Below are 288358 nucleotides of genomic sequence, written 5' to 3'. Positions count from 1 at the left end.
GTGGGAAGTTAAGAGTTTATCCTGTAGACATTGAGGAACCAGCTTCTTCATTAAAATACTGAACCTGTAAGATTGCTTCCTCTCTTTTTGTATTCTCTACCTCTTTAATAGCCTACAATCAGTTTTAAAACATTTAGCAACTAATATAAGCATGCTACTGTGCCTATTCATGAAATAAAGTCAAAGATAGTATACACAAATCCTACTTCATATGAAAGAATTTGTATATGTAGTATAATTTTCCAAGCCCAGCTTTACATATTCAACACATGCTACTCATCAGGGTTCCTCTGTAAATTTAAGCCCTCTAAAAGATTGTGGTTTAGAAAAGAAAAAAAAAGAAAAAGAAAAACTTGCATGTACGGTTTTATTCTATTATGTATTAAATAGACCAATATATTTCCATAAATCAGTTTGTTCCCTGGCTCATGATGAAACCAATTTCTCAAAACTTTTAACCAAATTAATAATCATGAACAACGGTCATTTTATTTTTCCCTTAAAGCCTAATTTAACCTTTTAAGTTAAGAGTGTGTTGTGATTAGTGTTCAAGGCTAGTACTGTTTGAAACAGTAAATTTCTGTTTTTATATAACAGTAAATTATATTCTACTTTTTTCAAAGTTAGGTTTTTAAGTGGCAAATTTTCTCTAAGAGTGCTTCTGAAAATTAACTTCTATTGAATGGTAAATGCAAATGATAAAATCCTGGATTGCAAATATAATTACATTAAGTACACAGAAACACCAACTATGAATTTAAAAAAATTTTTTTGAGTTAAATTATTAAAAGTTTATTCTAGTCCTTGGTAAAGTAAGATTTAATTCATGTGTTATTTAAAAAAATCTAGATAATGGACTATGTTTAGTATTTTGGGGAGGTAATATAGAGTTGGTTGGGTTTCAGTACACTATTTACTGTATATATGATTTTACTCAACCCTCCATCAATTTCTTTATCCATAAAGTGATAAAAATAGAGCCCACCTCTCTGGTTGTTGTATGAAGTTAATTACTACATGAAAAGATCTTAGAATATTTCCATAAAATAAATGTCAGCTACTATTTTTAGTCACATCTAAAAATCAACTTATCATTTGAAAGGGTGCAGTACATTTGTTACAAGTATTCTAAAGATATTACATATATTTGCAGTTATGTTCATAATCATCTGCTAACAACTCTTAATCACTCATATCATTTTAGTTTATAACTAGCAACTTTACAGTGTAAAAGTATTATCTTCACAATTATCATTAATCCTTCTATATTATGAACCCTATAGTCTACTATGTCATCAAATAAAATGGAAGTTCTCTCTGTGATAACTGATGCCCCTTCCTGGAGAAATATGCACATATTTCATGTATGCTTTTTAAAAAATTTTCATTTTATATTGGACTATCGTTGATTTACAATGTTGTGTTAGTTTCAGTTGTACAGCAAAGTGATTCACTTATGCATGTATCTATTCTTTTTCAAATTCTTTTCCCATTTAGATTATTACAGAATATTAAGCAGAGTTCCTTGTGCTATACAGTAGGCCCTTGTTGGTTAACTATATTATATAGTAGTGTGTATATGTTAATTCCAAACTCCTAATTTATCCCTCCCCCCCACCTTTCCCCTTTGGTAACCATAGTTTGTTTTCTATGTCTGTGAGTCTGTTTTGTAAATAAGTTCATTTGTATCAATATGTTTTTAGATTCTGCATATGAGCAATATCATATGATATTTGTCTTTCTAATTCACTTCACTCGGAATTCAATTGTGTAATTAAATCTTACTTGGGACCACTAAACAGCCGTCTTATATCCGAAGAACCTACTGTCAAAAACACTTGAAGGTTTGCTGGTTTCCTAGCTTTGAGCACTTCAATGTAAAGAAAAATTCTAATAACTTTCTATTTCACAGACTATTTCTAGAGTAAACTGACACATTTAGGTTCTCTTCTCTCTGACCTCCTTTTTCTTCTTTTCTCTGTATTAGCAGTCAAAGTAATAATGATTAACATTTATTGAGGACTTACTGTATATTACCAACATTATCTCCTTTAATCCTCATAATAACTCGGTGAGTTCAATGCTATTATCATCACCCTTGTGTTATAGATGAGGAAATTCAGGTATATTTAATTTCCCTAAATAGAGGCACAGAGCTCATAAGTGGAAGAGCCAGGATTTAAACCCAAGCAGCCCAACTCCAGAGCCCATATGATAGCTCACTATCATATGATACCACAGCCATGAAAGACAATGACAGACAGAGAAACTTTATGGGAACATATGTATATGTATAACTGATTCACTTTGTTATAAAGCAGAAACTAACACACCATTGTAAAGCAATTATACCCCAATAAAGATGTTAAAAAAAAAAGACTCTAACAGCATTTCTCTTCATCTGCTTCTTTATTCCCTACATGAATATGCAAACATAGAATAACAACATGTGGATATCTTAGCCCTGTTCCTGGTAATAACTTAGCAACAGTTTAGCAAACAGAAAAATACATATCATCGTATTATTAGATTTTCATTTCCCTTATTTTCCCCTTCACTTTTCCGCAGTCCAATAAGATGAATTTTAGTGAAGGGGAAGGCTGAGATTTGCCTGTAGAGAAGAGCATAGAAGATGAGTGGGGAAGGAAGAGAAAGGTATTAGCCATTGTAGTCTGAGTTTCAGGGAAAGTTGGGGGTTTTTTTTGTTTGTTTGTTTAGGTAGAGAAGAGAGACAGAAGAGGATTTGTAAAATATTAAGATACAGAGGCAGAGATTTCTAGGATGTTTCGGTGTGTGATATAAAAGAAATCCTGCAGCATAACTCAACTTTCTATTTTGTTATATTTTGATAGACTTCATTAGACATGTAAATTGCCTTTCTTTCTTATTCCTCTTTCTTGCTCTCTCTCTCTAATTCTTTCTTTCTTCCTAACATTGGGCAAGTGCTGGTAATTCTTCTGAATGCCTCACCAAACAGAACGTGGGCATCTTTGTGCTACTCTTTCAAACGTCCTTAGTTAAGTATAGAGTTCTACAGCTATGTTCTGTGATAAAACCTATATCTCTCTCTTTTTAAAAAATATTTATTTATTTACTTATTTATATTCAGCTGCTCCAGGTCTTAGTTGTGGTATGCGGGATCTTTAGTTGCAGCATGCGGGATTCAGTTCGCTGACCAGGAAACAAACCCGGGCCCCCCTCACTGTGAGCACAGAGTCCCAACAACCGGACAACCAGGGAAGTCCCCCTATATCTCTCAAAGAAGAAAAAATTATAAGACTTTATTCAAGTGTTTCAGTGACACTTCTAACCTAATTTCCCAACAAACACCCTGACTTATATTTTTGCCTCTTCACTAACTCCCTATTATCTTTGGTAAGCCTCTTAACAGCACATACTACCTTGTCTCCATATTCGTGAAGTAATACTTTTTAAAAATTTTTTTAGTAGAACAGAAATTGAGAAGTAACTGATGAGAACACCCTAGAGCCACAGAGATTAAGATCGATGCTAGACAGTACTGTGGTCTTGGCCAAATCACATCTTAGTCCCAGTCTGTTCAATAATTTGCCTTTAGGGCTTCCCTGGTGGCGCAGTGGTTGAGAGGCCGCCTGCCAATGCAGGGGACACTGGTTCGTGCCCCAGTCCGGGAAGATCCCACATGGCGCGGAGCGGCTAGGCCCGTGAGCCATGGCTGCTGAGCCTGTGCGTCTAGAGCCTGTGCTCTGCAACGGGAGAGGCCACAACACTGAGAGGCCCACGTACTGCAAAAACAAACAAATAATTTCCCTTTAGTTCTAATCCCTGGCCACAACCTCCTGTTTTTTTAGGCTCTTCTCTTCTGTCCTTAACAATTTAGATTCCCATATTTTTTTATTTCCCTCTATTTTCTCTCTGCACTTAGGCCTCTCTACAGTCTCTGACTTCTTTACTCTCCAGCTCTATCTGATTACCTGAATGACTCTTAGATCACGCTCAATTTCCTTACATTCTTCTGCTGCTTTCTTCACTCAAAAAACCCAAACTTACATTAATGCTAAAATATGCCTTCTGTGCTCCTATCCCCTAGGCACTGAGAACCTGTGCAGAAAACTACCAAACCAAGCAGACTGTGATCATCTCTGGTACACAGTTTTAAATCTCAAACGGCTCCTCTGCATCAATAGTTAATGTGTTTATTGTCCTTGGTCAACTCCTCCTTCCATTTCTGTCAATGAGTCTTCCAGATTCCAATCTCTCTTCTTAAGTTCCTTGATCAACTCCCACCACCCTCTTTCTGGGCAGAAGACCTTATCTCCAATTGCACTGATACCATTGAAGCCTTCAGATACAATCTAGCTCTATGTCCAGGCTCCAAATCTACAAATCTGTCTATAGACAAACCTAAGCTCACTTTTTTTTTCCCTCTCATATCTAAGAATTCATTGACTTCTCACCTAACACCTATTGTCATCCAATAAGCCTGTGCCATCCTGATTCCTCTGGAGTCTTGCTCTGTTAGTTAAGGACCATCTTACCTCTTAACTCTGTATTTTTTAACTCTGTATTTTCAACCTCTCCCTCTCAAATGGCTCTTATCTCTGAGCATTTAAATATGCTCAGGTCTTCCCCATTATAAAGAAACAAACTTCCCTTTAATGGCAATATTTCCTTCTAAGAACGATCTAATCTTTCTCGGTACTTCCTCATCCGAACTTCTCCAAGATTGGTTTATATTTTTGTCACGCCTTTGTCATTCATGTGGTCATCCTTAATGCATGGTAATAAAGATTCTTTCCTATCACAGCCCTGGACAATCTCTCACTAAGATACTAATGACTTCCTCATCACAGTGTCTATAGGTAAATATTATTCCTTATTGTCCTGGACTTTCTGTAGCAGGCAAAATTGATAATTGTTCCATCCATCTTTCTAGAAACATATAGGAACACATAAAACTTTCTACCTACCAGACTTTGTTGGCACTTATCCTCTAGCTTGAATTTCCTAATACATTGTAGCCGATTCTATTGTCCCCTTATTGGACTTTTTCTTCTCTGACCACATAAAACTTTCTAAATACTATGTTGATCCACTAGTCTTATTCCAAATCTTTCACTAGGAGATCTCAGCCCACACTTACCATTTTAACTACCAGCTATATAAAAATGATGTCTGAATTGATATTCCCAGTTAAAAATATCTATTGAGTTTTGAACTTATACATTTCAATGTCTGCCAGATACTGCCATTTGAATGGCCAAAAGCCCTCTTTAAAATTAAAATATCATGAGCCCCTCCTCTTCCTCTCTAAACCTACTTTTCTAGGATCTTTTATACAAGTTAGGGGCGTCACTGTCTACCTAGTCACCCACACTGTAAATATGTATTCTTAATTATTTCTTCACCCTCCTTTTTTACCATTCAATAAATATCGTCTGATTTTACCCCCAAATATTTCTCAAATGTATCTATAGTACTCTTCTTTCCACTATTACTTTATTATCTTTAAAGTGGATTATTTTAGCAGCATCTCAGTTAGCTCCAGGCTAAGCATTTCAAATTCATTCTAAGCATTTCAAATTCATTCTCCTTATGTCTACACCTGCTTATAATCCTTCTGCATCTCTCCCTTGCTCATAAGAAAAAGGACCAAGATACCAAACATGACATAGAAGGTCCTCCACAATCTGTCTTCCATTCCTCCCTCTACCCATCCATTGCCATTTTTATCTTTCACTTTGTGCTTTAGCAACATTAGTGGAGTTCCCTAGAAAACCATCTGTTTTAAGCCTCTCTGCATTTGTTGTTGACTCTATTCCTGGTCTTACATGCCTACCCATTTTTATCCTACCAATTCCTCCTCATCAACTAAGAATCCCGCTCTAGGACGTTTCCCCTCCTCTATTCTCTATCATCCTGAATCCAGGTTAGAGTCTCCTCACAAGTATTCAATCACTGCATTTATTTTGCTGTGTTTACCTCCTCAGTGGATCATGCCCTCTTTAAGAGCAAGAGCCATAGCTTTCCATTACCTACCATGATGCATAATAAATCCTTAATAAATAATTTTTAAAATAAATGAATGAGTAAATATATTCTGCCAAGAATAATGTTGATGTATCAATCTAACCTAAAAACTCCTCTATATTCATACTCTAAACCCAGCTACCACTATGTTTTTTTTGAGAGCTATTATTATTTGACTTTTTCCTACCAGTAATCCTAAAGGTTAATTTTAATAAATTAATATTGAGCCTTTATGCTTTTCTTCCAAGAAAGCTCCTTGTCTTAATGTCTGGAAATATAAAATGATGCTATGAAATTGTAAAAAATTATAAAATTTTTATGATAATGAACAAAATTTTTATTGATAAAATTGTTTCAAATGAAAGAGTACATGAAAAAAATAGATAATCTAAAATTTTATTATTAACCTATTGTAGAGTCTGCACCTAGCTTCTTATCCAAGATAAAATTTCTAATTTTTATTTTTAATTTAACTTCCTTACATTTTCCTGCCTTAAAGGCTTGATGGCATATATAGGCATACCTCATGTTATTGCACTTTGATTTATTGTGCTTTGCAGATGATGTGTTTTTTACAAATTGAAGATTTGTGGCAACCCTGCATTGAGTAAGTCTATTGGCACTATTTTTCCAAGAGCATTTGCTCACTTCATCTCTCTGTGTCACATTTTGGTAATTCTCATAATATCTCAAACTTTTTCATCATTATATTTTGTATGGTGATTTGTGATCAGTGATCTTTGAAGTTACTATTGTAATTGTTTGGGGAGGCCACAAACTGTGCCCATATAAGGTGGGCGAATTTAATCGATAAATATTGTATGTGTTCTGACTACTCCAGTGACCAGCTGTTCCCCCATCTCTCACCTTCTCCTCAGTCTTCCTATTCCCTGAGACACAACACTGACATTAGGCCAATGAATAACCCTGCACTGGCTTCTAAGTGTTCAAGTGAAAGGAAGAGTTGCACATCTCTCACTTTCAATCAAAAGCTAGAAATGATAAGGTTAGTGAGGAAGGCATGTTTAAAGCTGAGATAGGCCCAAAGCTAGGCTCTTGCACCAAACAGTTAGCCAAGTTGTGAATGCACAAGAAAATTAAAGTGAAGGAAATTAAAAGTGTTATTCCAGTGAACACATGAATGATAAGAAAGTGAAACAGCCTTACTGCTGATACGGAGAAAGTTGTAGTGGTCTGGACAGATCAAACCAGCCATAACATTCCCTTAAGCCAAAGCCTGATCCCGAGCAAGGCCTCAGCTCTCTCCGATTCTAAAGGCTGAGAGAGGTGAGGAAGCTGCAGAAGAGAAGAATGAAGCCAACAGAAATTGGTTCATGTCGTTTAAGGAAAGAAGCCATCTCCATAACATCAAAGTGCAAGATGAAGCAGCAAGTGCTGATGTAGAAGCTGCAGCAAGTTATCAGAAGATTTAGCTAAGATAATTCATGAAGGTAGCTACACTAAACAGGCTTTCAATATTAGGTGAAACAGCCTTATTGGAAGAAGATGCCATCTAGGACTTTCATAGCTAGAGAGGAGAAGTCAAAGCCTGGCTTCAAAACTTCAAAGGACAGGCTGACTCTCCTGTTAGGGACTAGTGCAGCCAATGAATTTAAGTTGAAGCCAATGCTCATTTACCATTCTGAAAATCCTAGGGCCATTAAGAGGCAGAACACTCTGCCTGTGCTCTATAAATGGAACAACAAAGCCTGGATGACAGCACGTTTGTTTACAACATGGTTTACTGAATATTTTAAGCCCACTATTGCATCCTACTGATCAGAAAAAAAGATTTCTTTCAAAATATGCTCATTGACAACACATCTAGTCATGCAAGAGCTCTGATGGAGGTGTACAATGAGATTAATGTTGTTTTCATGCCTGCTAATACAACATCCATTCTGTACCCCCATAGATCAAGGAGTCATTTTGGCTTTAAAGTTTTATTATTTAAGACACTAATTTCATAGCGCTATAGCTGCCATACATAGTGATTCCTCTGATGGATCTGGGCAAAGTAAATTGAAAACCTTTTTGGAAGGATTCACCATTCTAAATGTCATTAAGAACTTTTGTGATTCATGGGAAGAGGTGAAAATACCAGTATTATCAGGAGTTTGAAAGAAGTTGATTCCAATCCTCATGAATGTTTTTGATGGGATTAAGACTTCAGTAGAAGTGGTGACTACAGATGTGGCAAAAATAGCAAAAGAACTAGAATTAGAAGCGGAGCCTGAAAATGTGACTGAATTGCTGAAATCTCTTGATAAAACTTGAATCGATAAGTTGCTTCTTCTGGATGAGCAAAGAAAATGGTTTCTTGAGATGGAATCTACTCTTGGTGAAGAAACTGTGAAGAGTGTTGAAATGACAACAAAGGACTTAGAATATTACATAAACTTAGTTGACAAAGCAGCTGCAGGGTTTGAGAGGATTGACTCCAATTCTGAAAGAAGATCTGCTGTGGGTAAGATGCTATGAAACAGCATTGCATGCTGTAGAGCAATCATCTGTGAAAGGAAGAGTCAATTGATGCAGCAGACTTCATTATCTTCTTTTAAGAAATGGCCACAGCCACCCTAAACTTCAGCAACCATCACCCTGATCAGTCGGCAGCCATCAACATCGAGGCAAGACCCTCCACCAGCAAAAGGCCTCAGATGATAATTAGCATTTTTTAGCAATAAAGTATTTTTTTAATTAAGATAGGTATGTTGTTTTTTTAAGCATAATTCTATTGCACACTTGACAGACTACAGAATAGTATAAATGTAACTTTTATATGCACTGGGAAAGCAAAAAATTTGTGACTCACTTTATTGTGATATTCGCTTTATTGCTGCAAACCCGCAACATCTTCGAGGTATGCCTGTAGACTGTTACAGAAAGAATAAGGAGCAGCACAGAATCAAAAACATTGAGAACAATTTATGAATATTTGCACCAAGATTATATATATACAATATATAGTAGATGTACAGTAAGGGAATATCCTGCTACTGACATAATATGGGTAAAAACTGGGCAGTTCATTTCAATGACAAGATATTGGGTATCTCTTATCCCATGGAACAAAGGCCTTATTAGCCAAGAAAGGACATTTATGAATCAAATAATGATTGGTAGGAGCAGGACCTGAATTTAAAGATGAATTATATATTTTGAGTGCTGTCAAGAGATGCCAGGGCTTCCCTGGTGGCGCACTGGTTGAGAGTCCGCCTGCAGATGTGGGGGACACGGGTTCGTGCCCCAGTCTACATGCCATGGAGCAGCTGGGCCCATGAGCCATGGCCGCTGGGCCTGCGCGTCCGGAGCCTGTGCTCCGCAACGGGAGAGGCCACAGCAGTGAGAGGCCAGCGTACCGCAAAAAAAAAAAAAAAAATGCCAAATCAACAAAATTCTACTACTTGAACTTAGCAGCTGAAATGAGGTCACCCAAACTTTCAGTTCCAGCTCCACACATCATAAGACTGTCTCTAGCAGCACCAGCAATATAACGCCATTCAATAACCACAGATTCATATTATTTTAAACTATTAAAATATTGTGTTATCTAAAGAAATAGAAATTACCTTTTGCATTAACATATCTCCAAAAAAGACCTCTGAGATTCCTTTTGAGTTTCTTGCTTTAAAGTGGAAAATCACTCATAACTTCATTAATATATGCCAAATATAATACAATAACAAAAAAAAGAAGGGTGAATTAAATTTTATCAAAGCTTCAGCCATTAAGCTTAACTGTCCTTATTTGTCAGAATGCAATCAGTTTCTATGCTGTTTTATAATAACATTTTCTGTAACTTGACAGAGTGTGAGAAGTAAGTTTAAGATCAAGAGCATTCTAAGACTGAAGGATTATTTTTGTCAGTCTAACCAGGTAACAGTTAAAACATCCTAGATCCTTATTTCAGGAGTGGAGATCTTTAAGAGATCAAGGCATTTGAGTACCTTGAACTTTCAGTGGCATTAGAATCTCTCTCAGAAGGAAGTGGTGTGGTGACTTTTTTTTTTTTTTTTTAGGACAGACAAGTTTATTGTTAGTTTCCTCGGGCTGCCATAACAAAGTACCACAAACTGGCATCACTTAAAACAACAGAAATGTATTGTCCCACAGTTCTGGAGGCTAGATATCCGAAAGGTGGAGACTTTTGTGTTTTAATGTTTCCAAAGACTTTCATGATGTCACAGGGTAAGAGCTCAACAAATCCTTCTAGTGACTGGCCTTCGGGCAGCTCGCCTCTGCTTTGTAGCATTTAAATACATGAGACTTTAGTTATTAAAGACCTCTCAATATTTATCCCACTAATTTGCTTTCTATATTTGTCTTTCCAAGTAAATTCCATGCCTTTGGGATGCATATTTTCCTTTTCTGCCCAAAGTGACTTTCTTCTGCTACCAAGAGTTATTAGTGAGGATTTGGCTTTTGTTATGAAAGAACTAGGCAGGCAGAGTTACTAGGAGGGATTCTAAAGGTACAATCAACTCATATTAATGGACAGGGTTTCCTGGTCTATTTCTTAAAGAATGTAAGCAAATAGTTTACCAATAAGATGAATTTGAAATTTTATTCTATAAGTTTACTCTCAGTATTGACTATGTCTTAAAATTTGGCAATTTTCTTCTCCATTTTTGCCAGTTAAGCTAAAAAACAACCATGCCTTTGATTAACTTTAATATATTTAGGATGAAACAATATAAAAAGGATTTAAAAGATGATTTTTAAAAAACACACACAAATATAAGAACCAATTCTCATGATAATTATTTTAAATTGGAGCAAATTACAATAAACTGATTTTAGTAAACACACACACACAAATAAAAAGCCATACTCTCATGATAATATTTTAAATTGAAGCAAATACAGTGAACTGATTTTAGTAGTTTTTAATGTGATAAATTTTAGATCCAAAGTCTCTTTACTAGAATTACTTTGTAGAATCGAAACCTCTCTGGAAAAAAAAAATTGTGATGCCTTTAAATTGAGAAGAGGAAAATAAATGTTTCTCAGCAAACACTCCTGACCTTATAAGGCTTTAGTAAGTGTGTGGAGGTAAGCTCTTTCCTGAAGTGTCATCGTCTCTGAGGATAGAAAAGGGATCCGGTTGCCAAGTGACGTTCTAATTCTCATGGTTGGGCCTGCTGTCTGGAAAAAAAAGTCATGCTCCATTTAGTAATTCCAATGTTTCTTCCTCTTCCTGTAAATGAAGGGTGCAGGAGTAGGGAACATATTCATTCACAAAAAAGGAATAGAAATATGTATCCCGGGGGAAGGAGCCATTTTTAGAACTGTCTAAGAATATGTATTTGGGCAGGTCAGATGGTATTTTGCAATGTTATTGTAGTGGCCACTAGGTTTGTATACTGGCTTTGGACATGTGTTCATTTCTGAAGCAGGAGTCATTTTGAAGAACTAAGAAAATGGCTTTGCCAAAGAGATAAATCATTATATGGCTAATTTCTTTGTATCTAGTTCAAACCAGCTCCCCTAAGCAGAACTTATAGATATCTATGAAATTAAAAAAGTAATAGTCTACATAGGATTCCTTACCAATGACGTTATTCTCATAATGTAGTCTTACAAGTTATTGTCTTTTTAATTTAGAACATAATTTATGACTTATTAAATAGGTCATAAAAACAACTGGGCAAGGGGAAATTGAGACATTGCAGGAGAAATCCAGGTCATAGAGCTCATCAGGTACAGTCAGCTAGAGAACTGATCGTTCTTGGACTCTGCTGATTTGAGGCATGGATTGGTTTTCATCACAGCTAATAGGGGCCATTTAGGAATAGGCACGGGGTTGTATATAAGGGACACAGATTATAGACAGAAGTCTTGATTTCTAGGCTACACCACATCCCTACTCCCCATCACACACTATGTGATCTTAGGACAAGATTTTAACATCTTTAAACCTTAGATTCAAAACCAGAAGTGAAGACTAAATAATTTCTAAAGCTTTTTCTGGCTCTAAGTTCTGTGATTCCATGTTGTATTAGATTTAGCTCTTTCTCGACTGTGTTTTCATGTTCATTCAAGTCAGTATTTCACCTGAAAATTAACCATAGTTTTGTTCTCTAAAATTCATCATTAGATTTTCTGACTTACATATCCTTTTATCCATGAGACAAACAGGATGCATCATGCCCTGTCCTTCAGAGAAAAGCTGCATCCTAGCTTAAGGATTACAATGGAAAGGAGTGAGGTCACACTCTTCCTGAGGTGATGGCCACTGTCTGCATGGAAGGTTGCTTTCTCTCAAGAGAGTAAAACAGGTTATCCTACCTCTTTACCACCTCATGCCTTTAGCCTCTCCAAGACCATCAAGCTATATATGTATCTGTATATGATTTTCTTTACTGAAGTGTTAATACAATTTAAGATGATAACCAAAAAAAGAGAAAAACTAAAGCTTTATGGTAAATAGTATATTTTCAGTTTCTAATGTAAAGATACAAGAGTTGAGTTCTTCACAAGGGAGTCCACTCATAGGAACCTCCCCATACATCCTAACTTACCTCCTACTAACCCCCATATTAAAATGAACAGCAATCTAAGTGCTTCCTTTTCCAAAACTTCTCTTGGCTAATTTTCACCCATTTTTTTTTTCAGAAAACTTTAGCAAAACCTATTCCTGGATATTTTCTTCCACAGTGTATTTTCCCATATTTATGCTATACAATTTGAATTCTTCAAGGGAAAGGATTTTTACCATAAAATAAAGAGACAGGGACCAACTAACTGCCCAAATCCTTCCTTAGGATGGAGGAGAAAAACAAATGACCCCATCTCTAAGTCCTTATCTTAGTCCTAAATCAGAAAAGTGAAAGAAAGACCATGTTCAGATAAAGAGATATTATCCTGCCTTTTTCCACTATCTTTGTCATTTGGAGGTGTCTGGCCTGCGTGAAGGAAGAAGATGCTACATGAGAGTAGATCAGAGCTTAGTAAAATCCAGCTTTAGCAGTAAAATGCAGGGGCCAAGTGAACCATCGTAAGAGCAAAGGCCAAGTCTTGATTGCAATGTGAACCACAGAGAGTAACTTTGCTGGAATGTCTAAGGGATTTCCAAGGGTCTGATGGTGAGGGAGAAGAGTTGAGCTCTAATTTCTGTTTTATGAATAGGTGTTTTGGGAATAGAATCTAATTATCCTGTTTTCATGGAATAACTCCCACCGTTTCATTAAAGTAACCCCTAGTTACACTCTGATTCCAATGCTGGTGGAACCACCAACATGGTAACTCTGACATCTGAAAAGCCAAAAGATTGCTTTACTGCATGTAGATATGTGCATTTATGAGGTCTAATAAGTGTTGTCTGGTTTTGAGAGTGCTATTCTCACCCCACACAGATAGATTCTATAGTAATTGAGAAATAGAAGGTTCAGATATAGATGAAAATATCTTCTGAATTATATCTGATAGAGGTAGACTAGAAAACCTCTCTTGCCTCTGAAACCAAAATGGGTGACTTCACATGTCTAGGCATTGGGACTTACATTTGGAGAGATCCAGGTCTGCAAAGCAGCACATGCTCTATTAGCTGCCTCACATTGAGCTGCACACAGAAAGCTCCAGAGGAAAGGTCACACATGCTTAGCAACCTTAAGCATATTGACATTGAACATTAGAAAAATCACTGTAAGTCAGACTCCCACCGTCATGCCCATCATGTAAATTACTCCTCCTTCCAAGGAAAGGAACAAGTGAGAGGTCAGAGAAAAGTAGATGGTCTCACTGTAATATTTTTGAGAGAGTGGAAGTTCCTTCTTTGTGAACAAAGTAGGACATGGGAAGAAGGACTGGATGATTTGCCTCATGATGGTAATAAGGCTGGTAACTTGTAGTGGATTAACCTGAACTTATACTGTGGACTGAATGTTAATTTTTTCAAGTTAATGATTATAAACCTGGACCCTATCTAATAATTTTAATGGTGCTGCTATTTGTTTCTTTCTTCAGAACTTGTAGTAGAGACCTTCCTTTATTTACTCAGCAAATGTAGAGTTCTTACTTCACAACAGATACTAGGAATACAGTAGTGCCCTTGAAGAAAGCATGAAATATTTGAGGAAATAACCAAGTGAGTAAACAGCTTCAATATACATTGGAGAGTGTTACAGCAGAGGAGAGTAATGGGGAAAGAGTCACAGAGGTGTTGACACTGAAATAGAAACTTGAAAGATGAATAAGAGTTAAACTGTCAGGCAGAGAGGGGAAGCTATTCTAGGCAGAAAGAGAGCAGCATGACTAAAGGTGTGGGAAAGCTGCACTACTTCAGGGATATCAGGTAATGAGTGCGGTTTGCCTGGAATTTCAGGGACACGGGAAAGGTGGATTTCTTCATCTGCGTGAATTACCATATTGCCACTTCCTTCCTAGGACATCATTTCATACTTTCATGTAAACGACTTATGATACCCTCTTATAGGTCAAGACAATAACAAAAATAAAGCAATATTATTCTTCAATGCCTTTTCCCACTTTCACGAAAAGAAAAGTACAATCTATCATGGTCATGCTTCATTTCTTGTCAGTCTTTTCCTTCATATCTGTCTTTGGGGAAAAAAAGTTTTCTTATATCTATACTTTGTTTTGTTTAGAGAGTAAGCCCAACTTTTCCCATATTTTTTTTTTTCAATTATTCACTGCTGAGTCTGTTCCTGGGGATATATGCAAAAGTTCTTTCTTAGGACTCTTCTTTGCCCAACTACACTTTAAACTCCACAAATTCATAAGAAAAATTGTCTTGTTGAGAAAAGCAGAGGTCATGAGTGTGTACTATGCCTGAGAATTCTGAATACATAGAGAAAACAGGACAAAATTTGATCATGGAAAATTAGACAAGTGTCAGCTGATTAAGAGCCTTGACCTTTTCATAAAGAAGTCATTTGAAGGAAGCAACATGATCGTATCTGTGTCTTCAAAAAAGTTTGTGGAGAATGGACTTTAAGTGGAAAGACTGAAGAGGTGAAGGGAGACTAATTATTAAACTGCTGCAAAATTCTTGGGACTCAGCTATTATTAAACTATAACTAGGATGAGGTTAATAGGAGAGAAGAAAGCAGTGGCTCTAAGAGATATTTAGGAGGTCAGTTTGACAGGATGCGGCGGAGGAGATGGAATAATTAAGGGTAGAGCCTTTTGCTTAGATTAGAAACACAACAGGAAAGGGAGCTGATGGGACAGTGAGTGGAGAAAAATACCGAATTTAATTCTGGACCTATTTAGCTTGAGGCCCCTATGAGACAATCAGATCACAATTCTTTTGGAATATTTCAGAGCTAGTTAAAAGGTGCTATAGGAGCGGATTGGATTTTTCAAAAACTGAAAAAGTAACTTTCGAAGTGGAAGTGTTATGTAAAGTATATTTGGTGTGAAATGCTCTTTTGCTTTTATTTTCAAGGAGTTTGATTATAAAAATCATAATTTATAGGTTCAATGTTAAATAATTATTTGGATATGATATAACAATCATAGGCTAAAGGAGTAAGTTTTAGATTAAAATCTATACCATTCGCTAAGGCATATGGAGTGATATGTTTATTTAACTAGTTTTTAATAAAAATAGCAATATATTTATATAGTAAAAATATCCAACAGAAGAAAGGCAGTGAAATAAGAATTAAATCTTCCTCCCTCCCCAGCCACCAGTACCCATGTTCTGCATCCTCTCCAGCCTTCCTCTCTCCCAACCCACCCTTGAGGAACTACTGTCATCAGCTATTAGTTCTTTTGTATATTCTACTGGAAAAAAGACCTACCTTTCTAACACAAATATAAACACATCGTAACCTATTATGAAGTTTAATTCTGTTTTTAATTAATACATCTTTAATATTGTTTCATATTTGTGAATAAAGAACTAATTTATTTTTATCATAATGCAAGCATGATGATCCGTTGTGTGAATGAGCCATAATATTAGAAATAGCCTTTTCCTAATCATTATATAGGTTTGGTGAGAAACTATACTGGCCCTTGAAAGCTCAAGAGTAGAAAATCCACTTGCTGTTCAGGTCAGTAGCAATTCTATTTCACTTCTCTGAATAATTTTATAGCTAAAAGAAGAGCTCCCGACCCCCACCCCTCCCCCCCCCCAAATATAGGAGTCTCAGATACTCTACTCTGCCTTGGGCAGTTTTAATCTTACAAATACTGACTCTCAAAAAACTTAGGTCCCTGACATGTTAAATTGAAAAAGTCAATGTAGTTACGGTTAGATATTTCCTCCCTCTTTGCATTTAATCTGAACCTTCAAAATGTTTTATATTGAACATATATTAATTGGACAACTCGTTTTTATAAACAATAATAAAATAAAGAACTTTAAGAGGATTGCAAGGTCAGGGGAAATTCTTGATCAGAGGAAGTTCGTGCATGTGACTGCTCACAAGAGTCGTAGATACCGTTCGTCAGCTTCTGCCTATTGCTTAATAGACTGGGATTCTTGAGTCAGGAAGTGAATTCCTGAGATAAATAATCTGTGGGAATTTCTCATGTCCTTCTCAGATTCTTTTTCGAAGACCATCAGCAAAAATGATTTACCATAATGGAACTTAGGGAGAGAATTGTTCTCAAAAGTTTACTCGGTTCCTAAGCTTGTATGTCATGAATCCACAAAATCAACACCTACTATCAGAGCTCACAGACCAGTGTAAATAGCAGTATAGAGACCTGCTCTTCCCCAGACACTTCTCAGAAGCCCCACAAGCTGCTTTCCAAAGATCCTGGCTCCTCTAATTTAATAAAACTGGGAATCTTGTGGGATAGTGTGCCTCTCTGACAATACTTTTTAACTTAAGTTTTCCTCTTTACTGTCAGAGAATTAATATTTAACAGCATTTTACTGAAAATAATATTGATACTAAAATTTGATAGTGTGGGGCTCTATTTTGAACGACTATAGATGGAGAAAAAGAACTTAGTGTATCTGCAACCATACTTTATTTGGGAAGGAAAGAATATTCCTAACCACATCACCAATTCAGTATAGCTCATGCTTGAAATGTGTTCCATTCTGGATAATATAGCATTCCATGTGCTTCAAGTTGAGCCAGGCTATTAGAATTCAGCCTGGGTTTCCTCCCCTAAGATTCAGTTATATATTAATTCCTCTAGACACCAATGTTTTTCTGGCAGTGAAGACTACTGAATTCAAAGCTGAGGGATATGGACCTTTCCCAGGTCTATGTCCCATCTCCATACTTCCTGTCTGCTGTTCTCCTATGTATAGAAACTTCTCCTAATGTCCAGCATTTATCCAGAATTCTGCTGCCTTACTGTAGCCACTACGCTAAACCACCTGATATCAATGAACACATATGTTCGTGGGAGCTTGCTATGTCCATCAGGCACTACGCATTGGGCAGCCTATGCCTGGGGCAGTTTTCTGAGGCAGTATCTGTGGCTAAATTAATTTGCCCAGCTCCTTTCCTGCCTTAATCTTTGACTGAATATTCATTAGACTTTTCTTAACACCATGCATTATCCCAGGTATAGAATGTAAATTCCTGAATTTAACTGACTTACCAAATTTATGCTTGAGGAAGTTCTTTTATTTATTTTATTTTATTTTATTTTTTATTTTTTACATCTTTATTGGAGTATAATTGCTTTACAATGGTGTGTTAGTGTCTGCTTTATAACAAAGTGAATCAGTTATACATATACATATGTTCCCATATCTCTTCCCTCTTGCGTCTCCCTCCCTCCCACCCTCCCTATCCCACCCCTCCAGGTGGACACAAAGCACCGAGCTGATCTCCCTGTGCTATGCGGCTGCTTCCCACTAGCTATCTACCTTACGTTTGGTAGTGTATATATGTCCATGCCTCTCTCTCGCTTTGTCAGAGCTTACCCTTCCCCCTCCTCATATCCTCAAGTCCATTCTCTAGTAGGTCTGTGTCTTTATTCCTGTATTACCTCTAGGTTCTTCATGACATTTTTTTTTCTTAAATTCCATATATATGTGTTAGCACACGGTATTTGTCTTTCTCTTTCTGACTTACTTCACTCTGTATGACAGACTCTAGGTCTATCCAGCTCATTACAAATAGCTCAATTTCGTTTCTTTTTATGGCTGAGTAATATTCCATTCTATATATGTGCTACATCTTCTATATCCATTCATCTATCGATGGACAGTTAGGTTGCTTCCATGTCCTGGCTATTGTAAATAGAGCTGCAATGAACATTTTGGTACATGACACTTTTTGAATTATGGTTTTCTCAGGGTATATGCCCAGTAGTGGGATTGCTGGGTCGTATGGTAGTTCTATCTGTAGTTTTTTAAGGAACCTCCATACTGTTCTCCATACATAGTGGCTGTATCAATTTACATTCCCACCAACAGTGCAAGAGCGTTCCCTTTTCTCCACACCCTCTCCAGCATTTATTGTTTCTACATTTTTTATGATGGCCATTCTGACTGGTGTGAGATGATATCTCATTGTAGTTTTGATTTGCATTTCTCTAATGATTAATGATGTTGAGCATTCTTTCATGTGTTTGCTGGCAGTCTGTATCTTCTTTGGAGAAATGTCTATTTAGGTCTTCTGCCCATTTTTGGATTGGGTTGTTTGTTTTTTGTAATTGAGCTGCATGAGCTGCTTATAAATTTTGGAGATTAATCCTTCATCAGTTGCTTCATTGGCAAATATTTTCTCCCATTCTGAGGGTTGTCTTTTGGTCTTGTTTATGGTTCCCTTTGCTGTGCAAAAGCTTTGAAGTTTCATTAGGTCCCATTTGTTTATTTTTGTTTTTATTTCCATTTGATAGGAGGTGGGTCAAAAAGGAACTTGCTGTGATTTATGTCATAGAGTGTTCTGCCTATGTTTTCCTCTAAGAGTTTGATAGTATCTGGCCTTACATTTAGGTCTTTAATCCATTTTGAGCTTATTTTTGTGTATGGTGTTAGGGAGTGATCTAATCTCATACTTTTACATGTAGCTGTCCAGTTTTCCCAGCACCACTTATTGAAGAGGCTGTCCTTTCTCCACTGTACATTCCTGCCACCTTTATCAAAGATAAGGTGATCATATGTGCATGGGTTTATCTCTGGGCTTTCTATCCTGTTCCATTGATCTATATTTCTGTTTTTGTGCCAGTACCATACTGCCTTGATCACTGTAGCTCTGTAGTATAGTCTGAACTCAGGGAGCCTGATTCCTATAGCTCCGTTTTTCATTCTCAAGACTGCTTTGGCTATTCGGGGTCTTTTGTGTTTCTCTACAAATTGTGAAATTTTTTGTTCTAGTTCTGTGAAAAATGCCAGTGGTAGTTTGATAGGGATTGCATTGAATCTGTGGATTGCTTTGGGTAGTAGAGTCATTTTCACAATGTTGATTCTTCCAATCCAAGAACATGGTATATCTCTCCATCTATTTGTATCATCTTTAATTTCTTTCATCAGTGTCTTATAATTTTCTGCATACAGGTCTTTCATCTCCTTAGATAGGTTTATTCCTAGATACTTTATTCTTTTTGGTGCAGTGGTGAATGGGAGTGTTTTCTTGATTTCACTTTCATGTTTTTCATCATTAGTGTATAAGAATGCCAGACATTTCTGTGCATTAATTTTGTATCCTGCAACTTTACCAAATTCATTGATTAGCTCTAGTAGTTTTCTGGTAGCATCTTTAGGATTCCCTATGTATAGTATCATATCATCTGCAAACAGTGAGAATTTTACTTCTTCTTTTCCAATTTGGATTCCTTTTATTTCCTTTTCTTCTCTGATTGCTGTGGCTAAAACTTCCAAAACTATGTTGAATAAGAGTGGTGAGAGTGGGCAACCTAGTCTTGTTCCTGATCTTAGTGGAAATGCTTTCACTTTTTCACCATTGAGGACGATGTTGGCTGTGGGTTTGTCATATATTGCCTTTATTATGTTGAGGAAATTTCCCTCTGTGCCTACTTTCTGCAGGGCTTTTATCATAAATGGGTGTTGAATTTTGTCAAAAGCTTTCTCTGCATCTATTGAGATGATCATATGGGTTTTCTCCTTCAATTTGTTAATATGGTTTATCACATCGATTGATTTGCATATATTGAAGAATCCTTGCATTCCTGGAATAAACCCCACTTGATCATGGTGTATGATCCTTTTAATGTGCTGTTGGATTCTGTTTGCTAGTATTTTGTTGAGGATTTTTGCATCTATGTTCATCAGTAATATTGGCCTGTAGTTTTCTTTCTTTGTGACATCCTTTTCTGGTTTTGGTATCAAGGTGATGGTGGCCTCGTAGAATGAGTTTGGGAGTGTTCCTCCCTCTGCTATATTTTGAAAGAGTTTGAGAAGGGTAGATATTAGCTCTTCTCTAAATGTTTGATAGAATTCGCCTGTGAAGCCATCTGGTCCTGGGCTTCTGTTTGTTGGAAGATTTTTAATCACAGTTTCAATTTCAGTGCTTGTGTTTGGTCTGTTCATATTTTCTATTTCTTCCTGATTCAGTCTTGGCACGTTGTGCATTTCTAAGAATTTGTCCATTTCTTCCAGGTTGTCCATTTTATTGGCATAGAGTTGCTTGTAGTAATCTTCATGATCTTTTTTATTTCTGCAGTGTCAGTTGTTACTTCTCCTTTTTCATTTCTAATTGTATTGATTTGAGTCTTCTCCCTTTTTTTCTTGATGACTCTGACTGATGGTTTATCAATTTTGTTTATCTTCTCAAAGAAGCACCTTTTAGTTTTATTGATCTTTGCTATCATTTCCTTCATTTCTTTTTCATTTATTTCTGATGTGATTTTTATGATTTCTTTCCTTCTGCTAAATTTGGGGTTTTTTTGTTCTTCTTTCTCTAATTGCTTTAGGTTCAAGGTTAGGTTGTTTATTCGAGATATTTCCTGTTTCTTAAGGTAGGATTTTATTGCTATAAACTTCCCTCTTAGAACTGCTTTTGCTGCATCCCATAGATTTTGGGTGGTCATGTCTCCATTGTCATTTGTTTCTAGGTATTTTTTTATTTACTCTTAGATTTCTTCAGTGATCACCTTGTTATTAAGTAGTGTATTGCTTAGCCTCCAGGTGTTTGTATTTTTTACAGATCTTTTCCTGTAATCGATATCTGGTCTCATAGCGTTGTGGTCGGAAAAGATACTTGATACAATTTCGATTTTCTTAAATTTACCAAGGCTTGATTTTTGACCCAAGATATGATCTATCCTGGAGAATGTTCCATGAGCACTTGAGAAAAATGTGTATTCTGTTGTTTTTGGATGGAATGTCCTATAAATATCAATTAAGTCCATCTTGTTGAATGTATCATTTAAAGCTTGTGTTTCCTTATTTATTTTCATTTTGGATTATCTGTCCATGGGTGAAAGTGGGGTGTTAAAGTCCCCTACTGTGAATGTGTTACTGTCGATTTCCCCTTTTATGGCTGTTAGTATTTGCCTTATGTATTGAGGTGCTCCTATTTTGGGTGCGTAAATATTTACAATTGTTATATCTTCTTCTTGGATCGATCCCTTGATCATTATGTAGTGTCCTTCTTTGTCTCTTCCTATAGTCTTTATTTTAAAGTCTATTTTGTTGGATATGAGAATTGCTACTCCAGCTTTCTTTTGGTTTCCATTTGCATGTAATATCCTTTTCCATCCCCTTACTTTCAGTCTGTATGTGTCTCTAGGTCTGAAGTGGGTTTCTTGTAGACAGCAAATATATGGGTCTTGTTTTTGTATCCATTCAGCCAATCTGTGTCTTTTGGTGGGAGCATTTAGTCCATTTACGTTTAAGGTAATTATCGATATGTATGTTCCTATTCCCATTTTCTTAATTGTTTTGTGTTTGTTATTGTAGGTCTTTTCCTTCTCTTGTGTTTCTTGCCTAGAGAAGTTCCTTTATTATTTGTTGTAAAGCTGGTTTGGTGGTGCTGAACTCTCTCAGCTTTTGCTTGTCTGTAAAGGTTTTAATTTCTCCATCAAATCTGAATGAGATCCTTGCTGGGTAGAGTAATCTTGGTTGCAGGTTTTTCTCCATCACTTTCAATATGTCCTGCCACTCCCTTCTGGCTTGCAGAGTTTCTGCTGAAAGATCAGCTGTTAACCTTATGGGGATTCCCTTGTGTGTTATTTGTTGTTTTTCTCTTGCTGCTTTTAATATGTTTTCTTTGTATTTAAGTTTTGACGGTTTGATTATTATGTGTCTTGGCGTTTCTCCTTGGATTTATCCTGTATGGGACTCTCTGTGCTTCCTGGACTTGATTGACTATTTCCTTTCCCACATTAGGGAAGTTTTCAACTATAATCTCTTCAAGTATTTTCTCAGTTCCTTTCTTTTTCTCTTCTTCTTCTGGAACCCCTATAATTCGAATGTTGGTGTGTTTAATTTTGTCCCAGAGGTCTCTGAGACTGTCCTCATTTCTTTTCATTGTTTTTTCTTTATTCTGCTCTGCAGTAGTTATTTCCACTATTTTATCTTCCAGGTCACTTATCCGTTCTTCTGCCTCAGTTATTCTGCTATTGATCCCATCTAGAGTGTTTTTCATTTCATTTATTGTGTTCTTCATCGTTGTTTGTTTCATCTTCAGTTCTTCTAGGTCCTTGTTAAATGTTTCTTGCATTTTGTCTATTCTCTTTCCAAGATTTTGGATCATCTTTACTGTCATTATTTTGAATTCTTTTTCAGGTAGACTGCCTATTTCCTCTTCATTTGTTAGGTCTGGTGGGTTTTTATCTTGTTCCTTCATCTGCTGTGTCTTTTTCTGTCTTCTCATTTTGCTTATTTTACTGTGTTTGGTGTCTTCTTTTTGCAGGCCCCAGGTTCGTAGTTCCCGTTGTTTTTGGTGTCTGTCCCCAGTGGCTAAGGTTGGTTCAGCGGGTTGTGTAGGCTTCCTGGTGGAGGGGACTAGTTCCTGTGTTCTGGTGGATGAGGCTGGATCTTGTCTCTCTGTTGGGCAGGTCCACGTCTGATGGTGTGTTTTGGGGTGTCTGTGGACTTATTATGATTTTAGGCAGCCTCTCTGCTAATGGGTGGGTTTGTGTTCCTGTCTTGCTAGTTGTTTGGCATAGGATGTCCAGCACTGTAGCTTGCTGGTTGTTGAGTGAAGCTGGGTGCTGGTGTTGAGATGGAGATCTCTGAGAGATTTTTGCCGGTTGATATTATGTGGAACTGGGAGGTCTCTTGTGGACCAGTGTCCTGAAGTTGGCTCTCCCACCTCAGAGGCACAGCACTGACTCCTGGCTGCAGCACCAAGAGCCTTTTATCCACACGGCTCAGAATAAAAGGGAGAAAAAGTAGAAAGAAAGAATTAGTAGAAGTAGAAAGAAAGAAAGAAAGAAAGAAAGAAAGAAAGAAAAGAGGGAGGAGGGAGGGAGGAAAGAGGGAAGGAAGGAAAAAAGAAAGAAAAAAGATAAAGTAAAATAGAATAAAGTAAGATAAAATATAATAAAGTTATTAAAATAAAAAATAATTATTAAGAAAAAATATTTTAAAAAACAAACAAACAAACAAAACGGACGGATAGAACCCTAGGACAAATGGTGGAAGCAAAGCTATACAGACAAAATCTCACACAGAAGCATACACATACACACTCACAAAAAGAGGAAAAGGGGAAAAAATCATAAATCTTGCTCTCAAAGTCCACCTCCTCAATTTGGAGTGATTTGTTGTCTATTCATGTATTCCACAGATGCAGGGTACATCAAGTTGATTGTGGAGCTTTAATCCGCTGCTTCTGAGGCTGCTGGGAGAGATTTCCCTTTCTCTTCTTTGTTCTCACAGCTCCCAGGGGCTCAGCTTTGGATTTGGCCCCGCCTCTTTGTGTAGGTCGCTGGAGGGCGTCTGTTCTTCGCTCAGACAGGACGGGGTTAAAGGAGCCGCTGATTCGGGGGCTCTGGCTCACTCAGGCCGGGGGGGAGGGAGGGGCACGGAGTGCGGGGCGAGCCTGCGGCAGCAGAGGCCAGCGTGACGTTGCACCAGCCTGAGGTGTGCCGTGCGTTCTCCCGGGGGAGCTGTCCCTGTATCCCGGGACCCTGGCAGTGGCGGGCTGCACAGTCTCCCCGGAAGGGGGGTGTGGATAGTGACCTGTGCTCGCACACAGACTAGAGCTCCTTTTTTTTTTTTGCAGTACACGGGCCTCTCACTGTTGTGGCCTCTCCCGTTGCAGAGCACAGGCTCCGGACGCGCAGGCTCAGCGGCCATGGCTCACAGGCCCAGCCGCTCCGCGGCATGTGGGATCTTCCCGGACCGGGGCACGAACCCGTGTCCCCCGCATCAGCAGGCGGACTCTCAACCACTGCGCCACCAGGGAAGCCCTCTAGAGCTCCTTTAAGCAGTGCTCTTAATCCCCTCTCCTCACGCACCAGGAAACAAAGAGGGAAGGAAAAGTCTCTTCCCTCTTCGGCAGGTCCAGACTTTTCCCCGGACTCCCTCCCAGCTAGACGTGGCGCACTAACACCCTGAAGGCTGTGTTCGAGGAAGTTCTTTATAATAGCTAGATCTTCCTTTTCTGGCCATCAGTCATACCCTAACCTGGCAGTATTCCTTTTGATAAAGCCATGTTCTCAAGAAAGCTATTCTTGATCCTCTAAGACAGGCCTTTAGTACTTCTGCCAAAATACCTTCTCCTTCTGCCAGTCAGCACTTATCACATTATATAGTAATTGATTGTCAAAACTGTGCCCTACTCACCATTATAGCCCAGTGTCTAGCACAACGCCTGGCTTGTTAAATGCTCCATAAATATTCACCAAATGAGTAAGTGAATGAAAGTTGGAGCCAAAGGAGAAAGAACACTCATAGAGAGGGATATATGAACAGAGAGGAATAGATATGTGGCATAATCACCACAGATAATTTCTCCAAAATTACGTTTGTGTTAGAAGTTAGTCTGACACATAACCATGAGTAAACCTTGTAAAAAGCCTGCCCATATACGGCAATATGTTAAGTGATGATGAAGTAAAATGGATTCTGAACTACAGAATGGGGTAATTTTTGAGAGCAAATGTGTTATAAAGAACAGTTGGAGAAGGAATATAAATGCACTTTATCACAGATTGTTTTAAAGGCATTAACATGCAAGACGGCAAAATGATATTTAAAGAACATATAATCTTATGTACTTTGTGTGTGTCTCTTTTTGAAATATAACTTTAGTGAAAAAAGTATGCTATAATGTTAACTGGAAAACAGTGATGCAAAAATGTACAAATGATTCAAATACCACTACCACCACAAAAAATGTGTGCAGTGAAATAAAAGGGAAGCATCTCAAAATATTAACAGGGTATGTTTGGTGAAATAATTATGGGTGGCATTTTAAAAATACTATTTAGTATTTTCCAAATTTTATTTAATAAGTATATATTGCCTTAACCATTTACGAAGTTTCTTTTCTTGCGTAGGTTAATTTAGTGAACAAAAGAATGCAGTTCCCATAGCAACTAGACAAGTTGCAAGTCTTTTTCCTTGAGTAAACATAATTTAACGATTGACTCTTTTCAACACAAAAAGCAGTAAAACTCTACATTAAAATAATTGTTAATGCTAAAAGCAAATATATCATTATATCCTTAAGATAAGCACTAATTATTATTACCAAAAAATGTTTGTTAGTGCTGTAAGATGCTTGCAGGCAGAGACCTGTAGTTTTTCACTTTTCTATAACAAGTGTCTCCAAGAAGGTGGGACACCCAAACATGTTGAGTAAGAGTTCTCATCTATCCTTTTCCATATATAAATGCACAATTTATACAGACATAAACACATAACACAGACATACTGCTAGTGTTATGTATGAATCTGGTGCTCATTTCAAGAAAAGAGACAGTGTATAAGTGGGGTTTTGTTGAGCAAACAGACTGTAGAAACTCCATACCCATACTCTGAGTAGGGGTCAGATGGAAGACCAAACATTGTATCTGTGGGCATATTTATATGTATACGTGAATAGATAGATAAAATAGACCCCTGCCTCCAAGGATCTAAATATATCATAAGATATATCAGAATAAATATTTCTCTACTTTTATCAAAAAGTAGTAAGGCCACTGAGATTTTTGGTACTAACACAACTTTTACATTGCACCCATTTTATTTTTAAGAATTGAGTTACAGAAGCTTTAAAATAAAATTCTAATTATTTATATAAAAGAGATAGCTATTGGTTCTGGTCATAATATCATAATTGTAATCACAGATAATATAATTTCAGGCAAATGTCAAATGAACTATGGTCTGACATATATTAACAGAATTTTGCTCACCAGCAAAATTACTAGAACATCGATTACTAGAACATACTTCCATTTAATTAGTTTTTAAATTGTAAATTTCCGTTATGACCATTCATTTGCAGAAAAAAATATTCTTGAATTATAATAGCTTCTGTAATGTATTCTCTGGCTTCAATAGTTAAATTTCAAACCGACAAAAATTAATTGGGTTTTATAAGGGAATATCATAGAAGTTAAAGTTTTTAAAATATATAGAAGAAATAATGTAATGATGTTAAACTTTATCTTTGAGATTTAATTAGAAAATGCATGAATATCAGAATATCATAACTAATCCACAGAAAAATCAGAATTTTACTTTAACTTATTTGCTAAATATGAATTTTATTAAATCACTTTTATGAAACATTTTGACAATTGACTAACAAATAACAAACTTCCAAATTTTAGTTTCTTAACATCATAGAAGTTTCTTATTCATGTAATATTCTGATTCTAATGTTTATCATTCCCACATCAGTGACTTTCCTCTATCTGGCGATTCAAGGACCTGCATTCTTCCACTTTATGTCTCTTCACCTCTAATATTTTTCACAGGAAATAGTAAATTTCATTTACTTACAGTATCAAAATGGGAATTGTATAAATATAAACCAAAGAATAAAGATTTTATTTAAAAAAATCAAAGTAATATTGATGTATCATGAAGCAACACCTCATGCTTCTTTTACAATCTCATTTTTGAAATTATCATACGTGAAATTATTTCTTCATTAGTGTTTGCAAATGCTTTTAATTTACAAATACTAGAAATTCGATTGCCATATCATATGTTTATCTATCATGTAAAGAGATAATTACCAGAGAATGAAAAGTCAATTTTGTCTATAGGCCAGTAGCTCCAATTTGATAATTTTAACCTAAGGACTTTTATAATTTCTGTCAATCTGCTTTGGATTTGAGGAAATTGGGAAAGGGTTTACTGCCTACTTGTAAATTGAGTAGCCTGCATTAGGCCATTAAAACACATTTTGGAATGACTGAAAATTTGCAAAAATGCTAAAGTTATATTTTATAACAGACTGGTTACAGAACACAACACACACAAATTAAAAATATGGAATCATTATTTCTCTTTTCCATTTTTCCACATTGTCATCTTTTATTCTGTAATTGATCTTGGCCAAATAATTAAATGTCACTGTTTATAATGTTTGTCATTTTCTACTGTTTGTAATCCATTGTTTGCATTTGTCTGCTTTCCACAGAGAGCACAACCTATAGGGGCTTAATTGGTTAGGATGTCCGTTTTTCTCTCATAACAAGTTGTCTGAGGGTAGCAGTCCAGACTGATGAGGTAGCTTCATGATGTCATCAACTCCTCAGGCTCCTTTTTCCTGTCTCCACCATGTGAAAGATATACGTTTCTATCCTCATGTTTGTAAGTTGTTCTTATACCTCTAGCCATCATGTTCCAGGCAGAAAGCAATGGAAAATGCATGTGGCAAAAGTGCTTTATCCTAGCAAGATTTGCCGTTTTATTTAGGAAGGAATCCTTCCCTTAGGGTCTTCTCCTACATCTAGTCTAGTACTGGGTTGCAAAGCCACTTCCAACTGCCAGGGAGTCTGTCTTTAGCTGGACACATTATTACCTTAAACAAAAATCAGAGTTCTCTGAAAGAGAAGGGTTCAAGTGGTGTATTGTGTTTCTTAAGAGCCATATTTAACATTTTGACAATTTCATATTAAATTTTGTATTTAAAGTTAAGACAAAAGCATGCAGTGAAGGGCTTCCCTGGTGGCGCAGTGGTTGAGAGTTAGCCTGCCGAGGCAGGGGACACGGGTTCGTGCCCCGGTTCGCGAAGATCCCACATGCCGCGGAGCGGCTGGGTCCGTGAGCCATGGCCGCTGAGCCTGCGCGTCCGGAGCCTGTGCTCTGCAACGGGAGAGGCCACAACAGTGAGAGGCCCGCATACCGCAAAAAAAAAAAAAAAAAGCATGCAGCGAAATCTTTCCAAATGAGAATAATTTACCTTGACTTCTCCTAGATATTTGCAAGTGTATTGCAAAGTTGTCTTTTAATATGTTATATGGTTTTCAGAAATAATTTATTGCCATTTTTTAAACTCTTCTGAAAAAGCTAATATAATGAAGATGGAACTTAGATTCTATGAAAACTTATTTTTGGTTTCCAGATAGGTTATTAAGTCAGTCCTGAAATGGATTTTATTGCTTTGAATAGTATTTTCAATTTTTATCAAAATCCTTTGTATTTATATATCTTAGGCTGTATATTTTGAAGAACCTGCCATATTCTGATTGCTTACAATTCAATATGTGCCGAAATGTTCACAGTGTAGTAAATTAGTATGTAAATAGAAAAGATAATAGCTGATTCACTTTGTTATAAAGCAGAAACTAACACACCATTGTAAAGCAATTATACTCCAATAGAGATGTTTAAAAAAAAAAGATACACATTATTATTTTATAATTCCATTTTCTTTGCCTTTTTTAACCTGCCTTTTTCCTGTTTTATTCTAGAAAATAAGAGTGAACAAGTTAGGTTTATATTTCATAGTATCATCATGACTGTATTTTCACAAAGATAAAAGTAAAGATTGTCCTGTGAAACTCTGGAAAACAGAATTGGATGAAGATGTTGCAGGACTGTATGCTGAAATTTATAAAGAAGATGCAGCTTTGAGATGAGCTCTGAGTTTAGGGTGTATGTCAAAATAGGCCTTATCATTATTGTTGATTGTGACCTAACTACACACACAAGTCCGGTCTAATTACCCCTTACATCTGGTCAAGAGGTTTGTGTTTCACCTCATCTTGACTCTGGAGTCTTGGTTTAGACTTTAAGAAGGCTTCTTTGAATACATATAAAAAATAAAACCAGAGAGGAGAATTTTCTGATCAATAAGAAGTAGTGCTTCATTTCTGCTTTATTCACTGAGGATTATTTCTTTCTTGAAAATATACAAATTGGCATTAACTAGCTCCAGGTAAAGGCTCAAAAAAATTGTAATTATTTTTGATTCATGTTTGATTATTCTTAAGTAGTAGGAAAAGTATATTTTCAGCGATTAGCTGCCTGTTTTTAGGTTCAGTTCTTTATAGATGCTCACAAAGATTTTTTTCTCATAACTAATACTTAAATATTCTTTGTTAGCTTGGGTAAGAACTTAATCTTAGAACTATGAGAAAGTAAAAGTAAAGTTAAAGTAACAAGTAAAATTTCAAACTTGGTCATTTTACTCAACTTAAATTCTCCCTTGTTTCCACTGAATATTATTACCGTGTATTGCTCTACATTTAAGTAGACTAAAATGTGTTCTTATTAGTGATCCTTAGTTTTCCTACATGTTTTTACATGTGTAACAGTAGAAAGATAATAATACCATTTATTAAGTATTTTCAGTATGTCAAGTCTTATATTAAGTACTTCACATAAACTATCTCATTTAATTCTCACAGCAGCTCCATGTAGTAAGTACCATTATTAAACCCATTTTCCAGAAAGAGAAAACCAAGGCTGAGAGGACTAAAACAACTTGACCAAGGCCACAGTTTACAAGAATTAGAGTCAGGATTTTAACACAAGTGAAAAACCTATAAAGTTTACCTCTAATAATCTAATAATAAAATCTACATGAGGTCAGGAGAGGTGAGTGATGAGAAATGTGGCTAATAATTTTGAAATTATCTCCATCTGTTGATATGTGAACTATATTATGAAAGTTTTGCTTAATCCTAATCTTAAAAAAAAAAAAAGAACCTAAAGGAAATGATTATGACAGAGAGAAGGGTGCTTGGTTTTTGAATCATGTAGATAGATAATGCTATCTCCAATGATATCAGATTTTAATCAAAGTTTCCACTAAGGTACTTGAATTCTAAGAAAAATCAGGGAAATATGCGTAATAGAAGCTCTTCATCAGGTATGAATGTGTATTCCTATAGACTAATACATTTTAATGATCAGGTGACTTTTGGAGTACTCTGAATTCTGGAAGCAGAGTAAGACAGAAGGAAAGGAAGTAGCATAGAGATGATCTGTAGGAACTCTACAGGCTTAAAGAAAAGTTGTTTTATTTGCTGATTCTCAGAAGTGCGGATATCGTCCCATCAGATTCTAAGACTAGTTCTAAGACATAACATCTTGGTGTAACCTTGTGTTCTGTGATGTTTGCAAGGGCAGCTGCTTCAGCATCCTTCATTTTAGGTAGGCAGCTTAAGCTGGTACTGAGGCAGCTCTAATACCAATAACCTTTTTGTTTGTTTGTTTGTTTGTTTTTGCGGTACGCGGGCCTCTCACCGTTGTGGCCTCTCCCGTTGCGGAGCACAGGCTCCGGACGCGCAGGCTCAGCGACCATGGCTCACGGGCCCAGCCACTCCACGGCATGTGGGATCTTCCCGGACCGGGGCACGAACCTGTGTCCCCTGCCTCGGCAGGCGGACTCTCAGCCACTGTGCCACCAGGGAAGCCCACCAATAACTTTTGTTGTAGACCTTACCCTGGGGAAACATTTAATTTTGTAGGTGTTTGGATTCTTTTCTCATGTTATTGAAAGAGTGGAAAACTGGAAACTTCATTCCTTGGGTTGTTTGCCCAGACTAGGAACCAGGACATTAAATTCAGTCCCCTTTTGACTGAAATGCCTTATCTCTGACTTCTGTTCTTCTAAATTGGGATTTGCTGATCTGTGAATGTCACAGCATGAAATATGAAACAGATTTACTGCAGAAAGATTGGAGACTGATTTCACATTTTCTAGGTGTTGAAAAATAAAGGGGGAGACTAGCAAGGATGCATGGTAAAAAAAAGTATTTTTCAACGTGATTTAAAGTTTGCATATATATAATTTTTTTACTTTTAAGTAATTTGAAAGGAAGTTAAAGTAAATAGAACTTGAAGTAAAGGAAGTTAAAGTAAAGTAACTAGGGGAAAAAAGGCACCTTAGAGCAAGAGCTGAGAAGAAAAAATTTTTGAGTTCTACATTGGATATGGCTGGGTTACTTTACTGGGAAATACCAGTTTATGTTGAGTTAAAGAATTAACTAGTGAGAAATAACTGAATTTATTTAAATTTGAGTTTATTTAAAAATTAAGTTCATTTAACTTTTTTCCATAAGTGTCTATATATTGCTTAGGAGGTCAGTATAATTGAGTGTAGTCATAATTGTGCTGTGCAATAAAGTAGCCATTAGCCACATAGGGCATTTGTTTGAATTTTAATGTATTTAATTTGAAAATGTAATGAAAATATGCTCAACATCATTAATCATCAGGGGAAATGCAAATCAATACCACAATGAGCTATCACCTCACACCTGTCAGAATAGATATCATTAAAAAGACAAGAAATAACAAGTGTTGGTAAGGATGTGGAGAAAATGGAACCCTCGTGCACTGTTGGTGGGAATGTAAATTGGTGCAGATAGAAATATCGTATGATCCAGCAATTCCATTTTTGAGTATTTATCCAAAATAAATAAAAACACTAACTTGAAAAGATATCTGCACTCCCATGTTCATTGCAGCATTGTTTACAGCAGCCAAGACATGGAAGCAATCTAAGTGTCCACTAATGGGTGAATGAATAAAAAAGATGTGATACATATATACAATGGACTATTATACAGCCTATAAAGAATGGCACCTTGCCATTTGCAACAACATGGATGGACCCTGGGAGCATTATGCTAAATGAAATAAGTCATGGGAGTTCCCTGGTGGCCTAGTAGCTAGGATTCTGGGCTTTCACTGCCGTGGCCCCAGGTTCAGTCCCTGGTCAGGGAACTGAGATCCTGCAAGCTGCTTGTTGTGGCCAAATAAATAAATAAATAAATCTTGACATGCCCAACTTTCAAAAAAAAGTAAGTTAGACAAAGACAGGCAAATACTGTATGATCCCTTTTTTTGTTGTTGTTGTTTTTTGATTGAGGTATAGTTGATTTACAATGTTGTGTTAGTTTTAGGTGTACAGGAAAGTGATTCAGTTTTATATTCTTTTTCAGCTTCTTTTCCATTATAGATTATTACAAGATACTGAATATAGTTCCCTGTTCTATATTATTATCCTTATTGTTATCTAGTTTATATATAAAGTGATCTCTTTTATATGTGGATTCTTAAAAAACGAAAACAAGCTCAAATCAAAGATACAGAACAGATTGTTGGTTGCCAGAGGCAAGGGGCTGGGGGGTGGGAGAAATGGGCGATGGCAGTCAAAAAAATAAATTAAATAAAGTAAAATTTAAAATGTAGTTTTTCACTAGCATTAGCCAACTTTTAAGTGTTCACCAGCCCAGCCACATGTGCTAGTGACTACTTTATTGGACAACCAAGGGAGACCATTTCCATGCTAGCTGAAAGTCCAGTTGGACTAGTATAGTGAAAACAGCATGGTTCTATATTTAGACAAAACTTGATTTGTATCTTCAACACTTAGTTGGAAGCTGATTTGTTTGAGGCACAATTTCAATTTTTAATATAGAAATAATATTTTCTGCTTCTTGTCATTGTTGTTAGGATTAAATGTTGTGTCTTAGGTCAGGAAAGCCTAGTTTAGGGAGGCAATATTGTAAGAGAGTTTGAAGCATGGGCTCTGGACTCCAAAGAGCCTGAGTTTGAATCCAAGTTTTGCTACTTTCTAGCTGTGTGATTTGGGCAAACTGCTTAATTTCTATACATCAGTTTCTTTAAAGCAGGTTCATAGCACCTACTTCACAGGGGTGTCGTAAGAATTAGGGGATTATCTGAGAAAATACAAGCACAATACTTTGCATAGTACATCGTAAATATTCAAGAATGCAAGCTAATAAGTGTCAAGATGTGAGTTACTTATACCCAAGGCAAATCTGTATGCTACAAAAAACTTCCATAAATTCCATAAACTAAAATATAAAAACTATAAAATGCTGCCAAGTGCATAAGTAATAATAATAGTTGTCACTGCTGTTATCGAGTGAGATATTCTATTAATTCAATTCAGCTGTTACAAAAATAAGGTCTTCTCCTCAACATTTTCCTAGTCATCAATGTTTTAAATAATGTTTTTTATTTCATAAATTACCTTTACCTAAGTGAGAAGAAATTAATAAATAACCATTAAATTGATGTTAAAATAAACTCAATAATGTAGGATTTCTTTGCTGTAGTTTCACTTTTAAGTAAATAAACTTTCCTCTTGCCATATACTAAGGCATCTTAACGGATAATGGGCAGTTTCCATACCACATCTCAATTTTGAAAGATGACTTGCACTGTAGGTTTCGTGACTACGAGAGTTAAATTTGAAATGGTGCAAAAATGGGATTATTTTATTTTTAGATACTTCCACACATGCACATTAAGTTTACTCCACAGAAAGGTCTTCAGTGGCTTTAAATTCTGTTTGGAAAAGGCTTGAAACTTAAAAAGAAAGATTTCCATGCATTGGTTAGTTTGTGGTTTTACCACCATGATATTTATATGTGATGGTGCTTTAAAAATGGTATTTAAACTTCATACTATGTACGTTTATATTCTTCTTTTAATCTATAAATCTTTTATACTATACATACTGTCTATGGCTTGGAGCAATAAACGATATAAGAAGTTTAAGATAAAGAAAGAAGTGAATATCTGCTTAGTAAAAATTGTAATATATACTTATATGGTTTATTTAGAAAGAATATTTAAATGGAAGACAAAATCTGCTTTAAAGTGTAAAACTAGAAAATATGGGCAAAACATTTGGTAGAGTATAATTACTAAAAACACTATTTTGAAAACTTCAGTTGTTTTTCAGAAAAGAAAAAAAAATCTATGGTGTTAGCAATTCAGAATCATAGTTTCTAGGCTGACTACCACAGAAATAAATACAGTCAATACTGTGGTAAACTGTCTTAGCTGAAAGTGTCTAGAACACTCGTGTTTAACGTCCTCAGAAACAGTTAAGGTATTTCCTGAAATGAAAGATTAATATTGCAGTAAAAGCCAATGTAAAGTTTTCTAGGGCTACTATTTTACTACTGACAGTATATATTGTTAAGTTAGATAAACTTCATCCCTATCCAGTCTTTGACCAGTTTATGAATTGCGTGTCATCTTTGAGTAGAGAAAAGCACAAATCGTTAACAAGTGTTTGTGCTCATTGTTCCTAGATCATAATTTTAAAATCCTGCTCTTATTACTTTCTCAGTTTTTTCTTAAATGAAGCATTCTTAAAAGGCAAGGGAGAAAGACTTCATAAAATCTTATTTTGGGGCTGCCTTTTCAAAAAAAAAAAAGGCATGGAAAATCTCTGAAAGAACAAAATAAAATACATAAGAAAATATTTCCCCTTTATAGACTAAAGCTGCATAGAAAAAAGAGAAAGGAATGAAATAATTCATTAAATATATCTGTTGAACATTATTTATGTCCAAAGCCCTGATGTTAATCACTGTAGTCTCTGCAATGATAAATAAGAAAGAGTCCCTGGATGTAAAAAGGTAGTCTAGAAAAGGAACGTAGAATTTGTACTTGAAGGACAAGAAGTAATAGGAAAGTATAAGAGATAAAGTCCTGGAAGTGGTAAACGTGAGGGATGTGCTGGGTACACAAAATATTTCAGTTTGATTGGAATATAGGATGTTAGAAAGAGAATGTTTCAAGTTAATGTTTCAATCATTGAGTCAAGTTCATAGAGAACCTGCATGCTGGTTGCTATATTGAACAGAAAGTTAAGAATCCTAAAGTCATTTTGATCACAGGAGCAACATGAACAGTGTTTTTGGAAGGCTGGAAGAAAAATTGAGGTAAGAAGAGATTAGATCTGAAACCCAATAGGGTGATTTTGCAATAGCCCAGAGATAGGATGGGGTGGACCTTCACCAGGAAGTAGTGGTAATGGCATTGAGAAGGTTTGTGGGAAATGTGCTCTGGAGGTAGAATCAATGATACCTGGCAAACAATTAGATGTGGGTAGCAAGAGAGAAAGACAGAAGCCAAAGAAGTCTGAAAATTTGGACCTCGGGTTTAGGAGATGATGGGAACACCAACAGAATGAGAGAATTTAGAAATGTAAGTGTTTTGGGGTGAGCTGATGTGTTGAAAAGATGAGCTTAATTTTTATTCATACTTTTAACAAATATTTGATATCCTGTTATGTGCCAGAAACCAAGCTAAGTGCTGGGGATAAAATACTGAACAGGAACAGATAGATTATACTCTATTGAGGAAGGCTGCTGGGCTATTTGATAATACAAACAAATATAAATTTAAAAGTGTAACAATGTGACAAGCACTGTGAAGGGGAGATACCTAGTTCCATTTGAGGCTACAGTAAAAGGAGTGATTTCAGTGTTTCTAGGGAAGTGCTTCTCCCACTAGAATGACTCTCAGTCTGAAATCTGTAGACTAGGTGATAGGAGCCAAATAGAAAAAGAGGGCAGCAAAGGGCCTTCTAAGACTTAGTGTGTGTGTGTGTGTGTGTGTGTGTGTGTGTGTGTGTGTAGTGGTGGGGAAAGGGTGGCTAGAAGACAAGCCAAGGCAATGTTTGTACATTTTGTACACACACACACACACACACACACACACACACACACACTCCCCGGATGATAGGTAACTGTGAGTCAATGGTTATGAAATAGGGTTATATTCCTCAATAATATGTCTGTATTCAGACCAACAGATTCTTACTATGTTCTGTTGAGATCTAAAAAAATTAGAAGATAGTTAAAAATTACCTCTAGCGTTAAGTATCAAGAGACTATAGCTATTGTTTGTCTGAGCTTAACTTGAGATATTGTGGCATAGGGCCAGCTTAACTCAACAATGGACGGTATCAGCGCATAACAACAAAGTCACTGGCTCACATGGAAACTATAAAAGGATACTTGCTGTATTGTTCGTGCCCTTGGAATGCTCCTTCCTTCCTTTCCTGTTTTGTTGCTGCCATAGGATGTCAACTCAAATTTACTGTCATTGTTGTCATTTAGTCAATGAATATCATTAAATGTAGTAGGCACTTAACTTTGTGTGAGTCCATGAGCAGGCAGTCTGAAATCTGAACCCTCTAAGGAGGTTATCAGGTTGGCTGAATGTTCTTGGAATACAAATGTGACAGTGAGGTTTGTCTTTTTTTTTTTCCCCAAGTGAAATGTACCCTTCAGAACTGCTTTCCATCTCATACAAAAGTTATGGCTTTAAAGAAATACCACCTGCCTTCTCACAAATTTTCAAAACTCATCTACAGATTTAGGTAGCATTCTTAAATTCCATAAAAATTTCCCTAAAAACAAAGACCTATTTCCATGGGAAATAAACCTAAGGCAGGGTTTCTTAATCTCAGCACTGTTGCAGTTTGGACCAGATCATTCTTTGCTGTGGGTGTTTGTCCTGTGCATTGTAGCATAATTAGCAACATCCCTGGTTACTGTCATCTAGATGTTAGTGGTACCCCCAAGTTGTGATAATCAAAAACATCTCCAGACATTGTCATAGGTCCCTGGAGTGGGGTGGGGGAGGTACAGAATCACCTTAGGTTGAGAACCATTGGCCTAAGAGAAGTGCCTTAATGTAAAGTAAAAAAAAAAAAAATAGAATCTGTAAGATACGTATTGTGGAAACAATTTAAACTTCCCTTTGTCTTTCTGTCATTACAAGGTATAATTGTACCTGAAGGATAAATACAAACTTTTAAATAGTAAAATCATCTATTGATAGTAATAATTTCCTAATCTTTCCTGCCCTAACGAACAATTAGGTAAACACTCTGAGGTGGTGTTTGGTTTTTCTGTAGTGTTTTAAATTTAACATACCAGTTTCATTCATTCATTCGATAAGTATTTTCTAGCTCCCTCTCTGCTCCAGTTGTTAGGTGTTAGTAAAGTAACAAGGAGTGAGATAAAAAAAAAAAAAAAAATGATGGTGCTGCTGTTCTCAGAGTTTAAATTTGAATGAGGGAAAACACAGTGCACAAAAAAAAGCAGAGAATCAAAACAGTTTGATGTAATTGAGCAGGCATTGGTAAACTATGTTGACCTCTTTTTGCAGATAAAGTTTTATGGGAACAGAGCCACACGCATTTATTTACATATTATCTATGGCTGCTTTCCTGCTACAACACCAGTCAATTAGTTGTAACTGAGAACATATGGCCAGCAAAGCCTAAAATATTTGCTACCTGGTCCTTTACAGAAAAAAAAATTGCAGACTCCTGTAGTAGTGTGAGATTGGGTGGCCATTTTTGATTAAATAATTGGAGAACAGCTGTGATATTGAGATTTATAATAAATACATATTTGGTCTTTGCCCTGTCTTGGCAACCAGCTCCCCAAAGTCTTGGAATTTCTTAAGTAATTAGAGCTGTAAAGGTGTCTTTTGTTATTCAGAACAAGCCCCTTTCAACCACACCATATTTATGCTAATGAGGAGAGTTTTGGAAAGTCCAGAAGGATGGGGGCTGATTGCCAGTGGAACAAGCCAAGTGATTGGAGGTGATTAGAAGTGATTAGATCAGCTTCACCCCACACCCCTTCTCACCTCCAAGATGGGGAGAGGGGATAGAGAGTAACTTAATCACCAGTGACCAGTGATTTAATCAACCATGACTGCTTAATGAAGCCTCCATTAAAAACACAAAAGGGATGAAGTTTCAAAGGGCTCTGGGTTGGTGGACAAGTTTGGTGCACCTAAAACTCCACAGGGACAGGAGCTCCTGTGCTCTGGACCCTTCTGGACCTCACCCTGTGTATTTCTTCATCTGAGTGTTCATTCCTATCCTTTAATATCCTTTGTAATCATAAATGGGAAATCTAATCAGTAAACAGTTTTCTTGAGTTTTGTGAGCTGCTCAAGCAAATTAATCAAACCTGAGGAGGGGAGGTCATGGGACCATCTGATACCTAGCCAGTCAGGAGTACAGGTATCAACCTAGATTTATGATCAGCGTCTGAGGTGGGGGAGAGGTGGGGCCGTCTAACAAGACTGAGCCTCTAACCTGTGGGATCTGATGCTATCTCCAGGTGTATGGTGTCAGAACTGAATTGTAGGACAGCCAACTGGTGTCCATCACAGTTGGAGAATTGCCTGTTGTGGAAAAACTCCCACACACTTAGAGTACAGAAGTATTGAGTGAATAGTAGAGAAATAACAGGTAAGTTTTTCCTAGACAGCAACATTTTGCACAGATGACATTTAAGCTGATAGCTGACTAGAAGGGATCAGTTCTGAGAAGATGAAGGGAAAGAAGAGGCAAAAGGAGAAACTGGAATGAAACCCCTAAGGCAAGAATGAGCTAGTGTGGGTGAGGGATAGGAATGGTCTAAGATGAAATCTGAAATAATGGGGGCCCAATTAAGTAGGCCTTGTAGGTAATACTAGAGGTGAGGGCTTTTACTCCAAGTGAGAAGGGAAGTTGAATGAGATATGAGAGTTTCGTGTGATGTAAACCAAGTTACATTTTTACAAGATACTCCGGCTGTTCTCCTGAGAACAAGATATAGGAAAGCAAAGAAGATCAATTAGGATGCTCATAGTGGAGCCAAAAGACAGTAGTTTCTTGGGCTGAGCTATTAATAGCAGAGATGGAGAGAGAGGATGAATTTGGAATAAGTTTTGAAAGTAGATTTTACATGACTTTCCAATAATGTGGATTTGAAGCATGAAGAAAGAAACAGTGTCAAGAATAATTTCTAGATTTTTGTCTTAAGTATTTGCATGAGTTGCAATGCTGTTGATTAATGGCGGGGGTGGGGGACTCAAGGGAGGAAATGTAACCAAGCAGGACCCTATGGGGCCTTCCGGGGACAGACCCCTCCCCCATATCCTCTGCTTTAGCTCCTCCCTGAAGTACCTAGATAATAGCATCTGACGCATATTTCCTGAGTTTTTCAGATGCTAAAGCCACCACCAAATGAAAGAAATTAACTACTTGATGGTCATGAGCACATAGCTCCCAGACCTTCTGGCACCTAAGGATTGATCACCACCAACCAATCAGAGAATTGTGCAGGAGCTGATCACACACTCTGGGACACCCCTCCCTCACCTTGCCTTTAAAAATGCTTTACTGAAACCCTTGGGGAGTTCGGGGTTTTTTGAGCACAAGCCACTGGTTCTCCTTGCTTGACCCTGCAATAAACCTTTCTCTGCTTCAAACTCCGACGTTTCAGTTTGTTTGGCCTCACTGTGTATGGGGCACACGAACTTGCGTTTGTTAACAGAAGTGGGTTTGAGAGTCAATGATTATCAAAAGTTCTGTTTTAGGTTTATTAAACATTCATGTGGAAATATTAAACATATTTGGATATATGAGTCTGATGCTGCAGGGAGAGGTCAGAGTTGGAGATAGGTATTTAGAAAGGATATATGGATGGTATGTAAGTCCGTGAGAACAGGTGAGGTCATTTAAAGAGATGTTGTGAGTGGGAAAGGGCAGGAGGTGAATAAAGGGTAGAACACTAGTTAGTTCCACATTAGAAATCACCTCAAGAGGAGGAGGCAGCAGAAGACAAGGAGTAACTGGGCAAGTAGAAGAAAGCAGTGGTCAGTAGAATGGGGGCTAAAATGAGATCTTATTCATCTTACGTATAGACTTCTTGTAACCACGAGATATCTGAGGGAACACTTAGTTTTGTCTAGTTAGCATCTAGACCTCCCCACTACATTCCCGCTCCATGCTGCTGGAGTGAGGCCCCCTATTTAGCCCTTCTACTTCCTGGTTGAGATGGATTACTGATAAAAGCCAACCTAATCAGAGCCTTCTCTGGGAGCTTCCTCAAACTAACTGGGCAAGGGAGACTCTTTTCACAGGGATAATCTGTGAGAATGAGGAAAGGTTAGAACTGCCAGTGGCTAACTTGCTACCACCTGGGGAGAGCTTGCTTACAAACAGGACCAACACAATGGATGTTTGAGCTCCTGGAAACCAGTTAGGCCCGAGTCAAAAGCACCATTCCCTGTACTCCCTTCCCTCCTAATTTTACTTAAACTGATTTGAGTTTGATTTTTTACTACTTGATAGCAAAAAATTTTGAATACAATACTTTTTCTTGTTTCCTTTGTATACCAGCATACCTCCATTTATACATAAAAGATGTTCAATAAATATTCATTAAATAAAATTGAAATGTCAATGTTTAATGATAACATTTTGATTTAAAATTAAGCAATCATTTGATAGTGGAACGGACTTGGAATCTTTGATCACATAAGACAGTTCCTTGAATTTTGTAGGTGTCTAAAATAATATTCAATAATTCTTTGCCAACTGTTGATCTTAATGAACTAAATAAGGCTTTTGTCTTAGCTTTCTTAATAATTTATAACACAGAGGAAAGTGCATAAGTCATTAAGTTTAATTATAAACTTAATGACTTATGTGAGTTATCTGAACTCCCACTAGTATAACCAGTACTCAGATCAAGAAACAGAACTTTCCCAGCACCTCGGAAGCCTTCCTTGTACCATTTCCTGGTCATGACCCCTGCTTTCTGCCCCCAAAGTAACCATTATCTTCACCATAAATTTTTTTTGCCCAGTTTTGAATTTTTTAAAAAGAAACCATACAATGTATATCATTTTATGTCTGCCATTTCTGTTGTTGCTTGTAGCAATGCTCACTTATTTTTATTGTCTTCTATATTTTATTATCTAAATGCAAAATATATTCTAATGTTAAAATAAATAAAATTAAGCAATCAATTCAGCTATTTAACATAGACAAATTAAAGAATTTAAAAGCTTTTTTTTCCCCCATTACTACTCAAAGACATTCTGTTATGGGAGAAAAATAGCTTCAGCCAAAATTGTTGGTCTATTAAAAATATCAAAAAATATATATATCAACACTTTGAGAAAGGAATACTTTAGTTTTTTTTTTTTTTTAACTTAAGACCACTCTCTTTTTTTCTCCTCCACTTTGATTTTATAGTTTGATGGACAGACAAATAAATATTTGGGGGCAACGTTCTCCCGATGGTTTCATTTGCCTTTCTATCTAGTCTTTAACAGTTTACTGTCAAATTAACCCTCTTTCTTACCCTTGCTGCCCCTTGAGGTCCAACTTGATAAATTGGTCCTCACCATAAGTGTTTGGTATAATGCTTTTTGTCTCCCTAATTTGCAAATAAACTTCAAAACTTATTAAAAAATAAGTTAATGTTATTATGATTATTGACATAGTCAGCACTTGCATTATTATTATACCCAGTTGTCACCTGAAAATTCTGCTTCTGTAAGCCTGTAACGATATATTTTGTGAGTGAAGATAATTAGAAGTACAGGTCCTCCACTGTTTGGGGAATGGAACAGGATTTTTAATTATTCATCATTTCATTGGGATCAGAAAGAAAAATCTGACTTCTATATCCTAGGGTAAATATGGTGGCCATTGTTTTGGTGCCATTTTTTTTCCCTTCTGAAATTATAGACACTGTTTCTTTTTTACTAACAGGGGGAAAGTAATCCACTATTTTCTGGGACTACTTTTAGGACAAAGGTAATGAAATTTTAGCACCCTATGGAATCTTTACTTGTAAGTGCCCATCTCCAGGGCCTGTTATCAATATTCTTATTCTGCCCACCACAGCATCTATACTTCTAATGTCTTTACATCAGAAACTATAAATGAATCTGGTTTCTGGCTATGAACAGGGTGGATTACACTGAAGTCCAAGAACCACCAACCTCTACAATTAACTTTATTTATTTTTATTTATTTATTTTTGGCTGCATTGGGTCTTCGTTGCTGCACACGGGCTTTCTCTAGTTGCAGCAAGTGGGGGCTACTCTTTGTTGCAGTGCACTGGCTTCTCATTGCGGTGGCTTCTTTTGTTTCAGAGCACGGGCTCTAGGTGTGTAAGCTTCAGTAGTTGTGGCACATGGGCTCAGTAGTTGTGGCTCACGGGCTCTAGAGTGCAGGTTCAGTAGTTGTGGCACACGGGCTTAGTTGGTATGTGGGATCTTCCCGTACCAGGGCTCGAACACATTGTCCCCTGCAGATTCTTAACCACTGTGCCACCAGGGAAATCCCTACAATTAACTTTAGTCACTACATAGCTCAATCCTCCACAGCTATGTCTTTTTTTTGTTCCATCAAAAGTGATTAATTCAAGCTCATTCACACTTTTTCTGGCCTAACCTGATTCAGTTTTGTCTTTTAACATGTTAGGTTATTAATTAAAATTACACTGATATAAAGAAGTTTCCTTCAATCTCAGCACCCCTCCCCAATTTTTTCACTAGTTGGAAACGCTAGCATGTATTAAATACTTATTTTCACACATTGTGCTTTAATGGCTGTGCTTAACTCCTTTTCTATTTTTAACATGGATTTTATGATACGAACATCATTAAGGCCTCTTTGGAATGAATCCATGCATTCCATTTCAGATTTCAAGTAAACGTTTTTGTTTCCACAGTGATAGCCTTCCCTAACTAGTTAAGTATTACATATTAGAAGCCGCTATGTATGAAAAAACAAAAACCTAATAAACACATACAGTATAAGAATATTCTTCTCAAATCCCGATTCAGCACACCTCTTTATGTGTTATATATGAAGTTATATATGACAGACCACAGTAATGGCATAGAGGCTACCTTAATAATCTCATAGTCTGTAAAATGGCTAAGTCCAACTATGCTCTGTAATGGGACCGTATTTGCAACAGTATTCATGTCTGAATATCATTTTTTCAGATTTTATTTTCGTAGAGCAGTTTTAAGTTCATAACAAGATTGAGAAGAAGGTACAGATATTTTCCATATGGCCACCTTGCCCCACACATGGATAGCTTCCCCCATTATCAACATGCCCTACCAGAGTGGTAAATTATTTGCAGTTGATGTACCCACATTGACACACCATAATCACCCAAAGTCCATAGTTTACCACGATATTTTACCAATTTACATATATTTATTATTTTAAGAGATAAAAAATAAAGTGGAGGATGGCCTGAGAAGAAACACCAAAAATTGAAAGGATAAAAATCAGATAACTTGAGGACCAGTTTAAGGTCATTTATCCTAAAGAATAGAAGGTTCAGGGGACTCTATGTTGTCAAATTAATATACTGTGATGAGCTTTCAACCAAAAGGAAACTTGCATTTTTCTCTACGGTCCCAAATTGCAGGACTGAGGTCACTGAGGTATCTCAGGGTACACAGATTTGGGCCCTGTGTAAGGAAAAGCTTTCTTCTTCACATTCCGAAGTGTCTGCATGGGAATGGAATTCTGCCTTAGTATGTTTAACTAAAGGCTATTTATTATATCACTAAGTGGGGTTGTGTATATGGAGGTGAAGCATTGTATCTTCTTAATCCAGAGATTTCTTCTGTCATAAGATGTTTCCCCATCTATCAAACTGGTGACTATTTAGGCAGATATTGGTAGATATTATGATTTATCAATAGAAGAAGACAGTGAACCTCTACGAAAAAGACCCTTTTTAAAATTTTTTAAATTTAAAAAAAATTTTTAAATTTTTAAATTGAAATATAGTTGATTTACAATGTGTCAATCTCTGTTGTACAGCAAAGTGACTCAGCTATACACATATAGACATTCTTTTTTTAATATTCTTATCCATTATGGTTTATCACAGGATATTGAATATAGTTTCCTGTGCTATAGAGTAGGACCTTATTGTTTATTCATCCTATATATAATAGTTTACATCTGCTAATTCCACATTCCCAGTCCTTCCCTCCCCCACCTCCCTCCCCCTTGGCAACCACAAGTCTGTTCTCTATGTCTGTGAGTCTGTTTATGTTTTGTGGATAGGTTCATTTGTGCCATATTTTAGATTCCACATATAAGTGATATCATATTGTATTTGTATTCCTCTTTCTGACTTATTTTACTTAGTATGATAATCTCTAGTTGCATTCATGTTGCTTCAAATGGCATTATTTCATTCTTTTTTATGGCTGAGTAGTATTCCATTGTATATATGTACCACATCTTCTTTATTCATTCATCTGTCGGTAGACATTTAGGTTGTTTCCGTGACTTGGCTATCGTGAATAGTGATGCTATGAACATAGGGGTGCATGTATGAAAAAGACCTCTTTTATCACCTACGATAGCCTCAAGCCTAGATGTATAAAAATGGACTCATTCTAATCCCAAGTCCATTCCCTTTCCTGACTTCTCTACTTTTATCAAATACATGTATGTGCAGATATGTTATTTTAACTTCCCTTTAAAATCATATTCAATTAGAGTCAAAGGTCATGATCCTTCTTCTTCTTTAAATTATGTCTAACCTTCTTCCTCCTAATTTCTTCCTTTTGCTAGAGCTACCACACCATACCAGATTCTAAACTGGACACATCCAAACCAGGTCAACAGCCTCCTAACAAGAACCTTGCTACTAGTCTCCTCATTTCACAATAATGTCAGATACTGATTTTGTTTTCTCTTTACCCTCTTCAGTAACCTTTCAAATTACCTTCGACTGCAGAATTAGTACAAACTCCCAATTATATCATTTAAAACTTCCATAATTTAGTTTTTGATATCTGTTGAATTTTGTCATTTTTGATGTGAACTTTCTGGCATAGGGGCTGATACTTTTCTTTCCCTTGGACACAGAAATCTGATTATTGCTATGCTTCCTGTGTATGCTCCATTTCCCACCCTATAATCTTTACCTCCCAACTTGTATGTTCTTCCTTCCATAACATGACCTTCAAAGGAAGATCTAGCTTACTTTCTCTGCAAGGCATTCCCTTCCCTTTCTTACCCAAGTTAAACACCCATTTTTTCTTACTATTGTAGTAGGCACTGTAGTCATATATTTATATAAAGTACTTGTTGATCAAACTAGTAGCAGCCAATTTATAGTGTGTATGAGGGAAACTCCAGATACATAATATAGTCCTGTTCATTTTCTACCAATAAAATGGCTTAATTGTGCATATTGTAATCTGAATTCCACAATAACATTGATTTCCTACATTAGACGAAAAATATATTTGATAATTCTCTGTTAATATCCATAGGTAGGAGAAAATGTTTCCATCAGGTGCATTATGGCTAAGAGGCACAGGATAAGCTATCTACATCAGAATTTAGATAAGAAGCTTGCTTGAAAGCCGAATGAGCCATCTCAAATTGTTATTTTTAAATCTGCCAAGGAATAGCTCATTTCATGCAAGAATAACCTTGCACCTGACCCAGAGCAAAGACTCTCTAGCTATTTTTTACATACACTGATGTAACAGTAGAATTGTTTAATGCTTTAAAAACCAAGTAAGGAAGAACATGAGAAAAAGAAAATAGACTTACAGCTTTGCTTTTCTTCATTCCTCTCTCTCTCTCTTTTTTTGTAACTGTAAAAAGGATGGTCAGTATTTAGCCATTGAGAAGAAATGAAGTGGTTATTTTCCCTAAGAATTTTTATAAACATTTTTTTCTAATGCTTCTTTAGGAAATACACTAATTTTGGCAGGTGGTAGTTACATCTTCTCTCTCTCTCTCTCTGCTGTTGACATTCAATTCAAACAATCCTATCATTTATCCTTTTTTGTACATTTAAAAAAATCAATGTTCACAATTTTGATTGCCTTCTTAGCAATCTTCTGGTGACCTGTGAGAGTAAGATGAAAAATTGGAAAGAGGTCGTTGGGAGAGCAGGCACAGGGGGAAGAAAAGTAGGAAATCAATTGTATTCATTGCCTTAGTCACTTCCCAGAGGATGCCTTCCAAAATTCTGCCTTTTATTTTTGAATTCATTTTTCCTCATTATTTAGATGCACCTGCAACTGGTAAGAGAGCTTTTGATCTATATTTCATAGGTAAGTATTATTCATGTGAATATTCCTTTTCATTAATATAGAAAATATAAGCTGCACATATCTCCTGGCTGAAGTCTCTGCCTCTCGTCCTTGCTTGCTGGTCACGAAGCCATATTTTAAAAATACGTCTGGTTTTTCATTAACAACAAAGATTAAATAGCAATGTGAAGCCTTCATGATCTTCCCTGTTAATATCAGAAATAGACGCTTTCTTCTAGTCACAAGCAAAACCAAAACAAGATGTGACAGGGAAAACAAAGTGTGTGTAAGTGGTCTAAGTGACTTCCTGCTAGGGAGGTGTCTGATGTGGTGGTGGTGAGGGGCATATAACCAAAATCATCAACCCTACCCAATCCTGACACTTAATAAAACACTACCCAATGAAGACATCCTATTTTCCTGAAATAAATGTAATTATTTGGAAAAAGATAACACATTGCGCTACTATGTGAGAAAATTTCTCATAGCTTTTCACCAGGCAATTAGGGCATAGAAGGGGGAAGAGAGAGAAGGAAAAAGAGAGAGAGAGAGAGAAATGGAGCTTTCCTGAAAAAAAAAACTGAACACAATCTGAATACAATGTGTACAATGGAGGTAAACTGACATTAAAGAGCACAGATAGCTGAGTCCTAGAAACTTGAGATTGGTTAAGTAAAGCAGGCTTGTTCAGCTGGGCCACACCTAAAGATGTGTGCGTGTGCATGCGTGTGTGTGTGTGTGTGTGTGTTTATGTGTGATGCAGGCAAATGTGAAGGGGGTAACACTATGAAGTTAGGATGAAGTGCTCAATGGGAAACCATTGAAAGTGATCAGATGATTTCCATCATACCGAGTTCCAGTTCTGATTGAAAACACTGGAAATCTAGTTCACAAGTGGTGTAGTCTGATATAGTCTGATAACATGCCTGTTGAGAAATGCAGACAGCTGATGGAAAGAAGAGTTTTGATGATGGACTTAATACTGTTGATGTTTTTAGATGATGGTTTGAGAAAGCTGGGGCTTGATTAGTACCCCTTTTGATTCTTCAACATGCAGCACTCAGTTAATGGAAATGAATCCTGCTAATGAATATACGCCCTTTACTCATTGGTCAAGGAATTAAAATGTCATGTAGTAGGGCATGCAGTAGTCGAGAAAGTTGTCCTTGGTGTGTCCTCTGTTTCTGTATATCATCTTCTGAAGCCACTTTCTTTTTTAGATGATTACTGTTTCACATAGCGTGAAGGGCACATACAAAGTTAGGTAGCAGTTAGAATGTACAAATGGATAAAAAGTGAATAACCCTCCTGGGTTTTTAAAATTTCTTTTGTAATCTGGGGCAACCCATACATTTACAAATAGTAAAGTGAATTTAATGGTTTTGTGTTTTAATGTTTCATTATTTTGTGAAAAATATATTACCTCAGACATTTAAAATCAATATTTTATTAATGTGAGAAAGTATCTTATTTCCTGTTTCACTTTGATTACTGGAAAATAAAATTTTCTATAAAAGAAATGTAGTATTAGATACATCTAACTATACATAAAAGTATATCAAATAATATAAAATGCCATACATAGCTATGTAAAAATTTTACACAAGCACATGAACACATGCATGACAAGTGGAATAATTTCTTTGGGATTGGATTATTATGACATGGCTTTCCTGGTAGGCTGAGGCACGTTAATGCACCATATTAAAAAGATAACTTTCTTTTCTTTTCTTTTCTATGTGCTGTTGCTTCCTTCCTGACCCATCTTGAGTCCCATAGTTGATCATCTGAACTATTCTTTCACCAAAAGCCTTGACTTCTTTCATTGTATTTCTGCAGCACCTGCTCAATCAAAACACAAACGTGTTTTGAAGCGGCAACCTTACTACCCCAGTGCCCTGCTAGAGAAACTTCCAGATCCTGCCAGGTTGGCACCACTACCCAATGCATCGTCTCCAACCTCCACTGTGTATTCAGAATAGATTCTCAGTCTTTCTTTTTCTTGTCCATTGCCTTTTCTTCAACTCAAAATCATCATTCTCCTCAAGTTCCCTTCCATTTGAGATGACAATTTTGTCTACTATTTCATCCAGAAGAGTTGGAAACCATGAAGCATGATCGACCTCAACCTCTAATCATCTCTAGAAATGTATTCATAATAAAACTATGTGTATATAGTTTTATAGATATTATTATTTATATATTTCCCTATCTCCACCTTTTTTGTTCTCAGAGGTCTTTTTTTTTGTTCATTCTCATAGGATAATGTGTCCTTTAATGTCTTTCTTTCTAATTTATCTCTCAGCCTATTCACTCATGCTGAAATTTCTGTCATTTCTCTTCTCCATCCTTATACAGATTTCTTAATAGACTAATCTCTACTTTTCAGTTCCTCATCTCCCATTCCTGTCAGTCCATTCTTTAATTGACGTCGTTCCCACCAAGGTCCCAAATGATCTCTCAACTGCTAACTCCAAAGGGTGTTTTGTAATCTTTTTTTTTTTTAATTGGACCTCTCTCCTGCATTGTTGTTTGCTCCAGGGAAATACTGTACTCCCCTGGTTTCCAGCATACCACACTCAACTAGTTTCCTTTGTGATCCTCTGTTTTTTTGTGATTTTTTTTCCTCTGCTTTTCTCTGAATGTTGATCCTCAGGGTTCAACTCTCAACTCTTCTTATTCCATATAATCTCTCTTTATGACTTTGTAACTCTCAGGTATTTCTCACTTGTCAGTGTTGCCAAACCTATGATCACATATGTCCCATTATCTAACTAAAATATCCTTCTGCTTACTCAGTGGATGCCTTACATTTTCGAATTTTAAAAAGCAAATTAAATCTTCCTTTTCCCTAAATAGACTGTCCCTTGATATTCTTTATGCTAGTTGTTGAGCCTTTTACCAAGTCATTAAAGCTAGAATTTTGACCATCATTCTTGACTCCTCCATTTTCTGCACTTTTCATATTTCTGTAATTATCAGTTACTACAAAGATAACTAATCTGGTTAATTAACTAATCTGCCTCAGTTGCTAATTAGGATCACCTGGGAAGTTTCAATGCTATACTAGCGCAATCAGAGCAGAATCTCTGATAGTGGGGCCGTGAAATTTGGGAAGATGGGAACTACTTTTCTCAATATTTCTCAAATATATCACTTGTTTTTTATCTCCAGTACCACTGCCTCATTTTAGGTCCTCATCATTACTTATTGCATACGTCCTAACTGGCCACCCTGCCTCAGTCTCATCCCTCTGCAATCTATTATCAATCTGACCATCAGGGTGATGATTCGGAAATATGTTACAATGTCATCTCCCTTACTTTTCTAATCCAGAAGACTCTCCCCTGGTTTCAAACACTTTAATGGCTTCCCATCAAAAAAAAAGGATCACATCCAAGTTCTTCATTTGGGCACCTGAGGCCTTATTTTAATTTACTTATCACTTGCCACTTTTTGCCTTTTATTTACCTTTCTCTTCTTCCCACAAAATGGACCCACTTATTCCCTGTACATACATATTTGTTTTCTTTCTTTTGTGCCCCTGCTCATGAGGTCACCTCTGACTAGAATGACCCTTTCGTGTTTAACTGTTAATCCTATTCATTTCATAAGTCTTGGCTTTGTAATCACTTTTTCCAAGCTGGGTTAAGTGCCTTTCCTCAGTTTCTCATAATGATTTCTGCCTAAAGAAATTACTGTTTTTACCACTTAAGTTTATAATGATCTTTTATATGCCTGCTCTCTTTTTGGAAACAATGACTGGTGCTTGGTCATCTTTGTACTCTCTGGTGTCTAGCATAATGCTTGGCATATATTAGATGCTCAGAAAAGGTTTGTTGAATAAATGAGTGAATGAGCAGTTAGACGTCATAGCTGGTAAAATAAAAATGGATACTAATAAATGTTGTGTCCTGAAACAATCAAGAGAAAAGGATAATTACTGTACCTTGAGAATGGGAAACTGTGAAACCAGTAGAGAAGACCTTCTGTAGGTCTAGAATATATTAGATCTTTATTGACATTATTAGACTTACTCCTGCAGGTAATTTGCTTCTGATTTATACATTCATTTTGGAACTTTCTGGTCTTAATTTGGCTTCTTGAGAAGAAAAATGAATATATAACTGGTCTATATTAATACTGGTCTGATTAGCAGTTATATTTCTCGTCTAATTACATGGTTTTTATACTACACATTAATCTCCTGTGAATTTGAGTTTATTGTCTATATGTTTTTAGGGTCCAATCACCTTGAATAAATTTTCAGTTTCCAGATCTCCCAAACTGAGTGATGTGATCAGTAATGAGATGCCCTTCAGCCTTGAAATTCTGAATTTACATTTTGCTTAACTGAAAAATAAAAATTTAATGTTGTATTAATGTGGCATAAATCAAAATATGTAGGGACTATAGATAAATTATTGTGACAGATTCTATCACATTTTACATTCTTCACACAAACTCTTGAGGGAAAAGAAAATTATCAATATATTTCTGAATCAAGGCATGTTAGGGAACATGCAAAATGTACTGTGAAATAAAAAGAATGCAACGGGGGTACAAAAGAATACAGAACTGAGACAAAGTAGTAGGTTTATGCCAAGTTTTAAAGTAGCTATATTTAACACTTTGGTATAAACCCATTTTATTACAAAGAATAACTGCCAAATAAATCACAGTCTGGAAAATAATTAATCTGAGAATCAATAGCCTGGGAAAGAAAATCACAAGGAAGTGATTTTGCAGATGTTATTTTTTCCAAATATGCAACTATTTAATCTGATATAAACTTTAGGATAGAAATGTATTAAGGAAGCTGCTTACTTAATTTTGCTCATTCTGCACTCTGTGATATTGAAATCGTTCAGGATTACTGGACTCACATGTTGTAATGAGAATTTACTATGTTTATTTACATATAATAAACTTTAATGATATTTGTGTCCAGTAATAGCAAATAGCAGATGCTGGTTTCTTCTAAGGAATATATATATATAGGGGTGTGTGTGTGTGTGTGTGTGTATATATATATATATATATATATATACACACACACATATATGTAACTCATATATATAAATATCTCATATATAAATAAATAAATTAAAACACATATATATTATCTGGTATCTGGTATTTCAAATTTTTGTTATCTCATACCACCTGCAATCTCTAGTTTTTGTTTCAAGGACTGATTTATTAATCATAAGTTTAATTCTTGAACAAGACCTTTGTGATAGTATTGGCTGGTTTCTTGCCAAAGATCTATTCACCTCTTTCTCTTTAGAAACAAAACTCAAATTTTTAGCTGGTTATATTGCTTCCTATAATAAAAAGCACATTGCTTTCCAGATATTTTAGCAGCTAAGTTTGACCATGAGACTGAGTCCTGGCCTTGAGCTATTAAGAGAAATATTTGTGGGAGTTCTTTGAAAATTACTTAAAGGAAATGGATTCAGGGAGAAGTTTGTAATACCTTTCTACCTTTCCTCTTAGCTTTTAACCTGAAAATAAGTGATGATAGCTGCAGCACCAATAGCTGTCTTGGAACATAAGGTGATCTGAGGGTGAGAAAAAAGGAGCCGGGATGATACAGAGGAAAGATAGGAACTCTTTGAAAAAAGTTTTTGAAAAAGGACTTAAAAAATTGTGGAGCCACCATTCTTACCTGTAATTTCTACTTTCAGACTTTTTCTACGTGTGAGAGAAATAAGATTCTATCTTGTTTAAGGCATTGTTATTTATTGTTGCTTTTGTTGTTAAGCAAGAATTCCAGTTGATCCCAAACTAGTACTTAGATTCTGGTTCTATCTGGTGAACCCATAGATCAGCATACCTCACTGCTAGCTATTGGTATGTGTTGTTAAGGAAAGATGGAAATCTATTACCCTTAATAAGGGATGACTTGTTATATCCCAATATGACTAGGTAATAATCCACTTATTTATCTCTAACCTGTGAATTTGTGTCCACAGTCTCCCTGGGAGATGAGTGTTTTGCGTTGTGTCATTCTGATTTTGAGTTAGAGGGGCATTGTAAATCTACCTGGTAGGAAAAGTAACATCTTGCTTGAAATTGTGAATAAAGTGGACACTCCATTGCACAGAAACAGGGACAACCTTATACTTCCTATACAATATCCTCAAACAGTCAATTCATTCATTCAACAAATATTTTTTGAGTGGCTATTTAAAGATCAAATAAGTTACAGGAAGGTTTTGTTATTTAGTCAACTAGTCTAATATCACATGGGTCACCTGTGAATTTGGAGAAAGTAGAAAAAAGAAAAGAAGAAAAATTGAACTGAATTAAAAAAGTATAAATATTTGCCCAAATAGGTGTCTTCTTTTCAAAAAAATTTTCCTGTGTTTAAAGACAGGACTCTAATCTGCATTTTCTCAAATGGCACCAGCCTGTGACTACATATATTAAGGTCTAATATTAATGCTCAGATGACAATCGTTCATATCTGCCATTACAAAATCTCTCAGTACCCCTGCCACAAAGTCTCCCAGTTTGTTCTGGGAGTCCTAAGGGAGGGGTCTTACATAAACTTATAATCAGTTTGTTTATATTATTCACTTACTGGCTGTTATGGTGGTTGGAAAGCTCTTTGTTAGGAATCTCACCATTCTCCCTCATGCCAGGATCTTCCAGGAGAACACTCCTCTCCTATAAAGGTGTCGTACCCAAGTTCCCTCTAGGTTACAAATTACCATGCTGCTGAAGGATACTGCATTCACCTTAAACTGCACCATGTTGGAGATTGACTTGTTCTATGCAGAAATGAGGAGAGTATTTCTCTAGCCAACTCTGTCACCTTGAAGTACTACTACTTATGCTCTGAGTATCACAAAGTCTCCTATGAAAACACTTCTTTGTGCTTTTATTTATAGCCCTCAGCATGCAGTCCTTTATTATGTTTTATATCTTGTGTCTTCATTGGAAGCATCTGGGATATGAAGGTTCATCTCAACAGGTATTTATTCTCCCACACACATCAACTCATGTTAATAGTTTGCAGGGAGGGCTACTACTCCCTCAGTTCATCAGACATAAGCAAATGCTGAATCCTAGTAGGGTTCAAATGGGAACTCTACTACACCAGAACTTGACTTGGATTCAAGATAGCTTTGATAAAATAGCTACTGGAGAATGAAGCTGTAAATTCTTGGTATTATATATATACGTATGTGTGTTGTGTGTGTATGTGTTTAATATATATATGTATATATATACACACACATATATATAAAACTATATCCCACAAAACTTGTAATTTGTTTCAATATGATATGCTTGATACCATAGGCAGTGCTATTTTTTCATTAAGTCATCTCTTTCAGTTACAAAACTAACATCAAAGGAATGCCACATGCTATAACATGTATTTTACTTATTCTGCATTTATCTAGATATGAATATGAGTAATGTACTTAGTTGTAATCTTTCCTTAAGCTACTCTTTTCCTACATGCTGAAAAACCTTCTATACATATATTCTTTTTGGATTTATTTAAAAGGTGAACCAATAAGTTTTTTCCTTTTGCAGTCTTCCTTTAGTAAATTTAGCTACTGTTACTATGAGTAAAAGAGATAGGCATGGGTGGGGGAGATATGGAGAGGCCAGTACTTATGTAGATAAATGCAATGTGAAAACAAGGACCTACTCTTTAATTATTGGCATAGAAAAAATGGCAAAGAAACAAAATTACTTCCTGAACCACATTTTATCACCTGACTAGTTGCAAAGAGCACGTTTTGCCTGTTTTAATCAAATGAAAATCTTAACCACCTGAATTTAGGGCTGTAAAGAATGTTTATAACAGCTCATGATCCTTGACAGTAATTACCACAGTACTAAAATGGTTATTTAGGTAGAAAGTGGTTAGAATCATTAAGAAACATTTTATCGGGTTAACTGATTAGAGAAAGAATTAAAAAAAATATTTTTTGAATACAAACTATTACAACACCTGAGAAGCCCAAGGTGTAAAGTGTATTCAACACTACCAACTGAGGTGGAAAGAAAATTCCAAAGAATGACAATCTAGAGCAATTGTTAGTAGCACCTGTGGTGGGGCTGAAGTTAAATAGAAAGAAATAGAAGGCATTTGTTTAATATATGATCTTGCTGAAAGGAGGATCCCAGCACAGCAGCTTTTTCCTTTTAAGATTAGCCAGATGTGGACGTTTCTAAAGACATAAGGATGGAGCCACAGAGAGATTACAAATGCTGGGAGAGAATGGCAGACACAAGAGTAAAGGTGACTGACAAAATACAAAAGCTGTTTCCTTTTCAGTCATTTATACACAACTTGCACTAAATAAAAAGGTACATTGTATACATTAGCAACCCACATAGTCTGGTTCTTTCACTGCCCTGGCACGATTAGCAGAGACAATTTGGCCAGCGGTGTCAACTATTTACTTTTTCATCAACCTGATGTTTGATCAGCAATTCTTTAAAACTAACAGTAAAAGGGAAACACACTCAGAAATTTAGGAAGTTTTGATTGGCAATCAGGTGTCAACCCTAGTCTAGTCTATTCTATGAAAGGCTTATACTTCATCTTAGAGGCTGAGTGTCTGCTCTGTTTTCGACAGTCAACAAGAAGCCATGCCTTAGACCTGTTTGGCTGCTGTCCTGGGTAGAAGAGTTTGGCAGCCCTAGGGAGATGAATTCTTCAGCCTCGGATCCGCCCAGAGTAAAGAAGCAACACCCTCTCAACCACTACTCTGTTGCTATGAAACAAAAGACTAGGAAAGTGAGCGAAGCAGGAAGTCCCGCCTTTTAGCCGGAGTCCGCTTTGGCTCCGGTTCCCAACGCTCACGCCCACCCGCCCACTCCTTATTGGTCAATTCCCTAGTGCCTTGCATCCTTTCTTTCATTTCCTTTCCCTTTTCCACTTTCGTTCTCGGGTGAGTCCAGTCCCGCCATTTCCCTCCGAATCCCTTTCCATTTGGGACGTGCGGCGAACCGGCCTTCCTCTGGGGCCATTGTGTACTGTGGGAGACGTGGACCGGGTGGTAGTGCGAGGAGGACGGGCGCCTCTCGCCCATTGGCACCGCCCGCTGTCGGGCAGGGCACGGGTGCTCGGGATTGGTCCCGTCGCGCGCGGCCCCGCCCCCGGCCCCGCCCCGCCCCTGGCTCTCTGTGTGTGTATCCTACAGGGGTGGGGTGGCCAGCGAGTGGTCTCTTCCCTCCGGCTAGTGCTGCTGCAGCGTCCCGCGGCCTCCCCGAGAGTCGGGCGGGAGGGGAAAGCGGGCGTGGACTGGTCTTGACGGTAATTGTTGCGTTTCCCTGTCTCGATGGCCGGTGCTCTGGGTCACTCCTTCCTCTGGAGCGGGGTTTTCACGGCAATTACACACTCCCTGCCCGGGCTGCCCACGCACCCTGGGCTCGTGCGCGTAGAGTCAGACCCGCGCACACGCGTGTCTCTGGGCCAGCTACTGCGCCGAGAGGCCTGGAGCGAAGGGGGCGCGGGGGAGGCTCGACGCTGCTTTCCGCCTTGGGGGCCCAGGGGCAGCCAGGCGCGGGCCACAGAGGAAGAGGGGACAGCCCCGGCTTCCAGCTGCTGTCGCCGCCGCCGTCACAGTTTGAAGAGGGGTATTTAAAGACCGGACCTGGGCAGGGCCAGGGAGGGAGGAAGAGGGAGTAAAGGGAGACGGGCGGCTGGGATTGCAGGCAACCCGGGGAGCCGAGCGCAGAGCGCCCGAGACGGACCGGGCTGTGGGCGCTGTAGGCACGAGGCGATACTTTGTCCTTTCTCTGTCCACCTTCCTCCCCCAGCTGTGATCCGAGAGTGGCAGGGGAGGGGCCTGAGCCGGGAGGAGGCACAGATGTCCCGAAACAAAGCTTTGGACCCCTTACCCCCACCCCACTTGGATGAGACCAGAGGCGAGGAGCGAAAGAAGTGAACTCTCTCCTCTTTTCTGTGCCCGCTCTTGTCAGTTTCTCACTCTCTTTTAAAATGGGTTATTTGTATGTTGGTTTATATGGCTCTTAACTTGGGCGCAACTCCTCAACCGCGTTGGCTGAAGAACTGTGTGTTCGTGTGTCCATGTTCATGAGTCCGTAGTTGGTGGTTTTAGCGGGTAAAATCCAAGTCCTAAGCCTTTGTTGACAGCAGACGTGCCCCTTAAGCTCCTGTAGAAGTATCTTTACGTTTATATAACTTGACGAATTCTAACAGAGTGAAAGTGCGGTTTTTGAGGGAGGCTCCCAAAATATTTTCTGGGGGCTTCAGTTCTAGTCTTTTGAATTGGGATTAAGGCAGGGAGGGGAAAAACAGAACAGTGTGTTCTTATCTAGTTGGAGGAAATCTATATAAGTTTTTATTGTTATGAGTTTGGTATTAATCAAGCCTTCATTACTTGCATCTTTAACTCTTAGTGTTCCAAAAACAAATCTAAGGTCATTGCTACTTAACCTGTTTGCTGTGTGTAAAGATTGAGAGTGTAAATTCACACGCTATTGAAAAGTTGAATCTGGGGCCCTGGATTTTGTTCTCACTGATGGAGGAGTATGTAGTGTGTACAAGTTAACCTGTTTTCTGTTGGGTAAATATTTTCATGACCAACTAACTTTTTTTTTTTTTTAAATTTCCCTTTCAGAGAACTAAGATTCCAGATGGCAAATTCTATGAATGGCAGAAACCCTGGTGGTCGAGGAGGAAACCCCCGAAAAGGACGAATTTTGGGTATTATTGATGCTATTCAAGATGCAGTTGGACCCCCTAAGCAAGCAGCAGCAGATCGCAGGACTGTGGAGAAAACTTGGAAACTCATGGACAAAGTGGTAAGTTTTGTGACCATGTCTGTACACAGCAGGGTTGACCCTGGATGTGGCTGGTTTCTCCAGTTTTATTTGTACTGTTACTTAATAATAATTATTGTTGTAGCAACAATCTTTTGCTTTGGATTGACCATCTTTCTTGTATCTGCTCTGGGTGTTTAGAAAAGTTGGGTTCAGAGCTAAGATTTGTTTTTTTACCTTTTGTCCTACTCTTCAAGGTTCAAAGTTCCTCTACATGACTCAGACATGCAAAGTTTTTACTGTTGGCTGCTCTTTGTTGGTGCATGGCATAGAATAGTTTGGATGTGTTTGTTACATTTTATGTAAGGTTGTCTTGCTGTTAGATAACAAAAGAGTGTATACACTCTGCTGAGAATGATAACTGGGGAAAGAACCAGATTAGTCCTTAAGTGAGGAAGCAGTGTTTGAGAGTTTCCATTTTCATCTTTGAGAATTCATCTTCATTGAGGAACTTTTTTGCTGTTGTTAATGAAAGAGTTACAGTTTCTTTCATCTATTCCATTTTGAAACAGGAAACCTTTTTGATTGCACATTGTTTATTATGAAAGGAAAATTTATGATGGAGGTGGTGGGACTGAGAGTATCAGAAACTTCTGTGGTTTCTGCATGTTGCTTTCAGATGAACTACAATGTTACAAGAAGAAATAATGCTGGCTGTCAGTGCCCAGAGAAGTCTAGGCAACCTGAATACTTCACAAGGGTCTATGGAGAAAACTGTAGCTGTGTCCTATTTTACCAAGTAGGATTATGAAATAAATGTAATTAAGTTGTAGCTTGCTGCTGTGCAAAATTAATAGTTTTGCTCTTGAAGCAGTAGTACTGTACCCTATATATTGGTAAATGTTTGTAGCACCTTATGGTTTTATTTCATACATATTTGGGACTAATTATAAAGTTAGTTGATGCAGGGCTCTTGATGTCTTTATAACTGCAGAAATGGAGGTTTAAAAAAAATATTTCTTTGTAGGTGTGTGCTAAAGCCTTCACAAAGTCATATGGTAGCAGTCAACTTGACTTTGGTTCGTAACAGTGTTCAAATATTTGCCGCAAAAAGCCACTGTCAGTGGTATTAACAATACAGGAAGGGGATAAGATTTACTTTATTTTCATTTCTCCTTATGAGAAGCACAGATGGGTAGATGAACAATAGACCTGGCATTATATGGCTGGTGATGCTAAAGGCAGAGCCAGAATATTTTTGTTAGATAAATATCCTTAGTTTTAGGATTCAGTGTGACCTATTTAAGCTTCTGCCAATTTATTCAAATTGTGATATTAAAGTGCTCCAGACAGAATGATGTCATAGTGTCAGAACATTGCAACTTGCTGCTTGAGGTCAGGTTTTGACTTTAACATTGGATACTTAAGAATGAGGGGCATGCAGTTGGAAAAATTGTATATATTTGACAGGCACAATACTAGCTGTCTTTGCTTTTCTAAGGAGTAAGCAATTTAAGGTCACTCTCATGCCTGAACCATTAGTTGGGCATAAGAGGAGATTCAAGGTTTTTCTTTAACTTATCTGTTATACGAGTGGGCAGAAATGGGTCAGATTCTACCAGGGAGCTGCTCCTCTCTCCCCACCCCTTTGAGTTGTCAGAATTTGTACAATTGTGAGTAAATGTTAGAACATCAAATGAAAAAGATTTATATAAGAAGTGGTAAACTGTAGGTAATATAGAGTCATTATTTTTGAAACATTAAAAAATGTGTGTGTAATTTTGGTCTGTAACCGATTGTTAACCTAAGTTTTCTCCTCTTTTAATTATTTCACCATGGGTTATGGTAAAATAGATGGTTGTTTGATAGTTAAGCTTCTGCCATTGTTTGTTTTGTTAACCCTTTTGTGGGTTTGTGTTTAGCCTCTCCAACTGAGAAACTTGACTCACGAGGAAATCTACTACCTAAAGTCTCTACTTAGTGGAATGCGGGTATCGGTGTTGGCCAGAGGTGCATTGTGTGGCTTTCCCTATTTGTCTTCATTATTTGTCAAGGCTGAAAATTGTTGTGTTCATTTATGAATGCATTCGTGGGCTTTGTGGAGGGAAACCATATAAATCATTTTAAAAGAGTTCAGTATGTTTATCGCTACTCTATCTCACAGTAATAAAAAAGCATTGATAATTACTATTTGGAAAGTCTATTTTATTTAATTGTGTAATGCAGAAGGATCACCCACATGTGTTTGTCTTTCCTTCCTTGTCAGTGTTGAAGGAAGTGGTTCATGATATCAACACTGTCCTGGTGATTACATCAGGAACTTTATTATTAGTCGAAAAGTGAATCCCTTGACACATTACCTGTTTTGTAAAATAACTGCAATAGTGGGAGTTTAGCTTCTGAATAACGGAAAATAGTAACTTTCAAATCTAACTGGTAGTTACGTAAAAGGCAAGGTTAAGCATTTGGCATTTTTTCTTTATGAAGCCTCTGCAACAAGGTCAAATCTTAGAAGTGTAAAATTGTAAACAAACAAACAAAAAAGTACAGTATGTTGTCTCAGCCACTTATAAAGCAAAATAACATCTCACAGGGCAGTGAAACAGTCTTAGACTGTAGGGGAAATGTGTAGTTACACCATTCCCTGGCCTCTAGAATTTAAAACAGTCAACTGAAATTCCAGTTCCAACTAATTGTTATGTTTTCAGAGGGCAGGCTTTCTATACAAGGTCACTGAGAGTGGGAGGGAGTAATTGCTCAGCTGTGTTCCTTGTAAGATGTAAAGTGTTTTGTAAGAAAACATCAGTGGCACAGACTTAGCAGAGTGCATTTATTGAGAAAAAGAATAGTAGCATATCCCAAAGCATCTCATTTAGACATATTTTCTGGTTTTAGTTCTACATGTCAGTGTAAGTCAATAGCTGACCCCAAACTCTTCAGGTCAGTAGATGCCTGTTTGATATAGTGACAGAACTGTTACTCATGAATACACAGCAAGGTTCAGATACACCTGAAATGTGGAGTCTGTTACAAAGCTCTTACAGAGATGGAGGTTCTTAAACACTTAAACATTTCTTGAGGACCTACTGTGTTTCTATGAAGTGCTTATTACCTGGGGATGCTATACAAGATATAACTATACAAGATATAACTCTGCCCTTGACCTGTCATGGAGCTCAGAGACCAGCATCAGAGCCAGGCATGTAAGTGGATAATTGCCATGTAGTATGGAAGGGGCTGTAATACAGACCTATACAAAGTACAGTGGGAGCAGTCGAGAACATCTGTCTTGTTTTTCTGGCCACTGCTCAGACCGTTGTCTGTCTGGATTCTGCTGGCCACTGCTTTCAGGAATAGCATTACTGTACTCTTGTTGGAAATGCTGTGGTGAGGGTAAGGAAATGATTGCTAATCAGTATGGTAGGAATGATGATTTATTAATGTGAGGTTCCTGCGCATGGTTTTCACAAGCATCTTAGCCAGGTGATGGAAAGTGGAAGAAACAGTTTTCCATCTAATAGATACTAAATGTACTGAGCGTACATAGATGTTCAGGAAACTAAAGAGTAATTAATTGATGCTAAAGAGCAAAGCAAGTTGAGTACCTGCCTACGTTTTTGTCTTGCTGTCCTTGTCATTCATTTGAAATTACATTACCGAAAGAGTTTTAAAAGCATTTAAAAAGTGATGATACCAAACAGCCTTTTCCTGCTTTTAACCCTCAGTACATTTAGTACACTTGCCAAGCTTGGAATATAATTTATTCTCTATCTTTATAATTTCGCTTCAACCATAATATATTTTAAAGTTTGTCAATCAAAAATGCTTAAATTATATGCAGCTATTAAAAAATAAGAGTAAGTATTCTCTTCTGAGTTGAATTACTCACACCTCTGAAAAATATTGCATGTGGAATAACATTTAGGTTTAGGATGCCTATTGTTTATGTTTGTTCGGTTTGAGAATATCACTGTCCTTGGGCCCTTGGAACAGGGAATATCATTTATTTGAATTATTCTTCACGTATTTCTTTTTCCTTAGTTAGGTTGTTCTATATTAGCAGAATCATGGGCCCTAGTAGACTTTGATATGGTAACACATTACGTGTCTGGCTTATTTTGTTTACTACTGAGTTAGATTCTGATTTGTGCTTAGATAAATGGAGTGATCCCAAAGTTTGCCTCTTGTCACTTCTAGGTAAAGCTTTTGGATAAAGTAAAAGAGTTAAAGGAATCCTCCTAAGAGTTCCCTGGCTTTTTATCTGTGTGATGTGGAGCACACATTTAGCAGAAGCCTTAATCAGTTATTATCTTTTAAATCCTATAGAATTTTAACCATTCAGATTTTGAATCAACTTCTTACTTTCTTTCAGAGTTGCTTTCTATGCTGTCTATTTACTTCATCATTCATTTATCATGTCCTAAGTATGGAAAGATAGAGAATCATAGATAACCATGTTATCCTGTAGGGTGTAGTTAAGTGCTGTAATACGGTGTAAATAAAGTGCTGTAACACAGCGTCTGGTAGATGTGAGTGTTGCTTGCTGGGGTGAAAAGTTGGTGTAGAATGCAGCATAGTGCAGGTATTATCCAGCTATTTTTTAGAGGATGCTTTGGATTCCAGTGAAGTGAGGACACATCAGACAGAAGGAATGATGAGTAAAGGGAGATTGCTGAGTGAAAGAAGGTTGGAGAAAGATGAAGAGGCTTTGACTGTTTTTTCAAGGAATTTGGACTTTATTTGGTAGGCCGAGAAACACTGAGATGTTTGAGCAGAGTGAGAGAAAGTCAAGGCTATGCTGTGATAAATTACTGTCTTGACTCTAGAAAGGATGAATTAAGAGACAAAAAGAAACCCTTAAAAGTAGGAATAATGATCAAGAGGAATTAAAACAGACTGGGCAAGAAATAATGAAGGGCTGAGCTAGAGAATTGACAGTAGATTAAGCAAGTGTTGGTTCAAACGTGGGAGGCATTTTGGAGTAAAATCTAAGGTCCTGGTGACCCTTCAGAGATGGAGGAGGAACAAGAAGTTGAAGTGAAAGTGATTCTTGAGGTTTTCAGCTTAGTTGACTATAAAGGCAGTGATGCCCTTAATGAGATAAGGTACATAGGAAGAAAAAGAGGAAGCTTGGGGGCTGGTGCATGAGAAGTTTGTGTTTTGGCCATGTCGAGTTTGACTTGCCAGAGTGAAATCCATTTTGAAGTCAGAAAATTGAATGTGCAGTTAAAGAGAGAAGTTGAAACTAGAGACATATGTTTGGTAGATATGCCCATAGAAGCAGCATTTCAAGCTATAGAACAACAAGAGAGTTGGAGGGCAGAATAGAAGGTGAGAGGTGGAGAAAAGGTTAGAGATTGGAATTCTCGGCTGTATCGGGTGTGTATCTATAATTAGATGGCAGTGAAGGAAAGGGAATCCTGCAAAGAACAGTGATGAGACAGATAGGAAAAGAATGAGAGCATACTGATTTCCTGAGTAGAGATAGCTTTAATGAGGATCTAGTTTCAAAGTCTGAGAAAACCAAGTTCAAATGGAGAAAACCAAGCCGAATGAAAGTTCAAGAAGTCATTGAATGTCTTGAGTCGAGTCCATTGTTGATCTTTCAGTGTAGTTTTGCTTATGTGACAGCTAGATGAAAACGAGTATGTGGATTATTTAAAAATTGTTCTAGAACTGGGACTACTAGTGTAAAGAAAGAAAGTTCTGATAGATAGCTTGAGGGTTTGAGCAGAGCATAACTTTGTGTGTAGGTGCTATTGGAGAAGTTCACGGATTTAGGGGAAGGAATGTAGGTAGGGAGTGATTTAAGATGTAAGGGAAGAAGAAATAATTGATGAAGTGGCATCCTGGATTACAATGTGAGAAGGAGAGGCTAAGAACAAGTAGAAGGGTAATCCTTGGTAGATAACTGAAACTTCCACTTAGATAAGAGGGAAGTAAGGAAATATACAGAGAAGTTTTGGGGAATTTTTAAATTTTATGTTGGGTTGTCAAGAAGTGATTTAACTTGTAACATTTGTAATGTCTAAATCATGTTTTAAGATTATATATTATAGAATAAACAATATATATTTAAACTAGTTTTATAGCAATGAAGTGCATAAATAAGTAAAAAATTGAAATGGAAATCAGTCCTGAGCCTTTATATTAAGATCACCTTAAAAACATGCTGTGACTTAGATGATGCCACGATGCTGTTTTTATCTACTCTGCTTGGGCATATATTTAAGATATTTTTAAATGTATTTGTAAGTGCTGATTTTCTCCTAGTAATTAAAGAAGCATTTTGAAAATATCCGACTAAATCTTTAGCTTTTTAACATATTAACATTTAAATAATTGTTAAGCTCACACTGTTTTCTAATAGGAATTACAAGAAATAGTTCTTAAGTATTCTACCTTTCAAATGATTCCAGATCAGTTGAGTACCTATGTACTGATTCCAAATCAGTAGAGACCTGGGCTTATTAGCCTTATCTGCTCCTATTCTGTACAAAACAGGAGACTTTTTAAGGATTTCAGGTAGTACAACAGACTTTAGGAACTAAATAAAAGAACTCTTAATGATCTCCAACAAGGCGGCCAGTGCCCGTGGTCTAATTCTCACATCTTTGCAAAACCTGCAGGGATTTTGCCGTGTTGTGGTATAATATGGAAGGCGAAGAAATCCTAAAAAGTTGCCAGTGCCCAGTATGTGTCAGGTATTGTGCAGAGCACTTTACATTTCCTCTTCTGAGAATTTGTAACATCTTTAGAAGTTTTCATGGTTTCCAGAAGAAGAAGCTGGCCCATGGTTGTAAAGCTAATAACTGGCAGGGCTAGATCCCAGGTTTGTTTGGTTCTGATGCCTATGTTTATAGTATGAAGATTCAAGCACGCTGCTTGAATCTTCCTCTTTCCAAGAGAAGTAAATCAAAAGGATCTTTACCCCCTATATTTGAAATGATCAAGTTCTTTCCCAAGCTTTGTATTCATATGTAGACAGGTTTATTCAATATAGGTATGGACATCCTGTTTGTAATATTACTTCTGAGAGGTTCCTCCTTAACTTGTTCCTTTCCTCCTTTCCTCCATCAAATATTTATTGCACATCTACTATATGCAAGATCCTACATTAGGTGATGGAGATAGACCAGTAAGATAGATATGTGAACAAATGAATACACAATTGACATCTTAATTACAACTAGTCAGTTATTTAATGGTGCTTCTTATAACAATAAAAAGGTTATAAAGAGGTTATAAAGGTTATAAAGTTTATAAAAGGTTATAAAGGTTAAAGGTGTCTTTCTAAAGAAACCTTCTTTGAAAACCATAAAAGAATTGGTAGTTTCCCCCAAATCCTGCTATGATTAATTTCTAGACTCATAACCAGTTATATGCTAAGCTTCTTGTTTTGCCCGATTAATATTCTATGTAGAAAGAGTTCTGTTTTATTTTTTAAAATTTTATGCTCTATAAGTTTTTATGCTTTTATATACTTAGTGGTGTGATTTGCTGAACTAAACTGTAAAGAACCCAAAGAACTCACAGATCCTTTTTGTCATAATGACATATTTTTAAGTAACTGCAATAAGGAATCTCTTACAGCAGTTACCTGAGGAGCACAAACAAGGGATTCTTTCAGGCTTCCCATACTATCTTTAAAAAATGGGATATTTCATTTCGCAGGTACAATACATGATTTAATATAACTGAATGCTCCATGAGGTGAGGTGTGTTTTATAATGAAGGTCTTCTATGGTATGCGCACAATTCCTTACTGTTGAAGTTTCCATTTGCTTCAGTAGAATTTCTTTCATAGGTTTCAGGGCCTGGTTTGAACCTTGTTTGCAGAAAATATGTTAGCTGACCTAATACTTCTTTGTTACCTTTTGGCTGGAAATTTTAATTAAAGCACAGTCAGGAAACTGTTTAAATGCAAGAGTGTTCCAGAATAATTAATGGCTTTGAAGATTCTTGTAGCCCTAGTAAATCCTGTGTTTATATTTGTGCCTTTGCTTTGATATGGTTGAATATATATTTTATATATGTGAATACATATTCATGTATTTACTGAAATACACATGTAGTGCCATATTAAATATAAAATATATTTTTTTTATGTTATGTGAGACGATGCATATATAGACATATACAGAGAGGACTACTTAAAAATCTTTTTTTTTTTGCGGTACGCGGGCCTCCCACCGTTGTGGCCTCTCCCGTTGCGGAGCACAGGCTCCGGACTCGCAGGCTCAGCGGCCATGGCTCACGGGCCCAGCCGCTCCGCGGCATGTGGGATCCTCCCAGACCGGGGCACGAACCCGCGTCCCCTGCATTGGCAGGCAGACTCTCAACCACTGCGCCACCAGGGAAGCCCTAAAAATCTTTAAATACATTTTCAAGAAATACATCAGGCAGTTGTCTACTGTTATGGAGAGAGTGCCTGACTTGTAAGTCCAGACAGCAGGGTTCTGAGCAGTAAACTTAACTAGGTTCCATTTCTGTGTTTAAGTATTGTTATGTAACAAGTAAAGAGTTGGTCTTGGTGACCTCCAAGGTCCTCTTTAACTCTAAAATCCTTTGAGCCAATGACTATAATGGAATTTTTAGCCCAATTCCAATATTAAATGTTTTACCTTTTAGTTCAAAAGCAAAGAGTAATGAACCAATCCTTTAATGTACCAGTTGTGGCCTAAAAAGTCCATCAGTGTATAATGTGACTGTAGATGTGTTCTTTGTGAAAGCTCTCCTGTGTTGGGACCCGCTTTCATTCTAGGGAGTGACTTCGTTATTTCTAGAAGTCTGACTCATTCGAATCTGAACTTGAACCTTAAATGGTGAGCTTGATTTTTCTCCTTAAAATACTGGTTTTAGAAAAGCAATTTTTCTCACCCTGGCTTTCGCAGTTCCTTGCACATAGCAGGCACTCAATAAATATTTATTGAATTGAATTGAATTAGACCTGCTAGGAAGTCATAGTCCTGGCATAGGGTTATTCATTTTCGGCAATTTTCGGCAAGAGTTGACATAAATCACAGTTTAATACTAATCCAACTGATGAACTGCACAGTCAGCGGCATGCAGTAGTAGTTCAGCATTTTATGTTGCACTTGCCCAAGTGCAGATTTAGAAAACTGTGTGGCCTACAAAGGCCTTGATGAACTGACTCTAGCCTATTGAAGATCTCCTCATTCCACTCACCCAGGGGCTCCTATGCCCCCACCTTTTAGAATGACTGCACTGACTGCTCTTCACACACCCTACTCTCTGGGGCCTCTCAAGCCTCTGCACATCCCTTTGCCTGGAATATTCCTTTTGCAAATTTAGGTATGCCTTTCATGGCCCTGCCACGTAGATGTGTCTGCTTCATTCCTCCTCTAGCGCTTTGTAGTCTCCTCCATTATAGCACTCTGATTCTCCTGTCATTCTTTTCTGAGCCACCAGTCTTTTTCACTAGAACACTCCTTGAGGACAGGTGTGTGATTTATTCATTGCTGTACTCCATAGGGCCCGAAACAATGCCTGACATACAAACGTTTGTAGAATTAACAAATGGGTCCTCAAGTTCCTGTAAATTTGCAAATGGAGTAAAATAAAAATGTAAATGAGTTTAGCCAGGGATCATTAGTTATATGCCTAATTCTAATTAAATTGTGATATAGTTAGAAAGAAGATCAGGCTGAGATTCATAAGATGCAGACTCTTGTGTTGGATTAATGATTTTTCAATAGTCGCCTTAATCTTTGTAGTTCTTAGTTTCTTTATCTGAGAAATGAATGGATTGGACAGGATCTTCACTAAGATCCCTTAGAGCAAGAATTACATTGCTCCTAAGTTAATTATAGAGAACTAGGTCTCTTCTGCCAGAGTCCTTGAGGCATGAAGTATGCTCTAGTCATCTGTAATTTCCTGGCATTAAGCTCAGTACCTGGTATATAGTAGTTATTCAAACAATTTTACTGAATAAATCAATACTCAGATAGAATTATAATTTAAATAAAACAAATGAGAAAAAGGCCACATAGCAAATAGTAAATTAAAAATTTGTAATGTTTAAAAGAATCTATTAAGGAACAGTGATTTGGAATGTCTGAAATTTTTTTATTTATCAGTTAAAAAATTCACCAGTTGGAGGAAATGATTTTAAAGTTGCCTAGCCCCCCTAACTACAAGTTAATAATTTATCAGTCTGTGACATGTTGTACCAAGTTTTATGTTGCTGAAATTAAACTGCCTGCTGTAGGATGTTGGTGGTGATATTTTTGAAATTTGTGTGTACTCGTGATATTATCTTTTAGTTTTAAGAACTGAAAAACCATCTTGTTTCAAGCAAGATTTGTTAAATCATTGATATATTTGGGACTTCATCTGTCTTTAGGGGAGAAAATACTATTATATAGTTCAATCATGAAAATAAGGAAGTAATATAATAACATCTGTGTGTAAAAATACATATAAAGAATTTCAGAATCAATCAACCAATCATCTATACGTCCATTTATTAGTTCTGTACTGTATGCTAGACAGTTCTGCTTTAGGCACTGTGTACAAAGTGGAGGGAGATAGAACGCCCTTAGTTAATGTGAGAAATGGTTGTCTTAAATTAGGGGCTGATGCTTGATAGTTTGAGCCAGACTTTTTTCCCCCACAAAAGATATGGTCATTTCTCAAAGGAAGCAAGTGAGAAAGTAAGTTTAAGAGTACTTTTTCATTTGTCATTTCCTTGACTTATTGTGTTTGTGGTTCTTGAAATTATTAATGTCAACTCTTTTTCATTTGGCCGGGGCACTTTTTGAGTGCCCAAAAGTGTATCCATGTTTTTGTGGAACCTGAAATTTAGAGTGGTCCTTTTAAAGAAAAAAGTACAAATACAAAATTGGGTATGAAAAGAAACACCATTAAAAAAATGGTTAAGTCCACAAACATCAGAGAAATAATCTAGACTCTGTACACTTATTATTTTTTAAAATTTATTTTATTTATTTATTTATTTTTGGCTTCATTGGGTCTTCGTTGCTGCGCGTGGGCTTTCTCTAGTTGCCGTGAGCGGGGGCTACTCTTTGTTGCGGAGCACGGGCTCTAGGCGCGCGGGCTTCTGTAGTTGTGGTTCTCGGGCTCTAGAGCGCAGGCTCAGTAGTTGTGACGCACGGGCTTAGTTGCTCCGCGGCATGTGGGATCTTCCTGCACCAGGGCTCGAAACTGTGTCCCCTGCATTGGCAGGCAGATTCTTAACCACTGCGCCACCAGGGAAGCCCTCTGTACACTTTATGCTTTGATTCTCTTCCATTGCCCACGTATGCCTCCAATTCTGGGTACCATTGGACACATTCAAATTACGAAATTTAAACGTGACCTTCCTGCTCCTGTGCTGGGCTGGTCAGCACCATGAGCACTCGAAATATTCCCGAAGCCATTCTTGTATCACAATTGCTGACAGTGATTTAACTAGTTCCAGAAGTGACTGCGTTCCTTACATGTACCTTCCACTAAAGCCAAACTAAGTGTATTTCAACTCAAATTCCCATTAGCCAGACTCCAGAAACGCCCCCAGCTCCTTCAGTGCCACCCAGCAGAAGGTTAAGTTTGACAGAAGGGATGTTGCACTGGGAAAAATACAGAAATCTTAACTAATTGTGTGTAAAATATCTTGCTCTTGAAAACTTTACAAAAAAAATGTATGACGAGACCTTTAGAAGAGGGCCAAGTGTCTGAGGGACCCTCAAGCTTCTGCTTCATGAGCTTCTCAGTAACTCTGCTTTGATGTGTACATTTTGCCTTTTGTAAGAGTGTGTGCCTTTACACTATGTACACACTTGTGCAATTCCCAATGAGTTTATTTAAACAGTCGTTTAATTGGATGGTTCTTTATGCTGTGATTGGAGGGGTAAGAATGAGAGATGGGTAAAATTACTTATGACTAAATCACATGAACATGTAGAAAGAAGTGTATGTAGTAGTAGAATTACTAACTTTTCGTGCTAGCAGAAGGTATGGTTATGCAGGCAGCCCTAAACGCCCCAGTCGTTGGGTGGCACCTGATGGAATGACTGAACCGTTATGTAACATGTGTTTCTAGGCCTGGGATGTAATGTGAAGAGGTGGAAAAGACTTGTTCTGACCTGACACCCATTTACTACTTAATAATTCAGTTATTAAAAGAGCACCTGTTTTTAGTACTTCTCAGGGTTCGGGAACAATACACCAAAACGTAAATTAAAATCTATCAAAGAGCTTTAGCTGGGAAAATAATCTCTGAATGTGAGATGTTAAAATGGGCCAGCAGATGAGGCCCATTCCCTCATTTTTGTTTAAAAAAGATACTGTTAGTGATATATAATAATTAGCACATAGGTGTTCTGTTAAGCCGTGAACAATGGGATGTTGAAGAGAGAATGAAAACTTTCGGGGTTGAAAGTTAAGGTCTGACATAGAAAAACTGAATGAGAAGAGAAGCGAATAGTATTTAATTGTATGAAAACAGATGGGAATGTAGATTCTTTGTAGATTGCTGATGATAATTTTAAAATCAAAATGTATATTATGCAAGGCAAAGAAATAGTACATAGTTTGATAATTTTCTCAGCTCTTCTGTGAAAGAAAGTGTTGCAGTTCTTATGAAAGTGTTTTATTTCTGTCTTTGTTTCTTTTAGGTCAGACTGTGCCAAAATCCCAAACTTCAGTTGAAGAATAGCCCACCGTATATACTTGATATTTTACCTGACACATATCAGCATTTGAGACTTATATTGAGTAAATATGACGACAACCAGAAACTTGCCCAACTCAGTGAGAATGAGTATTTTAAAATCTACATTGATAGTCTAATGAAAAAGTCAAAAAGAGCAATAAGACTCTTTAAAGAAGGCAAGGAGAGGATGTACGAAGAGCAGTCGCAGGACAGGTAAGAATATTTCAGATTTTATTTTTCTCAGGGTTAAGGTCATTTATGTTGCTTTTTGTTTCACAGTTAGGATGAATGTTACCATGTGTTTGTTTTGGGGGAAATATCATTGCATTTGTGTATTCGCTTTTCATATTATTTAAACCTTGTAGTTTTACACAAGATTAACACAAATTTCTCTGTGTCAATAGCTAGTTCATGAGACAGTGTTCTTATTTTGTTTTAATAGCTTTATTTTTTAGAGCAGTTTTAGGGTTGCAGAAAAATGACTCAGAAAGTAGAGCTCCCGTATACTCCCTCCCGCCATTTGCCGTTTCGTCGATTATTAAAAGCTTGCAAAAGGTGGTACTTTTGTTACAGTGATGAACCAGTATTGATACAGTTTTATTAACTAAAGTTCATAGTCTGTATTAGGGTTCACTCTTTGTATTACACGGTTCTCAGAGTTTCCACAAATGTATAATAATGTCATATATCTACCATTATGGTATCATGTAGAATAGTTTCACTGCACTAAAAACGCCCTGTGTCCCACCTATTCATTGCTTCCCTCCCCCACTGCCTCCACCATACACCTCTTGAAGCCCTGGCAACCACTCATCTTTTTAAAGTCTCTATAGTTTTTGCTTTCTTCAGAATGTCATATAGTTGAAATCATATAATGTGTAACATTGTCAGACTGGCTTCTTTTACTTAACAGTATGCCTTTAAAGTTATCCCATGTCTTTTCATAGCTTGATAGTTGATTTTTTTTTTTTATTACCGAATGATCCTCCATGACATGGATGTAGCACCGTTAGTTTATCCACTCACCTATTGAAGGACATCTTGGTTGCTTCCAATTTTGGGCACTTATGTATAAAGCTGCTATAAATATTGGTGTGTAGGATTTTGTGTGGACATAAGATTTCAGCTCATTTGAGCAAATATTTAGGAGCATGATTTCTTGATATTATGATAAGCCTATGTTTGGTTTTGTAAGAAACTCCCAAACTGTTTTCCAAAGTGGCTGTACTGTTTGCATTCCCACCAGCAGTGAGAGTTCCTGTTGCTCCATTCCACCAGCATTTGGTGTTGGACAGTGTCTTCAGGACGTAGTCTTGATTGGAGGTGTAGGTGTGTAAGATGTGGGTGGAAGATGTAACTTCAGTTCCTATACTTTGACTATTAAGTGAGAAGCAGGGGCAGTGATGACTGAAGTGACATCAACTGAATCCTTATTTTATAGCCAGGATTTTTGACTTAGAGACTCTTCACTGAAGTTTGTTTTTTGGCTCTTTCAACGTTAAATTTCATGATCTATCTTAAACTAAATAGAGCAAATGATAGAGTTTTCCACTTCTGGGACATTTAAGTTCTATCTAGAATGTTCACCGATAGTGATAGTCTATTTAGATTTCCAGACTGGAAAATAAACATTAATTAAAATATATAATATCTTAACGTAGTTGAGGTGAATTTTAGTTTAAGACTCTTAACGTCTCTGGATTTTAGTTTTCTTAGATATAGGAAAGACCTCTAAGAAATCTCTAATGTTTCAGGTCTGAAACAGTAGTCTCATATAGTCTAATGAAACATAGGATTGTGTAACAGAAAGTTCAGTTATCTAGGTATATAGACTCTGAAGTTGTTTGTAAGTAGCAGCCGAAGAAATACCCAGAGTGAGTAAAACCGTCAAATTCAAGCATAGTAAAACCCTCTGCCAAAGGTAAAATGGCATAACTGTTTATCATTTGCTCTCTAAATTAGTGATGAATCCTAACATAATCATAGGAGTCTAACCAATTATGTAACTATGGGCTCATCACTTAATATTCTTGGACCACAGTTTATACATCTTGAGGGTGGTGACCCTTCTAGTTAGCTGCCTTTTAGCTTCAAGCTCTAAGACCCTCTCCAGGACTGTTAATGGGCATTTTGAATTGCCACAAGGTTCCAGAAGTAAGGAATAGAAATATCATAGTGATTGCTTCTTCTTATAGACTTCCCAAGAATGGCCAAGGTTATGGGAAGCCAGATGTTCATGTTTAAAACTGTATTTTCGCCTTGTAGTTTTAACATAGATCTAATAAAACTAACTTGTTTTAGAAACATCTTTACACTTCTTTCTCACATTTGGTAGCCCTGAGATTCTTCTTGATATAGCAATGTAATCCATGAAATTTTACTTTTTAGCTTATTAGATCAGTGAGAAGGTGTGTAACTTCTAGGACTAGGAATTTGAGTCGTGTGTTTCAATTGGATGTAGTAATATATGATGGGGTAAACTTGTATCTCACTTTTACATCTTTTTTAGACACTTGAAACATTTCTAACTCAGGAAATGTCTTATAACTACCATTTCATAAATAAATTCAGATTTTTTTTGCTTTTTGTGTGGGAGCATATCATGGTGGAATCTTTATAAATTTTGGTTGTGTGTAGATTTCCATAGATGATGACAGACTGCATAATGCTAACTGATCACAATGAGGCAACTCTGTTTTAAGTGTCCAAGTAAATTTTGTCACTGTCCTAAATTCAATTGTAAAATAAAGTTTATTAGCTTCTGTGATGGTATAGCATATTTCTAATTGGATTTTTCTTTCATCCATGTTCAATTTTCTGATAATGTTCAGTGGCCACTGTGTTTATGCAAAACTTACATTCGATAAATGATCATAATTCATAATAATGTACTATTCTTGGTACACTGTAACAAGACATAAATTTTTGATTTATGTTTCTGACTTATGTTTCTTTTAGTAGGAATATATATATATATATATATATATTTTTTTTTTTTTTTTGCGGTACGCGGGCCTCTCACTGTTGTGGCTTCTCCCGTTGCGGAGCACAAGCTCCGGACGCGCAGGCTCAGTGGCCATGGCTCACGGGCCTAGCCGCTCCGCGGTATGTGGGATCTTCCCGGACCGGGGCACGAACCCGTGTCCCCTGCATCAGCAGGCAGACTCTTAACCACTGCGCCACCAGGGAAGCCCTAGGAATATATTTTTAAACGTTCACTTCTGTGTTCCCTTAGATTTCCAAATGTAACTGAGGCTAAAACGTGTCACTGTACACGGAACTCTGGATGTTTTGCTGTATAGAATATAAAAGAAACTCCTTAGAATGTTCTCAGGGTTGGTAAGCAATTGAATATTCTTTTTAGTAGTATGACTCTTATCTAACATGTATTACACACTGATAATTGGGAATATTATAAATTCTCTGAACAATCTTTTTTTTTTTTATTCTGTAAATAATGTCACTAGGGACATTAGTATTTTTTGTTTGTTTGTTTTTTTGCGCGGTACGCGGGCCTCTCACTGCTGTGGCCTCTCCTGTTGCAGAGCACAGGCTCCGATGCGCAGGCTCAGCGGCCATGGCTCACGGGCCCAGCCGCTCCGCGGCATGTGGGATCCTCCCGGACCGGGACACGAAACCGTGTTCCCTGCATAGGCAGGCGGAGTCTCAACCACTGCGACACCAGGGAAGCCCGGGACATTAGTATTTTTAAGCTGAAAATGAAGGACAGTAATACTAGAAATAGTAATTTGGAGTTCATTGACTAAACCAGCATTTCCCTGATTCTGTACCTTATGAGTACATGAATCGAAATGTTTATTTTAATGTTCTTGTTGTATCAAAAATAAACTTCTTTGTTTTAAATGTAAGGGCAAGTGGGAAAAAAATCAGGCATCAGTTTTGAACTAGCTGTTCTTTGATTGATTGCTAAAATATGAGTAGCCCGAATTTTTAAGGCAATTTCACACAAATGTGATAAATATAATAAATAGAAAAATAAATAGATATAGCAAGTGGCATGCAGTGTATTCCCTGTGTAGCGGGTGAAAGGTAGAAATTATAGTTAGGTAAGTTTATTTGCTGTGGAAATAGATATTAAGAGTGCGTAATGCAAGCCTTTTGCTTTGAGAATGGGTGGAATAATGATTTCTGGTAGAGGCAGCCTGCATGCCTCGCTTGACGTTTATAGTAAACCTCTTCCTTCTCCAGTATCACTTTTTCCCCAGTTCCCCCTCCCCCGCAAACAGCTGAACCTCACACTGAGTTGGTGCTTCTCCAGCAGTGTCTAAACCATTCTGAGCTGGTATTTCTGGGAAGAGTAATTCAGTGATTTCTGGCACACATAACGTTTTCAAGTGAATGTGTGGAGTGGGCTTCAGGAATCATGTAGAGAAGGGACAATTTATAGTTTCATGCACAGAGAAGAGGAGAAACTTTATAACATATTGCTTAAATTTTTAGTGGCAAAAGTCAAAGTGGGTGTGAAGGTAGTTACAGGTGACAAATATGAAATTGACAGGAGATGCCTTTCCTCAGTGATGTGGCTGGCAGTTTCGTCAGTTGACCATTTTAATAGAACAATATTTACTCTTTTATATAAAAAGTTATGTATTAATCTCCTGTTCTTCAAGCCCTGGTGTTGGACACTGTTTTTTTAGAGCACCCAGAGGTGATGGCATAACGATAATCAGATTTTCCCTATTTTAGAACTGCTTCAGTGAACCAGAGTGCTACAACCCATTTTTCCCTCCCACACTCCGGTTTGCAATCACTGGAACAAAACCAGAAGTCAACTGAAGTGGAAAAATAGCTCTGAGTTTGATAACCTATCTGTGAAAAAAATAAAGGCTTTTAAAAAATTCATGACAAAGAGTAATACACAGATGTTGTCTTATTATTAATATCATTTGAAAGCCCCTGGACCATTCTTTATGCACATGTGTTGTAGAAAACAAATCATAGTGTACATAGCCTGTATAATAATACTCATTCTAAATGATATTATTTTAAAAAAAGTATTTTGACATTAAAAAATTAGTTCTAGAAGATGCTAGCCTTTATTTAAAATCCTTCAGGAGCATCAGGCAAAATCTTTTTCTTTATTGACTATTTTGGCTGAACAAAGATAAACGTATAGCCTGCTACATTAATGAAGTGCCTTTCCCTCTAAAGAGCTACAAATCACTCTACTTGCTGTTTATGCCTGTGTTGTCATTCATGAGATAGTGTACCAAGAACATTTTGAAACTGATATACTAAAGAGAAATGGTTAAGTTAAAAGTTGAAACAAAACAACATCAGCTACAACAATAATAACAGTAAGGGCAACAACAAAACACAAAGCTGCAAACCAACCTGCTTGCATTCCTCATACCACTGTATGACAACATTGCTTTGGCCAAAGAGTAATGCATTAATTGAAATGTTTAAATTGGTATAAACATGAGTACTTGTTGATTACATGGTCATGGAAGCAGTTTTGAAATTCCTTGTGGGTTTTCAGTTTAACCATAGGAAGAGATTGACCTGTGTACACAGTTTGGGTTCTGTGGAATAGTTTTAATTATTATGGGATCTCACAGGTTAATGGCCTTGTTTATAATCCCACATCAAGTTCCACATTTTCTCCTGGGCAGCCCTGTACATTGTGAGAAGGACATGAAGAAAGAGTGCAGGAATCTGGTGGTGTGATGCCATTTCTCCTCCAAGGTTTCTTTGTAACCTTGGTGGTTTCCTGACTCCAGTAGTGTTTTTTCAGTCTTTAACTTATTTTCTGGATATTCACAATATTTGTTGGCTAAGACATTTCAGCATCAACAAATGAAGATGTTGTTTGTTTCAGACTAAATGTTACTGTTGCTCCATCAGTCTGTTAAATAGTTTTGCAAATCTAATAGTAGTTTCTAGTAAAAATACTTTTTTTTTTTTAATTATTACAGTAACCATTTGCAGGAGAATTAATCTTAGGGAAGTTATGTTATCTATAAATAATTTGTACAGTATTGAATGCATTGCATTTATTCTATGAAGTATCTGTTGTTTAATGATGCAAGAGAAGGAATGGTTTATACTCCTTTAAAAAAACAATTTTATATTTTAAATATTAACCTAATCTTTCTATTTCTCTTTTTATTTACTAATGGTGAAAATTGCAGTTCTTTTGCATTTCATGAGGACAAGGGACAAGTTGCAAGTAGAAAAATATGATTTCTAAGTAAGTCAAAATAGGTTACTGATAGGTTTGAACACAACTATTTTAATATAAACATACTCAGTTGCTATTTAATTTTTTCTATATGTATCTGCATTCTAGGCATTTTTTTTTCTTTTCAGTGGAAGAACAGAGGAAGTGGAAGATTAATTTGTGACATTTTAAAATGATAATATATAATTTGGATTCAGAGGAAAATAGTAATCAATCCTTTTAAGTAGAAATATGTCTGCCAAGTAGGAAATGGAATTTTCTCTAGGAAAAGTGAATATCTTCCTGAGATTAATTTATCACGAATGAATAGAAAGTTTATTTAGTCTTGATAAGAATGCTTTCATTCATATTTAAAGCATCTGAGAGATGTGAATATACTTTTCTAAAGTTTGGAAATGAAGGGGCTTATTTCTTTAACACACTATGAGAGTAGAGGCCACAAGAAAGTTTTCTAGACAAATGTTTTCAAAGTTAAACAAAGGGAGTCTGTCAGAGTGGGCAGGTGAGAGCTTGCAGAATCTTTGACTCTTAAGGACTTTGGCCAACTACATCCATGCTGCTTTGCTAACTGGATACAAAGTAATTTATGTGTTGATTTTCATGTAAGTCAAAAGTGAAGGGTTTCTCTAGCAGTTTCCTCTTTGGGATATATTTTCAAAATATGAAAGAACACAAATTATTCTGCTATTCAGATATTCAAATTTAAGACTAAATCCACTGTCCCCTGTTTTTAAGTTTTAAATAAAGTGTTTACAGTTAATCCATTTATTTGCTGTTTATTTACTTTTTTTCCCCAACCCTGTGTTAATACCATTCAGTCTCTAACACCTGGTTTATTAAGTATTAAAACTTTTATTGCAATTCATTTAAATTCCTTCCAGGTCAAAATATATATTATATACATGTGATATTTTGATTTTAAAATTGGAGAATTTTTTTCCTTGCAGTTGAGAGTTGATTAAAGGTTCATAAATTGCTGAGTGGTAACCATTGTATCATAAGACAGTAAGCCAACTCACAAGACTCAGTGCACTTTATGGTTGAATACCTTTTATGTTTTTCAGTCTTAAGGCAGTTTATTAAAATTGATGTTTTCCTTTCAGTAAATATCTGGTGACATTCAAATTTGATAATTAAAATCCTGAAGCACTCAAGAAAGAATGCCTGTTTTCAGTTTCATAATAACAATACTCCCACAAAGAAGGTTGATGAATGATGTCTTTCAAGTGGCAGATTTGTTATTTAGTTAAAGAGAGCTCCTTTGGCAGATTTTTACGAATCTAAATTGAAGTTTGTTTATAAAACAGACAAGCTGCAGTGATAGTTCTATAGCCTGAGGAATGCTTGGAAATCTAGTCCAAGAAGCATCTTTTTTTCCTGGTGATTTAACATAGAAGTGGAGTTTCCTGGAATCCAAACAGATTAGCATCCAGCACTAATTGGGTAGGTCATAAAATAGTACTCATATCTCACAGTTTTGAAATAAAGTGCTTCAGGAATATTCAGTTTTCTAAACCCATTTTAATATTAATCTTTGTCTCTTTAAGCTCATTATTGTCAGAGCATGAGTTCTTATTCGAGTTTGCATTTATACATGAGTTGTTTATAGATGTGTTAATTATAGGAGGATACGCATAGGTCATTACAGAAAGTACCCATTTATAGATTTAAATCATAAAGAGAGATCGAGGCTGCCTGTCTTATTTGGTAGAATCACTGAGGAACAGATTAAACTGAGAGACAATTTAGATTTATTTTTGAAATGTGTTACTTTGAACATCTGATCATGTGATGTAATCACATGTAATCATAGATGTGTGACTATGAGTTTCCTAGGACTGCTGTAACAAATTACCACAAACCTGAAGTTTATGTTGTCTTAAGTTGATTCTCTCACACTTCTGGAGCCTAGAAGTCTGAAATAAGATGTCAGCAGGGCCATGCTGCCTCCAGCTCTCCAGGGCAGGATGCTTTCAGGACTCTTGTAGCTTCTGATAGATAGCTCCAGGCACTCCTTGGCTTGTGGCAGCATAACTTCAATCTCTGCCTCTGTCATCACCTGATGTTCTCCTCTGTGTGTGTGTCCAGATTTACCTCTTAGGAGAGCACCAGTCATAATGACTCAGGGCCTAACCTAATGACCCTATCTTACCTTTATGACATCTACAGAGACCCTATTTCTAAATAAGGTTACATTCCTAGGTAGGGTTAAGGTTAGGATTTCAACATATCTTTTTAGGGGGCACAGTTCACCCATAACAGTGACTGAATACAGCACAATTTATACTATGGAAGGGAAAGAAAATTGAAACTCAATAGAGTATATGTCATGAAAGTGTGAAAAACTTTGCTCAGTAGAAGATAATGCTAAACAAATTACCTAAAATTATTTTTTGAAGGGTCTGTAGCTCAAATAATTTTGTAGTTTTTTTTCTCAGGTTTATAATAAAAAGCTCGATGAATTAATTTATTGGTTAAATTTTACACATATATTGAAAAGCATGGTGAAATTGACTTTCATCAATAATAAAATTTTTATATAAATTGAAATAAATGAATTTATAAGTATCTTGTTATAACATTCTTACTGATTTCAATGTATAAAATTATAAAATGCCATCTCTTTAGAAATTATTAGTACTATGAATATGTATATTTAATTAATTTACAATATTACTAGTAGCCCTGATTACCCTTTGATTAAGAATCCCTGTTTTATTCTTTTATTTTTGTGATAAGCTCTGGATGATTAATTAAAATAGTTAATTACGACTTACATCATCATCATTAAATCTATGTTTACAAAGTTTTCTGTATTGCAAATTAAAAAAAAATGTGGGAGGTATTTTCCATGTTGGTGGCATAGAGGAGACTACACTTCACGTTCACTTTGTGTCTTTACTATTAAGATATAAAGTATTATAAGTATGATTTCAAATTAAGATTTTAGAGAATCAACCCAAGGGTTTTAGAAAACAAGAGTAAATTATTTCTGAACATGGCATGTTGAGTGGCTTAAACTAGGGGTCAGCAAACTGTACAGAGCTAGACAGTAAATATTTTAGACTTTGCCAGGTCCCTGGTAACTAGTCAGCTCTGCCTTTATAGTAGGAAAGCAGACATAGACAGTATGTAAATAAATTGGAATGGCTGTGTTCTAATAAAACTTTATTTAGAAAAACATTGTGGTAGACTAAATTTGGCCTGGGGGCTGTGGTTTGCCAACTGTTGCCTTAAAGTATTCATCTAAATTTTGGACAGTACAATTTTAAAAGTGTTTTATCAACATGGGCTGAGTATATAAATTGCATAAACTAGGAATGTGTCTGGATAAAAGTAATAATACCTGAGCAACTGTAGTTTACATATATAGGGATATATAATTCTCAGCAGTGCTGTCAGAGACTAAGCTCTTTCTGACTTTGTAATGTCCTTCCTTAGTGTGTTGGGTTTGTCCTCACTCTAGTCACCTAATGTCTGTAGAATTCCTGCTGCAGGTCCATATTTTTTTAAGGCTACAAGACTGAGGAGAGAAGGGCAACAGTTATGTATGCCTGTCCTCTTTATATTATTGATCAAAAAGCTGTCCAGGAACCTTTCTACCAACTTGTTCCCTCCAGCAGATTCTCTTAGGTCTTTTTAGGCGTGAAAAGTGTGATATCCAGAACAATAGTGAAAACATTTAGATATAAATTTTTTCTATTCTTGTTGGCTTTCTAGGGAAAAATATTTAAAATTAAAAGAAGGAACAAATTTACTGAGACAGTTTCATCTTGAACTCATTATCTTTTAAAAGAGAAAACAATTCTGTTTCCTTTTTTCATTGAATAATACCTCATTCTCTTAAACTTTGATGACTGGAAACTTATGTTCAGACCCAAGTAATTGAAAGCAAATAATTAGTTTCAATAGGTAAGGAAGATTGAAATTATGTTTTATAAGCCTTGTATTATTATCTTTGTTATCAAACATACCTCAGAAATGTGTGGTAGGTATTCCAGTTCCATTTTCTATCTGGAGAAGCTAAATTGGAGGTTACATGACTTGACAGGAATTTTATATATCACGTGTGATGTATTTCTAAATGATGTCTTCTTACCAGTCGGCATGTGTGAGCCTGCGGCTGTTGGCAGCTGAAGGCTATTGTCTCAGGAAGACTCATTCGAGCAATTAGCCTGTTTTATACTTGTGAAAATGAGGTGTTTTCTCATCTTCATTAAACCAGTATTGATATCGTATGTCAGATGGTCAGTAAAAGGAACTTTTGTTTTTTTTGCAAGACAGCTTATATTAGTTAAGTTCAGGACTGTTTATCTGAAACATGCTTTTTTGTTGTATTTACATGTGTGTTTGAGAGAGAGAGTTTTAAAACTTTTAATTTCTCCAGGTGAGCAAAGTCTTTTCCTTTGAGGAAATGGGAGAGGTTACCTAAGTATTTCCTTGCTGAGATATATTAACGAAAATAAAATTTAACTCATCTTGCAGATACTGCAAACATTTCAGTTTTTGTTCTAAAGGTTTTTTATGGGGTATATTGATTTTCTATGGTTGTAACAGCATGTGGAGCTGTCAAGTTTATTCTTTTCGAGAAAAATTTAATTTGACTAAAGATCTCTATTCTTGTCAGCCAGATCTCATTTATCCGATTAAAGTAGGTTTGCACGGATTCAAGTCCTAAGAAACAGAGAATTCTCCTTACCAATTTTTTTTCCCCTGTATAATTCTAATTTTAGTTTATTCTCCACAGAGTTGGATATGTAAAAATTTTGTTTTTATAAAGCAACTGAAGCCGTAAAGTTGGTAATTTATCACAATCTTTCACCCACTTTACCAGTATTTGGTAAACTACAGCCTGTAAGCCAGATCCAGCCTGTGCTTCTTTCTGTAAATAAAATTTCAGTGGTACTTGGACATGTCTTTCTGTGGCCACAGTGACAGACGTCAGTAGTCGCCACAGAGACTATATGGCCCACAAAGCTGGAAATATTTACTATGTGAGCCTTTATTGAAAAAGTTTACTGACCCCTGCATTATTGATATAATCTTCTATGGCAGTCTTAGAAACTTGGCATTTTTAACATAAACATTTTCTTCCTGTTGATTTTCTATTCTGTTCTGCTAGTGATGCTTTATGAGTTACTGATCATTGTGATCTTCTGAGGACAATAAAATGTTAATGGCACGGAGTCAATGATTGAGAGCTAAATCTTTATTAGACCCCTATTTTCTACCTTGTGTCAGTATGATGTATTTAATTTGTATATAATTTTAAAGTGTGATAAATTTAAACTTTTTTTGTAGGGTTTTTTTTTTAAACACAAGGTAAACAAAATATGTCATTAATGTCTTTGACAATCATCTAATCTAAGGGCTTCTGTACATAGCCCATGGACCAAATGATGCGTTCTAACCCTCTAGAATGGTTAAGTATAGGTCCCTGACTTCCTACAATACCTCTGCCTTTACCAGTTGGGATGTGAGTTTCCACGTTTTTAAAAGTACCCTAGCTGTTTCTGCTGTCCTGCCTGCTCTTAAAATCCGCAAGTCAAATCATCTCATTTTATGTATACAGTCACCTCGGATCATTGAAATGGCACAGGTGAGGCTAGAAAGCCCAGATCTGTTCAGAACTCTTTTCATTTTTCTAAGCTTCCTTTATCACCACTGTAGGTAGGTGACCACTCCCAGTTGTAAGTCATTTTAAAGGATCCCAAGACAGATAAGTTTCTGAAAGGCTTTTGGAAGAATTTTGTTGGAAAAGAAGGAATGAAATTCTTTTTTATATTCTTTTCAGATTGGCCTAATCACTATCCTTAGAATTTACCTTTGCATGCCAACCTTTCAGCCTGCCATTTCCCCTTCATCTTCCCATGTCCCCTCCTCCCCATTTAGCAGACCCTCTTTCCTATTATTGGTATAGCTGAAGCTCCCACTCTGCTCCATTCATATGTAATTTCAGCATTTTCTGATCACTCCAGCCAAAATATCTCTTTTCCCTCTGACATTTATCAAGACCTTTCTAGTGACCCTTAACCAACTGTATATTGTCAGATATTGCCATCTTCTTAAAATGGTGATAAGACAGGTCATTTTTAAATGTCTCATTGTACGTTGTTTAAAGGCAAAAATCACTTCTTTGTATCTCCCACAGTATCAAGAACAGTGCTTCAGAGGTGGCCAACACTCACGAGAATATAGGATTGTTCCTCTAGAATTACTGTAGGATTATTTGAAAATTCTGATTTATTCCTCGTTTAGGAGCTACTAAGGCCTAGAAACACGAGAAAATGAAAGCGTTACATGGGAAAGTGTCTGGTGAAGTGTCCAAAGGCTTATTAGCTTTTAGAATTTGTAGATAAACTCTGAATATCAACTTTTTCAGATTTGGGAATAAGTGCCATTGATTTTAGAAGGAAAAAAATGTCCATAAGCACAGTAATACCACTACGATTGATCATAGGATGGTTATATTTTACAGGAATTCTTAATTTTTTTTTTTTTTGGCTGGCCTGTGGGATCTTAGTTCCCTGACCAGGGATTGAATGCGTGCACCTTGCAGTGGAAGCGTGGAGTCCTAACCACTGGACCGCCAGGGAATTCCCAATTTTTAATTCTTTGTATATGCAGAATATCCTTAATGTAGTGACATTTCTGGATAAAGTTGGTGAAATTACTCCGATTTGGAATCACTTTAATGGAGTGTCCTTATGGCTATCCTTCGTACCTATGAAATAACCCCCTGAAAAACTCATAGTGCCACCATGCTGCCTGTTCCTACAAACCACACATGGCAGTGAACATATTTTGCAGCTTTCCTATTGACATACTAGCTTTCCATCTGAGCTCTTCTGAATGTTTTCACTTCCTCTTGTTTTAACATTTCTTCAAAGACTGCTTTTGTTTTTATGCTGTGTTGTATTTATGACCCTGAATGCACAGAACTTTTCAGCAACTGGGGAATCCTCCAAAACTCTATGCTTTCGACATGAATAGTCCAGTTTCGTTTGGTATATATTATTGACAGAAGTGCTTCGTCGTCTTCATTACTTTCTGTGCAGCAGATCGTCATTATATCGTTTCATGACTCTTCAGGGAGTGTATAGATACGTGTGCAAAATGAAAAAACGTCTCATTATGGTGATCACCTTGTGTTGTTACTGATGGAGTTCCCTGTTACAGATAAGGATTTTCAAACTTGAAAATTCGTTTTCAATTTTTAGCTAAGATTTTTTTTTTTTTTTTTTTGGTATTTGTGTATTTTCTTAACCGCCATCTTTTTTTCTTCCCTTTTAAAAGACAGGGTTGGACAGTTAGATCTGGTATTCTTGCTGTAAAGCTGAAAGCTTTTTTAACTTTTTTTTGGGGGGGGCGCGGGGCACGAGCATACCAGCTCTGAGGGACATCTGAGACATTTTGAATATGTAGACAGGGATTTTAAAGAAAGGAATTGCTGTTCTCTTACATCAACCATACAGACTTAGAAACAGACTTTAAAGGAAAACAGAGACATGTGTGTTCTCACTGTGTATCATTGTTACACCCCCTCACATAGCTGTGAGGATTTGTCAGCAGTTTGTTTTGACTCACTAAACCAAGGTGGGGGTGGTTTTGTGTGTTTTTGTAAGTTAACTAGTGTGGGATGTCAGTAATCTCAACTTTACCATTTTGATTGGCCATGATCCAGCCATTTCTCAGGCCATATTTTAATGCTGAAACCTGCCCGGAAATCTTTGCCAAATAATTTTCCTCTTCCTATAACTGTGGAGGTCAAAACCCGGTCCTTAAGATTATATCCTCTTTTTTGTTTCGTGTTGCCTCTGTGATGTCTTCATGATATCTCCCCAAACTAATTTGGGAACCTCCCTCCTTGAGTTGTTCTTTTCAATTTATCTTAATAGTTCTTCTTACATAATAAAATTTAATGTTATTTATTTTGGCAAGATTGGGGACACTCCCAAATCTACGTTTCATTTCCAGGGAGGTGGTTTTAGACACAGATAACCACAGTAGACCTTTTTGATTGGGGATGAGGAAGTCTTTGGTAGCATCTGAATGGGTCTTCTGACTTCAGAAACCATTGACAGAGGGAAGGTGGCCTAGGCAGATGTGTCTTGACCCTTTTACTGTCTCCTTAGAGAAATGGCACTCCAGGAAGTTGTGCAACATGGTGGTCCTAGTACATCTTTGGCAGGACTTTATGGTTGGAAGGAAAAGTTTTGTAGATGAGACACAAAAGGCAAACAATATTTTCCTCTAGTCACCCAAAGTACCCATTACATTTAAAGATCAGTGTGGATGTCTTTTGTCCCTGACAACTTTCCATTATGTAACTGCTCTTTATTTACTTCCTCTGCTATACGTGTGGCATCGTTCCCACAGCAAGTTAATGTCTTCTTAGTATGCATTTATTGTAAATTGTCATTTATGTGGGAGTAAAATAAGTAGAATTCTTTCGTATTTTCAGTACTTGACATTTAAGAAAGAGATGGCAAGTAAACAAGGTGAGAACGGGACTTTATTTGCTGTATTACAATCTCAGACTACTGTAAAGAATTTTAACTATATGTTATTTTAGGAAGTTTCCAATTCACTACAGGTCATAGAAGCTTTGACAGAAGCAGAATCTACTGCATGTAGTTGAGAGTTCATGGGGAATTAGTAGGTTATATTTTTAAGAGTGTGAAAAGTTTTCTGGGTCCCAGTGTGCCTTAGAATAAAACTATTTTTCTATGTAATTTTAAATAATATTATTTAAAATTCCTAGTTGGGGTTCAGAATTAAGTTGGTTTAAACATTTTAAAATTCCTACTGATATCTTATCTCTCCTTTTTTAGTAAGCTCATGTTCATTTTTCTTCATGGTGATTATCATTATTTTTTAAAACAGGTTGTTTTATTTATTTATTTATGTGGACCATTTTTAAAGTCTTTATTGAATTTGTTACAATATTGCTTCTGTTTTATGTTTTGGTGTTTTGGCCCTGAGGCATGTGGGATCTTAGCTCCCTGACCAGGGATCGAACCCACACCTTCTGCATTGGAAGGCGAAGTCTCAACCATTGGACCACCAGGGAGGTCCCCATGGTGATTATTTTTAATTTCCCATAGCTCTACTGGAGATTTTCTTCACTATGAGATAGTAGTTGTTACAGATAATTCAAAATTCAGTTCTTCAGTTTTCACAAAGAATTTCTGTGAAATGTGACTAAAGAGGTTTTTTTTTTAGATTGAAGCTAGTTTTTAGAGCTATTCATGGTATAGGAAAATAAATTCATATATGATGCCTTTTTAGGTTATTCTTTGTAGAATTACCTATTTCTTTTCATCTGTACAAATAATATGAAGATCTTGGATAAACATTTGCTTCTCACCATTAAAATAAAAATAAAGAGCTGGTGCTGATAGTTCAAAGAGGTTAACAAGTGATATGCAGAAGGCAGACTGTCCTTCAGTTGCAAAATGTTACAAAGTGTACAACTCACCAGCTCTGGGGAGAGCAAGTATTCAGTTTGGTGAGTAAGAAAAGCTTCCAATGAAAGGTCCAGTAGATGACTTCCCCTCAAGAGGACAGCATTTCTGAAGAATGTAGAGCCTCTCTTGATATGGTAGTAGTAAAGTTAAAACTGAAAAGTGACTTTCTTTAATTGGTATACACTTAGAGAAAACATAAGAATTTTGAAAAAGACTGCATACATTATATGTTTTGTTTTGTTTTTTAACATGATTGAGTCCTTTTTGTTTCCTTCTCATTTTGGGTTTGTAATTAATTTATATAGAGAATCTTGTGCTAAAGTTTGTTGTAAATACAGCATGATATCAATATTATGTAGCACCCCCCTCCCATTTAGTTATATTAACCTCCTGGTTTCTGTTCAATTGCTAGGAATATATTTATGCTTCCTTCAGCTCTTTTGTCGATTTAAGTAGCACTTAACATTGCTTATCTGAATAGTGTCACCTACTGTGTACGACTATGTAGGAAATAGTGGCTTGGATTCTGAGTGAAAGCCTTGGAAAATTACCATCAGAAGGTCCGCTGTACCATTGCATACTAAGGAGTTTTAAGAACTATTTCTCCAGATGAAGTCAATACAGTAAAAGAAGTGCGGAGTCCTGACATTCTAGGCTTGATGTTCCCTATGTAGTCTGTTCTTTTATCATTAGAGGTTAACCCAGTCCTTAACGTTTTGTTTTCAAATTTTTGAGCTCATTTTAATGTACAATGAGGGTGTTTTGGTTGATATAGTTTATGACGAAGTAGAGTTAAAGACCTCTTTTGTGATAAAAAAGAGAAAAAATCAGTAGTAAACCAGAAAGACTATTTTAATGGGTAATTTGAGGAAGCCAGTTTATTCTGGACCTGGTAATCTTAAGATCTAGAAAAATAGTAACTTTTCAGTTTTTTTTTTAATTAAAGGTTTCACTTAATTATCAAGTTGTAATTCTTTTGGGATACTGGTCTTTAGTGAGTGTTTAACTATTTCAGAGGAAACTTATATAAAGCGTAGAATTTTCATTTTAAAATTTATGCTGCTCCAAGATTTAAAAAGAAAACTTATCTCTGAGTTGTTCATTACTGATGTCAGTAGATTTAAAAGAGAAACATATCAGATTTTTGAAATTTTGATGAATAATAAACTTATTTGAATTGTAAGGAAAATGCTAAGAATGTGTCTTACTTTTTTTAAAAATCAGAATTAAACTCAAACATATATACTTACAATACCGAAAACAGATCTTAACAGCATTTCTTATTTAGGAAACGATATTGGTTATAAGCAGAAAGAAAATATCCTACTGAGTGTTTGAAAGCCAAATTAGTTGTAAAAGGAGTAAAAATCACTAATTTTTATCTTGCATTAAAGTTTCCAATTTTGTCTTTAGTTTTAACTGGTCATGGAAGTTAATAAGCCTATTTGTCCCAGAGAAAGGTGTTTGCTCTGCTTTCACTATTCTTCTTGAAGCAAGAGTCTGGAACGTTCTCCAGAACCATCATGCTGAATGAGTTGTCGTTTTTATTAGCTGGCCTCAAAATCTATTCTCATTATACAAGAGTGTCTGGTGGAAATGAATGGAAACTGATGGCTATAACCTTGAGTAATAACACTACGCAAAGCACTGTTTATTCATATGAGTGGTTTATCTTTTATATTTCTTCATCCTTTGCTTTTCTAGCCCCATCTCAAATCAGTCTCCCTCAGGTCTTTTTGCTCTGGCCACTTACCATTTTTCAGTGTTTCAGGCCTGTAGAGGCTCCACATCCACAGCTTCATCTGCCTGAAATGGTTTCCACTATCTGTCTAACTCTTGCTCATCCTTTAGATTGTAACTTAAATGTCATTTCCTCAGAGAGGCCTTCCTTGACTGATCACTCTAAATTATTCTGTACATTATTTTCTGTCATGGTTCTCTATTCTCTTCTTTCCAGATCCTATCATAAACTATGTATAAGGTTCTTTCTTTTCTTCACCACTCTCTCCCTGGTGCCTACTCCAGTTCCTACACATAGTAGGTACTCAATACCTGTGTATTAAAGGAATGAGGGGTGAATGTACACTAATCTCAACCTATATGCTATTTAAGCAGCATTATGAAACTTGCAGGCATCATTAAACCTATACTCAGACAGGAGCTGTCATTGGTTTTTTTTTTTTTTTTTTAAAATACATTTATTTATTTATTTATTTTTGGCTGTGTTGGGTCTTCGTTGCTGCGCGTGGGCTTTCTCTCGTTGCGGTGAGCATGGGCTACTCTTTGTTGCTGTGCGGGGGCTTCTCATTGTCATGGCTTCTCGTTGTAGAGCATGGGCTCTAGGTGCGCAGGCTTCAGTAGTTGTGGCACGTGGGCTCAGTAGTTGTGGCTTGCGGGCTCTAGAGCACAGTCTCAGTAGTTATGGCGCACGGGCTTAGTTGCTCCGTGGCATGTGACATCTTCCCAGGCCAGGGCTCGAACCCATGTCCCCTGCATTGGCAGGCAGATTCTTAGCCACTGCGCCACCAGGGAAGCCCTTGGCATTGGTTTTTATTGTTGTTATTCTATCTAGTTTTATTTTCTTTCTGGTAATGGAAGGAGAAATTTAATAGTTATTAAGCTGGAGAAATTGAATTAAATTGGGCTTGTTAATCTTGTATGGTCCAGAAATATTTCTTTTAATCAGTTGAGGATTATATTTTCATGTGACATTCTAGAAATGATGAAAAGGGCCTTGGAGCCACATGCATCACTCTTTTTGCCTGTTGATCCATAATTAGAACCAGGGTCCAGAATCTGTTTTAGCATAGATCCAAATAGCACAAAAACATCAGATTTACAAGTGAAACCACTTTCCACATATTTAATTATTTGTTGTACTTTACTGCTTAAAATTAGCATATTTAAAAGTTTTACTGAGAAGCATGAAACTGGAACCTGATGCATCCATGTTATGTTTCTTCTTAATGCAAATTAAATAAAATTTCAAAATCCCTGTGACAAAAGCACTATGGGGTAATTTCTTGGTTATAACTCTGAAGTTAATGAACATAATATTATGAATATATACAGGGGTCTTTGGCACACACCTCTCTTCATGAAACACGTGAATAGTATTCAAGTGTTACTTTATACCTTTTTGAAAGAATTGCCATCTTTTAAGAAAATAATTATATCATGCCAGATTATTTTTTTAATATTTCTTTTTTTTTTACTGGTTCCTTGTTTCCAGGTATATCAACCTGAAACACTTTGACTAGCTTTTTGGTTTCCTCCTAGTTTTCTGAACCATATTCTTGTACCTCCAACCATTACTCAGTATCTCATACAGTATTCCCTCTTTATAATTTTGTTTCTTTGGTTCTCTTAATTTGAAACAGTTTAAAAAGAAAATCATGTTACTCTCTTGCTTACTCTTGAATAACATTTAAACTTCAGGCTTACTGTCTGATTTCAATTCCTGGATTGTGCCAAGATCTTTCCTACTTTGTTGCCTCTTCAAGTTGCTTCCACTTCCTGAAGAGCTCTTCCTCTGAGTCTTCACATTTTTAGAGGAGGGGCAAAGATCCAAGTGTAAGTATCACCTCCTTAGATGGGTCTTATTTGCCTACCCAATCTAAAATAGGTTTTCTCACCCAATTAGTATTTTGAATGTTTGCTGATGGTTTCTTTCTTTTCCCAAGTGTGTTACCTATCTTTCAAGGTATAATTGAAGTTCTTAATCCTGAAGCATTTTCTGAATAATTGAGTGCTAGAATTTGAGTTTTTTGATGAAGCTTTTACTGTTTGTCAGAACATGGTAGTTGGTAATGGAGAAGCAGAGTTCTGTCTTGGCTCTTCAATGTACTGTATCTAGTTGAGGGACATTTAGGGTCCTCTGGACTCACAGGAGGGCACCTGAGCTGACTTGGGGGTCAGGGAAGACTAGGGTGGAGAGTTATGTAGGAGTAGCAGTTAGATACAGGCAGGGCGAGTGTGTCATGGAAGACATTTTAAAGGAGTGGGAGGTCACACCTAGCTGAGAGTGTGAGAAAGCATATTGTGTTGGGGTTCTGAGGTATTAGGTATCTCAGCAGGGTGGGAACCTGGTGATTTTGGTTAAGTTTTTATACTTTTCTTTTTCTCTTCTGATTTTTCAACCGTTATCACGGTTATGTTTCTGATGAGGGGGAGAGGGGAGAGTATACATCAATAAGAAAAGAAAGAATGGAAATTAGTAGTGTACCATACAATTTCATATTTAAATGACTACGTTTTGCATTTTGGATATTCACTGTTAGCTGTTCATTTTGAAGTTTGGTGCTACTGATTAGTACGTTTGGTGCTTCACTTGTTTTAGCTTTGTACTAGAGCACATGCCATATGCACACTGGGCACTCAATGAACACCTAAAAGAATCGACCCAGATTTTGAGAACAGAGTTTGACTTTTAAGTTTGGTGAGTTTTCTTCATTGTTCCCTAATTGAATGTCCAGTAGACGTTGCACTTCCCATTAGGCTGCTCCTGAGATAAGTGTTTGATTATATGCAGGTGTGTGTCTTACTTTGCTACCCTAACATGATTTTGTCTCTGAAATGATATAATCAGGTATTTTACTGTCTTATAACTTCAACTTTAAAATTTAATCTTAGACTGCAGGGTTGTTTTCTTGTTTGTTTTGAAACAAACTTTTAGAGACAGAGATCGTTCCTTAAAAGAAAAAAAATGTAGCTCTTATCTGTGTCCTCTCTCTCTCATCAAGATCTGATTGATCTTTCTTATTATTACGTGATGCTTCATATGATTGATGCTGTATCAAGGTTACCATCACATTCCCTCTCAGAAGAAAAACATCCAGATCCTTGTATTGCTGATTCAGAGGAGGTATTACATACAGAGGAAAAGCCTTTGATAGGAAATTTGCTTCCTCTAGGAAATGAAGTACAAGGATCTAAATGTCTGTCATATAGACAAGGGCCAACCTTATTAGGCAATTTTGGACACGTATTCAATGGCTTTATTTATTTATTTTTAATAAATTTATTTATTTATTTTTGGCTGTGCTGGGTGTTTTTGCTGCGTGTGGGCTTTCTCTAGTTGTGGCGGGCGGGGGCTACTCTTCGTTGCGCTGCACGGGCTTCTCACTGTGGTGGCTTCTCTTGTTGCGGAGCACGGGCTCTAGGTGCGTGGGCTCCAGTAGTTGTGGCACGCGGGCTCAGTAGTTGTGGCTCATGGGCTCTAGAGTGCAGGCTCAGTAGCTGTGGCGCACGGGCTTAGTTGCTCCGCAGCATGTGGGATCTTCCTGGACCAGGGCTCGAACCCATGTCCCCTGCATTGGCAGGCGGATTCTTAAGCACTGCACCACCAGGGAAGCCCTCAATGGCTTTATTAGAAGGCTTTCCCATCATGATTTTTGACGAATTATACAGTGATCATACCACAGACAGTCTTAAAAGTTGTTTTGATATTGACAACAATGCATTATGGCGGAGGCGTAGAAAGTACAGATTATAACTGTAAACTGTTGCTCTCTTATTTGTTTCTTAACATCTAAAGCAGTAGAATTCCTGAGTAAGTGTTCCAGTGAAAATGGAGGCAAGTCAACTACATTTGATTGTTAGGGTTCTTGGGTTTACAGGTGTGCTAACTACATAATTACATATGAAAGGAGATATCCCTTTAAGTCAAAACTGTCAGTATTTGAAGATAGCATTTCAAATACTGTTATTAGGGCTGCATTGATTTAAATTTTCAGCAGTAATAAATAATTTGCCCTTCTTGTAACGGCTTTCAATAGCAGGAATTTCTCCTACAGGGGGACGATCAATAAATGTGAAGAAATATTGCCAAAATCATAATAATGTATCTTAAAAATTTTTATGTACTATGCTAGACTAAGTGACAGGAAGTTTTAAACTAAAGTAAATGCTAACTAACTTTGAAAGGATTTTTCTTTTTAGAATTTAGTTTCACCCTAAAGATAGTTGGGAGAATTGTGAAGTGACACAGGGTTAGGAATTACTACTGATATTGGGTCTTATTCCCATAGAAATGGAGAAGAAAGAGATAAAGAATTTTGATTTTAGAAGGATATCTTCCATATCATGAAGACAGCTGCAGTTTTGTGTGTAGGAGTTGATCTTCTGCCTTCACTATGAGAAAACAACCGTGTAGACAAACAGTATTCATTATACCTATTTCACCTGAGTATTTGATGCTAAAGTTTGTCATAAGCTCCAGAACCAGATTGAAAAAGTTACCTCTGTTTCCTGAAGTAGGCATATTTCATGAGCTTTATAAAAATGATGTTTTAAAACATTATTTTATCATTACGTTAGAGGATATTACAGTGTCTCTTTAGCAGTTACTATATAGGGGGATAGGAGAAAAAAATTGTTACTTAAATTGTTCTTTGTTTGCAGGAAGACTATAACTTAAAAAGAATTGCAGCACGTTGTTCATGTTAAATTTTCTGGTCTAGAAATTTGGCATAGAAGTTCCCTAGAAGCTTCTGTTCCATTGTGGTTGAAATGTTTTCTCACCTTTTTGAACTACCTCATTACTGCTGATGTAGGTGAGATCTTGAAATGTGCCTGGAGAAAGTGGTGTAAAACTTCCTTTGACCTTTTCTGGACTCAGGGCTAAGATACCTTAGACCTGCTGCTTATTTTTAAAGATCCACGTAGGTTGTGTTCAGATGAGAAAGTTTATTTAAGAAACTTCAATTTATGTATTATGTATAATCATCTTTTGCTTCTAAATTTATCACGGAAAGAAAGGTAGAGGGTATTTCGCCCCCGGGGTCAAGAGTAATGTTATTTAAGCTTATTGATGCATATTTGTATATTTTCTATCCTATGCTAAAAAGAGCTTGAAAATAAAATGGGAAAATATCCATTTTGGTGGTTTTAAAAGATGTTTAGTGTTTCATACAATCCTACCTTTAATGTAGTTTGGCATCTCTGTTAATATTTTTTTTCCTTTAAGGAAAGATGTTCTAATTTGGCTTAATTCACTCAGTGAAACTTCAATTAATATCTAATGAAAATCATTTTGTAGTTTCCATTGTCATCTCTATTTAAGACTGTTAAGTGTTCCGAAAATTCATTTTGCTCCTTTCTCTCGTTGTATGTTCCCCCATTTTTATCCACCCATAGTAAAGAGTATTTCCTGGGCTCATGTGGACCTGATGCGGCCTTGTGAGTAAGTTCTGACTTATTGGATGTGAATAGAAGTGAGGCTTCTAGATCATGTCCTTAAAGGGAGGCCACATGCCCTCCTTTCCCCGCTTTTCCTGCTCCCTGCTGACTGCAGTGGTTATGAGTCATCTTGGGCCACGGGGAGGAGAGCTATGGCATAGGAATGGCCGAACTCCAAGAAAAAAGGAGCCTCAGTCATTCACCACCTCGTAGACTAGAGCTGCTATACTTTTAGGTGAGAGGGAGAGGAACATCAGTGGAAGCTGCTACTATTCTGTATCTCTGTCACACCCAGCCAAAACTGTATGCTAAGAGTCACCTCCGTGCTGAAAGTGTTCACTGTTTCTGCCGCATTACTTTGAGATTTAAGTTCCAAATTTGTTTAATAGTAATAAGTGAAGTCATGGCCATTTGAAATAAAGCTTTATTAACTGTGCTTTGCTTAGTTAAAAGCAAGCGCTGGATTCATGCTAATAAGACTCTTTAATGTTATATTGTTGTGATTTATATTATATATTTACTCTATTGTATGTTAAACGAATTTATGACCATCCTTGTGTTGGGTTTTATGACGCATTGAGGTTTAAACAGGATATTGTCTGTCGATGGTCCAGATTTCCTGTGTTTCTGTCTTTGCGTCTGCTTTACTATACCTTCCTTCCTTTATCTGTGTCCCCAAGTCTTTCTCTTCCCCTTCTCCATTTGGCTGGTGTCCGGGGAGGCTCTGGTGCAGCTCTGCCTGGCCAAGTTCACTAGAGCTGTAGGATCTTAATAGAGACCAGGTGCCTGGCCCTATTTCTGAACACACACACGTTGGTGAAATTCAGTTACTTGCTTGGGGGGTTTGCAGGCTTATACTGTAATGGATGGAAAAGTGCCCCGTGCTTTACAACCTTTTAGACTAAATAATACCACTTACAAGAAATTGTCAATGTTATAGGAACCACCTTCTGTGTGGGAGATGAGTACTAGGAAAAAAAGTTTCAAAATGATGAGTGAGAAATTTTCAGAAAGCATTGTTTGGTTTGTCATTTTCAGTCCAAAAGGCAACTTACATCCTCTTACTGGGGATGTGATATAGCTTCACTGAATGATCTGGTTCAGTCTCAAGCAATTTAGTTATGTTTCATTATGTTAAAATACTCTGTCCGTGCAGAATCATCATAAATTACGTGTGAAGTTCTAGGTGGGCAAAGCTGAAAGGAGGGCAGTGTTATATTATAAGAACGACCCAAGTCCTTCTGCCAATGTCCTTTCCAGTCTCTATATTTATGGCCGTGCCAGATTCCATCGCATTCTGTATGCGTATCTATAACTGCATGCAAATACCAGGCGTCTTGCATTTTAAAGAAAACCAGGGAATGGCCACATGTTATCTTACTTGCCTATGATTCATTCACATTTTGGAATTCATTTTATATGTGAATGGAAAAGAAGGAACATTTCCTTCCATATCAATCTATAAAAACCTTCACGCACTATAGTCTATATCCTGATCCTTGGAGCAATATTGAAAACCTCTTGTTTCTCTGGAGCCACTTACAGACCATTGCTCTTTTTACTTTCAAACAGGTTTCCTGTCAAGGCTTCCGCAGTCTTCCATTGAAGGCACAGCCTTGGAGATGTCAATATCCGTCTTCATAGCGTACTCCACACTGTTTAAAGGGAACTTTGCCCCATAATCTTGTTTGCACTTCAGATGTTACCTTCATTCTAGGCAGCTGTAATTCTCACCTGGTTGACTTCATTCTCAGGCGCTCTTATCATTAGTCCACTCAGCCATGTGTACCCCTGGCCAAGTCATGCTACCCTCAGGAATCCTTAATTCCAAAATCTCATTCTGCAAGCACACCCCCATGAAATCTGCTCTTAAATTTCACTCGTATTCTCCGTTACTCCTACTGCATTCTCTGGTCTCTTGATTGTCTTCAGGCTTCATTCATTTCCATACCCGTTTTGGATTCCACTAATCATTAGCCAGACAGATATGAGTTCAAACTCTAGCTCTCCAAGTTACTAATTGTGTAACTTACATAATTTACCTAACTTATCTGTCTCTCAATATTCTTACTTGTAAGAAGGATATTATAATATCCATCTTGTGGAGTGGTTGAAAGTATAGTGTATAGAAAAATGTTGGTTAGTTGCCTAATATAGTTCAAGGCCATCAGTTGTTTTTAATGTGGGCTGCTTTTATCTTTAATATTATTTGAGAGAATGATAAAAGCTGATGAAAAGCTGAATGAAGTTGGGGACAAAATAACGGAGAGTGAAGGAATATAGATTTGATTTTACAAACGCTGTGGAGAACTATTGTAGGTTCTTCAGCAGTGACGTGGCACCATTTAAAATTCATGTGAAAGGTCACTCCAGAACAGTCTGTGTGATTGTGATGAAGACTAGAGAACAGAGTAGGCAATTTGTTGGATTGTATACTGGAGCTGTGACGTTTCCAGGTTAGTGTATCTTGTTTCATACTTTATCTTTTTAAAATTTAGATCATGTTTTATACTGTATTGTTACCTTTTGTACCACGTGGCTTTATTACTTCTTTATGAATGACTTAGTAGAGACCATTTTACACGTGCAGTAAATGTGAGTCTATTTCTGTAGTCAAGGAGATAACGGATTTCTTTCGAAGTATCTACTCTCTTGTTGCCCTAATTGAGTTGTACGATGAACTTGAGTCTCCATAGATACAACTGGGGACAGGTCATGCTGGAGCCATTTAAAAGCCCAAAGTGCTTGGCTTTAAATTTCCAAAGCATTTGGATTTGTTGTTTAGGTGCTAAATCGAAGCAGTCTCCTCAGGAATTTCAGTCTTATTAAATTGATCTTGTCTAATTTCTATGAATTTATATGTTACCAAAATACTCTCAATGGTGCCATTCCGATTTGAAATGAAATATGAGTGGAAAGATGGGGGTTCCCTTGATGATGTGGTACATGGTTTATTATACTGGAGAGTGAATGCCTCGCATCAGCCTGGGATTAGTGACATACCTTCTTATACTGTTGTCTTCACACATTTTCATCAGGAACAGTCAGTGAGAAACAGAGAAGAATTTTAACTAATGGCAAGTACTTTGTACCTTTAAAACACTTTACTAAGGAGTTGTTTTTAATTTGAAAACTGAGTTGATACATGGCAGTAAAATCTGCTGTTGTTAATTTACCTTACTCTCAAACTTTTATGAATTCATTTATTTACTCATTGGTTCCTTCAATGCCATTTGTTGAGCGCCTTCTCTGTCCTGGCCCTGTTTTAGTTACACAGGATAATTATGAATTGTTGAGCCTGATTCCTCTTCCATATGGATTAGACAGTAGACAGAAAAATACCTAGAAAACTAAACAGTATCTGCATTTTGCTTTGAATGTTTTTTTCTTCTCCTCTTCCTTCTTCCCTTTGCCCTCTTCTTCTCTTTCTCCTTTCCATCTCAATTCCTCCCTTCTTCCCCATCTCAGGGTTCAAGGAGATGAGGAGATGGGAACTTGGAGTGGAAGATTGATTTAAGTAAACTATTTTCCCGCCATGAGTTTGAATCTCGGCATAGTGTCTGATAAGCCATTATCTGCAAAACTGAAATGAAGAGATGACCATGACTAGATTGGTCCCTTCATCCAGCTCTTGCCTGGTGAGGGCTCTCAGGGCACCCGTTATTCCAGGCACTAGGATTCACTGGTGAACAAACCGATTGTGGCTCCCATCCTCGTGGAGTAGACATTCTAGTGGGGGAGGCAGATCACGAAATCAACACACATAACATGCTAGAATCTCAGTTAGGGGTACGTTCTGTGAAGAAGAGTAATCTCTAGGATAAGGGGCTAGATGGTTATACTCTAGGATTGTGGCCGTGGCTCTGTCATTTCCTAACATTTTCCCCAGTGTAGGGATAGGTCCTCTTCTTGTGAGTCTGAGAGGGAGAAGGTAGAAGAGTGAAATCTCCCTCTCAGGGGTGGTGTGAAGTGCAAGGACATTGGAGGCTGCCCCTGCTCTCAGTGCCCTTGCTACCCCATCAGGGTTACTGTATCAGACTGAGCTGTCAGCTTCTCCATTTCCACCACCTGGACGTCCACAGTTTGTATAAAAATCCTCTTTTAAATTGTTATTACCTTAAGCCAGTTGTGAGTAAGAATGGGCTAGGTGATGGGCAGCAGGGAAGGGTACAAAGAAGAAAGGGGCCCAGAGAGTGGAGGGTGGAATTCACTAAAGACAGCCTGAGTCTACTTCACAGTTGCCCTGAGCCAAGGCTGTGTTTGTGCTATTAAACCCTCTTAAGGTGACAGAAATATGTGGCAGTTGGTTTATTTCTATTTATTTATTTATTGAAGAATAGTTGATTTACAATATTGTGCCAGTCCCTGCTGTACAGCATGGTTTAGGTTCTAGATACATGTTTGTTAACTACAGTAGCCTTGCTTGGATAGCAGAACACCAGCCTGTTGTCCATTGTACAGGCATAGGCAGGGAGGTGTTTGACATTTGAATTCAAGGCTGTGGTTACAGCCTCCACAAATTGTACCCTTTGCAAGGCCCCTTACACATAAACTTGCCTTTTAAAGAGAGAAGATCGGAGCTACTTCACATTCATCCCTGAAGAGTGAGCAGGACTGTAGAGGGAGTTCCAGTGGATTTGACAACCCGCAAATCTGGAGTTTGGGGAACACAGGAAGAAAACACCTGTAGGCTTAAGTTTTCAGATTCCCAATTAACTGCATACTCCTCTGAAGACTGATGATGGGGAGGAGAGTTATGAAAGAGGGGAAGTTTCAGGGAACCTCTGAGTTCAAAAGGTAAAGTAGGAACAGAGACCATACGGGGAGAAATGGGGAGAAAGAAGCTTACTTGTTTCTTTTTAAAGAAGAAAGTGAAGCCTGGTGGGGAGATGGAGAGCCAGCTATTTAGAATTAGTAGTAGGGCCAGATTTGGGGTGGGGGAGGCACTGAAGAAGGTGAATAATAGAGAAATGATGAGTGTGGAAGTTCAAGGGCACCCTGCAGGGTGCTTTTCACCCTGAGCTGGGGAGAATTTCTGGACTCAGAGTTTAGGAGACCTTGGCAAGTTATCGAGCTCAGCACAGGAGGAGATTAGTTGCAACTTGAAACAAAGAGGGTAATTGTGACCAAGACAGAAAAGCATCCTCCTTTCAAAGGTCAAGATCACTGAGGTTCATGGCTCACTCCATGTTGGGCAGTGAAAGAGTAACCCAGTAGGAAAGGCAGTAATAACCTGTTTATCAAAGTGTGCAGGCAGCTGAATGGGGGGATTTGGAACAGACTGACTGATTTGGAAGTAGGATACGAGCTAATCACGTAACATGAAACCTTCCATGTGTTTCTTAAACTGATTACTTTGAACTCAAGATTTTCTTGTAACGTAAAAGTAGTTTGTGGATCTGAAAATGTCTGTATTGAACTCCTGTGGCCTGGAAGGGGGCCTGGGGTAGCAAGAGAAATGCAAATCCTAGTGGTTCTGTCTGGAGGGGAAACCGTCCTTCTCGCCCTTTTCCCTTTGTGGTGTGAATGGAAGGTCTCCAAGAGAAGCAGAGATGAGATCAGGCCAGGGAGCCTTCTGTTCTGTGTGGCTTTATTTGTCAGTGACACTGATCATAGCCAGAAACAGCTGTTTCAGTGAAGTTCAAACTCGCCATCTATTTTTGGTAGAAGCAGGAAGAATGTCAGAGGCGATGTTTGAATTTTAGGGCATTTTATAAGGGCCTAAGATAAAGCTGTTTAGACCTTCTGTCCTCTATCATTTCACTTATCAAATTCAAGCACAGCCTTTTAATTTCAACACACTTAGCTTCTGGAGATGAATAGGGCATTGAACGGGTTCTATAAACAAGTACATTTCTGAGCCATAAACAGGAACACAAGCAGCACAAACAGAGCATGTCAGCAAGACAGGGGATGTGAGGAGAGCCACAAGGCAGGAGAGCTTTCCTTGCTCCAGTCTGGGGAAGCAGCTCTGTTGTCTTTGATTTAAGGAGCAGTGAAGTTATAAATCAGAAAATGCCGAGGTACCTAACCACCATTAGTCAGGTCTCCAGACAGTGCTTCGGGGTGATGATATATGAAAAATATTAGAGGTCGATTGAACACATGTTGCTTTTTAAAGAAACCACAAGATGGAGAGGCAAAACAAAATGGATAGAATTGTTTGGGTACTAAGAATAGCAGAGGAGACTCTGAAGAGAATTTTAAATCCTATCGCATGGGAGGTTTATTTTTCCATCCTCCTCTGAAAGCGTCCTACTCTTACCCTCTCCCTCTATTTTAGATTTAATTTGTTTGTTTACTTTGGCTCTGAGTGTGCCTTGAAGAGATACCACCCCCCCCAGCAAATGTAACTGAGTGAGAACATTATTTTAGTTCACTCTCAAGGGGAGGAGATATTCAGGGTACCCAAAATTGAGAGTCCCAGTTCATTCCAAAATTAACCATGGAAAGACTTAGCATCTTTGCCTGGTCACATGCTCATCCTGAGCGTAGGACCTGAGCTATTGGAGCTGTTAAAGAATTAGTAGGCCTGAGAACTCTTAAGGCATTTTATTTCTTTCGTATTTACCAGCTTTTCTTGAGCAGTTTTCCTGTGCCTCTTGCGTTTAGAAATATTTTACGTTATCCCATTCAAAAGTGTAATTTGTTGTTAAATAGGTCAAACACCTGTGACTACGTGCCTGCGCACACACTATTCATATGTAAATGCATGCAAATAAAAACAATTATAAATAAAAGTTGTAATTGTAATTTATAGTAGCACATGACAAAGAAGCAGTTAAAGAAATTATCCGTCAATACGATGGAAATTTATGTTTATAAAAAATAGAGTTGTATCTATATTTGCTGGTATAGAACAATTTTTAAAGGTTTTACCGAAATAAAAAGAAAATGAAACAAGATGCAGACAAATGTGTTTAGTATGGTGATGTGGTATGATCAGGAATATGTATACAGACAGACAGGTTCACATCTATGCTTCTTTATATTTGGCCCATGAAAAGAGGTGAGAAGGGATGGAGTCATGACCTTGGAAATGAGAAGCTGTTTCTTCCTCTGAGTTAGGAGGGAAGAAGAAGTCGAGTAAAGATAGAGAAATACTGAAATACTGAAAAATTAGTTGAGGAATAAAAGAAGGGAAGTTAGTACAAATCCTGTGTCTCTGTGTGTGTGTATATATATATATATATATTTTTTTTTTAATGCACATTTTAATTCCTGGGAATCTAGAGAAAGCAGTGTCATCGGTTAGATGATTGCAGCACCTTCTCATATGTTCACGGAGGAGAGTACAAACACATACTAGCATGCTGAAGTGCTACTGACCTTTGTAAATCAGTTTCTTTTTCTACCTGCCTTGCAGAAATTTTCTTTTCTTCCTTTGCAGTAACATTTATATGAATCTGTACTCTGTGAAATTTCAGCATCCTGTCTATAGATTGTTCTTTGGGATAGGATACTGCCTATTGGTAAAACTAGAAAGGGCTTATTGGCTAGTCATTTTCTCTGGCGTTTGGCTTTTAGGAAGGTGAATGTGTAAACCTTTGAACTGTTTGGCTCTGAAATATTGACGGATCTCTTAGGCAGATATCTAGTATTTGAATAGTAGGTTATGTGTCACTGATCTTTAAGGGACTAGGATTTTGAATAATGTTAACGAGGCACCTAAATTATTTTGTGTTTGTATGTAAGGGACAGAATGACTACCCAGATCAATTTTCTGAATCCCATAAAATTAAGAAAATAGAAACAATGGAATATTTAGTTTCTTATTTGGCATTTGTATAAAAATTTAAATGCTGGTGATCACTTCATGTCCTACCTTTAAGGAATAGGTAAACTTTAACCCGGATCTTGTGAACCTCTATTAAAATAGTTGGATTATTGGTTTTCTGAAGTTAAAATTTCTCTTCCCCTATTAAAGAACAAAATGGAATGGGGAGTAACAAAGATGGAAAACAAACCTTCTGGGACTTTTTAAGCCATATGAATATTCATCTTATCAGTTCTGTTGAGTTTCTTAGTGGGGCAAAGTCTGGTTTTTCTGTATGTATTTTCTTGATTTTTATGGTACAAAATTCTTTAAAATTATCCTAAAGAATTTCTTTCTGTACTTGTTGAGGTTTCACATTTTTAAATTTTATGTATGTGTGAGAGTCATATAGCTTAGTTATGATGACAGATTTAGAACAAATGCGTTGATGTTCTCTCTATAAGCTGGAGTAGGTTGTTTTCCTGCATTACTGCAAGACCAAAGAAGGGGGTGAGTCGGGGCATCGGGGAGAGAACTAACTGCTGATTGATGACGATGAACTTTGATATCTTAAGCATGCGTTTATATATGACAGTTTTTTTTCTTAGAGTCAAATTAAATGTCACTTTTCCCACCCCCCCTCACCAATCTTGCTTCTACTACTTTAAACTTTTTCTGCTGGCTGCTTCTTTCTGAACCCTAAGATAGTTAGCATCAGTGGATTTCATGTATAAAGATAACATTTTCATTTTAGGAATATTTTTTCTATGTAATAATAGGAAAATAGTGTATCAACAGAATTTTGGAATTGTTTGCTATTCTATAGGTAGGGTGAGTAAAACTGAAAGGTAACATGGTATCCATTTAAAGAATTTTGCAGTATAGCCGTTTAGTGAAAATGACCTTGTATTTCTAGAAATGAAAGTTGAAACTTTTCAGGAGCAAGGAAACAAAGACACAAGAAACACAACAACAAAAAACTATACTGTTGATTAGTTCTGAAGTTGAGTTGTAAAACCCCTCAGGAGTGTAGAAACCAAGTAGTATTACCTACTTTCACCCCGTTATGTATTTTTGAGTCTATTAATTTGACTTTCTGAGAAACTTCATGCCTCTACTTTAAATATTTAAATTTATACTTTTCAAGTGGTTTTCATAATGGCTGACTGTATTTAGCTGATATATGAGTCTAGACTTAGTCAAGTTATATCTAACATTTTGCCCAGTATGTTGAAAGCATAATGGAGTTACTGGTTACATGTAAGTGGAAGGATTCCTGTTTTGCAGATTGACAGGTGCAGTTATGAAGTTAAGTCAGAGCTAAGTTGAAACAAACTTTTTCATTTTCCTTTTGCTCACGAACATAACAGGTTTCTCTGAGAATTTTTTTTTACAAGTCAGTAGCACCGGGCTGATCCTCACTTTTCTAAATCTAAAGCTCTAGTCTTTAATTTTTCTATACCTTACCCTATACTTCATGAACTACTAAAGCTCTTAAAGGGATAGAGTAGCTTAAAATAGCTGTATACTTCATTGTTTATAATTGTTTAAATAAAACTAACCTTCACAATTATCCATTTTTCTAAACTTCTATAGGCTTTTCATATTTTAATTTATTAGTTAAAGAATTCTTAGTTTCTGTTGTGTTTAGAATTATTTAAACAGTATTTGCATTAAATTCAGTGGTAATGCACAGTTGAATTTATGGTATATTTATTATCAACAGTAATCAAAATCATACTTAATTTTTTTTGCTTTTAATTTAAATCTGACTTTTAATTTATTGCCTTAATTTCAAAAATGTCAGTGCTGTTTCTCAGCATTTTTATGATGTACAAAAACTGTGTAATCATTGTGCTTTATTTTTAAATTGCTTTCTTTCAATAAGGAATACTATTATCATGAATGCATTCCATTACCTTTTTAATGTCTTTCCAATTTCCCTAACTACATTGTAAATACCTGGAGATTTTATGTCTCAGCCATACTTTTGTCAGTATGGGAATATAATCTTAATAAATGATGATGATGGTGAACTGTTAAAATTAATGGCTTATTTTCTGTATTGAATTATTATGGAATTAAGTGTTTGTTTAAGTCTAGGGTCTGATTTTACAAGATTATACCTGTAAATACATTTTTATTATTACCAATTTATTAGTTGCCATTCTTTGGAATAATTATCGTCTGAAGTTTTTTCAGAACAAGTTTTCGCTAATTCTGACGAAGTTTGTGGTATTTTTTAAAAAGCCACTTTAGTAGTATTGTGACATATTTAAATGAAAGCCCATGGATTTCTGGAAACCAGAATATTTAAACAAGAGATAATTTAATTAAACCTTTTGAAATAATAATTGTTTATTTTCACAAGTGTATTTTTATTCCTGGAAACAAGTTTCAGCATAATAACTTAAAATGATAAACTGATAGACATAAAACTTTAATAAGGCAAATTAGATTTTTATTGGCTGTGACTGTGTTCCTTGCTTTATGTATATTTATGTAGTACCTCAGACATCCACAATGCTTATTAAATACCACTTTCTTTCTCACATCAACCTGAAAACTTGCATTAGTCACGTTTCTGCCTGCCTTTATTGCCAAACTAGTGGTGCACACAACTCTTTAATTTTTCGTAAACAATGTCTTCTGTTATTTCTTGGATTTGGGCTTCGGTATATTCCCATTTTCAGAACTTGTTCTAAGATTTCCTTTGACCTTATGGTTCAACTCAGTGGCTTGGCCTCTGCAGCACCTCCTACTGTTTTTTGAAATATTCACGTCTCTGGTTTTCAGTAATGTTTATCTGTCTCAATTCCTTTCTTAACTCTAAACTATTCCATCTGCAATTCCTTTTGTTGGGTTCCTAAATGCTGGTACTCCCCAAGGCTCAGTCTTTGACTCGAATCTACCCTTTTCTTGGTGATTTCATTTAACTCTCAACCACCTTTGTCATGCTTATGGGTCTTTTGTCTCTCACTCTTTCTGTTCAACTTAGCTCTAGTTCCATATTGCCTATGAACATGTATGCTTGGAAATCATAAGATTATCTCAAATGAATGGGCCTGAACTCCTCCTCTTACACCCTGACATCCTTGCTTCTGTTAGTGTTACCAAGCTTCACGTCATCTATGACTACTAATCCTTTTCATCTATTTCCCCTCTTCATGTAGTCCCGAGTTCTATTGAATCCTCTCTTTTAAAAATACTCTTTGCTGCTGCTTCTTGTTCCCTATTCTTGCAGCTATTTCAGCCTTCCTTCACTCATGGCTAGATCACTGTTGATGGCTGGCCTTCCAATATCTTGTTCCTCCATTGCGCTAAAGCTAAAGAAGTCTTTTTTAACACTTCATTCCCCATTGGAGTCATTTGCCTTTGTTGCAGAAGATTAAACATCTTCTTTGTAAGCTGGTTTACTTTACATATCCTATCTCATTTCTCACTACTTCAGACTTGTCTCCATCTCTTTTTTATTTGCTCATGATCCTAGAAACATGTCATGCTAATTTTTGTCTCCATCCCTTTGGTCATGATTTCCCTTCCCACCCATCTGGAATCTCTTCATCATACCCACCCCGTTCCTGTTCCAACTCTTCCTTGAGTCTTTAGACCCTTCTGATTTCTCCTTTTTCTGAAACAGTTTTAGCTCTTAAAAGCTGGATACTGATGTTTGCCAAAGTATACCTTGTTTTACATTGCTTGCAGTTGTGGTAGACTTGTCACTTCAACTGAAATTTGGATCCCTTTGGAGAACATCATTTATTTTTGGTATCCCCTTCAGTAGTACTGGGTCCATATTTTGGTACTCAGTAAACTTGATGGTTGATTGAATTGATTAAGGAGGTGATTATTCAACATTCAAATACAGACTTTGCTTCTTAAAAGCACTTAGCTTGACATTGGGTAACAGCCCATGTGCAAACACATACAAGTAGAATTCAATTTATGCACAATATACTTCTCTACTTCTAAAAGATACTTTCTTCTTCTTTTTTTTTTTTGAAGACCACTTTCTGGAGTGCCTTTATATTTTTTAAATGTGTTTTTTAGCATAGGGAATAATGAATAGTATTTGTAAGAGTTCCGTTAATGCACTTGGAACCTTAGGTGTACTAAGGAGCTTAACATAGCAAATTACATTTTGAAGGAAGAAAAGCTTAAGTGCTAAATATGAAGATCTGGCAAACCTACTTAGTAGTTGTCTCAACGGTTTAGATGAAATTAATTGACAGGTTTGCTTCAAGTAGCTTTGAGACAGTCAGCTTGCTCTTTTTAATTTTATAGTTTAGCAAAGTGGAAACCAAGACTAACTCAGATGACACCATGCAACCTTTTTATGTTTCAGTGGAACTGATAAAAGTTAGCATTGATATTCCATTTTAATATAAATCCATTAATAGCCTTTCTTCCTGTGGTATTTCTTGTCATCCTTTGAATGAGATGGATGCTTTTATTTATCTCTCTTTTCACTACTACACTCAAAGCGAAAAAGGATATTTTTCTCAATCATTCAATAAAGGCATAGGTGCCTCTGGGTGTGTGAGGCATTCTCCCTAAATTTAAAGCTCAGACTGCCCTGAAGGAGTTATCAAATCAGGGAAATAATGTAGGTATACAAGAGATATTATGATTTTGTGGAGAAGGGTGCTGGAGATGGATTTGAAAGAAATATAAATAAAGAACTCCTGAAGAAGGACAGATTTCTTGTGCTAGGCTGGCCTGATCATGGAGAGTTTTGTGGAGAGCATTTGATTTCATCTTCAGAAACAGATGGGATATTAGTGGGTAGAGAATGGGAGATGGAGGGACTGAACTGTGCAGGGCACAAGTGCAGCAGAAACAAGGTTTGTGGTGGTCCTGTGGGGAGGGGTAAGAAATTTGGCTCTGCAGGTGGCTGATACCAAATCTTGGAGGTCCCTGAATCTTAGACTAAGAAAGACGTCTCATATTCATTAGGACCTGAGGAATAATTGAAGAGCAGGGACATTACCAGAGGTGTGTTTATGAAGATTTGACACCATTGTGCAGAATACATTGAGTTGATGAAATTGGTAATCAGCACATTTATAGACAGTGTTGGTGGTAGTACAAATAAGACATAATTGAAGCCTAAATTTACAATAGTGGCAATGAGAATATTCGGTAAAGAAGGAATGGGCACAAGAGTGATTTCAGACAAATCAGCGAAATTTGCTGCCACATCCCTTTACGCTTCCATAAAAGTATTTAGGCTTTTCAGCACGTATTATACATTTATACTGTTCTCCTCAAATGTGGCCAGTGGTGGAAGATAATTCATTGATTAAAAGATTATACTAATAGCATCAAAGTCTGTTTAGTCTCATGATAAGTAACTTAGATCAGATTTGTTAAAAATTTTAAACCAAATTAAATATGCTACTTTGCATAAAACAAAACTAAATGAAACCAACAGTTTACTTAACCTCCATGATGCTTGTTAATTGATTTAGATATATTGACAAGTCCTCATATCTGTGTTCTATCTAATGTTTTGTTTTTTATCAAATTACATTTTTCTTATTATTTTTATGAACATATAAAGCACATAAAAGCTTTGGTTGAGAGAATTTAATCCTGTCCAAAACCCTATTCTGATTTTGAGTCTCACTCCTTTATTTTTCAAATTCTGGGGTATGACTGTTTGAGTTGAAATCCAGATGATCTTTCTTTTCATTTTCATTAGAGAGAATTAAAAAAAAAATAAAAAGTCCTTCTTTGAACTGCATTTTAAGCCAAACTGCATTTAAGTTTCAATATGCCATCAATCAGCTTTTTCTATTCTAGGATCTTTCTTCATGGGGGAGTCTAATAGGCTTTGCAGTCAGCATATAAGGCAGATTTTCTTTACTGAGATGCTGCCATTGATGAGAAGGAGGAAAAAAGCATATTTCCCAGGAGTGGGGAAGACAAGCAAACAGTTACAGTTTTCTAAAAGTAGTTGAGTAATACCCAACTTGGAGTTCTCGTTATTGAATTTTTTTGATATAGGCTTACCAATTATCCTCCAATAATTGGTTCTGTATGTATAGCAGCTTACTTGTGCCTCAGATGTGAGTCTTTCTTCACAAAATTATGTATTCTCTAATATTTCTATGATAAACTATAAATGCAATATTGCTTTTGGCCCTTGGGGACATAACCTTACAGACCTTGAAAGACAAGTTTGTAATTGTTATTTGGACTAATATTTTCATAGTCAAGATGCTAATGTTTGGGAGGAGGAGAAATGATGGCTTTTTATAATTTTACTCAGGAAATCTCTGCATAAAAATTATGTTGTAAATGTAATAAAGTGGTTAAGGAGAACTTGCCTTGTATTTAGTAAAAACTCAGAAAAATCAATAGGTATCGTCTGCAAGTTTTCCTTTGTTCCCATAACTGTCATTACCAATATTTTAAAGTATTTTCCCCCATGAAACAAGCCAACAGAGATAAGCCCCAAGATATCCATGTTGGGGATTTTGTTTGATCTAATTAATTTGACTTTTTCCTGTTTTATGTTTATATCTGTTACTCAGAAAGAATGTGTTATTATATAGTGAAATATTCTCTAGAGTTTTTTCTTAATCATTTTATCATCCTTCTTCCTTCCATAGAAAATGACCTACCATTGTTTCCTTCTTGAATTTGCTGAGTTAGCTGAGTTTTACCCATTTAAAAATATTGTTTTGGTAGGTTAGTTTTTTTTGTTTTTTGGGGTTTTTTTTGCGGTATGCGGGCCTCTCACTGTTGTGGCCTCTCCCGTTGCGGAGCACAGCCTCCGGACGCTCAGGCTTAGCGGCCATGGCTCATGGGCCCAGTCCCTCCACATGTGGGATCTTCCCGGACCGGGGCACGAACCCGTGTTCCCTGCATCGGCAGGCGGACTCTCAACCACTGTGCCACCAGGGAAGCCCGGTAGGTTAGTTTTAATAGTATTTGAAATATTTTTGAATTCGTACACTACTTTATTCTTTGCTTCATCCTTTAAAGTGCAATTTTCCATTTAATTCTCTCAGTATCTCTGAGACATAAATGGGCTTGGTGACTTTATTTACATTTTATAGATAGGAAAATTGATAGACTGTTTAAGTGACCTGCGTAAGATGACTAAGTTGAGATTAGGACTCTGAAATTAAGATATTGATTTTATTTAAACCAGTTGTCAAGGGGAAGCTTAGCAGTCTTCTACATAAAATTTTTATAGGAATAGGAAGAACAAAGAGGAAGAATCTCAAGGGCTTTGATAGGTCTCAAATCTTAAACATAACCTGTAAGGGCCTCCCAAGTCTGGCCCTTGTTACCCCTCTAGCTTCATCTCGCACCAGCTTTTCCCTTGTTTCTTTGCTGCATCCACACCGACCCTTTTGTCTAGTCCCTTGGAATTGCTCTGTTCCCTTTTACCACAGAGCTTTCATGTCTCCCTGGAGCAGTCATTTTTTCCTTTCAGTATCAGTAACTCCAATTTTTTCCTCAGATCTGATCTTTCTCAGGAGAGATGTTTCAGACTTCACTAGGTCGAATTCCTTTGAATAGTCCTTGGTATGGTTGCAGAGTTAGTTTCATTTGCCTGATGGTTTGACTCCTGCCTTTCTTATACTGATCTGTTAGTTCTTTGAAGACTGTGATATGTCTAGGTCTGTTCCTACACTGCATTGACTAGCACAGACATTGAGACATAAAGGGTGCTCAGTAAGTATTTGTTGGATGAGTGGATGGGTTTATGAAATTATTTCCACCACAGTCTTTTTTTTTTTTTTTTTTTGCGTTATATGGGCCTCTCACTGTCGTGGCCTCTCTCGTTGAGGAGCACAGGCTCCGGACGCGCAGGCTCTGCGGCCATGGCTCACGGGCCTAGCCGCTCCGCGGCATGTGGGATCTTCCCGGACCGGGGCACGAACCCGTGTCCCCTGCATCGGCAGGCGGACTCTCAACCACTGCGCCACCAGGGAAGTCCCACCACAGTCTTTTAACATTTATCATCAACGAGTCATCTTTGTCAGTTTCTGCTTTTACCTACTGTCCTATTTTACTCTGGGTGCCACTAGCAGCAAAGTAGTAGTATAGATATTACTGGTAGGCTTAAGTTAAAACAGCAAACAAACAAACAAACAAGTTTAAGAAAGGGGAATGGAAGAAAGGGAGGGAAACCAAGTAGAAAAAAAAGGAAGTGGTTTTTGCAAGGTTACAGAATTTCAGAGCTAAGTAGAATATTGGAATTTATCTAGGCAAATTTTTTTTTCCAAATTTTTATTTTGAAGCTTCATCCAGTCTTCCCCAATGTTAACATTTTGCATAACTGCAGCACAATATCAATAGCAGGAAATTGGCATCATCCATGGAGCTCATTCAAATTTCTTCACTTACGCACACACTCATTCGAGTGTGTGTGTGCGTGTCTGTGCATGCGTATGCATGCACATGCAGAGGCAAGTCATTTTTAACATGAGAAAATAGGAGTTTATAGACTTGTTTCAGTGACTTGCTCAAGGTCACCAAGCCAGGAGACAAAATAATTCTTAAACTCCATGTTGCTATCCATCCACCAGGTTATGAGTTCTGTCATAGAATTCTGCAAAGTATCAGGATTGTTCATTAGCATTAGTGCCAGAATTGGACTAATCTTCCTATATTGAAAGATATTAACTATGCCTCTTAGCCAACTATATTCACACAGACTCAAAACATTTAGTTTTATCAACTTGGGTCTATGTCAAAAATTGGAATTAAAGTCCTACTCTTATTTTTGCCCAGCAGGAGTCCTCTAATATTCAGGGAAAGGCCTAATGAAGGTTTCCTCAAACTACTTTTTAATCATTTGGATTAGAATAAAAAAATGTTTTTAATCACAGACATATCTGCTAAAGCTTTTCTTCTGGTAACTAATTGCTTTGATAATATAAAGTAGTAATCAAAGTGGAGGCTTAATGGATTTTAAACATGTGGTTTCTGAACTATATATTTTATAGAAAATACATATTTAATGCATTAAGCAGTGTTTTAAACTTATACCTGTGAAGTGCTTAATTTTTAAAATTGATCAGTGGGCAACCTCAGCATTTCCTGGAAGTAGCAGGTCTTTAATCCTAACAGGAAGTATAAAGAAATGAATATGAGTTTGATTTGGTGTTGGAATCTGATATAAAATCAAATTTCTTCCTGTGTTGCAAGCAATTCTATTTAATCCTTTCTACATTTTATGATTATAGAAAAAAAACAACGGCTTATAACTATGAATTATTTTGTCAAACTGGAATATCTTTGATTAGGGTAGTTAAGTTTTCAGCCATTTGGTATGATAGACACAATGTTTAAGCTTCCCCTGATTTTCAATTTTGAGGTTTAGAAATAAAGTTTTACCAGGTTTGGTTATTTCTCCCCTAAGTTCAAGTTACACCTGTACAATAGCTTCTGATTTGTTTTTGTAATTTCACTAGGATATTTCACTTCGTGGACTATAGAATACAGCTTGTCTTTTTAAATGTGTGATTCTTATGAATTTAAAATAAAAATATTAAACTGCTTTAAATTGATTCATAAAAAAATAATTCTGGGTGTTTTAACTGAATGTTTTACTTTTTTATAAGAAAAACATTTTAAAGATTTTGGGCTAAGAAACTTTTATTTTAGTAATAAAATAGAGAATGCTATAGTGAATATAATTAGAAATATATACTGTATCATTAATTTCATTGAATAAAAATGAGGGAAAAACATTTCCGAAAAGAAAATGTCTTTGGATTGACACTATTTCCAGGCAATCATTGATTTTAAATGGGCGTAAATCTATAGCAAAACCAGTGTTGCTTAATTTGTAGAGCTCCCAGCAAGACTTAAAGTATATTTCTGGGTGTATGCTTTCTGTACTTGGTGTAGCATTAGCACATATGTCTTCTTCTTGAAGCTAGTGCAAGTTTTAAAAGTTTCTTTTTTCTTCAAATATCTACAAACATGTTTCTTTAGGAATTTTAGACTTGCTATTTTTGATATGCTAGCTTATGCTTTGCTATTAGGGACAGTTGGTTCCGTCTCTAAATGTCCCGTCTTCATTTTTTTACTGAATCTCTTCATTTCAGGTGCATAACAATGAGGCATTAAAATCACATGTGTAGTTTACTATTGCTTTATTGTTTTGCTACAAACCATTAAACAGTGTATGTGGCCTTTGCCCCACCTGACCCCTCATCTGTTTGAGAAAGCAGTTAACCACCCAGGATTTGCAAAGAAAACAATAAGAACAGTGTTTGGCAGTTTGCTGGGTCTGCCTGGGATTTGTACACATTCCTATCTCCCAGTCCTTGATTTTATGACTCTAGTAACTGTAAACAACAGTGAGCATAAAACAGACCTTTTAATTAAATGTGTTGGAATTAAAAAATATACAAGACAGTGGTGAGGTTATTATTTTTTTGATTGACTGTACTTTTGTAGGTTCACAGCAGAAATGAGGGGAAGTTACAGAGATTTCCCCTGTATCCCCTGTCTATCAGATGCACAGCCTCCCCCATTATCAACATCTCCCACCAGAGTGGCACAATTTTTTAACTGATGAACCTACATTGACATGTCATAATCAGCCAAAGATCATAGTTTATATTCTATAGTTCACTCTTGGTGTGTACATTCTCTGGGTTTGGACAAATGTATAATGACATGTATCCATTATTATGATACCATACAGGGTATTTTCACTGCCCTAAAAACCTGTGCTCTGCCTACTCATCCCCTCTTCCACCGCCACTCCTGGGCCGCCAACCCCTAGATCCCTAGCAACCACTGATCTTTTTATTCTTTTTATTTATATATATATATATATATATTTTGCGGTACACGGGCCTCTCAATGTTGTGGCCTCTCCCGTTGCGGAGCACAGGCTCCGGACGCGCAGGCTCAGCAGCCATGGCTCACGGGCCCAGCCGCTCCGTGGCATGTGGGATCTTCCCGGACCAGGGCACGAACCCGCGTCCCCTGCATCGGCAGGCGGACTCTCAACCACTTGCGCCACCAGGGAAGCCCGCAACCACTGATCTTTTACTGTTTCCATAGTTTTGCCATAGGTGATTTTTTGGCTTGTTATTCTTGACAGACTACGTGTATGCTTAAAAATAAGAAAAAGTCAGAACGCACTGTACATAGGCTTACGAATGGCTATGCAACAGAAACATGGTACTGAGCTGGTTGTATGGTCTCCTGCTAACGCTGTCAGCCTTTATGCTTTCACAGAGAAGTCAAATGACTATTGACACAAGTAATAGTTTTCAAGTAACAGTACTCTGTTCATGTCATCCAGCTATATTAATAATCTCCTATAATTGAATTCATGTTTTGTATATATTTGTGTCCTGAGCTCTTTGTAGATGGATATGTGTTACTTATATATTTCTTTTTTTAACTACCTCTGATTTTGTTGTAGCAGTATAATAAAACCAAAGTTATGTTTTATTTGTCTGTTTTCATCTGACTCTCCATTCATTCATTTATCCAATTATCTTATGTACTTTCACTGCTATATCACTATTGCCCAGAAGTGTGCTTGGCAGATGGCCAAACTCAGTAAATATTTGATGAGTGAGTCAAAGAATCTACTTAAATGGTGGGTTATTTTGTGTTTTCATTTATCTGCTGGCAGATAGGATTGATTCTGATCTTATAATCTAAAAGCTACAGTTACATTAGCTAATACGTTACTTAGTTTTAGGAATTTTTCTTAGCCTATTTTCAGTGAGCCTAGTATTGGAGTATAGTTTAGTCTTGAATTTGTCCTAAAATGATTTTTTAAATTGTTACATAAAAGCATTTGCATCAATAGTTACTAACTTCTTTAAAGAAAATAAAACGAAATAAATAACCACAAATAATAATAATTTAATATTTGGAAATATTGGCAATGAATAATGTCTACTAATGCTGTTCTTACCTTTAAAGTACTTTAAACTAATGGGTTATTGTTGGTGGCCCAAAGAGTACAATCTAAGTCATAGACTGTTACTTTTCACTAAGAACAGCTAGTGCGCATTTACCCCGTACAAAGCATGTGGGGCAAAACAAAAGAAATGGAGATTATGACTCCTTCATGAAACTTCGGAGTATAGTCGGATAGGGTACACCGTGAAACTGATGCAAAGTTTATATTATGAAAACACAAAGTTTGCCCTAATGTGATCTCTGGTGAATGAATGATTACTTGAACAATTTACCACCAAAATAAACTGCAAGACAAATGCACATACTGATCCTCAGAGAAACAAGTGTTTCTAAAGCGTATGAGACAGGGATTGGGCAGGACATAAAGCTGAGGTGGGGAGAATAAAATTAGTAATTTAGCTTAGTCTTTTATAGTTTTCATGTTAAGGTAAGGTCGTTTAAATAAATTTTCTTTTTTAGGGTTCTTAAGAATTTAACAAAAACACCATTTTAGATGGAAATTTTAATAATTTTTGTAGAAGGGACGGAAAATTAAATTTTTTCTTTTTAAATTTTTATGAAAAATCCTTTTCCTATTGGTTTTAGAAGACTCAGTAGAAGAAAGATGTTAGTACAGAAACCTAAATAGCCAAACTGGTCAAACAGACCAAAGGATCAATAATCTCTTTTGGGAAAAGTTTTATAAACAGAGATTCCTTCCTGGGGACTTGTTTTCTGATTTTACTACATAAAGCAGTGGCATATTTATTATATCCACAGTGAAAGTATAATGAACAAGTACTGACTGAGATGTTTTGAGATTCGCATTCCAGTTCAAGTAGTTGTGTGATGTCAGGCAAGTGTCCTTGGCCCTTTTACTTATCTATAAATTCATGGAGTTGTACCACATGATCTCCAAAATCCTTTCCAGATCGATATTGATTTATTATAGTCTAAGTCAGAAGCAGTTATTCCGAATAATCTTTGAATTAACAGCATAATCCTGAGAAAAAAAATCCTGCGAATTTTTTTTAAACAAATACGACTTTTTGTCTTTGTTGTAAATTTTATTATGCTTTGTGCAATCTATTTATCTATCTATACTTTGTTTTCCCTTAATTTTATGTGTTTCTCTGAACACTGTTATTTCATAAATAAAACTATATATTGAACTATTAAAAATGCTTACTGAACATATGCCAGATCCTCAGGATTCTTTAGAAGATTATGTTGCAAGTTAGCACAATAATTGAATTACTGATAATGGAAAATATTTTACCCTTCATAATTTGTTAATGAAAAGTAGAATCTTTAGGACAAAAAGTGACTAATCTTTCTGTAAAATTTGATCTGGTGAAATTTATTTCAGTGAAATTTAGATGTATCAATAGAAATTTACTTAGAAAAGGTAAAGCTTCTCTTTGTATAATGGTATTCTATTAGATACATGTATGATGGACTGTTCTAAGTATTAATTAACTTAAATGTTTAGTTCGGTATTTGTTTTAACCAAAGTAATTCATCGTTGTAGTTAGTGAGTAAGCTTAAAAGAATCTAGATTTGTGTCTCTGAGTCGCTCAAAAAGTAGCTTAGTAATTCATATGGTTCCACTTGTAGGTTTGTAATGAACATGAGCTGCTTCAAAATAGGGTTTTAAAAAATTTTTTGGGAAGATGACTGTTTTACACAAAACCATATTTAGTTTCTTTACTTCTGGTAAATTAAGATGTAGTTTCTAAACAATTCTGTATTATTGATTTATATTTAAACAGTTTTGAGGTTTTTTTTTTTTCCTGCATCTCTTTTTTGGAAATTTCTACCCATTAATTTTTAACTTAAAAACACCCTGGTATAACATGTGCTATTTCCTGTGGCATATCTTTTTTTTTTGAGTTGCTTTTTAGCCAGCTATTTGGCAAAACTTAGTGAGGGGTTTAAGGCTTATCACATCTTTATGACCTTTAAAAAGAATATCCGCTTGCTGATAACAGATAGGGATCTCAGACTTTCTATCTCTGCCTTCTGTGAGATGTTTTAATGAGTCAGTTCATTAGACCATATGAATAAAGTATCAAGTTCTACTTTGAAGTGGAGTTGGTGGATATTTGAGAATATAGGTAGCTTCCCTTGGAGGACTGTGTTCATTGATCTAAAATTTCATTTGTGCAGTAAACATGGTTATGTTTGTTGAAACCTTTCTAGGTACAAGGTGTCTGTCTACCTGAGCGTATAGAGAAGCTAATTTATTTATTCATTGACTCAACACATGCTGTAGAGAATGCCACGTTAAAGTGAGAATTCAAAATCTCTTCGAATTTCTAAGTTTTTAAAATCAGAAATTTCATTCATATTGTTCTTCATTTAGCAAACATTTATCCTATTGTGTCCCTGCTATGTGCAGATCATAGGAATAGGTACTATAGGAACATAGTGGTTGACATGACCTGCTTCCTATCCTTCATAATCGTTTTTTTCTTTCTTTTTTCCCCTCTCTCTCCCTCCTTTCCTCCCTCTGTTTTATTCTTTTCTTCTTCTTTTTTTTTTTTTTAAAGACTCACAGCAGAGGAGACAGATACGTGAATATAATTCAAGGGAAGAAAAATTATAAATGCTGTACTGTTTATACTAGCAAAGGGGTATGGGGCTTTAGAGTGTAGAGTGATTAAGTACGGCTTTGGGCACTGGAGATAGCTTCACTAAGGGATGAGTGGGATTTTTCAGCACCCATGTGAGGGAAGGGTCTTGCAGACTGAAGTTTGTGTAAAGATAAGGGGTTTTGAATGTACCTGGTACTCCAGGGAATTCTAAGTAATAATATAAAAAATTCAGTCAAATGTTTTAAGAAGAGATGTAATGAAAAATGGGGCTAGGATTGTCCATTCAGGCTAGAGAGAATGAATGTCATGCTCAGAAATGTGGACTTTATAAAAATCATAAGGTTGGGGCTTCCCTGGTGGTGCAGTGGTTGAGAGTCCGCCTGCCGATGCAGGGGACGTGGGTTCGTGTCCCGGTCCGGGAAGATCCCACATGCCGCAGAGCGGCTGGGCCCGTGAGCCATGGCCACTGAGCCTGCGCGTCTGGAGCCTGTGCTCCTCAACGGGAGAGGCCACAACAGTGAGAGGCCCGCATACCGCAAAAAATAAATAAAAATCATAAGGTTGACATTTATTCCAGGAGGTGAATGAAGTGATCTGACCTGTGCTTTAGAAAGATAATCACGGGGAAAGTATGCAAATGTACCAGAGGGGGTAGATTGGAGGCAGGGGAACCAGTGGGTACATGACTGTCGTTTGGATGAGAGTTGAGATGTCTGACCTCTGAAGAACCATTGTGGTGGTGGATATGGAAGTTACGGTGTGGTGAGGACGCCCAGCTGACGAATATAGTGGTGGTGATTTTTTTAGGTATTGGAAGTGAAAGGGTATTAGAGATGAAATGCTCTCTCACTATGGGGTGAGGATAGAGGAACAGCTGTTCTATAGTAGAGGAATATCTAAGTGGATTCAAAGACTCTTAGATGAAAACTAAAGAAAAATGGAAACAAAGCAATAGATATAACAAAAGGTGGGAGCAGATGAGTTCAAAGGACGGCACTGTCCAATAGAAATATAATGCAAGGCATGTGTAATTTTAAGTTATCTAGTAGCTATATTTAAAAAAGTAAAAGGAAGATAAAGTTAATTTAAAAAATACAGTTGGCTTAACCTAAAATATTATCATTTCAACATGTAATCAATATAACAGATTCTTAATATTTTACATTCTTTTTTTCATACTAATTCTTGGAAATCCAGTGTGTACATATTTGCACTTACAGCAGATCCCAATTTAGACTAACCACACCTGAAGTGCTGAATAGCGTGTGTGCCTAGTTGACTGTCCCCATAGGATAGAGAAAGTTTAGGAAACCCTTTTTTTTTTTTTTTAAGTCATCTGCAATTTATACATATTAACAATATTGGAGGCAGGGACTTAAAGTGTGCGACCAGAGTGCTATGTCAGAACTGCTCGTTTCTAATTAATAATTAATATAATGGAGTAAAGTTTAACTTAAGAGAAAAAACAGTGGTTCTTGGATGAAGGGAAGAAACTTCCAGCATGAACCTAAAAAGTACTCCTGTAATTGAATATCTTGCTAGTTCCAGTAACTATTCCTGGGTTCAAATATTTTAAAGCCAGCAATGCTTTTTTCTTGTGGGGGAGGTTGTTTCCAGTTTTTGCTTTTTTTTTTTTCTAACATCTTTATTGGAGTATAATTGCTTTACAAGTGTGTGTTAGTTTCTGCTTTATAACAAAGTGAATCAGCTATACATATGTCCCCATATCTCCTCCCTCTTGGGTCTCCCTCCCACCCTCCCTATCCCACCCCTCTAGGTGGTCACAAAGCACCAGCTGATCTCCCTGTGCTATGTGGCTGCTTCCCACTAGCTAGCTATTTTACATGTGGTTGTGTATATATGTCCATGCCACTCTCTCACTTCATCCCAGCTTACCCTTCCCCCTCCCTGTGTCCTCAAGTCCATTCTCTACATCTGCATCTTTGTTCCTCTCCTGCCCCTAGGTTCTTCAGAACCTTTTTTTTTCTTTTTTTAGATTCCATATATATGTGTTAGCATACGGTATTTATTTTTCTCTTTCTGACTTACTTCACTCTGTATGACAGACTCTAGGTCCATCTACCTCATGACAAATAACTCAATTTCGTTTCTTTATATGGCTGAATAATATTCCACCGTATATATGTGCCACATCTTCTTTATCCATTCATCTTTTGATGGACACTTACGTTGCTTCCATGTTCTGGCTATCGTAAATAGTGCTGCAATGAACATTGGGGTGCATGACTTTTTGAATTATGGTTTCCTCAGGGTATATGCCCAGTAGTGGGATCAGCAATATGTTTTTCAGGGGAAAATGTAACTTTAATAAAAAGTATAATGAGAAAATAAGTGGCCACTTCGAGGGGTATAACATCATAAATTTAAGTTTATTCCATTATCTTTAAGAATATATACCCAACTTAATACTAACTTTGTCGTATAAATCAACTTCCGGATTATTTTAATTTTATTTTCCACCGAGAATCCACTGCTCCCCACCCCCAACCCACTGGAATAAGAGAACAAGTAATAAAAAGTAGCACTTGAAAGAATTCTAGGACTCAGCTGAGGAGGGCACAGCTGAGCCACAAGTCCACTGTGGGCCACTTGACCTTCCACTCCAGAAAGATAGAAGGTGTGAACAGAGTGCTTTGAGGTGGGCTCCTTTATTCCGAGCTTTGAGAAGCTTGAGGAGGTGGTTCACTGCATGAAAATAAACTCTGAATGTCTTTATGGTACCTTGGAACTTTGAAAGTAGCTGTATTTAACAACAAATAGCAGTTAGCGGGGAGAGTCAAGAGACATACATACTGACATACAGAGGTATCGCAGTGGGGGCTTGAAAAATAAATCTCAGGCCTCAAATTTTCTCTCCTCAAATGCTGAGCCTAAAGGAATAAATAGAGGTTCCATAATTATTCTACAAATTGTGTATTCTAAATCTCTTGGGTAATTATCACAACTAAAACTTACACATTGCAATAATCACAACTAGCAAATTACCTGGAATTGCTTGCTCAGTGAGTATCTTCAGTAACCGAAATTTGTACATCAAATGACTATGCGTGAGTGCTACTTATAATGGAGGGCTTGCTAGCATTGGCTGATGTGAAGACTTTGCTGATTTCTCTAATTTAATTTTCATCAGCACTACAGGTTTAAATGTAACCTGCCTGAGTATCTAAGCCAATGAATTGTCTTGTTTTTAGAATAAAGCAGTTAAATTGGTGACATCAAATACTATATTAAAATATATGCATATACATTTATAAATTCCAAGAAAATATTAACTTCTTCATTCATCTGTTAATACTTGCTACCTTCATTAATTTTTTTCCATTATTAAACGCAAACTTTAGTGTCTTCTAAATGTTTTAGGAAGCAAGTGATTTAATAGTAAAATCCACTGATACTATAAAACGTCTGAGCTACTTCAGCTGGGCCAAATGCGTCCTGGAGTGTGATTGAAGGTATGTCTACATGGAGACAGCTAACCATCTCCCTCTTGCCTCTCTCTGACCTTCCCTCCCAAAACAGAAGGACAGGGGAATGATTTTTATTGGTAGACTGTTGGGATTTGAACATTTTTTTCATCTTTTAGTCCTGGCTGTGAGCCTCTTGGAAATTCTGTGGGACCTACACTGGTGACAGACATTAACATTAAAATCTGGGACTTTAATTTGGTATTTTGGCACCTGAACATAATAAAACTTTTTAACTTTTTAGTTGACAGCTCTGAAGAGCACTGGTTCCTAACCTCTTTTGGCTCACAGACACCTTTAAAACTCTAGTAGAGACCTGTGGATTCTTTTTTTTTCCCCCCAAAGCTGGATATAAGCTCATGAACAATTTTGCATAAGGCCAAGGAGGAATTAGTGAGACTAAGAAGCAAACTGAGAACTGTTTCAGCTGGAGAGGACTGGATGTGAGAAGGAAACAGAACCATTTAGTTGACTGCAAATCGTGTGCGTGCGTGTGTGTGTGTGTGTCTGTGTGTGTGTGGGTTGTGGTGAAGAATGAGGCTAGAGTCAGGGGCCAAACAATGACAAGCAGGAATCTGACATCCAGTCTGATGTGGGCGTCTGTGGGTGTGGGAGTTTCTCCTTGAGGTGTTGTATCACATTAGTGGCTTGCTTACAGGATTATCTTGAAAATTCTTAATATGATTCAGCTAGTTATTTTTGGCAAATTGCTTTTTTTATCATCTCTGATTCAGATATGTATGTTTCCCTTTATATATTTGAAGAAAACTGTTTCTATTCCCTCTTACAACCCAGGCAACCTCCTCATCTTATTCCAGACATCCCTGGCATCTTTCAGGATTCTGTTCTCGGTTACAGCTTTAAGGTGTCTTGCTGACAGAGGTGGAGTCCTGAGCTTGTTGTCATTCTGAAACATGTTTTTGAGTAAATGCTATTTTTAATTCTTACCTTTAGGAGTTTTAACAAGTTGTTGTTGTCATTAGCACTAGGTTAACTTAGAGTTGTGTCTAGCTATTCCCGAACAACAACACACTGCAAAGGCACCTTCAAGACGAGCAGTGGGCCAGGCCCAGCCTGTCTTAGGAAGTCCCCTGGCTGTTCACCATACTACATGGGGTAGAGGAAGAAGACCATTTCATGTAAATGAACTAAGTGATGTGGTTAAGCACAACACAGTTCTTTATAAAATGAAAATTAGAATTGTTCAGACCTGTCTTAATGTTTAATAAGTACTTAAAAGGCTAACTGACTAATTTGACTAGCCATTTGTTAAAGGATTACTCATTTTTAACCTTTGAGTTCATTATCCTTTAAGTAGCTAAACATATTTTAAATGTCTGTAATACACTGAAGTATTAAAAATATGATATGCTTTCTCATTAAAAATAACTTTTTCCCCTTTTATAAATATGGTATTTAACACAGTGATTGAATATCATTTAGTCTCCTGTACCTGGGCTTTGCAAGCTATTAAAGTTACAGACTTTTTATGCGTTAATACTGGCTGCTGCTGCTTCTTATGTTATTTGCCTGGGTGTTTTAAAGATTACTTTTATTAATAACCCAATATTTCAGTGCCAAAGAGAGGGTAATCCTCTCTAAAATTTAGCTTTTAACCTGCTCAAGTCATGAGTGATTAAAACAATTTTTTTTTCATGAAAACTCATTAGTCACACATTCAGGAAGTCTAAATGTTTTAAATCTCTTCCCAGGATTTTTTTTAACATGTTGAGGTAGCATTCTCTCTCTCTCTCTCTCGTTGAATAAGCCAAATGGGTCAACATTATTTTCTCATAAAGTATGCATTTGACTGTCTTTCACAAGTTGTTTTTGTATATATTTACTAAATTTGATTTGTGCAGTAGTTTTCTAAAGCCCAAATTATTTCTAAAGCCAAATTACTTGCTCTTTTTGTTTCTAGGCCAATATGCTATAATTGTAATTTCCCAGTAAGTCAGATCGTATCAGGGATTTCTTTCAGAATGACCAGTAGATGTCCAAAGGATATTACTTGGCTCATAGTTTCAGATTGGGGTTAGTGGTTTTATGTATATTTTCTTTTCCTAGAAGTTTTACGTAATTCGAGGTTTTTATCCACACACCTGTTATCATCAGATGAGAGCTTGCCATTTAAAGAATTCTAGAGCTAATTTTTCTGTAAATTAAAAGTGTGAGTCTTGACAGTGAATCCCAACCGCTGTGATCCATCAGAATCATTTGCAGAGCTTTAAAAGCGGCACCAGTGCCTGATATTCTCTGAGGCTCTGATTGGCTTGGCCTGGAGTGGGCCCTGGCAGAGGCAGGCTTTACGAGCTTCTCAGGTGATTCTGATGTGCAGCTCACCTTGGGAACCACTGAGTGTTAGAAGGCACCTCGAGAGCCTCCTACTCAGTGGTTTTCAGCCTTGGCTGCACATCGATGTCACTTGGGGAGCCCTAAGCAACTCTGATATACGGGTCCCACCCCCAGAAGTTTTGATTTGTCCTAGGATATTGCCTGGGGCATGGGCTTTTATAAAACAGCCAGGTGATTGTAACACAAAGGCACAATGCAAACCGTTGATCACCAACTCCTTTTTTCGTTTTTTTCAGATGAGGAATCTGAGGCTCATACCAAAGTGATTAAGTAACTTGTCCAAGATCCACAGGACAGAACCAGAATTCTGATCTTTGGACTTGGAGTCAAATGTTTTTTCCAGGACATCCCATATTTTTATGGAAGTGTAGTTTTTGGTATGTCAGAAGTACCCACAAAATTATGTGCCTTGGCTAATTAGTCCAGAAAATGACAAATATTTTCTCTATTTTAACACTGGAAATGTGGAAGTTCATAGCCAAGCTTCAGTCATTACCTCAGTTATGCCATAAGAGAAATGAAGAGCTAAGAATTAGACACATTCATGTATCCTAGAACTTGTGCACATTATCTGGAAGGAAATTAGGCAAAGAGATAATCCAACAGAAAATGCTTTAGGCCAGGTTAACCCCATGTCATTATTGCTGTAGCAGGAGGTATAGATAATTGTGTTTATAACATGAGTCATTCTTTAAGAGAAGGTTGTGCAGGCCTGTATGGTTGGAGTTACAACTACAATATACATTACGAAGGGTACTTTGTTAGTAATGTTAATAGCAAAGGTAAAGATTAGAGCAGTGGTTTAGAAATATAATTTTCAGAACGTCACAGAAGGGAAAAAGAAATATTGGCAAAATATAGGCTAACTGTATAGTCTCATATATTTGAGAAACACATGTGTATTTGGTACTCTTAGGGCAGAGGGAGGGTGTTAAGGTGGCTGTTACTCTTTGGCCCACATCTAGTTACCTGCCAAACACACAAACAAGCCTTTCACTGGGTGCACCTGTAGCCCCCATGACACCTGTACCTTCCTTTACTTATTACACTTGTTGTCTTTCTGTAGTCTGTAGCCTAGCACCTCCATGATCATAGGGTGTGTTTAAGAAGTATTTGTTAAATGAATGTTGGAGACTGTAAATTCTTAGGGTGGTGTTTTGCAAAATGTGATCTGCAGACATGCAGAATTAGCATCAGTTCTTGGGAAGCCTGCTGGAAAGGCAGATTTTCAGTCTCTACCACAGAGTTACTGAATCAGAGACTCTGGAAGTGGAGTTCAGTCATCAGTGATTGAAGAAGCCTCCAGATTTTCTGAAGTTCCCCGTTATGTGGTGAGGATTACCAAACCTTTTTGTATTCTTGGAAGGACCTAGAATAAAGAATAAGATGGTAGCATTTGTAAAGCAATCATAGATGCCAGGTACTATGTTAGATGCTTTATAGATATTATTAGGGTGTTCAGTACTTAGTAGCTCTATCGGTTTGCTTTTTGCTGCGTAGAGAATCTAGTGGCTTAAGAGAATGATTATTATTTCTCATGACTCTTAGGCTTGGCTGGATGACTCCTGTGGTCTGGGCTACTTGGCTGAGGCTAGATGGCCTAGGATGGCCTCCCTTTGTGTGTCTGGGGCCTCAGCTGGATGGCTGGAGCTTCTTTTCATGTGTCTTTCATCCTCAAGGAGGATAGCCTGGGCATGATCACATGATTGCATAATGGTTCCCAGCATCAACAGAAGGGACCCACCAATTCACAGGAGCTTACAGACAGCCCTGTTGCATTTACTAATGGCTCATTGGCCTAAGCAAGTCACATGACCAAGCCTTGTTAAAGGGGTGGAGGAGGGCTTCCCTGGTGGTGCAGTGGTTGAGAGTCCGTCTGCCGATGCAGGGGACACGGGTTTCTGCCCCGGTCCGGGAAGATCCTACATGCCGCGGAGCGGCTGGGCCCGTGAACCATGGCCGCAGAGCCTGCGCGTCCGGAGCCTGTGCTCCGCAACGGGAGAGGCCACGGCAGTGAGAGGCCCGCGTACCGCAAAAAAAAACCCAAAACAACAACAACCAAAAAAGGGGGTGGAGGAAAAGATTTCCCCTCTTGTGGAAGGAGTGGTCGCATCACAAAGGTACATGCATATCGGAATGAGGAATTTGTAGCTGCTTTGTAATTCAGTAAATATTTAGTTAGTAATGTTATTACTAACATTCTTATTTATATTAATGGTCTTATTAATCTTAATGGATTATTAATGGTCTAAAGGTACAAGATAGATATACTTTGAAAGCAAAAAGGACATTTTAGAAGAATTTGTGATTATTTGTTAGCATCTTGCTCTTTTTATAATGGAGAACTGTTTTATTCCTGCCTTCTACAGAAATAAGGTCTCGTGGACATCATTTTAAAAACTTGTGGATCTGTAAGAACAATGGGTACAATAAATGTCAGGTTCATATTTTGAAATATTTCAATATAGCATACTTCTTTTCTTTTAAAAATATGATTATATGGATGTGCATTTTGGAGTCTTGGTGAGGATCTTCCTTGGAGTAGGTTTATCAGTCATAACAATAGCCTTAAGACTATATGCACCTGATTCCAAGTTGGTTGAGGGGAGGGGTGATTGGTGTAGACACCAATTCAAGGTATGTAGTAAAGTCTCAGTTGCTAAGAGAACGTTTTTTCATGTGGTGCCACCTCAGACGTCAGAACTGAACGTTTGAAAGTATATTTGATTCTTGTTTGGATTATAGGGTGAATACATACTCATTATAGAAAATTTGGTAATGTGAGTATAAACAAAACAAAATAAAATCACGTGTATGTAATCTTACGACCCAGAGATAACAGAACACAAATGTTATTTGTGATCAAACGCTGAAATGCCTTTTATTTTTTTGATTATTCACGTGTTTTAATTGTGGATGAGACTAGTCTGTATAAGATACTAAAGCTTCATGATGCAACTATTGCCTCATCTATTTAACAAATGGGTACCAATATGCCTATTTTACGTAGCTAATAAAAATGGAAAGACCGTCAAGAGTTAGCTTTTTCATGCTTAAATGTTCTCTTTGATAACTTCTACATTAAATCCTTGTTTGTTTTTCCCTACCCTTTATTGTGTTTATTTTGTCAATTCCTTTTTGGTGTTTTTCCTATTTTTTCAATGTCTCAGTTGCAGGGACTGTTTTCTTTCTTTGTTCTTGCTCATTGTCATGTGTTCTCTCTCCCACTGCTGTTCTTCTTTCCTACTTTTCCATCTTTATTACTCTGGTCATTTTTATACATTTCATTTTTCCATCTAGTCATGTTGTTTATTAGACCTTGACAGAGTAGCAACAAATAATCACCCTGGAGTTCTCATTTTATCTTTTACTATATATATATATATATATATATATATAAAATCTTACACACACACACATATATATATATATATATATATTTGTTTTTTAAAGGAAGTGGGTGCTTCCTTGCTGCTTAGCCCTACCACTATGTGGTACTCTTTTGAGGAGTCCAGCTTAATCAATTTTTGGCTTTCTTGTGATGCCCTACCATCCCCCAAACAAAACGAAATCAAACCATAAATGCCTCCTTAAATTCCTGACCTCCGTACATACACACATTCACTAACAGTTAGGAGGTTTTGACATCTAGGCTGCAACTTTTCATTTGAAACCTTGTATGTTTGCATAAGCTCATGTCACTCAAAATAAGCAGTACAGGGTGGGGGCGGGGATGGGAGGAAGGGTAGTTCTTGGGTTAAAAGGGGAAGTTTCCTTCCTTAGCCCTAATCTCAATCTCTAACATTTGGTTCTGACTACAGATGGGGGAAAAAAAAAAAGAGACTTAACTCCCCATTCAGCCTGCTCTTAACCCCCAAGCAGTTTGATTTGTGATAACATTTCTATTTTTATTGTGATCTGTAGGGTCAGATGTTTTGGTTAATGACTTGTTAACGGGAGATCTGAAGGTTTTGCCTAACACCTTATTTCTCTGAGTGTTTATAATGTAACATGCCAACATTTCAGATCTCTGGATAGGGTTAAATTTAATCATCCTTTAGTGAAACTTCGAAGGAAAGAAATTATTGTTGAACTCCATGTGCTTCTGTCTTGTTTTAGAGACAACAAAAACCAGACATGTTTAATTCATCTGAAGGCATTTTATTTTTATTTTTTAATGTATCGTAACTTTTGAATAGGTAACACATTCACATGAATAGATTTCAAACAGTGCTATGGAATATCTGTGTATTTTGAAAACTCCACTTTTTAAAAAATTTTAACTAGCACTTTACATCTCTTTGTTTGATATAACTAGTTTAAATTCGCATTTTTGAGAAGGAAATGTTTTATAATTTCCTGAGATTACTCTGGAGGTTAGCTTGTGTCTTACAAAAACTGAATGTGTGCCTGCTCCTGATAATGGTGTCACCTTAAAATTTGGAACGACCAAAATGAGGTGGTCTGGATCTGCTTTTGAGCGGGCACCTGAGCACAGCTCCACAATTAGCCCTTGCTGCACTTTTCCCATTGCAGTGGGTACAACCGGGGAACTGCCTTGCTCGAGCTTCAATAGCTTGATGAAAAGGAAAAGGCTTCCACTCTGCATTATTTTTTCGGCTTCAATGTACAGCGTTAGGGGATACCTGAGGAAGGATTCATACCAAGAAAATCCAGTTGTCCTGATATCTGAATTTATAAATTAGAAACTTAAATTAGGCCTAAGTTTACCTATAGTGTTTTGCCTATTTATATTAGAAATTCAAAAACATTTTATGGGAAAACTGAATTTTTATTGAAATCTTGAGTTTATTATGTGAAATTGGTGGTTGGGTTTTCCAATGGAAGGAAGATTTGTCATAAACAAATAGACAAAAGTATTATGATACCCCCAATAGCAGGTTGAAAAAATGGTGAGACAGCTTTCTTTCTGATATTAGCCTCAGTTTATGGACTCTGGCAGTTCCACATTTAGCTTGAGGGGTGTTGAAAGATAACCTGAGGCATACTAAAATTTATGAGAGTTGATTTGAGCAAAATCAGTCCGAATCTGGCAGCATCCAATCTAGCAGAAAGAAAGGAGCTCCAGGGAGCTGTTCAGAAGGAAGGACTTCTACAGGCAGATGGGAGCAGGAACAAGGAAGTTATACTAGGCAAAAAAAGTGGGTTGGTTATTGCAAGGTTACTTTCCTTTAAGGGATGGCAGGGGTCTACCAGGCAGAGGACCTAACTAATGCTGATCAGGTGATTCCTGATTGACTGGTTTAAGATTCCATTCCTGGGAGAGCCAAAAACTGTAATTGTCTCAGTTTGATGACCTGGAATTTAGCATAAGTGACTCCACTTTGGGCCTGTTGTCTTGTTTTTAACAGGGGGTAAGCTTGGACTGGAAAGTAGCCAGTGGGGAGGTTATAAACTTACATTTCAGGGAGTGAATGTAAAGAAAAGAGCAGAAGTCTCTTTCTCCTTTACCCAGAGAACGGAGGGGGGGGGATATATAGATATATATTTTTTACATACACAACACATATCTATTCACATATTTATGGATAGCTATATCCCTTAGTTGGTAATATATCCCTATATAATCTAAATAAGTAAATATTAAGAAGTGAAATCTTATGGTAGATACTTTCGGGTCTGGTTGCTTTGGCTCAACATTATGAGTGAGAGTCGTCCTTATTACTACATGTCGCTGCAGTTTGTTCATTTTCATTACTGCTTAGTGTTCCATTTTACGACTGTTTCACACTTTATCCATTCTGCTATTAATGGTCCTTTGAGTAGTTTTGGCTTTAGTGTAATGCTGTGAAGGTTCTAGAACATGTCTTTTGGTGTACCATATGCATGTATTTCTGATGGATACACATACCAAAGAGTGAAATTGCAGAGTCATAGGGTATGCATGAATTCTGTCTTAGTAGAATATATGTGTATTTTTTTTTTTTTTTTGCGGTACGTGGGCCTGTCACTGTTGTGGCCTCTCCCGTTGCGGAGCACAGGCTCCGGATGCGCAGGCTCAGCAGCCATGGCTCACGGGCCCAGCTGCTCCGCGGCACGTGGGATCTTCCCGGACCGGGGCACGAACCCGCGTCCCCTGCATTGGCAGGCGGACTCTCAACCACTGCGCCACCAGGGAAGCCCTATGTGTATATTTTTAACATATTTTAATATATTTATGTGGTATCTGTTATTAACTTTTTTGGTCATTTAAAAATGAGTTATGGCTGATTAATTGGTTAGTTCACAAGAAAGTATTGCCTATTTATATTGGGGGAAAATGTATGTGTGGTTTCATTTAGCTAGGAGTTTGAAGATTCGGTTCTAGCCCCTAATTGGTCTGTGACATTGGGCCTGTCACAGACTTTTCAAGTTGCAATTCCATTTCTATAAATGAGAAGGTAGAAATAATTATATGATTTCTAAGGTACCTTCATCTCTACATATCTGTGATTATTTTGAAATGTCCTAAAAGACTGTTATATAGGTATGCTTTTGTGATAGCTGCTAACTCAGGCAGAAAAAAACAAACTACCCAGTAAGGTTAATGTCTGATTATATCATTTTCACAACACTTAAGTAGTATTGGGATATGCAGAAATCTATTTGGGTTTTTTAGTAAGCAGGGATGACTTTTAGTAATAGTCTTAATTCAGCAGTCCCCAGCCTTTTTGTGGAAGACAGTTTTTCCATGGACCAGGGTGGGGGAGATGGCTTCGGGATGATTCAAGCGCATTACATTTATTGTGCACTTTATTTCTATTATCATTACATTGTAATATGTAATAAAATAATTATGCAACTCACCATAATGCTGACAGGAGGCAGAGCTCAGGTGGTAATGCGAACAATGGGGAGCGGCTGTAAATACAGATGAAGCTTTGCTCGCTTGCCCACCACTCACCACCTGCTGTGTGGCCTGGCTCCTAAGAGGCCACAGACTGGTACCAGTCCATGGCCTGGGGGTTGGGGACGCCTGTGTGATTCACATAAGACCCATGTGAAGGAAGAAAAATCATTAGTTTAACATGGTAACAGTTATCACAAAGCTTAACAGAATAATTGAAATTAACTTACAGCACTAAATTTTACTCCAAATAATTTGATAACCTGGAATTTCATGTCCATAGAATCTTTGTATTTTATGTTAAACTTTCATTCAAATCAAATGAATTAAATGGGAATGGTTGTCTTCAGTCTTACTTTTAAGGTTGGCTTTGTGTATTTTAATAGTCCATTCATTTTCCTCATGGCCTTTTCCCATGTGTAATCTGTATTTGCGAGTCATTTCCAGAGTTGGAAAAAAAATCAGCTAATATTTTATAGGTGAATAATAACTACTTATTAGCAGTCCATATTCATTTTTATGAGAAGCTTCTTTTTCACTTTTTGTTTCATTTTGTTTTCAAAGCTTGTAGTGTGTCCCCAGCTCAGTTCTTCAGCTGTGATTAGAGCCATGTGGAGGTACAATGGGGTGAAACCTTTACACTCTTCATGATTGGACTGCTCCTGACAGGGTTCCTCAGACTTACCTGTGGAACTGGAAGGTATAGCAGGCATTTCAGTGAGTCTTTCAGGAAGTTAAATTTATCCAGTTTAAAGGAATACTCTTTTTGTTCTGAAATTATGCCCCTCTCGTTCTTGTGGTGTGAAAATATTTTTTAATGTCAAAAGGATGATAGGTTTGGTGGTAATACCCTTTTGGTGAAATAAATAGGAATCCGAGGTTAGTTTCCCCTATTTTTGTTGTTGAGCGTTGTTAAACATTTCAGTTTAAACATTTCAAGAAAATTTATTCTTTTAAATAAAAGCATCTAGGAACCAGCCATTTATAGAACACCTTCCTCCATCAACCCTTTTATATTGAGAAGGCCAGCTTCTCTGTATCAGTTTTTCAGAGCCCCTTCGTTAACTTTATCCTTGATTTATTACTCCTCACTGGCCTCTCAAGGGTGCTGGGCACGCTAACGTGCTCTACTGAGAGTCTCTCTCTGCCTTTCACTTTCCTTTTCTCAGGTGCCAGAATGGAGCAGCATCACCCTTAGGCTTCCGCAGCTGCTCCTTTCAAATTCCGACACTCCTGGCCTTGTTCCAGCCTCTGGTGTTGCGTTCATCACTCCACCACAGGCTGTGCCAAGATATTTCTCTTCCTGATTAGAGGTTCTCATGATAACATTAGTTAGCCGGGCTTGATTGACGTTTTCCAGGGATATTTATGCTGGTGGGTAGGCAGGCAGGCCCTGATTGCTCTTTAATTATTAAGTTACAAGGAGATATATAGCAGTGGGAAAACTAAGTTCTAGGAGGAAATAGCACCTTAGTGGCATTTGGAGAAGATATTTGTTATTTCTCAGCTGGTGGGTCTTACTCCCCGCCCCCCCCCCCCTTGCTGTTCTTAAGGAGGTCGAACCAAACATAGCAGGTGAATTTCTTGCATTTAGGGATCTCAAAGTTTACTGGTGATAGAGGGAGATTATTGAAGGGAGAACTGCTCTTTCTCAGAGTAGGCATAGGTGAGCCACACTTAGGCTGAACCAGTGATGTGTGCGGTCGTCTTCTATTTCCTGTAGTAGGAGGAAGCAAGCCCACTCCCTGACCTCTGACAGTGTGTTAACCAATCAGAAGAATTTAGTTCTTCTCCCAGGGTAGAGATGAGGGGGGGTGAGCTGGGGTAGGGTGATGAGGTGATTATCAGTCTGATGTTGATATTTACAAATGTGAAAAGTACAGGCTGTCCCAGGTTGGGGCCGTCAAGGACTTAGGGGTGAGTTCTTTAGGGTTATTGAGCAAGAGGGATGAGAAATGAAAAGTCCCATCAGCAATTAACCTTGATGTCTGTCCTGGAAGAGAAGCTAAATCACTCTTAAACAATGATGTTCCAGCCCAGTAATGATGACTGTGACTCCCAGCGTGTTGGCAGCATCAGGGGAGGGACTGATGGATAGTATGTGGTGTGGGACAACAGAGTGGAATCTCTTTTGCAGATTCCACTTTAAAAACATATTTAGATCTTGAGGCTGCCTTAGATGCAGTTTTACCTAGAGGCAGAACAATGAAAAATAAAGTACCTCTTGAGTTTCCTGCTAATAACCCTGTGCTTTTCAGATATTAAACATGCACGTGAATCACCTGGGGAGCTTATCAAAGTGCAGATTCTGAGTCAGCAGTTCTGGGGTGGGGCCTGAGGGTTCGCATTTTTGACAAGCTGTGGGGTGACGTTTTTAAGCTGCTGGTCCGAGGACTGGGTTTTGAGTATAATTGTTAGATAGCAATATTTATTTTTGCTCTTGCCCTGGGTCTTGACTGCGGAACTGAAATCTAAGGCTCACTATTATCATTAATTCTTCTTCATGTTTAGTCTTCCTTTACAGTTGACTATGAAAATGCTATTCACAGTGAAGAAGATAATACTTTATTATTCCCGGTGGTATGTATAATATGTGTATTACGGGAAGAACAGTGATTAATAATAGATATTAATAGGATCCAAATTAAATCCACCAACCAACCTACTGGAAATTCTTTCTGATCAGAAACCAAATGCTAGGCTACGCATTGCTATTTGCAGACATCTCCATGCAGTACCATATTCACATGTGTGTTGTACCAAACAGATGCCTGAGAAACAGATTTTTGTGACAGATTTTGACACAGGAAACGCGTCAGGCTCCATAAAACTTAATGGAAAAATGTATTGCTTAACTACAGTCCTTTTTTATTTTTTTTTTACAGTCCATTTTTAAAGAACGGATTGCAGTGCTTTCAGTGGAATCAAATGGGTCTTATACTTGAGAGCCTTGGCAGTCTCCCTAGCCAGAGAATTCACTCTGAGAATGTCACCTGGTGATGGTCCTTGATGGGTTATTGATAATGTTGTGTTTGGGGTTGGAGTTGGTCAGCTCAGTTTTCTACTTTAGATCATGGAAAAAGGATATATTTCTTTACTACACTAAATATTTATCTGCTGAATCATTTCTGGAAGTGAGGGAATTACCGTGGTATTTTGAAATGGAAGCACATCTTTTCAGATGTACATTCGCAACGTGATCTCTGAGTGGGTTTCAAATGGTAATACACCAGGGGCAGAGAGCTTGCCAAAGGAGAACATCTGCTTCTAAGACATAGGCTTCTAGAGCATTCCTCTCTGAGAGCTTTTCTTTTGCTCGTTTTCTCAATTTGCTAAATCTAGATTATATTCTATTAAGGACACAGGGAAGAAACCCTCAAAATTCAATTACTATCTTACAACAGAGAAGTCTTCAATGAAAGCTTTTAAATTTGGATGAAGATCTAAGAACTCCTAGTTATTCAGCTATAGCTTGTGATGCATTTTACTGAAAGTGGTTTTCTTTTTCAAACTCCCCCTGGAAATCGTGCTCCCTTGTGGAGTCATGGTTGGGTATGTTAAGCTTCTGCATCCTTGAGCAGGCTGAGTAGGTGGTGGGACTGTGCTGGTATAATGGGCAGGCCTGCAGAGCGAGGCGATTTAGTGTCTGCAGTGTGGTCTTGCTGCCCTTGCGGTCTCTTCCGTGAATACAGATCACTTCTGACCCTGCAGTCTGTCATATGGCCAGGCTGATCTACACCCACATACTTGTGTCTACCAGCCTTGCTGCTTTTATCTGGCATGCTCTTTTCCCTTTACCCTGCTTGTCTGAACGCCTTTTAAGAGGCCCAGAGTTGAATACATTCTCCCCCTGGGCTCCTGTGTTGCTGAAGCACCTTGAATGTACTTCATTTGTACAGTTAACACTGCATTGTAGCTGTGTGTTTTTATATCTGATTACCCACTTAGATTATAAACGCCTGGAGGGCAGGGACGTAGCTGGTTTTCATCTCATTATCCCCATTGCCTAGTGTAGTGGCAGATCATAACAGAGCCTCAAGAAATATTTACTGAGTGAATAAACTTTATTTTAAAGTCACTGGAACTTCATATATGCAGATCACAATTTCTATGCATATGAAATTATTCCGAAAAACAGGGAGAACTGACTTTTGTGCAAGTAAGCTAGACTTTTAGAAAAGCCGCGAGCTCCATCATAAGTAAGATATGCCAGAAAGTGAAAAGATTAATTGGTGCTGCTCTTACAGTCTGATCTTTGTGGATTATTTGTAGCTTTTTTTTCTCTCTTAGTATTTGATTTCTTAAGAAATACTTCATTAAGCAGGAAATAAGCAGGAAATAAAATTTTCATAAGTTAATAATGATCCTTCGCTCATCATTCTAAAATTTAACTGAAATATTAAAAATGGTTTCTTTTTAAATATTTGGGTTTTCTTATTTCTATTAAGCTTTAAATGATAGGTATCACCAGGAGAGGAATAATGATTGATTCTCATGCTAAGTGTATAAATTGAATCTTACAAGTCTCGGGTATAGCAATATATCTGTTGAATAACCATTTCAGTAAATTTATTTACATGGATAGACAGGTACAATAATCAACAGTACCTTTAAATGTCTTCTCAAGATTATTATAGTGATGGTATAGGTACAGCTGGAAGCCAAAAGAATTATGCTTAAAAAAAAATCAGTGTGTACACTTCAGTGTTGATAAGTAAGGGATTATTAATAGTTCTTGACTTTTTTCTTTTAATAGATCTTTAATGGAGTAAATTGCTTCACAATATTGTGTTAGTTTCTGTTGTACACCAAAGTGAATCAGCCATATGTATACATATGTCCCCATATCCCCTCCGTCTTGAGCCTCCCTCCCATCCTCTCTATCCCACTCCTCTAGGTCATCGCAAAGCACCGAGCTGATCTCCCTGTGCTATACAGCTGCTTCCCACTGGCTATCTATTTTACATTCGGTAGTATATATATGTCAATGCTACTCTCACTTCTCCCCAGCTTCCCCCGCCCACCCCGTGTCCTCAAGTCTATTCTCTATGTCTACATCTTTATTCCTGCCCTGCAACTAGGTTCATCAGTACCATTTTTTTCTTTTAAGATTCCATATATATACATTATCATATGGTATTTGTTTTTCTCTTTCTGACTTAGTTCACTCTGTATGACAGGCTTTAGGTCCATCCGCCTCACTACAAATAACTCAATTTCATTTCTTTTTATGGCTGAGTAATATTACATTGTAATATGTGCCACATCTTCTTTATCCAGTCATCTGTTGATGAACACGGAGGTTGCTTTCCATGTCCTGGCTATTGTAAATAGTGCTGCAGTGAACATTGTGGTACATGTCTCTTTTTGAATTATGGTTTTCTCAGGGTCTATGCCCAGTAGTGGGATTGCTGGGTCATATGGTAGTTCTACTTTTAGTTTTTTAAGAAATCTTCATACTGTTTTCCATAGTTGCTGTATCAATTTACATTACCACCAACAGTGCAGGAGAGTTCCTTTTTCACCACACCCTTTCCAGCATTTATTGTTTCTAGATTTTTTGATAATGGCCATTCTGACCTGCATGAGGTGATACCTCATTGTAGTTTTGATTTGCATTTCTCTAATAATTAGTGATGTTGAGCATCTTTTCATGTGCCATCTTCTTGGTCATCTGTATGTCTTCCTTGGTGAAATGTCTATTTAGGTCTTCCGCCCATTTTTTAATTGGATTGTTTGGTTTTTTGATATTGAGCTCCATGAGCTATTTGTATATTTTGGCGATTAATCCTTTGTCTGTTGTTTCATTTGCAAATATTTTTCCCATTCTGAGGGTTGTCTTTTTGTCTTGTTTACGGTTTCCTTTGCTATGCAAGAGCTTTTAAGTTTAATTAAGTCCCATTTGTTTATTTTTATTTCTGTTACTCTAGGAGGTGGGTCACAAAAGATCTTGATGTGGTTTATGTCAAAGAGTGTTTTTCCTATGTTTTCCTCTAAGAGTTTGTTTTTTTTTTTTTTTTTTTTTTTGCGGTACGCGGGCCTCTCACCGCTGTGGCCTCTCCCACTGCGGAGCACAGGCTCCGGACGCGCAGGCCCAGCGGCCATGGCTCACGGGCCCAGCTGCTCCTCGGCATGTGGGATCCTCCCAGACCGGGGCACGAACCCGCGTCCCCTGCATTGGCAGGCGGACTCTCAACCACTGCGCCACCAGGGAAGCCCTCCTCTAAGAGTTTTATAGTGTCTGGTCTTACATTTAGTCTTTAATCCATTTGGAGTTTATATTTGTGTAAGGTGTTAGGTAGTGTCCTAATTTCATTCTTTTACATGTAGCTGTCCAGTTTTCCCAGCACCACTTACTGAAGAGGCTGTCTTTTCTCCATTGTGTGTTCTTGCCTCTTTTGTCATAAATTAGGTGACCATATGTGTGTGGGTTTATCTCTGGGCTTTCTATCCTGTACCATTGATCTATATATCTGTTTTTGTGCCAGTACCATACTGTCTTGATTACTGTAGCTTTGTGGCATAGTTTGAAGTTGGGGAGCCTGATTCCTCCAACTCTGTTTTTCTTTTTCAAGATTGCTTTGGCTATTAGGGGTCTTTTGTGTTTCCATACGAATTGTAGGGTTAGGTACAATTTTCCTAGACTGAACCAGGAAGAATTAAGAAATATAAACAGACCTATCACAAGTAATGAAATTGAAACCGTAATTAAAAATCTTCCAACAGACAAAAGTCCAGGGCCAGAAGCCTTCACAGGTGAATTCTATCAAACATTTAGAGAAGAGCTAACACCAATACTTCTCAAACTCTTCCAGAAAATTGCAGAGGGAGAAACACTCCCAAATTCATTCTACGAAGCCGCCGTCACCCTGGTACCAAAACCAGAAAAAGATATCACAAAAAAAGAAAATTGTAGACCAATATCACTGATGAACATAGATGCAAAAATCCTGAACAAAATACTAGCAAACAGAATCCAACAATACATTAAAAGGATCATACATCATGACCAAGTGGGATTTATCCCAGGGATGCAAGGATTCTTCAATATACGCAAATCAATCAATGTGATACACCACATTAACAAATTGAAGGAATAAAAACCATATGATCATCTCAATAGATGCAGAAAAAGCTTTTGACAAAATTCAACACCCATTTATGATAAAACCTCTCCAGAAAATGGGCATAGAGAGAACCTACCTCAACATAATAAAGGCCTTATATGACAAACCCACAGCAAGCATCATACTCAGTGGTGAAAAACTGAAAGCATTTCCACTAAGATCAGGAACAAGACAAGGATGTCCACTCTCGCCATTCTTATTCTGCATAGTTTTGGAAGTCTTAGCCACGGCAGTCAGAGAAAAAAAAGAAATAAGAGGAATACAAATAGGAAAAGAAGTAAAACTGTCACTGTTTGCAGATGACATGATACTATATATAGAAAATCCTAAAGATGCAACCAGAAAACTACGAGAACTAATCAGTGAATTTGGTAAGGTTGCAGGATACAGAATTAATGCATCTAAATCTGGCATTCCTAGACACCAACAATGAAAAATCAGAAAAAAAAATTAAGGAAACACTCCCATTTACCATTACAACAAAAAGAATAAAATGCCTAGGAATAAACCTGCCTAAGGAGGCAAAAGACTTGTACTCAGAAAACTATAAAACACTGATGAAAGAAATCAAAGATGACATAAACAGGTGGAGAAATATACCATGTTCTTAGATTGAAAGAGTTAATATTTTGAAAATGACTATACTACCCAAAGCAATTGACTTTTAAACAGAGTCCTCAGTGAATAGAAATAGACAAGCCAAAATCCAGGATGATTTCTTATCTAGACATATTTCAAATCTAGTTATGTTAAGTCGTATTTAGAAAATGTGATATAAATGGCAGCTCAATTAAAAGACTGCTATACAGTCTATAAACATTTCAGGTCTTTGCTTACATTTTATGTACATATAATATTAAGGGTATTCTCTACCTTTGAGCATTTAAGACTTGTAGAAATTAAGTCTGTTGTCGGTATAAATCAGTGGATTTTTTTAAATATCTTTTTTGAACATCTTTATTTGCTTTACGATTGTGTGTTAGTTTCTGCTGTATAACAAAGTGAATCAGCTGTATGTATATATATATCCCCATATCCCCTCCCTCTTGTGTGTCCCTCCCACCCTTCCTATCCCACCCCTCTAGGGGGACACAAAGCACCAAGCTGATCTCCCTGTGCTATGCAGCTGCTTCACACTAGCTGTTTTACATTTTATAGTGTATATATGTCAATGCTACTCTCTCACTTCGTCCCAGCTTACAATTCCCCGTCCCTGTGTCCTCAAGTCCATTCTCTATGTCTATGTCTTTATTCCTGTCCTGTTCCTAGGTTCTTCAGAACCTTTTTTTTTTTTTTTTTTTAGATTCCATATATATGTGTTAGCATACGGTATTTTTCTCTTTCTGACTTACTTCACTCTGTATGACAGTCTCTAGGTCCATCCACCTCACTGCAAATAATCAATTTCGTTTCTTTTTATGGCTGAGTAATATTCCATTGTAATATGTGCCACATCTTCTTTATCCAGTCATCTGTTGATGGACACTTAGATTGCTTCCATGTCTTGGTTATTGTAAATAGTGATGCGATGAACATTGTGGTATATGACTTTTTTGAATTATGGTTTTCTCAGGGTATATGCCCGGTATTGGGATTGCTGGGTCATATGGTAGTTCTATTTGTAGTTTTTTAAGGAACCTCCATACTATTCTACATAGTGGCTGTATCAGTTTACATTCCCATCAACAGTGCAAGAGGGTTCCCTTTTCTCCACACCCTCTCCAGCATTTATTGTTTGTAGATTTTTTGATGATGGCCATTCTGACTGGTATGCGGTGATATCTCATTGTAGTTTTGATTTGCATTTCTCAGTGGATTAACCTAATGGTATTTTCACAGTTCAGTTCATTGTATGCTTATCTAAATAAGTATGTTTTGGAAGTTAAATTCCTTCTGACGCAAATCTGAGTTAGACTACTTTCCAGCTAGTATAGTCCAGATTTCTCCTAAAAACCTCTTTTGGTTAGTTTGTTTTAGTATCAGAGAAAATACAGAAGATGTAAATTTTATAATTTCCAGTGTAAAAATGCTTTAAGTAGGAAGAGTAGTTTTAAATAGTGTTTGATCCTTTATCCATAAGTTATTTACTTATTCATATTGACAGAGAGAAGAGGGCCCTAGCCTTTCAGCTGCTACTGTTGATGACAATAATGATAATAATAGTAAGCTAGTAGCACTAATAATACTAGTAATAATGATACAAATTTATCAGATGCTTGCTGTGTGTCAATTTCCCAAGCCAATTATTTACTGCTGTGTATCAAACCACATAAAACTTAGAGGCTTAATTTACCAACAACTATTATTTGCTATGATTTTGTGGGTTGGCTTCTATTTTATGTTGTATTGGCTGGGGTGTTGGGCCTCCCTCGCATGCCTAGCGCTTGTTGCTCCCTTGCAGCTGGGGACCCACTAGGGCCTTTCTGCATGACTGCTTGGGCTTCCTCACAGCATGACCACTAAATTCCAAGATCATTTTCCAAGGTGCAAAGGCAGAGAGCACAGATCTCTTAGGGCCTAGCCTCAGAATTTACGCGGTATAATTTCTACCACTTTCTACTGGTCAAAGCAACGCACAGCCTAGCCCAGGTACAGGCGGAGGAGGAATAGACTCCACTGCATGATGGGAAGAGTGGCAAAGAATTTTTGGCCATCTCTAATCCTCCACGAATTCTTTAAGTACTGTTGTAATTCATGTTTTGGAGATGAGGGAACTATGGCTTAGAGGGTAATTTAGTACCTAAAGTCATTCAGTTACTAAGTGGTTTAAGCTCAAGTTTAGATTAATTTGACTCTAGAGCTGGAGTTTTAACTTGAAATATTTGGCCTTGAGTGTGTGGGCAGATTAGATATGTTTGTCTTTCTACTCCAAAGCCAGTGTCTAAGGGTGGTTTTATTGATGTGCAGCTTATATCATTTGCAATCAGACTAAAATAGTAAAGGGATTTGATTCATGTTATTGATCAGCCATCATGTGGTAAACATTACAGTCTCCCTAAATTAAGATATTTCTAAACTCTCAGTTGAGATGAAAGTTAACACTCTTCGATGTGATAATGTCCTATGCTTACTATTAGCACATTTCCTTACCAAGGACAAATAAATAAAATCAACTTTTTAAACCATAGATTTCCCACTGAGCATACTTTGCTTTAGTAGTCTACGTTTTTCATATGTTCTAGTGTTTACTTTTCATTAACAGGAAAAACAGAGTTTTTAAGTTGCCTTTTATTACTTTTTTGTTATTTCTGCTGCTTTGTGGTTTTGATTTGAAAGAGTGTTATTCAGGGATTTTCCTTTGTTGAAAAGGAAAGAAAAAGTCTGAGATGCCTTTATGGTAATAAACAAAATAAAAATTAAGGCTTCCAAATATACTAATGAATTTTTATACTTACTGTAATTTCAATTTTCAATGTTAGATTTTTCTATCCTGACTTAAGGATTTCTGCAGTCTCAGATTGAGGTATATTGAGGAAAGTCTGTACAGTGAAAATATTTTATAGCACCTTTTACTTCATATTGATTTTTAGGTTGTGAAATGGATTCATAATTTTTCCCTAAAGCATATGGGCTTTTTAGTGCCTGAGCTGTCTAGTCACCTCCTACCAGCCAGAAATAAAAGTGATGACAGCTTCATGGAATGTTATGGGACCTCAAATTATGTACCCACAGTCTCCTCATTTTATAGAGGACAAAACTTTGGATAAGAGAAGCTTTCGGCTCTTTTCTTATCATGGAGTAATAAGACAGGCAGAGCTGTGTCTAGACCCCTGTGTTCCCGGTGCCATGCTTATCCTCCACCATATCCCAGTACTTCCTTCATGAGGCTTGATATGGGAAATGGAGAAACCAATTGTCTACAAGGTCCTGCCGCCACCACTCGGCTACAGAATAAGCTACATCCAGTTTAACTTTAGCCAGTTTAAGCAAATCTTAGACCTTTTTTCAAATTTAAAAAATATACCTGTTGTTGCTACATTCAGAAAGTTTAAGAAGTTTCTAGTGGTCCAGGGAAATTGTACTGCTAACAACTATTACAGCCATGTTTTCTTATGATTATTTTACCTTTTTTTTTATTTTGAAAGAAAAATAAAATCCCAATTTTGAAAGAAAAGTAAGTCTTTACTGCTTAAAAAAACCTAGCATTTCTTTCTGAGGCTGCAGACATCTAAATTAGCCCACTTGTCTTGAACCCATTATCATATGTCATATCTGTATCTGGTATGCTGAAGGGAAAATGTGGGTTACTCTGGTCATGTGTCACTATACATTTCTTTTATGCTGTTGTATGACAAAGAATACATGTGATGTGCTAATTTATCTATAATAACTATCAGGGACTCTCTTGTTCCTAAAAATAATTCAATTTAATTGTGTTTTTTTTTTTAGGAGATTATTGTAACGGTAGGAGATAATGTCACCAACTAGCTTTAAGGATAATGAGGTGTAAGCAGAATGAGATGGTTCCTCATTCAGTTTATCAGTTACTGGACTCTTTGACCTTTGTATTCCCTGCTTTATATCCTAAAAAAGTGAAACTATACTCTGTGCCATCGGTGAATGTTCTATGGTGGAAGGGCTACTGCTTTGTAGAAAATTGGGACTCAGTGGTCAAGTAAAAGGTTTGGGGTGACTGCACCAGAAATGCCTTCTGGACTCGAAAGCCAAGCTTGGGAACCTGGGTGCCACTGGGGCCTGTCAGAGGATGGGCTGTTGCAGTGGGTGTGGAAATCTAGTCACTCTCTCTCCTTCAGGCACATTGCAGGTTTGCCTGAGAAGGTCAGTATGATGGCTTGTCAATACTATTTTTGAAAATAGGAATATTTAAAGAAAAAAATAGAAAAACCATTTATAAACTATCCAGAGATTACTACTGTTTATGTCTTTTTGTGTATATCCTGTATTTGGTTTCTATTTGTCTGTAGTGTGATATTTAGCTTTTTAATAGAACTAAGACAGTACTGGGCATACTATTTATTGTCTTGCCTTTTTCACTTCACACTTTTATTGAGCACGTTTGTGTGTGTGCATGCACACACACACACACACTCTATGTTATAATGTGGCATCCATGTCCATTATACCAAAAATAAATGAGAATTGCTTGGCCAAATTGTGTTTATTTTTATATTTGCCTCAACCGTTTGAATAAAGTAATCTTAACCCCAGGGAAGAGGTGGAATAAATGTCATGATTTTAGTTTTCTTGTCAGTAATGCAGAACATGAGCACCAGAGAGCTGAGCTATCTCTTTGCTCTGTGGTTCATTTGTTTTTCACTTGTTCCATTCCTGGGGAGCAGGGTTGAAGTGGGACAAAGGTATCAATGAGGAAAATTTCCAGAGTCAAAAGGAGGAAGTAACTGTCAGGGAACAGGTAATGTGATGGAAACTATGTTTATGCTTCCTCAGAAAGTATGACAAATGTGTTCAGTTTACTGAGATTCTGGAAACTTCACACGGGGCATACAGCATTAATTTCCTTTCATTGCTGTCGTTATATTTTGCAGTTAACAAAGAAAAAATAGATAGGGAGAGAAAAGATACTACAACTCACAGAGCAAAGATTTTTGCTTTTTCTTATTTAGAGTCAAACACTAGATTTTTACTTCTCTCTTAAAGCAGCTTTTGGTAAAATTCCTTTTCATCAAAGTTTGGAAAGTTGATGCCTCACTATGTAGTGTTTCTGTAAACTGGTTTTATGTACTGCTCCTATCGATCTGTTTATTAGCACTGTTCGGGTCAGGAAATTCTTATGTGTTTATTCTTTAAATATTTTCATGGTCATTGACATTAACATTTATTGGGTATCTATTATGTGTAAGAAGCTGTTACAGGTATAATAAGACTTTTTCTTCCCCAACAAAGACTTTTGCTCTGATTGAGGTGAAGTGCGATATGTTTATACAATAGCTGTGGTACTCTTCAGAAAAAACTTCCTGCCACTGCAGGTAATGTGAAGTGGTGGCATTTAATAGCCTGATAGATGACATCCAGGAAGGGGGATGGAAAAGATACCATGGCCGTGCTTTGACATAAAACTGGTGCAGGTGAAAGTTCAACAGGCTGAGACATTGGAACTTTGAATCAGTAAGGAGGGAGATGTGGCTTAACCTGAGGTTAAGAGCAGGAGAGGTCAGGAAGAGGCCATTCAAATGCTCGAGGAGAGAACAGAGAAGTGGTGTGAGAAATGGTGCAAGGTAGCTTGGTCCCATGGACAGGAGAAATCCTCGAAGAAAATACTGTAGGAAAAATTTGAACTATATTCTAATGAGTAGAAGTAAAAGCTATCTCTGAAGTGTAAATGTGACAAAAAATAAAAATAGTGGACTAGGGAATGTAGCAAGTAAAAATAATTAAGAATTTTCATTAGAAGCAATAAGTACTGACTTAATTGACATAATTCAGATTGCTACTTCACTGTAATTTTTCTTATGGCGATCTACTGGGAATTGCAAAGAACAAAAATGAATCTAGATTAAAAAAAATTGTTTCAGGGTCAAGTTTGTCTATTTGATGAAGAGACTCTTCTTTTATCAAAGTACCCCGGGTCATAAAAGTATAGTTTAAACTTCCAGTGTTTCTTTTTCTTTTGAAAAAGAACCTATCAAAGAAACTCAAAGAAAACCAAGTTCTACTATGATTACTTCTGGCTGCTTCTATTTGAATCATTGCAATGGCAACTTTCCACATGGTTCACAGAATTTTTATTGTATTGATATTTTATCTTAAACAGGAATGCAGGAATAGTTTTTTCTTTTCTCTCTCAAGTAATAGACTGGTCTACATTTTTAAGGTTTATTTTATAAGAGGATACTTGTTACAGATTAGGTTTAAAAATCAAAAGAAGTCCAACACTGAAGACAAAAGTGTTTTCTTTATTGAAGTAGATATTGTTAAACTTTTAAACCAGATGAAAGTACGAGTGATCATATCATACTGTCGTAGTTTCTCATAATAAATTTTCCATATAAAATTATTTGTTGTAGGGAGGGTGGGAGGGAGGGAAGACGCAAGAGGGAAGAGATATGGGAACATATGTATATGTATAACTGATTCACTTTGTTATAAAGCAGAAACTAACACACCATTGTAAAGCAATTATACTCCAATAAAGATGTAAAAAAAAATTGTTGAAATCATCAAAGGGATAATCCTACTCTGCATTGCTGCAAAGTTTAAATAGCTAACATTTAAAAAGATTATTTGGGAAGTTTTATTGAATGTACTGAGATGAGGCTTATTGTAGTCCTTTTTTTCATCCAAACTGCTGTCATAATCGTAGGAAATTTCAAAATCCACTTGAAGGACCCCATTCACCCTTGGAGTTTTTTAATTCCTCACCTAATTCATCTTCACTGTACTGTTCCTACCCGTTGCAGGGCCATATTCTGGTCAGAACTGCATCCATCACCCCCAAAATTGTAGACTCCTCTGTCTCTCTCACTGATTACCACCTTTGTTCTGCTTCTATCTCAGTTTTATTCCCACTATGTTGTTCTATACCTTTGGCAATCCCTAAGCCCCTTAAATTCATTAAGAGTAGGATTGTGTCATCTTCACCTTTGTATCATCAGTGCCTACCTAGACATAGTCTAGTAGACACTCAGTCAAGGTATGCAGAATAAATGAATGGATTAATCAAATATTCGCCCATTGTTTGCTGTGGAATTTTAAGAGGGCACCATGACAATTGATGATAATAAGGTGAGAATGATGGCCTTAAGATGGCCATCAGTTTAAGTAACAATAGTATTATATGGGGAAACGAAGAAAGACTACTAGGATATTTATACTTTTAAACAGAAGTGGCAGGTAGAGTTAATAATAGCTCTTATTTATTGAGAGTTTTAAAAATTAGTTGTGTTAGGCTCTTACCTTCATATCTTATTTACTCCTCACATCAACTTAGTGAGACAGGCATTTCTATTTAAAACTTTTAGAGATGAGGAAACTGATTCAGAGAGAGAGGTTTAGTAACTTGTTCAAGACTACCAGCAGAGTAAGGATATGAACCCAATATGTACTATCAAATGTCAGGGCCAATCTCTTTAATACACAACAGTTGAAGAATTAGGCAGAATATCTTTTGAATATCTTCTGGGAACTTGTCAAAGGATATTACATTTGAATGTGATAGGAATATTTCATGTTTTAGTTGTGTTTAGGTAAGTCATTTGTAAATTGTCCATTCAAAACTGTTTATTTTAGAAAGCAAATTTATTTACCCTGAGTGCATCGTTCTTATTTTGTAAGATGGCCTGCTGCTCTTAATAGACGGTTGTGGGCAACACGTTTGAGAGTATACTGCAGAGATCAAAGGATGCCCAGGGTTCATCTTTCCCAGACCCAATTTTGCACTTGGTCTCCCTAGCCTTGTTAGTGGTGGATGATTTGTCCTTTAAGAAAGGAAAAAGACCTTCCTTGGTTACCTATTTTAGTGCAGCTTTTGGACTGACATAGTTTCCTAAATTCTTTTAAAGTGAGCAGTTCAATGGAGTAACATGGAGCAGCTTAAAAAATTGTCCTGCTGCCTGTGTCTCAGGTTAGAATGTTTCTGTTCACACTTTACTTCTCTTATGACTTGGGGTAGACTCTGAGTCTTCATTGGGATTTGGACTTTTAAGATCTGCTTCTTATTCCTTGTAAATTGGTGCAGACACTATGGAAAATAGTTTGGAGGTTCCTTAAAAAACTAAAAATAGAGTTGCCATATGATCCAGCAATCCCACTCCTGGGCATATATCTGGAGAAAACCATAATTCGAAAAGATACATGTACCCCAGTGTTCATTGCAACACTGTTGACAATAGCCAAGACATGGAAGCAACCTAAATGTCCATCAACAGATGAAGGGATAAAGAAGATGTGGTACATATACACAATGGAATATTACTCAGCCATAGAAAAGAATGAAACAATGCTATTTGCTATTTGCAGTAGAAATTATCATACTAAGTGAAGTAAGTCAGAGAAAGACAAATACCATATGATATCACGTATATGTGGAATCTAAAATATGGCACAGGGCTTCCCTGGTGGCGCAGTTGTTGAGAGAGTCCGCCTGCCGATGCAGGGGACACGGGTTTGTGCCCCGGTCTGGGAGGATCCCACATGCCGCGGAGCGGCTGAGCCCGTGAGCCATGCCGCTGAGCCTGCGCATCCGGAGCCTGTGCTCCGCAACGGGAGAGGCCACAGCAGTGAGAGGCTCGCGTTCTGCCAAAAAAAAAAAAAAAAAAAAAAGTAGATATGGCACAAATGAACTTATTTACGAAACAGAAACAGACTGACAGACGTAGAAAACAAACTTACGGTTACCAAAGGGGAAAGGGGGTTGGGGAGGGATAAACTAGAGTTTGGGATTAGCATATACAAGCTACTATATATAAAATAGATGAACAACAAGGTCCTACTGTATATATAGCACAGGGAACTAGATTCAATATCCTGTCATAAACCATAATGGAAAAGAGTATGAAAAAGGATGTGTATATATATGTATAACTGAATCAGTTTGCTGTACACCAGAAACTAACACAATATTGTAAATCAGCTATACTTCAGTTGAAAAAAAAATCTGCCTCGTATTCCCCTTAGATGTATGGAAAACTTTAAAGCACTTAGACAAGAGAATGGAGAAGATCCAGTTTTATTTGAGACTCCCAGGAGTCATCTTAATAATAGTCTCTATTCCCAAGAGGGGGAAATGAAAGGCAAGGCTTGCATCAGCCTAGTATCCTCACTTTCTTAGGAATCAAAATGTTCCCAAGGTCAAAAACAGTGTGAAGTAACGCCCTAAACCCATCTTGGAAGGCACTACATCAGAAATAGAGTGAATGGTAATTGCTCTTTAACTGGACGTGAGTCTCATTTTCAGTGCCACTGTTTATATTCTTCGTGTCCTGCCTTTCTCTTTATGTTGAATTTGTTCCACCTTGTAAAGATTAAGAAGCACATGTTCTAGCTTTTAAATGTAAAAATTGAATTATTAATAGTTTTTGGATAAAAAATGGGCTCCCGTTGCTTCTACCAGAAGCAGTACATTCTCAGAAACTTTGGAACTTACTGATATGAAGTGTCATTTAAAGTTTTTCACTAATTCAGCACTTAAAGCTTTTTATTTCCTCCTTGATATATGACACAGCTGTTTCTTGAAGTGAGAAAAGTCGAGGACTCCATACGATCTAATTAGATTATTCTCTTTGTGTGTCTCCTACATTTAATGAAGGCTACTAATCAAGTCTTGATGTATTTTTTATTCATTTTTCAAATTCCTCATCTCAAGATGGCTATCGTTGGTGCATTGCCCCCACTATATTGTATGATAATAATGTAGTCATGTCTTTTTCTCCCCTACTATGTGATAAATTTATTAAGGGTAGGATTGTGTCATCCTACGTCAAATCTTGTGTACCTTCAGCCTCCTGATGATGCTGGCTATAGCCACTTAAGCTACTAAGACTTATTCGTAAAGAGTGATGCTCCATCATTCTGACCTCACATTCTGTGCAGTAATGTAACTTGAATTTTGGAGAAATTGATTCATACCGTTTTAAAGAAGGACAGTTTTAGGTGATCAAATTCAGGATAAAAGAGGCACCTTGCTTCTTAGGTGATATTCTTGACATTGCTGATGCATTCATTACACTTTTTTTTTTTTAAATGCAGATAGTTTTCCTTCTCATCTTCTCCCTCTCCTTTGTCTTTGCTCCTCTCTGCCTCCCCCTTCTCAAGGCTCCTCTATATATTAACATCTTTACTGGTTTACCCAGTATTGACATCTATAAGTTACTTTTTGCTTACCTGGTGTATCAGAATACTTTTACTCCAAAATTATTTCTTATAAACAAAATCTCACACAAAACAAATTTTTAAAATGGCTTAGCTTTTGATGGTTAATGGGAGATAATGTGATAGTAATTAGTCAAAATAAAGTATACCTTTATTGAAAGTATTGGAAAATTTCTTGTAAATTTAAGTTATGTTTAAGGTTATTGAGTCTTTGTAGATAAATTTTATTTCCTTAGTTCTGGGGTAGGGCATTTAGTAATAGATACATATCTTAATATAGGATGCTTCAAATCCTTTATTAAGCAGTCCAGTCATCATTTTTGGTCTTATGATGAGCGGCAATCAGGTGGGCTTAGGGAAAATTGGCAAAGTATGGAAAAATATCAAGATAGGAAAAAAAAATTCATCTACAAAGAAGATGTGGAGTTGTTGCCTTTCTTCCCTCTATGTCTAGATGATTAGAGATGACTGTATCCTTGGATTTTATTTTCAAAATTGGAGGTTATTTATTTTTAAAATGGGTATCTAAGAGTGCAGAGTGGGGTGGGGAACTAAAGCTTGATGTAAAGCAAAATATAGTAAACAAAAAACTCCCACACAGTCATATAAAAAACAAACCTATTTGCTATGACAGTAAATTTAAATGACATCAGAGAAATAGAATTAGCTATAAGTTCTTTTCATTTCTTGTTGTGGATTGCAACCTCTGTAAATCGATATTTCAGGTAAAGTGTTTCCAAAATAATCATTTACATATGTATGGTGTGTGTTTTTAAAAATTAGATATAAAATAAATATAAATATGCGTCTGGTATATGTGAAAAATAAAGTAACACAAAACTGTTGCATTCACATGTTTTTAACAACTTGAATTTGTGTTTCTTTAAAGACTAAAGGCAAAATAAATCTTTTCATTGCCTTAGTTTATGCAAAAAGTTGAATAAAAATATGGTGATCTGTTTGTAGGAACAAGAAAATTGGACTATACACACAGTTTATAATTTAACAGTGATTAGTTATATAGTGATTATTAGAGCTTCTAGACTGTAAATTATAAAGATAAAATGTTACTATTTCTGTTTTAAAGTTTAGTGCCTACATAGCCAATGGATCAAAAATCCAAGATGGGTAATCACTGGTATTGTGCTTCAGGCTTTAGATCTAACAAATAAAAATGAAAAACATTTGGATATGATTAAAGAACAGAGAAACAAGGGGATGGAGAGCAACCAATTCAGAAAATAAGGAACAGTTGGTTTTCCCTAATTACAGCCATCTTGTTTTCTTTTTTCTTCTGTATGTATCAATTGGAAGTTTGGTAGAAAATTAACTTGTTTGCCTAATTATAGAAATAAATTCGTTGCAGATTTTCAAAAGTGACTTTATGTTTTTCCTTAAACTCAGATTTCAAAAGTCAGTTGCAGTTTGTATTGGCTGCAATTCTTTCCTTGGATATAGTTCATCAGTTTACTTTTCATTTCCTAAGACTGGATTTCTTAAATCTACCATCACCTAAATGAGGATGTGTTGACATAAATGAGAAGATCAAAGATTCAGCTAATTAAAGAAGTTTTACCTTGGAATTACGCTGAGTTGTGCAGAAGTGTGGCTGAATCTAAGAAGATGATGAAACATTTTGCATAACCTAACCATAATGAGATTGTTTGTTGTTGCCAGTCAAGCACTAAAATAAGGCCTAAGTTCTGACCCTTCTTTCCCATAAATCTTCTCATGGATAATAAAGGTTATGGAAATTGGGACTTTTTGGTTTTCCAGTAGAGATGAATTTTTTGAGATGTCAGTTACTTTATACTTTATTGCTTTCTGTTCATTCCTGTTTTTCCCACTTTTTATCACAAGTACCTTATTTATTACGTATTCATATAATATAGGAAGTTACATGTTTCCTTTCAGTGACTTTACGGAGAGGTGCATGTTTTATGATCTTTTTGGTACCTAACATGTTTTTTTGCTTGTTATTTGAGAGTCATTAAACCCAGATACATGAGTAAAAAAAAAAAGGCAAATGAACACAACTTTCAGTGTCAAAGTCCTGCTGAAACATTGTATGGTGTTATATGCATTGCAGATTTGATGGCTTTCTTTAGTTTTCCTCTGTATTTACTTTGAGTGCTAATTCAAGTGCCTCCTCCCCAGCCCCAGCCCTGACCCCTCAACACACACACAAAGCAGTTAAGACTTCAAAATGGAACCATAGTAGGTATGTGCCTGCTGTGTTCTGGTGATTCTGAATAAGCAGGAATATAAAGAGACAAGGTCACCTCAAAACTGAAAAGTTCTGTAGTATTTTATCTTCCAGTTGCTTCCTTACTATCTAGCACTAAGAGTTTTGGGCTGATTAACATAATTAATGTTGTAAACTTATGAAAAGCTAAGAAGGAATGTAGATGATACTGTTAAAGTATTAGTCATGGTTTGAAGCCTGTTCTAAATCATGTCAGAATTCCCAGAACTTAACATGGAAATTAGAATAGAGACAACACCTACATTTCCTTCCCTTCCAAACCATTGTTTTCATACTGCCATAACTTTTTCTTTCTAAAACCGAGATTTGATCATTTCCTTAATCTTTTTAGTCCATTTTGGCTTCTCATTCCTTATTGCAGTGGCTTTTTATGTACTACATTAGAATTACCCAGGGAGCTTCTAGAATATGGACATATCTGAGACTTATCAGAAACTCTGATTTTTAGATAGAAGTGACAAGTGTATTTGACAAAAACTTTGTTCATTGGTTCAGATGCCTCTTTTTGTCATGTCCCAACCAAACTTTCTCATCTTGTCTCAAGCCGTTTCCTCCACTCTCTTTCTGCTCTTCTCTAGCCATGCTAAATCTAGATATTATCCAAATAGTTCTATTCCTAACCTCTCCTCCTTCCCCTCCTCTCCACTCTAAGTCTTTCATCTGTTGAACAACTGCTTATCTTGCTAGATTCGCCTTAAATGACACATCTTTCCTTATTCCCCGTGTAGAAATAAGCACTCTGTTTTTTTTGTTTAACATTTATATTTGATTATGAGTTTTTTAGGTGTCCGTCTCCCCCATTAAACCTCATGTAATTCATCTTGTTCACGTTTATATTAAATGAGTACATGGACGACTAATAGAATCCCTGTTAGGAATTTAAATGTACAGTTTTTATGAACATTGTTTTTAAGGGCTTTATTGAGTTGACCTAGGTTGATAATTTCATTTTTCATAGTATATTCCCATTAAATCTTACATGCCTTATATTTACTTTTTCCTTCATTTTTCCCTGTTTGTATCTACAGACGAAATCTTACAAAACTCTCCCTTATCTTCAGTCACATGTTGGCAGAAATCAAAGCTATCTTTCCCAATGGGCAATTCCAGGGAGATAACTTTCGTATCACGAAAGCAGATGCTGCTGAATTCTGGAGAAAGTTTTTTGGAGACAAGTAAGTACAAATTTGGATCCATGTTTGAAGAATGGCTTAGACCTGCCTCCAGTTCCATATGGTGTAGATTTTACCTGAGTATTTTGAGAATATACTGCAGTGTTTTTGATAAGTGTTTTGATTGCTATTTTTTCTATTTAGCCACCAGAAGTATATCTCAGTAACTGAATAATTTTGTTGTTACCAAGTAAATATTATATGACATTTATTTATTTGGTGAGCATTCATTGAGTTAAATAGTTAGCTCTAAGAAGCAGATGTATGTAAGAGTATACATGAGAAGCCCATAACTTTTTATAACTTAGTGTACACATAAAACACATATAGAAAATAAAAGGCAGAAAGGGAAAGACACTTTAAAAATTGGCCTAAATAAATTGTTCTGACAGTCCAGAGCGGGGACACTTACTTGAGGACTGCAGGCATCGGAGACTGCTTTCTATACTAGGAGGTAGAGTATAAGCTTGACGAAGATCTGAAATTGAAGTGGGAAAAAGCCTCAGTACTGGCATTCAGGTTTTCTCTGTGTCATTGCACAGAAAGTATGCACGTGTAAACAAGATACAGAAAGGAGGGTAATGTTATCACAGAGTTGCATTATCTCACAAAAATAGCTAAAGATGTTTTCCTTAGGTATTTCCTATCCAGACACAAACCCAGGTGAGCTTGGCAAATAATAGGAACTAAATATCTGAAGTCTGCATAACTTAAATAAAACGTGCAAAACTTTTATCAGGAATCTCTTAGTAAGATGCTTAAGAACTGAGCATCAGGCGGCAGATGGTTTCTTCAGTTCCTTTTAAGGGTCCCCTTTGATGAGAGAGCACCCTCAGAATGTCCTTGAATGTAGGCAGAACTGTAGCTAAGAATTAAGGAGGAGTGATTGCTTACACACAGATTATTGTTTTCATCCTGTAGTTAAATTCTATATTTATACATTAGCTGATGAAATACGATGTAAAATGTTGGCACACACTTTCAGTGATCTGGAGTCCTTTGACACTGGTGAATTAACTGTAATGTTGGGTTTCCCGTTTTTTTTTTTTTTTCTCTATGACGTGCTGTGTTTATCTATAGCTACCACATGACTAGGACATACACAGAGCAATGCACATTTGATTAGATGCATATATATATATATATATTTTGCGGTACGCGGCCTCTGACTGTTGTGGCCTCTCCCGTTGCGGAGCACAGACTCCGGACGCGCAGGCTCAGCAGCCATGGCTCACGGACCCAACCGCTACGTGGCATGTGGGATCTTCCTGGACTGGGGCACGAACCCATGTCCCCTGCATCGGCAGGTGGACTCTCAACCACTGCGCCACCAGGGAAGCCCAGATGCATAATTATTTTACTTCAAAAATGTTAAAGCCTTTTTCCCACTTCTTAAATAAAATGTATTCTTAATTATTTTTAGGCACTACAGGAGGAAATACTGTTATTGCTTTTAACACAAGACATTCTGTGTTCCAGAAATCTAGCTCTTTGTAATGCTCCTATATCTATTCACAAATGAGGACTTAAAAAAAGAAAAGGTTCATCCTCATCTGAATTAGACTAACAGCCAGGAGTGTACGGATTAAATATTTGTGAATAGTAGAAAGCAGAAAGGGACCGCAGAGTTCCGGGAGTAACAGCTGAGGATGTCTTGAAGCTACAGCTCATATATTAACACTCTGAGCCTAATGCAAAGAGTTGGTAACCTTCAAAATAAACTATCTTAAAAGTTTAAGAAAATCTATCAGAGAAGTTGCTTGCAGTATTTCTTTTTGAAAACTGAAAATTCTGGTGAGTTAAAAATTGCTTGCTTGTCAAAAGGTCAGTAAAAAATGGACCTTTTGACAAAAGATTGCTCACATGTTTTTCAAGAGAGGAGTTTGTTTTGCCGGCACCTCAAACCACAGAGAATTATGCATTTGAGACATCGTTACTTCCCTTTATTTATAACCATAGACATTAAGGGGCTGAAATTTCTGTCCAACTGCTACGTGAGTGAAACCACTACTAAATCAAATGGGGGATTCTTGAAATTCTGATTAAACGCTCTCCCTACCTCCTAAACCCTTGTACCCTTGTCTGCTGTCTTTGCTTACTTGAGAAGGCTTCTTAATTGGTCTTTCAGATTTTTATTTTGGGGATGAGAGCCAAAGGTAAAGCTCCCTCTGGAACTCAGACATATTTCTGTAGTCATCAAAAGTAATGCTTCTTTTATTAGATCACTGGAGAAACCATCTTTATATTCTCTGTGGGTTTTCACCTTATAGTTCCATAGTATTTTATTGAATGAATGGACGAATGATGTAGCCTTTTAAAAGGTTGAATTTTTTTCTCTTCCTTATACTCATACTAGTTTGCATTTTTGCATAACTGAGTTCTCATACAGAAGTATTCCTGTTATTTATCTACATATTGAGGGCATATGAGAATGCTTTCATGTGACCTAACCGGTGACTTTAAACTTGAATGCATTATTGTTTCCAAAAACAGAACCATTGAGCGGTTAGTTCTAAAAACAGCCAAACAGATTATGATTTTTATAAAGCAGGTTTTAACATAAGGAGTAGTATTGTGATATTTTTCCCAAAAAGAACTGTCAGTAAGAAAAAAATATTAGTATTGAGTTAAAATTGGGAAATAGTTATCGTTCAAAGGACTTTATAAAACTCCTAAAGGCAATCTTAGGATTCAGACCTAAAGAACAGGCAGCAGACAAAAATCTTTAGGTGTCATGTGACTAATGCTTCCTTTCTGTGCTTCTCAACCTTTTTGAAGTCATGGCAGGGCCAGCCTCTGCTCAAGGCCCAAGCCCAGTTGCGAAGGAGGTTCTGCCTGTCTGGAGCCTTAGGGGATCAATAACATATCATGTGCCAGGGTAAACTGGTTGGGAAGTTCTGTAGTTGTTAGATTTGGGGAAGTCCTGTAGTTGGTAGATTTTTATGAGACGTTATTGAATGTTTTAATAGTTGAGTTCTGCTTTTGCTTTCTTAGTCTGTTGACCAGGAGATGGTAGAAATATGTGGAAAAGAGGAGTGGCATTTTTGAGTGAATGTGTCTACGTAAATTCTGCCGAATGAGACCAATACCAAACTCTGGGTTAGAGGGTGAAGTTTATAATCCAGAAACTTCAAGCATGAGGCTCAAAGAATGTATTATTAACTGTTCAAAAAAGACCCATTCATGTGATTAGACTCGGTGACAGTCATTTTTCTAATCAGCAAGTCAGGTAGCAGTTTCTAGGCTCCTTGTACTAAGCATTTCTTGATGTTGAGGAGATTTAGACATGTGTTTCCAACCAAATTATAATTCAACAAGAACCATTCTAACTCCTGAATCTTTGTATGTCCCTTCTCCCCATCCTTACTTTACTTCCAGTTCTATTCATCAGTTCATGTTCGAGTTCAGATTCTTCCCTGGACTACTGCAACAGCTTTCTGTCTGGTCTCCCTACCTTCAATAACAGCCTATCCCATCGATTTTCTTGAGGAGGCCAGTGAGCTCCAAAAAGCAGAACTCTTTACTCTATTTATTTTTTCTGCCTGAGACGCTGTGCATTCTATGCATCATTACCGAATCTGGGTTAAAGTCTATAACCCCATTAATATGACAAGCTTCAGGAACTTTTTTTCTAGCTTCATCTCTCTATTCAACTCATCCTCAAAGAAACAACCTCCTCATAGTCTGTACTTCTTTCCTAGTATGCTTTTTATTTCCACACCTCATTGTCTTTGTTTCCCTAAACTGCACCCTCCTCTTGGGAAACCAGTTACCCACACCCTACCCAGTGTCACACCCTACCCAGTGTTGCCACTTTGGAGGCGTTCCTCAGTAACCCTAACCTAAGGTGGGCATGCCTGCTCTATTCTTCCAAGTACCTGAGCTCACATCTCGCACACTAGACTGCAGTGAACTGCTGACATGCTTGCATTTCCCAGTAGACTAGAAAGCTTCCTTGATTTTTATTTCTCAGAGCCTGGTGTGTTTCTTGGAATATGTGAGCTCTAACAAGTGTTAACAGACTGGATGAATAATTGGATGGATGGGTGAGTGGATGGATGATGTCTATTGTCTGCTCAAAATTTTCAATAACTTATTATCTACAAATTGATTTTTTTTTTGTCATCAGTTCCTACAGTTCTCCCTGGCATGCCCCTCTTCCCTCCTCTTTCTTTTCTACAGTCCCAGAATCTTGGCACCCTTCCTTTAAGTCTAGTTCAGAAGTCTTCTTTTCTGGGTTCTAATATATACCCTCCCACATGTTCAACTTTACCTCATGTTTTGTGTTTATGTTGTATTTTAAATATATTTATATTATCAAATGTATTTATTACGTGGGTCTTTCCTGCTCAAAAATAAAGCTCCTGTTGACTTTTTATCCAAAAATTAGTAAAAACAGGTACATTTATTAGAGTTATTATATGTCAAATGCTTTCACATAGATTAGCTCCATTTTCAGTACGAAGTTTGAACATTATTCTTTAAATGGCTATCAGATGAGTCCTTTGGGTACTGTATACATAACAGACACTCAGTAATTATTGGTTGAGTTCATGATGTATTTTTCTACCATTTTAGTCCTCTTTTCTTTCACTTATGTCCTGTTCTTCAGGCAAGTGGGATTATTTGGCTCTTTCCTGACACCTTAGCAGCTACAGGTTTCTATGTCTTTGCCCACATTGTTCCTTCCACTTGAAGATTTTTATCTCTGGTATAAAAGTTCTCACTAGGGCTTCCCTGGTGGCGCAGTGGTTGAGAGTCCGCCTGCCGATGCAGGGGACACGGGTTCGTGCCCTAGTCCGGGAAGATCCCACATGCCGCGGAGCGGCTGGGCCCGTGAGCCATGGCCGCTGAGCCTGTGCGTCCGGAGCCTGTGCTCCGCAACGGGAGAGGCCACAGCAGTGAGAGGCCTGCGTAGCGCAAAAAAAAAAAAAAAATTCTCACTAATCCCTCAAAGTTCATCTTGCTCTTGATTCTGGCCCTTATTATTATACTGAATCTTTTAGTTCTTAAACTCCCATAAGCTCTTGCTCATCCTCCATATTTATTAGTTTTCATTGATTTTTAAAGTTATTTGTCTAGCTATCTTTCCATTAGACTATAAGCCCCATGAAATCAGGCTTATTTAATCAATCTTTGTGTTTCCCAAGGTGGATCAGCACAGTGTCTCATTTGGAGACTTTCAGGAACTGTTGCTCATTTAATTCAAATGAGTTGAGCAGCAGAGGCATGTGTGTGAGTGTGCGCACGTGGGACGTGTACAGCGTTTGCTTGCTTGCTTGTTCTGGGGGCAGCATGCTTAGTGCAGTTTCGCAGGCGGGTCATCTGTGTTCAGGTTCTGACTGCAACATTTACTAGCTCTGTGACTTTGGGCAAGCTCCGTGCTTTCTTCATGCATCAGTTTCTTCATCTGTAAAATGTGGATGGTAATAACAAGAATACCTACTGTGTAGGGTTGTTGCAAAGGTTAAAAGAGCTAAAATCTACATTTCAGGCAGGTAAGACAGTGTCTGGCACTTTGTATGCACTCTGTGTTGTGGAATAATTAACCAGTTTAAACCTTTAATCTTGCTCAAAGCCCCATGAATATATTTATTATTAATTCTACAAATAATATCATTAATATTCAACTTTGCATGATAGAGGTTCCACGGTCCCTAGAAATCTAAAAGCAAAATCCAGAAAAAGTTAATAAAAGTTTTCTAAAATTGTGTATATCCCTATGTAAAAGTGAGGTGGAATATAAGAAACTGTCCTGCTGACCATGGGGGGAAAAAAATGATCTGTTTAAAATTCAGTTCATTACATCTACCTTTGATTTCCTGGGGAAGTGGTAGGGACCTTTTTAGGTTTCCTGTGTTTTCACTTTTAATAAGAAACAAAGGCCAATGGTTTCTTTACCTTTGCAGTGAGTAACATACATTTTTTTTTAGCATATTAGCTAGATCAGTTTTCCCTCTAATCAAAGAAAAGGCAACTTAGTCATATTTAATTAAAGGATGCACAATAGAAATGAAGAACATTTATAAGAAAAATGTGCAGCAGGAGATCTAGAGAGAAAGAAAAAAAAGAACTGAAATAGAACTAAAAAAATTACCATTTAATATTTCTGTTATTTAGTCAACTCTTATTACTGCCTGTTTCGAAAAAGCAAAGTATCTTTATTTCATAAGGAAAATAAAATGACAGGGCTATTTTGTTCAACTCACTGCAACAAGATCCAAGACAGAAAAAGCAAATAAGATGTGAAATTATAATTTTCTACCTCTAAGCAGTATGTATTCAATTTGGGGAGGGCAGTATATACAAAGATGATAAATATTTAAAATCAGTTCTGTCCCATTACAGAAGCGCTTAAGGAATGTCACAAATAGTAAGTGAATTATTTACTAGGGCCATCAGAGGAACACTCAGGCTGCATGGAGGAATTGGTATTTTGTATGGGTTGCACATGTGTTAATAAGGAGTACACAGGGGAGAATACTGTGAGAGGGATGGAATTCTCATGGCGTCTGCTGTCTTTCCAAAGAAAGATGCAGAGTAACTTCAAGGTTCCATAAATGGCATTTTTTTTTTTTGTTCTTGTTCTCTTTTTCCTTCTTTTCTTCACGTTGAACTCCTCAGTAAGTGACATTTACTTCAGTGAAATCACCGTGAATTAGGTCCTGGTTCTCAGCCTTGAAACCTGATTTCATTAGAGCCATATGTTTAGAGACTGAGCGTACTTTACTGAGCTCACAAACTGATCTATAATCCAGAATAGTGGTTTTATTAATTCACAATGATTAATGCTACTGTCAAGCAGATGGGAATGCTCTCGTCACTGTTAGGTAAATTATATGTGGAGCTATACCATATCCAGAACATTCCTTAGTGAACATGGAATCTAAATATGGGGTGGTGGTTTATGACCCACTATAGGAATTCCCCTGCCTCAAGGACCAAAGTACTTACAATTGTTATTCTCTCTCTTGGACTATGCTTTGAAAGCTCTGTCCATTTTTGGCCATTTGGACTTTCTTTTTCCATATGCAAAGTTGTACTTTTAAAACTCTGTTCTTTGGAGCCCTGAGAACAATGGGAGCCCATGATGGGTTTTAAGTAGGGAAGTGGTCACACTTGGATCATAGGTGGGCTACTCTTGCTGAAGTATGGATAATGAACTTGAGCAGTGGTTTCTAAACCCATTCAATCATATTCCTTATTACTACCTTATTACTAACTACTTTTTGAGCATACATCATCTATGTATATCATCTACATACTCATGTATAAAATACATATTACTATACAAATAATGTGTATTCTCATATATAATATAAAGGACACATTATAATACAAATTTTTAAAATTGAATTAAAAATGCAAGTAGAATTTCAGTGCTTTCTTCTCATCCTAAATAGGGTCATCTTGTATACCCCCGGGGTCTATGACTGCCCTGCCCCCCACCCCCCCCATTCCACTTCCCACTTTAGAAACTGATAAATTAGGAGAGAAATAGGAGAGAGATAGGAGGCTGTTATAGAAAACTAGGTGAAGATAATAATAAATTAAATAAATAAATAAATAGAAGTACGTGAATTTGAGAATTATATGAAGATAAAATTAACTGTACTTGATTATTAAGGTATATGAGGTACAAAAAGTGAGCCAAATGTGATGCCTCAATCTGGGATTTGAACAACTGGGTACCATTTACTGAGACAGGAAAAGTAGGAAGAAGAGATTTGGCAGTCAGATGAATTCAGTTTGGCATATGTTCAGTTTGGTGGGTCCAGACAAATCCATGTGGTGATATTTATTAGTAGATTAGATATACAACCTTGAGGAAAAGAATATAGAATTAAAGACAGAGATTGACAGTACATTTATGAGTTTGCAGATTGACAGCCTGTAGAATGTTTTCCTTGGCCTCAGACAGTATTTACGTTAAAAAATTAGTTGGTAACTTTTAAAATTATTGATTTTTACACAAAAATATTGTATTGAATTTCATTGAGAAATTGGAAGTGATGGCAACACTAGATATGAACTCTGACATGGCGACAGTTGGCTAGACCTGGGTGCCAGCTGCCCAGTTTAGATGTGTCCCCTCCAATTGATTGCAGTCCTTACCTGGACCTCTTTACTCATATACATTATCTGCCTGGTCTCCAGATATCTGAGTTTGTAATCTCTAAAAGCTGTGTGAAGCCATTGGACTGATTGATGTAGACCATGGAGAATGTGCAGGGAGAACAAAGGGGACAGATCCTTAAAGAATTCTGATGAATGATGTATGCACAGAGGAAATTTAAGGAATGGAGGCATCACCAGGGAAGTAGGCATAAAACCTGGCGAGTGTGGTATTATAGTTGCTAAAGGAAGATAGGATTTAAAGAAAGAGGGAGATGAATCAGAATATAGTATTGAAAGATCAATTAGATAAAGACTTAAAAGATTTCATCAGATGTGGTACAACAGGCTTTCATAACTTAGTTTATTTTCTCTTTAACATTCTGAAAGTCTCCTTTATAACCAGTCTTAATAGGCTCCACACGTTGCACTGAATAGATGTGTTGAGTTTTTGGTGTACCCTGCATAGGTGCGTTGGATTTTGCTGTACACTGAGTAGGTACATTAAGGTGTCTGGCCTTCCACCAAGACTTGTGGTGCATTATAACCAGCCATCTAGGTGGTAGTCTGAGAATATCTTTTCTTGTTTTGAAGTTTCTAAGCTCCCTAATGATAAGATAAAATTCTGACCTTGTCCTCTAAAGTTTAACCTGTTTGTATCCAGATTTTGGCTACTTATTTTACTTCCCCATCTTGAGAAGTAATTGGTTTTTGTTTTGTTTTATTTTAGCTGCTCTACCAAATGAGGAAAATACTTTCATGCTACTTCTTGAGACCATTAATGTTTTTTAAATAATTTGGAATGTTAAGCCAATCACTAAAACTTCCAGAAATTGTGTTTCTAAAATACCATTTAAAAAGTTCTCCTGTGCAGAGCCCTGTTTTTTTTAAAAAGCAGACTTCACATTTCTCCATCTCTTAGTTCTAGTCAGCTGATCAGTTTGATTTAATTAATTAAAACAGTTTTTAAGCCACTTATATTCCCATTCTCAGAAGTTCTTATATTGTATTCAGAGAAATAATTATTTTCTTATTAAGTATTTAATAATGTGCCCCTGGAATCAAAGCACGTTTGTTCCTTTCTCTGTGGGATGTTTCTACCTTGGTAGGTGAAGAGAGGCACTTCCTCCTTCTGAAGCAAAGACTATGCTTGTTTACAACCCTGTAATGTAAAGATAGTATTTCTCTGCATATCCAAGGACAAGCATACTTACTAACCATTATAAAATATTTGGGTTCCCTAAGCCCTACATTCCTCTCCAGTTACAAAAGTCACTGTGTGTGTAGGTGTCACCTGACTCTCTTTGCATCATCCTGTGGGAATTAGAGCTCAGGGAACAAGTTCCAAGAAAATGGTGATACTCTGACCACTGCTTCCTGTGAGTAACGAAGTCCTTTGGCTTTGATGCCCTGACCCACAAATACTCTATCTTCTGCCAGCATCCATGCAACTGTGATAGGCTAACTTGTTAGCTTGCAAAATAGGGTAGAATCTCAGATTTTCACAGTTCTTTAGAAACATGTTCTGCTGGTGGAGAAATTGTGACTTAAAAGCAAAGTAAATAAAGCTTCATAAAATTAATATTTAGGATTTATTTTTCATTAATAGACTGCTAATGCTTCATCTTCCTGTTTTCCTTATTCTGAATGTTGACTATCAGTAGGAAATGACAATAATTGTTTTTCTTTGTAGCTTTGTTTTTGCCTTGTTTATCTGCAGTCATCAGTAGTTTCTCTTAATAAAAAGGAATTTTGGGGGATCTACTTATGCAAAGTAGTATGTACGTAGTTTCTCCTGTGAGGCTTTAGTTATTGGAAATTGTATATTTTTTTGCCTTAATTTAACTTACATATCTAGCAGACTTCACCCATTGCTTGTTAATGTAATTGACCTATGTAGAGAGATTTCTGGGGAATTTTCTTTTATTACAGACATTTTAATTTGTAGGACAGGCTGGGCTCTTAATGCTAAAAGGAGGATGTGTGGCAGAACTTTCTAATTTTAGGGTGTATAACTTACTAATCTTGTTTAATCTGAGTATCCTAACTTCTAGTATCATGAAATCATACATAATTAAAATCATATAATTATACTCTGAAAAAAATCTGGCTTTTTTCACTATTATGTTTATGAAATTCATCCATGTTCTTGCATATAACAATAGTTTGTTCATTCTCCTTGCCCCATTGTATGGCTATACCACAATTTACATATTCATTCCATTGGTGATGGACATTGAATTCTTCCTCCTTTGGATTTTTATCAGTGGTGCTGCTATGAACACTTTTTGTACATTTAAAAAAAGACATATGTATACATTTCTGTTGTATGTATATCTAGGAGTGGTATTGCTGGCTCCTAGTTTATGCATAGTTTTAGCTTTAGTAGCTTTTAGTAAACCACCAAAGAGTTTTCCAAAGTGGTTTGCCAATTTAATCACCTATGAGGAGTGCCTGAAGGTTCCTGTTTTCCATATCCTTCCCAACATTTTATGTATCATTTGTCATTTTAAAACTTGTTAATAAGCCCCTCTGGTGGGGATGAGTGGAATCTCATTTTGTTCTTAAGTTACATTTCCATGATGACAAATGAAGTTGAGTGTATATTTGTGTGTTTATTGAATATTTTGATTTTTTGTGTGAGTGTGAAAATTATTTGCCCAATTTTTGAGTAGTAATTATTAATATTTGGAAGTTTTTATATATTATAGATGTGAATTTTTTGTTGATTATATTTATGTGAATGGTTTCTCCCAATATGTGGCTTTCTTTTTCACTTTGTTAATAACATTGTTTCATGAACACAGGTTTTTAATTTATTTTTTCCTTTATCCTTTGAACATTTGGGGTCCTGTTTTAATTATTTGCCTGTAATGCAGGTATTCTCTTCTGTTTCTTCCAAAAAACTTTATTGCTTTATCTTCCATATTTAGGTCATCTAAAAGGTTCATCTAAAATTGATTTTCATATGGTATTAGTTCAGGGTCAAGATTCATTTTCTTCCATATGTATATTCATTTGACCCAGCAGCATTTATTGAAAACATCATCCATTCCCTACTGCTGTTTATATATAGTTGTTACATAACCAGTGTCCAGATATGATTGCATTTGTTTCCAAAATTTGTTTTATTCTATTGTCTATTTGTCTCTCCTTGTGCCAATACCACACTGTCTTAACTGATGTGAAGAGTATAACTTTGTCAGTGTTTTTCTTATTGAAGTTCGGCTTGATTATTCTTGGTTCTTGGCATTTCCCTATGAAGTTCAGAATCAGCCTATCAGTTCCTACTATGAAAATGTCTGCTGGAATATTTGATTGGGGTTGTAATAAATCTAAGAATCAATTTGGAGAGAATTGACACCTTCACCATATTGAGTCTGCCAGTCCCTTAAAGCGTTATATCACTTTGTGTCTTCTACATCTCTGATCAAGTATGTCTGTGTGTTTATGTTGTGTTTTTGCTTGTGTTTTGTTAGCTTTATTCCCATTTATTTGATATTTTCAGATGCTATTGTAAATTTTTTAAGTTTTATTTTCTAATTATGTATTGCTTATATATAGAACTACAACTGATTTTTGCATATTTTGTCTTTAGCAGCCATGTTGAATTCTCTTTTCTTCTCATAGTTTAATCTGTAAATCTTTTTGTATTTCCTAGATAGAAAACCATTTCATACGCAAATACTATTCTAATTTTTGTTTTTAATTGGTTATTTCTGTGATTGCAAAATATACTTGAAACAGTTTTAGTATGTCTTTTACTCCTTTAAGCCACTAGAGCATATTAGAAATATTCTGAAAGCAATTGCTTGTAATCCTACCAAGATCTAGATGTCATCAATTAAAATTTGTGTTGATCTCTCCAGACATTCCAGATAGTTTTCAGCATTGGATCATAAAGGACATACAATTTTTCTTTTTTTTTTAGCCACGCTACGCAGCTTGTGAGATATAGTTCCCCAACCAGGGATTGAACCAGGGTCCCCGGGGCCCTTGGCAGTGAAGGCACGGAGTCCTAACCACTGGACAGCCAGGGAGTTCCCAAGGACATACAATTTTAAAAATGCCATTTAATGCCATGGACACTTTTCCATGACAAATATTTTTTCCGTATACAATTGTTAATTGCTGTAAAATATTCTAATCTATAGATATGTCATTATTACTATCAAACATATTTGTTTTAATTTTTTGCTTTTATGAACAACACTGTTGAAGAGACATAGATTAGTCTTTGCATTGCTGTGTTGTTTTTTTTTTTTTGACATAATTTCCTTGTTGAAATCCCTAGAAGTAAGCTCTTCTGGGTTAAAATGTATAGTTTTTGAAACTTGCTGCCAAATTGCCTTCTAGAAATGTGTAAATTTTCATTCACACCAGAAGTACACAAAAGTTCCTGTTTCCAAACATCCTAGCCTTTGTTGAGATTCACACCTTTATTATATGGATTCTTTTTGCATATGAGTTAAAAATAAAACCTATATAGCATTTCATGAGAACTTGTGGTTTCATGGAAATGTTTTGCCCTTTTTTTGAGTATCAATTGCCTTACATTTTTGTCTTCAATTCCTTATTCTTTTGTGTTAAAACTGCAGGGTTTTAAAAGTTAGCAAGTTGTTATCTCTCCTGACATTGTGTGAATACACTATCGCTTTTTTTTTAAGTCATCAAGCCATTTCTGTTTAGTAGGAGAGTGGTAATACACTCAAATTTCTAGGTTCCTCTATGAAACACTCCCTTGCCTTCCCTAGACAGAGTTTAATTACACAAATTTTAGTTGCAAAGATGAATAAGATAGTCCCTGTTTGCAAGGATCTCCATTCCCTTGGGTTCCCATAGCACATGAATCTTTTTCTGTGATAACCTGAACACATGACACAACATAAGTTATTTACAAATCTTTCCACTTATTAGACTGTGGCTGTATTTAGATTTTTGTTCTGAAACTAGTTCAATGCCTGGCACATATACGGCCTTTCTTGGGTGAATCACTTAACCTCGTTAAGCCTCAGTTTCCCCATCTCTATCTTGAGGATAAATATATTATCTGCCTCACACTGTTATTATGACAAACTCGGTACTTAATTTGGTGATTGGCAGATGTAAGTCATCAATAAATGGCAGCTCTCATTTTTTTTTCCTATTGGAAGTCTAAAGATCCTGAACTCACATTATTGTTATAGGTGCCAGGCTACCCATTGGTCTTTTATTCAGTTCTTTGTGGATTGATGGCTACTTGAGCTTTTCACTGGATTTTAAAGTTAATTCAACGTGTAATTAAAGTGATTTATAATTGTAAGTGGCAAAAGGACAAATTAAAATACTTGTGGATTGGTGGGAGCTTGAAGCTTAGTTGGACCTTTTATGTTCTATTCCTTTTCTTTCTCTGCCTCTTTCCTTTTCCTAGATCTCTGCCAGCACACTGAAGTTCCTACATATTTGTAAAACAATTTGCCATTAACGTTTTCTCTCACTAGGTTCATATCTAGGGGAAGAGCTTATAGAAACCACCACTCTGTGGTATTGCTACAGTTAGTTAAAGGTGTGAACAGTCATCCTCTGCCTTTCCTCCTCCACCCACAAACCTCAGGAAAGTATGTGGTAGCAACTTGAAATCCTCTTTAAAAAGTTAGATCCTTAGTGCAACAGTTGTAGAACTTTTTTTTTTTTCCAGAAATAATTGTACTCTATTTCTCTTCTTCACTCATGAACCTGCCTGCCCCACCGTTGCTCTCACCTTCTTCCCATGGTGGGTATTTGGCTCAGCTGATCAAGGGAAGGGTATCTCTTGTACAAAGTTTTATATATAGTAAGTTAACCAAATAATGCCCTTTCTTTTTAATCCCTGTTACTACCCTTAATTAAGGTTCTGTTTGGACGTTAGGTTTATCACAAGGGAACTGGGGGAAAGTCTCATTTGCACAAGGACTGTGCAAATGTAGCTTGCCCCTTTGTAAACTGTCGTTCCAAAGTGTTAAATTAGACTACAACTTTAGAAGTTTGTTCATTTTTTAATAATTTGCTCAGGGAAATCACTGGTTATTCAGAAGACTTATGATCTGCATGCACCTTAAATATTAGGATGAGGATAATTTTTATGGTAATGGATATCGAAAGGTGTCTCTTTAGCCAGTCTGTTTACTTTTTCTAATATATGCACAAGACAAAATTCTCTAAACATTTCTATACAAAAGAGAAAACACCCTTCTTAAATCAGTACTTCTTTGTTTACTGGGTTTTTTTTTTTACTTTGAGTTTTATGGTTCATGTCTCTTGTGTATTGAATATTTGAAATTTTAATTTGGAAAAGCAAACTGCTTCTTAGGCACTACTTCCAAGGTAACTATAATGAAGCTGGACATAATTGCATATCTACACTTTGCCATAAATCAATAGCCTTCTAATGTTATCAAAAGTTTTCATTGTTACTTTAAAACAGCAGCATCTTGTTAACCTTAATCAGAGCCTGATGTGTGTTTCTTCTAAATGGCTTCTGATGTGGTGTCTCTCTTCGGTTCTCTGTGGTTTCCTGTTTTTTTCATACATACAGAAAAGCCTTTTGATGTATTCAGCCTCATAATCTTTTTCTTTTAATAGCATATCAAACACAAACTTTCTTATATATACAGCACAGCATTGTAAGCCTGTTTCACCATTCATTTATTCATCTTGCCACAGATCACTCTTTCTCTGGAATTCCTCCAGCACTTCCTTAGATACCTTTCTGTATTCTTTAGCATCACAGTTCTCATTTCTGCCCTGAAAGAGTGTGTTCTTCAAGGGCAGAGATAGTATCTCGTATATCCATAATTGTATTTCTCCACAGTGTCCTGCCTTAGCAATGAATACATCACATAGACTGGTGACGCTCAGTGAGTTGCCCCCAGCCCAGCCACATCAGCATCACCTGGGAACTTGTTAGGACTGTAAGTTCCAAGGCCCCACCCCAGTCATGCTGAATCAGGCCATCTTGGGTTGAGGATCAGAAATTTCTGTGCTAACAAGCCCTTCAGTGATTCTGATGCATGCTCAAATTTGACAGCCACTGCAGCAGATAATTATTGAATGAATCTGAAAGTTTTACATTTATGGTGCTGCTTCACTGGGAGGATTAGTATCAGATGGGGCCAATTTTGTCCATTCAGCCCGAGTTTTATTTCTCAAGAGATACAAGTAAACAAAAACCTAAGATTTAAATATTTGCAACCTTAGAAGAGGGTGTATATAGCTTTTATGTTGTCCTACTATGAAAACTGCAGCTTAAAGTGTTTAAAATATGAAATGATTGCTTTCTTCCACCTGTTCAGGAATAGGCATTTAACATTCCAAAAGGAGGAAAAGTAAGGAACGAATAATGGATGTTACTCATTTTCATGGTGGGGAAGAGGTGGGTGAATGTTGGAAACTGGTCAGGTAGAGGATGGGTTGGAAGACTTTCCCCTGGGTACCATTCTATGCTCTTCTAAATTTTTGAACCCTGTAAGTGCATTATGTAGTAAAATGCTGATATGGGGTATTTAATAAGATTAAATTAATGAATAAGTTGAATAAAGAAGTTTCCATATGATAGCCAGTGGGGTTGGTTAAAAGTTATTAAAATTTCCCTTTGCATTAATATGAAAGGTTAGATAAAATGGCTTTCCATCTCTGTAGAACATTATTGGGGTGGTGGCAGAAATGTCTTAATGACTTTCCACCTGAACTTTCTTATGCAGTGAACAAAGAATTCTTACTGTTACATGAATCCATCATCTTGTTATTATTTTAAGAAAATAAATGGAGGGGAAGAATTTAACTTGATTCAAAGTTACATAACCTTGCATACACAAATGAAGAGGTCAGACCTACAGGACATTGATCTAATACCTTCTTCTGAAGTACTTTTAGAAGTATCTTGATAGGCAAGGAGAGAAAAATTGATTTACATTTTTGTCACATTCTTAGCAAATGGAAAATAATCTGGTTAGCAAAACCCATTACATATGTTCTGAATTATGAACAGTATTCTCAACTGTTTGTCTTTTAGTACAAATGCAATTATATTAATGGTATGATTGAATTGTGCTGTTTCAATGGAAGGTATGTCTTAAATGACAGTTGATTCAATTTTTTTTTTTCTTCTTCTCTTGCACAGAACTATTGTACCATGGAAAGTATTCAGACAGTGCCTTCACGAGGTCCATCAAATTAGCTCTGGTCTGGAAGCAATGGCTCTAAAATCAACAATTGATTTAACTTGTAATGATTACATTTCAGTTTTTGAATTTGATATTTTTACCAGGCTATTTCAGGTAAGCTTTGTATTTGCTTAATCCTGCCCTCTCTTCCACTTCCCTCCCTTCTGTGTGTGTGTATGTGTCTCTTTTTCACACACACATGCATACATACAAATATATGGGAAATGGTCTCATTTTTGGTAGTCTGCAATTTTAAAGCAAGTTTTTTTGGTCATTGCTGTAAGTTTAGAGTTAGAGTTTGGAGGATCTGGTGTTCCGAGCCTGGAGATTGCTTATTAGCTTTGAGAAGAATGATGTAAAGGAGCTTTAAAGTCCCTATTTGGTTTCTCACTTTACTTTGTTGTTCATTTTAGCCCAGTAACTGATAGAATGCAGGTTTTTTTTTTTTTTTTTTTTTTTGCGGTACGCGGGCCTCTCGCCGCTGTGGCCTCTCCCATTGGTGGAGCGCAGGCTCCGGACGCGCAGGCTCAACGGCCATGGCTCACGGGCCCAGCCGCTCCGCGGCATGTGGGATCTTCCAGGACCGGGGCGTGAACCCGTGTCCCCTGCATCGGCAGGCGGACTCTCAACCACTGTGCCACCAGGGAAGCCCAGAATGCAGGTTTTATAGGTGGGCATTTGCTGAGGTTGTATCCCAACTTCTTCTCCCCTTTGCCTCCCACATTCATTAGGTGAGAAGGGAAAATAGTGAACCTGGAAATAAATAGCAAACTCACCCTTTTCTGTATAGGAGATTACTGTGATGTGTACTGTTTTTACAGCTTGCTTTGCTCTTTGATCTGTATATCACAAACATTTTTCCGTGTCAGTAAGTATTTTCATCAATATAATTTTCAATTTTCAGTTGCTACAGAATATTCCATCAAAATAGTCTGTCATTAATTTAGCAAATCTCTCATTTGGGAAATTTAGATTTGTTTTCCTGGGTTTTTTTCCCCTAATATAAATGACTTTGAGATTAACCTTCTTGTCCTGTTTATTGTTTTTGGGTTTTAATCATTCTTTTATAATTGTCTTCACATAGCTATTCAGAAGCAGGTGTCACATAATAAAAGCTGGGTGCCATTATTTTGTATTTTTGTATGTGTTGATAGAATTACCCTAAACATGAAGACTTGAAATATGCTTTGAATTTGCCTCTGCCACTAAATTGCATATCATCTATGAGATTCATTTCAAGTAGTCACAAAGTGAGAACCCCACCTAAAATCTTTATGATTCTAATAATATCAATTATATAGCAAGTGATGTTAATTGATCAAAAACCAGGCTTGCTTATATTCTGACAATTTTTTTTATTATTTTAGTCTTCAGTAAAATTTATTCTGTTTGAAACAGGCTTTCAACAAATGTTAGAGTATAATATTGGTTTTCATGTTTCTCATGTTGTAAGAATTTTGCTTCTCTGATTTATGACCCTGCTTGGTACTCACCTGCAAAGATCGGGTAACTGAATTATGTAAGAAAACAAGATTGCATGGGATTAACTTTTAATTTATGAAAGAATCCATTAACAGAGGGCAAATTAACTCTGGCCAACAATACTTATAGAATACATTTTACTTTATTACAACTTTATAATCATAATTCTACCTAGACGTATAGAATAGGAAATGAGACAAATGACTGCAGGAAGTATGCTTTTGGATATTTTCAGTTTACAGTAGTTTCATTATTATTCCCTTGGTATATGTACGTTGTCAGTTAATGTTTTTCCAATGACGTTAGGATACATTTTAGGAAAAGGTTGTGTTATCTGATACTGATTATTTTATAATGGAACCTCTCCTTTCTTTAAAAGTTTCTGATAATTTTACAAATACTTAATTTATTTAACATGATACCAAGACATTCTAATAGTAGATGCTTTGCTTCTTCCCCTTGAGAAGGAAGAGAACAAAAGTTATTTTCATACATTAAGCCTAGCTGTTTATTCTAGGAAGAGTGTATTTTCTGTGGGGAGCCTAGATGACTTTTCAGTGAGGAGGTTAAATACTAGAACGCCTCAGAGTTATATATCAAAGGTATGAGGGCAGCTTAATGTTGGTTAAGCACTTACCCAAACAGCTGCTTAATATGTGTACATATTTTCTTATAAGCTGTTTCACTTTAAAACAGCCCAAGTAATCTCAGCACTCTAAGGCACATATATCTTCTTTATGCTCATGGGGATGGGAGAGGAAAAGAATCTTTTAAGTAGAGCTACTATGAAAAGTATTAGATAACAAAACCAAAACCTTACTAGCGGACCAAAGAATGCCTAGTGTCTTTTAAAACTCATAATTACAGCAGTAGCTAAAGAACTTTTGTTAGCCCCTGTGTGTTTCTCAGATTCTTCACCTCTCCTGATTTCATTATGCTTAGACTGTAATCATATATGTGCTTTAAAATACAATAAAATTGGTTGTGTGCACAGAAAGTACATGTATTAACTTTTACTGATCTTTTATTTTTACATAACTTTAACAATTGAATAATATTTTCTTGTTATAGTTGTGTATTCTATATGAAAGATGTAAGTTTTGTAGCTACTGTAACTGCATGAACATATATTCTGCTGCAGCTGTGATATTGGTGGTTAATTAGTAGTGACTCCTTCTAGCATGAAATCGTTGGGAATAGGGTATTTAACAGAGCGGCATCTGAAAGAGGGCAGGGTACACCATCAGGATTGAGGTTTGACATAGAAAACTAGCTTAAGGGTTTGCAGAAGGTGTCGGTGGAGGTGAGGAGATGAAGTTGAGACTTGCCTAGGAAATGAAATCAAGAAGCTGGTGGATTCTGGTTTCCCCTTTTTCCTGTCTTCCCTCATCCTCATGTTTTGCCAGAACTTGAACAAGTGCTGGGAGTCACTGGAAAGGTCTTGCATGGCCACCTTCCTCTGTCTACATTAAACCTTATCTCTCTCCCCTCCACGTAGTTCAGAGATGCTGGGATCGGCAAGTGCTCAAGTCCTGGAATGGAAAGACAGGGCTTTTGCTTTCCTCTTCCGTCTCCCTGGGGCTGCTGCTCCCTTCTCCTTCCATTTCCCCACTGTAAGAGAAGACTGGGTTGTTGAGAAATGGGGCAGTAAATGGGATGAGTAGGTGCAGGATAAGGAATGAGTGGTTTGGGGCAATGTACTATTGACTGTGGAATATATAGCATTGTGGAACAGGGAGAAAAAGAAGAATAAGAAACTCATCTATTGTAGTGAGGATTAAGAGAGTATCTGGGCAGACCAACTGAGGCCCTACTTCCAATGTAGGTTGTAAGTCGGTAAATGGTGAACACAGTGGCTTTTGGGAGAATGGAGGGACTGGTCTTCTTAATTCACTTTATTAATTTCTGTAGTCATTTAAGAATCTCCAAATAACTTGGTGTTGGTGTGTGAGAAAAGATTTCCTATAACCTAAAAACAAACTGTGAAAACAACCATTCTCCCATCACTTTGTTTTGCCTCCTTTAAGCCATTAGTTGGCAAAATACTTTAAACACAGGTGTTTCTGACTGTGGGTTGCATTCTTAAGAAAAATAGTACACAGACTCTTTCTATTACATAAATATTGTTGCAGTTAGAATCTGGCCCTCTGGATTATTACTAAGAAATGGTTGCTAAATACTGCAGCATTTGGCTCCAAACACCAGTTTCATTTTTTTTTTCGCTTGTATTTGATCTGTGCATTGGCTCTCTATAAAGTTCAGCGTTTTGTAAAACAACTCTTTCATTAATTTGTGTGGATTTTAATGGAAGTGACCCAAATATTTTGTATTTTTTTCATCCTTGTCCTTTGTAGATGAGGAAGTAGAACAGAACAAAACAAAACAAAACTCAGTGACTATAATAGTAATTTTTCGGTTTTTCTAAACGTATGCTAATACTCTTCCAAGTATTGTTTATGTAATTTTTAGTCATCCCTTAAGAAGAAAATTAAAAACATGTTTTTTGTTTTTGTTTTTTTCAAGTACATAGACAGAACCTCTCATAATAAGTGTCTCCAGAGCTCATTTTTCCCCAGTTAGGTATTTTAGTGTGGTGGGGAAATACCCTAAAGATTTTTCTTGTTATTTTGGAAAAGGTTAAACTCTTCATTACAAAATCATTCTTTCCTTTGTTATCCTCATCTCAAGGGATACAATCCTTAAAGAATTGCGCCTTGTAAATGTGAAACTTGCTTAACAATCACAAGGAACAAGTCTCAAAACAGACAAAAGCAGGAGCCCTCCACCAATAATCATGTCTAGGATGACTATTTCAACAACTATCACTTGGCAACACAAAATACCTTTTTTTTTTCCTTTATGTAGAAGATTTGAGTTAATAATCTGGCACATCAGATAGAGTATGCTGCCAATTCCTTTGGACAAATGTAGCTTCAGCCTTAAAGATATGGCAGAGATGATTCATTCACACCCTCAAGCAAAGTTGTCTATTACTGACTGCCTTTTTTCTCTTGCCATGGTAACTGGAGGGACAACTAATCCTATTAAAGAGACAACGATACAAACCCTTTATGTGTGCGTGCATGTGTGTTTGTGTTTATTTCTGCAAAAGATTTTTACAGAGCTCACCTCTAAACCATAAACTTTTCTGAGTTTGTGATTGTACACGGATAAACCAAATGTGAGTACAGTAGTCTGTTACCATGGGAGTCGAGGCCTCGCAGACAAGTCACTCAGTAGAGGACCTCTTCAGCTCTTCCCCCAGCCTGATCACTATGCTCTGACACTGTGCATTAGTGCCTGGTCTCCCTTTGGGAAGCAAGACAGGCGTGTTCCTTGTTCTCATGTAGCTTATGGCCAATGTGTAGACTTGGCCAAATCACTTACATTCCATGATGGAGTTTTTTGTTCTACAAAGTGAGATGTCTAAATGCAGAGTAGTGAACAAAACAGACACACAGGGAGATGAGGCATGAGATGAGAGTTAGTGGTTTTAAATAGGGTGGTCTGAGAAGGCCACATTGAGGAAATGACATTTGGAGAGGAAGCAGTCACATGGATATTTGGAGAAAGAATTCAGGTATAGGGATCAGCAAGTTCGAAGGCTCTGAGGTGAGAGAATATAATTACGTTCAGGCCAGCAGGCAACAAGGCCCGCGTGTCTAGAGGAAAGGCAGAAAGTGGGAGAGTCACAGCAGATGGGGACACAAAGGGAACTGGGGCTCAACCCTGCAAAGGTCTTTCTAGGCCATTTATAAGGACTTTGGCTTTTACTCAAAGTTAGAGAGTTTTGAACAGAAGAGTTGATGTGGTTTATGTTTCAAACTGATCACAACTGCTGTATTGGGAATTGAATTTGTAGAGAAGAGACTATGTGGTTTTCCTTTTTGCTTTCTGTATTTTATTCCTAAGAAATCTGTTTTCTGCATAATCATATTTCTCCAAAAAGAAAATATATAATTGCATGTTTGCTGTTAGGTACTAGAATTTGGCCTAAACCCCGTAAACTCATATTCACTTAAAAAATATCCAGGAGAATTTTAGTATGTGTATTAAATGATGGGTTGCTGTGTAATTGATAGTTGATATTCTCTAGGTAATCTTTTAATTTATTTATATTTTTAGCCTTGGGGCTCTATTTTACGGAATTGGAATTTCTTAGCTGTAACACATCCGGGTTACATGGCATTTCTCACGTACGATGAAGTAAAAGCACGGCTACAGAAGTACAGCACTAAACCCGGAAGGTAAGACTTTTTGGCAGTAATATTATGTGATATCTGTAAAGATGAAAAGTCCTCTGTGGTTCATTCCTAAGTAAATCAGTAACACCCATGGGGATGAGGGGAGGGAAATGCTAATAGACCAAAACAGTGCTTCTTAATTCAGTTCTTTAAGTTGGTACGTTATGCTTGTTCTGAAATTTAGTGTTCATAAAGTGAAAGAGGATATGGTAGTATGTAATTTGATGAATTTAGAGAGTAAGTCTCAGAGTTTCAAATTGGAGTAGGATATTAGCATATTAACTGTTTTCATGACACATGTTTATGTATAAAATTAGATGTGTATATTTAAATACTTGAATATTGTGCTAATGACAAAATAAATCAGTTTCATGTTCATTATTTTAAGGTATTTTTTCAAGACATTCAATTTGGTTCTATGATAATCACATAATTACATGTAAATACATATTAATGCATGCAAGTACATATAAGTGTACATATACATGCATGATAAACACATGTAAGTACATAGACATATAAGCCCATTGTTAACAATCCAAACCAGTTTCATGTCCTTGAGAACGTCTTCCATAAGACCTCATGCTTGATGTTGAAATTGAGTGAAACTCAGAGCTTGGCTGTGTGATCAGCCCCTCTGGCTTTGACCGAGAGAGCACACTTTATTAATGGTGAATCTGGGCGGGAGAAAGTCTGTCTCTCCCGTCGTGCAGGCATTTTCCCCACATGCGGTCTAGAAATGCACCAGGCACATAGTAGACATTCGTGCTGTGGCAAGCAGTGTGCTGGGTGCGACACTAATGACAGTGGAGATCTGCCCTCCTTCACTCTCATGTTTTAGTAGGAGACACCATCCCAGTGTTTGTGAGTGCACTGACTTTCACATAGGGGTCATTTCATTTTAGGAATGAATTCGGTGGTTTTTTAAATCTACCTTTTTCTTCTAATATCGTTTTATTTGATTTGTAGTGCAAATGTCATTTGTCCTTTAGCAAAGTCTTTTTGAGTACAGTCAGTTATTGATGATTCCTTTCTTCTCTGCCATAATGAAAAATTTCCACCTTTTTTATTTTTAAAAATTTATATGGTATATTAGAAGGAGGTAATGGGTACAGAAAACAGTGTGGCTCCTGTGGAGTCGTTGGTCTAGACTGAGAGCTGGTTCTCACTGTGACCACAAGAGCAGGCCAGATATTGTGCACATTGACAGTGGCTTAGGTGAGTCACTTTGTTTCATTCAGGGATCTCTCATAACCAGATTTTTCCATAACTTTTACACCCTTCACTGGCATCAAAGTATCTTCTTGCTTCTGGAGTATGATTTGAAAGATGTAATGTGGTTGGAATCACGGAATCATGCAAATTTAACACAGACGTCATTTGGGAAATTATCTTGTCCAATTCTAAATAAATAAAGTAACTGAATCCCTCTTGTGTTCTCTTGTTCAAGGTCATGGAGATAATTAATGGCAGTGTTGGAAGCAAAAGCCAGGTCTCATTGCTATTGGAATAGTTCTCTTAAGATAGTACCCTCTGAAAGGATGTTTTCCTTTCCTTCCCTTCTTGCCCTGTAACAATGATTTCTTCTAAGTTTTAGGTAAAGATGAAATGATTAGACTGTGGTAGACTGTTACAGGTAAGGTGTGATGGGGTGTCTAGGAATACTCAGTGAACAAATCAAATGATTTTGACAAGTATTTGCTGGATATGTGTTTAAGTGGTCCTTTCTCTTGGAAAGTGGTTCGTCTCTTTGGCTTCATGGTAAAGAAAGTAGTTGGGTCTATTACAAGGACATTTGAGTTCTTCAGGATGTACTTTATTTGGGATCCAACTGACAGTCATAATAAGTCTGTGTGGAATTTGTGTGATTACGATTAAGGATCCTAATGAGGGACAGGTTGATATTTATTTTCCGGCTTTCTAGGAGAATATGTTTTTAGAGTTTCTTGAAAAGTCCTTTCCAAAATTTCCAAAACCAATATGAAGTTCTTAATATTTAAAAATCATAACTTCTGGGACTTCCCTGGTGGCACAGTGGTTAAGAATCCGCCCACCAATGCGGGGGACACGGGTTCGATCCCTGGTGTGGGAAGATCCCACATGGCGCGGAGCAACTAAGCCCGTGCGCCACAACTACTGAGCCTGCGCTCTAGAGCCCATTAGCCACAACTACTGAGCCCACGTGCCACAACTACTGAAGCCCGTGCGCCTAGAGCCCGTGCTCTGCAACAAGAGAAGCCACCGCGATGAGAAGCCTGTGCACCACAACAAACAGTAACCCCCGCTCCTCGCCACTAGAGAAAGCCCGCATGCAGCAATGGAGACCCAAAGCAGCCAAAAATAAATAAAATAACTAAATTTATTTAAAAAAAAAATCACAACTTCTTCCTTTCTTTAAAAACCCAGTTTTCTTCAAAGATGAAACCACTTAAATGGAATTATTATCATTGCTTGTTTTACAGATGAAAAATGGAGAAGGAAAACGGTGTAAAAATAAGTTTGAAGATAGAAATTCTAAATGATTCTGTTTATTCTTTCACTTAAGAAAAATCTAACAGATTGTTTGGTAGTAGTTAGCTTACATTTTGAATGTGATTAAACGTAATTTTCTTATGTTTCACAGCTACATTTTCCGGTTAAGCTGCACTAGGTTGGGACAGTGGGCCATCGGCTATGTGACAGGGGATGGAAATATCTTACAGACCATACCGCACAACAAGCCCTTATTTCAAGCCCTGATCGACGGCAGCAGGGAAGGATTGTAAGTATGAGACATGGGAGTTGGGGGTGCTTATTATTCACAGACGTGGAAGATAGAGACCGCTCTGCGATGGAGGGAATGGGTAGTGAGGCTGATGTTCAGGCTGGTTTTTATTTCAAGACTAAGAAATGGATGTTCCTTAGTTTTTATTGTTCATCTCTTAAAATAGTCATTTTAAGGTAACCTAATTATTTGATATATTTTTTTCTAGCATGGTCTAAACAATCTTCGGGTCTCAATATTGTCTTACAAATATTAGAAGTATACAGTTGTATAGGTACAGTTGGAGAATGGACTCAGTGGAATGATTATTTGATTGTTCCCTACCTAGCTCTGCTCCTGTGCTCCCAAATTGCACTCCCAGTCAGTGTAGGGCCTCTGAATCCTGTTGGGATCATGAGCAGATTCTGACAGCCTCTGTTTTGGGGCCATTGGTGAAGTTGCAAAGGGTTCCCCTGTTTATGGGGTTGCTGCAGACAGCTCACAAAAGCAACCCCCCAAAGAGCCATCCATCAGCTCTTCTCTCTCAGAAAAATACAACTGGTTATTAAATGGGCCTGGGACTGCATTTCCACGGGGAGCACCGTGCTGGTGTGTCACTGAAACGTGTCTTCCTTCTCTCTGCCTTCCTCCCTCTGTTGCTCCCTCTCTTTCGTCCTTTCTGTTCTTTGTTTTTTTTGTGTTATTGTTGTTTTTTAAATTGAAGTCTAGTTGATGTACAATATTATATAAGTTACAGGTGTACAGTATAGTGATTCACAATTTTTTAAGGTTATACTCCATTTATAGTTACTATAAAATATTGGCTATATTACCTGTGCTGTACAATGTATCCTTGTAGCTTATTTTATACCTCTTACTCCCCTTCCCCTATATTGCACCTCCCCCCTTCCCTCTCCCCATTGGTAACCACTGGATTGTTCTCTGTATTGGGAGTCTGTTTCTTTTTTGTTATATTCACTAGTTTGTTGTATTTCTTAGATTCCACCTATAGTTGCTATCATTGAATTTAAGTGTATAACATAGCAAATAAATTCCAACATCAAATTACAATGAGTTTTTGTATCTTTCACAGGAAAAGAACTTATTAACTAAAGGTAGTTTAAAATTAGATGTAAAACGGTATATATTGGGATAATTCTTTAAAATAATTGACTCCTATTGCCTCATGTAACCCTTAAATTGCTAGTTCTACTTTTTATGTTCACTGGTAATACCACATTTTCTTTTTCTTCTTATCCTTTTCTCATCCCTTCCCTTCCCTTCTCTTCATGTCTCCCTTCTTTTACTCACATCAATAATAAATCCATATTCCAGAATTGTATGTTCATAGCTAAGTTCAGTTTATCTTAAGCTGTTTTTTTTTAAATTTAGAAATAGATAAATTCTCCTTTGTTTTTTAGGTTAAGATTGCCTTTCTTCTCCATACATAAAGTTTAGACAATCTGATGGGTCCCTTCATAGTAAATATGTCTTTCATTCATTTTAGTCATATGCCATTCCCTTCACCCTTTTGTGGTATTTTCAGTGTCATCTCCATCTCACTGACTTTTCTTGTCCTTTGCCTTGCTGAGTAACTTAGAGACATATGTGCTGCTCCTACTTGCTGCGGCATGGACTGTGATAGAAGCCTAGCAAGAGAAAGTCCACCAGAAAGAGCAAATAGTTTAAATTTTCCAATAGCAAAAAGTTTTACTTTTCCAAAGTAATTGCAAAAACAGAAAGAAGAAAACGTGATGAGATCTATGTGAAGAGATAAAAGTTGTGAATTTTCAAGAAATAGTTACATAAGAAGTGTATGGCAAACTGGTACCAAATGTCTATTTCTCTTTTTTTAAATGATCATAAATTTGCTATTCTGTCATTTATACCTTACCTCTGGTGCATCAAAGATTCATATGTGTAGCTTTCTATTCACTATGATAAGAGGACTTTTGTTTTGAAGAAAATGTGCTTCAGAGTTTTAATTTATAAAAAAGAGGTTATGAGTGAGTATATCTGTAAATGGAGTAATTTTGATATAGCTTTTTTTTTTAAACATCTTTATTGGAGTATAATTGCTTTACAATGTTGTGTTAGTTTCTTCTGTATAACAAAGTGAATCAGCTATATGTATACATGTATCCCCATATCTCCTCCCTCTTGTGTCTCCCTCCCACCCTCCCTATCCCACCCCTCTAGGTGGTCACAAAGCACCCACCGAGGTGATCTCTCTGTGCTATGTGGCTGCTTCCCACTAGCTAGCTATTTTACATTTGGTAGTGTGTATATGTCAGTGCCACTCTCTTATGTCATCCCAGCTTACCCTTCCCCCTCCACATGTCCTCAAGTCCATCTCTACGTCTGCGTCTTTATTCCTGTCCTGCCCCTAGGTTCTTTAGAACCATTTTTTTTCTTTAGATTCCATATATATATATGTTAGCATATGGTGTTTGTTTTTCTCTTTCTGACTTACTTCACTCTGTATGATAGACTCTAGGTCCATCCACCTCACTACAAATAACTGAATTTCATTTCTTTTTATGGCTGAGTAATAATATTCCATTGTATATATGTGTCACATCTTCTTTATCTGTTCATCTGTCGATGGACACCTAGGTTGCTTCCATGTCCTGGCTATTGTAAATAGTGCTGCAATGGACATTGTGGTACATGACTCTTTTTGAATTATGGTTTTCTCAGGGTATATGCCCAGTAGTGGGATTGCTGGGTCGTATGGTAGTTCTATTTTTAGTTTTTTAAGGAACCTCCATAGTGGCTGTATCAATTTACATTCCCACCAACAGTGCAAGAGGGTTCCCTTTTCTCCATGCCCTCTCCAGCATTTATTGTTTGTAGATTGTTTGATCATGGCCATTCTGACTGGTGTGAGGTGATACCTCATTGTAGTTTTGATTTGCATTTCTCTAACGATTAGTGATATAGCTTATTTATATTGTTATAATGCTTTACATCTATTTTTCAAAAGTCAATCAAAATTAACAGATTATAATATCATAATCAGTAGTCTAGCCTCCAAACTCCTGTGCAAATTACCTGTTAATATTTACACAAACACACACACATCTTCAGAGGGGTTTAGCTAGTTGAATTTGAAATTTAATGATAGATTACATTAAAATCTGATCAGATTAGGTTTTAGATTAGATTAAAATATTAGGATTTTAATTAGATAGGTTTTTTGTTTGTTAGCTTTTTTTCCTTAAGATCAGTAAAAACACAGGATATCATCTGGTCCAACTATCAGGGACAGCTCTCCTTTCCGTATAGTTAATCTGATATTGTAGGACATAGGTGATCAAGAAGTTTACTTTGATAACTAGCCAAGATTCCTTATTCCTTCACTGCCATTGGAAAGGGCTCAGCAGTAGCACCCCAGTGTACTGGGGACAGTAATCACTGAAATGCTCCTTATACATTAAATAGAACCATTTAACCTTTCCTCTAGTAACCTTATTGTCATTTTGTAATCTTTCATTTCTGAGTTCTTCCTAGAATTCTACGTTTTTGAAGTGTGATGAACAAAATACATAATAATATTTAAAACTGGCCATTTTAGGGTATAAAAAAAGAGTTACCAACTTTTGCTTATCACCCAATATTTGTAGAATTGTATCCCAACCCTATAATGACATTCTAAATTTGTATCATAGTCAGATGTAGTCAACTCCTTTTCCTAAATCTTAAAAAAAAAAAAAAAAAAAAAAAAAAGACAGTCACTGATATGCTCCTTACCATGTGAGAATTATCTATCCTCTAGGTTCATTTTTTCCTGGTTCACTTGTGTAATTTAAAATACTTACTAACATTCTTATAGACTCTTTATTTAAGGATAGATAGTTTTTGTTACTTCACAGAATAGTTTTAGTATAGTTTTGCCCTTTAAAATATTCACCACTGTAGTATTATGTTCTTAATTTTTCATTCAAAAATCTAGAACAGAAAGATAGTAAACAAAACCAACTGTAACTTAATAAATTGATGAAATCCAGCAGTAATATTACTGCTTTCTTAATCTAAAATATGTGTTTACCAACACAGTAAACTTCATTTTTTAATGAATTTCTGAATGAGTAAAAGCTGGTTTAGTACAGCAAGACAGCACTATAACTTTTAGTTCTTATTTTAATTCTCTCTAATAATGGAACCTTATGTTTATAAACCATTCTGTTTGTACCTTGATTTGAAGTAAGTGAAACATGGAATTGTAACATTTTTAAATTTCTGCAGTAAACGTGTATGTGTGTGTGCGCATGTGTATATGTGTCAGGATAAGTGGAAGGTGAAACAGAAAGAAAGAGGATGGGAAACTGGAGAAAGAAAACACCACGGAAGTGTTTGAATAACTTTTGTTGGAAAATTGTGGGCTTTAATTCTATTTTTCTTTCCTGGTGGTACTAAGCATTGTGTAAAATGATACAGTTAATGTTAACTGTGCTTCAGATGAAAGACGTAATAATTGCAAATAGGTGTATATTCAAAGTATTTTGGAATAGAATATGAGTAACCAGGAAAATAAATTTTTAACTTACCTATACATATAGTAAAGGTATTTAATTGAAAATGATTGCTTAATGGCTGAGTCCATATTCATTGTATATTTCCTTTATGAAAAAGATTCCTAGATTTTAACTGTCCTAAAAATAACTTGTAGTATTATGGAAACAGTGATAGAATAAGTTCTTGATGTAAGTTACATAAAAAGGAAACATCCAAATGTCTGTTTGAATATAGAAGAATCTGATTAAATAACTTTAAATGCAATTAAGACTTGTATATTTATGTTAATAAAATTTCTGTTTATAACCCAGCTATCTTTATCCTGATGGGAGGAGTTATAATCCTGATTTAACTGGATTATGTGAACCTACACCCCATGATCATATAAAAGTTACACAGGTAAGGACAATTTCTGGAGACATATTTATAATTAATAAGTATCTCCAAAAAAAAATAAGTATCTATGATGACTTTGAAATAAATAAGATTCTTATACTATAGGTAAAATCATGTGCAGGTATTTAATGCAAAAGATATTTAAGGAATTTTAAGAGTGTTTGAAAAGAAATTACATTACTTTCTGCATTTTTTTGATAAAAGGTTCTGCTTTTAATATTCTTGCTTCCAATATAATATTGGCATTTATGTGGGGAGATAGATAAATAAATCCATAGGTAGGTAGATGGATATGAGGGGAGAGCTATAGTTTTAGAAAACTCCAAAGAAGATTAGGTTAATTATATGCATTAGTTTTTAGAGTCAAATGAGTAATTGAAGCCTATTGTAGACAATAATTATATTCTTATAAATCCATTGTTGGCAGCCTCATAGGTTATGAGTGGGAGTATAACTTGGTGAAGCCTTTCTTGAGGGTGATATTCAATAATTATCAAAATCTAAAGATCTTTGACTCTAGATTCCATATGCATATCACTTGCATATACACAAGAAGATCTATACACCAGGATGTTTACTTTAGCATTTTTCATAAAAATGAAATATTACAATATACCAAAATATTCAGTCATAGGTTAAATACCATTGTATACTCATACTGCATATACCATAAAGTCTTTAACAGGAGGAAGGTAGCTCTACTTATTCACATGGGAACTTCTGCATCTTATGTGAAAAAGTTATGTAAAGCTTAATTATGTAACATTTTATTTTGTAAAATTATATTACTTAAGTTCAATTTTGTAAATAAATAAAAAATTACCATATATGAACATATGAATGTGCTTTTAAAGAATAAAAATAGAAAAACACCAATCTGGCAACAGTCTTTAACTGAGAGAGAACTTGAATATTTTAGTTTACATGTAGTTAAGTTTAAAAATTTTTATAATTTAGATATTTTGTGCTTTGTATAATAATAAGACTGTAATAAAAAGAAATTATACGTTTTGGGGAAGACAACAGATAATTTTTAATTTTATTTCTGGTTCTCCAGATTTCAGTCTCAGTGGTCTTGATATTATTAGGTGAAACACACTTCCTGACATGGGTACTGTGTGTGGGCAGTTTTTAAAATTTAATATATGAAAGCCATTTAAAAAAGTATTTAGTGATTCTCTATTTTCTAATATATGTAAAAAGACACGAGGTAATTCCTCATTATAAATCCATTGTTTTTTTTAAATTGTTTAAAAATTCATCTTCAGGAGTAGCATCATTCTCTTAAATTACTCATAAATATTTGATTAGCTTACATCTTAGGTTGTATTGAATTCTGCAGCTGTGATTTTAGCCTATTTTAATTTTTTTATAATTATAAATTGGCCCTTTGGATTTCATAACCAATATAGATACTTGTCTATTATTTTAGGGATTTCAGTGATATATAATTTATTTTGGATTACGTTAGACTTCTTTTCCATCTTGATCCATTTTCTTGTCTTTTTCCTTAATTTATTTTAAGATTATTTATATAGTCACACATACATATATCATGGTAGACACAATTTATATGTGAATGTGTGGGTATATGTGTGTATGTGTATCTGTGTATGTGTTTATATATATACTTTTTTCTCGAGATTGTAAGATCTTTCATTAGGTTAAGGATTAAATATTGTCATTTATTCATCCTATCCAGGGCCGTGCATGTAGTAGGTACTTACTAGACTAAAACATTGCCTTATTTAAACAAATTTTTATTTCTATATTTCCTTTTCTTTGTATCCCTATTAAATAACACTATTTTTTCATACTTTTTTAATTCTTACCAATATGTTTGTATCTTCTTTGTGACGTAGATCTTTTCATTATCTGACCACTGAAAGTTTTACTGTGCCAAAAGCTTCTAAACTAGCAAATCAAGAGAATGTTGAATAAAACAATTTTTGGTTGCCGAAATGATGAGATTTCTTGATGGTGTTAGACTGGGAAAAGAGTATGCGAATTAGAGATTTATTATAGAATTTGAAGGAAATAATTTAAACTTACCCTCATTTTTACTTGTTTTTTTTAAAATTCAGTGTATCTTATTATACTTTGGAGATTATAAGACATAATAAATGTGGACGACAGTACCTAGCATGCAGAAAGGCCTTGGCAAATGCTGCTTTACTTCCATTCTGGAATTTCTACAGATAGCTATCTAAGAAATAAAATTAATGATCAGCCATATTGCAATTTGACATTAAAATTAGATGAGTATGTGGCATTTACAAAGAAAATAAAGTTATTTATTATTGCCTTTTAAAACCATAAGTTGTGTCTCTTAAATCACTCTATTGATGCAGGTACCTTCCTAAAGGAACAGTACAAAATGTTAAATAATCCAAAGTATTCAAAAAGCTTATGCAATTGCTGATAAAATCTGTTTAATTTTGTAGACCAAATTGTGATGACCAATTTAAAACATGTCTTAAATGGCAACATGATCTGACAGGATCAAGTGTGAGGAATTTACTGTAAGTCATTGTATTTAAGAAAATTCAGTATTATCACTTCATACTAAAAATACATTAACATTGCCTTTTCTCTCCCCCAAATTCCAGGAACAATATGAATTATATTGTGAAATGGGTTCCACTTTTCAGCTCTGTAAAATTTGTGCTGAGAACGACAAAGATGTCAAGATTGAGCCTTGTGGGCATTTGATGTGTACCTCTTGCCTTACAGCCTGGCAGGTATAATCAAGATTTAATTAGCAACGTTGATGTCTTCCTTATATTCCCTGTGAATATTTCTCTTTTCAGTTTTCTTCATCTTAATGATTCAGGAAGTAATACTGATAAGTGCTTTGTTTGAATGGTTGTTAGAAAAAAATCTCATGTTTGAATCTTTCATTTATATGATTTGATTTCTTTTTGTTTTTATGTTTGCTTTGCATGTATAACTTAATTTTATGATATTAATCGTAAGTAGTTCTACTTCTGTAACACTGTTGATTTCAGAATGTAACTTATCAGTGTTACCAACTAACCATATTTATATTATTTATCATAGGTCAGATTCTATTTATAGTAGGTCAGATTTTCAAGCAATAAACCCTAGTAGATAAATCTTACGTTGATGTTTCAACACCTCTCTTCTCCTGAGAAGATGTGCCTTCTGTCTCACATATGGGGGTCTACAGTTGCTCTGTAAGGCTAAAATAGAATCAGACAGAAAAAGTTTCCCAAATACCTTTAGTTCCCACAGAAACAGGCACTAAATTTTCCAATTTACAGAAGCAGAATTTAAGGTGAGCTGCCTTCCACTCTGTAGGCATTCAATAAATATAAATTGATTTGAGGTTTTAAATTAACACCTAGGGAATAATTGGTTTCCCCAAGGGCTTATTTTTTTTTTAATATTTCTTTATCTGTAATAAAGTTTGGAGATTTAAAAATAGATCTTTGGACAGATTTCTAGTTTTGAATATTTAGAGGATTCACAGAATATTTTGCTCAAGTCATTTTTTTGTTGTTGTTGTTTTTTGTTTTTGCGGCACGCGGGCCTCTCACTGTTGTGGCCTCCTCTGTGTTGCGGAGCACAGGCTCCGGACACGCAGGCCCAGCGGCCATGGCTCACGGCCCCAGCCGCTCCGCGGCACGCGGGATCCTCCCGGACCGGGGCACGAACCCGCGTCCCCTGCATCGGCAGGCGCACTCTCAACCACTGCGCCACCAGGGAAGCCCTAAGTCATTTTTAAATTGCTCTGTTTAACACAGTCAGTATTGAAGTCAGTATTGCTGATTGGGTTTAGAAAACAAATAATCAAAATTTCAAGCCTTTTAAAAAATTTTCAGTTGAGCGTATCATCGGCATCCCTACCATATTCCTGAGCCTTCTCTCCAACCCAGAACCTGTGCATTGCCTGAGGAAGGATGGCTTCAGAGGATCACAAAGGGGCAATGCAGACTCATAGGAGCATTGATGTTTGTTGAGCTCATTACTTGGTAATAAAATGTTAATGATTTTCACATTTTCACAGTCTTATAAAGAGGGCCTCTTTTTTCCTTTGGGGACATTTTAAAAATGGATGAAAAAAAAGGGGAAGAACTAGGAAATGAATTACAATTGATTTACATTTTCAGAGTCATTTCTGTACTCCCAGACATCTCTGCTACCTCGCTAAAACTTGCTCAACATCCCTACACTTCTCTCTTTCAGTATGCATTTGGTTTATATTTTACCTGAGGTTTTCCTTGTTATCCTTGCCCTAATTTCCCTTTATCCCTTCATGATGCTTGTGAATTTTGTGTAGTACAGGGAGTTGTACTACACAAGTTGGAGGAAAAGGGATGCTAAGTATGGCATCAGCAAACTCTCAGCATAATCACGTGATTGCTATTTAAGTTACCTTAGCAATAATAGTACTGCATATGTAGCAGTGTCTTTTTATAAATGAGTTTCAATAAATTTAGTTACGCTGATAGAAGACAAAACTGTCGGTTTGCAAGTGGGTTTCAAATGTATCAGTAGAAAGTATTATAGAGATGTTATTGACTCAGTGCCTGGCTGACTGGGAGGGGACTACTTTAGGATGATTTGTTGTACCTGAAACCCATTAACTATTTCAGGGTAAGTATTAAACTGATAGGGGCCAAATGTGTATGTCACCCATTTAGATTGACTTATGTCCTCAGTGTGGTAGTATGGTTCTCACAGATATGAAGAAACTAAAAGTTTGCTTTTCTCCCTAAAGAAAACCAGAATTTTAGGCTGGTACAAACTTCCAGGACTCTACCTCCGTACATGGCCTGTGTATTTCAGCCCCTTCTCTGGGGACCTCCGGCTTGGAGCATACAAATACATACATATTTCAGGACTTAGCATCTTCAACTTGAAACTTACCTAGCATTTGGAAGTTAAGAGGGTTGAAAGTCGGAAGCTCCCATTTGGTTGGCAGAACCTTTGATTAGTAAAGATTATTGTTTATAGTGTCATACAAAGTAGTTGTTTACCTTGTGGCTCAGGGTGAGTAAAAGAGTAAGGCTGAACGTAAAGCAAGGAGGTTTCACTTATTTTACTTTCTGTATACTTCTTAAATGAAATTTATCTTTTAAAACTTTAGGGCCAGTGCTATATATTTAATTTAGTAATAAGTCTGTGAACTATTTGCAATAGGTATGGTATGTGCAAAACACACAGGAGTATTTCCCAGTTGTCATGGCTATGTTATTAACCCTTTGCCCTTTACATCACCACAGGTTTTCTATATATTACTCTGTAGTCTCCAGATGGTGCAGTTTCTCTTGCCTGTAGCTAAACAGTTCTTTGATTCTCTTCATGATTTTTCATGTTGATCTAATGGCCTTATATTAAGATAATGTCCAGTCATATTTGTAAATTAACATTTGCGATTTCTTTCTTTCTCTTTTTTAGTCTGAAGTACAGTACTTCTTAGTTTTACTTTTAGAGATTGAGGAAGTGCATAAATTGCCAAGTGCTAAGAACTGTCTGTGAGTAAAATTTTAGGAGAAGCTGTCTGAGAAAGTAGTACTAGAGTAATAGTTGACCAAGTTAAGTAGTAAAAAACTGACAAATTCAAAAGTGCTTAGAAGGTTGAAATAATCAAAATAAATCACACTCATGTCACTAGTGAATAATGTTATTATCCTAATGTAATCATAGAATTTGGCATATAAGTTAATGAAAAATATGCAAAGGCATTATTTCAGCCTCTTTAAAATTCTTCTCACACAAGACAGTTCATGATCAGTAAATATTTTTCTGATACATCTTGTGTATGTCCCTGTAAGCTCTTACCTCCTTGTATTTGTATTATAAGCATTTACAATACATATTTACCTCTTTTGCCTCTAGGATGTGGATTGCTTTACCTGTTTTAGAATTCCTCTCCCCTAGCATGCTACCTCCACGTTGGTAGTTATTCGGTAAATATCTATAGACCGTGTGCTAGATGATGTAAAGGAAAGAGAAGAATAGGGCTAAGAGTACGACAAATAAAAAGACACTGATATTATGGATCAATTGTGAAAAGCCCTTGTAATGTCTCAGTTCTGTCCATTTCTCCTCTGCAAAGTATCAGTGGACTTTTCAAAGACCTTTTATCATGTTTAAGATCCGAGAATGATTCCTAAGAATTTTAAACCTCAGATCCATTTGTTCCATTTAGTAGCTGCTGGGTGATTCCCTTCAACTTTTCACATTTTGGTTTTTTTGCACTTTTTTTTTTTTAATTCCTTGCAATATTACTGGCACTAACCTACAGGCAGGAAGACCAAGTTTCTATTTATTGCTTTTTTACACTGAGAAACATGCACAGTGATCCCTGATTCAAGTTTTCTCTACCCTGAAAAAAATTGTTAGGTCAGTGTTTGAGAATTTCTAAGTGATGTTCCATAGTCTCTACATCTCAATGGGATTTTAGTGGTTAGAGAAGCTTCAACTTTTGAACATTTCTGCTTTTGGATAAACTGAATATTTCTACATTTTCATATAGATTTCACACTGTGCTGCCTCCTGCCAACCAACAGATCTGTTTTGGCAGTTTTCATATTTTTGTATGAACAGCAGTATTTGACAGTCATTTAAATACGTTATTGCAAAATGCCCCTGTTATTGAATAAAAATAAGTCTTATGAAATTATTAATCCATTTAAAATACAGTTAACAAACATTAGCTATACTAAAAACCTCACATCGTAGCCCCAATGAGCTGCTCACTGGACTTAACCTAATTGTTGGTCAATATGAGGACAAAAAGAAACAAAATTATGGAACATTTCCATAGTTCTGCACTGTATTGTCAAACATTGTATCTAAGCTTGTAGATGTAATTGGAAATGTTATGTGAGTAGTAAGTCTCTGGATATGAGTACATGTAGTAATATGTGTCTTTTTTTTCCAACTTCTTCCTTATTCAAAATGGTAAAAGGCTAGAGTCTGTTTTCTAACTTTAAAGCCAGTGTTTTTGTTTTTATATGCTTGCTTGTTTTTTCTATCAGAGAAAAAATTGAGTTTTCAAACGTAATTGTGCACAAGGATAATTTGGTTTCCCTTAACTGGCTTGGTAGAAGCTGACATAGAATATTTCATCCGTCAGGCTCCAAGATCTCAAATCCATTCGTTTTCATTTATTTAGCAAACATTCTTTAAGCAGCTTCTGTTTCCCAGGTTCTGTACTAAAGACACAGTCCCTACCCTCAAGAAGTTAAAATTTTAACCCTCAAGAAGTTAAAATTAAATCGAGGGGCATGGTACTAATAATCATTTGAAATGAATATCCTGTTATCTTTCAAATTTAATTATGGATGTGAGACATTTTTGTTACTTTCGACTACTTTGGTTGGGCATGCTGATATGAAAAGGATTTTAAAGGCTGCATGTCTGCCAAGAAGCTCTGATAAATCAGGTCCAATAGGAAATATTAAACCCTGACCGTAACATATTATATGTTCAACCATTGTGCATTTTTAGCAAGTAGTTCTTCACCAACATTTCCTTCCATTTGATGCCCTACTTTGGTTTAATTGAAATTCATTGGAGACTTAAACTTTGTAATTAACGGAAACCCTAAGAAATGCACAGTAGAGGTGTCAGTTAGTTATTATGGGCTGCAAGTGGTTACTCTTTAATTGCTGTCATAATGGCCCATTTAGTCATGCCTCTGAAGAGGTGTCAGATACTTTTTTCTTCTTCTGAAACTGTTATTTAATAAATTGAACTGGCAAGTCTGAGTTTGCACAGAGTACTAAGTAAAATGAGTAATCACCTCTCTAGAGGCATTCTTTGAAGTAGTATCACCCTGGGTTCGGCATTTCTTTCTTTTTTTAAAAAAATAAATTTATTTTTGGCTGCATTGGGTCTTCGTTGCTGCGCGTGGGCTTTCTTTAGTTGCGTCAAGCGGGCGCTACTCTTTGTTGCGGTGCACGGGCTTCTCATTGTGGTAGCTTCTCTTGTTGTGGAGCACGGGCTCTAGGTGCACGGGCTTCAGTGGTTGTGGCACGCGGGCTCAGTAGTTGTGGCGCACGGGCTTAGTTCCTCCATGGCATGTGGGATCTTACCGGACCAGGGCTAGAACCCATGTCCCCTGCATTGGCAGGCGGATTCTTAACCAGTGCGCCACCAGGGAAGTCTGGGTTCGGCATTTCTGTTCCATCCTTGGCAATGCAATCCTTGGAGAGTTTTCTTTCACTTCCACACTATTCCATGAATATTAATAAAACATGTTCTTCTTTACTTCCTCCATGTCTCCTTTTCTGTAATAACATATTATGCATCAGTGATATTGCAGGGTGATCACATAAGGTGTAAAGTAAGGAACTGTTTTTGTTCTTTCTTTCCAGGAATCTAGAAAATATCTGCTGCATACAGACTCTAAACTGTGTTCTTCAAATCTTTCTTCCAAAATAAAAATGGATACACATATGCCAATTGGATATGCAGCCTTTGTTTGAATTATTGCCAAGGACTTTCAAATTCAATTAAAAGCAAAGCTAATTTTCCTCTGATTATTCCTCCTGCATATTTTTTCAAAATAACTTAAAGGAAAGATATTGGAGTATTCAAAATACTTAGCAAAAAGTCAGCAGATGAAAATTAATAAGCTCGGATTTTAATATGACATGTGATTAAAGAGATTTATAGGTGTACCATATTTAGAGAGCATGACTGGGGAAGAAATGTGTAACTGTCTAAGAGAGGTGAGAAGCCAGCTCAAAGAATCGCATTCAAGGCACTAAGAAGTAATCTTAATATATCTGTTTTCAAAAGCAACCAGCCTTTAAATTTCTAGCCTCAGTGAAGCTTCATAACCTTAGTACTACAAATAAAAAAATATTTGCCTTTAAGAATGTTATAAATTAGTATTTGTCCTTGATTATATGTTATGTCTTTTTGTATAAATGTGATAAAGTGTTGGAGCTCCTCTTTCACTTTGAGAGTCGTGTAAGGGCTATGGTATGTTTCCTCAGCTATCTTACTTCTTTTCTTTGTTCTTGAGACTATTTTTGTAGTAATTATACCAACTGGAATTTAAGTAGCACTTTGGAAGGCTTTGAATTAATTTATCTCACTTTATCTTTAAGATATCCCTTAAAATGTGCATTCTCTCATTATACCCTACAAAGAAGATGAAATGGCTTACCCAGTGTCACACAGCTGCAATTGGTGGGTATAGGATTCCAATCGAAGCTTCCAGATTCAGAATGTTTATGCTTCTTTCCTGATTCACTGTTTTCATGGTCCTTCCAAATTAAAACTAGAAGAGTCTAAATTTGTCAATGTCATCTTCCCTTGCCCACCATAAAAGAACATCAAAACCAAAGATCTCTCTCTCTGTTACTTATTCTAAGATCACTATTAACTATCATCATTCATTCTTTATAGTAAGAATTTACTAAGTTTTTGTGGGATATATTGTGCTCTGAAAATGCCTAGTATGGACCCAAGCTACTTTCAGTATATGTATGTGTATATGTATCTATCTAGTTATTTATCTATACTTGTTTCATGTTTAGAAAAAGAGATTTATGGTAACTTCAAATCTGTGTGAAGTATGGCAAGGTAATGTACATTAGAAGTTACTGAGATGGGAAACACACATATAGTAAAAATATACTCATGAAATGAGTATATGAGACTCATGAAGTCTTATGTATTCTCTAGGGCCCTCCATTTATATTGTATTTGTGGGAAGGCATGAAATGATTGAACTTAAAGTGTGCCTTCAAATAATTAATCATCTTGGGAGCAAAAGAAATTGTACTATATATGATGTTTATCTTTTAAAACATTAAAAGAAAGTATTTAAGAGATAATATTGATCTGGACAACATTTAAACAGAAATACTATGGAAGGTGACTGATACATGATGATGATGATGATGATGAGATGATAGTGACAATATTTATTTGGATTTTTACATAGGGTGTTATTGGGGAATAGGAATTTTGGGGGGAACTTAATTTTTTTTTTTCTATTTCTCTGTCAATGTTAATTTGTTCTCAGGTTACCTAAAGTTATATTTAATATCATTAACTTGCAGTATTTATGGTTGCCAAATGAGTCTGAGTAGTTTTATCATGAGCATATTACATAGTTAAGTTTCAGATGGTGTAGAACGCACTGATAACTTCTGTCTCATTTGGTTTGGGAGGATTTATTTGAGGAAGTGAAGTCTACTGAGTGAATTAGAACAGATGGAGTCCAAGTACTTCCTCTTAACTTTCTCAGAATGTGAATATGTTGGGGACTAGAGAAGGAATTATGTATTGGTCCTTCTTCTTCATTAACATATGTTCTGTGATCTTGCGTTAAGTGTATATTGACAGAAACATTATTTTAATTATTGAGGCACAATCCTGAAGAGTTAGGTATCTATCGAAGACATTCTTCATATGTGTTTAATCAACTATCTGACAGAAATGAGGTAGAGTACCAAAACAGCACCAAAATTTGAGATTATGAGTACCAAATTTGACAATATGGTCAAACTTAATTTGCATATGACAATAGTTTACAGAGAAAGTGGTGGGTGAAGTCATATTAGAGGAGGCATGTTGTGTGATCTATGTTTGCAAATCAGAATGGAAGTACATTGCAGCTGGATTTTGATCCTAGTAAGTAATGTAAACGCTCAACAAAGATAAAGCTTAACAGAAAATATATTTTGTGACATATACTCATAAAGCAGCTACTCTCACATCAGTAATTTGTATAGCATTAAACTTTAAGGTAGGAGAGATGGCGAAAAACCTAAATTCAGTTTTAGATGAACCGTTCCCAGTCTTTTTCTTGTACCATCAAGATGCTATTATTGCCTTTCACCTCCTTCCAAACACAATCTTTTCAGTTACCCCTTATCAGGAAATAGATCACATAAACCAGAAGTCATCCTTAACCAAACAACATGCAAACTGACCCTGGAGGTTCTAAGGAAGTCTTTGAAGGGGAATACAGTTGCTTATGCATTCTAGCCACTGTACTCAAAAATAATATGACTTTAATTATTTAGATTGAATAGATTAATTGTAGTTATGATAACTGTATTATACTTAGGTCTTAAAAGATTTTCTGGTTTTTAGGTACACATACTAAAATGTTTACAGATGAATTTATGCAATGTGTAGGATGTACTTCAAAATTATCCAGGGGCAGAGGGAACAAGTAAACATATAGCTGAAACAAGATTGGGTGTGAATTGGCGGGGGCAGTGTGATGAATTGGGAGATTGGGATTGACATATATACACTAATATGTATAAAATGGATAACTAATAACCTGCTGTATAAAAAAATAAATAAAATTCAAAAAATATTGGGTGTGAATTGATAATTGTTGAAGTTGGGAGACAGGTACATGCAGATTCATTACACTTTTTTCTCTGCTTTTGTTTATGTTTGAAAATTTATGTAATAATTTTAAAAAAATGTATAAATGCATGAAGTGTCTACTTAGGGCCCAGAGTACAGCTTTCCATCCTTCATGCATTAAAGACACAGGGAACATCAGCTCTTTTATATTTTAATTTTTTACTTAGTGGCATTCAACTTACTAAAACTAAAGAAAAAAACTGTACACCCATTTCTCCCACCACCCACTCCCCCACCTCTGGCAACCACCAATCTGTTCTCTGTATCTGAACTTATTTTTGTTTTGAGTTAATTAATTTTTAGATTGCACATGTAAGAGAGATCATATGGTATCTATCTGTCTTTCTCTGCCTTATTTCACTTACATAATGCCCTTGAGGTCCATCCATGTTGTGGCAAATGGCAAGATTTCATTCTTTTTTATGGCTGAATAATACTCCATTGTATATATGTACCACAATTTTTTATCCATTTATCCACTGATGGACACTTAGGTTGTTTCCATATCTTGGCTACTGGAAATAATGCTGCAGTGAACATGGAGTGTGCATATATCTTTTCTAATTAGTGTTTTCATTTTCTTCAGGTAAATATCCAGAAGTGGAATTGCTGGATTTTATGGTAGTTCTTTTTAATTTTTTGAGGAACCTCCATACTGTTTTCCATACTGCCTGCACCAATTTACATACCCACCAACAGTACACAAGGGTCTTCTTTGTCCACATCCTCACCAACACTTGTTATTTCTAGTCTTTTTGATAATAGGCATTCTAATAGGTATGAGGTGATAATTTCACTTTGGTTTTGATTTGCATTTCCCTGATAATTAGTGATGTTGAACATCTTTTTATGTAACTATTTGCCATATATGTATCTTTGGAAAAATGTCTATTCAGATCTGTCCATTTTTTAATCAGATTGTTATTTTGTTTTTGTTTTTGCTGTTGAGTTGTCTGAGTTCTTTATGTATTTTGGATATTGGCCTGTTATCAGGTCTGTGATTTAGAAGTATTTTCTCCCATTCAGCAGGTTGTCTTTTCATTTTGTTGATGGTTTCCTTTGCTATGCAGAAACTTTTTAGTTTGATATAATCCCACTTGTTTATTTTTGCTTTTGTTGCTTTTGATTTTGGTGTCAGGTTCAAAAAATCTTGCCAAGACCTATGTCAAGGAGCTTACCACCTATATTTTCTTCTAGAAGTTTTATGGTTTCAGTTCTTACTTTCAAGTCTTTAATCCATTTTAAGCTAATGTTTGTGTATGGTGTAAGATAATGGTCCAGTTTATTTATTTATTTATTTATTGCCATGTGGTTGTCTAATTTTCCCAACACCATTTATTGAAGAGACTGTCCTTTCCCCATTGTATATTCTTGGCTCCTTTGTTGTAAATTAATTGACCATATATCCTTGGGTTCATTTCTAGGCTCTCTATTCTGTTCCATTGATCTGTGTCTCTTTTTGTGCCAGTTCCATACTGTTTTAATTACTATAGCTTTGTTATTGCTCTGCTTAGGGCCACGAATACCACTTTCTATTCTTCATGCATTAAAGATGCAGGGTACATTGGTTCTTTCTCATCTTGCTCTTATATATTAAAACTATCTGTTTGAAATTATCTTATGTAGATCCGTAGGAAAATTCACTGCAGACACACAGTATGGGTCCATTTTGACTTTTATAATAAGGGGATTTTACGTGGATGACAACCTATATTGAAAATGTACTTACATTTAATGTTCTTGTTATCAAAGATAGGAGAAAGGTTTAACTTTCCTTAAATATTTGCTACTGTGTTAGAAAATATCAGTGTAAGATGGGAGAATTAAGTATCAGTTTTATCATCTGTAAAATGATGGAGCAAATACTTGAGTTGCCTTGAAGCTCACCAGACTTGAGCACACGTGGCAGTAAACATCAAAGGATTTTGTACTAGCCTGTCTGTATCTCTTCATACCACCTTAGTTCAACTATTTTACCATTCCAAGTTTCTTTCCCAAATTATGTAGCAGTCGATGAATAAGGAATTGTTGCAGTTTCTTTTCATTAACCAATCCAGAAAGCATTTGTTTTTCTTTTTTTGACAATTTGTTTGGCAAAGGAGATGTTCACTTTGTTAATCAGAGTGATGCTTGGGAAAGAATAAACTACGTACCACAGAATCTGCCACAGAGTGTATGCTAAGTAATTGTCCAGTGAAAGGAGAGTGTTACTCCACCACTGATCAGAGTGTCGCTGGAGGGCAGGTAGAACACCACGTTCCCGTCGTACCAAGTGCATGGGACAATCTTAAGTACTGAATGGTTTCTTTAAAGATGTTAGCTCTTTTCATTCATAGTCTCATCTCTAAAAATGATGCTCTCATGCGATTTCTGCCTTAAAATGATCTTATAAGTTTTATAATTTTTTAAAATAACATACTAGTAAAGTCAGGGTATAATGGAGAAACAAAAATATGGTGGTGAATGTCATATACCATCTATCTCTAAAAGTCAGCTTTATCTGCAGGGCAAGAAAACAGTCTTGTCCTATTTCCCTCCCAACTGTGAATTCTTAATGTAGTTAGTTTTTGAGAAATAGAATTGGGAGATTTTCAGAAAACTTCAGTAATTACCAGTAAATGAATTTCTGGCCCAAAAGTATTTGCACAAATCCCTTTGCAGTATCTAGTTTGAAAGCAAGATGAGGTGCAAAACTTGGTATCTCACATATTATTACATTCCATATGAGCTGTGTCAGGATGACAGGCTCTCAGGATAGATGATGATTTCTGAAAATAAACTTATTTTTTCCCACTGATTGCTTATAAACCAAGGCTTTAAAAGACCTAGGCAATTAAAATGGAAATATGTAGCCATAGTTACGTGCACAGGAACTTTTCCAGAATTGATTTGGAAATGGATTGTTCTAATTGATACTATTACTTTATTTATAATGAATTTTTATCAAAATGTCCTTTTTATAGAATGTTTAATTAGCACTGGTGCCTTTTGGTAAAGAGGGACATTTAATTTCCAGTTTTCTGCAGGACTCTAAAGTTTTGATACATTAAAATTGTAAATGAACATTCAGTAAAATAAAGTTAAGCTCCTAACTTTTTGATTTATCCTAAATCAAAGGTTTTTGTAAAGAAATTTTTCTTAAAAAATTTGAAATTTTAAATACTGAACATATATTTTGTTGGTTCTCCATTCTACTCTACCACCTTCAAGGCAGATCTTCCTCCACCCCTACTGCCTACCTGAAAACCTATTTTTTGCAACTTCTTTTTATAGTAGAACTTTGGCCCCTCTCAGTAGTGTTTTATTTGAACAAAGACCAATCAGCACAATTTTTGTGTTTGTTCAGGAGTCAGATGGCCAGGGCTGCCCCTTCTGTCGCTGCGAAATAAAAGGAACGGAGCCCATAATCGTGGACCCCTTTGATCCAAGAGATGAAGGTTCCAGGTGCTGTAGCATCATCGACCCCTTCGGAATGCCGATGCTGGACTTGGATGACGATGACGACCGAGAGGAGTCCTTGATGATGAATCGGTTGGCAAATGTTCGAAAGGTAAAACTAGAAAACATAGGATTTTTTCACTTGTTGTGTGGACATGAAAAAGAAATGATGCTGTCGCAAGTTGGGTTTGACGGCGTGTGGGTTTGGGAAAGAAAGATTCTGGAATCAAAAGAAAGGTGAAGATATAAGTAATGTTGAAAGGCTGATGGAATCATAGGCTGAGAAAGAACTAGACTAATCAGAGTGCTTTCGCTGGTTTTAAACTCCAAAATGAGAGATGGTGAGAGCTTTCGTATAGAGAAAAACATCATCTGAGACTAGCAATAGCACATCTGTAAAGAAAAATTTAAGAAAGAAAATTATTAAAATTAACAGTGATGAAACTGATGAAAAATAGTCTTTGTTGAAGTCTAAAAGAAGTGTCTGATAGTTCTTCTTCTTATCAGGAAAGCCAGCCTTCTGTTTGGCTATTAAGATGTCACATAAGATTTACCTTTATGAATTTACCATAGTCTGGGGTTTGCTTATCAATATTGCAGACTCAAAAAATTAACTTTGTCAGTTCACTGGGAATGGATGCCGCTGCCCAGTTGGAATTTATGCAACCAAGCCCACAAGAGACTAGTCAATGAACCAGAATGCCAATTGAGTAATTAACGAACCAGAAACATAATAATCAAGAGAGCTGGACTCTAAGCTGTCAGACTATTCTCTGTACAAAAAGATACATGAAATTCAGATTACACTCAGAAGTTTTTTGCTCCTAAAATCAGAGAAATGGCAGCGAGTGTTATGAAAGCATCTGCACACACAGTATGAAGGTGCCCCCCCCCCTCCTTCTGACGGCAGGCATGGCTAATCAATCATGGTTCTCATTCCTGCTGAGTTCAGACGTGGCCTGCACAGCCTTATAGAACCCCCACTGCAATTCATTAGGATTTGGCAGGTAACATGCAGCCTATTTGCCATCTAGGTGGAACGATGATAAAGTGTAATGGCAGAAGATTGTATTTGCCATATGCGTCCATCTCTGTGGTAGGGAAACACTTGGTGCAGGAAACAGATGAGGTGATTTGGGGGTTACCCATTCTCTACGGCTGTGTCAAAATGTACTTCTTGGCCTCCTGCATCTTCTGTGTTCCAGTGTTCCATGCTCACCAGGTACTTATCCTTAGGATTTTTAAATAACAAATTTCTACATATGGAGATATATTAATACCACCAACATGGCTACTCTCAAATTCTACTTTGGTCTGGGGTGATTTTTATTATTCACCTCATTGGTTTTTTTATAAATGTCATAATTTAACTCTCATAGTCATAGTTTCTCTCAAGAGAAACTACTCTTGATTCTAGCCTCTAATGCTGACAGCTACATTCAGTTTTTACTTTTGAAGTTTGTGATCCCTTTGGCCCAAGAGATGGAAGAAAGGAAGTAGTTATCCCTCAGTAACCCTAAAGGATGAACAAGAAAAAAAAATCTCAAATTGAAACAGCGAATTGAGACTTGATTTTAAGATGAACTCAATCAGTAACCAACATTAATATGTATATGAGCAAAACTCTTTCACATTTTATTCTCTCAACTTGAAGAGGTAAATATTCTTCTCATTTTCAGATAAGGAAATGAGGCTCAGACTAGTCATGTGACATGGCTACATTAGGAGGTTGTAAAGCCAGAATTCAAAGTTGTGTCTGCTGGATAAAAATAACAGTGATATATCCAACACTCCATATGTAGCTTCCTTACATGCTGAGTGATGAAATGGTTTCTACCAAGTCAGATTGTGGACTGTATCCCAAAATACTTGTCATATAACGTTATTTTAATAAAGTAGTAACATTTATGATTTCAGTGAGCTGGCAGTGTTCTGTGTTCTTAAGTCCTTGATCTCATTTAATCTTGCCACCAATCCAGTAGAGAAGCTCCTATTACTGTCCTGTTTTACAATGGAGGAAATTGAAGAAGAAAGGGGTAAAATAACTTGCCTAAGATCCCAGTACTACTCTGAAGCAGAACTGGTGCTTTTTTCCTAACTTCAAAACTGTAGTTATGAGCCGTCATGCAATACACCTCTTTTGCCCTCTTTGGAACATGCTGCACACATTGTACTTCATAGAGTACAAGTCTGTGTTCTCTGAAGGTCTTTTCAGTTCTATAATATAATGTACATCACGAATAGTTACCAACTCCCAATGAAATGTTAACCAGAAGTTAAGAACAATTTGAACTGTGATCTGTTGGTATTAACCTGTAAAGATATTTATGCCCTAATTGGTCACCAAAAACCCAAGCAAATTCGATTAGGCCCTGCTAATTGATATATAAAAAAACTATTACATCTGTTTTTCCATATACTAGCTGTATGTGGCTATTTAAATGTAAATTTTAAATAACTAAGATTTAATAAAATTTTAAAATTCTATTCTTTAGTCCATTCAACATATTTGAAATGCTCAACAGCCCCTTGTGTCTAGTGGCTACCCTGTTGAACTGTACAGATGTGGAACATTTTCTGTAGGTATTGAAATATCTAGTATAGATAGATATAATAGAAATAATTAATATCCAGTAGATAATTATATTGGACAGAGCGTTATTAGATCATTCCTGCAGGTTCTTACTAGAAGCAGCTAGGTTTTGTTGCAAAAAACCTTTTCTTTTAATGTAGTAACCTAATGGTCTTAGCTTGGTCTGAATATTTGACTGTGATCTAGCACTAAAATCAGCAATCTGTGCCCTGTTTTTGTTTTTCTGTGAGCTAATGATAATTTTACATTTTAAATGGTTATATATTTAACTGATTTTTTAAGTACCTACATAATTCCCTTGATTTTGCATCTTGGCTTGCAAAGCCTTAAATATTTACTATCTGGCCCTTGAAGAAAAACATTTCAGTCCTCAGGTCTAGGGCACCTTAAAGCATTTAAAGAATGCTTATTGAATGCATGGATAATAGGGAATGACAGAAAAGTCTCTGAGAAACATACAACAGCTCAGGTAGTTCCAGTGAATGAGGTGGTAATGTTTTATAGCTAGGAAAAAGGCATTTCAATTTCCTTTACTAAATGGGCTTTCTTCCTTCAGTGATTGCTGTCAGGGGACGGGGAGCCGGGCCTTAAGAGTAATTCTTTCAAGAACTTGGTACACCTTACTGCTTTGGGGAAAATGAGGTTTACTCTATATGAGTTTGGGAAAGGTTGCAGTTTCAGCCTGATTTCCACTGACTTAAGTTGAAGCTTGAGCTTTGCTTCATTAGTAGCGCTGACAATTGAAGGGAATCACTGGTAACATAAAATGAACACACAACATTCAAAGGTGACTGGTGGTTTTCCCTGATCTTTCACGCACTCTCAAACCATGCATGTTGTGTTCCCTCTGGCACACTGGTGAGCTTGTTTTTGAGGGAGCTGAGAGGTTTTGACAACGATCTTCTCTTTAGTTTACCCAAAAAGGAGAAGGCTGGTGCTGCTCTCAGACATTATTGTCCCAGCAGTCAGCAGTGTCATTTAACAGAGCTTTCACTCGAGTCAGTGTCATTTCCATACTTTCTTATGACAGTTAGAGATTGGAGAAATTTAAAGAACCTGTAATCATTTAAGTTGAGGGATCATATTTCAGTTAAATGTATTTATGTGCACCGATCTGCCTCTAGACAATTCTAAACAGATTGTGAATTTTATAATATTTTGTAAATCACTGCCACTTAACTTTCAATAAAACCTAAATTTTACTGTAGATACAAGCATCAATTCTTTCTGAATAATTGGGAAAAACATTGCTATGGTATTATGCTCCCATAATACTTTATAGGTACTTCTACTTCAGGAGTTACACTAAATTGTTACGTTTCATTTAGAGGACTGTCTTCTCCATTAGACTATTAATTCTTAAGGCCAGTGCCAATATCTTATTTATCTTTGTGTTTCTTGGTACCTAGCATTTATTAAGTGAAATAACAAATGCACATGCATGTTCACATGGTCTGTGAGGGCAGTGGCCTGATTTTGTGCATCTTTTTCACTCCAATCTGAAGACTGAGTATATCTGTTACAAAATACCAAATTATAGATTCTATTCAGTTCTGTCTTATAGATGAGGCTATGAACAAATATCACAGATCACTTTGACACAGTAACTCTTCTACCTGATTTTCTTCCATTCTGTTTTTTTCAGTGATTCTGTTGCCTCATTCATTCATTCATTTTAAAAACATTTCATTCTCTCAACTCCACGAGTGACTGTCAGTCATGGTCCAGCAAAAGGAATCAGCTTTCTTTTATCTGCCATGTCAAATACTCATCTCTATCTTTCTCCTCTTTTATGAGCAGGTTGATGACTATATTGTGAAATTGTTTCTGTCTGTCTTAAGCATATTGCATTCTTTAAATTAGTAATGCTTCCATCATAGCATAGAGAACTGAGCTGTTTGTATATTCCTGTTGCCATGGTGAGGTCCTGCAGCTGGAGTTTATAAATAGTAGCATACTGAACATATAGAATGTAGTTTTATTGTTTTATAAGTTTATTTAGTAATGCTAATCATACAGAAGCAAATAGAACCTATACATCCATAATACAGTGTATTGGTTGCCTTTCTAGATATAGGCTATTTTATGAGTTTCACTAGAAGGTGTTGCAGGTTTTGCTTGAAATTGTACCATTGCCTGAGTTCTCAAGCTGTCAGAATTGCTAGGATAATTGGATCTGAGTGAGCCCTTAGAGGAAGTCCAGGGTGTGATCAATAAGATCACATCCTTCTCTTTGACTTCAGTCAGATCAAAGGTAAGAAAACATGTCTATTGCTATTCAGAATTTTGTTTCATTTTGCCAAAGGTGTACAGAATCTCAGCAGTTCCTTAGCAATTACTTTGATAGAAAATGTTATTCATGAAACACATAAATTACAAACAAATGAAGATTTGATACAAGATGTGTTGACAGGCTGACCTAGTGTATGAACTGAGATTAATTCCTTTGCTCTTAAACAATAATTCCTTTGCTCTTAAAACAATATTTAAAATTTTAATGAATGACCATATAAGAGGAAAAACAGGTGTGACCAGAGGTCAAAGGAATTATTCTTCCTTTATCTTTTTTTTTTTTTCGGTACGCGGGCCTCTCACTGTTGTGGCCTCTCCCGTTGCGGAGCACAGGCTCCGGACACGCAGGCTCAGCGGCCATGGCTCACGGGCCCAGCCGCTCCGCGGCACGTGGGATCTTCCCGGACCGGGGCACGAACCCGCATCCCCTGCATCGGCAGGCGGACTCTCAACCACTGCACCACCAGGGAAGCCCCTTCCTTTATCTTTTTTTATACATTCTCCTAATGCTGCCATCACCAATTAAAATACATATTGCTGATTGAAAACAATATATCATCTAATTCTTGCTTTTCCTAATAATGTGTGAGGAAAGGATCCGTAGTACTCCTGATCCTGAGGAAGGAATTCATGTGTATAGATCACAGTGTTTTTGCAGTGTTCTTAGGCGACTGTTACCTTTTTAACGTGACTTAGATTCCAACCACAGGGCTCAAGTACATGCTGGAGCAGTAAGGACAAAATCTACAACAAAAGTGAAGTTCGAAAATAACAAGGCATTTGAAATGTAGAACATGGTTCTCAAGTATGGGCAGTTCTACCTCCTGAGGGTATTCAGAAATACGTGGGGACATATTTTGTTGGCACAGTGACTGAAGGGTCGAGGGAACCACTGATATTTAGTGGGGTCAGAGATGCAAAACATCCTGCAACCGTGGGACAGTCCCACCTAAGAAGAATTATTCGGACCACATGTCAACGGTCCTCACCTCTCCCGCTGTGCAACACGGGCAGAGTCGTGGATGACAGTGAGCAATCCAAAGTCACAGGTTCATTGTTTGCCATTTAATTGCATTTTGTTTACTGATTTTCTTAAAGTTCTCCATGCAGAATAGTAGCATTTTCTATATTAGTACGTGAATATCAAAAAAAAAAAAACAAACCACCTTGTCCAAGTGCAATGTGATGATATAGGGCAGCGGTCCCCAACCTTTTTGGCACCAGGGACCGGTTTCGTGGAAGACAATTTTTCCACGGACCGGGGCCAGGGGCGGTCATGGTTTCAGGTGGTACTGCGAGCGATGGGGAACGGCAGATGAAGCTTCACTCACTTGCCCACTGCTCACGTCCTGCTGTGGGGTCCAGTTCCTAACAGGCCATGGACTGGTACCGGTCCACGGCCCAGGGGTTGGGGACCCCTGATATAGGGGACCTTGAAGACACTGTCACATATTCCTCAAAAATAGTTTGAATATGTAGTAGTTTAGGAGAAGCTAGCACTTGAACTCTTGTGCTTAGTTTTGGGTTGGCCTGCTGTGGTGTAGACTGTGAGCTCATGGTGGGCCTTGCTCTTCCTCAGAGACTTGCATAGTGCCTGACCTATGTTATATGCCATTGAGAAAGTTTTGTTTTTCTTTTTTTTCATTGAATGATCAGTGGTGACACTGTTCTTAACTGTACTATTCTTCAGAGAGCTATGGTCCCCAGAGTCCAGCAACCTGAGTTCATGTTCTAGTTTTGCTACTTAGTATCTATGTGCCTGCATTGGTTATTTAACTCTCTGTGCCTCAGTGACCTTGTCTGTGAAACCCTGCCTCTGAGAGTTGAGGTTAAATGAGTTAATGAATGTAAAGCCATTGGAACAGTGCTGGTACATAGTAAATGTTAAGTATCAGTTGTTATTAGCATTATTTTTATATAGTGTTATTTAAGACTCCTACAATATTGCTCTGCTTCTGAGAATTAAATATCAGTATTTTTGAGATGTCTATGGAAGTATTTTTTTCTTTTAGGTACTATTACCTGTCATTGTTTAGGAAGAAATAGACACCACAACTGGATTGGTTTGGCAAGAATTGGTTGTATTTCTTTACTGTATTAATGTATACATAATTATGATTACATTACATGACCACATTAAATTTACTGTACAACTATCTTATAGATTTAAAACTCAGAGAAAATGCAACATTGCCAACATGTCTGCTGGCATATTATTTTAAGGACTATGTAATTTAGATAAGCTTACAATAGTCTTATTTTCTACATAAGTAAATTAAAATGATTAAGTACAGGGAACTCTAATCAATACTCTGTAAATGACCTATATGGGAGAAGAATCTAAAACAGAGTGGATATATGTATATCAACTATACTCCAATAAAAATTAATTTAAGAAATGATTAAGTATATATTCTCTAAGGTGAAGAACCTAAGTAACTAAATAGCAATTGCTTATTGTTCAAAGCTGCTGTAACTGGTATTTTGCCAGCAACAGGGCTTTCACATGAGGGCATTTTTCAGTGGCTAAAGATAATTCCCTTAATTCCCAGGATGTTCTTGTTTCTCAGCCATTTTTATGGAAATATTTCTAAATTATATGTCACTCTTCCCTGACTTCTCAAAATTGGTTATGCGGCTGAATGAACCAAAGGGCATAAGAAGCCACTGTAATCAATGTGACATACTTCTTCAGGTTTACGTTTTGCTACAAGATTTAAGGGCAGGGCTTCCCTGGTGGCTCAGCGGTTGAGAGTCCGCCTGCCGATGCAGGGGAGACGGGTTTGTGCCCCGGTCCATGAGGATCCCCCATGCCGCGGAGCGGCTGGGCCCATGAGCCATGGCCACTGAGCCTGCGTGTCCGGAGCCTGTGCTCCGCAACAGGAGAGACCACAACAGTGAGAGGCCCGCGTACCGCAAAAAAAAAAAAAAAATTTAAGGGGAACATAACTTTGAATTAAAATCACATATATATTTGGATTAGAATGCAAAACTCATATAAATGTTTAAAGTAAAATATGAAACTTCAAAAGAAATTTCAGGGTTTATAGAGGCTGGTCACAGGCTAGGAGATTATGTCCCTCTTATAAAAGGTACTTCAGGGAAAAGCAGTATAGCTCTATGTAGCTAATAATGTTTAACATTTTAATGGAGAGGGCCCTTGGGGTTATTCCACTTGCGAGGCTGTTTGCAGTTCTTTAAGGTAGACCCTATTGCAGTTTTATTGACCACCTCCCTGTCAAACCTCAAAGAGAGCTCTTACTCCAGTCAGCTCTTACTCCGTATGTAAGTTTCTAACCATTTTCCTTCTCTTCATTGCTTCGAATTTGTAGTATCTAAAAATTTTACCAAAGTTATTAGTGGAATGTCAACAATAATAATAATTTAAAATAATGAACCTCAGTTTACACACAAAGTTAATATCCATATTCTTAGTAAGCTAGCAAGGTGCTTATTCCTTGTTACTGTTCCTAGAGGGAGAAATACAGCAGAATTTTTCCATTGAGATGACTTTTCTTTTTTTATTTTTGGTTGGTTGGTTTTTTGGTTTTGTTTTCTAGGACTGTTAGAGCAGTTTTAGGTTCACAGAAAAAATTGAGGGGAATGTACAGAGATTTCTCATGCACCCCCTGCCTCCACACACGTGTAGCCTCCCCATCACCAACATTCCCCACCAGACTGATACATTTGTCGTAATTGATGAACCTACATTGACACATCATTATTGTCTAAAGTCCATAGTTTACGGTAGGGTTCACTTTTGGTGTGGTACATTCGTGGGTTTGCACAAGTGTATAGTGACATGTATAGTATCATGCAGAGTATTTTCACCGCCCTAAACATCCTCTGTGTTCTGCCTATTCATCTCCCCCACCAAAACCCCCAGCAGCCATTGATCTTTTTACTCTCTCCATAGTTTTGCCTTTTCCAGAATGTCCTATAGTTGGAATCATACAGTATGCAGCCTTCTAAGACTGGCTTCTTTCACTTTGGAATATGCATTCAGGTTCCTCCATGTCTTTTCTTGACTTGATAGCTCATTTCTTTTTAGCACTAATAATATTCCATTGTCTGGATGTGTCACAGTTTATTTATTATCCATTCACCTACTGAAGGACATCTTGGTTGCTTACGAGTTTTGGCAGTTGTGAATAAAACAGTTATAAACATCTGTATGCAGTTTTTTGTGTGAACATAAGTTTTCAGCTCTTTAGGTAAACACCAAAGAGCATGATTGCTGTATTGTATGTTAAGAGTATGTTTAGTTTTGTAAGAAACCACCAAACTCTTCCAGAGTGGCAGTAGCATTTTGCATTTCCACCAGCAATGAATAAGAGTTTCTGTTGTTCCACATCCTCATTAGCATTTGATGTTGTCAGTGATCTGGATTTTGGCCATTCAAAAAGGTGTATAATGGTATCTCGTTTTAATTTACATTTTCTTGATGACACATGATATGCAGCATCTTTTCATATATTGATTTTCCATCTGTATATCTTTAGTGAGGTATCTGATAAGGTCTTCGGCTCATTTTAAAATCTGATTGTTAGTTTTCTTATTGTTGAATTTTAAGAGTTCTTTTTATATTTTAGAGAACAATTCTTTCTCATATGTGTATTTTCCAAAGATTTTCTTCTAGTCTGTGGCTTGTATTTTTGTTATTCTCTTGATAGTTTCTTTCACGGAACAGAAATTTCTCATTTTAATGATGTCCAGCTTGCCCAGTATTTCTTTCATGGATGGCACCTTTGGTGTTGTATCTAGAAGACCTTGTGTTTGGTGGTCACTTTTTAGATTTCTCCTATATTATCTTCCAGGCGTTTTATAATTTTGCATTTTACATTTAGGTTTGTGGTCCATTTTGAGTTAATTTTGTGAAGGGTATAACGTCTGTGTCTGGATTTTTTTTTTTGGCATGTGGATGTCCAGTCCAGTTCTTCAGCACCATTTGTTGAGAAGACTGTCTTTACTACATTGTGTACCTTTGCTCCTTTGTCAAAAGATCAGTTGACTATATTTTGGGGGATCTGTTTCTGTTCCATTGATGTATTATATGTCTATTCTTCTGCCAAAACCACAGAATCTTGATTAGTGTAGCTTTATAGTAGGTCTTGAAGTCAAGTAGTGTCCGTCTTCCAACTTTGTTCTTCTCCTTAACTATCCTTTTGGCTATTCTGGGTCTTTTGTCTCCATCTAAACTTTAGAATCAGTTTGACCATATCTAAAAAATAACTTGCTGGAATTTTAATTAGGATTGCATTCAATCTGTAGATTAAGTTGGGAGAACTTTTCTTTTTCACTCCAAGCTTCTCCCTAAATTCCTACATATTGAGACTTCTTGAAGTGTGACTGTGGATAAGTATGAAATGATTGTACTACTCTTACACCATGTTCCTCATATAAGCATTTGTTATCTAAAAGGGAACAATGGTACAGTACTCCAAAATAGACAACATAAATCATTTATACTTATATTACAAATTACACATGAATATGTGTACATGTAAATGGCTCTGTAATGGATACCTTCTGAATAATATTCTGCATAGGATATTATTTTAAAGTCTTTTGATTTTGTTATGTTCACAAATGGATATGAGCAGAAGAAGAACCAAGAGGATAGTTAGTAGCAGCAAAATATTAGAATATTTTATTTTAATTCTATTTTATTAGAATGTTTTACTTAGAATATATTTTATGTGATAAAAGTTTTATCAGTGTCCTTCATTAATTTTCACGCATTTAGAGAAATGTCGTCCTTTTCATCATCCTTATAATACATGTATCTACCTTGTTCAGATATGAAAATTCATTAAGTAAAAATCTTCTTAGAAATATTATAAAATTGACTTTGATTATCTCTGGGATTGTCAGAACTCTCATCTTATTAGTAATGGGAGAGGTTTTCTCTTGTCCTGTTTTTAATAATAGCCTGGCAGGGTTTGAAGTTTCTTACCAAATGTTTTTCCATTTCCATAATAATGGATCCTATTAAGGCTGTTATAAAATCGCTCTTTAAAAGGTATGGATAAAATGAAGAGTGACTAAAATAGAATGAGTCCCTGATTATTATTGGTAATTGCGGAGCATGCTGAGATGAGCTTTTGACTACTTACTTCTTGGGCCTTTTCTCTCAGGATTTTCTGTTAAAATTGCAAATTCAGATTTCTCTATTCCTTATGGTAGTCATTCGCCTCCTATTCTAAGTGCTAAAGAATTCTGTAAATTTTGTCAGAAAAAATAAAGAATAGCATTTATTCATTTCATGAAGCAAAGGGTTTGGAAAAATTGGGGAATATGTAGACATAAAAGAATCAAATGTGGTCTTTAAATTTCTAGAGCACCAGGATTTCAGCCTGTTGAACTTACTTATCAACAACCAGCATTAAAGAAGTTAAGAGAAATTGTTAGTTAGACAGATAAGCTGGTGTGATGATAATACAGGCAGGAATCAAGGCGCCCAGCTTTTGTATTTTGAAAGGTACGGAAACGAAAAAAGATCATATATTCTGAAGTTCTGAGAGTAAGTGTAATACTAGAAAAAAGTGAGAATTACCTAAAATCAAGATAAAGGAATTATTCAGATCAGCTATCCTATAACTTGAAACTATGATTCCATCCTTCCCAGTTCTTGCAGTTACCTCTATATAAATGATTTTCTTTATATTGTGCAATAAATTCTGTAAAGTTAATTCTGTGTCCACATCCTAGTTTCTGCTTCCTATGCTTTCCTAGGTAATCTTTTCTTAGCTTTCCATTTCCTTGTCCTAATCTAATAGAGTGGACAGACAGAGATGAAGGAGTGACAAAGAAAGGATTTCATGTAATGCAGTGGCAAAAAGCGTATGATCCTTTTAAGAATCCCTTGATTAATATGCCTTTTTATTATACTAATTAATTGTATTTATTCTCTAGAAGATTAAAACCAGAAGAGCAGTAGTGAAGACAAACTGAGAAAAAATTATTCCCCACAAATGAAAAAGATAGGGGTTCACTATCATGATATATAAAGAGCTCTTTCAAATCAATGAGGGGTAAATAAAAGAATATGGTAGATAATGGGACAAAGAACATAACATGAGTGGGCATGTGAAGCATTGTGTGAGACTTCTCTTCTCCTTAGACTTTCAAATAGGAAGGGAAAAAATATAATTGGTGATTAGTCAAATAAATTAAAAGTGACCTTTAATGTGACCATCTACTAAAAATGTTTACAAATGTTCACAGTTAGCATTTGCATTTTACCAGCAATGAAAGTTAATGCAAAGTTTCAATATTCTAGTTGCAGAATTGTTCACAGAGACAACAAAAAGGCTTCAGCAAAGAAAAATGCATTATTATCTAAAGGGCACTGTTAAATTATCTACTCTTACATGGGGATTTTACTATAATTTAGGAGAACTCTGGAAAGTGAATAAGCTATGGTGAATTTAGACCACATAATAAAGATAAAATATTTTTTGTTTCTTCACATACTCTTCACCTATTCTCCATAAAATCCTTCTGACTAAGCCAACTTACAGTTACTGTAATGCTTCAAAATGAATTAGTCTTTCGGGAGGGTAGTATAAAATCACCTGGAGAATGCAATATGAATTGTTCTTTTTTAAATATTTTTTATTTATTTTATTTTTGGCTGCATTGGGTCTTCGTTGCTGTGCGTGGGCTTTCTCTAGTTGCGGCGAGCAGGACTACTCTGTTGCGGTGCGCAGGCTTCTCATTGTGGTGGCTTCTCTTGTTTCGGAGCACGGGCTCTAGGCACACGGGCTTCAGTAGTTGTGGCTCACGGGCTCTACAGCGCAGGCTCAGTAGTTGTGGCGCATGGGCTTATAGCTCTGTGGCATGTGGGATCTTCCCGGACCAGGGCTCGAACCCGTGTCCCCTGCATTGGCAGACGGATTATGAATTTTCTTAAGCAAGTTCTGCTTCAGATTACATTCACAAAGCTGTAGAGAGTATGCTTGTCTGGAGGTAACTAGAAGTTCAGGGTTACTTCTGCAGCACACACAGTGGTTTGGATGTCTGTCCAAAGATTTTCAATATACCCTTTCAATATCTTAACAGTTCACCCACTTCAAATCAAGTCCATCCCATTATTTAAACACACTAGGAATATGGTAACTACTTAAATATTAAATCAGTAGTTAAACCAGAAGTCAAGTTCTAATGATGATGGTGGGCTGCTGGATCTGTCAGGATTCTCCTTCCTGTTCCAGGTAATTAGGGAAGCAGGCAGGTAGTTGTGGAGTGCTTGGAGGAGCATAGGTCTTTGCAGTAAATGCAACAAGCAGTGAAAAATTTCTCTGCAAGTAACTGAAACAATGAAGTGCTATGTATTCTCTGTATATCTATGTAAAAATTATTTCTTTACAGGATAGGAACCATGTGGATAGCTTTGCTTCTTGAGTCTTTTTTTGTAAAGAATAATAACCAGATCAATAAAGGATTTTTATCAGGTAACATTTTTTCTAGTTCTCAGAGAATGTAACTTACCCTTAATGGGAATTTGGAGAATTAGATGTCCTGTGACATCTCCTGATCTGATTGCTACGAACTGTGATGCACTTAGTTTGACACGAGGAGTTTTTTTCTATTCTGTCCGTGATCATTTTTGGATTGGTATTACTCCGTAAGGTTCAAATTCATGACCACGTGAGGCTCCATGACTTTTGGGGTAAAAGTCATGTTATTTTATTATGAATACTGGCTGCATGAAAATCAGCTTATGACTCTACAGTTTCTGCTTTTTCCCCTTCAATTAAGTAGGTAAGAGATATAAAAAAGAATCATGAAATTAATAAGAAAGGGGTCTTAAAATTTACATGTGAAAGTGCATCTGAATTTATTGACCTATTTTAAGTTATTTGGCATCTGTTGAGAGAGACAAAGAATTGACAGTCTAGCAATGTCATGGCAGTATTCCAGTATACCTGAGGTATGGTCTAGAAGCTTCTGCTTAGACACTCAAATTTATTTTTAAAAAGCCTTTACCAGGGGAAGCGTAAGTCCCCACTCCTTCAGTGTGGGCTGCACATGGTAACTTCCTGGCAAAGAGTACAGTAAGGAAAATGGGAGAAAAAGTAAGTAGCTTTGTAGTGTAGAAGCCTTGACAATCAATGCCTCAGCCAGGTAATCAAGGTCAACATCAACAGTGATGAATCCCATTGATAGTGTAGACCCTTGATGTGATGTGGTTAAAGTGTTACTTTACCAACATGGCCTTCCTTCCAAAAACACACAATGCTAGTCTAATCATGAGAAAAACATCAGACAAACCACAATTTTAGTAAATTAGGAAAAAAAAGACCTTCCATGATGTAACTAAGTGTGGACATGAACACAAATTTATTATCACATCTCAGTTAAGGACAGAATGGCTAAATCTTTCTCACTATTGCTAGAATTGAAATTAAATTGTCAGTTGACATTGACTACTCTTACAAAGGTAAGTAATGTTAGGGGGAAATGGCTTAAAAACAAGTTTAAACCTCCTTATAAATACTAGCACTAGGAAATAGATGAATATCAAAGCATGCTAGATTAATGTAGTACGTGTAAAAATTAAGCCTAGGTCTCCAAAAAGGTAGGTAGTAACTTAGCCTTGAGAAGGAAACTGCTTGATATTTCAGAACAGAATATTGTTATCCTAGTGAGGCTATCTGGTTAATTAGGATGGCTTTTATATCAAATAGGAATCAGGTTATGTCAAACACACACACACACACACACACACACACACACACACACACACTTCTGAAACAGAAAGGGTTACACACATACGTACAAATCAAAGTACTTGTTGATGGCTTTTTGGTGCTCTTTTATCTACCAGATAACATGGAAACCCTGTAATAGCATAGAAATCTATCAGAGTTTTAGAAGTACAGACTTTCCTAGATTTGTTTTTAAAGAAGAACATTTAACTTGAGGATTTATTTTCCATGTGAAGGCTTGGGGGAAAATATCTGGTCTTAAACCTGTTTATTTTAAATACACAAATTTTTAAAACTCCTTGTCTGATTTAATTGGTTTATAGGAAAGTAGATTATGCACTGGATACGTATTTTATATGGAACAAAATGATTTCTAAGTTCTAGAATGTACTATAAACCCAGAGACCTAAGAAAATTCTATAATACAGATAACCAACAGCAATGTGCGTTACTGCATTGCATGTTTCTCATAAAATGTAGACAGGTTTCTAGAAGAATGCCTGCATTTGATTGGTTTTTTGTTGTTGTTTTTGCGGTATGCGGGCCTCTCACTGTTGTGGCCTCTCCCGTGCGGAGCACAGGCTCCGGACATGCAGGCTCAGTGGCTATGGCTCAGGGGCCCAGCCGCTCTGCGTCATGTGGGATCCTCCCGGACCGGGGCACGAACCCCTGTCCCCTGCATCGGCAGGCGGACTCTCAACCACTGTGCCACCAGGGAAGCCCTTGATTGTTTTTAAACTACCCTTTTGCTGGTTTTTTCCTAGACCCTTTCTACAATATGTAGGAGAAACTAATCCACTTATTCTTTACATAATACTGCTCTTGAGGGACAATGTGAGCTCCTTCCATCTATTAATCAGAGTAAACTAAGTGAGTTTATTTTAACAGATGTGCAATGGCAGATACATTCTCAAAACCAAATGTCTTAAGAACTGAAAGGTATGTACTTTACACCTCAAATAAACATCATTCTCTTTTTATATTCTAGTGCACTGACAGGCAGAATTCCCCAGTCACATCACCGGGATCCTCTCCCCTTGCACAGCGAAGAAAGCCACATCCAGACCCTCTCCAGATCCCACATTTAAGCCTGCCACCAGTGCCTCCTCGCCTGGATCTAATTCAGAAAGGCGTAGTTCGGTCTCCCTGTGGCAGCCCAACTGGTTCACCAAAGGTAAATCAATTTTATTAGAAACATAGATAATAATTTTATGTGATGATTATTGATTGCTCAGGTTTTTAAAATTCCGTTACTCATATTTCTTATGCTCTTGTTTATGAACAACTTTGATGGGTCTCTCATTTTGTTTATAGTGAGTCCACTATCATATTCCTTGCTTTATTGCTATAAAAGTTACATAATTATTCAGAGAGGGCACATGTCTGTAACAGCCCCCTGATTTGCTAAAATAAACAGCAGAGTAAGTATAGTTATTCTGTAAAATGGATTTAAAAGGTCATTACATGTATTAAAATAAATTGCATGCTCTTATTAAATGATATTTTACACGCATTTTCATAGTGTCTTGACAAGAAAAATGTTATGAGAGTATATTTGCATAGGGCTTAAGATGTGATAGATTATCACCCAAGTTTCAGGGTGACTCAGAAGAGGGAATTATATGTACCTTTTACACCTGAAGGAATTAATTACAAAGAATTACAGTATTTGCAAACTAATTGCATTACTGTTTAATATTAAAGACATAATTCTATCTGTACATCTAAGCCCACAGTTGTAGTTCTGTGCAGATTTTTTTCCAAATTTGAAAAGGGAATATTTTGCTTTATTAAATATAAGATTTTAAATATTAATCCCATTCGGTAATATGTGTTACGGTCTAAAACTATTTAGAAGCACAGTATTCTAATAGTATTAGACTTTTCTACATTATAATTAACATGGTTTTAAGATCATATTAAGACTTTTTAGGATGTTATTTAGTCAGAATTATGTAAACACACATTTTTTTGCTAATATTTTCAAACAATGAAAGGACAAATCATTCATCAGATGAACTATGTAAATGAAAATAAAAACTGTGAAAGTCACATAGATTCAGTTCAGGAGCTTATACCTTCGTATTTCCACATAAGAATCAAACTGATTTTTTTTTTTTTAAGATCCATAAAACTCAAGTAAGGTCTGTAAATAATGCTGCTCTATTATTTGCGAAATTTTCAGTATTCTGGTAATAACTATTAAAGAACCGGAGCACATTTCCCCCTTGTCACTTGCTCTGTATTATAGAGGTGAACACAAAAATAACAAAACCAACATTTTCAGTCTTCCAAAGATATTACAAATCAAGGTGCTCTTTTAAAAAGTAAAACAACAACAACTTTGATGGTTTCTGCTGTTTCTCCTAAATCACAGAAACGTGCAAATAAAATAATTAATGACATTATTATTTTAATGTCAACCAGTCAAAATCACCATATAATTTTGATATTCTGCTACGTTTCCCTGTAGTCCTTATAATCCTAACATTTGAGTTTACGTATTCATTTTCTACAAAGAAATCTTAATATATTTGAGTTTTTCATTAATATTTTAAACTTTCATTAGTTGGTGATAAAATAAACTCATTAAACGATGGCACAGGAATCTAATAAAGCCCTACTATGACTTAGAAAACAAAAGCAATAGTATACTAGTCTGGAAGTCATTTCAGTGCATGGAACCTCTTTTAATGTTTTTCCTCTTGTGTTTCTTTAGTCTTCTCCTTGCATGGTGAGAAAACAAGACAAACCACTCCCAGCACCACCACCTCCCTTAAGAGACCCTCCTCCTCCTCCACCTGAGAGACCTCCCCCAATCCCCCCTGACAATAGACTGAGTCGTCACTTCCTTCACATGGAAAGTGTGCCTTCCAGAGACCAGCCGATGCCTCTGGAAGCCTGGTGTCCTCGGGATGTGCTTGGGACTAATCAGTCAGTGGGATGTCGCCTCCTAGGGGATGCCTCTCCAAAGCCTGGAATCACAGCGAGTTCAAATGTAAATGGAAGGCACAGTAGAATGGGCTCTGACCCAGTGCTTATGCGGAAACACAGACGCCATGATTTGCCTTTAGAAGGAGCCAAGGTAAGAAATACTCAAAGCTGAAGCTAAATAATCTGCTTATAGTCTTCTGATAAGAGGTAGTGTAAAAGGTTGAGTGGTGTTTTTTTCGCCTAGTGTGACACTTCCCTGCAGGTCTTTAATTATCTGCAAATTGTAAATAATCAGAAGCTCATTAAAACTTGAACCTAACAGAAGTCAGGAAGAAGGTTCTAAGTAATGATTTAATTTTCATATGAAGACACCAGACAATTTGCCAGAGATTTAGTTCACCTTCCCTTATTTCATCTGCAAACTTTTTTCCTATTAATGTTGTCAATGGGAGAATCAGCAGTCGTTTTTTATTTAACTCTCCTACTTCTATCTAATTTGAAAAGAAAGTTGTATGGTTATAGCATATCATCAATCAGTCATTGGAGTTATTGTTGCCTGGGACAGCACACCTTAGGCAGCCAGGTAGAATGAACTTCTCACATACATAAAAATACCAGGTCCAGTTCATTGTTGGAAAGCAAGGTCTTTCTCTATAAAACTGAAAGAGTGTCACACATGTTGAGTTCTAACATGAAGGATATTACCACTGTCATTTATATGTACAGAAAAGAATTTAAGCATACAGGGAACCTAAGAGGCAGCAGCAGAAATCATTGAGTTTCGAACCCTCAGTGGGCCCCTGGCAGAGCTGTTCTGTAATGTTTTCTGGTATTTGTGTCCACGATATTTTTGACTCAGATCAGATCATCACCATCTTCCTTCAGCTGAAGGAGGCTTTGCCTCTTTTGAAGACTGTAATATTTAAGTGTTCCCATCTCTCTTGATCTTAAGTTGTTATTTTAGGGGAGTAGACTATTCCTTCAAAATAATAGTTTGTAGTTGGTGAGTTAATCAAGAAACAAAGAACTGTGAAGAATGACTAATGTACTAAATTCCTGTATGTGTGTACACACATGCGTGCACATGTGTGAAGGAAAACTCTGTATAAGATTTAATTATTCGTGATATTCTAGGGTAGCCAGGATAGCAAGAGTCAAAATTGTCTACTCAGGCATTCAAAACACAGGGGAAGAGTGGTGGTGGTTTGCCGTAACTCTTTGTTAGTGCCTTGTTGGTACCTGCAGGCTTTCATCTATTATAAATATGAAGATCTGTAAAGGTTTTCTTCAAGGTCATGCAAAGGTGATGTAAATGGAAGAGAAGGCACTTATAAAAGCATTTTTATAATGTTCTCTGAAAATGGAGAGCTTATCTTCAAAAGTATGTTTCTACAACTTAGAATCTTGATCAGAAGGACCTGCCTTTTTTTTTTCCAGTGATTTTTTCTTCCCTTTAGTCTCTATTACTTTTCATTCATACATGATCACACTTGCCTTAAGGAGAGTGTTCAGAAGAGCTCCGACATGAATGGTTATATCTTAGCAACATATTACAATTTATTTCCTGAATGGACTTAGAAATACTTAAAATATAATAATTATCTTGGGCAATTCACTGAAGACCGCTTGTTTCAGGGTTCTTCTTAGATAATATGTTATACAGTCTTAGCACTAAATAAACGTGCCTTTCTAAGCCCTAGAATACAAGCTATTAATTTTTGTATGGATGGTGGTTGTTTTAAATTGGGGTTATAATTTCTTAGGTTATAGGTATGAAATTTTATTTTTATTATATTAACTATAATATAAGTTATTAGTATTAGTAGTGATTTAAGTTATAAAGATTCCTTTACATGTTTTCTATGTGAACTTTCATGTCTTGATCATTGATACATGTTAATATCCCAGAGAACATTGAGTAAAGTACAAAATTTATGTCTTATTGAAAGCTGAATTTGTTTAACTCTATCTAAGTTAGGCTCATTAAAATTCATGAAGGTCTAATCTCATATGTTGTGTGTATTAGCATTGCAATGATTATATTCTCAAAGTTAATTTCAAGTTACAACTAGATTAACATTTTTACCAAAATTAGACATCTAATATTTCTCATTTCAGTATAGTTGTTTGACTTTTAAGGCAGATTATAAAGAAGGATTCATACATAATGTATTAAATGCTATAAAACAGACCATGTCTCCCCTTATTCTCCTCTTTTATTATCTTTTGAAGGTCTACTTCAGTAGACCACAAGGTATATCACAACTGACATAAAGTAGAAAAAGCCCAATTCCTCTTATTTCACTGTTGGGAGACTTAGAGGCTAGCTTCAACCGATGGAAAACTGCGTCCATCTAGGATCCTGTAATTCTCAGTCTCTGCATGATCCTGGGTTGGAGTTTCTTTCTTTCTTTCTTTTTTTTTTTGGTGGTACGCGGGCCTCTCACTGTTGTGGCCTCTCCCGTTGTGGAGCACAGGCTCCGGACGCGCAGGCTCAGCGGCCATGGCTCACGGGCCTAGCCGCTCCGCGGCATGTGGGAGCTTCCCCGACCGGGGCACGAACCCGTGTCCCCTGCATTGGCAGGTGGACTTTCAACCACTGCGCCAGCAGGGAAGCCCTGGAGTTTGTTTCTTAACTTACGTCTCTGTAGTTCCTCAATCCAGATTGATTTAATTACGTATTTGTAAGCACTTTCTACATACAAGACTCTCCTAGTGTTCAGGATAACCAGAATCCCAATGTTCTCTCCCCTTTCAAATTTAACAAAATGTTTTTATAGAAGAGGAACTGTTCAACTCCTTTAGGCAGAAGTAAAAATGATAAGGCAAACCTGATAGCTGCATTTTAACAAAACTAAAAATCTGATCAACATAGATCCACCAGGCTCTGGAATCAGACCTGAGTTTTACTTCCTGCTCTAGAATTCACTGGCTTTGTGGATGCAAGCAACTTACTACATCTATGCCCCCAATTCCACTTATTTCCCTTACTTTATGAAATGAAATAATAATAGGACCTACTTTCTAGGAGAATAGTTACCCTCCAAATATCTAAGCCCCCATATCCCTTGGTTATGGAATAAAACCAAACTAGATGTGGAGTCTTAGTATAAGTTGTAACAGTTCATTTTCATTTAAAATAGTTGTCCTTATTTTTTTTTAATTTAAAACCAAAATCATTATCTCTTTCTCCCCTTCCTCTCTGCTTTTATTTAGCATAGTGGCTAATGAATTCTCAGCAAACACTCAATAACTGGGTTGCTGAGTTATTACAGTTAGGTTGATGACAGAGGGGGAAAGAGTATATGCATGCTGGGGTTGGAGGTGGGCAGGGGTAGGGCAGGAAAGGACTTGGAGGAAGAAGATGTCTATGGTACACTAGGAGCGTAGACAGTTTTTTTAATGTATTTTTCCAGCACTCGCCTTCAGCCAAAGGTAAAATGTAACTTTCTTGTTTAAAATAGGATTTTTTACTCTTTTAGAGAAGTAGTCATTTTCTATAGATAGATCACATATTCACAATAAGAGGGAAACAAGGGAGAAGGGTTGAAGAAGGGGAAATGATTTTGATTTAAAAAGACTTGTATATTAATGAAAATGGTAAGTGTTACAATATATTCTCACCCTCCATACCTAGTGTGCAGTCTTTAAAAATTTTTTTTTAAAAATGTTATCATGCGAGTAAAGGGTATAGGGATTTAGATACTTGGAGGCTGATGTGTTATCTTCACATAACCCGTCAGTCTTTCCAAATGTAAGCAAATACATTTCTGTGTCAAAGAGTAACAACTATCGTTCAGACTTGTTTTCATTAAAGGAAATATCTCAAATTAAATATCATCTGCCCATTTTAAAGATAAGAAAACTTAGATGAGTACTGAAAGTTTAACAGTAAGTGTACATATGTAACACCATAAGGGGAATTCATGAAACTAAACATTCTATAGAGTGAGGACTTGCTGCCCTTTGTTGTGTGTCCTATGTCAGTGTGCCAGTTCCCATCATCCATTAGAACCATTTGCCCTTTTTATTTGCATCTTTCCTAGATAAATGGTAAGGGAAGCAAGGATAAATTAAATTCTAATTACTCTATTTGCTAACTGTAAAGAGCTCTAAGGAAAAAAGCCCTCTAATTCATAATTAAAATGAAGTGTAAGAATTCTGTGACTTTAATTTACTCCCATTTCTCTTCTCCCTCCCACCTAGCATAATCAAGTTAACTAAATTAATACTTTACTTTTTAACATGAACCTGAAAGCTAAGAGTTGTTACGTTTATTTACCTTGTTTTATTTTATTGGTAAGAGATTTCTTTCCTATAGGACTGTTTCCATTCCCTCAAATTCTAGCCACATTATAAACCTGTTCCTTACTTAATACTTTGTTGGCTAGATATTTAGTTATTGTTGTTGGTTTGTTTGTTTTAATTATTTTATTGCACGAAAATGTTTTAAAATATCATTGGAGACTTGAAATGTATCTCCTTATATCTAGATACTAACACTGTGTCCAACTCTCTTTATTTGTTCCTCTTAAAAGATTAAGAATGCTACTGTTTCCTATGTGATAAAAACGATCTCTGACTTATGTTACTTCAAGTGACATTATTCTAAAATGACCTTGTGTACAATAATCTGTTGAAGATGTTGCTAGATAAATACATAGAATGATTCCTCTTTTTGAGATTGTGGCTTTTGCTATTTTGGTGGAGAGGCACATGTTTATAAGAATGAACTTAAACTTATCTGTGAATCTCAGGTGCTGTCTTTCAGAAAATAAGTCCTCTGTGTACACAGGTTTCATTTTTAATCTAATGTTTCTGAAGGATAAATTACAGTGATATTTTTGGTGTAGTGTATGTGTGCTCTTACATGTGTGGGATGGGGGAAGGGGGTTGTGTTTTGGGTTTTGTAATTAAAAAGGTTTTTCTTAATTGGGCTAAGATTATCACAATTGTGTTTGTTTTCCCTACATCTCAAGGGTCCCAAATGCTTTAACATTAAATTTTAGACAATATCTGAATCATAGGAAGATATTTCAAACTTAAGAATTAGGATGAAATGTTATCTTGAGGCATGTGAAAAATATTAATACAGGGTAACCTAGAGTAACCTAGAGTTTATAATAAATTTTGTGATAACTCAGATTATACTTCTTCCACAGGTAGTATAAATTCCCCTTAATGTATTCTTATTCGTTCAGCCTCTTTCAGTTAAACGAGTAGGACGTTCAAGACACTGTGGCGAATACAAAATGAATCAAGCACAGTCTAGTGAGGATGAGACAGGTATATAATTAAGGGATGAGGCATAGGCGAAGCATCCAGAATATATAATGTGGGATGCCCTAGGGGGAGAAACATTCCAATTGAGATGCAGGGTAAAAGAAGGAATAAAGAAAGCTTCGTGCAAGACGGATCTGTAGACATTAAAAGATCAGTAGGTAGGGCTTCCTTAGTGGCGCAGCAGTTGAGAGTCCGCCTGCCAATGCAGGGGACACGGGTTCGTGCCCCGGTCTGGGAGGATCTCACATGCCGCGGAGCGGCTGGGCCCGTGAGCCATGGCTGCTGAGCCTGCGCGTCCGGAGGCTGTGCTCCGCAACGGGAGAGGCCACAACAGTGAGAGGCCCGCGTACCGCTAAAAAAAAAAAAAAAAAAAAAAAAAAAAAAAAGATCAGTAGGTGGTGGTGTTGTAGACATGACAGGAAGGAATAGCATGGAGGTGGGAAGGTAAGCACAGTGCAGGAAGTCAATTTTGGACAGACTCTAGGGCATACAGAGAGAGTAAGTATGGTAGGTAAAACTATGGCAATATAAACTGAAAGCAGTTACGGAGTGGAGTGTCTCATATTCTATACCAAGTTATCTTTAACTTGGTAGACAAAAAAGAGCTTTGAAAACTTTTTTGGCAGAGGAATGATAGGATCAGAATATTTAAGTTGGTAGCATGTCCAATGGAATTGTGGTAAATTTGCAACAGTGAACTAGGAAGGCAGAAGAAAAAGATGTTTCCTTAGTTGAGAGTTTAAGAAGGCCTGAATCAGTGAGATTTCAGTGTGAACTGCTTCAGTTGATACTATCAATCTACACATTTGAGGAACTACTGTTTTCTCCTATTTGCAAAAGGCTTTGCAGATTTCCAGAGGACATAAAATATTTATTTTTGGCTCAAAAAGTTGTGACTTACTGCAGTCTCTAAAGTAGTTTTAGATAAAATGATTTTGTCTAATGAAACGGATGCAGGTGGGAACATGGAGTTCAGAATGAAATAATCGTAAATCTTGTCATCCAGTCGCTTTAGATGAACAGAAACATGAACGTCATTTTAGTACCTGCATTTTTAGGTCCTTTACAAACATGTATGTATGCACATATGTAGTGTAATGTAAGTCAGTCAGCAGTCAATGTTCATTTGAGCCCTACTGTGTGTAAAGCATTGAAGGAATGTCCTATAAAATGAGGAAATCAGAGTCTTTGTCCTGAAAAAGATTCACGTAGAACTAATACAACAGAAATTGTTATTCCCATAGCTCCCTTTTATTTTATAATTGCTGAAATTTTACTAGGTATCAACAGTGCATTAGATACTTGCTCCTATTAAAACAAATAATTGCATATAAATCCATATTACATTTCCCAGAATGAATTTTAAATGTGTTTATGACAGAAACATCAAGGAGATTTGATTGCAGAAATCATACATTGTATCCATTCTGGCAACAATTGCACAGGACTCAAATTAAGGATGACTTTATATGCCCATTATACAATGAGCACTTGTGATTTGACACATGTATTTGTTGGTTACAAGGGATTTTTTTATGTTAGGGGTTTTCATTGAACTGTACAATAATTAATATCTACTGAGACATTTCTTTTCTCTAGCAAAATCGAAAAAACTCTGCCTTGTTCTGTTATTCGGTCCATAGTCAGAAACCCAAAGAGATATTTTTGTCATAGTGTATCTCTAGTGTATTGAATCTAATGAGGAATCAAAGCTATATATAGCACAGGACTTTTTTTTAGAGTGATACTTTAATGCTATAAAATTTATATTTTGTAGCTTTAAATTGCAAACATTGATATATTTCAAATGGATTCTTTAAACATGTTCCTTTTCTCAAGTTGCTAGGGAAGGGTATGGCCTTTTCCATTTCGTACTTTATCTAAAGCTTCAACACCATTTTAGAACTGAGGGGTGAAAAAAGAATTGGTAGGTCATTGATTGGGTTACCTAGAACTATTCAAGTTACATCACATCCTTTTTGCCACAAACCAGCCTACACCTCTTAAATATGAACTAGTAAAGAGTTTGGGAAAGAGCTTCATGATAAAACCCTAATGATTAAAGGTCTTAAAATATGTTTAATCTGTCTTTGCAAAGTTACTCTTTTTTTCTTTTAAGTTGCTTTCATGTCAAGTTGTTGGATTAGTTAAGAGCAGTTGTTAGACAGTTCCCATATGTAACTGAGCAATCTGGAAACCAGAATTTCTGAATTCTGAGTAAACACTGGCTCTCTATGGTACCTTATGAGCAAGGTAACAATTTTGGTTTGTGTTGTTCACACACCAAAAATTATATTTAAAATTGCTTGCACTCTGAAAGCCAGACCAGGTCTCTAGTTACCAGTAGTGCTAAAGCTTCGGCCTTCAAAGAACAAAGGCGTTTCTGATTATACTCATGCATTGTTTTATCAAGAAGTTTAGAAATGTTCTGTTAACCCCAGAGAGATATAATTTAGAACACTTTTATTTGGGAGGAATTGAAATAAGAATTGCACCGGTGCTGCTTTTTTCTTTACTGAATCCTTACAGAGAATGCTAGCTTTTCAATAAAAACTGATCATGTTTGGGGACTTTTACTATTTACCTAGCTATCTATATGATTTATAGAAATTATAGCATCTCCTCTCAATATAAGAGAGGTTGAATCAGGTTGTATTTTATTTTTTCACATAAAAAATGGTGCTACTTTCGGGCGGTGGTAAATAATCACGATGGTGCTCCTAACTCCTAAGTAAATTAGATGGTATTTCACTTGTTCAAATAAACTGAAATTATATATTCTCTTCAAAATTATAGATTGTCTAAGAACTGTTACTGTTTTAAGGTTCTCCAGAAGTTAAATTCTAAACTAACCCTTTGATTTCCTTTCAGGTCTTTTCCAATGGTCACCTGGGAAGTGAAGAATATGATGTTCCTCCCCGGCTTTCTCCTCCCCCTCCAGCTGCCACCCTTCTCCCCAGCATCAAGTGAGTTTTACTGAATCTGGAGATCAACTGTCCATGCATAAAGTTGTTATAAAGAGTAGTTGTGAGGTTCTTAGTACAGAAAGTACAGGGGTGAATATGCATCAATAAAAATGAACCAGCTGGATTTTTAAACTAAAGTACCAGAAATCGAGATCCTTTCTGATTCTTTGCTGATAACTACAGCATTTTTGAGACTTACCTACACTCTGAGATTACACATAAAGCAACAGAGAAAAAGCTAAGTCTTCCTGCATCCAGGAAGAGGCTCAAGTAGCACAATGAGCTCTCCTTTCCAATTCACGTCTCTTCCTTAGAGGTATCACATTTATCCCACTACCCAGTTTGACATGATAAGATAATCTTTGGTTCCTCCAGTTTTCTCATCTCTCAAATCCATCCCGCCACTAAGTCCTGTTGATTGTTCTTTTAAAGTTTTTCATATTCAGCTAATCTTCCCCATTGCCCTAGTTCTGGCTTATAACGGGACAACTGAAAGAGCCTTCTACCTGATCATACGATATGATCTCAGAATGGAATATCAATGGATTTTAAAGCTAGAAAAATGAGTTAAACTAGGTGTCTCATTTGAAAAAATGGGGACACAAGAAGCATATCAGACAGTTAAGGGATGGTGTCTATCCAAATCAAACCTGGATAAAACCAAGTCTCCTGATGGCCATTTCCCTACTCTATATTAAATCAGGCTACCTGTCTTTCCTCCAGTATATTTTATTCAGGTAGCTGATTTAATTTAAATTCTGCCTTCCCCAGATCACTTTCCTACTCAAAGCCCAACATTGTTCTTTCTTTCCTTCTAAATTAATTCTGTGCTCTTCTGCTATATCAGTAAGATCCACAGAATTTTACCCAATTAAAATATCATTCAGGAATTCTAATGCTTGCCCTCTAATCTTGTCTTGATTTTTTTCCTGGTTTTATGAGTCTTTCATGCTGTTCCCTCCTGTGCACCAAGTTTTCAGAATCTTTATTCTGAAGATCCATGTCTCAGGCTCTATTTCTGTATGAAAACTTCTGTGACTTCAGTCATAATGATGGTAGTAAGACTGATTCTCATTCCTCCTCCTAGAGTTTATTTTCTACACATTTAATTATGTACTTTGCTCTACTGTTTTCTAATACTAAAGTGCCTCTCCACATTAAAAAGATTATAAGGTTTTAAGGGCAAAAACCTTTTCTCGTAATCTCTGCTTCTCCCTTAACACCTTACTGTTTGCTGTTTAATGAGTATACTGATAGTACTTGGTCGCTTGGTGGATTGACTTTATCATCTGCTAAGGTCCTCATTTCTAACTGAAAGTCTTAGAGCATCTTCACTCCTTCCTCTGCTGGTCACTGGATGCAAAAGAATCATAAGCTAGATACCAGCTCCCAAGATATTTACCATCTACTTTAAAATAAAGTTAACGTACATGAAATCACAAGAGAACATTATGCACTAAACTGTATGCATCTAACTTGTTAGTTTTTATATAAGCTTGGAGAATAGACTATTATAGACTTTGTAAGTCAAGGATGTCTTATAGAGAAGACGGAAATTTCCTGAGTCATGGAGGATGGGCACAATTGGGAAGGGATGTGCATGAGAAAAAGCATGAGTATGAAATTTGACATCATTTAGGGGGCAGTGGGAAACTAAGCACTGGACCATTCTTTAGTGGCCACTTTTCTTGGAGCTGGCAGATATGTAGCAGACATAGAAGTTAGAAGCAAATATATATATTCTGTGTAGTAGGTTGTACATCAGTAATAACATATGATATTGTAGCACCAAATGAACTCTGGATATTTGTATATGTGATTAAAACATCTAAGCTCAATTACCTCTAATTCAGAGAACATCAAAAAACGAAGTACATGAAATCTTGCTAATTAGAGATTAAAATTTTACATTCTGTTTATTAAATTCATATTGGCAAGTGGGATAAAAGGCAGAGGTCACCATTTGCTTCATCTATATTTAGTGTTAAGTGCTTGTTTTTCTATAAATAAAGAACAACAAATTCATAGTAAAATGCCTTCTATTGATATTTTTCTAACACTTCAGTTTGTATGTGTACCTGGATATACTTTCACCCCATTTACTCTTGATTATTTTCCCTCAAACAATGCAGTTGCTTTACTTAACCAGGGAAATACTTTAACAATGCATCCTTAACAGCAAATTAGTTTTCTATTTTGCATGCTGCAAATTAACCATAGTTAAAATTACAAGTGCTGGCTTTTAATGGCATGTTTATCTCTCCATTTTGTTTTTTATTCTGACATATAGGTAGCAGTTGTTCATTGTAGAAAATATGGAAAATATATAAAAGAAAAAAATTAAACAAATACATAAATATAAGCATTTACGTACCCCAGATATCAATGCCCAGAGTTTTTGTTCTGTTTTGTTTTTCTTGAATTTTTGAATTTTATTTTATTTTTTTATACAGCAGGTTCTTAGTCATCCATTTTACACACATCAGTGTATACATGTCAATCCCAATCGCCCAATTCAGCACACCACCATCCCCACCCCCACTGCGGCTTTCCACCCTTGGTGTCCATACGTTTGTTCTCTACATCTGTGTCTCTATTTCCGCCCTTTCAAACCGGTTCATCTATACCATTTTTCTAGGTTCCACATATATGCGTTAATATACGATATTTGTTTTTCTCTTTCTGACTTACTTCACTCTGTATGACAGTCTCTAGATCCGTCCACGTCTCTACAAATGACCCACTTTCGTTCCTTTTTATGGCTGAGTAATATCCCATTGTATATATGTACAACATCATCTTTATCCATTCGTCTGTCGATGGGCATTTAGGTTGCTTCCATGACCTGGCTATTGTAAATAGTGCTGCAATAAACATTGGGGTGCATGTGTCTTTTTGAATTATGGTTTTCTCTGGGTATATGCCCAGTAGTGGGATTGCTGAATCATATGGTAATTCTATTTTTAGTTTTTTAAGGAACCTCCACACTGTTCTCCATAGCGGCTGTATCAATTTACATTCCCACCAACAGTGCAAAAGTGTTCCCTTTTCTCCACACCCTCTCCAGCATTTGTTGTTTGTAGATTTTCTGATGATGCCCATTCTAACCGGTGTGAGTTGATACCTCATTGTAGTTTTGATTTGCATTTCTCTAATGATTAGTGATGTTGAGCAGCTTTTCATGTGCTTCTTGGCCATCTGTATGTCTTCTTTGGAGAAATGTCTGTTTAGGTCTTCTGCCCATTTTTGGATTGGGTTGTTTGTTTTATTAATATTGAGATGCATGATCTGTTTATATATTCTGGAGATTAATCCTTTGTCCGTTGATTCGTTTGCAAATATTTTCTCCCATTCTGAGGGTTGTCTTTTCATCTTGTTTATGGTTTCCTTTGCTGTGCAAAAGCTTTGAAGTTTCATTAGGTCCCATGTGTTTATTTTTGTTTTTATTTCCATTACTCTAGGAGGTGGATCAAAAAAGATCTTGCTGTGACTTATGTCAGAGTTTTCTTCCTATGTTTTCCTCCAAGAGTTTTATAGTGTCTGGTCTTACATTTAGGTCTCTAATCCATTTTGAGTTTATTTTTGTGCATGGTGTTAGGGAGTGTTCTGATTCCATTCTTTTACATGTAGCTGTCCAGTTTTTCCCCAGAGTTTTAACATTCTGACTTTTTTTTCTTTTTAGCCTTTTTTTTTTTTACATGATTTAGATTACATTGTAGAGATAATTTCATGCTCTCCTTTGTCACTTAATATTTTAATAAGCATTTTTCTTAATCATTTATGCTGTACTATATTTATCATGGAACCAGCATGGAATTCTGAAGTGACCATTAAAATAAAATCAGACTTGGTCCCAGACATGATTCCGGTATTAATATTTGTCTGTCTTTGAACAAGGTAACTTCTCTGGGCCTCACTTTCTCCATCTGATAAATGAAGGGATCTGTTTATCTTAAATGATCTCTAAAATTCTCTTGAGCTTCAACCTTTTAGGTTCCATGCAATGTTTTTTTAAGGGGTACTCATTTGTAGTATTAATTACATATGAATACTTGGCAACTTGAATGCTCATTTATAATTGGTTGGTTGCATCCCATTTTTGAAGCCAGTATAACTTGGATTACTGCTCTGGGTTTTTTGTTTGTTTTTTTGTTTTGTCTACTTCACCTTCATTAGAGTGTATAACCAGAGTACAATGAGAATAGATCTTCAGCTCTGGAGAGGCATAGAATACAGGTCTTAGCAAAATGTCACTCAGGGAAATAGGGATGTTGGATGTTCAAGTGTATTGTTTCCGTGTCAGCGTCTTAGTACATGTTTCAAAATTAGGCCAAAGCAAAATAACAGATTGCTACCCATCATAGACTTTGATAGTTCTCACAAATGTTGAGAGCCCCAGTGTTGAATTCAGTAATGTCAAAGCTAATATTTACCTTTAAAGCTATACTGTGTTGTTATTAATATTTACTGAAGTATAATTGTTAAATTATTTGATGTTACTCTGATTCCCATTAAATTGGTGGAAGAGGCTACTCTCTGATAGTGTTTTCTTTCTTGTAAAACAGTATGACTGCAATTATATGACTTTTATTGTGTAATTTATCTGGAGACCTAGAAGAATATAGAATTTATTTTGAAAGCATATTCTGTCATAAAAGTAAGCTGAAACTGTACTAGTGCATATAGGTTTACTTATTTTTTTCCTAAATGGTTTCTACTTAAGATGATTGACACTTAGCTATAAATATAAATTCTTAAAAGCTTGAAATATGGGTAATCATAATTTTTTTAGGGGAAGAATGAAAAAATCTATGTGGATTATTTTTATTGTAGTGTCAATTTTCACTAAATTATTTTTATCTTGAAATAATTTGATTTTTCAAAATTAAATGAAACCTGAAACAGTTAAAAATACTTACTTTACTTAACACAAGATGTTGGCCAATAAGCAAAGGAATTACTCTAATAATGGAATAATTACTTCAGGTAAGATAATGTTCTGGAATGCAGAGGAATGTCATTTTTTAGAAGAATATTTTTCTTGTTCCTTGTCTTTTAGAAATGGACCTTTTGTACTTTTGACATATTAATCTTAAACTTTCAAATATATGTGAATCAATATTACTTAATATATTTGTAAAAAGGGTGTTTTGTTGTTGGAGGTGGTGGTCTTGATCATTGTTATAGATTTTTTTCTAAACAGATAAGGTGCTAATAGTTTAAGCTCAGTGAATAGAGTATCCAGGTTTTGCCTAACTATCCTGTTTTCATTCAGTTGCGTACTGACTGGAGAGTCAGAGTGAACAAGATAAAATCCCATCCTCATTGGAATTTGTGCTCTAGGTAAGGAGAACAGCAAGTAAACAAATAACCATAGTATATTGTCAGGTAGTGGTAAGTGCTAGAAGGAAAAGTAAAGCAGGGAAAGGGATACTCAGTGATAGGGAGGTTTATACTTCAGATGAGGTCATTAGGAAAGGTAATGTTGAACAGAAACCTGAAAGAAGGGAGCAAGCCATGAGACTGCCTAGGTGAAGAGCATAAAAGCTAGACGGTGAGGCAAGTGAATCCCTTTGGCTTATCTGGAGAACAGCAAGAGGGACAGTAGGCCTGGGGTTGAATAAGGTATATAGGAGCTAAATCATATATTGCCTTTAAGGCCATGATAAGAACTTTGGTTTGGTTAGTTTTAGGAGCCATCGAAGGTTTTGATCAACATGATGACATGATGCTGGTTTGTGTTTTTAAAGAGGGTCACTGGCTGCTACATGAATTGTCTTTAGGACAGCTGAAGTGACACCAATGGAGAGTGTAGTCGTCTGATGTGGTGAACCAGTAAGAGATGGTCAGGGCTTTGGGGTGATGGTGATGGAGTTACACAGTCCACTTTGGGTTGTATTTTGATCCAACAGTACCTGTCAATAAATCAGATGTCTGTGAGGTACAATAAATAGGGATGATTGATTTTTATATAGGTTTTTGCTTAACGAAACTGGGTGAATGGGTTGGTGCCATTTACCAGAGGGAGGGAAATTGGAGAAGGGCAGGGTGGGAAGGGGGCAGGGGTGGTAAAATTAAGACTTAAGGATCTGTTGGGTTTCGGTGCCGATTACACACACATCCGAATAGTGATGTTGCGGGGACAGTCGGACATACCATCTAAGCTTTCACCTTTATATTATATTCAAGTAAATACTTCAGTAGGTACTATCTAAAGCTGATAAAATGATTTCTACATGACCAGTGCCCAAATTTAATTAGATTCGTTATACTCTTAGACATATAAATGTAATCCTAGAAGTTTTTTTCTAATGTAGGAACTTATATATGAAAATATCACCTTAAAAAACTATATCATTTACCCCTGAAATGTTGATATTGTAGAAAACGTATTTAGAACATTTCTGTGTGGTAAAAATTATAATAAACGTTATCTATTATTATCATAATCTAAAACAAACTAGAAATGTGGATTTGTGAATGCAGCCTCAACTACTGCCACCTTCCAGTGAGTGATCTAAGAGGTCCACACCACCAAACAGCATCAGCATCTGTGCCCGCGTGTATGTGAGAGTGGTGGTTTTTAAATAAATAGTGGCCAAAATGGTCTGTAGATAGAAAAGTGCAAAAGACAAAACTAGACCAGTTTGACTGAAATGGTGGTCAAATTCATGGGAGAAAGGAAGTTTTGTTTTGTTTTGCTTTGTTTTTGACTGACTGGGGAGTGAAAAACAGAAAGAAGAGATAAAAGCAGTATGCCACAGGAGCTATTAAAGCAAACATCACATTGTAACTTTTAAAAACTTAAGAGAAAGAAGCTTGATGGAAAATTTTCCTCTTATATACTGTGCATGCCGGGCTTCATTGTTTATGCTTAATGGCGAAAGAGCAGGGTAACGTGTTCTGTTATTGTTCACCTGAGGGTTTGTATAGACAATACACACTTCAGTTTTACATTAATCCTGTTTGTGTTCAATGATCAGAAATTAATTTCATTGATTTAAAGAAAATATGGTAGAGAACTTTAAATGGAAGATCAAGCTGTAATTAAGAGCTACTCTTTTCTTAACCCTAGTGAATGAACAGTGATGCTCTTTTGTTAATTTTTGAACCAGCTTTCATTCAAATACCTTAAAATATTTTCAAGATTTGTCAGGATGTTGCACTAGTTTTACTTGTTTTACCTTGGGTAGATAGAAAGGTGAACTAATATTGAAGATGGCAGTCCTTTGTAAGTTACAATTGACATGATGTGTATGGGACAGTGTGGGATGGGTCCATCTTTTCAGTTTATTCATTATGATCACTATGGCATTCTTCTCTCATTGTGTATCATGTAGAAATGTTTGTGCATTTGGTTTTGACCTATTGATGTGACTCAGTATTTGAAACTCAGACTTTATTTTTTCTGCATATTCTTATTGATTTATAAATTTTGTTCAAATCTCCCGTGAAGCAGCTTGACCATCCTAACGCAGGTTTTCTAACGTCTTGTGGTAAATCCCTAGAACCTGCTTGTTGACACACTGATGACAAGAATTGAGGGCTGCAAGCATATCATTTTAAACTAGTCTCAACAGAAAGAGAAATAGTGTGTGGAAAGTGTACAAAATAAATACTATGGGTATTATTTTTCTCCTTTTTATTTTAGTATTATAATTTCTAAATTCAGATAGAATCCCTCTCTCATCATTTGTGGGAAAATGGCATTTGGCGGATGGCTATAATCTGGGTGTGGGAATGCAACTAATTCCACTAATCTTTCTTTTTCTCTGACTAAAATCTAAGATGAATACTGATATTAACACTAATCCCAGTAGTCTGACAAATCTGTTACTTGTAATTTACCATACAACTGATTTATGATCACAAATAATTAGGTAGCCTTACACAGAATTGTGAGCCATTGGATTCTATTTAAATATGCAATCTAAATTGTATTCCTTATACTGTCTCTTTTTTGTCCCATAGGGGCATAATTTGCTATATATTCTCCACTTCTCCATGAACATATTGATCTGTTCATCGAAAATGCATAGAGTTAGAATGAGATTCTATTTTCACATTAAGTGAGAGCATCTTGACATATTCCACCATATTCAAGCATTCCTTGTTTCTGTCCACATTTCTCTGTAGGCTCAAATTAGAATTAGATAAGTTATTTGAAGGCCACTAGGGATATTAAGCATATTTGTTTGTGAAAGATGCTAATCTGCGGTATCTTAAATGAGTTAAAATGAATTTTCAACCTTAAAATGAAAATTTTCCAGTTGTTAAATTAAAGCATAATTTTCATACAGTAAAATTCACCCTGCTTTATTAATGTACAGTTTTATGAGTTTTGGTAAACGCACAGTCATGTATTCACTACCACTGTCAAGATAGAAAACGGTTCCTTTACTCCAAAAACACCCCCCAGGCCTGTGTCAGTTTTACCCTAAACCCTTGGAAATTATCAATCTGATTTGTGTTATATAATTTTGCTTTTTCCCAAAGGTCATATAAATAGAATCATATAGTATAGAGCCTTTTGAGTTTGGGTTCTTTCTATTAGCACAATGAATTTGAGATTCATCCAGGTTGTCAAGAGTATCAATAGTTTGTTCCTTTTTTATTGCTCAGAGTATGTATTCCATTGTAAAACACACTATGGTTTGTTTATCCATCCCTCTGCTAAGGGACATTTGGGTTGTGTCCAATTATTGGCGATTATAAGTACTGCCACATTTAATATCACCGTGAAGTCTTTAATGTTCAACATGTATTGGAAAATTAGATTCTCAAAAAAAAAAGAGTTTCCTCAACATCTATCTTTTTGATTTCTAAAGCAGTCCCCTAAAAGTGTTAGAAATGAATATTGCCCTTGAATAAGTTAACTTAAAAATTAACCTCAAATTTATTTCTCCAGCTTAAAAACAAGTCAGTGAAAACTATACTTAAAGTGTAAACTATACTTAAAGTGAAAACTTAAAATTAAAGCTTATATTCAGCCTAATAATATACCACCTGATTCTTCTGGATGTCATGAAAGAATCCTCAAAATTAGTATGTATATTTATAAAACCCACTCTTGAGATGCTGGGGAAATGGCTTACAGGTGGCACACGGGCAATCCTCATTTCAAATACAGCTAGATTTTGTTACCACTTCTCTGGGCTATGATTTCTCGAAGTTGGGTGTTTTGCCTGTTAGGATAGTTAGTACAAGAAATATGGACTAATGTATATGGCAGGCTCTGAAGATTCAGTTTTAATAAAAGATATTTTTCAAAGCCTTGCTTTCAGAGATTATTAAATAAGATTTTACATGTAGAAGGCAAGCAACATAATATATTTTAAATATTTTTCTACATTATGAAAGTATCCTAAAAATGATTTTCTTTCCCGTATCAGTTTGGTCATGTATTTCTCTAATAGCCTCTTGTTCTTTTTGTCTAAAAGCTGTGAGTGCTCCGTGGGACACACACCATGCCAGGCCTTGGTTGACTCAGGGTCTGCCCTTAAGCATTTTGCAGTTAGACAGAAATAGAAGAAAGACATAGATGAATATATAGAAAACACAATGTCAATGTATGAACACTTACCAAATACATATAAAAGATTAAAGTTCAAAGAAAATTACTGTTTTGTGGGATGTCACAGGAGGTTCATCTATAGACAGTAAAGATGGATATTTCTACTTTGCTTTATTTCTGGAAAAGTTGAACTAATCAAGGTATCAGGAATTGCTCAAATGAAGGAAAGAAAAGTACTTGGTGTAAGGGTAATGTTTGAGGTATGTTATGTAGGAAAAGCCAGTGGGATATGCAGAAGGTCATGCCTCTGATCATATGCCTCTCACACCAGGAATGTAGAAGGCTGTAGAGGGTTGTATGTGTGAGCCTTCATCTTCAAAATGCAAAAATCACTAATTAAGAAGAGCATTAGAAAATATATTCTTGGTTTGTTTCAAGTGTGCACATGCAGATAGTGGATGTATTCCTCATTAAAGTTTAAATAACACACATTGAATTTAACAAGAGGCGAAGGCTGTGGGGAGGATGGCTGTGTATCTTTAAGACTATGTGTCCTTGTGCATTACATTACCAGTGTATTAATTCAGGAATGACAGCCGCAGTGCAGAACACTCTGTGAATGTCTGATGATAATATAAAGGGAATGAAGTACTGGTGTAAATGGTGGGATGGTTTACTTGGCAGTTTTAACGTGGAACCAGCCAAATAAAATTGATCTATTTTATTCCTCTGGTATCCTAAAAATTTCCCATGAGCTAAATCAATGACTGAACATTTTCCTATGTCCCGTGAGATATTTTCTCTACTACCAAAAGTAAACATACATGATTGCTAATGAAAATTCTTTATTTTTACCACTTACCTAGTTGCAAGTAAAACTGAACCTACTTTTTGAATGAGTTTGTGAAGGGAAAAAAAAAATCCCGCATGTAATTATAATGTAATTATTTACATAAATTGAGTTTTCCCTTTTGGTATTTTATATACAAATTCTTCATCTATTTGTACCTTTCTTATTTATTATTTTTTTATTAAGACTTTTTTTTTAGAGCCATTTTAGATTCATAGCAATATTGAGGAGAAAGTACAGATATTTCCCATATACCCCTGGTTCCCACACATGCCTAGCTTTCCTCATTTTCACCATCCTCCACCATAGTGGTACATTTGTTAAAAATGATGAACCTACATTTATACATAACCACCCAAAGTTCATAGTTTACATTCCCTTTTTTACATGATAGAAATTGCTTTTATTTTTCCCTTCAGAATTGAATAAGATCAATTTTGTATAAAAATTTATATAATATTGAATAAAGTGCACTGGAATGAGATTCTTATAAATTGGCTTATTTTTAACTAGAATATTATACTAATATAAAAAGTTTGCTTTAAAATATAATAAGATAAAATATGACTCTTTAGAACTGTATTAAAATGGTGATAAGATATCTAGGCTTTTTTTTTCAGATTTCGATAGGCAACAAATGCCACTCGAAGGCTTTCTTCACTTCTAGTATAATTCACTAAAATCCATTTAAGCTAATTACCTGCGACTAGTAAGTTTTAGCAGTAAGCCCCTATAATTCCATAAAATATTAGATAAGCTTTGCTTTTCATTTTCTTCAGGATACTCCATCTGTTGATTTGCAGCAAAGCTAAAGAGTAGGGGGAAGCTACCCTGATTAAATTCTTTATCATTGAAGATAAAATATAGAATCAGCCAGAACAAATGTGGTTTCACAAATCACCCATTCTTGTGTCATAGTGCAGTGCTTCTTTGAAAACTCTTACATCTTTGGAACTAAGCTGCAACAGGCAGATAGAACATTCCTGACATTGATGTGGTTGTTGAATATTTGGTCAGTAAGTCTTTTTCTTTTATACAGTATATGCTTAAATTGCAAAGGAAAAAAAATTCCTTGTACATGACAATATAGTAGGACATAGAAAGGATGTGTATTTTTCTCATTTCTTTTGCTAACAGAACCCACTCTGGCCCTTGAGTTAGCTAAATTTATATCCATGTTTATAAGAATTTATGAAAAGGTAATGTTTGAAATCCCTGCTGTAATTCCCATCAAATCACCATTTTGCAGTCCGTGTACTCACTGGCCTTCATTTGGGATGTACATCTTCCAAGGTTACACCATGGTAGGTGTAACCCTTAAGTTATTAATAAGGTTATTAGCTTGTGCTCTGGGTGGTGACAGTGGACTTCCTGTCACTGTATCGTTGTGCTTTCATTTCACCATAAACTGTCATTTGAATTCCAAGGTCATTCAAACAAACAAGAATTCAAAAATCGGTATTGAAAAAAGTCTTCAAAGACAGATAAAAACACACTTGAAAAATCTTAGGAGAGATTTTTTCTTTCATCTCTGAACTTCCTAGAGACTCAGATATATAGTTGAAATTTGAAAACCTTTAGGTTTTTCAAAATGTCTTCTTGCAGTGGGCACAGAGAAAAGCCCTTAAAGTTCTTTTCATTCGAACTAGTTAGGAGAAATAAAAATGAAAAAGTTTTTTCAGTCTTGATGGTTCATATACCAAAGGCCTCTTGCTCCCTCTACAGAAGGTGCTTCAAAATTGCAGTCACAAATATTAAAAAAAAAAAAAATTTAACAAAACAGATTTGTCTTGAGGTTCATGATTTAAAAAAAGGTTTGGATCCATATGTACCTCCAGTGTCCTGCAAACAGGTTGGTTGTCCTAAAGTTGGTCAGGGTAGGTTTGTGTGTTTCTACTTTGGTGTTTCTCAGTGGCATCAGCTTAGGATAAACTCCATTAGCAACAACTGTTAAAAAAAAAGTACGTTTTTGTCGTTTTGTTATTAATTGGCTTTGTCTGTTTACTCAATGGATGAGTAAAATGCTTGGGAATTTCTTTTGATATTAGGTAATTGTTTTACATATTTGCATTCTTTTTTACTTAGCCAGGGAATTTAAGCCATAAAAATAATGGCCTCTACCTTAAAGACTTATAAAGTTCTCTTATTATCTACTTCTGATTGTTCCAGTCATTTTTAGATCTTTGTTAATTTTTGTCCCAACAACAACTATCTGAATTGTAACTTCACAGGAGAAAGAATTGTTTCACTTAACTGGATTTTTTCAACTATAAGTTATATTCATAAGAGACAGTTGAACTTTCTATAAATACTTCATTAATATATAAAATAACCTTGCATATGTATCATCTTAATTTACCAATTTAAGTTAAATAGGAACAAAATGTTAATATTTTAATAGCTTCGGTGTAAATAATTTTATGCATTCACTTACAACTCCAGGACCTTTTTATTTTATTTGACAGGTTACTAGCTTCTCTTATTGTGCCATTTTAAAATTATAAGTATGAAAACTCTTATTTCATCAAGAGTTTTAAAAGTCCTTTTAATTTGTATTTAGTATAAGAACAGCCCTTCTGATGTTACCCTGTAATTGAAAAATGAACACAAGTAACAAAGTAGTTTCTTTGATTTGAATATGTCACATCAGACTTGCCTGTCCTGAATTATTATGCTAAAACTAGACTGGATTTTTTTTTTTTTCCCCTCTGGTAGGTGTACTGGTCCATTAGCAAATTCCCTTTCAGAGAAAACAAGAGACCCAGTAGAGGAAGAAGACGATGAATACAAGATTCCTTCATCCCATCCTGTTTCCCTGAATTCACAACCATCTCATTGTCATAATGTAAAACCTCCTCCTAGGTAAGAATATGGGCCATTTATCATCACCTCACGTCTGCAGTAAGCATTATCATTTATGGCATTTGTTTTTAAACAACTGAATCACATCTGTTTAATAAAAACCCTTGATTTCTTACTCAAAGCCTCCTCTACCTATAGTACTATTTTCCTCCATGGCCTTTCAGAGAAAATGAAAAGATGTAGATTTCTTTTAACTAGGAAGTCCTTTGACTAAATTAGTTGACTGGTAAGTCTAATGGAATAATTTGTTGCCCCTCTCCCCAAAAAACAAATTGTACTGTAGTAAAACTTTGCTGTAGGTTACATATAGTGGTGATTAATTCATGAATTTTCAGTAAGCTATTTTCAGTGCATTTTATCAGTTCTAAGCACATATCTCATGAAGAAAAATTAGTGCTTAGAAAATAAGGTATTATACCAACCTTCCTTAGAATTGTTCTTCATGAAGTAAGGACTAGTATAATCTATATTGATTTTCAGATCTCGAAGAATTGAAAAAAATTATTTCCCTTAGCTATTTTTATCAGGTACTATTTTACTTTTCCTTGGATCAAACAAGAATGTGAGGAATTGTGTTCTGTTTTCTTCTTGTCAGTTGTTTATTCTCACTGTTATGGAGACATCCTTGGTCTTTGAAGTGGCAGCCCCATGGAGGTATAGGAGTTATTGAAAATGGGTGTTGTGTATTGAAACATTAGTTTGTCTTTAAGTAGAAGGACAATTCTGTGTTTATATAATTGAATTAGTAAATCATAATTTAATATTATTTTTGTTTTTTTAAATCTAATTGACATATATGAAGTACTCAGTAAGTCAAATCTCAGTTTCAGACTTATTTTCTGAGCTCCAGTTTTCTTTGTCTAATTACATCCCTGGAGCTCTGCTTGGCACATACAGAAGAGGGCTCAGCTACTGCTGGTGGCCCAGCCTTCTTGCCTTTCAGTATCTCTTTACTGACTGAGGAATAGGAGAGCTATTTAACACTTCAGTCATCTATGTCATCTTTACTTAGTGTGCCATTTCCTTTTGAGGTCAAGTCAATCAACAGAAAGCATTTTTATGAGTGGAGTGTTCCTTTCTTTTCAAATGAAAAGTCTAAAAAATGTTTTAATGCCTTTCTTCAAGTATTGTATTGCAGTACTTGGAAAAGAGAAGCAAAACTCCATTTAAACCAGAGATCTGCCTTAGTGAGTTACAAGATTAGAATTATCAACACTATGCAGAATTATTAACCATGGTTATTAACACTTTGCTGTCCAGGGCTTCATATTTCAAAGCAAGAACCAAACCTTTCTTTGCTGATTGCTGGTCTTTAGGACATTTGTTGGTAACATTGAGAAGACAGAGAAATAACTGAGAGATAATAATTTGTAATGTTAGAAGAACCAAATGTCTACTATTGTTATTGGAGAAAAAAGTTATTCCTTTACATCAAGTATAAATTCTTACAATTTTCAGTTCCCTTGGCTCTTACAAATGTGTAGTAATTTTAAAAAACTGAAATAAGATGAGCTTTTTTGGTCTCCTTGGGATCTCATTTTTTTTCACCACTGGATAAGCGAGTGGTATAATTTTAATACTTTAAATTTTAATTGTCACATCATACTGGATGAGATTTTTGGTGGCAGGCCTCCGAAATCCTGAAAATAAATTTGATTTATGACCACCATTACCATCTTTCTACAGTTACAGAGAAGTAATAAATGTTGATAATCCCTAATCTTAATTGGAGTGAATTTTCTGTCTAATTTGTTCTTGAAAGTCAATGGATGAAGTATCATCTTAGGTCCTCTACAAAGCACTCTTTAAACTTAGACACATCCTTTCCTTCTGTGTTTTTCCTCTCTTTGGAACATCAGGAGAAGTAAATTGTCAGTATATGGAAAAAGTTAAACCATATTATTCATAGATTCATAAACCATATTATTCATAGATGAATAATTCCATTTCAGTAAAAGTCCATCATTACTATGAAAATTCAATACATGATAACTATTTTTAAATGAACCATCTCTGGCCCCTTAAAGAGATGTGGCCACCAGAGAGAATGGAAATGAATTTCAGATGAAGCACTTTGCAATAACTATTCAAATGTCCAATATCTCCTCCATTATGTATGTACTTTTACTTTGCCCCAAGAATTCAGAGTAAATCAGGGGAAAGTAAAATATAAACTCTGCCTTCTGTAGCTCTTTGTGAGCACAGTAACTTGGTGAGCAGATAGTCAGTTGCTACACAGCTATATTCTGAAGACAAAATACGCTCCGTGCCTTCTCTTCCTGCTGCTACCTTCCTGTGCCCCGGATTTGTGCGTTACATTCATAGTATGATTCGAAAGCATAAATACCAACAATAAAAACACTTTTTTTAGGGCTTCCCTGGTGGCGCAGTGGTTGAGAGTCCGCCTGCCGATGCAGGGGACAGGGGTTCGTGCCCCGGTCTGGGAGGATCCCACATGCCGCAGAGCGGCTGGGCCTGTGAGCCATGGCCGCTGAGCCTGCGCGTCCGGAGCCTGTGCTCCGTAACGGGAGAGGCCACAACAATGAAAGGCCCGTGTACCGCAAAAAAAAAAAAAAAAAAAACACTTTTTTTAGTATTATCCTTTTACGGACACCCAGATTAAAATATTTGTTGTGTACCCAAGGCCTTTGCTAAAGTCATTTCTCCACAGTTGTCAGAAGTGCCAGTTTTGTTCATGGCAGTGGTGAAATTATACTCCAGACTCTAGGTCTTTGAATATGCCTATCTGAATTTTAATGGACTTTCTGAATATTTAATAATTCTCCTTCCTTGACAGGCTCTAGTTTATGATAAGGAAAGCTTAACTTACAGAAATAAAAATATACTGTTAAGTACCATTAACCAGTAATGATGTCATTGGGACTTTTACATATTTTTTGCCTGCATATTACATTTTCTTCTTCAAAACCTTGATAAGGTAATATTGAAATCTTCCAAAATGATATGTTAATTCCACAGGTGTGTTTAGGGTATCAGCAATTTTGTGGCCCTTGTGATTCTTAGTTTCACTTAAAAAAAGAAAAAAAACCTTTGTCTTCCATGGAATGGTTACTTCTGCTTTGTAAAAGTATTCAGGTATCTAGATAATATTACTTTACTTTCTCTAGAAAAGGAAATTAATTATATTTATATCCTAACTTTATTACATGAGCAGCGTTGCTAGTTCCCATCATCTCCCCACCCCCAAATGACTTTTAAATGGAAAGTAATTATCCTTATGATTTTTGTCCTTTGATTTCTGCTTTAGGTCTTGTGATAACGGTCACTGCATATTGAATGGAACACACGGTACGTCTTCAGAGATGAAGAAATCAAACATCCCTGAGTTAGGCATATATTTAAAGGGTATGTATAAGACATATTCTCTTTGTAGTCTATGTCTTAATGGTCAGAATTTAAAGGCAAAATTCCATGCCATTGTTGTACTGAAAATACATTAAGATTTTGTGTTATCCTCTAGGAGATGTTTTTGATTCAGCCTCTGATCCAGTGCCATTACCACCTGCCAGGCCTCCAACTCGGGACAATCCAAAGCATGGTTCTTCACTCAACAGGACGCCCTCTGATTATGATCTTCTCATCCCTCCATTAGGTCGAAACCTTTCAAACAATTTCAAGCAAGCCTCCCTGCCACCTCTTCCAATTAATATCTGAATTATCAGAATTCTTAGTTCAGTGCAATGTAGACTCACTAGGTTATGAATCTGTCTGAATTCGAATGGAATCTCCAGGTGATAGTGGCTCTCGGTTCATGTGACCATTATTCCATTTAGATGACTGAAGCAGTGGTGTAAATAGCTGGCATCAGTTAGGGATTTATCAAGTTGTCTCTTCATGTACTAAATGCAGTCTACAAAATCTTATGAGGGCATTGTTCATTCCCCCAGGTGCTTGCGTTCTAGTAGATTTGGAGTATTCATCTGAGGTTTTCTTTAAGTGTAATTCTTAATGAATGCGTACTTCCTTTTTCTTTCAATATAAAATGACCCACTTCCACTTAGCTAATTACATTATGGGAAATTATATATTTTATTGTAGAGAGCTGAAAATAAATTCTGTCTTATAATCACTGCAACTAGAACACATCCAAAGAATCTCAGTTTCTTTGTTTCAAATTTTACCATGAAGTACACTTAATGTGTGTGTATGTGTACATGTGTGAAGGTACACACAGGTGTGTATTTATGTTAAAATTGGCCAGTGCAGGTGTCTGTTTATTTCATTAATTCTAGGTAGGAAGCTTCTCACCCTATTTTTAGAGGAGGACAATTAAGAAACCTTCACAAGTTAAGGCTTCACAATAATGAGTCACCATAGCATAAAATAATATAGAATGAAGGTTCATTTATAAGCATATCTGAATCATTAGGCTACTAGAAATGAACCTCTCCATTTTTTTTCCCCAGAAACTGGTGTTTCCAGTTATACAGTTGAATATCTTGCAGGAGCAAGACATTCAGTTCAGTGCTTTACTCTCACCTCCGTGGATTACAAGCACCTCCCAACTTCCTTCTGTACCTATAGTCTTTTTCTCTTCCACTTCTTCCTGTATGCTGTTTTTGACCTATTACCCAAGTCTTTATGACTAGATCAGCACTGTCCAATAGAACTTTATGTGGTGACATAAAAGACCTATATGTGTGACTGTAGAACTGAATTTTAGTTAATTTAAATTTAAACTAAGTAGCTATATGTGGATAGTTACTACCATATTGGACAATGCAGATAAATGTTCCAACCTTTTTAACTCATCCTTCCTTTGGCTCTTCATGTACATCTCATATTTTATTTATGCTATTCACTCTGCCTAGTAGACACCATCCCTGTATTTGATGAACAAATGTTTTTGAGGCCCTGATATCCCAGGCCTTCCTGTTCTTGGTAATACCTTGCTGAATGCCACTTTCTGCATTCCTCTTCCCTCTTACAATGCATCTCTCTCTCCCTCTGGGACCTATTCACCTGTGAGTCTTCTGTGAACTTTTCTTAGGTCTCATTGTGGAATCCAAGCTCCTCGGGGTCAAGGACTTATGATTTTGATCTTCACATTACCCATGTGCCTAGCATGGTGCCTGACATTTAGGGGCTGATAAAGGATTTGAATAAATGAGATAATGTAGGAAATAGCTGAAGGTTGGAATGATAACAAAGCTCTTTCTTTCTCTCTCCTATACCTTCATATATTTTACATTAGAAAAATATTGATGATCATTAGAGAAAAAATTTTGAATACTTTTTGCAAGGCAAGCTGGATGAGTGGTGAAACCATTTATATTTAAATATACCTTTATATTTAAGTCAATGTATTTAAATCCATGAGAATTTTTTATTACTAGAAGATGTAGGTATTTATACCCTGTTTCATTCACAAAGTATTTGTGAGTGCTTACAAAAATACATACACTGAAATTTTATTTTTTAAAGAATCAAGATGAGGGAAAATATGAATAGGATAGTAAGACGTGGCAGGGGAAACACAAGTAGACATAAAAGCATACTGCAGTATTCTACAGCTACTAAAGGTGGGAACTATGCAAATATAAATAACTAGCTTTGCGACCACCACAAGAGGTAGTTCTATTGATATATTTAACTGTTTCTCCCTAGAGATATCTGGTAAGTAGAAAAAGATCATATTCCTCTACTGCAGGTGCATTTTCTGTATATTTTGACAATGAAATATATGGAGCATTAGTTTAAATGAATTAAAATGCCGTGGAGCAAACTTTTAAAAGATAATCTAAACTATTCTGTGACATTAAATTTTTGTGCATAGTGTGATTTTCTAATTAGAGGCTGTGAACTCTTATTGTTACACAAAAATTCTGTTTTGATGATGTGATCTGTAATATATTTAGTTCAGACCTCCAATGTCTTAATATTATAAAGGTTACAAGTGAATAATAAGCTGTTTCATAACCTGAAATACTGCTTTTTAATAGAAAGGGCTGAGAGATCGAAAAAGTCTGTATGCACACACGTGTGTTTGTGTGTCTGTGTTTCTCTCCAAACACCTCCTAGAAAATAATCAGCTCCCATTGACAAAGTCAGTGAACTGCTGGGTAAACACTGGAGGTGAAGTTGTTTATAAAGCAGCAAAAGAAAATCATTATTTTTGCCTGATACTGTGTTTTGATTAATGAAGTTCTGCTGTTGATAACTGACCTTTCTTTCAATGCAGGTGAAGATGCTTTTGATGCCCTCCCCCCGTCCCTCCCACCTCCCCCACCTCCCGCAAGGCATAGTCTCATCGAACATTCAAAACCTCCTGGCTCCAGTAGCCGACCATCCTCAGGACAGGACCTTTTCCTCCTTCCTTCAGGTAGGAGGGAAAAACCAAGCAAACCTTTTCACTGAAAGCAAAAATATTTCTAAGATGATACTGTCAAATAAGCATTAGTGATTCATTGGTTTCTAGCTCCCAAGCTGAAAAATCCCTGGGTGGGGAAAACAGCAGTTGGATAGGTTTGTCTGTCAATTGTTTGGTTTAATGGCAAAAGGATTACAAAAATGGCAAAAGCAACAAGGAATCGTAGAATTCAGAAATGGCGCTGAAGAGATTATCAAATAACACCTGTATGTTACAAAAGGTGAGAACCAGAAGTGCTCTGTGTTTGGGCTAAAAGTGATGGGGACAAATTTAGACTTTCTCCTAATTCTGAGTGCAATATTTTTTTCAAATAATGTGTTTAAAAATTTTTACTAAATATGCTTTAGGGTCATAATTTTATTCAAAAATGTAATATCTTGGTAAATTATATTGTTGTAACATTAATAGATATGTTTTTCTGAAATATCTGCATTTTATTGTTTTGTTACTGTTTTGATTTTTAATGCCTCAGTGTATCTACTAAAATTATTGGTCTTCAAGGAAAAATTAATAGTTTTTAAAAAAGAACTCAAGTGAGGAGTGGAAATAAAAAGACTTAATAAACCATCCACTCCACTAGTCAGAATTATCTGGAAAAACTAAATTCAGTTATGTTGAATCTGCTGATATTAATTGTTCCCGTCAGTCCTACTGGTGATACTGTGATCTGTACTCTGAAATGTCTGCCTCCTCGACTTGGTTTGGTTAAACATAGGGTAAAGATTTTCTTTTTTAAACAACTGCTTTACATTTGTGTATGAGATAAATCATGAAAGCCTTCTAAGAGTGCTCACTTTGTCCTTTGGCCACCTACATGCTTCTTTGAAAACTTAGGAATCTTAACCATTATCATTCACCTTTAACATTTTTCTCATTTTTTTTCCATTTGGTTTGATAATTCAGAAGTTTGAGGCAGTTTGTAGATATGACCCACAAAATTATAGACATATAACTTGGAATATATAGCTTCAGTTTCTAAAAGTAGTTTATCTTCAAGGAATAATTTTTCGTCAGTAAATATTGAATTGTCCTCAGTGTCACCCACTCTGTGAGATGCCTCCCTGCCCTCATGGATCAGATTAATTCACTGAATGCTACCAATCAAAGAGCAACGTTCATAACCCTTCTAATCCAAGCAGAAAGCATGGATAATTGTTAGGCTCTTATTCATACAGCTACATATACACGCTAACATTTTGCTCTCTTTTTCGCTTATACTTATTCAAATCTTTGTTTTATACATGGACTTTAATTAACATTTAAAAATGAATATATACAGCAGAAACTAACACAACATTGTAAAGCAACTATACTCCAATAAAATTTTTTAAAAAAATTAATCTCTCTAAATCTTAGTAAACTTAACCTTGCCCAAGGCAAACTTCTGGATAATTTCTAGCCAGATTCCTATAAGGTACCTGTCACCTTTTATATATGTAATTTAAGCCCCATTAAATGAAAGTTAAATGTAGTGCCTTCTTTTAAAATTAAGTCAAGCTTTCCAGGCTTGACTTAATTCTTACACTTTTTTACACAAACACACACTTTAACCTGTTTTTATCAAATGAATTAATTGTAAAATATTTCAGTTCTTTATCATCATTTCATTGTTCATATTGCTTTTGTAAACATCTTCAAAAAGTTTTTTCTCAAGATTACTAAAAAAGTCACTTCAAAATAAAAAGGCCCCCTTTTATTAGAATGAAAGTTGTATAAACTGTTTTATTTCATATTTAGCTTTGCTTGGCTGCCAGGTAGGCTCAGTAGCAGTTATCCTTAACCTGTGGTGTGAGGCTAACATGGGACCAGAGTAGGGTCATTTGAACCTGTTGGCTCTCTCTTGAACTCCTTTTATGCATGGAAGTATTCTAATTCCATTCAAGTAATGTTGATATCCCTCGATAATAAATACTTCTGAGAAACAAATGGCAACTTTTCCCCCCTTTCCAGTCTCATATAATTAACTGGACAAATTTCTAGTCTGTTGTCAGATCCTTTATGAGATCCAATGAGTCAACTGTTTTTATTCAATTTTAAGCCACATGTATAGACCACATCTTTTTCAAAAGAAATATTTTAATTCTTCTTAACATAATGATCGTAGAACATGAAAGTTTCTTTCAGCTTTAAATAAGCACCTGACTGTATCATTTTGCAAAGTATTCAACACATTACGCTGTCCAAAGAAGTGTAATAGAAAATTTACAAAAGCAGTTCTTCATGCTGAACTGAACTTCATGAAAGAATACTCTATAAATGCTAAACAAAAGTTTAACTTAATAGCTGTAGAACCATACAAGGTAAACAATGGTGATTGCTAAATTTAAATGGACTATATGAGCACTTTACTGCTATTATTTTCACTATAGTTTAATCTGTAGAATTTTAGTCCAGTGTAATGATAAGCCTTTTCTGGCATTATGAAGATTTGGTTTCCTTGAGGAAGTCATTATCCCTAATTAAAGACAAAGGTTGGATATCCCCATGATGTTGTATTAAATACCTACTCAAACCTACCTCTTTATTCCAGCATTCAGTGCCCTGCACACCTGAGTCGGGTCCACCTTCCCAGCCTTATAGCCCAGTGGCTGCTCTATAGTAGTGGTTTTCAAACTACAGGGTCCTGTGTTTCTGCAAAGGAGCCTTAGGACTCCTGTATGATCAAGCGGGGGAAGCGAAGCAGGGGCACAGCTCTGATGCTGCTTTTATCTGTTTTCTATTTTAGGCCTTCATGCAAGATTTCTTTTGGCAAAATAGTAATGCCCACTGCTGTACATGAGCCATCTACTCTGGACAGGCCAGTCATATCTTAACAAAACCTGAAGAGTTCTCAAAAAAAGCTTTACACTTTGCTGTCTCCAAACCCAGGGCTACTGCTAGCATATATGTGCTTTTGTCCGAATTACAAAAAGGCATTTCTTTTGTGTTGGTGGGTTGAAATAGGCACCCCTCCCTCTGCTTTGTGCCAGGGCCAGTGCTCCAGGAACAAAGCCAAGGCTGTATTTAAGTCTGCTCAGTCCCATTACTGCATGTCTTTGTGCAGTGCACAAAATACACAACGTATTTGGCAGCCCTTACTGAACCTTTTTCTCACTGTATTTCTAACCTGGAATCTCTTTTGAAGTCCTTATCCAATCTTAAAGTCACAATTCAACTCTAAAAGCTAGCCAGATTGACTTTATTAGAGATGAAGGAAGGTTTTCCACGGGATCCAGCAATGCAGTTGCATAAGTAAAATACAAAGAAAACTTGCATCATTAGTAGCAGTTATTGGAAAGGGTTTCTAGGGGTTTGGTTGACTGTGGCCTTTATGAAGCACACTCATGACGTAGTTACCAGGGACTCTCATGCCCTCTGAGGGCTGCACTCACAGAGTTCAAATCAGAGATCGAGTGAGGCAAGGTCCTCCCCCAGGCTCAGCCAGTGTGGAGACTACTGTGTTCAGGTGTTGAAGGATTGATGGGTAGAGCCGTGGTTCTCAAATTGTGGTCTTGAGACCAGCAGCATTAACACTACCTAGAAATTTGTTAAAAATGCCAATTCTTTAGACCTACCCAAGACTTACTAAATCAGAAACTCTGGGAGTAGGACCCAGCAATCTGTGTTTTCATAAGCCTTTGGGGGTGGTTCTGATGCATGCTCAAGTTGGAGAAACCCAGGGCTAGGCTATATCTGGAGGACTGCAGCCAGGATGGGAAAGGGAAGTAAAATCACACCATGTAAACTATGGTAGATTAAAGGAACTGAGGATGTTTAACCGACAGAAAAGAAGATCTTGAGTATGTATTAGAGTTGCTTTCAACCACAGTATTTGTAAAAGAATGATTAGATTTCTTCCATGTCTCCTGAGACAAAGAAAGACTGACCAGTGAGAAGAATTAGGAGTGGAAATTTCAGTCCTGTTAAGAAGCTTCCTGGATTATTAATACTTCTTATATCTCAGAGGGGTAGTGAGTTCTCTAACGCTTGAGGACTTGATCAGTGACCAGATCACTACATATGGGGGTGTTATGAATGTGAGTTAAAGAGTGAGGAGCTTTGTCTCACCTAAATAGGTCTTCAAATCCTCTTCTATCAATTAGATCTAGCATTGATATTCTTTTAAAATTTTCAGAATAATTGATAAATCTTTCAGATGGCTTTTGGACAGCCCCAGAGGAAATACGCCACTGTTTTAACTGTTCAATTTTATTTGCCTCTTTTCCTATGCTTGAGTAAAAAATTGGAAGTGTTTTAGATAGTGGGGGAAAAAAAAGAATTAAGAAAATTCCATAATGCCTCTTCCCAGAGATAACCACTTGATAGGTTTCCTTACACAGCATAATTTTGATTGATGCGTATTTCCCCACTTCTTTCATAGTTAGCAAACCTTTCCCTCCCAGTGTTTCCTTAGTTTTTAATACTCTCTTAAAATAAGTCTTAAAATTTTTCAACTTAGCATTACCATACTGTAAATCACAGGCACTTGTACTTTGCTTTTTAGAGTGGACTACCCATCGTGTTCATTCATTCATTCATTTCTCAAACGTGTATTACTATATAAATGGTACATTGGCTATGGCATTTTCAATTTGTATGTTTTAATCCTAAGTCTGGATATAAAATTTTACTTTAAGGAATTTTTGAAGAATTTACTTTTAAAAACTTTATTGATTTTCAAATTTGGTAATTATTGTACTCTCTGTAATAATTGTATTATATATAATATCTTTTCCCATCGAAGCAGGAATGCTTCCAACTTTATAACTTGCTACAGAAGCCCGGTTTACCCTATACCTGACCAGTAGCCAAACTTAACATGAAGCATTTTAGTGGTTCAGAACTGAACTAAGTATTTCGTGCTATTTTTGGTAATATTTTTAGCGTACCTAGTGACCTTTTAGGTGCAACAGATTAATGGAGCAATATCATACAACTGTATATTTTGTACTCTATTTATGACTCAATAATGTATCCAGAATCTAATGTTTACTCTTAAATAAATAGATGATTAGAAATAGCATATCTAACAAACCTATAAATTTACCCCTAAGGAAATAAAAAAGTGTAATTATAAAAGACAGTCTTTTCTCTGACCTAATATTATATCAGTGATGTTTTAGAATAAACAAGAATTGAAAGTAAATTTTATTGAAAATTTAGCTGTAAATCTTTGGGAAATTTCTAAATTTATGCAGAAATCACCACATTTGGTTCCTTTGGTTAGCCTTCCAAATCAAAAGACTAACATTTGTTGCATGGAATTTATCTTCTTATTCCTTCCTAAAATGTTTCAACAAAATTAATGAGGCTGAACCATTGACTTTTCAATTATTGAAAACTCAGAATCTAAGACTTACTTTAATCTCAAAATTAATGAAAGCAAATTAAGTAGCCTTGCTTAGGTTAAAAAATAAAAAGTCTCCAGTAAAGCTGGAGATAATTATTGTACGCAAATAGGGGGAAGGAAATAATGACTTCAACTAGTCAAAATTAATATAAATAGGCATGTATTTCCTTCTCAAATAATCAAAGTGTTACATATTTTTAATATCAAACTCAAATGGAAGTTAAAACAATGAAATATTTATCAGGTCTTCTTTAATAGTTATAATTTTAGCCTTATGTTAGCAATACAGATTTCACAGAATTTGAATTTATGAAAAATCTGAATATGAGTTAATTTGGGTAGTTAAAGGTAAATATTTGTGAAGTGCAGGCTATTTACCAAGCCGTATGCTTGGTACTGTGTTTCTATTAGGAGATACAATTCAAACACAATTGAGTAAGATAAGGTCCCTGCCCTGAAAAGAACTTACAGTACTTTTGGAGATACGGGCAGACATAAAAGAAAGTGTTATGAGAGAGGGAAACAGAGGAACCCGAGATGGCAGTGGTGGCAGATGATAAATTATTAGTGAACCAAAGGTTGCAGAGGTATGTTCATCTACTCAGAAAATGAATCAGTTCTATGGATTTAAACTCATATACTACTAATTTTAAACCAGGTAGGTTTATGGTCCTAATGATTTAATATAGTAGCACTGATACAATCTTTTTCTGCCATTAGCTCTGCCATTAGCTTCTGCCATTATTCTTTTTTTAATAAATATAATTAAGAAGTACAATAATTTTTAATTTGTCTGCAATTCATATTTTTCACTATTTCAGATTCCCCCTCTCTGTCAAGGTGGTTAAAAAAAAACAACACATTTTATTACTTATACAAACCTTAATGTTAATAATAGCATAATTTTTAATAATTGAATTTATTGTCCAGTGAGCCAACTAACAATTTTTTGCATAGGATGCCCAATGTAGTATTTTTTTTTTTTTTTTTTTTTTTATGGTACTCGGGCCTCTCACTGTTGTGGCCTCTCCCGTTGCGGAGCACAGGCTCTGGACACGCAGGCTCAGCGGCCATGGCTCACGGGCCCAGCCGCTCCACGGCATGTGGGATCTTCCCGGACCGGGGCACGGACCCGTGTCCCCTGCATCGGCAGGCGGACTCTCAACCACTGCACCACCAGGGAAGCCCTCAATGTAGTATTTTAAAAGGCACATTATATGTACAGGAGATTTCATAGACATGAATTCATTTAATCCTCACAAATCCCAAATGTCAGGTCCATTTTACAGATTATGTCTTCCTAATGCTTAGACAGATTAACTGATATAATATTCTTACAGGCAAAATTCAAAACCCATTTTTTTCTTTGACAACAGTTTCTATTCATTGTACAGGACAGACTGGGACAGAAAATTAAAATTAGAAGCAGTTTTTGCCATCAACAATTTTACCATCAAGTAAGAGATCTGAAAACTACAAAGTTAGTAGTGTGTATTAATTAGGAATAAATGGGAAAAGCATATTTGAGCAAGTGATGAATAAATTAGAAAATATGCAAATTAGAAAGTGGTACTATCAGTCATGAAATGCTTTATTTTCAAAAGTTGATCTTTATAGAGAATTTCTATTTTTTTTCTTTAGCCAGTTAGCAGAGATAATAGTTTTAATCTGAAAATTATCTTTATTTTTAAGATCCCTTCTTTGATCCAGCAAGTGGCCAGGTTCCTTTGCCTCCTGCTAGGAGATTACCAGGTGAAAATGTCAAATCCAACAGAACATCACAGGACTATGATCAGCTTCCTTCATCTTCAGGTGAGTTGGCTAATAATAGTAATAATAATACCTTATGTTTGTACAGTGCTTTTCGGAGCACCTTTTTATTCAGTGTATAATTGAGCACCGCCAGCCTAAGAAAGTATTTTTATCACCATTGCATTTGCTTATAAAGCATGTATTATGAGAAGAATGCCTACAAAATTGTCTCACGGAAAAGAAAACATTAAGCCTTAATATTAACTTTGATATGTCAGTAAAGCATGTTCTGTGATTCAAAATCTATTCATTCTCTAACTTTTGTTTTGCCTTATCAGACATGAGAAATGGGATTGAGGTCTTTATATACCGAACTGCTGCATTCTCTTATTTCTCCATTAAAGGAAGAAATCTCTTTAGAATTAGTATTAGCACCAAACTATTCATTTTCATAGCTTATTTAGGGCTATCATGCAGTGCTCTACTGCCAGTCATCAAGTAGAAGCTTGTTCCATTTTAGTAAATACAAGTCGTACTCATAACCATTATTAATGGAATGTTGCTGCTTTGCTTCTTTGGGAGGTCTTCCTCGACCACCATATCTAAAATAGCTCCCCCTACTTGACACAGTCACTTTCTATCCCCCTCTTTTGCTTTATGTTTCTTCATAGCACCTTTCATTCATTTATTTGCTTGTCTATCTCATCTGCTAGAGTACTGCTTTGAATATACACACGTGGTTTGGTTCACTGCTTTATCCCCAAGTGTCTAGAAGAGGGCCTAGCACATGTTCCTTGGATGAGTGGAGGGGTAGAAGGGAGGAGGGAAGAGTCGCCGATATCTGTGTTATGGTGAACATACACATATTTTGAGCAACTGAAAAAATACATTTGTCTCATAATTATGAACATCAGAAGTTTTTCCTATGTAGATTTTTGTCCTATATCAGTATTTTTTTCATTAACTGTATTTTGACTTTTTTTGAAGTATAGTTGATTCACAATGATGTTTTAGTTTCAGCGGTACAGCCAAGTGATTGTTATATAACTGATATATATATATATATATATATAACTGAATATATATATTCGTCTTCAGATTCTTTTCCATTATAGGTTATTACAAGATATTGAATATAGTTCCCTGTGCTATACAGTAGGTCCTTGTTGTTTATTTTATATATAGTAGTGTGTATCTGCTAATCCCAAACTCCTAATTTATCCCTCCCTGCTCCTTTCTCCTGTGGTAACTATAAGTTTGTTTTCTATGTCTGTGAGTCTGTTTCTGTTTTGTAAATAACTTTGTATCATTTTTTTAGAGTCCACATATAAGTGATAGCATATGATACTTGTCTTTGATTTACTTCACTTAGTATGATAATCTCTAGGTCAATCCATGTTGCTGCAAATGGCATTATTTCATTTGTTTTTATGGCTGAGTAATATTCCATTCTGCATACATATCACATCTTTTTTTTTTTAACATCTTTATTGGGATATAATTACTTTACAATGGTGTGTTAGTTTATGCTTTACAACAAAGTGAATCAGTTATACATATACATATGTTCCCATATCTCTTCCCTCTTGTGTCTCCCTCCCTCCCACCCTCCCTATCCCACCCCTCCAGGCGGTCACAAAGCACCGAGCTGATCTCCCTGTGCTATGCGGCTGCTTCCCACTAGCTATCTACCTTACGTTTGGTAGTGTATATATGTCCATGCCACTCTCTTGCTATGTCACAGCTCACCCTTCCCCCTCCCCATATCCTCAAGTCCAATCTCTAGTAGGTCTATGTCTTTATTCCTGTCTTACTCCTAGGTTCTTCATGACATATTTTTTTCTTAAATTCCATATATATGTGTTAGCATACGGTAATTGTTTTTCTCTTTCTGACTTACTTCACTCTGTATGACAGACTCTAGGTCTATCCACCTCAATACAAATAGCTCAATTTCGTTTCTTTTTATGGCTGAGTAATATTCCATTGTATATATGTGCCACATCTTCTTTATCCATTCATCCCATGATGGGCACTTACGTTGTTTCCATCTCTGGGCTATTGTAAATAGAGCTGCAATGAACATTTTGGTACATGAATCTTTTTGAATTATGGTTTTCTCAGGGTATATGCCCAGTATTGAGATTGCTGGGTCATATGGTAGTTCTATTTGTAGTTTTTTAAGGAACCTCCATACTGTTCTCCATAGTGGCTGTACCAATTCACATTCCCACCAGCAGTGCAAGAGTATTCCCTTTTCTCCACACCCTCTTCAGCATTTATTGTTTCTAGATCTTTTGATGATTGCCATTCTGACTGGTGTGAGATGATATCTCATTGTAGTTTTGATTTGCATTTCTCTAATGATTAATGATGTTGAGCATTCTTTCATGTGTTAGTTGGCAGTCTGTATATCTTCTTTGGAGAAATGTCTATTTAGGTCCTCTGCCCATTTTTGGATTGGGTTGTTTGTTTTTTTGTTATTGAGCTGCATGAGCTGCTTGTAAATTTTGGAAATTAATCCTTTGTCAGTTGCTTCATTTGCAAATATTTTCTCCCATTCTGAGGGTTGTCTTTTGGTCTTCTTTATGGTTTCCTTTGCTATGCAAAAGCTTTGAAGTTTCATTAGGTCCCGTTTGTTTATTTTTGTTTTTATTTCCATTTCTCTAGGAAGTGGGTCAAAAAGGATCTTGCTGTGATTTATGTCATAGAGTGTTCTGCCTATGTTTTCCTCTAAGAGTTTGATAGTTTCTGGCCTTACATTTAGGTCTTTAATCCATTTTGAGCTTATTTTTGTGTATGGTGTTAGGGAGTGATCTAATCTCATACTTTTACATGTACCTGTCCAGTGTTCCCAGCACCACTTATTGAAGAGGCTGTCCTTTCTCCACTGTACATTCCTGCCTCCTTTATCAAAGATAAGGTGACCATATGTGCATGGGTTTATCTCTGGGCTTTCTATCCTGTTCCATTGATCTATATTTCTGTTTCTGTGCCAGTACCATACTGTCTTGATTACTGTAGCTTTGTAGTATAGTCTGAAGTCAGGGAGCCTGATTCCTCCAGCTCCCTTTTTCGTTCTCAAGATTGCTTTGGCCATTCGGGGTCTTTTGTGTTTCCATACAAATTGTGAAATTTTTTGTTCTAGTTCTGTGAAAAATACCAGTGGTAGTTTGATACGGATTGCATTGAATCTGTAGATTGCTTTGCGTAGTAGAGTCATTTTCACAATGTTGATTCTTCCAATACAAGAATATGGTATATCTCTCCATCTTTTTGTATCATCTTTAATTTCTTTCATCAGTGTCTTATAATTTTCTGCATACAGGTCTTTTGTCTCCTTAGGTAGGTTTATTCCTAGATATTTTATTCTTTTTGTTGCAATGCTAAATGGGAGTGTTTTCTTGGTTTCACTTTCAGATTTTTCATCATTAGTGTATAGGAATGCCAGAGATTTCTGTGCATTAATTTTGTATCCTGCTACTTTACCAAATTCATTGATTAGCTCTAGTAGTTTTCTGGTAGCATCTTTAGGATTCTCTGTGTATAGTATCATGTCATCTGCAAACAGTGACAGCTTTACTTCTTCTTTTCCGATTTGGATTCCTTTTATTTCCTTTTCTTCTCTGCTTGCTGTGGCTAAAACTTCCAAAACTATGTTGAATAAGAGTGGTGAGAGTGGGCAACCTTGTCTTGTTCCTGATCTTAGTGGAAATGCTTTCAGTTTTTCACCATTGAGGATGATGTTGGCTGTGGGTTTGTCATATATGGCCTTTATTATGTTGAGGAAAGTTCCCTCTGTGCCTACTTTCTGGAGGGCTTTTATCATAAATGGGTGTTAAATTTTGTTGAAAGCTTTCTCTGCATCTATTGAGATGATCATATGGTTTTTCTCCTTCAGTTTGTTAATATGGTTTATCACATTGATTGATTTGCGTATATTGAAGAATCCTTGCATTCCTGGAATAAACCCCACTTGATCATGGTGTATGATCCTTTTAATGTGCTGTTGGATTCTGTTTCCTAGTATTTTGTTGAGGATTTTTGCATCTATGTTCATCAGTGATATTGGCCTGTAGTTTTCTTTCTTTCTTTGTGACATCCTTGTCTGGTATCAAGGTGATGGTGGCCTTGCAGAATGAGTTTGGGAGTGTTCCTCCCTCTGCTATATTTTGGAAGAGTTTGAGAAGGATAGGTGTTAGCTCTTCTCTAAATGTTTGATAGAATTTGCCTGTGAAGCCATCTGGTCCTGGGTTTTTGTTTGTTGGAAGATTTTTAATCACAGTTTCAATTTCAGTGCTTGTGATTGGTCTGTTCATATTTTCTATTTCTTCCTGATTCAGTCCTGGCAGGTTGTGCATTTCTAAGCATTTGTCCATTTCTTCCAGATTGTCCATTTTATTGGCATAGAATTGCTTGTAGTAATCTCTCATGATCTTTTGTGTTTCTGCAGTGTCAGTTGTTACTTCTCCTTTTTCATTTCTAATTGTATTGATTTGAGTCTTCTCCCTTTTTTTCTTGATGACTCTGGCTAATGGTTTATCAATTTTGTTTATCTTCTCAAAGAACCAGCTTTTAGTTTTATTGATCTTTGCTATCGTTTCCTTCATTTCTTTTTCATTTATTTCTGATGTGCTTTTTATGATTTCTTTCCTTCTGCTAATTTGGGGTTTTTTTGTTCTTCTTTCTCTAATTGCTTTAGGTTCAAGGTTAGGTTGTTTATTCGAGATGTTTCCTGTTTCTTAAGGTGAACTTGTATTGCTATAAAGGTCCCTCTTAGAACTGCTTTTGCTGCATCCCATAGGTTTTGGGTCGTCGTGTCTCCACTGTCATTTGTTTTTAGGTATTTTTTGATTTCCTCTTTGATTTCTTCAGTGATCACTTCGTTATTAAGTAGTGTATTGTTTAGCCTCCATGTGTTTGTATTTTTTACAGATCTTTTCCTGTAATTGATATCTAGTCTCATAGCGTTGTGGTTGGAAAAGATACTTGATACAATTTCAATTTTCTTAAATTTACCAAGGCTTGATTTGTGACCCAAGATATGATCTATCCTGGAGAGTGTTCCATGAGCACTTGAGAAAAATGTGTATTCTGTTGTTTTTGGATGGAGTGTCCTATAAATATCAATTAAGTCCATCTTGTTGAATGTATCATTTAAAGCTTGTGTTTCCTTATTTATTTTCATTTTGGATGATCTGTCCATGGGTGAAAGTGGGGTGTTAAAGTCCCCTACTATGAATGTGTTACTGTTGATTTCCCCTTTTATGGCTGTTAGTATTTGCCTTATGTATTGAGGTGCTCCTATGTTGGGTGCATAAATATTTACAATTGTTATATCTTCTTCTTGGATTGATCCCTTGATCATTATGTAGTGTCCTTCTTTGTCCCTTATAATAGTCTTTATTTTAAAGTCTATTTTGTGTGATATGAGAATTGCTACTCCAGCTTTCTTTTGGTTTCCATTTGCATGGAATATCTTTTTCCATCCCCTTACTTTCAGAGTGTATGTGTCTCTAGGTCTGAAGTGGGTCTCTTGTAGACAGCAAATATATGGGTCTTGTTTTTGTATCCATTCAGCCAATCTGTGTCTTTTGGTGGGAGCATTTAGTCCATTTACATTTAAGGTAATTATCGACATGTATGTTCCTATTCCCATTTTCTAAATTGTTTTGGGTTCGTTATTGTAGTCTTTTCCTTCTCTTTTGTTTCTTGCCTAGAGAATTTCCTTTAGCATTTGTTGTAAAGGTGGTTTGGTGGTGCTGAACTCTCTCATCTTTTGCTTGTCTGTAAAGGTTTTAATTTCTCCATCAAATCTGAATGAGATCCTTGCTGGGTAGAGTAATCTTGGTTGCAGGTTTTTCTCCTACATCACTTTCAGTATGTCCTGCCACTCCCTTCTGGCTTGTAGGGTTTCTGCTGAGAGATCAGCTGTTAACCTTATGGGGATTCCCTTGTGTGTTATTTGTTGTTTTTCCCTTGCTGCTTTTAATATGCTTTCTTTGTATTTAACTTTTGACAGTTTGATTAATATGTGTCTTGGCGTATTTCTCCTTGGATTTATCCTGTATGGGACTCTCTGTGCTTCCTGGACTTGATTAACTATTTCCTTTCCCATATTAGGGAAGTTTTCAACTATAATCTCTTCAAATATTTTCTCAGTCCCTTTCTTTTTCTCTTCTTCTTCTGGAACCCCTATAATTCAAATGTTGGTGTGTTTAATGTTGTCCCAGAGGTCTCTGGGACTGTCCTCAGTTCTTTTCATTCTTTTTTCTTTGTTTTGCTCTGCAGTAGTTATTTCCACTATTTTATCTTCCAGGTCACTTATCCGTTCTTCTGCCTCAGTTATTCTGCTATTGATCCCATCTAGAGTATTTTTCATTTCATTTATTTTGTTGTTCATCGTTGTTTGTTTCATCTTTAGTTCTAGGTCCTTGTTAAATGTTTCTTGCATTTTGTCTATTCTATTTCCAAGATTTTAGATCATCTTTACTATCATTATTCTGAATTCTTTTTCACGTAGACTGCCTATTTCCTCTTCATTTGTTAGGTCTGGTGGGTTTTTATCTTGCTCCTTCATCTGCTGTGTTTTTCTGTCTTCTCATTTTGCTTATCTTACTGTGTTTGGGGTCTCCTATTTGCAGGCTGCAGGTTCATAGTTCCCGTTGTTTTTGGTGTCTGTCCCCAGTGGTAAGGTTGGTTCAGTGGGTTGTGTAGGTTTCCTGGTGGAGGGGCCTAGTGCCTGTGTTCTGGTGGATGAGGCTGGATTTTGTGTCTCTGGTGGGCAGGTCCACGTCTGGTGGTGTGTTTTGGTGTGTCTGTGGACTTATTATGATTTTAGGCAGCCTCTCTTCTAATGGGTGGGGTTGTGTTCCTGTTTTGCTAGTTGTTTGGCATAGGGTGTCCAGCACTGTAGCTTGCTGGTCGTTGAGTGAAGCTGGGTGCTGGTGTTGAGATGGAGATCTCTGGGAGATTTTTGCCGTTTGATATTATGTGGAGCTGGGAAGTCTCTTGTTGGCCAGTGTCCTGAAGTTGGCTCTCCCACCTCAGAGGCACAGCACTGACTCCTGGCTGCAGCACCGAGAGCCTTTCATCCACACGGTCCTCAATTTGGGATGATTCGTCTATTGATGTATTCCACAGATGCAGGTACATCAAGTTGATTTGGAGCTTTAATCCGCTGCTTCTGAGGCTGCTGGGAGAGATTTCCCTTTCTCTTCTTTGTTCTCACAGCTCCCAGGGGCTCAGCTTTGGATTTGGCCCTGCCTCTGCGTGTAGGTCGCCGGAGCTTGTCTGTTTTTCGCTCAGACAGGACGAGGTTAAAGGAGCTGCTGATTCGGGGGTTCTGGCTCACTCAGGCCAAGGGGAGGGAGGGGCACGGAGTGAGGGGTGAGCCTGTGGTGGCAGAGGCCGGCACGTGTTGCACCAGCCTGAGGCTCGCCGTGCGTTCTCCTGCGGAAGTTGTCCCTGGATCCCGGGAACCTGGCAGTGGCCGGCTGCACAGGCTCCCCAGAAGGGACGTGCGGATAGTGACCTGTGCTCTCACATAGGCTTCTTGGTGGCGGCAGCAGCAGCCTTAGCGTCTCCTGCCCATCTCTTGGGTCTGTGCTTTTAGCCGCGGCTCGTGCCCATCTCTGGAGCTCCTTTAAGCAGCGCTCTTAATCCCCTCTCCTCGCACACCAGGAAACAAAGAGGGAAGTAAAAGTCTCTTGCCTCTTTGATAGATCCAGACCTTTTCCAGGACTCCCTCCCGGGTAGCCGTGGTGCACTAACCCTTTCAGGCTGTGTTCATGCCGCCAACCCCAGTCCTCTCCCTGAGCTCTGACCAAAGCCCGAGCCTCAGCTCGCAGCCCCACCCACCCCGGCGGGTGAACAGAGAAGCCTCTTGGGCTGGTGAGTGCCGGTCGGCACCGATCCTCTGTGCGGGAATCTCCCCACTTTGCCCTCCGCACCCGTTGCTGCGCTCTCCTCCGTGGCTTCGAAGCTTCCCCCCTCCGCCACCCGCAGTCTCCGCCCACGAAGGGGCTTCCTAGTGTGTGGAAACCTTTCCTCCTTCACAGCTCCCTCTCACTGGTGCAGGTCCCGTCCCTATTCTTTTGTCTCTGTTTATTCTTTTTTCTTTTGCCCTACCTAGGTACATGGGGAGTTTCTTGCTTTTTGGGAGGTCTGACGTCTTCTGCCAGCATTCAGTAGGTGTTCTGTAGGAGTTGTTCCACATGTAGATGTATTTCTGGTGTATCTGTGGGGAGGAAGGTGATCTCCGCGTCTTACTCTTCCGCCATCTTCCCCTCGTCCTCCACATCTTCTTTATCCATTCTTCTGTTGATGAACACCTAGGTTGCTTCCACGTCTTGGCTGTTGTAAACAGTGCTGCTATGAACACTGAGGTGCATCTGTCTTTTCGAATTAGTTTGTCTTTTCCAGATATATGCCCAGGAATGGGATTGCTGGATCATATGGTAACTCAATTTTTAGTTTTTTAAGGAACCTTCCTACTGTTCTCCATAATGACTGCACCAATTTACATTCCCACCAACAGTGTAGGAGGGTCCCCTTTTCTCCACACTCTCTCCAGCATTTATTATTTGTAGACATTTTGATGATGGCCATTCTGACTGGTGTGAGGTGATACCACATTGTAGTTTTCATTTGCATTTCTCTGTTAGCGGTGTTGAGCATCTTTCCATGTGCCTCTTGGCCATCTGTGTGTCATCTTTGGAGAAATGTCTATTTAGGTCTTCTGCCCATATTTTGATTGGGTTTTTTTTTTTTTTATATTGAGCTGTATGAGTTGTTTGTATATTTTGGAAGTTAATCCCTTTTTGTTAATCACATCATTTGCAAAGATTTTCTCCCCTTCTGTAGGTTGTCTTTTTGTTTTGTTTATAATTTCCTGTGCTGTGCAGAATCTTTTAAGTTTAATTAGGTCCCATTTGGACTTCCTTGGTGGTCCAGTGATTAAGACTCTGTGCTTCCACTGCAGGGGGCATGGTTCAATCCCTGGTTGGGGAAGTTCCACATGCCATGTGGTGCAGCCAAAAAAAACAAAAACAACAACAACACAGGAATTAGGTCCCATTTGGTTTTTTGCTCTTATATCCATTACACTAGGAGATGGATCCAAAAAATATTGCTGTGGTTTATGTCAAGGAGCATTGAGATGGATCCAAAAAATATTGCTGTGGTTTATGTCAAAGAGCATTCTGCCTAGGTTTTCCTCTAGGAGTTTTATAGTATCTGATCTTACATTTATGTTTTAAAACATTTTTTATGTTTTAAAACATTATAAAACATTTTATGTTTTAAAATGTTTTAAAAACATTTACGTTTTTAAATCCATTGAGTTTATTTTTGTATATGGTGTTAGAGAATGTTCTAATTTCATTCTTTTACATATAGCTATCCGGTTTTCCCAGTGCCACTTATTGAAGAGACTGTCTTTTCTCCATCGTATATTCTTGCCTACTTTGTTATATTGGGTTGGCCAAAACGTTTGTTCAAGTTTTTCCATAACATTTACAGAAAAATCTGAACGAACTTTTTGGCCAACCCAATATATTAATTGACCATAAGTGTGTGGGTTTATTTCTGGGCTTTCTATCCTGTTCATTGATGTATGTGTCTATATTAGTGCCAGTACCATACTATTTTGATTACTGTAGCTTTGTAGTACAGTCTGAAGTCAGGGAGCATGATTCCTTCAGCTCCGTTCTTCTTTCTCTGTTTCGACTGTTCAAGGTCTTTTGTGTTTCAATACAAATTTTAAAATTATTTGTTCTCTGAAAAATGCCATTGGTAATTTGATAGGGCTTGCATTGAATCTGTAGATTGCCTTGGGTAGTATGGTCATTTTAACAATATTGATTCTTCCAATCTAAGAACATGGTTTCCATTTGTTAGTGTCATCTTCAGTTTCCTTCATCAGTGTCTTGTAATTTTCAGAGTACAGGTCTTTTGCCTCCTTAGGTAGGTTTATTCCTAGGTATTGTATTCTTTTTGATGTGATGGTAAATGGGATTGTTTCCTTAATTTCTCTGATATTTCATTGTTAATATATAGAAATGAGACAGATTTCTGTATATTAATTTTGTATCCTGCAAATTTACAGAAATCATTGATGAGCTCTAGTAGTTTGCTGGTGGCATCTTTAGGATTTTCTGTGTATAGTAGCAAGTGGTCTGCAAACTGACAGTTTTACTTCTTCCTTTCCAACCTGGATTCTTTTTATTTTTTTCTTCTCTGATTGCCATGGCTAGGACTTCCAAAACTATGTTGAATAAAAGTGGTGAGAGTGGCATCCTTGTCTTGTTCCTGGTCTTAGAGAGAATGCTTTCAACTTTTCATCATTGAGTATGATGTTAGTTGTGGGTTTGCCCTATATGGTCTTTATTGTGTTTAGGTTATGTTCCCTATATGCCCACTTTCTGGATAGTTTTTTATCATAAATGATGTTGAATTTTATCAAAATCTTTTTTTCATCTATTAAGATGATCATATGGTTTTTAGTCTTCAGTTTAATATGGTTGATTGATTTATGGATATTGAACAATCCTTGCAACCCTGGGATAAATCCCACTTGATCATGGTGTAGGATCCTTTTTATGTATTGCTGGATTTGGTTTGCTTTTAAGCTCAAACCTCAGTTCACAGATTTGTTAATAGTGAGAGCTGTCCATTCTGTAACTTCTGAATCAAGATAATTATTTAGCTGCTTTGAGAATTATCAGCACAGTAGTTCTGTACTTGATGACATGCATGGGAGATGCAAAAATCCCTCTGCAGTTTTGTAAGTTTTTACACTTGACTATAACTCAGAAAAACAGAAAATTTTATTAACCATTTCAAATTTTGGTCTGTGCTGTTTTTACCAATTTACTTCTAGTCATTCCAATATTTCAGATATATCCATGGGTACCCACTGAAACACTGTATTTCCATTTGAAAGGGTAGATTTCCAGAATGATGAAAAAATGTGAAAGTCAAGAAGAAGGAGAGAGACAGTACCTTACAATATAGGAGAAGGAAGCAAATCCCTTAAGGAAATAACATTAAAATACAACTTTGAGAAGAGTGCCATGACTGATTTAAAATAGCATTCAGTACCACCAGCTCTGGATTAACAGAAACATATACTCAAGTTATGAGAAGAGTTGTGGCCTAAATGCTCTATTTTCACAGCTTCTTTACAGTTTGCACCGTAACATGCAGGTATTGTTGAGCCCAGAGGGACATCATTCACATATATGATTTCAACTGGTAGGAATTCCAGTTAGTATTACACTAGAAATTTCAAGGAAGAACTTTTAAGTCACAAACCCTGTTGAAACATCCCCAAATATGCATTTACCAGAAACCTAAACTGGCTTTACCTGAGTGATAAAATAGTCCTGATTATTACCTCTGAGGGCCTCAGCTAGGTGTAACATCAACTATTTCAGCCTATTCCCTGAACTCTCTTTACAGACACAGTCAAACCACAGAAAATAAGATACTTTTTTCCAACAAGATATTTGCTCACATGCTGCTTCACAGGGCTACCAAGCTGTCCACTAGTTTATTTCACACCAGGAGAGGGACTCAGCTTGCCTTCTGGATTAGATCTTTCCATCAGAAACTTAAGACTATGCAGTGTGCCTTTGGGGTACTAATAGTGCTTATTTTGCAGTAATGTTTTTATTGATATTAAGGCTTTTTTAAGACAATCGTTGAGGATTCTGGTATAACTGCCACATCTTATAAATTCCATTTCTCCTATTTTTTATGGTGATGTAAATAATTGATGGTGACTTACTTATGTATATAAGCTTTCTATGAAAATAACTCAAAAAATTTAATTGATTTAAAAATATTTTCCTTTCTCTAAAAAGGATGTGTGCATGTAAATGTATGTCTACATATACAAAGAGCCTTCCAAATGTTTTATTCCTCCCCCCATAAAAGTTTATAATTTTCTGAAGTTTGTAGATGTAACAATATTTAATGATATGAATATGTCATAATGATAATCAGAATATGTGGATTTTACCGGCGTGTGTTAAACTTACATATACCTTATATGGGCCAAATGTTTTTGCTAATAGTCTGCTTATTTCTTCACATAGGGTTCATGTCTGTACTAGCTATGCATGAGTTTTTAGACATTTTTAAGTTTGCTTTTCTCTTGTGGTAAGATATAATGTGCTACAGTTTGAATACCATTCTTTAAAAACCCAGGGAATCCAACTTATATTAGAATACAAAGTCGTAATGATGATGTGTTTGTGCTCATGCTGATGAAGTACAGCTGAGCTCTTGAGATTTTTTTTTAATATTCTTAGTATTTAAAAGGACGTTCAAGGTAATACTTAAAAATAACACTAGAATTTCAGAATATGACTTGTATTAAATGTGTTTATAACTGGTAACAGATATTATTGCCAAGTATACCTACAAAATAAAGGAGGTCTCATAAAAGGAATTAATTCCAATACTACTTTTCCTTTACTAGCTTAAAGGAAAAGTGCCCAGATGTTGAATGAATTTTATATTAAGACCTCAACTGGAAATCACGGCTTCATTTCACATAAGAGTGGGAGTTGTGTATTGTTATAAGTGATGTTTTAAGATAAACGGTGTTTTTAAGATTTTGTTTTGTGTTTCAACAAAGGAAATTGCTGCATTACAGAGTTTTACCATAGTTCAACTACCTAAAATGTTTTTCCTTACATACAGCTTCAGTTTTAAAACCACTGAACATGGGGTCAGTTTTCTTACAAATCTAATACTAATGTAGTTCTTTTATAACCATTTTCTGGATGTATTAAAAAAGTTATGTCATAACCTTGGCCCTTACAATCATAATTACCTACCTTAGTGTATGTGAAGATATTTTATTTGTAATTTAGTGAAAACTGTGTATTAAAACATGTCCTAAAATTCAGTAGTATAAAAACATGTCCTTCTAAAATTAAATAGTATATCTGTAGTGGAAGCAATTCAAGTTTACATAAATGAGTTCCAGAAATAATTGTTCCAACTTACAGGAGAGTAGCAAAGTCATAATGATGATGTGTATGAGATTTCTTTTATGCCTTGATAAGTTAATTTATATTTTTTCTTTTAATTCTCAGATATTGTTATACTTGAAAAAATCTGAAAAAATCTGTAGTCTAAGAGTCTTGATGTCCATCCCAAGTATAGTCAATGAATTACTAAATAATTTTAGAGATTATGTCTCAAATTGTATGTAGTAATCATTTTTAAAATTTGTTAAGCACTTACTATGGGACAAATGTTATGCTAAGTATTTTAAATACAGATAACAGAGATAACTTAATACATAACATATATTATTATATTTATAGTTGCACATGTAAAATATATTTTATATAATAGTGTCTATATTGTATATTAATGTTTTGAGTAGTTTAAATGTAAATTTACTATAAGATACAGGTCTAATAAAAATATTTTTTTACTTTTTATTTTATATTGAAGTATAGTTGATTAACAATGTTGTGTTAGTTTCAGGTGTACTGTGAAGTGATTCAGTTATACATATACATGTATCTATTCTTTTTCAAATTCTTTTCCCATTTAGTTTATTACAGAGTATTGAGCAGAGTTCCCTGTGCTATACAGTAGGTCCTTGTTGATTATCTATTTTAAATATAGCAGAGTGTACATGTCAATCCCAAACTCCCAATCTATCCCTCTCCCCCAACCCTTCCCCTCTGGTAACCATAAGTTTTTTCTGAGTCTGTTTCTGTTTTGTAAACAAGTTCATTTGTATCATTTTTTTAGATTCCACATATAAGTGATATCATATGATATTTGTCTTTCTCTGTCTGACTTACTTCAGTTAGTATGATAATCTCCAGGTCCATCCATGTTGCTGCAAATGGCATTATTCCATTCTTTTTTAATGACTGAGTAATATTCCATTGTATATATATGTACCACATCTTATTCTTCTGTCGATGGACATGTAGTTTGCTTCCATGTCTGGCTATTGTTAACAGTGCTGCAAGGAACACTGGGGTGCATATAGCTTTTCGGATCATGTTTTTCTCTGGATATATGCCCAGGAGTGGGATTGCAGGGTCATATGGTAGCTCTATTTTTAACTTTTTAAGGAACCTCCATACTGTTCTCCCTAGTGGCTGTAACCATTCACGTTCCCACCAACAGTGTAGGAGGGTTCCCTTTTCTCCACACTCTCTCCAGCATTTATTGTTTGTAGACTTTTTCATGATGGCCATTCTGACTCGTGTGAGGTGATATCTCATTGTAGTTTTGATTAGCATTTCTCTAATAATTAGTGATGTTAAGCATCTTTTCATGTTCCTCTTGGCATCTGTATGTTTTCTTTGGAGAAATGTCTATTTAGGTCTTCTGCCCATTTTTTGATTGGGTTGTTTGTTTTTTGGATATTGAGCTGCATGAGCTCTTTGTAAATTTTGTAGATTAATCCCTTGTCAGTTACATTGTTTGCAAGTATTTTCTCCCATTCTGTGGGTTGTCTTTTCATCTTGTTTATGGTTTCCTTTGCTGTGCAAAAGCTTTGAAGTTTCATTAGGTCCCATTTGTTTATTTTTGTTTTTGTTTCTATTTCTCTAGGAGGTGGCTCAAAAAGGATCTTGCTGTGATTTATGTCATAGAGGAAAACATAGGCAGAACACTGTAAGAGTTTTATAGTGTCTAGCCTTACATTTAGGTCTCTAATCCATTTTGAGTTTATTTTTGTGTATGGTGTTAGGGAGTGTTCTAATTTCATTCTTTTACATGTAGCTGTCCAGTTTTCCCAGCACCACTTATTGAAGAGGCTGTCTTTTCTCCATTGTATATTCTTGCCTCCTTTGTCAAAAATAAGGTGACCATGTGTGGGTTTATCTCTGAGCTTTCTATCCTGTTCCATTGATCTGCATTTCTGTTTTTGTGCCAGTACCATACTGTCTTGATTACTGTAGCTTTGTAGTATAGTCTGAAGTCAGGGAGCCTGATTCCTCCAGCTCTGTTCTTCTTTCCCAAGATTGCTTTGGCTATTCGGGGTCTTTTGTGTCTCCATACAAATTTTAAGATTTTTTTCTTCTAGTTCTGTGAAAAATGCCATTGGTAATTTGATAGGGATTGCATTGAATCTGTAGATTGCCTTGGGTAGTATGGTCATTTTGACAATATTGATTCTTCCAATATTTTTTTCTTTTAATTCTCAGATATTGTTATACTTGAACATATCTGTAGTCTAATTCTCAGATATTGTTATACTTGAACATATCTGTAATCTAAGAGTCTTGATGTCCATCCCAAGTATTATTGAATTACTAGAGATTATGTCTCAGACTTTAAAAAATATTACATACAGTTTTAAATATAGACAACAGAGAATTTAATACCTAACATTGTTATATTTATAGTTGCACATACAAAACATTTTATATAATTGTTTATATATTATATATTAATGTTGAGTAGTTTATATAATACAATGTAATGTTATATATAAAATATAAATAAATGTAAATTTACTATACAATACAGATCTAGTCATAATTTTATTTCCCACAACCCCTCTGAAATAGGTATTATTAATGTCAATTTATAGAAGTAAGTGAGACACAACAAAGTTTAGTAATTTACCCAAGGTCTCACAGCTAGTAAATGATTGATTGATAGGATTTGAATCAGTAGGCTGTGCACCCATTTACGTTGTTGTTAGCCAAGTTTATGTTGTAATCCCACCAGTAGTCAGGCCAAAGATTAGGTTTAAAAACTTAACTCACGGGCTTCCCTGGTGGCGCAGTGGCTGAGAGTCCGCCTGCCGACGCAGGGGACACGGGTTCGTGCCCCAGTCCGGGAAGATCCCACATGCCGCGGAGCAGCCGGGTCCGTGAGCCATGGCCGCTGAGCCTGCGCATCCGGAGCCTGTGCTCTGCAACGGGAGAGGCCTGCGTATGGCAAAAAAAAAAAAAAAAAACTTTAACTCACACATTCATGTAACAGTGATTGCTAAGCTGAGTTTGGAGATAGATAGCCAATCATAAAACCAAATGAGTAGTGATAGAAGAGGGTACTAAGAATTCTAAAATTGTAGTAGAGATTTCAAAACCTGGATTGTGATCATTTTTCACATGAATTTAGGAAGCCACTGCATACTTTCTGTACTTTTTATACCAGCAAAATCAATCTCTTAGATTCTTGAGCAGCTCAGACCTGTAAAACCAACAGATGGGATCTGAGGCTTTTTTTAAAGTTATGAAAGTGGTACATACACATTAGAGAACAAAGTAGAATTAAAAAAAAAACAAGAAAAGTCACTTAGAACCCTGTCATCAGTAAGGAACATTATTGCCATTTTGGAGTCCTTCTTTCTAATGATCTGTCCATACACATGTTCACACAGTGGAGATCATACTCCACAGTACAACATAGTATCATAAGTTTCTTACCACATCATTAAATTTTTTTAACGTCATTTTAAATTATTGTATGATAGTCCATTTTTATATGCTGTCAAACTATTGCTTCTCAAATCTTTCTCCCCACCAAAGAGCTAACTCCGAATGACATGGGGACTAGAGATTTAACTAAAAGTGGACAATCACATGCAGGAAATTGCTTCGAAGTCTGTATTATTTCAACAATTTATAGAAATTTTGCATTTTACTTGGTATAGCTACATTTATTTTCATATTTAAAAATATTAACTCTCTCATATCCTTGAGTAAAATTAGTGCTCCAGGAAGATGTACTGTTTATAGCCTATGGCTCCACACCTTCTTGCACTTATTTGGATGTTGTTGCCCTTGCTCATAGGAGTTCAAAAATACCATGAGCACGGACAGCAGCACCAGAATAAAACATGTCCTTCCAATCACATTTCTAAGGATGACATGTATTCAGGTACAGAAGTCCCCATAGCGCTGGCAAAATTCATAGTCATTCCAGTGTACTCCAAAACTACAACATAGCAGCTTTGGGAGAACTCTGAGAGAGGTTCATCTGCTGCTTCATTGCTCCTTTGCATCATCTACACATTACAAAGTGAATAAGGACCTGGTATCTCCTCTTTTAGACATTGTGAGAAAGAAGAAGTGGAAACAATGAAGGCTGTTCATGAGGTTTAAGAAGAGGTGTCTAGAAAGAGGGATTGGCTTTAAGTGCTTTGCTGTAATGATCAGCATGAAAATTGCCTGTTTTTTTTTTAACGGCTTTTACTATTAGTTCAGGTTGTAACAGATCTTTCTTGTTAATATCTTGCTTAAAAGTTTCATACAGAACTAGGCACTCACTACAAATTCCAGGTTTTTGTCCTCTTCCACATTTGAATTCCTATTAATTCATAGTAACTGCTATTCTATACCACTGTAGTATAGTGGTATCATTACAAATAATACTTAGTAGATTTGGAGAGTGAGAATTATGAAAGTAAACTGCTTAACTCAAAGTCACTCAAAATCTTAGCGGCCAAACTGAGATGCATCTAACCAACCTCGGTGCTCGTCACCGACATCCTCATCTTGAAAAGTTGTAGCTGTCAGTCAGTTACCTGGTGCAGAGCTACACTATCCAATTAAAACAAACAAAAAATTAAAACGTTCCAAATTGAATAAATATTCAGCAATAAATAGAAATGTATATAACAGGTGGCAAAAAGTTGCAACAAAGCTTCCACGTTACTTCCATTTGTGGGCTCTAATACATGATACAGTTCAACTCTGGGCATTTGTAAGATTCCAAAGAGATGTCAGCACTGTTTCAGGGAAACAGACTTTGAGTTAGGGCAATGAGGACTAGGATTAAATGAGTTGGGATATATGAGTTTTGTGTTTAAAAGGAAAAAAAATCTATCTTTTGGAAAAATTAATCTTTGCTTCAAAGTTTTTTCTTTTTTTACTGAAAATATCTTCAAAATCTATTGTGATTCCTTCCAGAGATGGTTTGAATCATTTCCTCTAGTTGGTATTACAAATAGATCAGAGATACCTTCACTCCTCTAGCTAGATAATTTTGATTTAATCATTGTGTGTGTGTGTGTGTGTGTGTGTGTGTGTGTGTGTTTTCCCTAACATTTGGTTTAACCTAACTTAGCCTTCCTGAATTATGTTTAGTACTTATTTTTTTTCAAGAAAAGAATAGCTTTCTCAAATAAAATTTATCATCTGCAAATTCCATTGCATTTGGCCAGTATTAATTATAGCAGCCTCACAGAGTGGATAGATTTCTTGGGGGGTTTTCCTGGTGACAGGTGCCATCTGCCAAGATCAAAGACACATGTTTATTACATCTAGAAGCTCTAAATCTTAAGACTTAATTTCCAATTATGCTATTAGATGGGTCTCTCGCTGCCACAGCATCTTTCCCAGTTTAGTAGTATTCATAGCTGTACTTTTCAGCTATGTGCCCTTCTCAGTATTCAGACAGAAACAAAATAACAATATTAGAAAAGTTCTTCGAAAATTACCAGTAGAATACAAGGAATTTAAACTTGTGTTTAATTCTAGATACTCTTCTCACCTAAAAGTAAGTCAGAACAGACAATATTTCAATGTATAAATTCTGTGGTAACTGATTAAAGGAAAGCTTGCTAGAATCTCTAATAGTTTTTGGAAGTAATTAGAAGCAAAGCATAATTTATTATCCCTCTCTGCATGACATAATGGAAATACTTAATAGAAAAATAAATGAAATCTCAAAACAGTAAGAAATGCAATTGACTAGACCATAATAATTTGCGATATTTAGTTACAGATACACAAAACAGTATAGACTTTAGCAAGAACCAGAAACTAATGTGTGTTCTTATGTATGACCAGAGTAAGCTTTATCTACAGCTATAATATTTTTTTCCAACTGGATATCATTCTGTAAGAAAGGAACAATTAGAAATAAGACTATCATCCAATTTTGTGTAGAACTAAATATTTTCATCCTGGAGGCTTTTGTTTTGTGTATGTTATATTGATATTGCTAGAATTGCAAACAGGATGATATATTTTTTTTTACAAGTTACCTCCTCAGAGAAAAATATCATACTTATGAGAAAAATATGAAATAATGTATCAGATAATTCTTTATAATTTACATTTGATTATTATTGAAAGTATCATCTTATAATATTTCCATAGGCCATCAGGAAAGTTGGCAAGGGAGCAGAGACCCAGAGGGACAGGATGAGGACAGGAGTCAAGAGGGTTCTAGCCTCACTTCTTCATTTATTTGTGTCCTTGAATTTGGCACCTGTCAGTGGTCTAAGAAGAAAAACATTAAATAACTGTTGGCGTCTACTGTATCTTAAACCCATAAATGTTTCATGGAATAAATTTGACAACTTTTAACCTCTTTTAAAAATCTAGGCTTTTGATATTAAGTCAGATACAGATAAATGGAAATCCATGATAAAAGTGCCACCTCAAGTTACTAGCCCATCTCCTGGTGATCTGTATGGGATGGTGGTCTATTAACTAACTTTCTTTTCTCCTAATAAGATTACTTTCTATTCATGGATACCAGTGTCATTGGGTTTAACTTTGAGAAACTATTATCAGGGGACTGATCTGGAACCGAGTTCTCCACTAATGTTTCTGCTGGCTTTGCTTTTTCTCAGGCTAAGCGTTCTACATTGGAATCTGGATAAAGTATTTCAGCAAAGCACTGAGTTTACTTCTGTCCAACCTATGGACTAATAGCAGACTCAAAGCATCTACTATTTCATTATTTCCCCCCTAGCATCAGCAAGGTATCACTTTACAGCATTATTAACTTGAAAAATATGCTACAAAGCATATTTCTCAGGAGTTTTGCTCTGACATGGGTGGGGTGTAGGGCCTGGTGGGGATGTTCTGCCAGGAGTATCCACGAGCTTCTAACAGTTTCCTCTGGTAGAAACTTCCCAAGGAAGTGCCTCCACCGTAGTAGAGAAGGGCGAGCTGCATTGCCAAAGTGAAAGCTTTTCTTTTCCAGTTATTTTTGGTTTTTTTCCTTCTGTATCTTTTATTTCATATGGTTTAAAGAACAATATGTAGAATTGGGAAAAATTTTGTGTTAATTTCTCAGTTAAATTTCCAACACACCCTACCTTAGTTTTCTTGACGTTCAAAATGGGGACAATATAACCTATCCAACCGTAGTATATACAAAATGGAAAATGGTTTTTGTAGAAACAATGAAAAACTGTTTTCATATAAAATAATGAGATCATACTAATGTATAATATCTTTATTTTTAGCTCATCATTTAAATATCTCTTTAAAAATCTATGCAGATGGTTCACAAGCACCAGCCAGACCTCCTAAACCACGACCCCGCAGGACTGCACCAGAAATTCACCACAGAAAACCCCACGGGCCTGAGGCAGCATTGGAAAATGTCGATGCAAAAATTGCAAAACTCATGGGAGAGGGTTATGCCTTTGAAGAAGTTAAGAGAGCCTTAGAGATAGCCCAGAATAATGTCGAAGTGGCCCGTAGCATCCTCCGAGAATTTGCCTTCCCCCCTCCCGTCTCCCCACGTCTAAATCTATAGCAGCCAGGACTGTAAACACCAGAACACAAAGCAATTGCTGAATATTCCAGATGTGTGGAAAGGAGAAAAGTGAGATGGAATTCAAGAGAGAACGTCTCCTCCTCACGTGGCATCTTGAGAAGAGAAAGGCTCGGAAGTGCTGCTTCTCAGAAGACAGCTTCTTGCTCAGGATGCCAATGGCCACGGCTTCCTTATTTTTGCTAGCCATACTTTTAAATCAGGGTTGAACTGACAAAAATAATTTAAAGACGTTTACTTCCCTTGAACTTTGAATCTGTGAAATGCTTTTCCTTGTTTACAAGTTGGCAAAGTTGCAGTTTGTTTTTTAGTTTTGTTTGGGGACTTTTTTGATACCTGTACTGTGTTCTTGATAGACCCTCTGTACAGTGGTCAGGTCTGCTGTAACATTTTCTACCAACTCCCTTGCTGTCTGCGTCAACAGCTAAGTCACATATTCATTTTGATTGCTCCCATCCCACCCACCCACCCCCAAACCCAGGTCCAGTTCCATTTCTCCCATTTACAAGATGCTTTAAAGGTTCTGATTTTCAACGTATCAAATTAATGCAAAAAAAGTGTGTGGCCTTCACTACTGAGTCTTTTCTTTGGAAACCATCACTGTTGAGAGATGGGTAAAAATCTGAATGTATAAAGCATTTTTTGGTCAATGAATGCCTTTTATAAGGGGTTTTCATATAATATAGAAGAGCTTCCCTTTTTGTGTAAGTTTTGTGATCTTCCACACTCTCATCTTTGTCATCCCAGGGGTGTCACGGCTCTAAAAACAAAAACCTACAATATTAGAAAGCAACTACCGCAGAGGTGGGAGAATACGCTTGCGCATGACAATGCCGTATTGAAGTTGTATAATGAGGTCCCCTGATATTTATGCCGCATTACCTTGAGGCATGCTGAATAAGAGGGCCGTCTCCCAGAAATACATTAATAATTTTCAGATAAAACTATCACCATACCTTTCCCGAAGTGGAATAGAGTTCATTTCCTGTTTGAGTGATTACACTCTGGTACCTAAAAAGTTTAGGAACCAGTTCATATTGCAGTGGAAACGTTACATCTTTGACGCACTGTTAAGTGCTAATGCTACTGTGGCACTGTTTATTTTTCTTTTGCAAAATTCTTAGTAATTTTCTCTCTCCCGTCAAATTAGAGTTCGTATTTAATTTTTCGATTCTCTCATTCATTGCTCCACATTGCTCCATCCAGTCAGGTATAAGACATTTATATAGTTTTGCCTTTTTTGCAAAATGGAGGTTGGTTCTTCAGAAACCGTGTTATTACTTTTAATAAACCTACAAATATTTATTGGGCATCTATGATGTGCTCCACGCTGTCAGGCACTGTGTTCTTAAAGCACAAACCGTCACAAACTGATTCCATTGTAATATTCTGTTACCCTTTATCTGCCCTTTTGATGGTGAAAGTGTCTCTGCTGGACAAAGCCTGGAAGGGTTCCACCAGCGCTTTAGAATTTTCAGGCAATCTGCTTTTTTTTTTTTTTTTTCTTATTTAGTGAAGAAATTAGACAAAACCAGGTCTGTGTTAAATGCTTGAACCCACAGAAGGCTTCCTAAACGTGGACTGATTGCAGGTTTGTGCACGTTTCTGCCACTCCTTTAACTTCACACAGTGTGATGTAAAAAGATGCATCTCATAGTGAGTCTTTCCTTCAGGATTTGAAAGCATGTAACCAAACATGTGGCAGAGCCAAAGGAAATTAACAGTCAAGACTTGTGTAGTCATTGCATTGACCTGGGGAGGGAACTAACGCATTCCTTTGTGAGCTGACATGTGCCCTTACTTGACAGTTTGATCTCCTGACATGAGGTACCTGAGGAGTCACAGGCCTTGGATAGTTTGTGCTTATATTTTAATTTCTTCAGCTGATTCTGAGCTGGTTCATGTCCCTGGAAGAGAATTTTTAATTTGCTTTAGATGTTCTTCCTGTAAGTAGGTATATGAGGGCAGTTTTTTACACTTTTAAAAACTGCATTGGCTAATTCTCCATTGCTTTATGAACCCCATGTTATGTCATCATGATTTTTCATTTATTAGTTTCTGATGTCATGTTGGAATAGCACTGTGGTTCTTTTTTTTTATGACTTGCTGATCTTAGGTACAGTCTAAAAGCCAAAAGTTGCCACTTCATTGTGATAATATTGTTATAACATTCTTAATAGATTAGGGAAGGATGTAAAATACGAATGTTAGGAAGTATAGTATATTCTCATTCAAACAATTCTCAAAAATGTGAAAATTCCCAGTGAGGATTAGAAGAAGACTGGTGACAATATAGAAAATTTAGGCCTGAATTTTTAAAAATCTATTTTGCAAAGAAAACTTACTAGCCTCCACCAAAATCTCTCTGTATCTAGTACTCAATAGCAACAATTAGTTTTATCATTAAAAAGAACGAATCAAAATTTTGTATGGAATGGAAAGAGCAAAACTTTCTATCAAACATTATCATGAAAAACCTATTGCTACCTATTACCTATGACTTATCAAACTCAAAAGTTTTTTTTTAGGAAATAATTAAACCAAAATACATTTTTAAATTATAAAAGTGACTAGCCATTAATGGTTGGAAATGAACCAGGTTTGGTTTCACTGTGATCCAAGAAGTTTGACATTCCTCCCATGTCTCAAGACTTGGTAATATGATTATTTTTAAAGCCAGTATGATATATAATTCATATAATTAAAACAGATTGTGGCCAACATTAACCTGCTCTCCCCTGTCCCCCAACATATTCTGGGGGTAGAAATACTTATCCTCAAAGACAGTCCAGTAAATTAATCTCCACAATCTCTTTTTCCCCTTGATGTCTGTAATATCCATCCTAGCCAGATTTTCTAGAATTGAATCAGCAGTGCTTACGGTGATCTTGAACTTCCTTCCACAAAGATGACCTTGAGCCCCTCCCCATCCATATTCCCTTGCCTATATTGCAAAGAGTAGTAGAGCCCTAACTGCAACTTCAAAGGGCCCATTGGTTAACTCAATATTTCACACACAAGAACACTTGCAAAGATTTTTTCGTAATGTGAATTTTTTCTCTTTCAGTTCCAGAAGCATTTCCCACAGTTTGGACATTATTTTTCCTCTCGGATCTTCAACTTTAAGCTTTAATTTGCACTGAATTATCTAACCTGGTTAAAAATTTAATCTTTCTCTTATGCTGACAGATTTGGAAGCAAATTACAGTATGTTTTCAACAATACAGGTACTGCCTGTTGACCTGGAATTTTAATGCTTCTAGGAAAAGTTTCCAGAAAATGACAGCAGTTGAGTGAAGGGTTTTCTTCCCAATTTACTATTTTATTTTTTTAATGCCTTTTTTAAACTTGTCTAATATGGCAAAATAGTTATGTGTTCAATTAATTTATATTTTATTCATCCTTTTTCAATTCTGGTTATTATGTAAACGCCAGTACTTTATCTGTTCTTTTAAGGTATTTTATAAAATGAATGTTAACAAAAGCAGAGTTGGTATTTTATTTTCAAATGAATGCAAACATTTCTTTCACAGCACTTCTATGTTGTATTTTTTTTCTTCGTGTTACGCAAAAGACATTTGACTTAAGAGCTAACTGGCCAAAGTGGTACAAAGTACCCATCCCAGATGATTTAGTTATTAAATACCAAAAACATATCATTTAAAGATATTTCACGTAGATAAGCTACTCCCATGTCTTAGAACTGAAAGTCAAAGCTATATTAAGGTTCTGAGTAAGAAACATCATATCTGGGAAAGGCTGACGGTCTTCTGATGACATACCATATAATTGTTCATTCTTAACCAACAGTAACATTTATTCTTTACATTGATTTTTCTAATCATTTGTTACTGGCCAGTACATATTAGGGAGAGAACAATGGCGATAAACATGTTAATAAGTGCTTTTATATCAGGAACCATAGCAGAATGTTGTGAAAATCATTGGTACATGCAAAATCTCATGCATAGTAGTGCTTCAAAGCACACATAATTAAATGGAAGATACAAGCACGTAATTCCAATACAATAAGTACTGTACATAAGTTACCACATTGTACTGGCATTATGTGCTTATGGTAAGTGCAGAAGAACTATACTGGGCCCTTAACATATGCAAGGAACTTAGTATCAAAGCATTTAATGCTTTGTGACCACCTAGAGGCGTGGGATAGGGAGGATGGGAGGGAGGGAGACCAAGAAAAAGAAAGTAAATAAAGCATTTAATCCTTTCAACTACCACATGCCTCTTCTAGGACTGTGAAAGTAAAGCAGGGTATGATGCGTTCCTTCTGGTAAGCTAGACAAATGATAAGGCTGATTAGCATTTTGTCAGCCTGAAAGAGAAGCAAGGTTTTTGCTGTTAAGAAAGAACCCTGGAGGTAAAGCTTTTCAAACAGGAACAGCACACATGATAAAACACTTATTTAGGCAAAGTAGTAGGGCCTACGGAACACAGAAGAGACTAGGAAGGGTATACTGATGTCTGAAGGTGAAGGACCATGCCAGTCACTCTCAGATCCTAGGAACCACAGGATTAGAAATCACTTGCTGGAGGTCAGAGATGCTAATATCCATGAAAATGCCCAGAGAAATTAGGGTGTGTCTAACAGGAATTGCCACATCAAATCATCAGGCAGTAAACTAAGGGAAATTTAATTTTCATGGCTTTCTTTCATGTCCCTCTTTTGTTTGATTTTTTTCAAGGGAATCTGGGCAGTATTCTTAACTACCTGTTTTTGCTTCTTTTTCATCCTTACTGCCACCACCCTCTTTTGGGTCTGAATTTTGACTGCCCTAGAATTTTAAATAGCCTGCAATTGACCTCTATGGCTCTAGTGCAAGACAGAATGAAGTTTCTGAAATTAAAACTCCTGATGACTTTCTATGGTAGGGATTCCTTCTCTGCATTCCTCTTTCTACTCATCTCCCACTCCAGACCCTCTTCACCTCTGCTGAGCTGGCAGCTGCCCAAATGAGCTCCATGTTTTGTACTTGCTAGTCCGTCTGAATATTCCTTTCCCTTTTTCCAGCCTGGACTATTCATTCTTCAAAACCCAGCTCAATCATTTCCTCTGTGAAGCATTTCCTATCTTATCCCACATGTCAAGTTGAGCATATCATCTACATCTCACACGGCACCAATATTCTAATGCTTACCATGTAGTTTTTGCAATTACTTCATTCTACAGATGGCCCCAACTAGACTGAACTTCTTTAGTCTAATATATGTCTGTGTCCCAAGCTCCTAATATAGAGCCTAGCACATAGTAAACAATAAAACGTTTCGAATAAATGGAAATGGCACTCTTAAGCAGCCAACAGTGGAAACAGTCCTGAAAGCTTAGTAAAGCTCTGCAACTAGCTGTGTGGAATGCCATCTCTTTGATTCGTCTTTCTCCACCCATGGACTAGGAAATACAAAAGCCTACTCACTAACGTGATTACAGTAGATGCCTTAGTTTTTCTTCACTGTTTGGATGGGGAGCAAAAGTTATTTCATAACAAAAATAAATCATTCACAAAGTAAAAGCTAGGAGGTTTTAAAATTTGAAGATTTAATTTTTTTTAATTTATTCTACCTTTTAGTAACTTGAGAGGCTAAGAGAATACTTAATTCTTCATAAAGAGGTTATGACAAACATGTCTGTTCAAGAGACTACTGCTCACATATTCCCATGGCAATGTAACAGTGGTTAAGAGTGCAGGCTCTGGAGCCAGACTGCCTAAGATCAATTCCTATATCTGCTCCTTCCAAGTTATATGACCTTAGACAGGTGTCCTAACCTCTTAGTGCATCAGTTACCTCGTCTGTAAAATAAGAATAGCAACCAAACCCACCGTAAAGGATTTATAGGAGGCTCAGTGAGTGAATACTGATAAAGAACTTAGAACATGTCTAGTACCATTGAATGCTCAATAAATGGCAGCTCTAATTACCACATACCCTAAAGAACTTAAGCCACATTTCATCTCCCAGGACCCCCAGAGTAGATGGCAAAGAAAAGCATGTCAGATTTATCCTTTCATTTCACATAGCAAAAGGTAGACAACAGTATAACAAGTTTGTTCTGGCTAAACTGAGAAAATTTAAAACTTTGAAAGGTAATGAGCTACACATTCTACTGACAAATTGCAAAGTTGAGTTTTTCATGTAAAACATTTACTATCATCGTGCACTCTTCTGTAGTTGCTACACAAAGCCCAATACAATGAAGGTAGAGATTAGAGGTGGTGAGATGGCTAGATCACCAACGTTAGTCTGGGCTCCTCCAGAGCTGCTTTCTTCCGCATTGACCACCACCTAGACCAAATACTCAGAAGCTATTTTATTAACAGATGAAAGCTTTTTTTTTTTAAGTTTAAAATCTAGTTCAAGCACAACAAATAATTTTGTCTTTGGGATACAGAGAAAAGTGGCATAACTACTGGGTTCCTTTAGTCACTTCATACTAAACCAGAGGTAGAAGAAGATTTTCCCTAAAATGAGGCTATAGCCCCAATGCTGAAAACCACAGGTACTAACTAAATGCCTCTATATTCTACAAACCCACCCAGCGAACTTCTGCAGGACTCATTGAGAAGCTGGTAGCAGAACTCTCATCCACAGCCTTCAAAATATATACACAGAAGATGACTGACCTGGGAGAAGTGAGTAATGGGTGAGAATGTTATGGACTGAATCCACCTCTCCTAATCCAAGTAATGTTATTTGCAGAAAAAAGTCAATTACAGAGATTAAGAAACTCATTTTATTCTACTGAATGCCTACTTACACCGTGGACTGATGTGCCATCTGGGAGTATTTGAGCAGAGTGAAAACAAAACGGTCAAGAGGGACTTGCAATGAATGACCTGAGAAACAGCCTCACCACTGGGAGGGCAAGGACACACATTCTTACAAGACAAGCAGACCCCTGTTGAGGCAGCTGACCTTAAGCCATCTTGACACAAGAAGGCTGCCTCTCAGGCACAATAAGCCAAGCATTAAAAGACTTTAGATGTATGCCACTGGACCAGGCATGAGGGAACCCTGCCAGTGAATATCTTTTGTGTCAGATAGTAATCCAGTGAAAAGAGAAAATTTTAAAAGCAGCAAGAGAAAACCATACAAGGGAACCCCCATAAGGCTGATTTTTCAGCAGAAATTGTGCAGATCAGTAGGAGTGCCATGATATACTTCAAGTGCTAAAAAGAAGAAAATAAAACCTACAGCCAAGAATTCCCTATTTGGCAAGGTTATCACTTGAGAACTGAAGGAAAGACAGAATTTCCCACACAAGCAAAAACTAAGAGCCATCACCACTAAAACAGCCTCACAAGAAATGTTAAAGGGTCTTCTTTAAGGGAAAGAGAAAAGGATATAGCCAGAAATAAGAAAATATATTTTAAAAATATATCACTGATATAGGCAAATACATAGTAAAGGCAGTGGATCAACCACTTAAACAGCTAGTATGAAGGTTAAAAGACAAATTCAAAAAATCAGCTATCACTACAATAAATAGTTAATTTAAGAGATATATAAAATAAAAAAGATATAAAATATGTCAAAAACATAAAATATTGGAGGGGTGGTAATAAAAAATCCTAGAGCTTTTAGAATATGTTAGACTTAAGTGACTACCAGCTTAAAACAGACAAACAGACGTGAACCTCATGGTAACCACAAAGCAAAAACCTACCATAGATATATTAAAAAATAAAGATAAAAGAACCTAAATATAACATTAAAGAGAGTCATCAAACCACAAGAGTAGAGATTTAAAGAAGAAAAAAGAACAGAATTACAAAAGCAACCAGAAAACTTGAACACAACAGCAATAAGGACATACCTATTGACAATCACTTTAGATATCAATGGACTAAATGCTCCAGTCAAAAGACACAGGTTGGCTGAATGGATAAAGAAACAAGAACCGTCTATATGCTGCCTACAAGAGACTCATTTCACTCACTTTACAACTCACTTAAAAACACACAAAGTGAAAAGATGGAAACATATTCAATGTAAATGAAAACAAAAAGAATGCTGAGGTAGCAATATTATATTAGACAACAGACTTCAAAACAAAGACTATAAGAAAATACAAGGAAGGGCATTACATAATGATAAAGGGGTCAATCCAAGAAGAGGATATAACATTCAGAAATATTTATGCACCCAACACAGGAGCACCTAAGTATATAAAGCAAATGTTAACAGACATAAAGGGAGAAATTGACAGTAATACAGTAATACTAGGGAATTTTAACACTCCACATATAGCAATGGAAAGATCATCCAGACAGTATATAAGGAAATACTGACCTTAAATGATACACTAGAGCAAATAAAATATATATATATATATATGTGTGTGTACATGTGTGTGTGTATATATATGTATGTATATATATATGTGTGTATATATGTATGTCTATATGTATGTATATGTATATATATGGAACATTCCACCCCAAAACTGTAGAATACACATTCTTTTCAAGTACACATGGAACAGTCTTCATAACAGATCACATGCTAGGCCACAAAATAATTATCAATAAATTTAAGAAGACTGAAATCATACCAAGCATCTTTTCAGACCACAATGGTATGAAACTAGAAATCAGTTATAAGAATAATACTGGAAAAGACAAAAACACATAGAGACTAAACAACATGCTACTGAAAAAACAATGAGTCCCTGGAGAAATGGAAAAGGAAATTTAAAAAAACCTTGAAAAACACAACCATACAAAATCTATTGGATGCAGCACAAGCAGTCCTTAGAGGGAAGTTCATAGCAATACAGGCCTTCCTCATAAAACATGAAAAATCTCAAATAAACAATGTAACCTACCACCTAAAAGAATTAGAAAAAGAAGAAACAAAAGCAAAAAACCTAAGTCAGTGAAAGAAAGGAAATAATAAAGATCAGAGAAGAAATAAATAGAGATTAATAAAACAATAGAAAAAATCATTAAAGCCAAGAGATGATTCTTTGAAAGGGTAAACAAAATCGATAAAGATCTGGCCAGACTCACCAAAAAGAAAAGAGAGAAGTCCCAAAGAAACAAAATAAGAAGTGAAAGAGGAGAAATAACAAGAGATACCACAGAAGTACAAAAAACTATATGAGAATACTATGAACAGTTATACGCCAAAGAATTGGACAACCTAGAAGAAATGGACAAATTTCTAGAAACATAGAGCCTACCAAAACTGAATCAGGAAGAAAGAGATAATTTGAACAGACTGATCACTAGAGGTGAAATAGAATCTGTAATTTAAATATAGATAGATAGATAGATAGATAGATAGATAGATATACACACACACTTGCTGCAAACCAAAGTCCAGGACCAGATGGCTTCAGTGGGGAATTCTACCAAACATGCAAAGAAGAACTTATACTGATCCTTCTCATTCTTCTAAAAGACTGAAGAGGAGGGAACATCCCAAAGTCATTCTATGAAGCCTCCATTACACTGATACCAAAACCAGACAAACATACCACCAAAAGAACAAAAGAAAATTACAGGCCAATAACTTTGATGAATAAAGATGCAAAAATTCTCAACAGGATATTAGCAAACTGAATCCAACAACACATAAAAATGATCATACACTGTGATCAAGTTGGATTCATTCCAGGGTCACAAGGATGGCTCTACGTATGCAAATCAATCAGTGTGATACATCACATCAAAAAAAGACAAACACCATATGATCATCTCAATAGATGCAGAAAAAGCATTTGATAAAATTCAACACCTATTCATGATAAAAACTCTCACCAAAGTGGGTATAGAGGGAACATATCCCAACATAATAAAAGCAATTTATGACAAGCCCACAGCCAACATAATACTCAACAATGAAAACCTGAAAGCCTTCCCACTAAAATCTGGAGAAAGACAAGGATGCCCATTTTCACCACTTCTATTCAACATAGTATTGGAAGTTCTAGCCACAACAATCAGACAAGAAAAAGAAATAAAAGGTATCCAAATTGGAAGCGAAGAGGTAAAACTGTCATTACGTGCAGATGAAATGATACTATATATAGAAAACCCTAAAGCCTTCACACAAAAACTACTAGAACTGATAAATGAATTCAGCAAGGTAACAGAATACAAGATTAACCTACAGAAATCTGCTGCATTCCTTTACACTAACAATGAAATACCAGAAAGGGAAAGTAAAAAACAATCCCTTTTAAAATTGCATCCAAAAAACCAAAATACTTAGGAATAAACCTGACCAAGGAGGTGAAAGACTTATATGCTAAGAACTATAAAACACTGATAAAGGAAACTTAATATGATTCAAAGAAATGGAAATATATCCCATGCTCTTGAATTGAAAGAATTAATACTGTTAAAATGGCCATGCTACCCAAAGCAATCTACAGATTTAATGTGATCCCTATCAAATTACCCATGACATTTCTCACAGAACTAGAACAAATAATCCTAAAATTTATATGGAGCCATAAAAGACCCGAAATTGCAAAACCAATCCTGAGCGGAAAAAAAACAAAGCTGGAGGCATAACCCTCCCAGACTTCAGACAATACTACAAAGACACAATGATCAAAACAGTGTGGTACTGGCACAAAAACAAACCTATGGATCAATGGAACAGAATAGAGAGCCTAGAAATAAACTCTCACACCTGTGGTCAATTACTCTTTGACAAAGGAGGCAAGAATATACAGTGGAGAAAAGAATCTCTTCAGCAAGTGATTGGGAAAGCTAGACAGCCACATGTAAATCAATGAAGTTTGAACACTTCCTCACACCCTACACAAAAATAAATTCAAAATGGCTTAAAGACTTAAATATAAGACACGGCACCATAAAACTCCTAGAAGAGAATATAGGCAAAACATTCTCTGACTTAAATCGTAGCAGTGTTTCCTTAGGTTAGCCTCCCAAGGCAATAGAAATACAAGCAAATATTAACAAATGGGACCTAATGAAACTTACAAGTTTTTGCACAGCAAAGGAAACCATAAACAAAACAAAAAGACAACCCACAGAATGCAAGAAAATACTTGCAAATGATGCGACTGACAAGGGCTTAATTTCCAAAACACACAAACAGCCCATACAACTCAATAAAAAAAAAAAAAAAAAAAAAAAAAACCCAATCAAAAAATGGGCAGAAGACCTAAATAAGATATTTCTCCAAAGAAGGCATACAGATGGCCAAGAGGCAAATGAAAAGATAATCAACATTGCTAATTATTAGAGAAATGCAAATCAAAACTACAATGAGATATCACCTCACACCACTCAGAATGGCCATCACTAAAAAGTCTACAAATAATAAATGTTGGAGAGGGTGTGGTGAACGGGGAACCCTCCTACACTGTTGGTGGGAATGTAAATTGGTGCAGCCACTATGGAAAACAGTATGGAGGTTCCTTAAGAAACTAAAAATAGAGTTACCCTATGATCCTGCAACCCCATTCCTGGGCATACATCTGGAGAAAACTGTAATTTGAAAAGATACATGCACCCCAATGTTCACAGCAGCACTATTTTCAATAGCCAAGACATGGAAGCAACCTAAATGGCCATTGACAGATGAGTGGATAAAGAAGATGTGGGGTGTGTGTGTACATACACACACACACACACACACACACATACAATGGAATACTACTCCACCTTAAAAAAGAATGAAATAATGTCATTTGCAGCAACATGGATGGACCTAGAGATTATCATACTAAGGGAAGTAAGTCAGAAAGAGAAAGGAAATTATTGTATCATTTATATGTGCAATCTAAAATATGATACAAATGAACTTATTTACAAAACGGAAACAGACTCACAGATATAGAAAACAAACATGGTTACCAAAGGGGAAAGGAGGTGGGAGGGATAAATTATGAGTTTGGGATTGGCAGATACTAACAACTATATATAAAATAGAAAAATGACTGAATCCTACTATATAGCACAGGGAACTATATTCAATATCCTGTAATAAACAATAATGAAAAAAATACCTCGAAATGAATGAAAATAGAAACACAACTTTCGAAAATCTGAGATGCAGCAAAAGCAGTTCTAAGAGGGAAGTTCACAGAGATGCAGACCTACCTCAAGACATAAGAAAAACCTCAAATAACATAACTTTATGCCTAAAGGAATTAGAAAAAGAACAAATAATCCCCCAAAGTTAGTAGAAACAAGGAAATAATAAAGATCAGAGTGGAAATAAATGAAATAGACACCAAAAAAAATTAGACAATATCAAAGAGGTGGCTCTTTTAAAAGATAAACAAAACTGACAAATCTTTAGACAGACCCTTCAAGAAAAAAAAGAGAGGGCCCAAATAAAATTACAAACAAAAGAGCAGAAGGTCCAATTGATATTGCAGAAATACATTTAACCCTTGAACACTTCAAGAGTTAGGGTGCTGACCCTCCACATCATCAAAAATCTGTGTACAACTTATAGTTGGCCCTCCTTATACATGATTCCTCCATATCTGTGGTTCCACATCCACAAATTCAACCAACTGTGGGTCATGTAGTACTGTAGTATTTACTACTGAAAAAAATTCACATATAAGTAAACCCATGCATTTCAAACCAGTGTTTTTCAAAAGTCAATTGCACAATCATGAAACTACTACACAGATATGCTAACAAACTGCACAATCTAGAAAAATGGATACATTCCTAGAGACATACAATCTGCCACGACTAAATCAAGAAAAAATAGAAAATCTGGCCAGACCAATTACTAGTAATGAAATTGAATCAGTAATCAAAAAACTCCCAGAAAAGAAAAGAAGTCCAGGATTAGATGGCTTCACAGGGGAATTCTACCAAACATTTAAAGAGGAGTTAATACCTATCCTTCTCAAACTGTTCCAAAAAACTGTAAAGGAGGGACCACTTCCAAACTCATTCTAAGAGATCAGCATTACCCTGATACCAAAACCAGACAAAGATACCACAAAAAAAATTATAGGCCAATATCCCTAATGAATATAGATGCAAAAATTCTCAACAAAATATTAGCAAACTGAATTCAAGAATACATTAGAAAGATCATACACCATGATCAAGTAGGATTTATTCCAGAGATCCAAGGATGATTCAATATTCACAAATCAATCAATGTGATACACCACATTAACACAACAAAATGACAAACTCACAGCTAACATCATACTCAATGGTGAAAAGCTGAAAGCTTTTTCCCTAATATCAGAAATAAAACAAAGATGCTCACTCTCACTATTTTTATTTAACACAGTATTGGAAGTTCTAGCCACAATAATCAGACAAGAAAAAGAAATAAAATCCATTCAAATTGGAAGGGAAGAAGTAAAACTGCCACTATTGGTACACGGTATGATACTACATATAGAACACCCTAAAGACTCCACTAAAAAAACTATTAGAATAAATAACATTTATTTGACATAGTGATTTGATATTTGTATACATTACAAAATAATTACCACATTGCAACACTGTAGTACACAAAATTAATACACTGAAATCTCTTCATTTTTATACACTAATAACAAACTATCAGAAAGAGAAATTTAGGGAAAAAATCCGTTTACAATTGCATCAAAAAGAATAAAATACCTAGGAATAAATTTAACCAAGGATGTGAATGACCTATACTCTGAAAGCTATAAGACATTAATGAAAGAAATTTAAGGCAAACAAGTAAATGGAAAGATACAGTATGCTCATGGATCAGAAGAATTAATATTTTAAAAATACCCATACTACCCAAAGAAATCTACACATTCACTGCAATCCCTATCAAAATACCCAAGGCATTTTTAACAGAACTAGAACAAATAATCCTAAAATTTTAATGTAATCGCAAAAGACCCCAAATAGCCAAAGCAATCTAAAGAATGAAGAAAAAAGGTATCACACTCCCAGATTTCAAACTATACTACAAAGCTATAGTAATCAAAGCAGTATGGTATCAAAACAAACAGATCAATGGAACAGACTAGAGACCCAAAAGTAAACCCACACTTATGTGGTCAATTATTTTATGACAAAGGAGGCAAGACTATGCAATGAGGAAAAGACAGTCTCTTCAATAAATGGTGTAGGAAAAACTACAGGTACATGTAAAAGAATGAATGTAGACCATATTTGTACACCATATACAGAAATAAATTCAAAATCAATTAAACACTTAAATGTAAGACCTGAAATCATAATACTCCTAGAGGAAAACATAGGCAGTATGATCTTTGACACTGGTCTTAGCAATATTTTCTTTGGATCTGTCTCCCCAGGCAAGGGCAGCAAAAGCAAAAATAAACAAATGGGACCACATCAAACTAAAAAGCCTTTACATAGCAAAGGAAAACATCAACAAAATAAAAAGGCAACCTACTGAATAGGAGAAGATAGTTGCAAATGATATATCCCATAAGAGGTAATAACCAAAATACACAAAGCACTCATATGACTCAATAATCAAAAAAAAAAATCTGATTAAAAATGGGCAGAGGATATGAATAGACATTTTTCCAAAGAAGACTTACAAATGGCCAACAGGTACATGAAAAGATGCTCAACATCACTACTCATCAAGGAAATGCAAATCTAAACCACAATGAGATATCACCTCATACATAATACAAGAAACAAGTGTTGCTGAGGATGTGGAAAAAAGGGAACCCTCATGCACTACTGATGAGATTGCAAATTGGTATAGCCACTGTGGAAAACAGTATGATGGCTCCTCAAAAAATTAAAAATAGAACTACCACACAATCCAGCAATTCCACTTCTGGGTATTTTTCCAAAGAATACAAAAACACTAGTTCAAAAATATATATGCATCCCCCCATGTGCATTGCAGCATTATTCACAATAGCCAAGGTATGGAAGCAACCTAAGTGCCCACTGATAAATGAATGGATAAAGAAGATGTGGGGTGTGTGTGTACACATGTACACACGTACACACACACACACACACACACACACACACACACACACACACACACACACACACACTGGAATACTACTCAGCCATAAAAAAGAATGAAATCTTGCCATTTGCACCAGCATGGATGGACCTAGAGGGTATTATGCTAAGTGAAGTAAGTCAGACAGAGAAAGACAAATACCATATGATTTCACTTATACGTAGGATCTAATACACTAAACAAACATAACAAAACAGAAACAGACTCACAGATACAGAGAATAAACTAGTGGTCACCAGAGGGGATGGGGGTGGAAGAACGGGCAAAATAGGTGAAGGAGATGAAGAGGTGCAAACTTCCATTTATAAAATAAATGTCACAGAGATGTAATGTACAGCATAGGGAATAATAACTTGGTATACTGACAGTAATTAGACTCATAGTGGTAATCATTTTGTAATGTATAAAAATATCAAATCACTATGTCAAACGCCTAAAGCTAATATTGTCAACTCTACCTCCATTAAAAAAAAGACAATAACCCAGTGACAGTGTTTACACACATTAACTCAATGACAGTGTTTACATTTAGGGACTTAACACACAGATGAAATAAATAAAAAATGTACTACAATAGCACTTGTGAAGCAAAAATAATTTTGCTTCCTTCAACTCTTCCTCCCCTGTCCCAATCCTGAAGAATCAGAAACATAAGTGTGAATAGGAGTAGTAGAAAAGAGTAGATCTTACACCTTCTCTTCTCCTAGCCCTGAGGTTGAAGCCTGGCCGGGGCTGGGAGACAGTGGACAGGTTAGACTGAATTAGAATGCTGGTGACCAGACAAAAAAAGAGAGAATCAATCATCAAAACTAGTGATTAGAGAAAAAACATCATACATTATTATCTTGGCAGACTATTAGTTTCAAAGTGTTCAGTTAATGGGTTACTAAAGATAAAACAAATATCATTTCATTTCAAATGGACTTTGGTGGTGTCCTTAACTTAAAAAAAAGTATTCAAAGGCAGGTGGCCATCATTAGAGGATCCTTCTCTAGGAAGATGCTGTGGGAGCTGGGCAGATCCATTTTCTTTCTCTAGAAAAACTTCCTGCCTGGCAATTGGAATCTGTCCAGCCCTCATGCTGCAAACTCTAACCGCCACCATCCCCAACAGTCTCTTCATCAGAGATCCTCTCCTCTTTGTCACCCAACAGTTTAGGGTCCAATCTCATCCCCAAATCTCCCTTCACAGTAGACACTCCTTCTCCCCCAGTAAACTACTCAAACCTCATTTGTTAGCTTGTTTATGGAGTAAATATGTGGGGCATGAAATGCAACATCTGGCAGCAACTTACCCAGAATATCAGTGACTGTGGTGAAATTACTCTCAAAAGGAACCGTACGTTTCCCTGAAGAAATGTTCCAATGTAATATACAAGGTATCTCTGCTGAAAATTAATCACAGATACCTAGGCCCTAAGGCTACTCAGACATGAATCACAAACAGCGGTACCAAGGTACTTACTTGTATAAATGTCTAATCAAGAGCGATCGGCAATGTTATTTATCTGGAATTTCTTGCAAAATAAGGCAGACTAGATGGTCAAAAGCAAGACTAATGTATCTCTATTGGGCTTTTTAATCAGTGCTAACATCATTAAACATTTACATAGCACGTTGGGTTTGGGAAAATTTTATATTTTGTTTTCAAGGTTATGTTGAAATGGGTACAATATACTTGGTGTCTTCTCTTCGCACACAGAATTCATAAGCTAGAGAACAAAAATAACTTTCCCTGAGTCACTGGACAATTCACAAGAAGAGCTAGAGTTATAATCCATCAATTATTCCCACTCTACACATTAGATATTAAAAACAGACCTAAAAACAATCTACACATTAGATATTAAAAACAGACCTAAAATCAATCCGGCAAAGATCTAAGCAATCCTTTTGTGGACAAGGAACTAAAAATGAGCAAGTTACTTTCACCTCGTACCTGCAGCAGGTGTGCGCCAGAACGATAAACACGTTAGCTTCCTGACCAGTTGTTTTTTTATGAAGAACAGTTTGGTAATTGGTAAACACCATCAACAAAGTAAACAGAATCACATAGCTGAAGCTGCACTGTGCACTGGAAATTCTGCAAAGTGATTAGCAGCTTGAAAATGTGCAGAACTTAATCTGCATTCCAAAGTGGCTTAGCACTATGGGTCATTCCAGCTAGCCATTTTCGATGTGTATAAAATACTTATTTTGTTAGTAATTTACTGTGCATATTAAAAAGAGGCAGAGAAAAAGATACATCCTGCCATTTCTCAGCAGACGTGGTTAATTGCTTGATTCTGTGAAAAGCCAATAAACAGGGAAAGGGAACAAATTAACATTCTCACAGGTTAAATCAAAAAAGCAACTGTTTCATTTGTGGAGCTCCAGTGTGTAACACAAAAGCACTTCTGGCCGCCAGGCTGTTAATCTCTGAGAGGCTATAAACTTGTCATGTTAAGGACACTGCAAATTCAGCTTGAATATACTTTGCTTTTCACATTAATAGCATGTAAGGACACTTATGCCTCTCATCATCACTTCAGCGCCTTGAGAAGACCAATGTTCTTGTTATCTTCTCAGAGGACCACTACTACTTCAGCGCATGACTTCTCAATCTTTTGTGATATTAACCCCTTAAATTAAACTGACTTGGAGTTGAAGATTGCTACAAGAGCACTTGCTTCCCTTTAGAGATCACACACTACCACTCCACCTGGAAAATTCAAAAGTATTCAAACCCTCCACTGTTGATTAAAATCTGTTCTGATATCAGTAAGGAGACTCAAGCTTTCATTTACTCAGGAGAATGGCAGGGATTTGATAAAACATCACAGATAAAATGCTAAATCACAGCACAGTTTAGCAGTGTTCATGCTCTCATTTTGTGTTCTTTAGCTAAGTGAAACTGTAGCATCCTCAGACTTTATTTCATGTCCACATTTCTTCACCTAGAGAGAAGAGTTAATATGTGCCACAAGACACCGTAAAAATCTACGGGCAAGTTTAAAAGACTTTAAATGGATTTGGTGATTCTCTCTACATTTTTTAAAGAATATATTCTTGGGACTTCCCTGGGGGGTCCAGTGGTTAAGACTCTGCGCTCCCAATGCGGGGGGCTTGGGTTCAATCCCTGGTCAGGAAACTAAATCCCGCATGCTGCAACTAAGACCCGGTGCAGCCAAATAAGTAAATAAAATAGAGAAAGAAAGAATATATTCTTACATCATTTACACTTTTTACAAAGATCAGGAACCAGAACTCTGTTTCACTGGTTGTTTATAGACTACTTTTTCCCAACCACGCTAATATACTGCCTCCACGTATTGTTCCATCTCATCCCAGTTCTTAGGGGGAAATTCTAGAAACTTGGTCGTCTCAATGGGAAAACCCCCCAGAAAGAGTTGTGGCCTCTAACATTGTTCATCCATAACTTCAGAAGTCATCAGTCCATGATCTCATTCTACTATTAACTTTCTTGTCACATAAAGACACAGGAGAAATGTTCTACTCTCACTGAAGTCAGATCAGTGACCGCCATTTTGTTTTTGAACCACTAAGCAAGTCATGTCATCTCTCCAGGCTCATTTCCTTGCCTGCAACACATCAAGTTTGAACTAAATTTTTTCTACAGATTCTTTCAAATCTAAATCTACTTGGGGAGGAGGACATCACTAAAATGGCAACATAAGAGGCTCCTGATTGTCCCACCTCCCACAGATGTACTGAGTATACAGCAACACACAGATCATCTCTCTCTGAGAGAAATCCAGAAACTAGTTAAGTGACTCCTACACATTGGACAATTGACAAAATCTAAACACATCTAAACAGGTAAGAAAAGCTAATACACACTCTTACCATAAATCCCACACCAGCACAGCACCATTCAATCCCAGAGGGACCCCCCCACCCAACTCCTAGCTTCTCCCTGAGGAGTGAAGGTATTGATAAAAGGGTACAAACTTCTGGTTAGAAGCTAAATAGGGCTGTAAGTATAGTTGATAATATTGTATTGTATAACTGAAATTTGCTATCAGAGTAGATGTGTTTTCTCCAAAAAAAGAGGTAAATATGTGAAGTATGGATGTGTTAATTAACTTGATGTGGGAATGCTTTCACAAGGTCTATGTACATCAAATCATCACGATATATGCTTTAAATATATTACAATTCTATTTGTCAATTATACTTCAATAAAGCTAAAAAATAGACACACAAAAAAATAAAGCTATATGGCAAAAATATTCTATATAAACTACTTAACCTCTTGATCAGGACTGTGAAGACAATCAAATCTTACATTTCTCTGAATTTGAAAACTTGTATTTCCTTGACATTGGAGAACTGGTAGAGCTAGCTTAATGACCCATGAGTCATAGACACCTAATCTGATTGTTGGGACCTCCATGAATAATAATCCACAAGCAATATGCATGACGCTTTTTAGACAAGGGTATATTTCCTTGAACTTCAGCAATTCAGGAATTTGGAAGCCAACACAATTTAAGGCAGAACTGCTGGGAGACTTCTGCACCAGCTTTCAGTTCACCTCTGGTATGTTATTAGGGAGATTAACTTTAAGCACTTCCTGGTTTAGTTCTGAGCAAGATGAGTGAACTTTTGTTCCATTAGGGCAGTGGGTTTGCTATAAATCCCTAAGTGTTACATTCTGGGAGCCTAGAGATAAGCAGTGGCTGAGGGCTTTACATTTTCTCATGTTATCTTAAGACACCCACAGCACATACTGCAAAACCTACCCACTTGAAGAAATCTTTAAAGCCCATGTGCTAAATGGGAACTTATTTGAGGCATTACTGACAAGCTATATTCATAGATGGATGGAGCTGGAAGGGCCCTCAAGAGCTCATCCTGTTGGACTTCCCGACATCATTGCTTTGTCCTCGTTATCTTAAGAGATATGCACACCACGTACCATCCAGACCCAAGCTTGCCTGGATTTCTGACTAAGAGCTGTTTGCTATTCTTGATCATTTCATAACATTCCTTCCAACTCTAAGAGGGAATTCATAGCCTTCACAATATTTTTCAGTTATGTAAATTGAAAGCAAAGACATATTCTTGACATATTGCAAGACTGCCCAAACTTCTGGTCATATGTAAATTTTTAAAGTATATTTAGAGACAATTAAGTTTCCCTTAGGTTAAAATATATATTCTGGCTCCCTGTAAGTCAAATATTATCAGTGCTTTACTCAAAAATATCCACCTTAGGGACTCACTGCCTAATGGAACGGAAAATTCCACACTAAAGATCTTTATTGACAAACTTTAATATTAGAGCCAAATCATTGTAAGCTCTCTATATTAATTTTTTTTGCGGTACACGGGCCTCTCACTGTTGTGGCCTATCCCGTTGCGGAGCACAGGCTCCGGATGCGCAGGCTCAGCGGCCATGGCTCACGGGCCCAGCCGGTCCACGGCATGTGGGATCTTCCCAGACCAGGGCACGAACCCGTGTCCCCTGCATCGGCAGGCGGACTCTCAACCACTGTGCCACCAGGGAAGCCCCTCTCTATATTAATTTTACATCAATTAACTGTTTATGTGTGTGTGTGTGTGTGTGTGTGTGTGTGTTGAGAAAGGATATACAGTCTGAAATTGATTTAATGGAAAATACCCTGAAATACTAGCTGTGCCATGATTCTTTACACGATGATGAGAAAGATCACTGAAAATATTTGTGACCTAGTTTCCTTATCCATAAGGAAAAATAGTACTATAGCCCCTTATTCATTTAAAATAACTTGGTAAAAATTAAATAAGCATTATCTTGAAAAGTTCTGAAAAGATTATTCAAAATCAATTAATAATATCATGAAGGATACATTGCTTTGACCATTGTGAATAAGTGTGCTCGTGTATGGTTAGTGAGTCCATCTTTAAAGTGAGGGAAGGAGGCATTTGAGAGACAGTCACACCCTTACTTGAGGCATCCCTCCTCCCACCCACCCCCCCATATTAATCGGCACACAGCAAATCTCTCTAGTCGGCGTTAAAATTGTGACAACCTGCTACACCTGCCGACTTGACATAGCAATTACAGTTCAGGAACAAAACATTACTATCAATCTCTAGCTGCTGAACCAGTGACAGTCGCCCCAAAAGGGAGTAAGTCAAAAGAATTGGAAGAAAAAGACAAGGAGACAACTGCACAGAGAGAAAGGGAGCAAGGGAATGCAGGACACAGAGATAAAACAAAGCTCTAGAGGAGAATAAAGATATTAGAAGGACAGAGAAAATATGGCACCAAAAATTCACTACTGAATCACGCTTTTATTTTCAACAGGCACCTTTGGCAGATTTAGCATATTTAATGAGCATTAATAAATAAAACATCAGAATTTTTGAAGTAAGATGTGAGCCTGTGATTTATTTTCCACCATGAGAGATTTGAGAGAGTAGGACTAGTTTCAAGGAAAAAGTGTAAAGGAGGGCAAGGTCATTTTGGACGATTTGTCAGCCCTTTCCATTTAATTCAACATTCATTTATTTGTTGAGCGTCTACCCAGTGTCCCATATAAGACAATGGAAATGAGACACAGTCCTTACTTCAAGTTCAAGGTCTGCGGATATGGTGGGAAACATTCATAACGAGTTAGAATGGAATGAATCAAGGATCTACTTGCAAGTGTGAACAGTCTCTCCGTTATTGCTGACACTTAACCCAGAGGATGGGTACCCTCAGGGCAGCTATCCTCACCCACAAGCTCAGCGCTAGAGGTCTTTTTGATTTGACTTCTTTTTGGCAATCCCCTGTGCTCTGGAATTTTCTCTTCCACGGTACCCATGTCCAAGAACATTCCTGGAAATTTCTGTAGAACCATTGCTGTCTACTACTTACCTACATAAGAGAAACTTCATATTGTAATCTGGGAATGTGATCTAGAAATTTACCCATAATCTAGGAATTAAACATATAGACTTGGAGTCAGGAAACATACAGTCCAGTCACTGGACTGCATCTTACTACCCTCATGATTTTTGACAAGTTACTCATCCTTTCTAAGTATTTTCTGTAAAATAAAGATAATATGTAATTGTATTTATCTCATAGAAAAGTTGAGAGGATTAAATGAGCATTTAGTAAACACTTAAAATGTTAGCTATTATTTTCTATTTGGGGATTGTATTAGTTTGCCAGGTTGCCATAACAAAACACCACAGACTGAATGGCTTAAACAACAAAAATTTATCTTCTCACAGTTCTGGAGGGTGGAACTCCAAGATCAAGATGCCATCATGGTTGGTTTCTCCTAAGACCTGTCTCCTTGGTTTGCAAATGATCACCCTCTTGCCACCTCTTCACAGGGTCTTCC

General features: G+C 36.5%; 1 protein-coding gene across 1 annotated transcript; it reads left to right on the top strand.

The window, feature by feature from the left end:
• Positions 1-55137: 55137 nt before the first annotated feature.
• CBLB (Cbl proto-oncogene B) lies at positions 55138-269568 on the top strand. The gene is made up of 19 exons (XM_060010593.1): positions 55138-55253; positions 56584-56767; positions 69364-69614; positions 148409-148555; positions 164805-164961; positions 170455-170576; positions 173197-173334; positions 178146-178233; positions 180840-180971; positions 192956-193159; positions 208634-208819; positions 210365-210730; positions 218734-218828; positions 231908-232054; positions 235323-235420; positions 235536-235667; positions 238257-238397; positions 245467-245586; positions 265769-269568. The coding sequence occupies exons 2-19, from the start codon at positions 56600-56602 to the stop codon at positions 266026-266028; spliced, it is 2952 nt and encodes a 983-aa protein (XP_059866576.1). The 5' UTR covers positions 55138-55253; positions 56584-56599; the 3' UTR covers positions 266029-269568.
• The last annotated feature ends 18790 nt before the right edge of the window (positions 269569-288358 follow it).

Source organism: Delphinus delphis, chromosome 4, assembly GCF_949987515.2.
Source record: "Delphinus delphis chromosome 4, mDelDel1.2, whole genome shotgun sequence".
NCBI lineage: Eukaryota > Metazoa > Chordata > Mammalia > Artiodactyla > Delphinidae > Delphinus > Delphinus delphis.
This window is presented reverse-complemented; position numbering and strand designations above follow the sequence as displayed.

Excerpts from the sequence above, each read along its gene's own strand:
- CBLB (XM_060010593.1), top strand. The coding sequence starts at position 56,600 with ATGGCAAATTCTATGAATGGCAGAAACCCTGGTGGTCGAGGAGGAAAC. Across the intron at positions 69,615-148,408 it reads GAAGAGCAGTCGCAGGACAG|ACGAAATCTTACAAAACTCT; the intron begins GTAAGAATATTT and ends TTGTATCTACAG. Across the intron at positions 238,398-245,466 it reads CCTTTTCCTCCTTCCTTCAG|ATCCCTTCTTTGATCCAGCA; the intron begins GTAGGAGGGAAA and ends TTTATTTTTAAG.